This window comes from Chiloscyllium punctatum, chromosome 13 (genome assembly GCF_047496795.1).
Source record: "Chiloscyllium punctatum isolate Juve2018m chromosome 13, sChiPun1.3, whole genome shotgun sequence".
Classification (NCBI taxonomy): Eukaryota; Metazoa; Chordata; class Chondrichthyes; order Orectolobiformes; family Hemiscylliidae; genus Chiloscyllium; species Chiloscyllium punctatum.
The window spans coordinates 88312370-88600727 of NC_092751.1; the positions used below are offsets into that span (position 1 = coordinate 88312370).

General features: G+C 41.7%; 5 protein-coding genes and 1 long non-coding RNA gene across 13 annotated transcripts; 2 read left to right on the forward strand and 4 right to left on the reverse strand.

The window, feature by feature from the left end:
• Nucleotides 1–27589: 27589 nt before the first annotated feature.
• On the reverse strand, nt 27590–152278 carry antxr1d (ANTXR cell adhesion molecule 1d). The gene is made up of 18 exons (XM_072583156.1): nt 151855–152278; nt 133882–133953; nt 133725–133796; nt 133465–133546; nt 133306–133339; nt 130371–130450; nt 130211–130279; nt 128781–128861; nt 127758–127818; nt 122139–122237; nt 110250–110319; nt 92901–92979; nt 91692–91787; nt 90514–90552; nt 89270–89365; nt 86913–87077; nt 85443–85523; nt 27590–32394 (listed from the first exon to the last, which is right to left on the reverse strand). The coding sequence occupies exons 1-18, from the start codon at nt 152001–152003 to the stop codon at nt 32164–32166; spliced, it is 1656 nt and encodes a 551-aa protein (XP_072439257.1). The 5' UTR covers nt 152004–152278; the 3' UTR covers nt 27590–32163.
• Nucleotides 152279–153705: 1427 nt separating this feature from the next.
• znf488 (zinc finger protein 488) lies at nt 153706–166527 on the forward strand. 8 transcript variants are annotated; one of them, XM_072583158.1, is made up of 5 exons: nt 157679–157877; nt 158642–158864; nt 159687–159918; nt 164525–165722; nt 166222–166527. In XM_072583158.1, the coding sequence occupies exons 1-4, from the start codon at nt 157846–157848 to the stop codon at nt 165691–165693; spliced, it is 1656 nt and encodes a 551-aa protein (XP_072439259.1). In that variant the 5' UTR covers nt 157679–157845; the 3' UTR covers nt 165694–165722; nt 166222–166527. The 8 variants fall into 8 exon arrangements, with proteins under 8 accessions (XP_072439262.1, XP_072439264.1, XP_072439265.1 ...); XM_072583161.1 differs by lacking the exons at nt 157679–157877; nt 166222–166527 and adding an exon at nt 153706–153724 and having other exon boundaries at nt 164525–166142; XM_072583163.1 differs by lacking the exons at nt 157679–157877; nt 166222–166527 and adding an exon at nt 156273–156414 and having other exon boundaries at nt 164525–166142.
• Nucleotides 166528–172291: 5764 nt separating this feature from the next.
• On the reverse strand, nt 172292–187156 carry LOC140484629 (retinol-binding protein 3-like). Its single transcript, XM_072583166.1, has 4 exons — nt 184011–187156; nt 183302–183492; nt 173180–173322; nt 172292–173088 (listed from the first exon to the last, which is right to left on the reverse strand). The coding sequence occupies exons 1-4, from the start codon at nt 187008–187010 to the stop codon at nt 172763–172765; spliced, it is 3660 nt and encodes a 1219-aa protein (XP_072439267.1). The 5' UTR covers nt 187011–187156; the 3' UTR covers nt 172292–172762.
• Nucleotides 187157–210196: 23040 nt separating this feature from the next.
• On the forward strand, nt 210197–266659 carry LOC140484631 (uncharacterized). Its single transcript, XR_011962302.1, has 3 exons — nt 210197–210581; nt 211094–211130; nt 266020–266659. It is a non-coding gene; the product is annotated as an uncharacterized lncRNA (long non-coding RNA).
• On the reverse strand, nt 211384–213687 carry LOC140484513 (bone morphogenetic protein 10-like). Its single transcript, XM_072582893.1, has 2 exons — nt 213132–213687; nt 211384–212609 (listed from the first exon to the last, which is right to left on the reverse strand). Exons 1-2 carry the CDS (start codon nt 213472–213474, stop codon nt 211681–211683), a joined length of 1272 nt encoding a protein of 423 aa, XP_072438994.1. The 5' UTR covers nt 213475–213687; the 3' UTR covers nt 211384–211680.
• On the reverse strand, nt 238525–249838 carry gdf10a (growth differentiation factor 10a). Its single transcript, XM_072583167.1, has 3 exons — nt 249011–249838; nt 246022–246917; nt 238525–240676 (listed from the first exon to the last, which is right to left on the reverse strand). The coding sequence occupies exons 1-3, from the start codon at nt 249264–249266 to the stop codon at nt 240485–240487; spliced, it is 1344 nt and encodes a 447-aa protein (XP_072439268.1). The 5' UTR covers nt 249267–249838; the 3' UTR covers nt 238525–240484.
• Nucleotides 266660–288358: the final 21699 nt, after the last annotated feature.

Here is a 288358-nt window from a genome sequence, read left to right on the forward strand (position 1 = left end):
ACTATCAATGGATTATAATCCTGGAACTTCCTCCCTTATGACACTATGCTGTACCTCAGTCCCATGCACTGCAGCAGTTCAAGAATGGCATCGAGGTGCCATGTTGGATTGGGGTGTATAAAGTCAGAAGTCACATGACACCAGGTGAAAGTCCAACAGGCTTATGTGAAATCACAAGCATTTGGAGGGCTGCTCCTTTGTCCTTGGATGAAGTGATGCCCACATCCCCTGAACAAATTGTTTAAAAATTTAGTATGGGATGAGGGTGTCACTGACTAGGCCAACATTTATTGGTATTCCAGAAAGCAATTAATCAGCAACCACATTGCTGTCATATGTAGGCCAGACCAGGTAAGAACATTAGTGAACCAGATCGGTTTTTCCAACTATTGACAACGGTCATCATCAGATTCTTAATTCCATTTTTAAATGTTTTATAGGAGAATTTCTTTCATATGGCATTAGACATGTTTGAATGTTGCTGTTAGCAAGCAAATCTAATGATTAAAGGAAATTAAGTTAAAAAGGCAAATTTCCTAAATATAATAGCCTCCATATGGGTGGTACGGTGGCTCAGAGGTTAGCACTGCTGCCTCACAGCGCCAGGGACCCAGGTTCAATTCCAGCCTCGGGTGACTGTCTGTGTGGAGTTTGCACATTCTCCCCATGTCTGTGTGGGTCTCCTCCGGGTGCACTGGTTTCCTCCCACAATCCAAAGACGTGCAGGTCAGGTGAATTGGCCATGCTAAATTGCCCATAGTGTTCAGGGATGAGTAAGTTGAGTGCATTAGTCAAGGGTAATGTAGAGTAGGGGAATGGGTCTGGGTAGGTTACTCTTTGGAGGATTGGTGTGGGCCTGTTTACACATACAAAAAAAATTGGTCTCCGTACTCAAACATATGGTTTAGTTCAATAGTCACACAGATTGCAGAGCAGGTCTGGCAGCATCTGTGGAAAGAGAAGGAGAGTTAACCTTTCGAGTCTGGTAGGACTCTTCTTCAGAGATTAACTCTGTTTTCCTCTCTACCCAGATGTTGCCAGACCTGCTGAGTTTCTCCAGAATTCTGTGTTTGTTTTGGATTTCCAGCACTCACAGTATTTTGCTTTTATTAAGTCCTTTCATTGAATTTTCATCAGTCCAGTTGTGATTCCTTCGGGAGCCGGGATTACCAGCTGTGCCAACATGAAAACCCCTTATTACTCCATGGTCATATAATTTTGCAGGCTAAAAATAAGACCTTGCATGATGATCGGAGTTAGCCTTTCTCACAAGATTGCAATGAAGTTTTGGTTGTAATTATTCAGTGGCTACCCAACAGATTGAATTTACTTAGATTTCATTCTGCTGATTAAAGAGAAGCTTTGCCCCATTAGCTTAAAACCACCAGAACCAGGGTAGGCTATTCAACCCCTCAGGCTTGACCCCAGCCCTTGCAGGTTAATTTACCTCAATATCTGCACTACCTTGGTACGCTTTAATGCCATCACTATCTGTCTCCTTTTTTTATTATATTTACACACAAGGCCATTTTGTTGCCCTTGAACTGACTGGCTTACTATGTCATTTCATCGGTAATTAAGAGGCAGCCACATTGCAGAGGGTCTGAAATCACACGTACGCCAAACCAGATAAGGATGATATTGGCAAACCCAATGGCTTTTTACAACAGTCATTGTTACTCTAATCATTGTTGATTCCAATTTCGCCATCTACCAGTTCTGGGGAAGGGTCCCTGGACCCAAAACCTTAACTCTAATTTCCTCTTCACAGACGCTGCCAAATCTGCTGACTTTTTTCAGCAATTTCTGTTTTTGTTTCTCCATCTAACTACATTGGATTCGAACCCATATTGCCACAGGGCATTAGCCTGGAGATCTGAATCACTAGTTGTCATAGAATCACTACAGTATGGGAGCAGGCCATTTAGCCCATCAAGTCCACACTGACCCTTCTGAAGGGCATCACACTCAGACCCACCTCCCTTCCTAGTAACCTTGCATTTCCCATGGCTAACCCTCTTAACCTATACATCCCTGGATATTATGAGCAATTTAACATGGCCAATCCACCTAACCTGCACATCTTTGGACTGTGGGAGGAAACACATGCAGATACAGGGAGAACGTGCAAACTCTACACAGACAGTCATCTGAGGGTGGAATCGAACCAGGATCCATAGCGCTGTGAGGCAGCAATCCTAACTACTGAGCCACCGTGCCACCCAGACCTGTGATATTATCACTGCACACCACTGTTTCCCTTCTTGAATATGCTCTATGTACAGTGTAACATAGCAGTGGGCTTTCAAAGGCTGCTGCGTTGTTTCTTCCAGTTTTCTGTGATGTTAATCTAGGGCATGAGCCATAATTATGTTAGTAGCATCTGTTTAACGATTTTCAAACCAAACTTTGCTACATGCTCCTTCACGAAATAGTTTGCCTGAAGATGTTAGGAGTGATTGTAATTTGAAGTCCATCCATATAGCTGTCAAACTCAGGCCCCTGGGAATGCATCCCCGACTTCCAGCTCCTGGATTCAGGAAAAGGAAGTTTTTGCCAAAGAAAGCACAATTAGACTGTTTGTATTACTGGTAAAAAGTGAGGACTGCAGATGCTGGAGATCAGAGTTGACAGTGTGGTGCTGGAAAAGCACAGCAGGTCAGGCATCTCCCGAGGAGCAGGAGAGTCGACGTTTTAGCGCATAAGGTCTTCATCACGAAATGAAGGACTCTTGCCCAAGACGTCAATTCTCTTGCACCTCGGATGCTGCCTGACCTGCTGTGTTTCTCCAGCACCACACTCTTGACTCTGTTTGTATTACTGGACCATTTCACAGACCCACAGAACTGTTACCAAGCATGGGGAGGCCATTCAACCCACCATGCCTGTAATTGTTCTATCACAAAGGGCCTTTTCCCCATGACACTATATATCAGTTTGTTTGCTTCCACCGGAAGTGGTTGGTTGCTTGATTTTTAAGGTGATCAGCAGCAATACAGTGTAAGACATTCACTCTAAACTAATTTTACTATTTCTGGCTGTGACGTGATATTACCAGAAGATGCGCTGTCTATTTGTACATATGTGTTTGGTGGCAGTTTCTGTCCTGAGGCTGCAGTTGGAATATAAATAGGAAATAAATCCAGCTGGTTCTGTTTCCTTTTGCACTCCGTACCTGCAAGGCTAACTGAGTCTTCTTCTGCAATGTGTTTGATGTTGAGCTGATTCCTAATAATGCTGGCGATTTCTCCCCACCTCTGCAATTGCGTCTCACCCACAGCTTACTCTGTTGATATCGAGCCCAGTCCTTGTGTTCATTGGGAACGTCTGAACGATCTAAGTTAGAGTGATCCTTTTGAAGGTGACAGTGAGGTCTGCAGATGCTGGAGATCAGAGTTGAGAGTGTGTTGCTGGAAAAGCACAGCAGGTCAGGCAGCTTCCGAGGAGCAGGAGAATCGACGTTTTGGGCCAGAGCCCTTCATTCTTGATGAAGGGCTCTGGCTCGAAACGTCGATTTTCCTGATCCTCTTGAACCCCATTCTCAAATAGCAATAAACCACAGGATAAAACATGGTGTGAGATTAGAGACGAGCTGTGCTCCAAGTAGAATTGACCATTAATGAAATGAACATCATTCAAATCTATTCAATTCTTGATATTCTTTACTTTGTTTAAGCTACTGACGATGGGTTTTGGGATCACATAGGACAGTAGGAACTAGCCAGCAATATTCAAAGATTCTGATGAAGAGTCACCAATCTTGCTGTTCTCTTCCCATAGATGTTGCCAGACTTGCTGAGTTTCACCAGCAATTTCTTTGTTACAGATCTGCAGTCCTTTATTTTATATAAATGCATTAGGAGACCGCTTGACCGACAACTGAGTTGGGAAAGGTCATGTGATGGGGAAAGGTTGGAAAGGCCAATGTATCCATTGGCGTTTAGACGAATTAGAGATGATTTTATTGAAACGTACAATGTCCCGAGGGAAGCTGACAGGGAGTATTCTGAAAGGATGTTGCCCCTCGGGGGAATGACTAGAATCTGAGGACCCACAGGTTTACAAAGACACCTTTGAGGGCTCTTTTGGATGAATGGTAGTATCCCTGAGCCAGGTAGTCTAGGTTCAAGTCCCACCTGCTCCAAAGGTCATCGAGATGTATGGCATGGAAACATATCCTTCAGTCCAACTCGTCCAGGCCAACCTGTTATCCTAACTTAATCTAGCCCCACCTGCCAACTCTTGGCCCATATCCCTCCAAACCCTTCCTATTCATATACCCATCCAGATGCCTTTTCAATGTTGCAATTGTACCAGCCTCCACCACTTCCTCTGGCAGCTCATTCCATACACTTGCCACCCTCTGCGTGAAAATGTTGCCCCTTAGGTCCCTTTTATATCTTTCCCCTCTCACCCTGAACCTATGCCACCTAGTTCTGGACTCCCCCACCCCAGGGAAAAGGCCTTGTCTATTTACCTATCCACGCCCCTCACGATTTTATGAATCTCTACAAGGTCACCCCTCAGTCTCTGACACTCCAGGGAAAACAGCCCCAGCCTATTCAATCTCTCCCTTTAGGTCAAATCCTCCAACGAATAATTCTGAACAGATTGATTCAAAATCTAAGGTCTCACATTTAAAGATGGAGATGATGCAAATTATTTTGCCTCTGAAGGTTGTTAGTCTTTGGGAACTCTCTTACCTCGCCCCCCCCCCCCCCCCCCCACCCCACCCCCCAACGAAGACAGGGGAGGTGGAGTCACTGAATATTTCTGAGGCAGACATTGGTGGATTTTTTGACTATCGAGGAACTGATGGTTATTTGGCGTAGGCAAGAGTTGAGGCCACTTCAGAGCAGCCTTATTGATTAGTAGAGCAAGCTCACAGGGTTACTAACCTACTTATGCTCATAATTTGTTTGTTCATAAATACAACATGAAACAAGTTCAGTACACAATGAACCTTTGAGCTTATGTTTTGACAGTAACACACCTCCTTTCCTCTCATTCCCTTTATTAGAGCTGCACTAAGCCAGGCGATCATAGAATCCCTACAATGTGGAAAGAGGCCATTCGGCCCATTGAAGTCTGCGTTGATCCTCCAAAGAGGAGCATTCCAGCCCTCCACCCTAACCCCTCATTTTCCCATGTCCTAAGTTGCACATCTTTGGACTGTGGGAGGAAACATATACAGATCCACGGAGAATATAGAAACTTCACACAGACAGTCGCCCAAGGCTGGAATTGAACCTGGGTCCTTGGCGTTATGAGGCAGCAGTGCTCACCACTGAGCCATCCCAATCTGCCTATATGAACTGAGATGGTGAGTTTCAGCTGCCACTATATGGGGTTAACAAGTCTGTGGCTGTGACCAGCAGCAGTGAATCTTAGCAGCTGTCTCTGCCTTTTCTGAAGTCTCAGGAGTGAGATGCGAACCCACAGCCTTCAACCATAAAACTCAAAGCATTACCTCTGAACTGGGAGAGCAGAGCAAAATGAATGGTCCTGAAATTAAGCATCTTTTTAGCTCCAGCTCATGGAATTCGGGCACCTTCAAATGTCATTGAAGTGAAATTTAACAAACAGACACTATAAAGCGAGAAAAGAAAGAGGCAGTAGTTTGTATTTTGACTACACTAGGCACTGTGGTTTTATTAGCAAATGTTAGTGATGATACATGATTGACTTACTTGGCTTTAGGGCTTGGAAGCAAACCATTTATATTGTCTTTATGAAGAGCTGTTGAAGCTGCATTAAGAATGATCATATTGCCAATACTGTTGTGATCCACTATGCAATCCCAACTTTTTGGAACTAAGATGTCATTCCCACACAATGTAGCCATGTGCTTATAAATCAATGCCCTCAACACGCTAGCTTCTGTTTTCTAACGATAGTTCCAAAGAACAAGCAGACAGAGGGGGAAATCAGTGCATTTGCAATGGACTGGCATTATCTGTGGACTAGAATTGTCTGTGGACTGGCATTGCCTGTGGACTGGCGTTGTCTGTGGACTGGCATTGTCTGTGATGGTGGGCATCATTGCCTTTTGATCTCAACTAAGAGTTCAGTTAGATCCAAGGCAAGAGTCACCAACTTGAGACTTTTTGAAAGGCAGATGGTTTGTGGTATCTGTATTTCCTTCATTGGGAAATGCTGGCACTATACCAGTCGCTCAAGTATTCTGTAGGGTATAGATCCTAATGGTAACAGAGCCATTACAGGAGCACAAAGGGATTTCCTTCATTAAGTCATTTCTGGCTCCGCATCAGTCTGGAATGGATGGTAGACAAGAAGCTCAGCTTGTAATATATGGAAGAAAATGCATTGATACAGCTTGGCTCCATCCTAATAGACCACAGAGACACACCCTGCAGGGCAGTCACCAGCCTTAGGCATCTTCTAACCATCAAATATTAGGTAAAATAAAATAGAACTGGGGACTATCTGTAACTTGATGTTGTGTTCTTTAAATGGAGAAAGACTGCAGAAAGCTGCAGCTGAGAGTGATTTGGGGGTTATAGTGCATGAATCTCAAAATACTGGCATCCACATTCGACAGGGAAGGCAAATAGAATGTTAGCCTTTATTTCAAAAGGGATGGAGATAAAAGTAAGCAGGTTTTGATAAACCTATACAAAGCAGGCCACAACTGGAATTCTGCAAACAGTTTTGATCTCCATGCCTAAGGAAAGCTACACTAGCATTGGAAGCAGTCCAGAGAAGGTTCACTTGGTTAATCCTGGATATGAAGCAATTTTCTTAGGAGGAGAGGTTGAGTAGATTGGATCTATACTCATTGGAGTTTAGAAAAATGAGAGATGACCTTATTGAAATGTATTAGATTCTTAGTAGGCTTAACAAGATAAAGTTGTGACCCCTTTTGGGAAAGTTTAGAACTAGAGGGCAGTGCAAAGAGCCACAGAGAGAGATGAGGAAGAATTTATTATCTTAGGGAGTAGTGTATTAATGGAATTTTTTACTGCAGAGGACAATGGAGGCTGGATCATTATGAATACAGGCAGATTTCTAATCATGAAAAGAATCAACGGTTATGGCTATAAGACCATGGAGTTGAAGATTATCAATCAGCCATGATCTCATTGAATTATAAAAATGGATGGTATGGGCCAAAAGGCCTACTTTTGCTCCTCCATCTCATGGTCTTATAGACTCCTTACTGTATGGAAGCAGGCCATTCAGCCCATTGAGTCCACACCGACCCTCTGAAGAGCATCCCACCCAGACTCATCCCATCCTTGTAACCTTACATTTCCCGTGACCAATCCACCTAACCTGCACATCTTTGGACTTATGATTTGCAAAAGAGAATGTTGGAAGCTCAATTTGGCCTTTGATGATTTTATTGAAAGTCAATTTAAGAGTTCCTTTGTTTTAAAGTTTTAATGCACACCTTTGGTAATTGTTAAACATAAATCTTTGTCTAAAGTAGCGTTACATATCCCAGAGTGCTAATGGTGCTGGTTACTGCCAATTGTCTCCAATCTCCCTCGGATTTTTACAGGTATTGGCAACAACTTCAAAAGAGCTGGCAAGCTGGAGACACAAAGAGCAATTCTGCTATGCAGGTGCACTAGAGTGCGGTGTGTCTGATGGGAGAAAAATACATTTAGAATAAACTATTTTACAAACTTCATAAGATATTAATGTCACAGTTAGTGTTGAGATTTCACAGCTTGACCATACTTGTGTGCGTTCACTATGTTGATGTTCCTTGACAAGTTTTAGAAATTGTTTGAAAATGTAAATTTTGCTATAAACATGTGTTCTACTCCCCTGCATAATTTTGACAGGACTAACTGAGCTAATTAGCTGAGAGGTGTGTTGTAACCACATCAAAACACAATCCACTGTTGAAACATCTAAGGCATTACACTAAAACACTACTGCTCTTGAGCTGGCATGAAAAGATTTCTTTTTCATGTTATTGAAACATCTAATTGCACAAATTAAATCCATAACAAGGCATTAAAATAAAAGACTTATGACCAGCCAGACAAATCGGAATGTTAGCTCTAGGCCTAAATCATGTAACACATTTTGGAGAGTTTGGCGGTCCCCATTCTGAATACTGATCCTGCAGGCACACTCCTTCCCCTCGCGCATATATAGTGCTGAAATACCTCTGTACTCTGCCTCTTTATCCCTGTCTATTGCCATTAACCCAACAGACTTGAACAGTTAGTGGACACTTGAAATGCAACCAAATCCAAACAAGTAACTCGACTTTAGTGTAAAATTAAAACTCAGAAGCTGCCCAACTTGAGAAAGCAGTTAAAAGATTTTGGATTTCAAACAGAATTACTCTTGTGATTTTTCTATAAATACTCAATTGTTTTTTGATTGCAGTGTAAAATTTGTCATGCCCTGATAAAGAAAGCTGAGTTATTTTTAAAACGATACAACAGTGGCAATTCTAAGTATCTTGTTTTTTTTTGACAATGCAAAATGGCTAGCAGTCTTAGATGCCAGATGCAATATTTTTGTTTCTTACTTCCATAGCTGTGACTCATTGAAATGCCCAGAGTTAAATTCATATGTTGTCCATACTTCCTGAAGGGGGACTGTCCGAGGGATAATGGCTAAGTCAGTAACTGCAGAATGATCAGCATCGCTTTAAGCTAAAGAAATCTGCCTACTCAACTGGAAGTGATGTAGGAATGTGTTCTGGAATGTGATTTACAAGGACTAGTGCAGATGCACGATACTTTGTGAGATACAACATGGCACCTAATACTAGGATGACCTATATCTTTATAATGAAATGCATATAATTACCCTTGGAAATATTTTCTGCTTAAAACTGCAAGCAGTACCACTTTTTACGATGCAAACAATAATTTTACTGTCATAATGTTTTTTGTAATCATTCGTTGTGTTTTTAAAGCAAGGGATTAAATTGCTTAGGTAACAAGTTTTACTTTTTTTGTTACTTTAATGCCTTAATTCAGATTTTTGAAAATTGACATTGAAAGGAAAAAGATTCAACCCATTGAAGCTCAAATTATCCCTTCAGGAGAGAGAAAGGAACAAAATATGTTTCATTGGCTTTAACCACATCAGGAGAATGTTGTATTAATACCAGCTCTGGGCAGCAAGTGGTTAGCACTGCTACCTCACAGCGCTAGGGACCTGGGTTCAATTCCACCCTTAGGTGCTTGTCTGTGTGGAGTCTGCACATTCTCCCAGTGTCTGCGTGGCTTTCCTCCTACAGTCCAAAGACATACAGTTTAAGTGGGTTGGCCATGCTAAATTGCCCTGTAGTGTGCAGGGAAGACCAGACTAGGTGGATTAGCTGTGGGAAATGTAGGGTTACAGGGGTCTGGATGGGATGCTATTCAGAAGGGTCAGTGCAGGCTCAATGGACACTGAAAGGATTCTGTGAAGTTGTCTGTTTCTTTACACTGTTATTCTAAATACATTGCTGGAAAAGCACAGCAGGTCAGGCAGCATCCAAGGAGCAGGAGAATCGACGTTTTGGGCATAAGCCCTTCTTCCCGAAACGTCAATTCTCCTGCTCCTCGGATGCTGCCTGACCTGCTGTGCTTTTCCAGCAACACATTTTTCAGCTCCGATCTCCAGCATCTGCAGTCCTCACTTTCTCCTCTTCTAAATACATGTAAAGGATTATTTTTGAGCATATATACACTTCAGCTATACACTAATTACTTCAATCCCAAAACCTCTTCCCCAAAGAACAGTGAAAGTGGGGTCATTTTTGAAGCAGAGGTGGATAGATTTGTGACTAACCAGGGACCCAAAGATTATCAGGCATAGGTAGCGCTGATCTTATTTAGGTTGGACTATTTTCGGATTTTACCACAGATGTACCATTTAATAATTTATTTCAATGAGATTCTTCTCCCAAAACTTCTTGCTGTTCTCTTTGGTTTAATAAATTCTTTCTCCTGCCTAACCCTTTTTGTAAGGGATATGCTTCTTCTGTTTTTCTCTACGCATTCTGTGTCAATGTAGGAACATAGGAAATAGTAGCAGGAGTAGGCCATCAGCCTCTCGAGTATGCTTTGCCATTCAATCCCATCATGGCTGGTTTTCAACCTCAAGCCTATTGTCCTGCACTGTCCCCTATTCACAATCATTATGATGAATGTATAATAAAAACCTTGAAATAATATATCGTCCTCCACAGTCCTCAGATGTTCAAATTGCTTTTCAGACAATGAATTACTGTTGAAACGAGAGTCACTGTTGTAATGTAGAATGCATGACAATCAGTTTACACACAGCAAGCTTCCAAAAATGGATCAGATTTCTTGTTTTACCCTGAAGTTGATTGAGAGATAAATATTACTCAGAATGCCAGGGATAACTCCCCTGCACATTGTAGAAAAGGGTGTGGACCAGTTGGATTGAAGTATACAATTCTGCACTATACAACTCGATGACTGTGTTGTAAAGTCTTTAAGTCCATTTGAGAGACTAGACAGGATGTCTGTTTAAAGTTTCACTCAAAAGACACCAATCCTGAAAACATGATGGGCATGCTCTCCTCAGCACTCTGTGCGTTTACAGTACACTATAAGTGAGCAAAGATGCAAAATTGTTTCATCTTCACACTGATTATAAACTTAGAGCTTAAATTCCAAAGTCGAAGGCCATTAGACACAGTTGTAGTGCATCTACCTCTGAAGCAGGAAGCCCAGGTTCAAGTCCCACTTGCTCTAGAGGTTTGTGATAACCACCTCTGAACAGGTTGTTTAAAAATACCTAAAAATCTGAAGTAAGTCCTCATTCTGCCCCAGTCTTAGGTCAAGTTCTGATTCTAGATCAAAGTTGCAATCCCACTGTAACTAAATTGGTTTGGCTTTGCATTGACAATGTTATAATTGTAGTGCACTTAAGTGTGGTTTGATTGATGTGCTACATAATCTCTGTTGATTAATCTTGAAATTAAACAAGCCACCAGCATACATGAACATCAACTAGCCACAAAAATACATGACCCACTCTCACTAATCTCCTTACATACAGATAAGGAAGGACACTACTTCAACTGGGACAACACATCCATCCTAGGACAAGCCAACCAGAGACACGCACAAGATTTCCTAGAAGCATGGCATTCCAACTGGAACTCTGTCATCAAACACATTGACTTGGGTTCCATTTACTACCCCCTGAGAAAAAGAACAGGAAATGACATCACCAACCCAAGGAAACCCAAACACATCAGTAAAAAGTGGGCAATTCCACCAATGCTTCATCTGGAGGCTCACTGAAGATGTTACCTCGTATGGTGATGAAATATCTGAAAAGTAAACCGACATCTTGAACCTCAACCTGAGCTACAAATCTTCTCAAAACTTGCTAATCTTACAGTGCTCTGCTTACTTGTTCCCATCCAAATCCCAAACAAAGAGTCTCGCTTCCAACTGTTGGCTCAACTAATGTTCACAACCTGTTGGAATGTGGGGGAATTGTGACATTCCCAGGACTGCTGCAGTACAGCAACAACAATTATAAGCCACAGAGAGGGGATAAAAAGGCTGACGTATTCACCTCCTTCCAGTTCAAGCTGGGAATTGTCCTGACCAACAGTACCTATTAGGAGTCTTAAGTTGGTGGAGCATGGGAAAGAGGACAAAAAAAATCACAAATAAATATTAGCATGTATTCCTTTTCAACCAACACTGGTCAGTACTGATTGCATGACTACTCAGATTTTAATGGAATTAAACAATATTTCTCTTGTATGGCTATTTATGATTATTTACAGTGATGTGGTTAGCTGCAGATAATAAACTGATAGATTGGGGGGGGGCAATGGCCTAGTGATGTTATCACTGGCCTATTAAGCCCAGATTCCCAGGTAATGAGTGGGGAGCTGAGTTCGAATGCCATGGCTGATGGTGGAATTTGAATTCAATAAAGATTTGGAATTAGGAATCTAATGATGACCATGAATCCATTGTTGGTCATCAGGAAAAATCTATCTAGTTCACTAATATCCTTTAGGGAAAGAAACTGTCATGCTTACATAGTCTGACCTATGTGTGACATAATGCTACAGGGACATAATGTGCTATTTGGTTTAAACTGATGGTCCTCTGTTCTTTCTGGCCAGAGGTTAGTTCCACTAGTAGCCATTGCTTTCCGTTTGAAAAGAAGTTGCTCGATTGGCATTGATCCATGATAATCACGAGAGATTATATTGACTCAGATTTTCTAGTGGTGACAATAACAAAACGGTTAGCTGGTACTGAAAACACAAGTGACATCTGAAGTCTGCACATGTGTAGTTAAACATGGAAAACCTGGAGTTGATGCCAGTGGTTCCATACTTCTCGAACTGAAAAAGGGTCACTGGTTCCGAAATGTTGACTTTACTTCCTCTGCACAGATGCTGCTAAATCTGTCAGAGCTTCTCCTGTAATTTCTGTTTTAGTTCTTTGTGACTTCCTGGTTTGTTGTCTGTGACCATATTTCAACGTGATTGGCTGCTTGATGACATCATTGTTGCTGGATGGCTGTAGACCCCATTGATTGACATCAGATTCCAATTAAAGGAGGAATCCGCAACAGGAATTGTTCACCTTTTGTTGGTTGCTTTCTTTAAAGTCATGATGTTGAGGTGCTGGTGTTGGACTGGGGTGGACAAGGTCAGAAGTCACACAACGCCAGGTTATAGTCCAACAGGTTCATTTGAAATCACAAGCTTTCGGAGCTTCCAGTGATGAAGGAGCAGCGCTCCGAAAGCTTGTGATATCAAATGAACCTGTTGGACTCTAACCTGGTGTCGTGTGACTTCTGACCTTCTTTAAGGTCAACAACAAATTGACCTATTGGGTGAGATTGAATAGGCTGGGTCTGTTTTCCCTGGAACATCGGAGGCTGAAGGGTGACCTTATCGGGGTTTATAAAATCATGAGGGGCTTGGATAAGGTAAATAGACAGAGTTTTTTTCCTGGGATGGGGGAGTCCAGAACTAGAGGGCATAGGTTTAGGGTGAGAGGGGCAAGATATAAAAGAGACCTAAGGGGCAACATTTTCATGCAGAGGGTGGTATGTGTATGGAATGAGCTGCCAGAGGAAGTGGTGGAGGCTGGTACAATTGTAACATTTAAAAGGCATGTGGATGGTATATGGATAGGAAGGGTTTGGAGGGATATGGGCCAAATGCTGGCAAATGGGACTAGATTGGGTTGGGATGTCTGGTCGGCATGGACGAGTTGGACCGATGGGTCTTATTCTGGATTAGTGGTGCTGGTTTCCAGCATCTGCAGTCATTGTTTTTACCCCGATGAGTCTTATTCTGTGCTGTGCTCTATAACTCTAAATGTTGTCACTTCATGGCTGCCTGCCAAAGTGCTCAGTATAAGTAAACATTGTAAATACAGTTTGGGGTCAAGGTGGAATTCATCATGGGTTAAAAACAAATGATTAAATAGACCTTAAAGAATTATAACGAAAATGGCATCAATTTTTTAAGACACAGTAAGCCACTAAGAAAGGAATATTTTCCAGAGAGGTGAACTGTAATTATTCCCTCTTGCAATCCACAAGCAATTTTACACGTTAAGCTCAGTACATTGTCCTGAAGTATAGGCAGCAGTTGGTACTGGATTAAAATAAAGTCAGCTTTAACTGGACTTGAACAAATTCTGCCTTAATCTCACTTCTGCCTGAGGCAGCTGGTTTGCGAACATGTTAGTACATGACAAATATCTAGTGATAAAATTCCAGTCAACTCCACAAAGAAGCACTGTTCAGGTGCGATTTCTAGTCTACTTAAGAATCTCCAGGTATTCGGAGGCTGTAGGCATATTTGACTGGAATCATGTCATAGAGTCTTTGTCAGCAAGCAGACATGATTTCTTATTTTTGCTCAGTCACGCAAAAAGATGCCTTGATTGTTCAACATTATTCATGTTGGGAATATTTCATTATTTGTTCTCTATTTGTAGCTGACAAATGTGAAGTAAAGTCCTATTCTCACATTAGAGTGAAACAGGTAACTGGTTCTGAAGGAGGGTCTCTGGATCCAAAATCTTAACTCTGTTATCTCTCCATGGATGCTACCAGACCTGCTGAGTTTCTCCAGAAACTTCTGAGTTTATTTCAGATTTCCAGCATCCATAGTTCTTTGGGTTTTATTGAGGAAGTGGTTTAACCTGAGGGTAATATTACCTCAAGCAAGGAGAAGGGTTGGGAAGGCAATGCACAAGAATTGAACTCACACTATTGGTATGATGCTGCATTGCAAACCAGATACCCAGCCATCTAAGCCAACCAAACCCCTGCTGGCTTGATGCATTTTTGTTCCAAGGGATCTGGGCATACAATTTGGCTGGAAAGGGAAAAGGACGCTTGGCAAAGATGAAAGATGTAAGAATCTATCTGCTTTTGAATGTAAGTAAGAAGGAATGGCGGTGATTGAGAGGAACACAAGGTTGAAGCAGAACTGATCTGCTCGGAGATTTTGGATCCAGTGACCCTCCTTTAGAACCAGTTACCCTTCTCTCTCTAATGTGAGAATAGGACCATGGCAACTTTATTTCACAAATGTTAGGAACAAGTAGAGAACAGATAATGAAAAATTCCCACATGAATAACTTTGAGTCATCTTTTTTGCATTACTGATGTGCTAGGAACATATACTTACAATCAGCCACTTCTTTGGAACAAAGCTAAAAGACACGCAAAGTGGATTCAGAATGGTTCATAAAACTACATTAAGGTGCATTTTGCCATCAGTCTGCTTGGAAGTTGCTTACTCAGCGTAATTAATGACCAATGGGACTGAAGCTGAAACATTTTGGAGAATGCTTTCATTTCTCTCTGAGTTCCTGAAGGTTTGTGTAAGGCACACAAAGGAAATTTCTTACATCACTTTTCAAACCGGTTGGACTTACACAAGATCCAATCAACTCCACACTCTCCCAACCATGTTGGATATTTTATCTGTACAGTCTTCTCAATTTGATGTAAGGACACAAGAAAACAGCAGGAGTAGGCTATTCGGCCTGTCCAGCCCATGCTATCATTCAGTAAGATCCTGGCTGGTCTGGTTGTGGTTTCATTCCAACTTTCCTGCCTGTCCACGATGACCCTCGACCTCTCGCAACAACAAAAATCTAGCTCAATCCTGAATGTATTCGATGACCCAGCTCCCATTGCCCTCTGGGAAAATACCAAAGATCCATATGCTCCCTGAGAGAAGAAATTCCTTCTCATCTCTGTCTTAAATGGGTGATCCCTTATTTTGAAGCTATGGCCCTAGTTCTTGACTTCCTCACAAAGGGAAGCATCATCTTCGTACTGCCCCGTCTAGCTGCTTCTGAATCTGTTTTGTTCCAAGTCAGCTGCCAGTTTTCTCAAGTTAAATAGTCATGTGATCAACAAACCGGAAGTACTGAGGATGCTGAAAATCAGAACCAGAAACAAAAACAGAAATTGCCGGAAAATCTCAGCAGGTCTGGCAGCAGCTATTGGGAGAAATCCAGTGACCCTTCCTCAGAACTGATGCTGACTAGCAAAAGGTTGCAGAAAATGAGGGGAAGGGGAGAGGGGAGACTAATTGACAGGTGGAGCTGGAGCGTAAAGAGAAAGAAAAACAGTTATACAGGCAAAGGAGTGGTTAAAGGTCAGTCTTGGGAATGAATAGCTACTAATGGGGCTATTAGTGGCTGACAATGGGTTGCATATTGTAGAGTATTTCAGAGAACATCTCCAGGACACCCTCGCCAACCAATCCCACCGCCCCATGGCTGAACACTTCAACTCCCCCTCTCGCTCCACCGAGGACATGCAGATCCTGGGCCTCCTCCATTGCCACATCCTAACCACCCGACCTTGGAGGAAGACCGCCTCATCTTCTGCCTTGGGACCCTCCAACCACACAGCATCAATGTGGATTTCACCTGTTTCCACATTTCCTCCCTCCCCCCACCTTATCCCAGTTCCAACCTTCCAGCTCAGCACCGCTCTCATGACCTGTCCATCTTCCTTCCCACCTATCCGCTCCATCCTCCCTCTGACCCATCACCTCTATCCCCACCTCCATCCACCTATTGCACTCTCCCAACCTTCCCCCAGCTCCACCCTCCTCCCATTTATCTCTCCACACCCAATGCTGCCAGCTTCATTCCTGATGAAGGGCTTTTGCCCAAAACGTCGAATTTCCTGCTCCTTGGATGCTGCCTGACCTGCTCTGCTTTTCCAGCCCCACACCCTTGACTCTGATCTCCAGCATCTGCAGTCCTCACTTTCGCCCTGTGTATTGTAGCAGCTCATTGCATGTCAAGGCGTGGTGTGTGGGGGGGTTGGGGTATGGACATGGCCTCAAGCTCTATAATGGTTGAACTTGATATTAATTCCAGAAGGCTGCAGAGTTCCCAAGCAGAAAACTAGGTGCAGTTCTTCCAAATTGCACTGAGCTTCACTTGAGCACTGTAGCAAGCCTGAGATGGAGATGCTGGCTAGGGAGTGAGGTGGTGAGTTGAAGTGGCAGGCAACCGGAAGCTCAGCGTCTTTTTTGGCAGATGTAACGTGGGTGTCCTGTGAAGTGGTCACCCAGTCTGTGCTTCATTTCCCCAAAGTAGAGGAGACCACATTATGAGCAGTTCCTAACATCAACCCACTCAATCTTTCCTAATGTCATAATCCAAACCCCTTCAGGCCAGGAATGAACTTAATGAGGCTTCTTTGAACTACCTCCAATATAAGTAAATGCCTCTTCTGGTCAGGAGAAAAAACTACAATTCTCGAGGTACACTCTCACCAATGCCCTTTACTGTTGTAGCAAGACTTCTCTATATTCATATTCCACCCCTTGCAGTAAGTATTAAAGTCCATCAGTCTTCCTAATTACTTGTTATACTTGTATGATAATTCTTTGTGAGTCATGTAGCATTTTAGAGTCTCTCTCCATTTAAATATTAACCTGCTTTTCTATTGTTCTCACCAAGATGGTCAACCTTAGACTGAAATCCATTAAATTTCATGGAGTCAGTGGTTAGCATTGCTGTTTCATAGCGCCAAGGACTCAGGCTTGATCCCAGCCTTGGGCGTCTGACTGCGTGGAGTTTGCACGTTTTCCCCCTGTCTGCGTTACTTTCCCCCAGGTGCTCTGGTTGCCTCCCACAGTCCCAAGTGTGCAGGCTGGGTGTATTGGCCATGCCAAATTGCCCCCGTAGTGTTCAGGGATGTCTAGCTTATGTGCATTAGTTTGGGGTAAATGTAGAGTAATAGTGTAAGGGAATGGGTAGGGGTGGGTTATTCTTCAGAGGATTGGAGTGGACTTGTTGGGCCAAATGGCCTGTGTCCATTCGGTAAGGGTTCTATGATTCTATTCTATGATTCTAAATTTGTTATGGACCAGACCAAACCCCCTCAAAACATATCAAGGATATAGCCTAGACCATAACTTTTATAATATTTACAGGCAAATGTAAGGTATTGCATTCCAGATGGGGTTCAACTGTTCAAAGTACTATGCTTTAAGCAAAGCAATCTTAATTCTTACTTTGCAGTCAAAATACAAACAAAAAAAGTTGGCATAATTTTAATTCAATTGAAAGAAATAGCAAAATTATGTATTATTTAACTACCACTCATCAACTGTTCCAATCTAGCAGCATCCCATAAACACGCCCTTTGTGAAGGCAAATTCAACAAAACAGATTTCCCTCACTTGCTTTCTCATCCAGTCCAGGAGAAGGAACAGTGACAGAATGAATCTAGAGAAGGAACACGTGTTTTTTGCAGCAGTAGAGAGAGAGCTGTATCTATCAACTTCAAATTCAAAACCACCAACTTCAATAACTGAAAGCAAAACTAACATTCTGGGATGGTATGATCCTGACTCCACTCGCTCATGCTTCTTTTGTCTACTTCAGTTGATACAAGACAGGACTGGGATCATGATTACAGAAAAAAAGAAAACCTTTAACCACCCAGAGTAATTCAGCAGTTGTCAAATGATTGTGATGTTCAGGGAAACCATGTTGCATCAAGTATTCTGTAGGGTTCAGATGCTGATGGTAATGGAGCCATTACAGGAGGACAAAGGAATTTCCTTCAGCAAGTCATTTTTGGCTCTGCTTCAGTCCCTTATGGATGGTGGACAAGAAGCTCACCTTGTATTACATGGAAGAAAATGCATTTATACAGCCTGGCTCCATCCTAATACACTACAGAGGCACACCCTGCAGGGCAGTCACCAGCCTTAGGCATATTCTAACTATCAAACATTAGGTCAAATAAAGTGAAACTGGGGACTCCCTGTAACTTGATAATTTCTCCACCCTTTAACATTCTTAAAAGGAAGGGGGCATAATGAGAAAATAAAAGGAATATGGATGCTGTAAATCAGAAGCAAAAACAGAAATTGCTGGAAAAGCTCAGCTCTGGTCTGGCAGCATCTGTGATTTTGCCTTTATAAGATTGGAGGAGGCTCATGTGAAGCACAAACACTGAGGTAGATAATAAGATTCTTTCACAGTTCCACTGATATATTATCCTGATCTGTTTATTTCTGAGGACACCAGTGTCTAACACCTGAGGAACAGATATTGGTGTAAAAGCTAAAGCACAACATTCAAGTGCTGTGTTTATACTTGGAATTTCTTGATAAAATGGAAAGGGATCATTTCTGAAGTACAGACAGGAGCTTAATATATTGGGTTCAATGTATTGGCATGGATTGAGGATTGGTTAACGTAGAGAAGACAGATGGGATTAATGGATCCTTTTTTAGATTGGAAAAATGTAACCAGTTGGAATGCCACAAGATGCAGTCTTAGGGCCCCAACTACAGAGGAGAGGTCAGATTATAATGATCTAAATTAGCTGACCATGCAAAAAGAGGTGGGAGAGCATGTTGTGGTCAGGACATAAAGAATCTGCAAGGGTACTTAAATAAGTCGAGTGAGTGAGCAAAACATGGCAGAAGGAGCTTAATGTAGGAAAGTGTGAGTCATGAACATGTGCATGAGTTCATGAAGGATAAACTAAATTGCATACTATTATTTAAATGGAGAAAGAGAGAGAGAGAGAGAGAGACTCCAAAAAAAAGCAGCAGGATCTGGGTATTCTTGTGCATGAAGTCTGAAGAGGTCATACCAGACTTGAAATGTTAACTCTGTTTCTCTTGTCGCAGATGCTGCCAGACCTGCTGGTTTCTTCGGCAGTCTATATATTGGTTTCAAATATCTAGCAACGACAGTATTTTGCTTTTATAAGATTGGAGGAGGCTTATGTGAAGCACAAACACTCTCATAGATGAGATGGACAGAATTGTCTCGCTCTGAGCTTAAAAACTCTTCATCAGAAGAGAGCCAATGTTGTTGACTGGCAAAGTAGAGTGAAGGATCTGCATACCACATCTGGATCATGTAAGGCACTTCCTGTATAAGTCATTGTCACAACAGGAAGCTTCTGTGCAGATGTGACCAGGAGACATCTGCTGGAATGTTGAGACTGCAATACATATAGCATTAATTCTGCAAGGAGCACCACTTTCACCTCTTTCCCTGTTGGACAATACAACAACTGAGCAGGATAATGCCTTCAGAGAATGCAAGTGTTTCCTTGTTTAGAAAAAGGTAAAACAAACATTTCTGAAGTGAAACACGAAGGCTAACTACTAATGTGAGGACACTATTATGTGGCTGAAAAGGTGGAGGTTGAGAATATACAAAGGTTTGATTTTTGGTGCTGGTGAAATGGATTCATCTCATATTAAATTAGATTACTTACAGTGTGGAAACAGGCCCTTCGGCCCAACAAGTCCACACCAACACGCAACCCCAGACCCATTCCCCTACATTTACCCCTTCATCTAACACTACGGGCAATTTAGCATGGCCTATTCACCTAACCTGCACATTTTTGGACTGTGGGAGGAAACCGGAGCACCCGGAGGAAACCCACGTAGACACAGGGAGAATGTGCAAACTCCACACAGAGAGTCACCTGAGGTGGGAATTGAACCCAGGTCTCTGGCGCTGTGAGGCAGCAGTGCTAACCACTGTGCCACCGTGCCGCCCATATATGTTAGATTAATGAATGCATTACAATCTATAGAGCTGTTTATGTGTTGCTTGTGCATTTTCTCACTGTTAATTCTGCCAACTTTTAAATTGCATTAGTAATGCTTTGATTCAATATAACAGGAAGAGCCAAAAAATGTGAATCCTTCTCCCATACATCAGCTCCTCAGCCATGCATTCATCTGCTCTATCCTCCTATTGCTGCCCTCACTAGCTCATAGTACTGGGAGTAATCCAGAAATTACTACCTTTGAGGACCTCCTTTTTAAATTTCTGCCTAAGTCTCTGTAATCTCTCTTCAGAATCTCAACCTTTTCCCTTCCTATGTCGTTGGTTCCAGTGTGGACAATGACCTCTTGCTGGCCCCTCTCCCCCATGAGAACATTCTGCACCCTCTCTGAGACATCCTTGATCCTGGCATCAGGGAAACAACACACCATTCTGCTTTTTCTCTGCTGGCCACAGAAACATCTCTCTGTACCTCGGACTACAGAATCCCCTAACACAATTGATCTCTTGGAAGCCGATGTACCCCTCGTTGCATTAGAGCCAGTCTCAATACCAGAAACTTCGCTGTTTGTGCTACGTTCCCCTGAGAATCCATCACCCCCTACATTTTCCAAAACAGCATACCTGTTTGAAATGGGTATATCCACAAAAGACTCCTGATCTAGGTGCCAACCTCTCTTCCTGGAGTTAACCCATCTATGTGACTGTATCGGAGACATTCCCCCCCTCCTATAACTGCCACCCATCACATATTGTTGCTGTTGCAAATTCCTCATCGCTTCTATCTGTCTCTCCAACCGATCCACTTGATCTGATAAGAGTCACATCCAACAGCATATAATCCGCAGTAACCCTTAAACTCTCTTTAAACTCCCACATCTGATAAGAAGTACATATCACTGCAAAGGCCATTTTTGCTCCTTCACAATCTACAGACCCAGAAAATAACACCGTCTTATTCCTCTACAAACACTGCACCAGGTTAAATTAATAGCTTATATTTTAAGTTTAATCAAGAGACTTATCTCCAAAATCATATAATCAAGAAAGAACCCACTGTACTCACTAATACAGCCTTTCTCTTGGACAGACTTAAAACAACAATTAACTTATCTGATTCTGTGCTGTGAACTTTGCCCAAACCGGTTCCTCCAAGATTAGTTGTGAAATTCACTGTTTGTTAATTTTCCCAGATGCACTCCGATGTCCAGCGACACATGAATTCAAAAACAGCAAAGGCAGTAACTGGGATAGCAAATCTTAGCAGGACTTATACACTTAATGCTAAGGTCCTAGGGAGTGTTGCTGAACAAAAAGACCTTGGAGTGCAGTTCATAACTCCTTGAAAGTGGAGTCACAGGTAGATAGGATAGTGAAGAAGGTATTTGGTATTCTTTCCTTTATTGGTCAGAGTATTGAGTACAGGAGTTGGGAGGTCATGTTGCGGCTGTACAGGACATTGGTTAGGCCACTGTTGGAATATTGCATGCAATTCTAGTCTCCTTCCTATCGGAAAGATGTTGTGAAACTTGAAAAGGTTCAGAAAAGATTTACAAGGATGTTGCCAGGGCTGGAGGATTTGAGCTTTAGGGAGAGGCTGAACAGGCTGGGGCTGTTTTCCCTGGAGTGTCAGAAGCTGAGGGTTGACCTTATAGAGGTTTACAAAATTATGAGGGGCATGGATAGGATAAATAGACAAAGTCTTTTCCCTGGGGTCGGGGAGTCCAGAACTAGAGGGCATAGGTTTAGGGTGAGAGGGGACAGATATAAAAGAGACCTAAGGGGCAACTTTTTCACACAGAGGGTGGTACGTGTATGGAATGAAATGCCAGAGGATGTGGTGGAGGCTGGTACAATTGCAACATTTAAGAGGCAATTGGATGGGTATATGAATAGGAAGGGTTTGGAGGGATATGGGCCGGGAGCTGGCAGGTGGGACTAGATTGGGTTGGGATATCTGGTCGGCGTGGACAGGTTGGACCGAAGGGTCTGTTTCCATGCTGTACATCTCTATGAATCTAAGAGCCTGCTTTAGTTGTAACTAAAATCTATGACCTTCTAAATGGAAAGGATGAGTTTAGTGAAAGACAATGGGCGGGTCAATTGGCCATGCTAAATGGCCCATGGTGTCCAGGGATGTGCAGGTTAAGTGGGTTAGCCATGGGAAATACAGTGGGTGGTAGGGAGGTCTGGGTGGGATGCTCTTCGGAGGGTTGGTGTGGATTCGATGGGCTGAATGGTATGATTATACTCTGTAGGAAATCTATAATTCTCTCTGAATTTTCCATTTTCAGCTTGTTGAGAGAGATTCCTGACACCAATCTTCTTAGGCTCAGACCAACATTTATCACCCAACCTTCTGCTCTTCGCCTTATTGATGGTGCCGCCAGGGACTGAGGTGTGTTCCCTGGGGAATTGTGTGGCCAAGGAGATAGAAGGAGTCACCCCATCCACTATCTTACAACATTCCAGCCCCTGGTACCATATCTCAAACCTGCAGTTACTGCCCCTCACTCTCTGATGTTTAACTATCATTCCTGAAGATATGGTGTTTACGATCCTCTTCCCAGACAGGGATCTCAAGGTCTTGGGATGGTGGAGAGGAGGCCGGTCCTTTTCCGTGTGGACTGCCACAGCACCAGAACAAGTCAGGTTAGACTCAAAACTGCCTGGGTCACTGCTGTGTCCTAAGGTTCACAGGAGCTCCCAGCAATGAAGGCAGAAGTTCAACGAGGTCAGCACTCCTTAAGGGAATGACCATCATTCTCTCTTTCTTCGCGCTCTCACTTTTATAGGGCCACTCTACACTCTTACATGGCACTCCCCAAGGCTGATGGATGCCACCCTTACTATTCCATGCATTATGTTCCAGCCACCTCAACCTTCCAAACTATTAACCCTTTTTGTCCTCTGTGCTTCCTATTCAATCATGAGGAACACCTCACCTCCTCTCCTCTTCTTGCAAGACCACTAATGGCTCTCTCATCTACTCCCATCATCCTTCCCTTTGTTTCATTGCAAGAACCATTAGCTCACCCACCGGACTGATGTTTCCATAGTATCCTGACTGAACTACCTGTAATCCCTGGTCTGGTTACATTTGACATGCAGACCATACCCAAGGATACAAATCTCAGGACTCTGGTAGGACAATGTGCTTGATTGACCATGTTCAACCCTTGAACTGGAATAGGAAAAGCCCTTTGACTGTCTCATTGACTGTCACCCCCTTCATTCCACTAAGGACCGCTCCACTTTCACTTTCACGCATAGAATTTTGCCTGAAAAACATGCAGTTGGCACAAGCTGCAGATATAATGTTGATGAAGCTCTGTGCTTCATAGTTTATCCTCTTGACTGTTCAGCACTCTGCACCATGACAAGCTCCCTGCCTCTCCCTCTGTAATAAATAGGAATGCAAGGCACAGAGGCTGGCAGCCTGTAAGTGAGCACTGAAGAACCTGTGTCGCACAAAGTAATGTCATCCACACAGACGCTGATAGCCTCCAAGGAAGTGCAACGTAAGCATGCCTAAGAGGGAGCTAAGAGCCATAAGGTGCATCCTATGCCGATGCCAATGTTGCACAAGATCGTGGCTATCTTATTTTAACCTCAACTCTACATTCCTGTATATCCCTGATCAGTTTTCATTCCTTGGTAATCAAGAATCTGTCCACCTCTGCCTTAAAAAAAAATTAAGAATTCAGCCTTTAGAAGGAGGATTTTCTAAAGAGTCTCCGACAGAGACATGTTTCCCTCATTGCTGTTTTAAACTGGCAATCCTTTATTTTTAAACTATGACTTCTAGTTCTAGATTCTTTCAAAAGAGGAAACATCTCTCCAACATTCACCCAATCAAGTTCTCTCAGGATCTTACATGTGTAAATTGAGTCACCTCGGACTCTTCTAAATTCCAAAACCTATCCTGTTGAGGCTTTCCTCATAAGGCAATTCTTTCATTCCAGATATTAGTCTAGTAAGCCCTCTCCGAACTGCTTTGTGTCCCTGTGTGCATAATGATCTGTCAGAAGCATGCAAATCGTAGGTGGCCCTGAGCTCCAAAGTAAAGTTTTGAAGGATGAAGTAACGTGTAAGTTGGTCCAAAAGCAGCCATAGTGATGTGATGAGGCTGGTTTTTCACTGCTGCTGACTTATATAGACAAATATATAGGAGAATGGTGTCTATGGAGCCTGCGCTAAAGGACACTGTGCTAAAGGAGCAGTTAAATGAAGATTCCGCAAGCAGCCAGATAGCCCCTCTGATTTATATGTGAGGAATTTGTGCTCAGGAAAGTAAACGAGAATAGGAAGTGTCAGATAAAAAAGGCGAATTGGGCTAATAATGAGAGGCACGTTCGTGAAAATAAGATTGCCATCACTTGATATTGGGATTCAGAAATCACCATTTAAAGCTTAAAGGGAAAATCAGGAAACTTTCTCTCAATAAACAAAAACAGAAATTACAAGACAATCTAATCACTATTAGCGGAGAGAGAAACAGTTAATGTTTCAAGTTCTTCAGAATTGTTCTCTAGCAACTTCTGTTTTTTTATTCATTTCAGACCTTCAGCACCTTGCAGTTCTTTGTTTTACTTCCAGCTTTCTCTTGACATTGAGATTCGGATGTTTTGATGCTCCTTGTATTTTCCCACATTTCTCACAATTCCAGAGAGGGGGAATATGTAATCTAATATGTTACATCTTATTAAGACAGTAACCCCGAGTTTGAAATTCACACTATAGTAGTGATACGTAAACTGAGTTGCACACAATGCCTTCTTGCTTTTTATGAATGAAATGCATCAGGGACTAGTCGTCGCTTCCTGCTCTGGCTCCTGATTGGCTGAAGAACTAGTCTGCCAGGCTAGTTGCAATAATTGGAAATCTGTCTGTAACATGTTAGTTACCCTCCAAAACTGAGATAGCAACAGATAAAACAAAAAATGTACATACATAGTGCTGAACTTTCCCATAGTGCCAATTTCGGAGAGTTTCATGGTGGGTGACTCTCCATAAGCCCTTGGTGACTTTTCTCACGTGAATTTCTATTGCTCAGCTCGATGATTACACAGAGGTGGGGTGATCACCAATGGTGGAACCTTCCAACGTGGCCGCCATACTTCAATCTCAGCTGCAGAACAGTTGAAATGCTGCAAGTCAGGGACAACCACTGCAGATTCTTTTGCGACATCGTATTTCAGAAGACTGGGGTACATTGGCACTTCCTTTGCCAACAGGGACCTGGAGTCTTGGTGGATGTGATAGTGGAGAGAAGGACCATCCTCTTTCTTCAGGACCACCAGAGGGGACAATGTTACCAGTCTGATCTGAAGGAGGTATAGTGGTCAGTAAGTGTTCACAGTCCAGAGAAATGCACAGTAATGCTATAAGAAGGTTGATGATCTTCTGCTCTCTACAAGGATAAGTGCACCATCTTTGCTCTGCAACTTTACACTCTCTAACTCTGTCACTGCAAAAGCCTCCCGCACAGACTAATGGTGTATACCATTCTCACGATTGCATTCACTCCTCCATTTCAAAAACAAAACAAAACCTTCCCTGCCCTTTGCGCTTCCTACTCTCACACTTGGGTTACCTCAACTCTTGCTCTGCTCCTGCACTGCCACGAAACGCCACTGTCATCTCACTTAGTCTCACTGCCAGAGAAACTGTCTCATAAATCGGGCTGAAAGTGTAAGGGCAGGCTGCAGGGTGGCTGACCGCTGTCACCTCATCCTGGACAAGGAGACAATTTGTTGGTCAGCACTAAATGTGAGTCATCACTAGAATCCGTAGATGCCTGATCAATGCAATTGCTCCTTTGTTGGCCTCGCGTTGCCCGCAAGTGCACCCTACCCCGCAGAGAAAACAGAACCAATTTCTTTCATTCACTGTGAGGGTGCTAACTGTTAGTTTTCATCCTTCTTGCACAGTTGTGATTTGGTCAACGGTGATACATTATCCAGGATGTGCTCCTGAGAGTCAGTTCTAGATTCTGCCCGAACGTTGAATCTAACTCCCTCAATCTAACACCCTGTGGCATTTGTGTCGCTGTCCAAATCAACCTTACCAATCTAATCCCTTCAGGCAACTGTGAGAATATTCTAATTTTCCCCTGAGTCCTTGGGATACCATGTAACCATGCCTCGTCGTAATTTACTGTGCTGTCCTTGAAGGCAGGATGGTGGTGATCTGTGAAAACCCCTCTTCCTATAGTATATTTGTCCTAACTTCAGATGCCATCCTTTTATTCGGAGATAACCCCTTCACAGTCATTATCCCTTCTATATCCTAGCACATCAGCTCCAACCCCAGATATTTGAGACTCCACCTGACCCCAAGACTGCGCCCTGGTAATATTAACTGCCCAAATTGATTGAGCCCATCCCCTCCCAGACTGACCTGTGAGGACAGCCCTGGCCTCCTCACTGATACCTATGCAGCTCCCCAACTGAATTACCTGGATTGATCAGACTTAACCTGTTGGACTGACCGTAGCCTAATTCCTGTTCCGTCAATCACACTAAGCACCTGGCTCACTATGGTAAACCTCCCTCGGCTGAGATTGGGATGATGCTCTTTACTGACACACTCCTGACTAACCATGATCCTCTCAATTAAGGCCTACTCCGCTTAGACTCTCAGTCATAGCCCTGATGTTGAAGCACATACAGTGTATGTGCCACACAAGCTGGAGGTGTGAGATTGAGGTGCAGCAACATATCCACACTCTTGACTGTTCATGGTGGGCAAACATGATAAGTTAGGAGAAAGTGAGGACTGCAGATGCTGGAGATCAGAATCTAAAAGTGTGGCACTGGAAAAGCAGAGCTGGTCAGCTCCTGCTCCCTGATGCTGCCTGACCTGCTGTGCTTTTCCAGTGCCACACTTTTAGAAACATGATAAACTACCAGACCTACCATGATAAGCCAGTGAGGTGCAGGTTGTGAATGAAGTCGATATGCTGTAGAAGGCAAAACCAAGGTGCTGCGAGAAGTAGAAATTGGCAACGTTTAGTGTATCACTGGGAGAATTGCGAACTGCATAGGAATGAGACGTGCTTATGAGATGTTAATACATACAAATGCTATCCCTGTACTAGTGAAATTTTCATCTAGCCATCGATATTGGAAGGATATCCTCAACTGTGAAACCGTTATTTTTTTCATTCTGACTGCATCCTCCCAAGTATTTTGCCATTGCCAACACACTCAAGAGCTGGGAAGATCTGCCCACAGTGTGTTTTTCTTTCTGCAAGTTTTAATAAGTGTGTTTAAAGAAGTACAAAAACATTAGATTACATAGGAAGATAACAGATGGAATGGGCAGGCAAATCTGTAAGAGGATTAAAATGGAAACCAGAACTAAAAAGTTTAAAATATTGTTATTTTCAATGTAATAAAATGTTCTGTCCATTTTTGCAACATTGGTTGTCCTGTTATGATTCAGTGCATTTCAGATACTCATACAAAACTGTAACCCAAGGTGACCTGTAGTCAATGGGTTAATTATATCACGTACACCCAACAATAAAAGTTAGCAAATAATTTTACATAAAAGAATTATAGTTTATTAGTGATATTAACATTACAGACAAACGAAAAACACAGATGCACAACATTAATAACAGTTTGATGTCAATGCTCATGAATACAGATTGGAAAATAAGTAGAGAAATACAATTTTGGCATTTTAGTAATAGAAGTTGTTTTGTACACTGGCAGCATATCTAAGTAATAGATATGACACAGGGGATCTTGTGGTACAGTGGATAGCACCCCTACCTATGAGCCTGAAGCTCCAGGTTTGAACCCTATCCCAGGATTTGGTGGTTATGGAAATGTATTCATAACGCAGATGAACAAGTTGAATATCAACCTGGGATTCCTTCCAATACACACCAGTAGCAGGAGGCAAAGGTGGGAGAGATTCCTGATTAGCTATATTATGGTTAAAACTTTGAAAGCTCTATTATCATCTCCAACAGCTCCAGCCTACAACATGTATAAGTGTATGCTGCCAAAAGCAACTCAAGCTCCCTGACTGAACTGTATCACACCACCGTACAGATGTTATATGTACACACACAATAATTTAGAGTTTATTAGTGAGGATCCTCAAATATGCAGAAAAAATATCAAATTTGTAATTATTTTTGACACATTTGTAATCACAGGTTCTACGCATCCTAACGTCATCTGTACCACAAATGTGACCACATTGTTGAAATGATCAATTTTTCAATTTTAAAACAACTCGCTATGTTTTTTTTAAACAAATGAAAATCCTTTAAAACATACCAGATCATCAATTGAAAGCCTCCTACCCAAGATATTTATATATTTTTCCTTTCTGAAGCTGTCTGAATTGTATCTTTCTAATATTTTCCAGTTTTACTTCTGGTTTCTAGTTGTTTTAACCCTTTGTTTTCATGGAAGATCTATATTATTGATAAATAAAAAATAGAACATGCTACTTTATGATCAGCTGAATGTGTGTTAAGGCAATTTAACTCTTTCAATTTCTGATTCCAAAGTAGCAATTCTGTCACCATTGAGAAAACTCTAATTTCAAACTCAAGAAAACATAACAAATGTTAAAAACTGAAAAGCATTCATTTGTCAAATAGGTGCTTATTGCAGGTAAATCTTTTAAGAAGTTCCAAAAAAAATCACACAGACAATTGAATAGAACTGATAAGTGAAGGGCAAAATTAGGGTTTGTTCTCTATTACTCAGAGTCATAGTACAGCATAGAAACCGACACTTCAGCCCAACATGTCCATGCTGACCAGATATTCCAAATTAATCTAGTCCCATTTACCAGCATTTGGCCCATATCCCTCTAAACCCTTCCTATCCATATACCTGTCCAGATGTCTTTTAAATGATGTAATTGTACCAGCCTCCACCACTTCCTCTGGCAGCTCATTCCATACACATACCACCCTCTGCATGAAAACATTGCCCCTTAGGTCTCTTTTAAATCTTTCTCCTATCACCCCAAACCTATGCCCTTTAGTTCTGGACTCCCTCACCCCATGGAAAAACACCTTGTCTATTTACCCTATCCATGCCCCTCATGACTTTATCAATTTTTTGAAGGTCACTCCGATGCTCCAGGGAAAATAGCCCCAGCCTATCAGCCTCCCCTTATAGCTCAAACCCTCTAACCCTGGCAACATCCTTGTAAATCTTTTCTGAACCCTTTCAAGTTTCACAATATCCTCCCTATAGCAGTGTGTAGTATCTTTCTTTTCCAGAAATTATTGATAGTCTGGTTGCTCAATTTAAGTTTTGACAAAAGATTTAGGTTTTAATGAAGGTGCATAAATTACTGTTAGGCAATATCATTTAATACTTTTGTGAATTATTTCCCAAAGCAAACCTCAGTGCTAAAGGCACTCGCTATTCATTAACACCTTTCAAGAGCCCAATGCAATCTTGCACTAGATTGGTGTAAGGCAGTGTTACAAGTTTGCACCGAACTTAACTAATGGTCTTTGCTGCAACACGAATACAAGTGTTAGAAAACCATCAGTGACAGCAGCAGAATTAGGCCATTTGGCCCATTGAGTCTGCTCTACCATTCGATCATGGCTGATACTTTTCTCAGCTTCCCTCTCTCGTCTTCGCCCTGCAACTCTTGATCCCTTTAATAAACATTAAAGTGTTGTGGTTACTTTAACCCCTTTAGAAAATGGTATTAATCTAAGAGGTTAAGGTATAGATTAGACAAATTAATAGTGAATCCCTGTTAGTGTCATAATGATTCTGTAACATTGTGCAGCCATATCAATGTCATTGCATTTCATTTTGCCTTTCAAGAGCTGCAATTCAATTCATGATTACGTAGCCTGTTCACTAAATTATTCCTTAAGTGAAAATTCAGTTAGTGAAAGTCAAACAAGGTTACAAGTCATTAATGGTTAGTTAATAATAGAGTTAATTATAGTTGTTAGCTATTAAATGTTAATAAAGCAAAATATCAATATACTAACCAAGCGCAATGATGCTTGCTTTTTTATTTACTCCTGCCTGCATTGAGCATCTTGAAAATTTAGTGGCCACCTTTACTCAGATTTAAGTACCTACACCTAGACCACAGTATAGTAAATTAATACATTTAACTGTCCTGCAGTAAAACATGATTTTTTTTTTGTTTTTCTAATATCACAAAACCTTACAATATTTTCTTTACCAGTATGAGATTCATGTATCACATCTGATTTTAAAACACTACAGTAGCCATTGTTACGTATCACCAAAATATACCTGTGCCTGAAGCAAAACTACAAACTAATTTGTAAGGAATAAAGTGGATAACCAGAATTATACAATTTGGTGTGGTCTGGAAAAGGGTCTGGCCTCATAGTATTTACACTGAAATAACTATAAAGTGCTTAACATCCAGCTGGCAAGCATTTCCAAAACCGAATTCAACTGTTAGAAAAGTTTTCTGTGAGCTATTATTTGCAGTTTAAACTATTATGTAGAACTTGGCATAAAGAACATCCTGCTGTTTGGTAGCTAGCTAATAAATTGTATAAGAAGAGCAAGTTCAACTATACATGTTTAAAGAACAGAATAACTTGGGTCACAACCTGCACACAACTCAACAAAGTCCCTCTGTAACAGTTTAAAATTCAAGGCTAGTGAGAGTGATGCCTAAATTAGGACTATTGTTATAGGTAGAGCACAGTTTAGGGTCACTAACTGTGTACAAAGGAATTCAAGTATGACTGAAATCAGAGCTCAAAGTTCTGCGAATTAATCAATTACAGGGTCAATCATTGTCAAACAGAGTCAACCAGCAACTTATAAAGAGTCTCTCACAGGTCAACTAGCCTTTGGCTTTCATTAAATTAATTATGTATGAGAGTGTCTTTCCTTGCTGTGGTTTCATTTTGTCAGAACATTTTTCTTTAACTATCAAAAAAAATTAAACCTAGAATCTAGTTTTGGTTGTCAAAAATCATCTTGCACTCTGAAGTATGTGGTATGTATGAAAAACTCTTAATGAAATCATTGAATTGAATCTTCGGCAATACTATTCTGGAACAGAAATTTTGATTTTGAATTTCCTGCATACTTGTGCCCAGAGACATGCACAATAACATGGGATCAATAACAGATTGTGGAATTTTGATTTTGAGCTATGTGCCTAAGTACATTATCTCCAAGACTCCATCTTTTACAACTATTCACCGAACCCATCTCTGCCCATTATCCTGGCCTTGCTTACTTTACCACCACTTGCTTAGAGGATTATATGACCAGGTTCAGAAAGAAACAAAGTTCCAGTGTTTCATTGAAATTCTTGGAGCCTTTTAAAAAGTAAACTTTAAAAATGCTCATTGAAATCTACTCTGTATTTGTGTCTTTAACTGGATTTTTTTTTCATGGCATCACTGCAGGCAACATTAAAAATTTAAAAGTTTTCCCATTTGCAGTTTCTTAAATATATTGTGCCAAATTTGCATGAATGATAGTTAAATGAGTTGAGGTATTAATTTCATATTTAAAGGAAGAATGTATGCTGCAGAACCTGGTTAGTGTCCACATTTATTTTTGACATAATATGGACATTCGAACATAATCTGACATTGGTGAAATCATTTGGAAATTGCTCCATTTTGGATGCAAGTTCTGAGAGTGACTCTGATGACCTTGTCTTTCCTTTCTTCTTCCAATCATAAACAAAACAATTATTACCAACATCAACAGAAGGCATACTTGAGCACCTAAAGTAGATGTTAGTGAGGTTTTTATATAGATATTTAACATTATGTTTATCTTTTAATAACAATGCGAATTCTGATCTATGAACGTTTAAGAGATAAAAAGACAAGAGTTTACTAAAACTTGAAATCAATCTTATAATTCAGCAGAATTCAAACATATGGCTTGTACATTAGGTGGACATAATATCATCTCCAACTCCAAACTGATTATGGTTATCCAAATGGAAATGTGCTGCACAGCAACAGATTTTACCCTTTTAAGGAAACCCATAAATTTAATAAATATTTGAAGTCCAGTAGTATTCTCTGTTTGGCCTTGTCTTTCCTTTCTTCTTCAGGGTGTGTTTTTTTAAAAATCCAACATCAATGCTGGGGAGGTCAGGTTCTTACCGCAGGGCGTGGGGGAGGTCGTGAAGGAGGGGGTGCTCGGGATGGTGGTGGTCCAGGAGGTGGACTCCTCACACATGACCTGGCTGATGAAGCAGGAGGCCTGGGAAGTTCACGGGTTAAAGGAATATATTCATTGTTAGGCATGCGAGATGCGGGAGCGTTGCATGGACGAGATGGTGTCTCATTTTCTTTCACTCTAGTGAAGTTTATGCAGCGACCCTAGATGAAAAACAGAAATAAACAAATTACAATCTTCGTGTGTTTATTCCTGTATTTTAGGTCAAAATGCCCTGGGGAGGATGATACATAGCAATTCATGTTTGTATTTTCTTTCCCAACACTATTATTTGCAACTACTGTTAGTCAGCATTCTTTCAACCAGCAAATTAACATCTATTTACATTTCTTTTTATACCTATTTAAGGTTGTTTTCAAAAGGCCAATTTTATTTGTATTAAACTTACTTCAGTAGAATTTAGCTTGCAGTTAATTTGTTTGGGAATTTCCATCGGAGGTTAGTTTTTTAAAATTTATTTTCTCTTCTATCAGCATTCATTTTACAAAAACACATTATGTATAAAGGAGACTGAATGAAATTGGAAAATGTAAGTGATGTAACATATTACAAAAGCAAATCTGGAGTGTTCGCCACTATTGTTTGAACTCTAAACTTGTGAAAATCTTCAACAACAATGTGCATTCTCATATAACATGATGAAATACCCAAACATTTTATGAACATTGTCAAACAAGATTTTACACTGAACTGTGTAAAATCATAAACCAAATGAGCAAAACTTTGGTCAATGAGATGGTTTTAAGGAGCTTCTTAAAAGTGGAAAGAGAGGTACAGAGGCAGAGGTTTAAGGAGGTAATTCTAGTGCACAGGGCCTTGGTAACTAAAGACATAAGCACAAATGGTGAAATGACCAAAATTGGGAACGCTCAAGAAGCCTGAATTGGAAAAGTGCAAGGAATCTCAGGTGAGCTGTAGGTCTGGAGGAAATAACAGAGCTAGGGAAGGACGAGGCTGTGGAGAAATGTGTAAATCCCTTCTATCTATGTTTGATTAACAAAGTTAGACATACAGTGTATTTCCCCTTCTCTAGTATGGTAGTATTTATTTAAACAACAGAGGACCTTTTCATTATCTACAACAATAAATGTTGACTTAAAAATTAGAAACACACACAAAGACAAATTTGTTCAAACAAGTTGTCCAACCACAGCAGAAAAGGTTTAGCAAAGAAGAATCATTTCAATCTGATTTGAAGATCTGATTGCACTCCCCAGTGTCTTTGTAACCTCGCACAACAAATTTGTGAGCTGCGTGTTTACATATTTCCCACACAAATCAAATATTTGCAGCCAAATACCATAGTTAAAAACATTTCATTCACCATGCTGCCAGCTTCATTTGGGATCTTTATTTACAACAACGTGATATTTGTCTGGAAGTGAGAATTTATTCAGACATCTTATTTGGTCTGCTAAGAGACTGGCCTTAGTTCACCCAACACTAACCTAATAATCAGTTATTGCTTGTGGATTTTAATCTGCTGGAAAATCAACCCATTACAATCGATACAAACAATGATTCATTAACATAACACTGTTGATTTAAGTTGGTATATGAGTATAAGGGCTCGTTATGTGTTATTGTTACTTAAATCTATACAGCATGAAATAAAAATGGACAATGTTGGAAATGACAGGTCAGGAAACATTTATGAAATGGGATAACAAGATTTTGATATTTCAAGTATTTACCTTTATCAGGTATTAACATTTCCAGCATTTTAATATGTTTCATTTGAAATTTGCATCATTTTACTTCAATGTTATCTATCCTACTTTAATTGCAAGTGTTTTTCAGTTGGACCTTTGTGCAAAATGCCTGTGAAAAATGGAAATATTTCATTTGAGACAGATTTTGCACAGTTTGAAATATGGTGACATGTCTATTGACATTATTAACTGGAAACACAAGTTTTCTCTGATATTATGGCAAATGCAGAACATTTCAGCACAAATTGCAAATGAAGCTGATTAGAATTTGACCCCTTCTAGTCTGAATGGAACAGCAACTACATAAATATCTACATATGGGTACATATGTAGCTCAGAGTCACTCAGCAAGAGTTTAATTTCAAATAATTGCACCTCACAGTGTTTATATTTTAATTAAAAACAGCAGTTAAAAATAACTGTATAACACGTTAAATGTTCCTTAGGGCAATCCACTGATTAAAGAATATAACCACGGTTCCAAAGTGTCTGTGCTCATTTCATGCTATGTTAATCAAACACAAAAATACTCAGTTGTAAAAAAAATCATAGCTAACCCATCACTGGTATACAATCATGTAAGAAACCATGAATCTGTTCAAATTACTCTCACTCCAGTTAAAGTGAGAAGGGCCGTCAAAGTGTTGCCAGTTCCTGCCACGCACTTTGATTACTTGTCAGACAAACAGATGGAGAGTTTAAAGGCCACGAGCCATATTGTGACAGCAAAGATTCCTTTCTTTGTTTGGCACACTCTTAGGTCTTTGCAAATGAGAAAAAAGAATGCCCTTCTGTTTTAACTGCAATCAACAGTTTTGTTGCTTCTGTACTAAAGCACGTTATATCATATCTATGCTTGGGCTTCTCAATATTTTTGCAAGCTACAATATGACTAAACTATGACTTAACCTATTTGTGTGAAAACATCAACTATCATTCATGTACCATATGACTGTATCAGAAATAATACACTTTAAACAATGTTAAGATTGCAAATAGTACATTTTCTATTTAGTTACACTGTTTCACACTGGATCATTGTAATTACTGGATGAGTATTAACTTGATAGATATTATGTTTTTCATGTTTCCTTTTACTTTCAAGCCTGGATTTTCCTCTTGTGTACAATCTACCAGAGTTATTGTAATTAATCATTTAAAATAAAACATAGAATCGATTTGTTATAAAATCTTTTAAAGTTAAATTCTTAACAGATATTTTTTGTTCAAGCTTCTCTACCTCATCTTACAAATTTTCTTTAGTCAGTCAGTGTTTAACATGCCTGCAAGAAACATAATTGAGTTAATGATTCAAGAAATCACACGTTTGCAGTTTCCTTAGAATTTTCAGATTGGATAGGTTAAACGGAATGCCCATAAGTGCTTTCTCAGCACGAGATCTGTTTTGTACTGCTCAAGACTGAACTGAAATGCAGCTTGATAAACAACTGGTAAATGTAAATAAGATGCACTTATGCATAAGGTTTAAAGTATCAGATTAGCCTATGTGTGTGAAGCCAATGCTGCAAACTGTCCTTTTGATAATCATACCACAAACAGATCTTTCATGGCGCAACACAATAAATGTGACCACTTAATATTAGATTGCCACTTATACAAAATGATCTGATTATAACTTTAATTATGCAATGTTTAGAGGCCTAAAGAAATCCTGGTCAAGTCTTTTATTAGTGTGTTTTAATGGACTTAGAGGACATCATCGATAATATTGCACCAATAGAAATATTAATCCAACAAATATTGATATTGAAACTATAATTATTTCTAGGGTAAATTAATTTTAATCATTTGGTAAAATAATTTTAAAATATATCCGCCTTGGAGGCCCAATGGACCACACAATCTCTTTCCATGCAGTAATTACTATTTTCTAACGTTAACACATTAAACTAAATGTAGTGGGCTAAACTGCACAAAGGACAGGATAATACAATTTGTGAACCCTAGCAGGAATAGGTTTGAAATGATTACCATGACTCACAACCACATGAGATAATGAGAAATTGTGGCACCATATTACATGTACACTATTCTTTATTGTAGACACCAAAGGGTATTTTAAAATCACAACTGTTTGTTAGAAATGTTTCCTCGTGTATTCAGGTGAAGATGCATTCATTTATATTTTTGTTTTGTGGTTAATTTCTCCACATTTAATTTCAATGACAATCGAATGATCACCCCCTCCCCCACAATGATTTGGTAAACAGATTAATGAGGTATGACGGGTAATAATTACTCTAATGCAATACCCCTGGCATATTGTTCACTTGCAGTCTGGTATGCATTAAATCTTTAAACCAAGGTGTCAGAGATGCATTGTTCAAGAGTGGACTAATGATCCTAACCGTGACAGCTGTCCATTTCCCAGTTTGCATTTAGTAGCTCAGCCTGTCGCCCCTAAGAAGCAGCTTATCAGTCTGCTTACATTCTGCTCTTCGTGCTTCCATCATTAGTTCTGACAGTAAATCTCTCTGCTGTGTTGAACTGAAGCTTGTTGCCATTCATGACCATCCAAAGACCAGTAAGGCACCATATGGAACGACTCCCTTACCTCAACTCACATCTGTGCAGTATTCATACTGCACCATTCTGCTCTTTCCCATATGTTCATCCTTGTGTTTGGCTGTTGGCCGTACTGTTCACCAAATTGCCTTTTCTCTGCCCAAGTGCTGAGACAGCAGGCGTTACCCTCACCCTGACTTAAGCCCAATCAATCACAGCAATTTGTTTAGTCCTTGCCTAAGGACATCACGCCTGAATGCCAGCCCCTAATTATCCTCTTGTGAATGACCTCATGTCCTTTTCAGGTCTATCTACTGAAGTATTCATTTCAGTGGACCACCTAGATGCTGATTTGTATTGTAAATTACCTCTAACTGCATCACAAAGCAACTTCTGGTCGCAATACATGAAGCCATTTCATTCAGCTGTACTTAAAGCTCTGTAATCCATGCTTAATGTTCACCTCCATGACAACCTCTGGGTGTTCCTTGATAGTGTCATTTTCTCTGTTGTTGTCAGTAAAGTGACAAACCACACATAAAAATTCCTGCAGAGAATATACTGACTAAAACATGAAAATGTGTTCCTTAATCAAATGGATCAAAACAGATTAAAACAGTGATTTGTCTTATCACCTTCACTTTATTAATGATGGACTAGTCGCAATCATATTTAGTTTAAGCAGCGGCGTAATTTTTGTATTTGCCTTAAACCAAACCACATTGTAGCATATGATTCATAATCATTGCAGGAGTGCCGATATCAGCCAGAACATTGACAGGTTTATAAGGGAAGTTTATTTAATCATATAAAATATAGGATGATTACTGAGCAAGTCAATATTGCTTTTCATAGTTCATCCAGGAACAGTGCTTCTAAATGCCCCTATTGCAATGTTCAATTGACTTTCACCTCTATGTTTCATTTAGAGTTTGCTGAAAGTGTGTCAAACGTTCTAACAGAAGAACTAAATTAGCCTTTTATCAATTTGAGGCTGTACAGGTCTTATAACTTAAATCTTCAGCTACAGATTGAGCTTATTCATACAATTTCATGCATTATCTATCTCAAAGAGCTCACTTCTGACAAGGAAAAGTCCTCTCTCTTTACTCAAAACTCAATACCTCTAATACTAGGGATAAGTATTTATTGAATAGCTCTCTTAATTCTTAGTGACCAGAATTAGAAATACTACTCAAGAAAGCACTGAGTCAAAATGGTTTAAAGCTTGATTGTGATTTTCTCCAAAATTCTATAAGGATTTGGTCATGTAGTTCAACATTTTATTGGCTTTGTAGATTGCTGTGTTGACATTTTAAATGTTAGGTCTACTAAGGCTGGTCTCTTTCAAATTCATCCTTCACCATATAGTTCACCAAGAATGTATATGATCCATGTTTTCTGTCAAATGTTTAAGACTTTAACAGAAATTGCTGGAAAAGCTCTTCTGTGGAAGGGTCACTTGACCCGAAACATTAATTCTGATCTCTCTCACAAATGCTGCCAAACCTGGTTAGTTTCTCCATCAATTTCTGTTTTTGTTTCTGATTTACAGCATCCACAATTATTTCAGTTTCTTTCTTCTCAGTACTTCATGCTTGTTAACGTTAAATTCCAGTTACCACTGTTCTGTCCAGTCAGAAAATTGTTTAGATCATTCTGTAATTTTTGAGCTTTATCTTCCAACCCATTATCCGTCCTATTTTTAATTTCATCTGCAAACTTAATCAGTTTGCATTGGGTTTCAGAATCCAAGGCCCTGATGTACATCAGAAATTTGGTCCAAAATCAATCACTTGAATAACTGACTCAGCACGACTGAACTTTGAACTAACTCTTTGCACAGGCACCCATTACTATCTAACCTTCAGTCAATATTTTAACTGTAGCCAAGATTTACTCTGAATTGAAAGGATTTTGATTTTGTTTTCTTGGGATCTTAGTCATGTGCTTTCTGGAAGGTGTTTGAAGAGGCTTACTACAGTCAAACAATGTTTGAAGAGGCTTACTACAGTCTCAAGGGATGTCACTTCCTTAAAGGTGTAAATGAGGTTGGATTTTATCTGCTGACATCCACTGAAGGCCATTTACTAAATGATCATTGTACAATAATCTTATTGTCAATTTCATTATCTTACAGTAAAAGCAAACTACCTGCTCAACGGACACCCTTCCCATCATTGGGCAAAAAGTAAGACCAGAATGTTCCGCCCACAAAATGCACTGCAGCAGCTCATCAAAAATCCTTTGACAACACTTTCCTCAGCGGTGACCTTTATCACCCTGAAGAACAAAGGCAAAGGTGCAATTTCCACCTCCAAATTGTAAACTGGTGTCATCGCTTCAATTTCACTGCAATCCATGGAATTTTCTCCTGAACAGAAGCTTTGTTGTATCTGGATCTCACGGGAAACGGTGGTTCACAAAGGAGATTCATTACTACTTTCTCTAAGATAACTAGGGATAGATGGTCAATGCTGGTCTTGTCGGCAATAACCACAACCCATGAGTGAAAGAAAGAATATCACTGTGGAAATTGTTGCCTTTTGCTGATTAGATTAGATTAGATGAGATTAGATTTACAGTGTGGAAACAGGCCCTTCGGCCCAACAAGTCCACACCGACCCGCCGAAGCGCAGCCCACCCATTCCCCTACATTTACCCCTTACCTTAACACTACGGGCAATTTAGCATGGCGAATTCACCTGACCCTGCACATCTTTTGGACTGTGGGAGGAAACCGGAGCACCCGGAGGAAACCCACGCAGACATGGGGAGAACGTGCAAACTCCACACAGTCAGTCGCCTGAGACGGGAACTGAACCCGGGTCTCTGACGCTGTGAGGCAGCAGTGCTAACCACTGTGCTACCGTGCCGCCCACTTATTCAAGCTTTTGAAACATGGCCACCTCAAAGGTCTGTTTCTGATTGTTGGGACCTCTAAAATGTTCTTTGTGAAGTGGAAGAACCTATCTCTGAGTCAGAATATGATGGATATTATGGTATAATCTAGAGTAACATTTCATTAGCTACTATACTGTCTTCGCTTTACAATAAATGATGACTGTAAACTAAAATAAAAAAGATTAACCATGATAAAATTGAAGCATTAACAACAATTTTCAACCAGAATTGCCAAGTTGATGATCCATCTTAGTCTCCATCAGTGGTCCCCAGCATTACAGATGCCAGTCTTCAGCAAATGTGATTCATCTAATGTGACTTCAAGAAACGGTTGGATGCTGGGTCTTGACAACATTCTGGGAGTAATCCTGAAGATTTAGAGTCATAGAGTCATAGAGATGTATGCTTTGGTCCAACTCATCAATGCTGACCAGATATCCCAACCCAGTCCCACCTGCCAGCACCTGGCCCAAATCTCTCCAAACCCATCCAGATGTCTTTTAAATGTTGCAATTGTACCAGCCTCCACCACTTCCTTTGGCAGTTCGTTCCATACACGTACCACCTCTGCGTGAAAAAGTTGGAAGATATCTTTCCACTCTCACCCTAAACCTATACCCTCTAGTTCTGGTCTCCCACCCCAGGGAAGAGACCTTGTCTATTTACCCTATCCATGCCCTTCATGATTTTATAAACTTCTATAAGGTCACCCCTCAGCCTCCAATGCTCCAGGGAAAACAGCCCTAGCCTATTCAACCTCTCCCTATAGCTCAAATCCTCCAACCCTGGCAACATCCTTGTAAATCCTTTCTGAACCCTTTCAAGTTTCACAACATCTTGGCACAAGTCTAGCCAAGCTGTTACAGCACAGCCACAACACTGGCATCTACCCAACAATGTGGAAAATTGCTCAAATGTGTCCTGTACACAAAAAGCAGGGTAAATCCAACTCGGCCATTTATCATCCCATCAGTTGTATATCAATTATCAGTAAAGCGATGGAAGATGTCATTGATGATGCTATCAATGCAGCACCCACTCAGTGACATCCAGTTTGGGTTCTGCCAGGGCCACTCAACTTCTGACCTCATTAGACTCTTGGTTAAAACATAAATAAATGAACTGAATTCCAAAGGTGAGGTGTGAGTGACAGCCCTTGACAACAAGGTTACATTCAAATGAGCGTGGCATCAAAGAGCCCTAGCAAAACTGGAGTCAATGGGAATCAAGGGAAAACTCTGTTCTAGTTGGAGTCATACCTGGCACAGAGGAAGATGGTTGTGGTTGGTGGGGATCAGTCACCTCAGCTCCAGGACATCTCTACAGGAATTCTTCAGGATAGTGTCTTAGGCCCAAGCATCTTCAGCTACTTCATCAATGGCCTTCCTTCCAATACAAGGTCAGAAGCGAGAATGTTGCCTGATGTTTGCACAATGTTCAGCACCATTTATGACTTTTCAGATACTGAAGCAGTCCATGTACAAATGCAAAAAGATCTGGACAATATTCAGGCTTGAGCTGAAAGTGGCAAGTAACACTTGTGACACACACATGCCAGGCAATGACCAGCTCCAATAAGATCACTAAATCCCCATTATCAACATCCTGGAGTTTACCATTGACCAGAAACTGAACTGGACTCACCATGTAAATACAGTGGCTACAAGATCAGGTCAGAGGTTAGGAATACCGCAGCAGTAACACACTTCTTGACTCCCATCTTGCATGTTGACCAGGAAATAATTCCATGATTTTGCAGGCCTGCCAGTGTCATTTGCCTTATGGGCAAAAGCAGACATAGAAATCAAGAGGCTGGAAAGCGAAGGAATCATCAAGCCAGTCCAATTTGCGGAATGAGCAGCACCAGTTGTACAGATTGCAAAGCCCAAGTGGTAAACCACTTCTGCGGCTCGATAAATATCCAGTCCCTCATAGAGAATTTATGAGCAAAGCTGGCAGGGGGACTGTCCTTCACAAAGCTGAACATGAACCATGCATACTTGCAATTGTGGTTAGATGAGGATTCCCAGAAGTATGCTACAATTAATAGCCATAAGGATTTACACCAATATACGAGACTGCCATTGGGGTATCATCAGACTGTGCAATTTTTCAGTGGATGATAGAGAACATTTTACAAGGTCTACCCCAGGTCTCCATTCCTGTAGATGTTGTGCTAATAACGGGGAAGACCAATAAGGAGCACTTAGAGAACTTGGACATAGTCCGTAGATGTTTCTCCCAGGCAGGTTTATGCCTTAGAAGGGAAAAATATGTGTTCCAGGAATCCCAAGTGACTTATTCAGGCTACAAAGTCAACAAGAACAGATTGCAGCTTTTACTAGATAATGTGAAGGTGATCAAAGGTGCCCAGGCTCCCACATCTGAAGCGGAGCTTGGGTCTGTCCTTGGGCTGGCAAAATCTAATGGAAAGTTCATGCATAACCTGGCCTTTAGCCCACCACCTTTGCGTCAATTAGTCAAGAAGGGTCAGCCTCGGAAATGGTTGTATCGCCACACCGTAGCTTTCAGGGAAGTGAAGAAACACCCTCAAAGATGTTGTTATGCTATGACCCCAAGCAAGATCCAATATTGACATTTATTGCCTCCCTGTATGGCATTGGGGTGGTATTAGCACATTGGTGGCCCAATGGAGATGAATACCCAAGAGTGTACGCATCCAAAACTTTGGTTAATGCAGAGTGTACATACGCCCAGACAGAGAAGGGAGATTTCAAAGTCACATTTGGAGTCAGGAGGTTCCACTAATACCTCTACTGACATTAATTTTTAATAACACCGGACTACAAACCCTTGCTATATCTACTTAAAAAGGACAAGGTAGTGCCACCCATAGTTTCTGGCTGAATTCTGTGGTGGGCTCTTATATTAAGGGGTCTAATTACAACTTGGAACATCATCCAGGAGGCCAAGTAGTGAATGCAGATGCATGGAGCTGCCTCCTGCTGACAGATACATCACTAGCAGTACCGCCACTGCAAGAGTCTGACATGCTTTTAAATTTTCTGGACACCCTTCCTGTCACAGCTGATAATATCAGACTTTGGACGCAGAAAGATCTGGTCCTGGCAAAACTGAAACAGCCGATGGTGATAGGGAAAACTAGAACCAGAACAGAAATCTTTTTGAACCTGGAGAGGCTAGGACACAGTATAGGATGGCATATTATTATGGGCTGCAAGAGTGATTGTCCTGAGGAAAGGTCACTGCCAGATACTGACTGAACTCCAGTGGTTTCCAAAGTGAAGATGTTGGCGAGAAGTTATGTCTGGTGGCCATAGCCATGTTTGTGAGGCAGTGCTCTGAGTGCCAACAAGGACAAAAATTACAACCCACAGCTCTCCCACATTCATGGGAATGGCCGGCTAAACCTGGATTCAGTTCCACATTGACTCTGCAGGTCCTAGCAATGTTCTTAGTCATTGTAGATGTCCACTCAAAGTGGCTAGACATGCATAGAGCTCATTCGTCAAACACAGGGACGATGATAGAAAAACTGTGTGCATCCTTTGCAATACATCAACTCCTGGAAATGTTGGTCACAGATAACAGTCTCTTGATTACCAGCAGGGAATTTGAGTATTTCCTAAATTCGAATGTCATTCGACACTCAAGGGCAGCTCCGTAAAATCCACCATCCAATGCTTTGGCAGAAAGAAAAATGCAAACTTTGAAGGCGGGCTTAAAGAAACAGCCTACAGCTTCACTGGATACCAAACTGTCCCATTCCTATTTGATTGCAGGACCACCCCTCATGCAACTACAGGGATAGCCCCAGTCAAGTGGCTAATAGGAAGAAGACTCAGAAACTGGTTAAATCTGAACTTCCCAGACTTGGGGGGAGGGGAACTGTGAAATTACATCAGGGAATGCCAATGCCAGCCACACAACTCCATTAATTGAGAGAGACAGTTTACTTCAGACGATGAATTTTGGTGTAGGAACCATGGGAATGGCCCTATATAGGTAAGAGGCATGGTCGAACTGAAGTCGAGTCCAGTGACAAATAAAATTTGGGTAGGTGTGACAGTCCTGAACAAGAATGCGGACCATATGAAAGCTTCAAATCTGCAAATGGTGCAGGAGCAAATCATGCCCGGTTCCTTGACAGCCTTTCCAACTGTTCCGGAACCTGTGGGTTCTCCCTCTGCACCAAGTATTGAAGAGATCTTGGAATCTGAGATGGACACAGTGGATGGTACCCGTCTCAACTCCTTTGCCACCTACAGAGGAAAATGAATTTCTTCTGAGATGTTCTGGGTGCAAGAAGTGAGCTACTGTGTGTTACACACCGCTCATATCAGAGGCCGAGTTGGAGGAATTTGACCCAGTGCTAAAATTCCCCAGGAGGAGCTTTCCAAAAAAAAACTGGCCTATGTCCTTGGACTCAGACAGGGAGGGATGTAGTGATTGTAACCAAGTGAGCCAGGTGAATCTCAAACAATATGAGTTCCTTGACTGAGGCTGTTAATCTAGTCCAATCAGGGAGCCCTGGCTGGCAAATGTAAACTTGCGTGCGAGAGGTTCTGCTCACTCTGAGAGCTGGCTCTGAGGTGCTGGAACAGTGCCAAATACTCTCCACATGTAAATAAAAGGTAACTTGCTGAAAGGATACCAGCCTCTGTGGAGTTATTTCAAGTGGCACTGTATCAAATGCTTTTTGAAAGTCTATGTATACCACATCAACAGCACTATCCTTACTGACCCTTTGTTACTTCTTCAAAACACTCTGGCAAGTAAGTCAAACACAAATGTCCCATGGGAAATCCATGCTCACTCTTTCTGTCTAACCACCTTGTGTTCTACGTGATTCAATCCTGAATTATTGTTTTTAAAAGCTCCCCATCACTGAAGGTAAACTAACTGTTCTGCAATTTCTGCACTATGCCTAAAACATTTTTTGAACAAGGATGTAATATCTGCAGAATAAGTATAGCCGTGCCTCTGCAATTTGCACTCCCATTTACTTCAATATACTTTCTTCCAGTCCCAGTGCCACGATAACTTTAAGCAATAATAGCATATCCGATACTTCCTCCTTATCAATGTTAAACCTTTCTCATGACAGAAATAAAAACAGAAGTTGCTGGAAAAACACAGCATATCTGGCAGCATCTGTGAAAAAAATCAAAGTTAACGTTTCTCAGAACTGATGGCATCTAGGAACATATTGGTTTAAATGCAGAAGATAAGGTGGGGGAGGAGTAAGGAGTAAATGACAGGGATACCTCCTCTATTAGCTAGCTCCTTAGTAAAGACTGATATAAAGTATTTATTTAACACTTCAGAATGTTTTGTGCTTCCATGTCTAAATACAATGTTTGGCACCTAACTGGCCCACTTTTCCTTTTACCCCACCCCCACACCGAATTTGCTTCTGATATACTGATATTTGGGATTTCCCTTTACATTGGCTGCCAGTCTTTTCACACAACTTCTCCTTGCTTCTTTAATATGTTTTTCCTCTGGACTTTCTATATTCATCTTGGTTATCAATTCTATTTCCTATCTGCCATTTATTGTAAGCTCACACATTTTTCTTCTTGATTTTAGTTTTCATATCCTTTTTTTTTATCCAGGACTGAATTATTGGCCTTCCTTTTCCCTTTTGAAAGTATTTGAAGAAAACTTCGGGGTGGCACGGTGGCTCAGTGGTTAACACTGCTGCCTCACAACAACAGGGGCCCGAGTTTGATTCCACCCTCAGGCAACTGTCCGTGTTGAAGGTGCACATTCTCCTCGTGTCTGTGTGGGTTTCCTTCAGGTGCCCTGGTTTCCTCCCACAGTCCAAAGATGTGCAGGTGAGGTGAATTGACCATGCTAAATTACCCATAGTCTCCAGGGATGTGCAGACTAACCATGGGAAATACAGAGTTACAGGGATAGGATGGAGGGAGGGGGAAAGAGAGTCTGGGTGGGATGTGTTTTAGAGGGTCAGTATGGATTCAGTGGGTGAATGGCCAGCTTCCACACTGTAGGAATTGTATGAATATATGACTTTAAAGGGAGCCCATTGTTCGGCTACTGTTTTCCTATCAATGTTTTGTTCTAGTGTGTCTGGCTCAACCCCATCCTTACCTCATTGAAGTTGGCTGTCTCCCAGTAAATGATTCTTAATCTGGTTGTCTATTGCCCTTTTTTCTATCATTACCCTAAACCTTCTAATACAGTGATCACTGTAAATTTATCTACAGAAACAAAGTGTAATTGAAATCGATAAAGACAATGGGAGTTCCGTTGGATAAATATAAAATGAAAGACAGGTAGAAACATGAGTGAGAGAGAGAAATGAATAGACAGATGTACAAACAGATTTGAGAAAATTAATTAGAAAGAGAGAGAGTGAGACAACTTATTTTAAGTTTCTGTCTCAGTTGTAACTCGCTTGATAGCACTGTTGGCTCATGTTCATAAGGTTCTGCATTCAAGAGTTCAGGACTTCCACACACAAATTTAGAATTAAATTCCAGTGTTATGCTGAGCAAGTGTTGAATTGTTTGATATGTTGTCTTTCAAATGAGACTTTAAAATGAGATCCCGTCTTCCCACGTGGATGTAAAAGATCCCAAAGCAGCATTTTGAAGAACAGCAGTGAAATTATACCTGAAGTCCTTTCACTATTTACTCCACTATCAACATCACAGAAGCAGTTTATCTGGTCATTATCACATTGCTGTTTGTAGGAGTTTTCTGTGCACAAAGTAGCCACTGCATTTCTGACATTACAACAAGTGACCACACTTTCTTCATTGGCTGCAAAGTCTTTAAATCATCCAGTGGTCGTAAATAGCACTATATAAATAGAATTCTCCCACGCTCCTGATCTTTGGGCACCCTTAGCGGATGAGGGAGGGTAGGTCAGAGGACCTCCTCGTGGGTCTGCTCCTGGGCCTGGCCAAACTGGCCATAAACAGGTCCAAGCAGCGGGCTGTGGAGGGGGTCGTTAGGGCCGATTGCCTGCCCCTCTTCCGCGGTTATGTCTGAGCCCAGGTGTCCCTGGAGAAGGAGCACACGGTGTCCACTAACTCCCTCGAACTGTTCAGGGAGAGGTAGGCACCGCAGGGAGTGGAGTGTATTATTTCCCCCTCCAACTCTATTTTGGTTTAATCCCTGCCCTGCCTTTCACTGTTTGATCATGCAGCATTGCCCTTTGATGTGACGGGCACTGCTTGTCACTGGCCACCTTGGTGTTCCCTTTCTTCCTGGTGGTGGAAATTGAATAAAGATTTGTACACCTGTTGTCTTTCACTGTGTCCTACACCTGCCCTCACACAGCATGGGAGCTGGGGAAAATATAAGCACTACTGCAGTTAGGTGGTAGTGTGGGGTAAAAAAAATAATATAAATGCAATTCTTTCTTTCTCCCCATTATACTTGTGATAAATGTTTTCCTTACTTTATTCTAAATGTAATCTAATTTAATCAAAACTTTAATGTAAAGCCATGTCAATGAGCTGGATAATTGGTCACTTGGTGATCTACAGTCAAGTGATACAATAATGATGTGCAAGTCTTTTTGGGTTGTGGGATCAAAAAGGACAGAGCACATTTTAAAAATGTTACTAATAAAACGTAAACTGCTGGAGAGAGGAAAAATATTATCTACAACTATCGAATAATTTTATTGTTTTGTCAACACCAGTCTAATTTTTGGCAAGTTTGGAAGTACCAAGACAGTTGCCTAAATCATGGTTTATCTACGCCTAACTCTTAACTTTGTGAGGATCTTAAGTAATCAGAAACTGAACTTTACCCTTCATAACAACATAGTCAACATGGCTTTGTGTGTGGGAAATCATGTCTCACAAACTTGATTGGGTTTCTTGAAGAAGTAACAAAGAGGATTGATGAGGGCAGAACATTAGATGTGATCTATATGGACTTCAGTAAGGCGTTCAACAAGATTCCCCACGGGAGACTGGTTAGCAAGGTTAGATCTCATGGAATACAGGGAGAACTAGCCATTTGGATACAGAACTGGCTCAAAGGTAGATGATAGAGGGTGGTGGTGGAGGGTTGTTGTTCAGACTGGAGGCCTGTGACCAGTGGAGTGCCACAAGGGTCGGTGCTGGCTCCACTACTTTTCATCATTTATATAAATTATTTGGATGCGAGCATAAGAGGTTCAGTTAGTAAGTTTGCTGATGACACCAAAATTGGAGATGTAGTGGACAGCGAAGAAGGTTACCTCAGGTTACAACAGGATCTTGATCAGATGGGTCAATGGGCTGAGAAGTGGCAGATGGAGTTTAATTTAGGTAAATATGAGGTGCTGCATTTTGGGAAAGCAAATCTTCGCAAGACTTATACACATAAGGTTGCTGAGAAACGAGACCTTGGAGTGCAGGTTCATAGTTCTTTGGAAGTGGGGTTGCAGGTAGATAGGATAGTGAAGAAGGTGTTTGGTATGCTTTACTTTATTGGTCAGAGTATTGAGTAAAGATGTTGGGAGATCATGATGCAGCTGTACAGGACATTGGTTAGGCCATGCAATTCTGGTCTCCTTCCTATGGAAAAGATGTTGTGAAATTTGAGAGGGTTCAGAAAAGGTTTACAAGGATGTTACCAGGGTTGGAGGATTTGAGTTATAGGGAGATGTTGAATAGGCTGGGGCTGTTTTCCTTGGAGCGTTGGAGGCTCAGGGGTGACCTTTTAGAGGTTTATAAAATCATGAAGGGCATGGATAGGATAAATAGGCAAAGTATTTTTCCTGGGGTGGGGGAGTCCAGAACTAGAGGATATGGTTTAGGGTGAGAGGGGAAAGATATAAAAGGGACCTAAGGGGCAACTTTTTCACACTGAGATAGTACATGCATGGAATGAACTGCCAGAGGAAGTAGTGGAGGCTGGTACAATTGCAACATTTAAAAGGCATCTGGATGGGTATATGAATAGGAAGGGTTTGGAGGAATATGGGCCAGGTGCTGGCAGGTGGGACTAGATTGGGTTGGGATATCTGGTCAGCATGGACGAGTTGGACCAAAAGGTCTGTTTCTGTGCTGTACATCTCTATGACTCTATGACATGCAAGAGCTGGGAACAGGCTGGCTCCTTAATGATGGAAATGTATGTCAGGTATAGACAACAGGGATCAAGTGAATCCTTAGAAGAACATATGAGCAGGAGAAGTATATTTATGAGAGAAATCATGAGGGGCAAAAATGGGACATAAGATTACTTTGGCAAATATGGTTAAGGAGGATCCGAAGGGATTTGACAAACACATTAAGAACAAAAGAGTAACTAGGGAGAGAACAGGGCCCCTTGTAGATCATCAAGGCTGCCTATGTGTGGAACGACAGGAGGTGGGCAAGATACAAAATGAGTATTTTGTATCAGTGTTTACTGTGGAGAAGGATGTGGAAGTTAGAAAATGTGGGGAAATAAATAGCAACATCTTGAAAAGTGTCCATATTACAGAGGAGGTGATGTTGGACATCTTAAAATGCATAAAAGTAGATAAATCCATGGGACCCGATCAGGTGAACCCTGGAACTTTGTGGGAAGCTAGGGAACTGATTTCTGGGCCCAGTGGTGAGATATTTGTTTCATGGAGAACCACAGGTGAGGTGCCAGAACATAAGAGGTTGGGTAACATGGTGCCACTATTTAAGAAAGGTGGTAAGGAAAAGCCAGGGAACTATAGACAGGTGAGCTTGACATCAGTGGTGGGCACAAGTTGTTGGAGGTATCCTGAGGGATAGGATTTACATGTATTTGGAAAGGCAATTACTGATCAGGGATAGTCAACATGGCTTTGCATGAGGGAAATTATGTCTCAATAACTTGATTGAGTTTTTTGAAGAAGTAACGAACAAATTGATGAAGACAGAGTGGTAGAAATGATCTATACTTCAGTAAGGCGTTTGACAAGATTCCATATGGTAGACTGGTTAACAAGGTTAGATAACATGGGAATCAGGAAGAACTAGCCATTTGGATGAAGAACAGTCTCAAAGTTAGGAGACAGTGGGTAGTGGTGAAGGGTTGCTTTTCAGACTGGAGGCCTGTAACCAGTGGTGTGTCACATGGATTGGTGCTGGATCCACTGCTTTTTGTCATTTGGGTGTGAACATAAGTGATATTGTTAGTAAGTTTGCAGATGACATCAAAATTGGTAGCGAAATGGTCAGTGAAGAAGGTTAGCTCAGACTACAATGGAAACTTGATTAGCTGGGCCAATGGGCTGAGAAGGACTGATGAAGTTTAATTCAAATAAGTGTGAGCTGCTGCTGTGTAGAAAGAAAAGTCAGGGCAGGACGTATATACTTAATGGTAAGGGCCTGGGGAGTGTTGCTGAATAAAGAGATCTTGGAGTGCAGGTTCATAGTTTCTTGAAAATGGAGTCCCAGTTAGACTGGATAGTGAAGAAGGAGTTTGGTAAGCTTGCTTTTATTGTTCAGTGCATCGAGTATAGGCGTTTGGAGGCCGTGTTGCACCTGTACAGAACACTGGTTAGGCGCTTTAAGAGTACTACGTTCAATTCTGGTTGTCCTGCTATAGGCAGGATGTTGTGAAATGTGAAGGGTTCAGAAAAGATTTACAAGGATGTTGCCAGAGTTGGAGCATTTGAGCTACAGGGAGATGCTGAATAGGCAGGGGCTATTTTCCCTGGAGCATTGGAGGCTGAGGGGTGACCTTCAAGATATTGATACAATTATGGATAGAATGGATAGACAAGGTCTTTTTGCTAGCTATGGGGAACTCAAAACTAGAGGGAGTAGGTTTAAAGTGAGAGGGGAAAGAGTTAAAAGGGACTTAATGGATAATTTTTTTATGTAGAGGTGATGCATGTATGAAATGAGCTGCCAGGGGAAGTGTGGAGGCTGGTACAATTTACAACATTTAAAAGGCATCTGGTTAGATACATAATTAGCATGTGTCTTAGAGGGATATGGGCCAAATGCCGGTAAATGGGACTAGATTAATTTAGGTTATATGGTCAGCTTGCACAAGTTTGAATGAAGGGTCTGTTTCCATGCTTTAGAGCTCTATGACTCTATATGGGGTTCAACTCCTGACCCCTCAAACCTTTTCCACAGTTTGCAAGGTTAAAGTCACAAGAAAGGTGGAATACACACATGGATGTGGATAACCACAATAGTATTTAATAAATTCAATACCATCCAAGACAACACAGTTCATCCATTTGATTGGCATTCATAGAATCACTACAGCATGGAGGCAGGCCATTCAATCCATCTACTCCACACAAACCTGCTGAAGAGCATCCTACCCAGACATATCCACGTCCCCTATTCCCATAACCCTGCATATCCCATGGCTAATCCACCTAGCCTGCACATCCCTGGACACTATAGGGCAATTTTGCATGGCCAATGCAGCTAACCTGCACCTCTTAGGACTATGGGAGGAAACTAGAGCACCCGCAGGAACCCCACACAGACAGTCATCTCAGGGTAGAATTGAACCCAGGTTCCTGGTGCTGTGAGGCAACAATGCTAACCACTGAGCCACTGTGCCACCATTAGATTCAATTTCCTCTTCTTCCACCACTATTAGAGTTGTGAGCTGCACCATGTACTATCTATAGGTCACATGACAGAAATGCACCAACGTTATTTAGATCTTACAGCCTGACAATCTCAGTGCATGAGAAAGTGAAGTGGTATTGGAGAACTATCCCTGCCATGTCACACACCAGGTTAATTTGGCCCTATTGCTATTCCTTCACCAACATTGCGACAATATCCTGGCATTCCCTAACTTGTCAGGAGCACCATCTCGACAAAGACTACATTGTTTCCAGACATCCTATGATCACCTTATTAGAGCCTATATTGTGCCTAGCCTACATTATCCAAACACAGATTCAAGAACTTTGCATATCATATTGACTTGCCAGTCTAAACTACACAAGTTTTAATGTTAAAAACAGTCAAGATTTTTGGTAAACTATTTTTAAAGCGGAGGTAGATGGATTCTTGAGTACCAAGAGGATGAAAGAATATCAGATATGAGTTTTTTGAAGAGGTGTCCAAGAATATAGATGAGGGAAGAGTAGTAGATATTGTCTACATGGACTTTAGCAAGGCCTTCGACATGGTTTTACATGATGTCAATTATGTCAGATCATATGGGATCTCTGGAGAGCTGGCCAATGGATACAAAATTGTCTTGATAGTAGGAGACAGAGGGTGATGGTAGAGTTTTGTTCAGTGGTGTACCAAAAGGTTCAGTGCTGGGTTCACTGTTGTTCATTATTAATATAAACGAATTGGATGAGAATATAGGAAGCATCATTAGTAAGTTTGAGGATGACACCAAATTGGTGGTATAGTGGACAGAGAAGAAGGTTATCTAAGGCTACAACAGAATCTTGATCAACTGGGCCAATGGGTTGAGGAATGGCAGATAGAGTTTAATGCAGACAAATTCAAAGTTTTTGATTTTTGTAAGACAAACCAGGACTTGCACAGTTAATGGTAGGGCCTTGGGGAGTGTTGTCAAACAGAGAGATGTAGGGGTGCAGGTACATTGTTCCTTGAAAGTGGCATCACAGATAGACAGGTGAAGAAGAAGGTATTTGGAACACTTGTCTTCATTGGTCAGAGTATTGAGTATATGAGTTGGGATGTCATGTTACAGCTGTACAAGACATTGGTAAGCTACATTTGGATTACTGAGTACAAATCTGGTTGCTCTGCTATAGGAAGGACTTATTAAACTGAAAAGAGTGCAATAAAACTCTATAAAGATATTATTAAGACTGTTTGAGTTAGGAGGAGAGGCTGGGTAGGCTGGAATCTTTTTCCCCTGGAATGAAGGAGGCTGAGGGGTGACATTATAATGATTTATAAAATTGGGAGGGAGGGCATAGATAAGGTGAATAGCCAAGGTCTTTTCCCCAGGTTGGGGAAGTCCAAAATTAGAAGGCATAGATTTAAAAGGGACCTGAGGGCCAACGTTTTCATACAGAGAGTGGTGTGTGTATGGAACACGCTGCCAGAAGAAGTGGTAGAGACAGGTGTGATTATATTTTAAAGACGTCAGGACAGGGAAGTGGAAAGGAAAGGTTTAGAGGGATATGGGCCAAACACAGGCAAATTCCATTGGTTCAGTAGAGGAAACCTGGTCATCAGGGCTGAAGGTCCTGTTTTCATGCTGTATGATTCTACAACTCTATATAGAGGAACACAGAGTCGAGGTTAGGATCAGATCAGCCATGACATGAGTGAGTGTCAGATAAGGCTCACAGGGCTACGTGGCCTAATCTTGCCCTTTGTTTGTATGAGATTTGTCTTTGTTGACAAGTAATTCGAAAGTATATTAAATATCTAATAAGGCTGATTACACACACAATTTTATTGAAACTGGACAAGTTTTATCACTAAATTAGTTAAAAATTAAATACACTAAGGGGGCTTTGTGATGAAGTCATAGTGTCTCCATTTGGGGTCCAGGGAGCCTGGGCTCAAATCCCACTGCCCCAGAGGTGCATCACAATATGCCTTAAGAGGTTGATTAAGATAAATTAAACTCATTAAGATGTGCAATTAATAAAAAACTGTTGTTTTTCCTCTCAGTAGTCCTGGTTTTAAAATATCATTCATACATTTAGCACTTGTTTGCAGATTGAAACTTATGCAGACTGCTCATAGTGTGGTCACATACCTACCTAGACGAAAGCGAGCATCGCAGATGCTGGGGATTAGAGTCGAGAGTGTGGTGCTGGAAAAGCACAGCAGGCCAGGCAGCATCTGAGGAGCAGGAAAATCGACATTTCAGGCAAAAGCCCTTAATCAGGAATGCCCGAAATGTCGATTTTCCTCACCTACCTACCTAGTCTGTCAATATATTATAGGTACTTTTCTTGGTGGAAAGTTGCCGGGAACATTTTTTAAAATTCACTTAACAAATTGGAGGAGTCAAATGTTTTTGCACGTTTCCCCCTTAAGAGGCTGGACAGGGATGTGTGAGAATAGCTTGAAAAATGAATTTTGCTTACTTTTAGTGTGGTGCTAAAATATGAGCAGAACCACATCATAAGCTTCATGGTTGCTGAATCACCTGATTCATGGAAGGAAATTCGTCCACTACTGACCTTTGAGGATTTTTATTTTTAATCACTGACATCATGTGTTACTTTAAACACATGCTGTGATCCTGATTACTTGTCTTGCACTCTGTGTAAATATTGGTTGACAGCCACATCCCTGCTTTGAAGAAAATCAAAGCATGTACATAATTTTGCAGCTGGGAGTCACGCAAAAGGTTTTTTTATACCAAGACATATTCACTTTTGGCAGTTTCCTGCCAGTCACTGACTAGTTGCTTTTAATTTTTTTTTGCACATAATACACTATTTTTTACCATCTAAATGTGTTCACTTTAATTCAAACTGTTTTCTCTCAATGCTTATTTTGTGAATCTTTATGGAGGTTACCTCCAAACAGAAGCCCTAATGTATCCACTGTGATAACTTGGCAAGTGAAAGAAATGGACTTATTAAATAGAATTTGTGTGTGAGACAGGATGCACAATACAGAATACAGCTGGACGATACAGCCTATTCAGACAGCTCAATAGGGCTATACTTACAAGAGGAAGGAACCGATCCATACATTATGTAAGAGCTGACTGAAATCGGAAACTAAATTCTTCCACAGAAAGTAAGTGAGAGATGTTATGTATTTGATCATTAGGAACGTACTGATTTTAGCTTCTGTGATTACGACTCACTGTAAAATTATGAGATTAAAAAATTGTGCTGCAAATAATTAATATAACAACTGACTCTAGTAACACACACTGTATAGTCATTCCTGGCACCATGTACAAAGAGTTGGTCATTTGAGGATTTACCAATAGTATGGTTATAAGGAAACTCACTAGTTTTAACTGGGATTTCAGGTAGTAGCAAACTTGCATTCAAGTTGTGGGTTCAAGCCCACCTCCTGGTCATGAATATAGAAGACTAGACTGACACTCCAGTGCAGGACTGAAGAAGGTGCCATCTTTCAAATGGGATGTTAAACCAAAACATTGTCTGCCCTCTCAGGTAGTTGTAAAGGATCACATGGTACTATTTTAAGAAGAGCAGGCAAGTGTTGGATTGCTTGATCCTACCTCTAAAGCTCTTCCATGCTGATCCATTGTGAGCCAGTTTCCTGGGTTCGGATGTTAGGGTGTACAATGTGACAGCATTCCCTCCATGACTCCCTCGTTAGACCACACCCCAAACAACCCATCCTCCACTCCCGGCACCTTCCCTTGCCACCTCAAGAGGTGTAAAACCTGTGCCCACACCTCCCCCCCCGTCATCTCCATCCAAGTCGGAAAAGGATCCTTCCACATCTGACAGAGATTTTCCTGCACATCTAAACACCCCATCTACTGTGTGCATTGCTCTCGATGTGGTCTCCTCTACACTGGGGAGACAGGACGCCAACCTGCGGAACACTACAGAGAACATCTCCAGGATACACGCACTTAACAACCCACTGCCCTGTGGCCGACCACTTCAACTCCCACTCCCAGTCTGCCAAGGACATGCAACTCCTTTGCCTCCTCCACCACCAATGCCTTGAGGAAAATCATCTCATCTTCCACCTTGGGACCCTCCAATCACATGGCATCAATGTCGATTTCACCAGTTCCCCCATCTTCCTTCCTCCCACCTCATCCCAGATCCAACCCTCCAACTCAGCACCGCCCTCTTGAACCATCCTACCTGTCCATCTTCCTTCCTACCTTCCACTCCACCCTCCACCTGCCTTAGGGTGACACGGTGGCTCAGTGGTTAACACTGCTGCCTCATAGTGCCAAGGACCCGTGATTGATTCCAGCCTCAAGTTGTCTGTGTGGAGTTTGCACATTCTCCTAGTGTCTGGTTTCCTCCCACAATCCAAAGACGTGCAAGTTAGGTGAATTGACCATGTTAAAATTGCCCATATTATTCCGGGATGTGTATGTTAGGTGTATTAGTTAGGGATAAATGTAGGGTAGGGGAATTGGTCTTGTTGGGTTACTCTTTGGAGGGTCTGTGTGGATTTGGAGGGCCAAATAATCTGTTTCTATGGTAGGGAATCTATCACCATCACCTCTCAACCTTATCTGCCTATTGCCATCCTAGCTATCTTCCCCTCAGCACTGCCCTCCTATTTATCTTGCAATCCCTTGGCCCCACCCCCCATCATTCCTGATGAAGGGCTTATGCCCAAAACATTGATTCTCCTGCTCCTCGGTTGCTGCCTGACCTGCTGTGCTTTTCTAGTGCCATACCTTTTGACCGTTATCTCCAGCATCTGCAGTCCTCACTTTCTCCTGCTCAATGTGAGAATAGGGAAGGTCGATGAACTTAGTACTTGGAACAATGACAGAATTGTGATTACAGACACTTGACTGAAAGAGGGACAGGACTGGCAGTTGAATGTCTAAGGATTTAGATGTTTCAGGTATGATAGAAGGGGGCTTAAAGGGGGTGGGAGGTTTTGATTACTGGTAAAGGAGTATCTCACAGCTGTATTGAGGGAGGTTACATTAGAGGATTCATGCAGCAAGGCAATATGGGTAGAACTCAAGAATAGGAAAGGTGAAATCACAATACCGGAGGTATACTACAGGTCTCCCAATAGCCAGTGGGAGTTAGAGGAGAGAATATAAAGACAGATTCTGGAATGATGTAAAAACAGCAGGATTGTTGTGGTGGGTGATTTTAACTTCCCAATACTGACTGGGACTCACTTTGTGCTAGGGTCTTGGATTGGGCAGAATTTGTTAGGACCATTCAGGAGGGTTTCTTAACACAGTATGTAAACAGTCTAACCAAGGAAGGTGTTATACTGGGCGTGATTTTGGGAAATGAGCCCAGCCTGGTGAGTGACGTTTCAATAGCAGAGCATTTCAGGAGCATTGACCATAATACTGTGAGTTTTAAGATTCTCATGGATAGGGATAACAGCTGTCCTCGGGTGAAGGTGTTAAACTGGGGAAGGTAAGCTACAACAATAGTAGGCAGGAACTGGAGAATTTTGATTGGAGATAGCTGTTTGAAGATAAATCCACATCAGACATGTGGGAGTATTTCAAACAGCTGTTAAGAATTCAGGAGCGGCACATTCCTGCGAGAATGAAGGATAGGAATAGCAATTTACTTGGACTTTGGATGACCAGGAATGTTATGACCTTGGTCAGAAAGAAAGAGGACATAAGGTCTAGGAGGATGGGAATTGACAAAATCCTTGTAGTACATAAGGAAAGTAGGAAAGAACTTAAACAAGAAATTAGAAGGGCTAAAAGGGGCCATGAATAGTTATTTGCAAATAGGATTAAGAAGAATCCCAAGGTTTTTCATACATATATAAAAAGTAAGAGGATAGCCAGCAAAAGGGATGGTGCACTCAAGGAGAATGGAAGGAATCTGAACGTGGAGTCAGAAGAGGTAGGTGAGGACCTAAATGAATACTTTGTGTTGGTATTCAGCAAAGAGAAGGAACTGGTGGAGGATGATCTCACGGAAGGGGGAGCTGAATTTCTAAGTCAAGCTACTATTAAAAAGAAAGAAGTGCTGTCTGTCTTAAAAGTATGAAGGGAGGTAAGTCCTCAGGTCCTGATAGGATCGATCCCAGAATATTGATTGAGGCAAGAGAACAAATTAGAGTCACAGAGTCAAAGAGAAGTACAACATGGAAACAAACCCTTTGGTCTGACTCATCCATGCAGACCAGGTATCTGAAACTAATCGAGTCCCATTTGCCAGCACTTCATCCATATCCCTCTAAACCTTCCCTATTCATATACCCATCCAGATGCCTTTTAAATGTTGTAATTGTGCCAGCCTCTACCACTTCCTCTGGCAGCTCATTCCATACACATATCACCCTCTGTGTGAAAAAGTTGCCCCTTACATCCCTTTTAAATTTTTCCCATCTCACCTTAAACCTATGCCTTGTAGTTCTAGACTCCACCACCCCAGGGAAAAGATCTTATCTATTTACCCTATCTATGCCCATCATGATTTTATAAATTTCTAGAAGGTCACCCCCTCAGTCTCCAACACTCTAGAGAAAATAGCCCCAGCCTATTTAGCTTCTCCCTCTGGCTCAAACCTCCAACCTGGGCAACATCCTTGTAAATCTTTTCGGAAACCTTTCAAGTTTCACAACATCCTTCAGGTAGGAAGGAGAGCAGAATTGCACACAATATTCCAAAAGTGGTCAAACCAATGTCTTGCACAGCCACAACATGACCTCCCAACTCCTATACTCAATGCACTGACCAATAGAGGAAAGCATACCAAGTACCTTCTTCACTACCCTGCCTACCTCAAACTCCACTTTCAAGGAATTATGTACCTGCACTCCAAGGTCTCTTTGTTCAATAACACTCCCCAGGACCTTACCATTAAGTGAATAAGTCCTGCTGTGATTTGCCTTTCCAAAACACATCACCTCACATTTATCTAAATTAAACTCCATCTGCCACTCCTTGGCCCATTGGCCCATCTGATCAAGATCCCGTTGTACTCTGAGGCAACCTTCTTCACTGTCCACTACACCTCCAATTTTGGTGTCATCTGTAAACTTACTAACTATACCTATGTTCACATCCAAATCATTTATATAAATGACAAAAAAGCAGTGGACCCAGCACCGATCCTTGTGGTATATCACTGGTCACAGGTCCCCAGTCTGAAAAGCAACCCTCCACTATCACCCTATGTCTTCTACCTTCAAGCCAGTTCTGTATCTAAATAGCTAGTTCTCCCAATATTCCATGTGATTTAACCTTGCTGACCAGTCTACCATGAGGAACCTTGTTGAACGCCTTGCTGGAACATTGACCGACACCTTTGTATCCTCTTTGGCCATGGGTGAGGTCCCAGAGGACTGGAGAGTAGCCAATGTTGTCTCATTGTTTAAGAAGGGTAGCAGGGATAATCCAGGAAGTTAGAGATCTGCGAGCCTCACATTGGTGGTATGGAAATTATTGGGAAAGATTCTCAAGGACAAGACATATACGCATTTAAAAACAAATGGGCTTATTAGCAATAGACAGCATGGGTTTGTGCAGGGGAGGTTGTGCCTCATTAACTTGATCGAGTTTTTTTGAGGAGGTGACAAAGATAATTGATGAGGGAAAAGAGGTTGATATTGTCTACATGACTTCAGTAAAGCCTTTGTCAAGGTCCCTCATGGCAGACTGGTACAAAAGGTGAAGTTACATGGTATTGGGGTGAGCTAGCAAGATGGATACAGAATTAGCTTAATCATAGGGCACAAGGTAGCGGTGGAAGGCTTTTCAGAATGGGGGGTTGTTACTAGTGGTGTTCCACAGGGATCAGTGCTGGGACCTCTGCTGTTCCTGGTCTACATAAATGATTTGTAAGAAAACATGGCTGGACTAATTAATAAGTTTTCAAGCAATATAAAAATTGGTGGAGTTGTGGATAGTCAGAGGATATCGCAGGATATAGCTCAGTTGGAAGCTTGGGCAGAAAAATGGCAGATACACTTTAATCTGGACAAATGTGAGGTGATGCATTTTGGAAAGTCAGGTACAGGTGGAAATTATATAGTGAATGGCAGAAACCTTAGGATTATTTATATGCAGAGGGACCTGGGTATGCAGGCCCACAGATTACTGAGGATGGCAGTACAGGTAGATAAACTATAAAAATCACCTATGGAATGCTTGCTTTCATTGGAAGTGGCACTGCATGAAGGATAGGCAAGTTATGTTGGAGCTTTATAGAATTTTAGTTAGGCCACACTTGGAATATTGCATATAATTCTGGTCACCATGCTACCAGAGGGATGTGGACACATTGGAAAGGGTACAGAAAAGGTTTACCAGGATGTTGCCTGGTATGGGGGATTTTAGCTATGAAGGAAGGTTGGATAGACTGGGTTTGTTTTCACTGGAATGCATGAGGTTGAAAGGTGACCTGATAGAAGTTTATGAGATTGTGAATGGCATGGATAAAGTGGAAAGTATGAGACTGTTTCGCAGGGTGCAGTGGTCAATTACTTGAGGACAGAGGTTCAAAGTGCTGATTGGGGGTGGGGGAGGGAGATATTTAAAAGAGATGTGACGGCAAGTTTTTCACACACAGGGTGGTGAGAGCCTGGAATGCGTTGTCAGAGGAAGCAAACACAACAGCACCAGTCAAGAAACACCTCAACAAATACATGAATAGGAATGGAATTGAGGGATATGGATTCTGTAAGTGAAGACAGTTTTAGTGTGTAATGGCAAAATGTGTTGGGCAGGCTTGGAGGGCCGAAGGACCTGTTCCTGCACTGTACCGTTCTTTGTCCTCTGTTAAGAGTTCATGACAGGTTCCCATTGGATGTACCAACTACTTCCAGGAAAATCACAGCCATATGGCAGCAAGCTGACTGCCATAACACCCCGTGTTAGAAAGCAGCATTCAAGTGCTCTGTGCACCAAATCAGCACATTCAGATTGCTTTGGCCAAGGATGGCCTGAAGTAGATAAACACTTGGAAAGAGAGAAGTCTACACCAGGCCTTCTCTCTCTCTCTCTCTCTCTCTCTCTCTATTGTCCCATCAAAGCTCTTTCTTACCACTCCTTTGGGTCTTCTTCCCTGGTTCACCAACTGGACTCGGAATCTAGTGTGGACATGGTAGATGGGAGAGAAGTAAGCTTCAGATCTAGCCCTGCCCAATGGTATTTCCTTTTGATGGATAGTGAAGGATCAGTTGACAGAAATGGCAGCAAATTCAGACTGGCATAATGATAGTTCTGTTGAACAAATTCTCAAAATCAGATGGATAAAACAGTCAGAACTTGAGGGCAACTAAATGCCCCCAATAGGATCTTGTAAAGAATTTCCCTAAACTACCTCCATGACTCAAAAATATGTGAGCCCATAACTTGGCCCTTCATAGTCATTGACATAAGCGACCACTGGTACTGTTACTGACATGCTGTTCTATTTCTGAAATTCTCCACAGATTATCCGATCACTCACACAAGATGGATCCACTGCTCAGAGGATTCCTTGTGGCATTATTAGAAATCAGACAGCAGCACTGGATAAAACAGCAATTACAATGCTATTCCCAAGTCCACCAAGAACAAGAACTTCCAGTGGCTGATGCACAAGAGGGTAAACCAACAGCTGATGATCCCCCAGGGAGGTGAAGGGGAATGACTAGACCCTGAAACTACTGGCCCCACTGAATTTATCTATAGCTGTCAGAGATGCGGTGCCAACAGAGAAAATGTCCTGGACTATTATCACCGTGCTGTGTCATCTGTTCGAGCTGGACTTACTCTCAAAAGGAACAGGCGGCCATCCCATCCTGGTGCCTGGTGAGGTGACAGAAGCTCTGGATTATTATGCCAGTCAACTTATTCTGAAGAGCAACTGTGAGCCTATTTGGCATCCATCAATCTATGGCCCACAAATGCATCCAGGAAGTCACAGGTGTTCTCTGGATTGTAACAGTTTCTAACCATCTCCCGTGATGAGGAGAGTCAAGCAGTCCAGATAGTGGAATTCTCCAACATCACTGATATTCCCCAAGTGCAGGCCAATATAGACTGCACACCCACATAAATTTAAAAGCTCCCCAACACCAACCTGCAGAAAATGCTCCCACCCCAATAATGCCCAATTCACATCTGATCAGAATGGCCAGATTCTGAAGGTGTGTACTAGATGTCTTGGGACGTGCCATGATGTATACATATTGTAGAACTGATACGCATCCTTTCAAGGTCCTCAGACCATAAAGGAACTTCCTCCATACATAGCTGATGACCTCTTTACAAATCCCTCAGTTCACAGCAAAACAGAGATATAACACCTCCCACCCTTCCACCTGAAAATAGTATAAAGACCACAGGCCTCCTTAAGATAAGGAACATCTTCGGCATCTTTGTCATGCCACTTAGACGCCTGCACCACTCTGGCAACATCCGGCAGTATAGCCCACAAAGGCTTTGCCACACGCCATCATGGCACACTGTACCCTTCAAAAGAGGAGCTGATAAGCTGGGGGGGAATGTAGATTGTGATGATTCTATGGCTTTAAGAGGTTATTTTGTCCTACTTTTTTTAAAAAATGAGATGTTTTAAGACAGAGGTGATGAGTTATCTATTTGGAAAGCCAATAAAGTAAACAACTTGTGAGGCCTTGGAGGTTTTTTTTAAAAGTTGGAACAATAGAAGCAGCCTAAATGGGTGTGGTCGAGCTCCCACAGCACCAGTCTTTTTAGTTTTAGCTTTCAGCTGTTGCTGTTGGGGTCTTGAAGGAATGGAAGAAATTTTTACCCTCTCTCAGTTACAGACAAAAGCTGGGAATTCTCTTCCTGCCAAAGGAGTTGCCTTTGAGATAATCTGTTTTCTGAGTTTGCCTTTTTTTCCAAGTGTGGGTTAATGGAATGTTACTATATTGGGTCAGTTCATTAATAATGGTTACTGTATCTATTATTCTGTTAAGTTTTACAACAGTGTTACGTTATTCCAATTCCTTCTTTCTTTTGCTGTATTTTAACTATAATGGATGAATAAATTGTGTTTTGTTTTAAATCTAGTAATTTGACCAATCAACTTGCAAGTGGAATGTAACACCTTACATTTACCTTGAAAATAAGAAAAAATAGGGTCTAGACTATCTTCTGAATATTTTGTGGTTTTTTTTTTATCTGATCCTGAATAAATCAGGGCTGTTGTCGTAATCAAAATCTCTAATTCCAGATTAGATTTAGGATTATTGGACTCAAAGGCAGCAAATGGTGTCTGTTAGTGTCTTTTATTTTGGGTATTGAATCTGGTTGGTTTAAACAGGGTGTGCCTTGTGTAGTACGGGGCTCTTACCATCACTAAGAGTTTCCTGGGGGTGGAAATGGTCACTTCCGGAGTAATTCAAAATGTAAGCAAGGCAAAGCTTGTGGACATGGCAAAAAGGTCGGAGTTAAACATACAACACAGAACATAGCAAAGTACAACACAGAACAGGCCTTTTGGCCCACAATGTTGTGCCGAGGGTTAATCTTAATGTATAATAAAATAACTTAATCTACACACTCCTCAACTCACTGTTATCCATGTGCAAGTCCAGCAGTTGCTTAAATGCCCCTAATGACTCTGCTTCCACCAACACCGCTGGCAACACATTCCATGCATTCACAACTCTCTGCTTAAAGAAACTTCGTATGACGTCCCCTCTATACCTTTCTCCTAATATCTTAAAACTATGACCCCTCGTACCAGTCAATCCTGCCCTGGGGAAAAGTCGCTGGCTATCGATTCTATCCATTCCTCTCATTATCCTGTATACCTCGATCAGGTCACCTCTCTTCCCCCTTCTCTCCAGAGTGAAAAGTCCGAGCTTATTCAACCTCTCTTCATAAGACAAGCCCTCCAGTCCAGGCAGCAGCCTGGTAAACCTCCTTTGCACCCTCTCCAAAGCCTATGTATCTTTCCTATAGTAGAGCGACCAGAACTGGACACAATATTCCAAGTGTGGTCTCACCAGGGACTTGTAGAGCTGGAGCAAAACCTCGCGGCTGTTAAACTTGATCCCCCTGTTAATGAAGGCCAAAACACCATATGCTTTCTTAACAACCCAATCCACTTTGGTGGCAACTTTGAGGGATCTATGTACTTACACACCAAGATCCCTCTGTTCCTCCACACTGGCAAGAATCCTGTCTTTAATGCTATATTCAGCATTTGAGTTTGACCTTCCAAAATGCATCACTTTGCATTTATCCAGATTGAACTCCATCTGCCATTTCTCAGCCCAGCTCTGCATCCTGTCTAGTCGTGCTGCAGCCTGCAGTTGCCCTCAATACTATCGATGGCACCTCTAACTTTTGTGTCATCTGTAAATTTACTAATCCACCTCATAAACTCCTCATTCAAGTCATTTATAAAATAAGAACAAAGCCCTGCGGGACCCCATTCAACACTGACCTCCAGGCAGAATACTTTCTATCTTACAACCACTCTTTACCTTCTGTCACCCAACCAATTCTGAATCCAGATAGCCAAATCTCCCTCTATCCCACACTTCCTGACTTTATGAATTAGCCTACTATGGGGAACCCTATCAAATGCCTTGCTGAAGTCCATATACACCACATTCACTGCTCAACCTTCGTCGACTTGTCTTGTCAATTTCTCAAAGAACTCAATGAGATTGGTGAGGCATGACCTGCCCCTCATAAAACTATGCTGACTGCCTTTAATCATGCAATGCTCTGCCAAATAGTCATAAATCCTATCCCTCAGAATTCTTTCCAAAACTTTGCTGACCACAGACATAAGGTTCCAGGAATACAGTTTATCCTTGGTAATAGTACTGCTGGTTCACAGGTGGGAGAGATGTCATCATGGTTGAAAAACCAATTGAAAATCAGGCAACTGAGTTGTTACAAGACTTATATTTGGGACTTTTCATGTATCGTAAAACGTCACAATGACACAAATTTAAGCAGGAGGAGAAATCAAGGACTAAAGATAAGGAAGTTGATGTTCATTTGTCAGAGACTATGCTTGATCTAATAGTTGAGAAAGAAACAAGAACGGGGGAAGACCAAGTGGACAGTTTTAGTTTAGAGAAATTAGCTGAATTACAACAGAAAGATAAAAGACTAAAGCGGTTGTATTAAAAAGCATACACAGAAGAAGACTCTGAGATTATCCTAGAGTATTACTGTCACATCACATATTCAGGTGGATGAGAAATGGGTAAATGTTCATGAAGTTTGATTATCAGTGAGTTATAGAAAGGAAGTCATGCGGGTAGCACATGAATACCAGAAGGAGGTCTTTTGGGAGCAAGGAAAACGCAAGCCAAAATACAAAAACATTTTTATTGGACTGGACTACATAAGGATGTGGTTGGATTTTGCTGGACATGTCATTTGTGTCAGGTAATTGTAGAACCTCAGGCAGCAATAAAACCAGCACCCTTAATAACCATTCCTGCATTTTGGGAACCTTTTACAAGAGTCTTAATTAATTGCATAGGACCCCTACAAAAAGTGAAAATCAGTATTTGCTGACTACAATGGATGTGTCTACTAGATGTCCAGAGGCCAATCCATTACACAGTGTCATAGATAAAAGGTTGTAGAAGAGTTACTCAAATTTAAGTTGGAACAATAGAAGCAGCCTAAATGGGTGTGGTCAATCTCTCACAGAACCAGCAAATTTAGATTTAGCTTTCAACAGTTGCATTTAGGGTCTTGTAGAAGTGGAAGCTATTTTAACCCTCCTGGTTGCAGCCAAAAGCTGAAGTTCTCTATCTGCTACGGGAGTTGCCTGTGAAAAAATCTGTTTTCAGAATTTGTATTTTTCCAAGATTGTATTTATGGGCTGTCACTATATTGGGACAGTTAATTAATAATACTACTGTATCTATTATTTTGTTAAGTTTTATAATACAGTTTAAGTTATTCCAATTTCTTCTTTCTTTTGTTGTATTTTCAGTATAGTGCATGATAAAGTGTGTTTTGCTTTAAATCCGGTAGTTTGACCAATTGAATTGCATCTGGAATGCAACATCTTACATTTACCTTTAGAATAAGAAATGGTTAGGGTCGAGACCATCTTCTGAATATTTTGAGGGGATTTGATCTTGTCCATAACAAGATATGACAAAAATAGCCAGATTGAGAACAATCCTCAGAGGAGCGGCACGGTGGCACAGTGGTTAGCACTGCTGCCTCACAGTGCCAGAGACCAGGGTTCAGTTCCCGCCTCAGGCGACTGACTGTGTGGAGTTTGCGTATTCTCCCCGTGTCTGCGTGGGTTTCCTCCAGGTGCTCCGGTTTCCTCCCACAGTCCAAAGATGTGCAGGTCAGGTGATTTGGCCATGCTAAATTGCCCGTAGTGTTAGGTAAGGGGAAAATGTAGGAGTATGGGTGGGTTATGCTTCGGCGGGGCGGTGTGGACTTGTTGGGCCGAAGGGCCTGTTTCCACACTGTAAGTAATCTAATCTAATCTCTGGCAATTAGAGGAGGATCAGACCAGGACATTAACTGTGATGAATATCCAACTGACAATGATAGAGTTTTGCGCTATTGAACTCAATAGGTCAGCCAAACCTTTATTGAAACTGTCCAGTTTCAATAAAGGTTTGGCTTGGAGGGCTTGGATTTGCTTTCCTTGTGATAAATTCTGTTGATGAATAACGTTTGTCTTATCCATATGATTGTCTGAGTGGTGTCTTCAGCTGATCCGACCTTATAGTATCTGCACTTCTACAGGGCCTCCTTACTGTCCAGGAGAAAGCAGCAGTCAGCGAGGTAGGGCAGTAACTTACAGCAGGGCATTGAGGCTTGGTGGCTTTGAAGGCTCCAGTCAGTGGTTGGAATCCAAGTTCAGTTCCTCATGATAGGCAGTAAGTTGGGAATGATCATGAGGCATATCATTTACACCCTTCCATCATTGGTTGATCTTCAATGTTTCAGATTTTGTGTAAATTGCCCTGAAATTACTTGAGTAATATGTAGCAAAGTGTTTAATCTAAAAAAGGCAGTGTTTTCTGCAACTTCCCTTGGCAGGCCGCTGAGATATGCGTGAGAGTGGAAATGTGAATTTCCCATTGTACATCTCCCAGCTGTGAATAGCGGTGCACTCTCTTATAAACATGAAAGATAGCATCCAACGTTGCTTACAGAAATGTATGGAATCATAAGGTGGGTGTAAGTATGGATGATTTGTGCTGGGCAGGCCCTACCACTCTCCCTGCAGATAGCCTGCAGCCTCAGCGTTGCCCACATTAAAGTGTCTTGTCTTGGCTGCACTCATCAATGTCACGGTCAAGGATCCCTGATGTCTGATAATATCCACAATTAATACCACTTGTTTGTGAGAGATGAGCAATTTTTGTTCATGACCACTTCTTTCAAATATAACAAAATACTGTAGATGCTGGAAATCCAAAAAAAACAGTAAGTGCCGGAGAAATTCAGCAGATCTGACAGTAAAAACGGAAGAGGACCAGAGTTGAATTTGAGTCTATTGTGACTATGCAATAGGACTGGAAATGCAGGCAGCTCTGTAGTGCCCAGGTAGGAAGCTTCCAGAGACAGGTTCATAGTTCTGTCTGCTTACTGGCACTTCCCTGAGAGGAAGGGGCATATGACGTGATTGCCCATCCTCTTGGCCTCACAAATTATGCTTAAGCTCCTAGGACTACAGTGATGGAGTGTAGGTCTATGCAAATATACTGCATATACTGAATGTTTGTGGAACTGGTTGTCCATGCTGGTCTCTAGCCTGAGTGTGCCAGAGCCAGCACAGAACCAAGACTGTTGATGGACTCTTCTATCCTTCAATTCAATTCATCTATTGCCTCTGACAATCTGCCTGTTGTTGCTGAGCATCTTTGTGTATTTTATCAAAGCCACTTTTGGCTGAGAACACAGAATTGTTTTCTCCCTGGGGTTGAGATGATGCCTGGTCTCTGGCAGTTCTCTGAGTGCCAGTGACCTGCAGCATTCCTTCCTCAACCAGCTGTGGAGGTGTGTCGGTGATATGCTCAGTGGGAAATGTCTTTGAATGTTAACCCTGTTCCTCTGTCCACTGATAGTGACAGAGCTACTGCTTCTTCCAGCATTTTCTAAATTTATTTTAGATTTCCAGCGTCTGCAGTCTTTTGCTTGTTAATTCATCGCTTTATTTCATCAGAAGCTGAAAATGATATGTCTTTCAGAAAGGCTGCACTTTAGAGAGAAAAAAAAATTGCTAGATCTTTCAATAATCAAGAAGCTGAAAATAATCTTGGCTGTTTCTCTTTACTTATTTCTGATGAATTTTTTCCCTATTTGTCTGCATTTCGAGTCAGCTCTGATGAACTGAGACAGCTATCTTGACAGATGTACTGAATCCAAACATTTGAAGCATCTGACCTAAAATAGTACAGAGGTTCCTGACTGCCATAGGATGAGCATCTCGTTTCACTTTTCCAGTAGCCAGCCACCTCTTGTAGCCAACTTGCTGCTTTTATTCAGTAGAACTCACCACATAAAAATAATTAACCATCATGAAAGTAATTTTCATTGTCATTTTAAAAAAAAGTTATTTTCAGCTGCTTTCCACTTTCATTTTGACAGAAAATCAGACAGAAAAGTCTGAATCTGAAGACGAATCTATACATTTGGGGGAAAAAGTCAGCTTTCATTCAATCTATCTATTGTCAAATCTTTGAAAATATGGAGGGATTTAGTGTAGTCACAACTGTGAGCAAATCTGAATAATAAATTTGTAACAAGTGTAAATTCATCCAATGACTGTAATCTGTTACAGACTGATTGGCATAATTAGATTTAAAGCTAAATATGTATCAAATAATCTCTCTTTTCTTGCCAAAACAAATTAAATGTACTTGCAATTCATGTTCATAAAATATGTAATTTCATCTTTGTTCTGAAAATTGGGTCACAAAATGTGCATGCATTTGTAAGAACCAACTTCAGTGTAAAGTAGGAAGAACCAGTTTTCAAAAACAATGGGTGAGAAACAATTTTTCACTGACCTACCAATCTGGAATATCCAGAATTTATGGTGACATTCAATGAAAAAAAGTTTAAGAATTCATGAAATAATTAAAGTTACATATAACTAAAAGAAAAATGGAATATTAGAATTCTTTATAACACGTAATGGCATCAGAAATAGTGCAAACTTCCATTTTAATCACAGTATAGCTTAGTTTGCCAAATAAAATGTTTAATGTGATTTCTGAGAAGATTTGGAGCTCAGGTTGAGGTTCAGGTTGTCAGTTTGCGCGCTGAGCTGGAAGGTTTGCTTTCAGATGTTTCGTCTTCATACTAGGCTATCATCAATAAGCCTCCAGTGAAGCACTGGTGTTATGTCCCATGTCATTTCTGGTCCTTTGGTTTCAGAGGATGGTAGATGGGGTCTAAATCGATGTGTTTATTGATGGAGTTCTGGTTAGAATGCCAGGCCTTTAGGAATTCCTGTGCATGTCTCTGTTTGGCCTGTCCAATGATGGATGTGTTGTCCCAGTCAAAGTGGTATTCTTTTTCGTCTGTATATAAGGGTACTGGTGTTAGCGGGTCATGTCTTTTGGTGGCTAGTTGGTGTTTATGTATCCCGGTGGCTAGCTGTCTGCCTGTCTGTCCAATGTTGTGTTTCTTACAATCCTTGCACAGTATTTTGTGAATGACATTTGTTGTATTGGTTGTTTGTACAGGGTCCTTCAGGTTCATCAGCCACTGTTTAATTGTGTTGATAGGTTTGTGGGCTACCATGATGCCAAGGAGTCTGAGTGGACTGGAAGTCATTTCAGGGATGTCTTCGATGTATGGTAATGTGGCTAGAGTTTCTGGGCGCTTGTGTCTGCTTGTCTGGGTTTGTTGTTGAGAAATTGGCAGCCTGTGTTTATTGAGTACCTGTACTTCTACTTATACGTGGTATAGGTATTTTACTTCTGCTGTTTGTGGCCTGTTAAAATAATGTCCTGATGCAGCTCCATTGTGGGTGTTGGAATGATTGCTCCTGTAGTTAAGTATCTGGTCTGTGTGCTTTCCTGTAGACACTGGTCTGAAGTTCTCCATTAACTGTTTGTTCTACTGAGACATCGAGGAATGGGAGTCAGTTGTTGTTCTCTTCCTTTTTTGTGAATTTTATACTAGTACCATGCAAGGACTCGTTGGTTTCCCCTAATTTGTTCCATTTTGTGATGACAAAAGTGTCATCCACGTAGCAGACCCAAAATTTGGGTTGAATAGTTGGGAGGGTGTCACCCCAACACCCACAAATGGAGCTGCATCAGGACATTATTTCAACGGGCCACAACACACTGCAGCACCCAGGAACTGCAAACAGCAGAAGAACAGGCACCCAATACATATAGATGAAAAGTGTGATTCTGGAAAAACACAGCCAGTGAGGCAGCATCCGAGAAGCAGGAGGGTCGCTGTTTTGATCATAAGCTCTTCATCAGGATGAACAACTTATGATCAAAGCGTTAACGCTCCTGTTTCTTGGATGCTGCCTGACCGGCTGTGATTTTCCAGCACTACATTTTTCGACTCTGATCTCCAGCAACGGCAGTCCTCACTTTCACCTAGTAAACACAGTTTGCTGATTTCTAAACAACAAACCCAAAACAAGCAGAAACAGTGCTCCCAGAAACTCTCGCCACATTAGAATACATTTAGCCAATGGTTAGGGACGGAGGGTGTGGCTCTGAGTGAGGCAGATAGAGGGATCCAGGAGCTAGAGTTGCAGGAGCCTAAACCCCTGTCCCTGTTCAACAGATTCAAGAGTTTTTCTCCCTGTGTGGACGGGAATGGGGACTGCAGGGAGGAGGAGCCGACTCACTGCAGCACCGTGGTGCAGGGAGCCATTCAAGTGGGGAGAGAGGAGAGAAATGTTGGAATTGGGAATAGTATAGTTAGAGGCATAGACACTATTCTCTGTGACCAAGGTCAAGATTGTGTTACATGTCTGGTGCTTGGGTTCAAGATATCTCATCTGGGCTGCAGAGGAACTTGGAGTAAGAGGGGAAAGATTCAGTGGTCATGGTCCACATAGGTACGAACGACATAGAGAAAACTAGGGCAGAGGTTCTGCTGTAAGGGAGTATGAACAGCTTGGAGCTGAAAAGCAGCACCAAAAAGATAATAATCTCTGGATTACTACCTGAGCCATGAGCTAATTAGCACAGGGTCAATAAGATAAAGCAGGTAAAAGCATGGCTCAAAGATTGGTGTGGAAGAAATAGGTTTGAATTCAAGGGACATTGGCACTTCTTCTGTTCCAATGGGTCTTCACCTGAACCATGCTGGGACCAGAGTCCTAGTGAATCGCATAACTAGGGCTGTAGACAGAGCATTAAACTAACTAGGGTGGGGGGAGGGTGACAGGGTGGGTTCAGTTACAGGGGAAATTAGAAAACCTGAATTATACAAGGAAGTAAGAGTGCAGAACTTAGGACAGGTTATTAAAATCTCCAGCACAGACACAAATAGGATAGAGTGTATGGAAAGGGTTAGCAATTAAACTTCAAGCACACTGGACAAATGAACGACAATGAAAAGAGGGACGGTTAATACAGGACTGAAGGTGTTATATCTGAATGCACACAGTATAAGCAATAAGGTAAATGAACTTGTTGTACCAACAGAAATTGGCAGGTATGATGCAGTGGGCATCAGGGAGATATGGCTGCAAGGGGAGCAGGATTGGGAGCGAAATATTCAAGGATATACATCCTATCGAAAAGACAGGCAGGTGAGCAGAGAGGTGGGGTTGCCTTACTGGTAACAAATGATATTACATCAATAGTAAGAAATGGAATAGGTGTAGAATCTGTGTGAGTAGAATTGAAGAACCACAAAGGAAAAAAAAACTACAGTTTGACTTATATACAGGCCTCCAACTAGTAGTCAGGAGCTGGGGTACAAGATACACCAGGAGATAGAAAAGATGTATAGCAAAGGCAAAGTTTCAGTGATCAGGCAGGTTTTCAATAAGCAGGTGGACTGGGAAAATCACGTTGGTAGTGGATTATAAGAAAAAGAATTTGTGGAATGTCTACGAGATGGCTTTTTGGAGCAGCTTGTGGTGGAGCCCACTAGGGAACAGGCAATTCTGGATTTAGTGTTGTGTAATGAGGCAGACTTGATGAGAGAGCTTGAGGTGAAGGAACCCTTAAGAGGCAGTGATCATAACTTAGTCTGCAATTTGAGAGGGAGAAGATAGAATCGGAGGTAATGGTATTACAGCTGAATAAAGGCAACAACAGAGGCATGAGGGAGGAGCTAGGTAGAATTGACTGGGAGAGGAGCCTAGCAGGAAAGACAGTGGAACAGCAATGGCAAGGGTTTCTGGGAGCAATTCAGGAGACACAGCAGAGATTCATCCTGAAGAAAAAGAAGCATGGTACAGGGAGAATGAGAAACCGAGACTGACTAGGAAAGTCAGGGATAACATAAAAGCAAAAGAGAAAGCATATAATGTCGTGAAAGGCATTGAGAAACCAGAGGATTGAGAAGCTTACAAAGACCAACAGAGGGCAACAAAAAAAGAAAAAAGGATGGAGAAGTTTAAATATGAGGGTAAGCTAGCCAGTAATGCAAAGGATTGAGTCTACAGGATTCTTAAAGGGAAGGTGAGAAGCCACAAGAAGTGGCACACACCTGCACCAATGACATAGCTAGAAAAAGGATGGGGACCTGGAAAGTGAATATAGGGAGTTAGGTTGGGAGCTAAAAGGCAGGACGACAGAATAGGAAAGCAGGATTGCTACCGGTGCCACAGGCTAATGAGACGAGGAACAGAGAGCGAATGAAGCTGAACATATGGCTGTAGAGCTGGTGGAGGAGGGAGGACTTCTGATATGTGGCTTATTGGGATATCTGCTGGGGAAGGTGGGACTTGTACAAGGAGGATGTGTTGCATCTGAACTGGAGGGGTACCAATATCCTGGCCGGGAGATTTGCTAGAGCTATTCGGGAGGGTTTAAACTAGTTTGGCAGGGGGATTGGAACCGGAGCTATGGGTTAGAGGATGGGGTAGCTGGTGAACAGGCAGGTACAGCATGCAGAGAGTTGTGAGGAAGGATAGACAGTTGATAGGGCAAAGTTGCAGGAAGTGTGATGGTTTGAAGTGTGTCTATTTTAACGGAAGAAGTGTCGGGAATAAGGGTGTCGTAAAAACACAGATTCCAAAAAGTCAAGGCTTGGATGGGTTTTAGGGCCAATTTGATTATAGCTAACAGATACTGCCTCAGGAAAAGGCTTTCAAGTTAAAATAAAAACATGTGTACAATGAAAAAGGAATGGCCAGTTCTCTCAGCTCAGCTTTTCTCTGGTTTGCTTTGGTTTGGCTACTCACTGAAAGCAGGCAGTCATTGTAAAAGTTGCTGGATCCAAAGAAGCAAGTCCATGCTGATCTCTCTCTCTCTCTCTGACATCTCTCCTGTAAGACCCTGTGTTTGATTTTACCTTTTGTGCCAAGGGCTGTTCATGGGGATTGTTGCAGGTATTTGGAACAGCATCATTAAGTTGGGTTTTCAGAAAAGTTGTTATTCTAGATTCTGTTCTCTTTTGTTTGTGTTTCATTCAGTAATCTTGTGAATAAATTCTGTTTTGTTTAAAACTAAGTGGTTTGACTAATTGCATCCCTCCTGGAATATCTGCATTATGTCTGCTTAAAACAGCAAGCAAAGTTAGGGTCTGGACTACGTCCTTGAAATGTTTTGAGGGGGTCTGACCTGGTTAATAACAGGCCATTACAGACTTGGATATCACAGGGGCAGGAATGGTTGTTGGATGTTCCAGGGTTTAGATATTTCAAAAGGAATAAGGAGGGGAGGTAAAAGAGGTGGGGGAGTGGCACTGCTAATCAGGTATAGTATCACAGCTTCAGAAAGGAACGTCATTGAGGAGGGTTTGTCTACTGAATCAGTATGAGTGGAAGTCAGAAATAAGAAAGAAGCACCCACTTTATTGGGAGTTATCTACAGATACCCCCAGTAGCAACAGAGACACGGAGACTTTGGAAAGTTGCAGAAGTGACAGGGTTGTTGTCATAGGTGATTTCAACTTCCCTAATATTGATTGGAACCTCTTTAGTGCAAATAGTTTGGAAGAAGCAGATTTTGTCAGGTGTGTCCAGGAAGGATTCATGACTCAATGTGTATATAGGCTGACTAGAAGGGAGGCCATATTGGATTTGGTGCTAGGCAATGAATCAGGTTAGGTCTCTCGGTGGGAAAGAGATAGTCATGGAAAGGGATAGAAGCACATGGTATGGGAAAGTATTTAACTGGGGGAGGGGGAATTACAATGCTACTAGGCAGGAACTGTGGAGCATAAACTTGGAACAGATATTCTCAGGAAATGCTCGACAGAAATGTGGAGGTTGTTTAGACAGCACTTGGTACGAGTGCTGGATAGGTTTGTCCACGGAGGCAAGGAAGGGATGGTCGGGTGAAGAAACCTTGGATGACAAGAGATGTGGAACATCTAGTCAAGTGGGAGAAGGAAGCCTACTTAAGGTTGTAGAAGCAAGGATCAGACAGGGCTCTAGAAGGTTACAAGGTAGCCAGTAAGGAACTGAAGAATGGACTGAGGACAGTTCGAAGGAGGCATGAGAAAGCTTTAGTATTCACTAGTGATAGGGACCTTGTTTGTGAGGACAGCGTGAAACAGGTTGCTATCCTCGAACAATTGATGTTAAGAAGGAGGATGTGCTGGAAATTTTGAAAAACTTGAGGATAGATAAGTCCCCTGGGCCAGACGGGATATACGCAAGGTTGTTAGGGGAACTGAGGGAAGAGATTGCAATCTCTTTTGGCGATGATCTTTGCATCCTTGTTGTTCACTGGAGCAGTATCAGATGATTAAATGGTGGAAAATGCCATTCCCTTGTTCAAGAAAGGGAATTAGGATAACCCTGGGAATTTCTTACATCTGTGCTGGGCAAAAAGTTGGAGAGGATTCTGAGAGGCAGGATTTATGATTATTTGGAAAAGCATAATTTGATTAGAGATAGTCAGTATAGCTTTGTGAGGGGCAGCGTATGTCTCACAAGTCTAACTGAATTTGTTGAGGATGTGACAAAACAAAGTTGATAAAGGTAGAAAAGTGGATGTGGTGTATTTGGATTTTAGCAAGATGTTTGATAAGGGTCCCCATGAGTGGGGGGAATTCAGAAGGTAAGGAGGCATGGGACACTGCGAAGTTTGGTTGTCTGGATAAAGAATTGGCTGGCCCATACAAGACAAAGGATGGTAGTAGATGGAAAGTATTCAGTTTGGAGCTCAGGGACCAGCAGTGTTCCACGGGGATCTGTTCTGGGACCTCTGCTCTTTGTGATTTTTATAATGAGCAAGTGGAAGGGTGAGTTAGTAAGTCAGCCAATGACACGAAGGTTGGTGGGGTTGTGGATAGTGTGGATGGCTGTTGTAGGTTGCAATGGAGCATTGACAAGATGCAGACTGGCTGAGAAGTGGAAGATGGGGTTCAACCTGGAAAAGTGTGAAGTGATTCATTTTGGAAGGTTGAATTTGAATGCAGATTACAGGATTAAAGGCAGGATTCTTGACAGTGTAGAGGAACAGAGGGATCTTGGAGTCCATGTCCATAGATCCCTCAAAGTTGTCACCCAAGTAGATAATGTTGTTCAGAAGACATATAGTGCATTGGCTTTCATTAGCAGGGGTAATGAGTTTAAGAGCTGCGAGGTTATGCTGCAGCTCTATAAAGCCCCGGTTAAACCTCACTTGGAATACTGTGTTCAGTTCTGGTTATCTCATTTGAGGAAGGATGTGGAAGCTTTAGAAAGGGTGTGAAGAAGATTTACCAGGCCTGGACTGGAGGACATGTCTTTTGATGAAAGGTTGTGGGATCTAGGGCTTTTCTCATTGAGCGAAGAAGGATGAGAGCTGACTTGGTAGAGGTGTACAAGATGATGAGAGGCATCAATAGAGTGGATAGCCAGAGACATTTTCCCAGAGTGGAAATGGCTATCATGAAAAGGCACAATTTTAAGGTGATTGGAGGAATGTTGAGGGGAGATGTCAGAGGTAGGTTCTTTACACAGAGAGTGGTGGGTGCATGGAATGTATTTCCAGCACTAGTAGTAGATTCAGATACATTATAGACATTTAAGTGACTTTTGGATAGGCAAATGGGTGACAGTAAAATGAAGGGTATGCAGGTTAGTTTGATCTTAGAGTAGGATAAAAGATTGGCACAACACTGAGGGCCGAAGGGCTTGTACTGTGTTGTACTGTTCTATGTTCTATTAAGACTGTAAGAGTTTCTTTAGATATATAAAGGCCAAAAGAGAAGCAAAAGTGGGTATTGGGCCATTGGAAAATGACTCTGGAGAGATAGTAGTGTGGAACAAGGAAATGGCTAAAGAACTGAATAATTACTTTGCGGCAAACTTCACGGTGGAAGACACAAGTAACATTCCAAACATTTAAGGGAGTGAGGGGGTAGAGCTGAGTATGATGGCCATTGCCAAGGAAAAGGTGCTAGAAAAACTGACTGGCCTGAAGGTGGATAAATCACCTGGACCAGACAGACTACACCCCAACGTTATAGGGGACATAAATGAAGATATAGTGGGGTGTTAGTGGTGATCTTTCAGGAATTGCTAGAATCAGAGAGGATCCCAAAGGATTGGAAATGGACCCTGTTTAAAAAAGGAGTAAGACAAAAGACGGAAAATTATAGACCGATTAGCCTAACCTCAGTGCTGTGTAAGATCTTGGAATCCATTGTGAAGGATGAGATTTCTGAATACTCCGAGGTGTATGGTAAAATAGGGCAACATCAACATGGTTTCATCACGAGGAGGTCATGCATGACAAGTCTGCTAGAATTCTTTGAGGAAGTAATGAGCAGGTTAGACCAAGGAGAGCCAATGGATGTTATCTACTTAGACTTCAAGTAGCCCTTTGACTATGGTACCACACAGGAGGCTACTGAGTAAGATAAGGGCCCATGGTCTCAGAGGCAAGGTGCTAGCAGAATAGAAACTTCGCTCTTTGGCCGAAAGTAGAGAGTGGGAATAAAAGGGTCCTTCTCAGGATAGCCACCGGTGACAAGTGGCGTTCCGCAAGGGTCAGTGTTGGGACCACAAGCTTTCACCTTATATATTAATGATCTAGATGAAGGAACTGAGGGCATTCTGATTATGTTTGCAGATGATACAAAGACAGGTAGAGGGACAAGTAGTATTGAGGAGGTGGGGAGGTTGCAGAAGGATTTTTACAGCCTAGGAGAGTGGGCAAAGAAGTGGCAGATGGAGTACAACGTGGGAAAGTGTGAGGTTATGCACTTTGGCAGGAAGACTAGAGGCATGGACTGAATTTTCTCCCCATTTAGAAATTAGAAGTCTGAAGTGCAAAGAGGCTTGGGAGTTCTAGTCCAGGATTCTCTCAAGGGAAACTTGCAGGTTGAGTCAGAAGTTAGGAAGGCAAATGCAATGATGACATTTATTTTGAGAGGACTTGAATGTAAAAGCAGGGATGTACTTCTATAGCTATATAAGGACCTGGTCTGACCACATTTGGAGAATTGTTGTGGTTTTGGGTCCCACATCTAAGGAAGGATGTACTGGCCCTGAAGTGTGTTCACAGGAGTTTCACGAGAATGGTCCCAGGAATGAAAAGTTTAACATATGAGGAACGTTTGAGAACTCTGGGTCAATACTTGATGGAGTTTAGAAGGATGAGCGGGGATCTAATTGAAACATACAGAATACTGAATGGTCTGGACACAGTAGATTAGATTACTTATTTACGGTGTGGAAACAGGCCCTTTGGCCCAACAAATCCACACCGACCCTCCAAAGAGCAACCCACCCAGACCCATTCCCCTACATCTAACACTACGAGCAATTTAGCATGGCCAATTCACCTAATCTGCACATCTTTGGACTGTGGGAGGAAACCGGAGCACCCGGAGGAAACCCACGCAGACATGGGGAGAATGTGCAAACTCCACACAGTTAGTCGCCTGAGTCGGGAATTGAACCCGGGTCTCTGGTGCTGTGAGGCAGCAGTGCCAACCACTGTGCCACCGTGCCACCCACTGCCACCATGCCGTCCACGCTATGGCCATGCTAAATTGCCCGTAGTGTTAGATGTAGGGGAATGGGTCTGGGTTGTTGGGAAGATGTTATCATTGATAGGAGAGACTAGGAACAGAGGGCATCGTTTTAGAGTAAAGACCTTTTAGAACGGAGATAAGGAGAAACTTCTTCAGCCAGAGAGTGGGGAATCTAGGGAATTCATTGCCACAGAAGGTTGTGGAGGCCAGACAATTGAGTATACTTAAGACTGAGATAGATAGGTTCTTGAATATCGAGGGGATCAAGGGTTAGGGGGATAAAGTGGGAGAATGGAGTTGAGAAACTAATCAGCCTTGATTGAATGGTGAAGCCAACTTGATGAGCTGAATGGCCTAATTTCTTATTGTCTTATAGTTAACATGTTGCCCATTTCCAACAGAGTGATTGTGGGTAGGTTATGAATTGCAACTCTGCATCTACATAATGTGGCTAACCCATTTACAGCTTCTTGATGTTTAAAAATTCTTGTGATGGTTGTGTTGTTGGCAAGTGACACCTACTGAGTCTTTGATGACTATGAGCAGCGCAGTGGTATACAGTATGTTCCTTTGAGGAATCCTGCATAATTGCCAAACAAAGAAACTGAATAGCCTTACAATGCATGCATATCCATTCACACCATTTAAAGCAGAAAACTGAAGTTTTTTAGCCAGGATCTGTGGAAATTTTTTTTAAGAACCACAGAAGTAACCACGTGCTGGGAAGCATAGAATTGCTCCCTTTCTGGAACATCATGAATTGGAATTTGATCTGAATCCAAACTAGCAATCTGATACTGGCTGTATACAGCTGGTCTGTTCACTTTGACCTACTTCAAATAAAACCAGTCTGAACACAAAAAAGGCAAGAATACAACATCCCACCTAAATCAGAACATGTTTAAAAATCTGCTGAAACCATTGTAGCTTTTTGAAGCAATAAAGTTACAAAAGGCACTTCACCAACAAATCAATAAACCATCCTAAACTGTTTTATAGAAGGATTATAAAAATATTTGTTTTCCCCAGCATCCAGTTCACAACAAAAGACTGTCCTGCAGTTTTGCTTTTTAGACAGAACTTTAAGTCAAAGGAACAGATAGAATTACCATCATAAGGTCAGACGTTCGCTGATGACTACACAATGTTCAACACCCTTTGTGACTCCTCATCCAATCCTAAAGCAGTCCATTCTGAAATGCAGCAGGACCTGGACAATACCCAGGCTTGGGCAGACAAGTAGCAACTAACAAGCATACCACAGGAGTGCCAGGCAATGTTCTCCTCCAAGTGATAAGCTAACCATTGTCCCTTAATAGTCAAGAGCATTACCATGACTGAATCTCTTACTTACAACAACCTGGGAGTTATCATTGAACAAAAACTGAACTGGACTAGCAATATAAAAACTGTGATGACAAGAAGATAGGAAGCCTGCAGAGGGTAACTCACTTCCTGTTCCCCATTTTCTATCCACCATCTACAAGATACAAGTCAGGATGCATCTTAGCATGGTATGGCAACTGCTTTTCTCAAGACCACAAGAAACTAAAGAAAGTTGTGAACACAGCCCAATCCATCTTGTAAACCTTCTATCCACTGACTCCATCTGTCCTTCTCGCTGCCCTGGGAAAGCAGCCAACACAATCAATGACCCCTCCCACCCAGTTATACTCTCCTCGACCCTCTTCCGTCAGGCAGAAGATATAAACTGTTGAATATATGTATGAATCGATTCAAGAACAGTGAAGAAGTAGGAATAGTGAAGAAGGTATTTAGTATGCTTTCCTTTATTGGTCACAGCACTGAGTATAAGAGGCCATGTTGCGGCTGTCCAGGACATTGGTTAGACTGCTTTTGGAATATTGTGGGCAATTCTAGTCTCCTTCCAGCTATTGTGAAACTTACAGTATTAGAGTCATAGAGATGTACAGTACAGAAACAGACTCTTCAGCCCAAATCGTCCATGCCAACCAGATATCCCAACCCAATCTAGTCCCACGTGCCAGCACCCGGCCCATATCCCTCCTATTTATATACCTATCCAGATCCTTTTTAAATGTTGCAATTGTATTGGCCTCCACTACATCCTCTGGCAGCTCATTCCATACACGTACCACCCTCTGAGTGAAGAAATTGCCCCTTAGATCTCTTTTACAACTTTCCCCTCTCACCCTAAACCTGTGCCCTCTAATTCTGGACTCCCCCACCCAAGGTAAGAAACTTTGTCTATTTATCCTTTTCATGCCCTTCATGATTTTATAAGCCACTATAAGGTCACTCCTCAGCCTCTGATGCTCAAGGGAAAACAGCCCCAGCCTATTCAGCCTCTCCTTATAGCTCAAATCCTCCAACCCTGGTAACATCCTTGTAAATCTTTTCTGAATCCTTTCAAGTTTCACAACATCATTCCAACAGAAAGGAGATCAGAATTGTATGCAATATTCCAAAAGAGGCCTAACCAATGTTCTGTACAGCTGCAACATGACTTCCCAATCCTGGACTCAATACTCTGACTAATAAAGGAAAGTATACCAAATGCCTTCTTCACTATCCTACCTACCCGGAACTCCACTTCAAGGAGCTATGAACCTGCACTCCGAGGTCTCTTTGTTCAGCAACACTCCCTAGGACCTTACCATTAAGTGTACAAGTCCTGCTAAAATTTGCCTTCCCAAAATGCAGCACCTTATATTTATCTAAATTAAACTCCATCTACCATTTCTCAGCCTATTGGCCCATCTGATGAAGATCCCATTGTAATCTGAGGTAACCTTCTTCGCTGTCCACTTCACCTCCAATTTTGATGTCATCTGCAAATTTACTAACTATACCTTTTATGCTCACATCCAAATCATTTATATAAATGATGAAAAGTAGTGGAGCCAGCGCTGATCCTTGTGGCTCCACTGGTCACAGACCTCCAGTCTGAAAAACAACCCTCCACCACCACCCTCTGTCTTCTACCTTTGAGCCAGTTCTGTATCCAAATGGCTAGTTCTCCCTGTATTCCATGAGATCTAACCTTGCACACCCGTCTCCCATGGGGAACCTTGTCGAATGCCTTACTGAAGTTCATATAGATCACATCCACCACTCTTCCCTCATCAATCCTCTTTGTTACTTCTTCAAAAATCTCAATCAAGTTTGTGAGACATGATTTCCCACGCATGAAACCATGTTGACTAACGCTAATCAGTCCTTGCCTTTCCGAATACATGTATATCCTGTCCCTCAACCTGTCCCTTGAAAGGGTTCAGAAAAGATTTACAAAGGATGTTGGCAGGGTTGGAGGGGTTGAGCTATAAGGAGAGGCTGAATAGATTGGGGCTGTTTTCCCTGGAGCATCAGAGGCTGAGAGGTGACCTTATAGAGGTTTATAACATCATGAGGGGTGTGGATAGGGTAAATAGACAAGATCTTTTCCCTGGGGTGGGGGAGTCCAGAACTAGAGGTTTAGCTTGAGAGGGGAAAGTTATAAAAGGGACCGAAGGGACAACCTTTTCATGCAAAGAATGCTGCGTGTATGGAATGTGCTGCCAGTGGAAATGGTAAAGGCTGGTACAATTACAACATTTTAAAGGCATCTGCATGGGAATATGAACAAGAAAGGTTTAAAGGGATATGGGCCAAGCGCTGTCAAATGGGACAAGATTAAGTTAGGATATCTGGTTGGCATGGACAAGTTTGTCTGAAGGATCTTCTATAACAGCTTTATCCCTGCTATTACCAGAAGCTTCAACAGATCTCTCAAATGTTAATTTTGATCGCGCTCTCTGCACCTTCGCTGCAGCTATAATACTGCATTCTGCACTCTGTTCTGCTACCCTGTTGCACTTTGTATGGTACGATCTGCCTGTATAGCATGCAAAACAACACTTCTCACTGTATCTAAGTATATATGACAACAGCAAATAAAACTCAAACACAAACTCAGGAGTGTGATGAAATACCCCTACAGAGCATGCAACTATAACAACACACAAGACGTTTAGACCATAAGACCAGAAGAAATAGAAGCAGAGGTAGGCCATTTTGCCCCCCCCAAACCTGCCAATAGGATTATGGCTGGTCTAGCACTCCTCACATCCACTTTCCCACCCTTTTACCTTAATCCTCAATTCTCCTATTGATCAAAACCTATCCACCTGAGCCTTACATGTACAGAAGTGTTACACTATCCAGGACAAAGCAGCCTACTTGATAACACCTTCTAATTCCATCAGCACAACCATCCAGAAGGATAAGGGCAGCAGAGACATAGGAACTCCTCCATCTGCAAGATCCCCTCCAAGCCACACATCATCCTGACTTGCAAATATAGCACCATTCCTTCAGTGAAGTTGAGTCAAAATCCTGGAATTGCCTTCATACTGCCATTGTGGCTATCCCTATACCAAATGTACTGCAGCGGTTCAAGAAGTCAGCTCACCATCACCTTTGCTAGGGAGGGACAATACATTTTGTCCCAGCCAGTGATGGTCACATCCTGTAAATGAATAAAAAGAAAATTCCCAGCCCTTCAGCACATGAGCAATGGCAAGAAATATGGGAAAATACAATGAGAATGAAGAATATTTGATTCTTGGAATCAAAAGAAAAAACACAATTTACCCCTTAAGGTTTTAACTTAAATCTCTGAATCTCATTGATGAGTACTGATGACCTTATCTCCATACATTTGCATCTCACTAATAGCTAATCTCACCTCATTTGTATGCAGTTTGCTATTTTCCATTTCACTGCACTGCCAAAAAGTTAAACAATGTCAGTTTCAGCCTTTAAGGTCTGAGTGGCTACTTGGTGGACAAAGCTCACTGCTTCCTTTAAGAGGATCCATTGTTAGATCAATTCACCAATGCCTGCAGCATGTGCCAGCAGTTTACGTGGCAAATGCTACATGTTCTTCAAGCAAATGGCCATCTCTGAAAGTTTAGGGGCAACACTTGAGTTTTGTACAGTCCTGAGATGAATGAAGCTGGACTATGGTCAGTCAGGGGGTATTTTCACTCTCAGTCAAGAGCATCAGGGGATTGGCCATTGTCAGTCAGGCACTTGGTATGAATAGGGTCAGAGGATCCTTACAGTCTTCACCATGTGGGAAATATATGCAAGGACTCTGCCTCCACAGCTCTCTATGCAAGGAGTTTCAAAGACTCACAATGCTCTGAGAGAAGAAATTTCTCCTCATCTTAGTCTTAAATTGGCACTTCCATATCCTCCCATAAGGATTCTCCCATAAGGGAAACATCCTCTTAGTATTCATCCAGTTAAGAATCCTATATGTTTCAATGAGATTATCTCTCATGATTGTAAATTCTAATGAGTACAGTCCCAACCTTTGTTTATAAGGCAATCCCTCCATACCAGAGATCATCCCCGAATGAACTTTCTCTGAACTGCCTTCAATGTAATAATATCTTTTCTTAAAAGAGAGTACCAAAGCTGCTCACAGCACCCCAGACATGGCCTCACTAGCAACTTGTACAGTTGCAGTAAGACTTCTCTACTCTTATACTTCAAACCCCTTAAAATAAGAGCCACCATTCTATCAGCCTTTCCGATTATCTGCTGTGTTTGTGTGTTAGCTTTCTGTGTTTTGTGCACAAGTACCCCTAAGTCCCTTTATGTTGCAGCTTTCTGTTTTTCTCCATTTAAATAATACTCTATTCTGTTATTCTCCCTTCCAAAATGAACAACACTACATTTTCCCAGATTATATTCCATTAAGTAAGTGGGCAATAATGTGCCCACTTACTTAACCTATCAACATCTCTATAAACTGTTTCTATCCCTCTCGTAACCTGCCTTTCATCTATTATTGTGCTGTCTACAAACTTGGCTACAGTACATGCACTTTCTTCCTCCAAATCATTAATATATATTGTAAACAGTTGCAGTACTGATCCTTACGGAACCCCACTGGTCACAGGTCTCCAACCTAAAAAAGAACCTTCAATCCCTACTCAGTGTTTCCTGCCCATTAGCCAATTCTCTATCCATGTGAATATACTTTCTGTAACAACATGGGCTCTTATGTCTTAATCTTATGTGAGGTATCTTGCTGAATACCCTCTGGACGTCCAAATATAACACATCTACTGGTTCCCCTCTATCCACTATGGTAGCCACTTTCTTGAAAAATTCTCATATTTAGTTAGACACGATCTCCCTTTCATGAAGGCATGCTAACTCTGCTTGATTAGATTATGCTTTTCCAAGTGTTCTACTATTACTTCTTTAATAAATGTTTCAAAGGCTATCCCAACAATAAATGTTAGGCCAATCGGCCTATAATTACTTGCTTTTTGTCTCCCTCCCATTTTGAATAGGAGTGTCATGTTGGCAGTTTTCCAATCCTCTGGTACTTCTCCAGAATCTAAGTATTTTTGGAAAATTACAACCAATGCATCCACTATTTCTGTAGCTCCGTCTTTTAGGATCCTAGGATGCAAACCATCAGGGCCAGGGGAATACCTCCTTCCTCATTAGATTTTCTAATACTACTTCTCTGGTGATGATAATAATACTTTATTCCTACCTCCACTAACTTTTAGTTTGAATGGGATGTTTGAGGAAAGTAAACACTCATGCAAAACATCTGCTGAATTCCTCTACCACTTCCCAGTAACCATTTCCCCAGATTCATTTTCTCAGGAATGCTCACTTTGACCTTTCTCTTCCTTTTATATATTTCAATAAGTTTTCATTGTTAGTTTTGATATCCCTTGCTAATTTATTTTCTCTGTATACTTTTGCTGGAACAAGCTTACAACTTGGAAATGATTGTAACTAATGTAATTCTATGTTTGAACTTTATTTGCACATTCCATGTTCACAAAGGAAATCTATACTATATTTCTATGGAATGTGTCATCAAAATGTCTTACTAATCCTTAAAAGGGTCGTTTAGCAATGATGGCTGGTTTCCAATGCAGCATGACACCAACAATGTGAGTGTTTATCTCCTGTACTGGCTGTGGTCACCATTAAGATTTTACCTTCACAATTTCACCTGGTGACCCTCAAGTTAAACTCATCATCAGTCATTTATCTCTCTCTCTCTCTCTCTCACTTTCTCTCTCTTCTACTTTAAAAAACTTTATTTTTTAAAATAAGATATGCTTTTTAAAAGCTATAACAATATGTATATGGTTGAACAATTTTCGACTTGCTCTTTACAAAATCTATAAATAATTTTCAAAATTTGTCTAACCGTCAGTACTGAAATTTACTGTAACTGAATTTATCGTTCTAATATAACAGGTATTTCGATCAAACAACTTGAAAAATTGAAAAATGTTTGCTCCTTTTCCCTTTCCAGGCAAGCAGGATATCCCATATTTAACAGAATAATTAACTAAAATTGCAAAACTACTCCTCAAATAAAAGTATTAATTAAGAAAGGTCAAGATTTTGAAATAAAATGAGTAATTAACTGCACATCTGTGAAAACTGAATTGTTAACAATTAAGTTAAATTTAACACAACATGACTTACATGACAGAAGAATTTCTGTTTGGTTTTTGGTTAATCAAAACCTATTAGTAGGTTATGGACCTGAAATGTTAGCACTCTTTCTCTCGCTAAAGGTGCTGCTGGGATTACTGAGTAATTCCAGCACTATCTGTTTTCATTAAAGGTTTCCAACATCTACAATGTTTTACTTTTGTATATTTGCTTACTTTTGCCAAGCTATTCAGCTTGAACTGAATTGCTGCCCTGGCCTGAATATAAACAGTACACTGCTGGGTGTTTGCGTATGTGTATGTGCTTTGTCCTCATCTACATGCTTAAGCTCAGTGAGCAGCCAGACATTATAAAAACATTAACTGCAAACTCTTTTCTAATGACCAAATACTTTGTTCAAGAGTCAGCTGCTGTGTAAAAAGGTGGCACGGTGGCTCTGTGGTTAGCACTACAGCCTCACAGAGTAAGGAACCTGGGTTTGATTCCAGCCTCAGGTGACTGTGTGGAGTTAGCACAGTCTCCCCAGGTCTGCATGGGTTTCCTCTGGTTTCCTCCCACAATCCAAAGATGAGCAGGTCAGGTGGATTGGCCATGCTACATTACCCATAGTGTTAGATGCATTAGTCAGAGGGAAGTGGATCTGTGTGGGTTACTCTTCGGAAGATCAGTGTGGACTTGTTGGGCCAAATGGCCTGTTTCCATACTGTGGGGAATGTAATCTAAAATTCACAGCTATATAAAACTAAATGCATCTTTGCCAGCACTTTAAGTTTACTGTGTAAAAAAAAACTATGACATACAAGTTATTTACTTACAGGGATGAAAGAATGTAAGCATTCTTGACATCTTTAATTACTTATTCTGCATACAAGACATCGAGAATGCAAAATTGGTATCATACTACTAGTTATTTGTACCAATGTTGCGAATGTATAGAAACCAGAACAAGAACTCATGCATCCTTCTGCACTGTAAAGGTAAATAAATATGTTTATGACTGATCCTACCTGATCCCCAGGTTGTGGCCTCATCAGAGATACTTGATCATAACCTCTGCGAAAAAGAGCCCACAAGGCATCCAATTTTCCCTAGACAAATTATCACAACAATATTAGAAACAAGATTTACTATTGTTTCCTGAAACTTTATCCTTTTGCACTTTAGAAACAATAAACACAAACTTAAAATGATGGATCCCCACCACGCACTTGAACAGGAAGCTGATCATCATTGTGCACTCATACTGTAATGAAACTGCAACCAGAAATAGTGCAGCCATTGAGATTGTGCATTATCTGTTGCTACCTCTTCCTCATATCCTGCTGACCACCCCACTGGCCACTGCTGTCACTGCTGGCTGCTGGCTGCTGGCTGCTCCCTTGGCTGTCGCACTGACTGTCCCCCTTGATGAACCCCTTGTCATTCTGCTGCCTGCCCACCCCAGCTCCCCAGTGCTCTGCTCACCAGATGCTGGCTATCCCCTTCGCCACTCTCACCACCGCCCAGCTCGCCACTTCACTCACAGAATGGAGCAGTGAGTGAAGCAAGTGAAGGCACCAAAGGTTCTTTCTGAGCTCTCCTCTGGGTCTTCTAATTCATCTCAGGGGTCGATGCCGCTACATGAAATTTACTTTATACATGAAGCCATTAATCCTGTGTCAACACTGGCAATGACTTCAAAGGGACACCCCCTACAACTGCAGTGGCAATAAACACAGCCAACTCAAAAATACTGCCCATATTAATCTCATTATTTTTAATGCTTCACAGTTCAATAATGACTTGTGTTTGGTAGTTCATGAGACTTACATACATGGTTGGTCAAAGTGTTAAATATTTCATATACATTCAACATATATTGGTCAAAGAGGAAATGAAAACTCTACAAAAATTTAGTGATTATATTTTAAATACTATTCAGAAACATTGTTTTTCAAAATACATAAATTTATCATAAATCTCTTCTGAGTTTCAGAGAGACTACTTTGGAAGTGTTGCAGATTAGGGAAACACCATAACTAGACTTTAAGTTAGAAATTATGATTTTAAAACAGCTTAATGAATTAAAATTATCAAATCAGTGTAGATTTGCGAACTCAACTCCATCTCACCAGTTTTTTAATGTTCAATGTTCTGCATGTTGCACTAATTATTACTTAGCAGTGACACGGCCAAATACTAATTGATAGCTCAAAGTTCTTAGTACCCATAAGCAATTCTCACTGCACCATTTTTCGCCATTATGCTTATCTATATATTGCAAGTTCACTCAAAACTCATTGATTAATTTTCTTACATGGAAGTGCAGAAATAAATCATGTAAAAAAGATTTCACATCAGTTTGTGACATGACCAGAATAGCATATATCTGCGCTATTTAGGTGATCATGCAGCACAAAAGTATTTAACTGTTTATCTTACTCCTTTTAATAATCAGTCAGATATTATAATATTCCCCAGCAGGAGAAGTAAATTACCTTAACTGGTGTATACCATTTTCTCTGCTCTGGTGGTGGCCTTCGGGGCTTGCAGGGCCTAGGATCCAATGGTTCAAACTCTTGATCTGGCATCTTGATGATTGCATTTTTGGGCTTTTCTAATTTTGCACCTTCTTCCGTTGAGCCTTTATCTCCCCAGCGTACCTGACCACAAATAAATTTAAACAAGAAGTTGATGTACAGTAAGAAACCAGAGGTATGGGAAATTAAAAAGCCTTTTAAAAGAATACAACATTTAGGAGTCACAATTTCTCTTCAAAAGAAGAAAAGATACTTGCTTTTCTTTATGGTTATTAATTTGCTCAGGAAATCTCAGGAACAATTACCTCTGGAACACAAATTCTGAGAAGCCAATTTTTTGATAGGGTCATTAATCATAGACAAAACAAAATCTCTCATTGGTTTTGTTTCAAAGGTGAAATTTCATTTACTTAGAAGCTTCATGAAAAGTAAAGTTTCTCCAGGTTAAGTATTTCCTGAAAGTTCCTTGTGAAATGTTGTAACAAGTTGAAAATTATGTAAATGAATCAAGTCAATCCTGGAATTGATAATGAATGCTCATAACTTAGAAATCAGGAATGACTAACTTTTGTAACCTCCTTTCTTCAAATACTCTAAACCTCAAGACTTATTTTCTGCAAACTATGGCACAGAAACAAGATAGTACAAATAACAGGATAATTAAAAAACATTAACTGCTACTGCAATGAAATATTTTACAATATGTTGGAATTCTCTATTGTTAATCTGTAAACCTAATGTTTTCAGTTACCACTCTGCCATTTGTTCAATGTGCTTTGAATTTGTCAAACATGTTCAAACATCACTAAAAGCATCTGTGCAGTCATATAGAAAATTTGTTTCCAATTACAGGAACAGAATAAGAGAAGACAACAGATGTGGACCAGTACAGTTAGGAAAAAAGGTGACTCTTTGTGACTTCTTGAAATACTAAAAAAATACTTACAGCTGTATTTTATGTACTATACTGTAGAAGTAAAAAAGAAACAATAAATTAATAATGAAAGCGTGAATGCCAATTTTGATGGCATTTTTGCAGGAATTGTTATCAGATCAGGGCTGATCTGAAGGATGAATGGAGATTGGAGATTTGATTTTGCAAAGATTACATGGCACACCTAAATGACATCCTCCAGTATTGCCAGACTCAGAATGGCAAAGTGACTCAGATTTAAAGTTAAATGAACAGCTTAGTTTTGGTTAGTTTTGTCAGTGTTCCAAAATACAAAATTGATTGATCCCAAAGTAATTGGGAGGCGGGGGAGCGGGGTGGAACCATTATAGCTTTAGTGCTACACTGACTCTGTCACTGCCTCAGTCACATTCTCAAAGTTTCTGTAAAGTTCAGTGAGCAGGGTCAAACAGCATAGGGCATAACTAATCAGATTGTGGGGAAAGCACAGAGGAATCGGCAGCAGGCGGTGACTTTTGTAGGTCCTCCTTATTCACTGAAAATCATTTTGACAACTTAGCATTAATGTTTTCATTAAACTGGCAGTCTCCAGTTGTTTTCATAAACACACTCTGAATTTAGAATTGGATCATAACTCCCAAACTAAATATATCAGAAAGACGCTTGCCTGCATTTACTCCAAAGCTATATAATATTTGGAAAGGCAACAAGTTAGTGTTTTTTTACTTAAAATGGAGATTTGCATCTTGCTCCTCCCAAGAATCAAACAGCCAGATAGAAAATGCATCCCCCACCCTTAGAAATCTCCAGGAAGCTATGGCTCACAATTACAGATGCAAATAATACTGTACTGGCCAGTGTATTGCTGGAATGTAATTTCAGTTTCATAAGGAGATAATCAAACCAGCTTGAGCCTTATATAATCACCACATAACTAAACTGTTGTGAAGCCATCTCACTTAATATTAAAATTTAGGGTTTTAAAAAAAGATCAGCAAATCACTTTTCCCTTTTTATAATGTGAGTAAAAACTGATAGTTGGATCATTTTTATCCTGATGTTCTGAATTGGAACTTGACTAGCTGAAGTACAAAGTGATTCAAATCCATCAGTACAGTCCTGCCCCCACACTTCTCTAAAACATACATTAAGACCATACTTTTAGCTACAAAACAGGATAAAGTCAACTAGCAATGTATGTGCTTGTGGTAAAGATGTTATTGTAGCTTTAAATTTCAAATCTTAGATTCTAACTAACATTTTATTGAAATTTTATAAGCAGATCTTCCATGTCCAGTAGGCAAGAAAAGCAAAGTTTTCAAATGGTTAAGAATCTTGCCAAATATACAGGTGTGAATGTTTCAAATATACTTCCAAAAGGGAGAAGAAGCAACGTAAAAACCTCCATCCGTTTAATGCCGCCGACTCCCCTTCCTCCATAATACGATGCATCAACTGTTGGCCACTTTTTCCTCGCCATCGCTTCATCATCAGACTCCTTCAAGCAAATGAACCAAAGAAAGCTGTCAGTTGGCGGTAAATCATAGAATACCTACAGTGCGGAAAGAGGCTATTCAGCCCATCTAGTCTGCACCAACCCTCCAAACAGCATCTTACCCTATCCCCATATTTACGGCTACACTACAGACAATTTAGCATGGCCAATCCACTTAATCTGCACATCTTTGGACTGTGGGAGAAAACCAGAGCAGAAACAGGGAGAATGTGCAAACTCTACACTGACAGTCACCTGAGGCTGGAATTGAAGCTGGACTCCTGGCACTGTGAGATAGCAGTGCTAGCCACTGTGCCACCCATACTGGGCTAGCATGCTGCCCATGCACCATTTGCCAAACTCTGAGTTTGTTAAGTGTATCTCAAACAGCGATGTATTTTTCAACCTTCAACTAAAAACTAATTGATGTTGGTGCTAAAATAAAATAATGGGTTTCTGTGTTCTGTTTGGAACTCCATATCGGGTAAGAGCCAGAAAAAGCCAACTCTTGACATTTGGAATCTGCACTGATTTGTGTTCTATTCACACACAAATATAGGACAACAAATTCTGATAATCCATGCCAAAATAGGTCATTATGTAAGGACAATGCTATATTATGCTTCTGTTTACCATATCTCTACGTAATAGTCACTGAAACACAGACCTCCCTGTAACTGTTGCATGTTTGCTCTTTTCGCTCCAAGATCTTTGCAGGCTGCACAGAAGTACGCATCTGTAGCACGGTGTGACAAAGATCTTTTGCAAAGCTCTGTGCTAAAAGCTTTGACACTTGACTTTTCATAATCCAGCTGGCATAAGTAGGTTATTCTTTTATCTGACTTGAACTCTTACTATCCCAGTTTTCCTGAAGTGAAGGCATATCACTTTGCTGGAGTTGAGAGTTTTAATGATACTATACTAGCCGAATTGTACTACAATAATAGTTATTATGATTGTGAGCAATACATACCACTGCTTATATCAAAATCATTGTCATATGTAGTTCCATTTTCAAAGCACAGTTTGCACATAAGTAAATTCAGGTGCAAACAGTTAACAATTCCAACAAGTTTTTTTTCACGGAATGTAAATACAGAATTACTATTATTAGGTCAATGACATAACTAAGTGAAGAACATATTACTTACCTCTTCATAGGGTGGTGGAGGTGGTGGCTCTTTAATCACCTATTAAGAATAAAAATTAGAAAAAAACAGGTCTTTTGTTAATTTGAGTGGAAATTACTTTAGTTAGACACACCTTTTCTGTAGAACTTTACTTTCAAATTAGGCACCATTCCCACTATCTCTACTTTCAAACAAAGGGGTCTTGCATTGCAGTGGGAGTCTTCCTGCCTCTGGACCAGAAGGTCTGGGTTCAAACCCCACCCTTCCCTGAATGAATGCCATAACACATCCAAATGAGCTACTTATTTTTTCTCCTTACATTTAAACAACTTATGCATTCAATCTAGATTCCAAAATCTATTTTAATGTAAATAAAATTTCAATGAACACCAGGTTCTAATGTTGTAGATTATTCCAGTAGTAGTTCATTAATTAGGTTTGGCTTGTGCCAAATGTCATTAGAGCTCCCTGGGTTTAGCTAAGTGGTGTGTCCCAATTCATGCAGGCAGTGGTCTCACAGGTCAAAAAACAAAATAGTAAAGAAATCCAATGCTGAAAATCTGAAATCAGAAGGGTCACTGGACTCAAAACATTAATTCTGTTTTCTCTCCACAGATATTGCCAGATCTGCTGAGTTCCTTCAGCTATTTCTGTTTTTTTGTTTATGATTTCACAGTTGTCTGATTGGCATTTAATAACATCCTTGCAATGGGGATGGCACCTGACTTGGGTTTCCCACCTATCTTCAACGTCATCTCTGAGGTCTACTGGGGTTAATTAATCCATAGTACAACATTCTAATGCTCCAACATGCAGTTCCAAACACTAAGCATGGCAGAAAAGAACAATAGTTTTATGAAAATTATTTACAACCATTTGAGAAATTTCTAATTTTTGGAATAATTTATAATATTGACAAATATCATTAAAAGGATCAGTTATTTTAAGTAACTGCGAATACTGGAAATCTTAAACAAAATCAGAAATTTCTGGAGAAACTAAGTAGGTCCAGAAGCATCTATAAGAGACAGAAACAGAGTTAACGTTTCGAGTTCAATGTCACTTCTTCAGGACTGAACCTACTCGACTCGAAACGTTAATTCTGTTTTTCTCTCTCTACAGATACTTCCAGACCTGCTGAGTTTCCTCAGTAACTTCTGTCTCAGTTTCAGTGTCACTTTAATTGATTGGAAACTTACCACAGTACAGCACAAAGGCCAAAACCACCACAGCAAGATCAATGCCAACAGCAGGAACAAAACTAACAGAGCAATTAAAAGGATTGTTCCATCAGACTGAAAAACAGGAAAAAGACATTAAACATGTGTGGCAGTAGCTATTACAGCAGATAATATGTACAACCAATGACAATATTATAAAACTTGTGAGAGAAAGAGAAATAACTTATAGGTCTTGGAAATGCTCAGAGTTGATGAAATTGATGTTGGTATTTATGAATCAGACTACAATAGTAAATAGCTTCATAAAGCCAGGAAATAGCAGAGAAACTTACTCTATAGGAGGAAGATAACCAGAGGAAAAAAAAGAGTTGAAGAAGTCTCAGAGAAGAACAAATAGTTTTGTAAGATGAATAAGGAATTCTTCAAGCTAAAAATATTAAGAGGGAGAGAGAGACATGCAGAAATTAGATCAAAAGTGAAAAAGATTGCGCCTAAATATACCTGACAGAAATAAATGAGTTGGGAAATAATACAGGATCCATGCCTTTGCTATCTTTAGTGCTGATTTTCCCAGCTATCTCCAGACTGGCTCTCCTCACTTCACTTTTTACAACCTTCAATTCATACAAATCCCTGTGGCCATGTTATCACCTATAATGGCCTTTAAAACCCCATAAAGCTCCATTGAATCTCAAGCCTTAAAACTTGACCTTAAGGGCTTTTTCACTGTCTTCAAATGCCTTCATTCACAATACCAGACGTGAAAAGTGCCCTCCAGCCACTACTACATGCACTGTCTGCTCATCTAACAATGAAATTCTCTTTGTTCCCACTCTCTCAGTTCCAACATTAGCCACTCTTCTTTTTACGTGTGATGACGCCTTCACTTAGACCCCACACAGAACTCTTTTCTTCAGACCCTGCCTCTGTATCGTCTGAAGCCCTCTAAGACCCTTCACTTTACCTGAAATTCCTCATTAGTCCTTTTTTCTCCTTTTTGTTTATATTTTGTTAAGCTTCCAGTAAAACATACTGAGATTGCTCTTTGCTCAAGGTCAGTTTAACAGAAATGTAAGTTGTTCTTGATTAGAAAAATATTTTTATAATATATGAGGTTTACCACAAACTTCAACTTCTTTTGCATTTGAGTAGTCTTGTTTTCTTATAAATACTTTGATAATAATCCAAAATATTTCCCTCTTACTTACTTTTCATCTGCTTACTTACACAATGTGTGCTGGTGATACTGACAGAGCTGGATATAAATGTTAACCCCTCATTCATGCTTACTTGAAGGTAAACAACCCTGAAAGAAAATTATTAATATTAATTAATAACATGTCCCTTATAACACATGCAAGTTTTGCTTGAATTACACTACTTTTTGGCCTTAGAACTGTAAAGCCAAAAGACCATAAGACATAGGAGCAGAAATTAGGCCATTCAGCTCATCAAGTTGGCTCCACCATTCAATCAAGGCTTATTTAATTCTCAATTCCATTCTCCCACTTTCTCCCCATAACCCTTGATCCCCTTGATATCAAGAACCTATCTCTCTCAATCTTAAGTATATTCAATTATCTGGCCTCCCCAGCCTTCTGTGGCAATGAATTGCATAGATTCACCACTGTCTGGCTGAAGAAGTTTCTCCTTACCTTGGTTCTGAAAGATCTCCCCTAAGACTGTGCCCTCAGGTGCTAGTCTCTCCTACCAATGGAAACATCTTCCCTTCATCTACTGTGTCCAGGCCATTCAGTATTCTGTATGTTTCAATTAGATCCCCCCTCATTCTTCTAAACTCCATCACGTATACATCCAGAGTCCTCAAACGTTCCTCATATGTTTAGCTTTTCATTCCTGGCACCATTCTCCCGAACCTCCTCTGAACACCCCCCAGGGCCAGTACATCCTTCCTGAGATATGGGGCCCAAAACTTGCACATAATTCTCCAAATTTGGTCTGACCAGAACTTTATAGAGATGCAGAAGTACATCCATGCTTTTATATTCAAGTCCTCTCAAAATAAATGCCATCTTTGCATTTGCCTTCCTAACTACTGACTCAACCTGCAAGTTTACCTTGAGAGAATCCTGGGCTAGAACTCTCAAGTCTCTGCACTTCAGACTTCTAAATTTTCTCCCATTTAAAAAAATAGTCCTTGCCTCTATAGTTCCTACCAAAGTGCACAACCTCACGCTTTCCCATGTTGTACTCCATCTGCCACTTCTTTGCCAATCTCCTAACCTGTCCAAATACTCTGCAACCTCCCTGCCTTCTCAATAATACCTGTCCATCTACCTATCTTTATATCATTGGCAAACTTAGCCAGAAGGCCCTCAGTTCCTTCATCTAGATCGTTAATGTGTAAAGTGAAACATTGTGGTCTCAATGCAGACTCTTGTGGAACACCACTTGTCACCGGCTGCCATTCTGAGAAAGACCCTTTTATCCCTACTCTACTTTCTGTCAGACAGCCAAGCTTCTATCCTGCTAGCACCTTGCCTCTGACACCATGGGCCCTTATCTTACTCAGTAGCCTCCTGTGCAGCACCATAGTCAAAGGGCTACTTGAAGTCTAGGTAGATAACATCCATTGACTCTCCTTGGTCTAACCTGCTCATTACTTCCTCAAAGAATTCTAGCAGATTTGTCATGCATGGTCTCCCTTTGATGAAACCATGCTGTCTTTACCCTATTTTACCATACACTTACAAGTATTCAGAAATCTCATCCTTCACAATGGATTCTAGGATCTTACCCACGACTGAGATTAGGCCAATTGGTCTGCAATCTTCCATCGTTTGTCTTACTCCCTTTTTAAACAGGGTGTCACATAGTGATTTTCCAGTCCCCTGAGACCCTCCCTGATTCTAGCAATTCCTGAAAGATCACCGCTAACACCTCCACTATCTCTTCAGCTATTCCCCCTAGAACTTATGTGGAAAGTCAGGAGGCATGGGATAGAGGGAAATTTGGCCAGTTGGATAGAAAGCTGGCTAACCAGTCGAAGTCAGAGAGTGGTGGTAGATGGTAGATATTCAGCCTGGAGCCCAGTTACAAGTGGAGTTCCGCAAGGATCATTTCTGCGTCCTTTGCTGTTTGTAATTTTTATTAATGACTTGGAAGAGGGAGTCGAAGGGTGGGTCAGTAAATTTGAAGATGATACGAAGATTAGTGGAGTTGTGGACAGTGAGGAGGGCTGTTGTCGGCTGCAAAGGGACTTAGATTTGATGCAGAGCTGGGCTGAGGAGTGGCAGATGGAGTTCAACTCTGTCAAGTGTGAGGTTGTCCATTTTGGAAGGACAAATAAGAATTTAGAATACAGGGTTAACGGCAGGGTTCTTAGTAAGGTGGAGGAGCAGAGGGATCTTGGGGTCTATGTTCATATATCTTTGAAAGTTGCCACTCAGGTGGATAGAGCTTGTAAGAAGGCCTATGGTGTATTAGCCTTCATTAGCAGAGGGATTGAATTCAAGAGTCGTGAAGTGATGTTGCAGCTGTACAGGACCTTGGTTAGGCCACATTTGGAGTACTGTGTGCAGTTCTGGTAGCCTCACTTTAGGAAAGATGTGGAAGCTTTGGAGAGGGTGCAGAGAAGATTTACCAGGATGTTGCCTGGAATGGAGAATAGGTCGTACGAGGATAGGTTGAGAGTGCTAGGCCTTTTCTCATTGGAACGACGAAGGATGAGGAGTGACTTGATAGAGGTTTATAAGATGATCAGAGGAATGGATAGAGTAGACAGTCAGAGACTTTTTCCCTAGGTACAACAGAGTGTTACAAGGGGACATAAATTTAAGGTGAAGGGTAGAAGGTATAGGGGAGATGTCAAGGGTAGGTTCTTTACCCAGAGAGTGGTGGGGGTATGGAATGCGCTGCCTGTGGGAGTGGCAGAGTCAGAATCATTGGCGACCTTTAAGCGGCAATTGGATAGGTACATGGATGGGTGCTTAAGCTAGGACAAATGTTCGGCACAACATCGTGGGCCGAAGGGCCTGTTCTGTGCTGTATTGTTCTATGTTCTATGTTCTAACTCTGGGGCGTAGTCTGTCTGGTCAAGGTGATTTATCCACCTTCAGGCCATTCAGTTTTTCTAGCACCTTTGTCTTTGTGATGGCCACCATACTCAGCTCTGCCCCCTCACTTTCTTGAATCTTTGGGATATTACTTGTGTTTTCCACAGTGAAGACTGATGTGAAGTAATTATTCAGTTCCTCAGCCATTTCCTTGTTCCCCACTACTATCTCTCCATGTCATTTTCCACTTTTGCCTTTCTTTTGCTCTTTATGTATCTAAAGAAACTCTTACTTGCTTCATTTATATTACTGGCTAGCTTACCCTCAAACTTAATCTTCTCCATTCTTTTTTCTTTCTTGGCTGTCCTCTGTTGGTCTTTGTAAGCTTCCCAATTCTCTGGTTTCCCATTGCCCTTCACCACATTATATGCTATCCTCAATTTCCCTCGTCAGCCATGGTTTCCTCATCCTCCCTGTCTCATGCTTCTTTTTCCTCGGGATGAGTCTCTGCTGTGTCTCCTGAATTACTCCCAGAAACTCCTGTCATTGCTATTCTACTGTCTTTTCTCTTAGTCTCCTCTTCCAGTCAATTCTACCCAGCTCCTCCCTCGTATCTCTACAGTTGCCTTTATTCAGCTGTAATACTATTACCTCTGATTCTATCTTCTCCCTCTCCAATTGCAGAGTAAATTCAATCCTATTACGACCATTGCCTCCTAAGGGTTACTTCACCTTAAATTCTCTCATCAAGTCTGCCTCACTGCACAACACTAAATCCAATATTGCCTGTTCCCTAGTGAGCTCCACCACAAGCTGCCCCAAAAAGCTATCTTGTAGACATTCCACAAATACTTGCCCTTGCAATCTACTACCAAAATGATTTTCCCAGTCCACCTGCATATTGAAATCCCCCATGATCACTGAAACTTTGCCTTTCCTACACACCTTTTGTATCACCTGGTGTATCTTGCGCCCCAGCTCCTGACTACTATTTGGAGGCCTGTACATAACTCCAACTATAGTTTGTTTCTACTTTTGTGGTTCCTCAATTCTACCCACACAGACACTACACCTATTCCTTTCTTACTGTTGAATTAATTTCATTTCTTACCAGTAGAGCAACCCTACCCCTTCTGCCTACCTGCCTATCTTTTTGACAGGATATACATCCTTGAATATTCAACTCCCAACCTTGATCCCCTTGCAGCCAAGTCACCATGACGCCCACCAGGTCAAATCTGCCATTTTTGATCTGCACCACAAGCTCATTTACTGAAGTATTTGCATAGCTTTGAACTTGAGATGCCATAAGAAATCTTGAAACATCTGCAAAACATTCTATATTGGTTGGAATTATACTCAGTATGAAAGAAAATGGTTGTGGTACGTCAATCATTTGAGCCCCAATTTCTTTATTGAAGGTACTGTCCTAGTTGTGTCCATAACTATCTGATTATCTCTTCTTGATACTTAATAGCATTACTGCCCCGGAGACATCACCACTGAGTTATCATTGACCAAAAATTTAAATTAGATCAGCCATTTAAAGGCTGTGCCTCCTCCTGTAGGTCAAAGGCTAGAACTTCTGTGGCAAGTAGCTCACTTCCTAATGACCTAACATTCCCTAAAGGGCCTGATAATCTAAATCCCTGGGTGCTAAAGGAGAAAGCCATCGGAGTAGTGGATGCACTGGCTGTCTTCATCCAAAATTCTGTAGACTCTGGAATAGTTCCAGCAGTTTACTGGGTGGCAAATGTAAAACCCCTCTGTTAAAAAGGGAAGGAGGGGGAAAATAGAAAGATACAGACCAGTTAACTGAACACCAGTACTAGGGAAAAGGTTGCCGCCTACTACAAAGGATGTGACAACAGAATACTTAAAAATTCAACAGTATTACATAAAGTCAATGTGGATTTGTGAAAGGAAATCATGTTTGGCAAACCTCCTGGAGTTTTTTGAACGGTAACTTGTAGAATAGATGAGGGAGAAATAGTATATCAGATGTATCTGATTTTGAGAAAACTTTTGATAAAGTCTTGAATAAGAAAATATTGTTTAAAATCAAAGCTCATGGGATTGGTGGTAACATACAAGCATGGGTTTGAGAATTGGTTAGCACACAGGAAATAGAGCGTTGGAATATCAGGTAATTTTGACTGGAAGGTAATGACAAATGTGGCACTTTGGTTTTAAATCTTGTTTTATACTGCTTCCATAATGTGTAGTGATCGTAATGAGGTCAGCCAGGTGGCTGTCATAGAATATGACTTTTCTTAATTGGGGCTATTAATTTGATCCAATCATAGAGTGCTGGCTGAGAGATAAGAACAGGAGTGTGGGATTTGAGGTTTGGCCTCATTTCCCTGAAAACCAGGGTTTGGGGCTTGGCTTTGCCATTCCTCTCCCTTGTAAAATTGCTGTTTCTCGGTATACAGCTGTAAATGTTAATTGTTTTGTAAACTTTGAATTGTTTACTAAATTATAAAGAAAAGAACAGGAGTGTCAGATATCTTGTTGAGTCTGAGAGAGCTGGAACGATGTCAATGACTCTCCACATGTAATAAAGGCTGACTTTGTGACAGAACATCAGTCTCTGTGAAGTTATAGAGCCTTACAGCATGGAAACAGTCCAGCCAGTCCATGCAAACCATAATCCCAAACTAAATCAGTTCCACCTACCTGCATTTGGCCCATATCCTTCCAAATCCTTCCTATTTGTGAACTTATGCAAATGTATTTTAAATATTATAATGGTATCTGCATCCATAACTTTCTTAGGTAGTTCATTCCACACTGTATAAAAGGGTTTTTAAATCTTTCTCCTCTCACTTTAAAAATGTGCCCCTAGTTTTGAACTTCTCTCCACTCTAGCAAAAACATCTTTGTCATTCACCTTGTCCAAGGCCCTCATGATTTTATAAAGCTCAATAAAGTCCCCCCTCAATTTCTTATGCTGCAGTTATTTTGAATGTTTTTGTAATATTAAAGGTGCTATATGTTTACAGAACATTGTTACACTTAGAAATCAATAAAATTAATCAAGTTGGAAGTGACATTTTACCAAACCGATCATTTGAAAATGCTTTGCTAGTTTAGAACTACACAAATCTACTATTAAATTCTTTGCCCTCAATTATTTTGTTGTCCAAGAACATCTTTCTCAATATATCTATTCCATAAACTTAGTAGCTACAGCAGTATTTTTACTTCGCTCAATATTTGCAACATGCTTTTTATAAATTAATTCATTCACGGGATGTGGGCATGCTGGCTGGACCAGCAGTTATGGCCCATTCCTAGTTACCCTTGAGAATGTGGTAGTGAGCTGCCTCCTTTAACTGTTGCAGTCCATTGTAGGGAGACCCACAATGCCATGAGGGAGAGATTTCTAGGATTTGATCCAGTGACACGGAAGGAACGGCAACATATTTCTAAGTCAGGATGGTGAATGGCATGGAGGGGAACTTGCAGTACAGGAACTTGTGGTGTTCACAAATATCGGCTGCCCTTGATGGTAGATTTGGAATGCGCTGCCTGGGAAAGTGGTGGAGGCAAATTCCATAGGAGGTGAAAGTGATGAACTTTAAAGGGCTATGGAAATAGAGCTGGAGAATGGGACTGGCTGGGCAGCTCTTTTGGGAGCTGGTACAGATACAATGGATCAAACGGCTACTGTCAAATTCTACAATTCTATGGAAGGTACTGTCCAAAGAGGTCAGTAAATTTCTGCAGTGCATCTTGAAGGTAGTGCACACTGCAGCTACTGGGTGTTGGTGGTGGAGGGAGTGGATGCTTTTGAATGCCAATCAAGTGGACTACTTTGACCTGAATGAAGCTTCTTGAATGTTGTTGAAGATGCCCACAGCCAGACAAGACAGGATGTGGCTCACTTGCTGCAGGATTCATAGCTTCTGACCTGCTCCCATAGCCACAGTAACTATATGATTGGTCTAGTTCAGATTTGCATCTGGTATCCCTAGGACACTGGTACTAGTGGATTTAATCCTGGTTTTACCAAGGGGCGATGATGAGATTCTCACATGTTGGAGATAGCCTGACATTTGTGTGGCAAGAATGTTACCTTTCACTCATCAGCCCAAACAGAGATATGGTCCTGGTCTTTCTGTATTTTGACATGGGTTGCTTCAGTCATTGAGGAGTCATGAATGTGCAATGTTCAGCACCAATCAGTGACTATCGCCACTTTTAATCTTATGATGGAAGAAAGGTCATTGATGAAGCAGTTGAAGATAGTTGGGCCTACTCTGAGAAACTCCTGCAGAGATGTCCTGGAGCTGAGATGACTGACATCCAACGACCAAAAACATCTTCTTATGTGTCAGGTATGACTCCAACCAATGGAGGGTTGGCCTCCTGATACCCATTGTTATGAACCAGAGCCAACCCTCTTCAAATATATCAAGGAGATAGTCTCAACCCTAGCGTTTATCTTATTTAAAGATAGAGTAAGGTGCTGTGCTCCAGAAGTAATTTTATTGGTTACACTCCTCAGCTTTAATCTAAACACACTTTATTCTTACTCTACAATTAAAATACAAACAAAAGAAAGAAGAATTGCATAACTTTAACTCTTTACGAAAGCTTAACAGAATATTTAACAGCAACTGTTCCAATATAGTAACATCCCATAACCACACCTTTGCAAATTCAGTAAAATAGATTGTCTCACGTCGATTCTGGCACAGAGAGAGAATCAAAGCTTTTAGATGACGCAGGGAGAGAGAGAGAGAGAGAGAGAGAGAGACAGCTTCCACAGCCAACTCCCAAACCCCAACGATCACTGAAAGCTAAACCAAAATCCTGGTTATTTGGGAGTCTGATTCCACCCATTCATACTACTTCTATTGTTCCAACTTTAAAAAAGAAAAGGCCTCATAAGCTGTTTTGTTTTTGGCTTGGAACAGATGACTCGATACTTCTGCCTCAATCTCTCTTTATTAAGAAAATGGACAGAATGTACCTCTTAATGTCATAGTATCATCACACCATTGATTCCAGTTTTACTACTTGGAGATAGTGAGAACTGCAGGTGCTGGAGAGTCAGAGTGGATAAAGAGTGGAGTTGGAAAAAGCACAGCAGGTGAAGCAGCATCAGAGGAGAAGGGAGTCGACGTTCTAGGTTGGAACTTGTCAGGGAATCTGAAACGTCAATTCCCCTTCACCTCTGATGTTGCTTGATTGGTGTGCTTTTTCCAGGTTCACTCTTTATGCACTCCAGTTTTGCTATGTATTCTTAATGCCATACCAGGTCAAATGCATTTTGACATCAAGGGCAGTCACTCTCACCTCCCCTCTCACTATAATCTATAAACGTGATAAGCAAATAATAAGTGAAAAGACATAGAGTCATAGAAACATACAGCATGTAAACAGACCCTTCAGTCCAACTCGTTCATGCTGACCAGATATCCTATATAAATCTAATCCTATTTGCCAGCATTTGGCCCACATCCTTCTCAACCCTTCCTATTCATATACCCATCCAGATGCCTTTTAAATATTGTCATCGTACTAGCCTCCACCCCATTCTCTGGCAGCTCATTCCATACACACACTACCCATTGTGTGAAAAAGTTGCCCATTAGGTCCCTTTTATATCTTTCCTCACTCACCTTAAACCCATGCCCTCTATTTCCGGACTCCTCCACTCTGGGAAAAGTTCTTGCCTGTTTACCCTATCCATGCCCCTCATGATTTTGTCAAGTTCTTGAAGGTCACCCCTCAGCCTCTAATGCTCCAAGGAAAATAACCTCAGCCTATTCAGCCTCCCACTATAGCTCAAACCCTTCAACCCTGGCAACATCCTCACAAATTCTTTTTTGAACCCTTTCAAGTTTCACAACATCCTTCCTGTAGGAGAGAGCCCAGAATTGCATGCAATACTCCAAAAATGGCTGAACCAATGTCCTGTACAGCCGCAACATGACCTCCCAACTCCTATACCTAATACACTGACCAATAAAAGCAAGTACAAAAAACACCTTCTTCACTATCCTATCTACCTGTGGCTCCACTTTCAAGGCACTATGAACCTGAACTCCAAAGTCTTTTTGTTCAGCACCACTCCCCAGGACCTGGCCATTAAGTGTATTTGTCCTGCCCTGACTTACCTTCCCAAAATGCACCAGCTCACATTTTTCTAAATTAACTCCATCTGCCACTCCTCAGCCCATTGGACTATCTGATCAAGATCCCATTGTACTCTGAGGTAACTTTCTTCACTGTCCACTATACCTCCGATGTTGGTGTCATCTGCACACTTACTAACTATACCTCCTATGTTCACACACAAATCATTTATATAAATTACAAAAAGCAGTGGGTCCTTATGGCACACCATTGGTCACAGGCCAAGCCTCCTGTCTGAAAAGCAACCCTTTACCACCACCCTCTATCTTCTACCTTCGAACCAGTGCTGCGTACATATAATTTGAATGACTCTGTATTGTATTACACAAAATGCTTTTGAACTTTCTTTTACAAGTATGAACACTTACTTAGTTCAGAAACATAAACTGGAACAGTTAGTTAGCTAGTTCAGGAAAATAAACTGACATATAGGAGATCATTTGCTTCAGGTAAGACATTCCTTTCTGATGAGGCTTTTAAAATAAGATTTCATTTTGTAGGGGTACTGAAATCTTACTCTATCCTACAAAAAACAGCATGAATTTCTTATCCAGATCATCTAAAAATGTTTTGGCAGAATAATTATAGAGTCATAGATCTTACAGTACGGAGGCAGGCCCTTTGATCCAAACTAGACCATGCCAGCCAACATGTCCATCCATGCTAACCCCATTTGCCTGCACTTGGCCCATATCCTTCTCATTGTTGCCTATCCATGTATTTGTCCAAATGCCTTTTAAATGTTGCTAATGTACCACCCCAACCACTTCCACTGGCAATTCATTCTAGAGAACCTTACCCTGCGCTCCAAGATCCCTCTATTCCTCTACACCCCTTAGACCCCACCATTCACCATAAAGCTTCTACCTTGATTTGACTTCCCAAAATGCAAGACTTCACATTTATCTATATTAAACTCCATTTGCCATTTCTCGGCCCCCTTCCCCAGTTATGCAGCAACAGAGTTCCCTGGATAACCAGAGACTGTACATGACAAAAAGTTGCTGATAGTGATCAATTCCTACAAAATTATTTAAAATAATATCATTTAAAACTTGAATTATTAGATGACAATGAGTCATATAGTTTTGATTAGTTGAAATGGTATGAATGAGAATTCAACAAGAAGGATCAAACATTTATTATTACTCAATTACATGAAGTCTGAGGCTATTTAGCCTCACTTTGCTCGGACAATTAGAAATTAATTGACCCTTATCGCCCTGAATTCAGTCGTTCAAATGTTTACCTACTCTGCCTTAAAGTATGCTATGGTGTCTACCTCATTGGTTTGCTATGGAAAAGCATTCCATACTACAGCAATTCTAGATAAAACTATTTCTCCTAATCTCTCTTGGTGAACCTTTCAAATTGACAATTTTTTATTACTGACCCAAGCCAATCTCGCTCATGATTTTGAAACTCGAATCAAATATTTTTGTTTTATATTCTCTGTTCTAATCCAAGTTTACTTAAAGTAAATAATGATGGGCTAAAAAGTAAAACACAGTCTTTCACTTTCTGAAACAGCAAATCTTTGCAAGATCAACAGCTACAGTGAATATTTAGATGTGGAGGTTATTCTGAGAATGCAGGCTACACTGCTCTAGACTGTGTGAAAACAGTAAGTGTGTCCCTGCAGACTTCTGAGCCTCTGGCTGTCCATCAGTCACTATCCACCACAGATGAAGTAAGCATATTCTAATTTAAGACCGTCCAGACTGAGCCAGCAGCAGGAGGGGGCTTGAATTTGAAATGGATATATGAATATGAACATGTAGGTTTCTCAGTACTTCTAAACACAATTGGATAATAAGCATCTCTATGGAAGTCATTACATTTACTGCAGGTACAGCAAAGAAAACATTAAAATGCGTGGGGGTTTAATTTTAACAAACAAAATGACAGGAAAACCACAATTTCATCCTGTCCAGAATTTCCAGTTATGCAGCAACAGAATTCTCTGGTTAACCAGAGACTGTACTTGACAAAGCTGATGTAACTTGGAAAAGAAAATTGCTGAGTGATCAATTCCTACAAAATCGTTTAAAATAATATTATTTTAAACTTAAATTATCAGTCAGTCATATAGTTTTGATTAGTTGAAATTCTACAAATGAGAATTACTTTGCTTCAGCAAGAAGGATCTAACATTCAAACACTCATTATTATTTAAAGTTTAAACCACCAAGCACCGAAATTCATGATGTCTGAGGCAACTTAGCCTCACTTTGGTATGACAATTAGAACTTAATTGACCCTCATTGCCCTGAATTCAGTTTTCAAATGTTTACCTACTCCAACTTAAAGTCTGCTATGTTGTCTACCTCATTGGTTTGCTATGGAAAAACATTTCATACTATAGCAATTCTAGATAAAACTATTTCTGCTAATCTCTCTTGGTGAACCTTTCAAACTGACAATATTTTATTACTGACCCAAGCCAAGGAAGGATTCTTTTCCCATTCTCTCTCTCACGATTTAAAAACTCTAATCAAACATTTGTGTTTTATATTCCCTGCTCTAATCCAAGTTGGTGGCTCCTGAATCCAAGATGGCGGCGCGGCAGCCACTCACAGTGGCCTCTCCGAACTGAGACCTACTAAGTTGCAGGGAAAACAGGAAACCTGGAGTTTGCAGACACTGTTAGAGTCTGCAAACACTGCTACAGTACAGGAACCGGCTGAAAATGTACCTGGATGGATAGCTGCAACAGGAGCTACGTGATCTCAGCTTGCTTCAGAGACCAGACCTCCAGTCCTCGGCCTCGCCTAAAGCTGGTGGCCGGGTCTTGAGACTTCAGAAGCAGTGTGTGAGGAGGAAGAAGTGTGATACGCTTGGAGGAGTTCTCGGCTTGATGCAGAGACCAGGCCTGATGCCAGTGTTGGGTCATCGGAAGCAATGTACGAGGACCGGAAGTGTGTTAAACATGCAGGAGTTCATGCTAGACTTAAAACAAACCTTAACTGGCCAGCTCTCCCATTCATTCTGCTCTCCAATGTCTGCTCCCTGGACTGGACTGCATCTGTCTGTGGCAGGTATCTCAGCGTGAGTTCAGAGACTGCTGCGTCCTTGTTTGCACAGAAACATGGCTCAGCGACAGAATTGCAGAACTCGCCATCCAACTAGACAGAAATGCAGCTCTGTGTGGTAAGGCTCGGGGTGGAGATCTGTGTGTCTACATCAACATGAAATGGTGCAAAGACAGCATGCTAGCCTTCAGTTACTGCTCGTTACTGGTGGAGTTTGTGGCTGTTAGATGCAGACCATTATATTAGCCACGGGAATTCACTGCCGTCCTGATAGTTGGGATATATTTTTCTCCCAGTGCTAATGCTAAGGAAGCACTTTGTGAACTGTATAGGCTATTAGTGGATTGCAACACGCACATCCTGACGGACTGTTTATTGTTGCTGGTGATTTAAACCATGCGAATCTCAAGACCATGCTCCCTAAATTCCATCAGCATGTGGACTTTGCGACGATAGGGGAGAACACGCTGGATCTGGTTTACACAAACATCTCCAACACATCCAGGACAAAGCCCCTGCCCCACCTCTGCTCCTCAGACCACATCCCCGTTTTGCTAATCCCAGCATACAGACCGCTTGTCAGACGCGTCAAACCAGTTCTGAAGCAGGTTCTGGCCGGCAGGAACCATTTCTGCTTTTCAATACTGTTTTGAGCATACTGACTGATGCATGTTCAGGGACATGACAACCGATGGCGATTCCATTAAATTAAAGGGGTAGACAGCGTCGGTGATTTACTACATTAACAAGTGTATTGACAATGTCACTGTGTCCAAGACCATCACTTCTCGCCCCAACGTGGATGACCACAAAGGTGTTTGCGTTGCTGAGGTCAGGTGATTCTGCCTTCAAAACAGATGACAAGGCAGCCCTAACAAGGGCCAACCTGACCCGGGCCATCATAGAGTGAAAATGTGCACACACACAGAGATTATACAGCCACTTTCAGAACAGCAGTGAAAAATGGAACATGTGGAAGGGCATCCAGTCTATCACCAACCGCAAAACAGCATCGCCTGCTTGTGCTAATGATGCCTCCCTCCTGGATGAGTTGAACATGCATGATTTGAGGCATGAAATTATGTGGCAGTGAGGAAGCCCACTCCCCCTCCCCATGCCACCTCCCCCAATGACCCAGGTATGCCATCTTACCATGGCCAACCCACAGAAGGCTGCTGGACCAGATAACATCCCTGGCAGCATGCTCAGAGGATGCTCTGACATACTGGCGGATGTTCTCATGGACATCTTCAACATCTCCCTGAACTGTGCCATAGTTCCAGGTTACTACCATTGTCCCCATGCCGAAGAAGTCTTCAGCGCGTTGTCTCAATGACTACTTTCCTGTTGTACTGACACCCATCATCATGAAGTGCTTCGAGAGGCTAGTGATGAGGCATATGAAGACCCTGCTGCAACCCTCACTGGACAACCTACAGTTCGCGCATCGAATAACTCGCTCATCAGATGATGCCACTTCCACCAACCTCCATCTGGCCCTCTCCCACCCAGAGAATCACAGGATACCTACAGTGTGGAAACAGGCTTTTTGGCCCAACAAGTCCACACTGACCCTCCAATGAGTAACCCACCCAGACCCATTCCGCTTCCCTATTATCCTACATTTATCATTGACCAAAGCACCTAATCTACATATCCCTGAACACTATGGGCAATTTAGCATGGCCAATTCACCTAACCTGCATATCTTTGGATTCTGGAAGGAAACCAGAGCACCCAGAGATAACTCAAGCAGATTCAGGGAGAATGTGCAAACTCCACACAGACAGTCCTGGCACTGTGAGTCAGCAGTGCGAACTACTGAGCCACTGTGCCACCCACAGAAGAAGGACACCTACGTCAGACTACTGTTTATAGACTTCAGTCCTGCATTTAACACTATCGTTCCTCGGTCCATGATTAGAAAGCTGAGTTTGGTGGGCCTAAATATCTCCCTTTGTAACTGGATCCTGGAATTCCTGACTGGGAGATCTCAGTCAGTCTGAATTGGGAACAGCATCTCCGACACCATCACACTGAGGACGGGGGCCCCCCAGGGCTGTGTGCTCAGTCCACTGCTGTTCACCCTGCTGACACATGACTGTGTGGCAATACACAACTCGAATCACATCATCAAGTTCACTGATGGGATGACTGTAGTGGGTCTCATCAGCACAAACAACGAATCAGCATACAGAGAGGAGGTGCAGTGGCTAACAGACTGGTGCAGAGTCAACAACTGTCTCTGAACATGGACAAGATGAAAGAAATCATTGTTGACTTCAGGTGGACATGCAGCGACCACTCTCCGCCGAACATTGACTGCTCCTCTGTGAAGAGCACCAAATTTCTTGGTGTACACTTGGCAGAGAATCTCACCTGGGCCGTCAACACCAGCTCCATAAACAAGAAAGCCCAGTGGCGTCTCGATATTCAGTGTAGACTGAGGAAAGCTCACCTCCCACCCCGATCCTCATCACATTCTACAGAGGGTTCATTGAGTGTACCCTGAGCTGCTGCATCACTGCCTGGTTCGGGGATTACACTGTCTTGGATTGTAAGACCCTACAACGGATAGTGAGGACAGCTGAGAGGATCATCGGGGTCTCTCTCCCCTCCACTACAGACATTTACGTCACACGCTGAATCTGAAAGGATAAGAGCATTGTGGAAGATCCCACACACCCCTCACTCAAACTCTTCTCCCTCTTGCCATCTGGCTGAAGATACCGGAGCATTCAGTCTCTCGCGGCCAGACTGTGCAACAGTTTCTTCCCCCAAACCATCAGGCTCCTAAACACTGTATGATTGGAATCTTTCCCATCTGAAATTCTTTGCACAACTTCGAATTGCTGCTAGAAAAATGTCGATTATTTATCATTCTTCTATCACACTGTAATTTGCATTTCTTATGCACTTTATGCCATGTACGAGTGTGTAATTTGTGCTGTCTGTGTAGAACTCTCAGTCCTGGAGAAACATTGTCTCGATTTTACTCTATCAGTAGTATATGGTAGAAATGACTAATAAAGAGGTACGCTAATGTGAAAATTGCAGTTTGATAAAGCATCTTCTAACATTTCTTAGCCTTGCTAACATCTTGGTGAAAAAATGGGCTGAATTTTCCCAACCCTGAATGACATGCATGATAGCAAGTCAGTTGGAAAAATGGCAAATTTGGGAAAATGAGATTCGCAATATCAAGAAAAAAACTCACTAGGGATCGCAGAGAGAAAACCCTTCATGAAACACTCTGAAATTGCTACTTCGCTGACTTTTGGTAAAATTCAGACTTTCGCTACACAATCTCTCCAGTTTTAATGCTTTTTTTTCTGAACGTCAGGAACAGAAATATCATATATTAACTAATTTCTCATTCTTCTTTATTTGTTTACCATCCGTCTTAGCATTCCTTTGCAGACCAAGATTTTAGGAGGGTTGTATTCTTTGGTTGTAGGCCCACTGATGACCAGTCAGGCTGTGGAAAATCATGGAGCTAAAGGCTGATAAATCCCGTGAACCTGATGAGTTGCATCCTACAAGTTTAAACAAAGTAGCCACAAAGACAGTAGATTGCTTGGTAGTAACTTTCCAAGAATCCTTAGATTCTGGAAAGTTCTAGAGATTTGGAAAATTGTCAATGTAACCTTATTCAGAGGAAGGGAAACAGAAAAGAGGTAGGTTTGGGCCAATTAGTTCAACATCTGTCATTGAGAAAGGATTACAAAGGATGCAATAACAACATTTAGAAACTCAATATAACCAAGCAGAGTAGCATGGCTTCATGAAAGGGAAATCATGTCCGACAATTTTATTATAGCTCCTTGAGGAGTTAACAACCTAACAAGAATAGATAATTGAATATAAAAGGCAGATATAAATGTACTTGGATTACCAAAAGGGGCTTTTTAAAGGTAAAACTACTTAACAAGATAAACACCCACTCTGTTGGGAGTAGAATAGGATGGAGAATTGGCTGACTAACAGAAGACAGAGTTGGGACAAAACGGACATTTTCAGAATGACAATCTCAAAATTAAATTTCTCACCCTTGGAATGATGTTTATGAATTTCTTCTGCAAATATAATGCTATACTTATTCATTTATACTAGAACTACAGCTCTGCCCTTTTCTTTCAAATTTCTCCATCTGTCACAATGGTGATTGGAATCCATGTTTCTGGAACATTACCAGTCTAGTGACAATGCCCCTACACCTCTACCACTACTATCTCAGGCATCCTTTGATTTTGCTGGTCATCTGAGAATTGAACATATCCCACATCAATAAGCTGCACTGTTTACGGAGGCCATATGAACCTTAGGTATGGGTCCATCACTCCACTCTATTCTCATCCACTCAAATATTATTAAAGACATGCACAAAACCGCCTGCAGGGAACTTGATGGTTTTTTGTTTGAAAATTTGCATAGGCTTTAATATTGTTCCATTGACCAAGCATACTGGTACCACCGTGAATCTTGCCCTCTCACATTTTGATTGAAACTGCTTTCAAACCTTTCAATTGCACAGTTTGGCTGCTGTATATATCAAAATTCATTGTTGGTACCTTGTCCATGTTGTCAAAGTGTTTTAATGGGTAATTTTGCTGATGATGAACTGATAATTTTGACACCAATGTCTCTTGGTTGCCTATGTGCAAACTCAGTCTTCTATCGCATAAAACAGCGACAGCAACTATTGGTCTAAAATAGTTATCAGATCCAGCATTTGACTTGGCTGACTTAAATGTGTTTATGTGCACTGCATTTATGGTAGTGATGTGACAATTCTGATGATTATTAAGGACCAGTTCCATTACATGCTTCTTAAAATCAGGTCAATGGCCGATCCCTGTTTTGAAGATGCATAAACTCTTATACATCTTCTTCTAATCTCACACCAGATTTTCATGAATACTGAATTATCTCACTCCAGTAACTTTATTTGACAACTTAGCAAATATTACGGCACGTTACACACAAGCAGCCTTGTGCTTCGTACTCATTGCTGGAAGATTAATTTCAATTTTTCACTTGCTACACCATGCAGTGTCTTCTATTTGTGCATGTCTTAAATTTCCTTGCATTTTGTTCACAACCAAGTCTGTATCAACTGTTTGATATAACGCATTGATTTACAGTGTAAGGTAAGTAAAAGAAGCATTTCTGCGGTGAAAAGTTGAGGCAGAGTACTAATGAAAGTATAACATCTCTTGCCTGAAAAAAATGGGTTGGCTTATATGCCAAGTAAACACAGAAGCATGATTTTTAGCACTGAGAAAATGGGATCGTCTTATTCATCGTGATCTACAGTGGTAATCTATGCTGCAGTTAGAAAATTACACTTAATTTTATGCATTTAACACATTACTTACATTCCAACTTCATCTATCACAGGAGCAGTGCAGAGTAAGTAATTATCTTCCACAACAAGAGGCTTTTCCGCTAAAAGATGGAAATATTTATTAGTGCTGAAATTTTATGTTAAAGATGAAAAGACTTGCAGAGACTAATCTGAAATATTCACACTAATGTAGTGTGCTCTGATAATGTGTACAATTTAATTTGATTTGTATTAAAACATTTTACTATGTTACAAACACAATGTAAATACACATTTTATCAGAACAAAAATATTTAGGATGAGTGGATAAAGCAGTTTTCTCATTGCACAATTTTCTTCGATGCTCAATAAAGAATATAAGCCTATCTCTACTTGTTTACAAAGATATCATAGGGCTGGTGTCCAATTAGATGGAGACAACTGATGGTGGTTTAGCCTGAGGGTGACCGCACCCCAAGGCAGGGTAAAAGTTAAGGAGAGCACCTGGTAACCCCACCAGTATAGCAATTGAACCCACACTGTTATCAAAATTTTCTGCAGAGCAAATCAGCCATCCAAGCTCATCAATCCCCTGTATTGCACTTTCCCAGCTCACAGTGGACCAAGATGAAAGAGCCCAGCATTGGTAAAAAGGCCACACCACTTGATCTGAAATTTGCAGACACCAGCTCAGACACTGACACTCCATGGTTCTTTAGTGATGAGAATAGAGTTGGGATCAGCATGTGATGAGTCGACCATGAATGGGTTGCAGCCAGGCCAGGGAGACATGATGATTTGTTTGTCAGCTCTTCTTGGAGGGGGAGATTGCAAATGAATTCTACTGGGGAGACTCAGATGAAGATCTTGATAGAATGGCATTCAGGAATACACTGGTAAGAATGCACACCTGACACTAAAGAGAAACTAACCACATCCTCAACACTAACCTTTGCTGAGGCTGCTGTCATTGGCTGACCCCAGATGCTTTGCACCATCTGCCCATGCTCTGTTCTGTGACTCTGCCAATCAGTGGTCAGCATTTCATTCAGTCCCAATACTGCTAGGGCCTAAGGCATGCAATTGAATAGACAGCCTACAGTCACTTGACATTGCTGTTGAGAATAGATTATATGTCCATAAAATATAGGAGCAGAAGTAGGTCATTTAGCCCATTGAGTTTGCTCCAACATTCAATGAGATCATGACTGAGCTGATAGCCCTCAATTCTGCTTTCCTCTCTTTTCCCTACAACCCTTGATTCTCTAAGTGATTAGAACTCTATCTCAGCCTTGAACACATTAACAGCCCAGCCTCTGCAGCTCTTTCAGTAAAGAAATTAACTTAATTGAGTTTTTTGAAGAAGTAACAAAGAGGATTGATGAGGGCAGAGTGGTAGACAAGACCTATATGGACTTCAGTAAGGCATTCAAGAAGGTTCCTCATGGGAGGCTGCTAGCAAGGTTAAATCTCATGGTATACAGGGAGAACTAGCCATTTGGATATAGAACTGGCTCGAAGGTAGAAGACAGATTGTTGTGGTGCAGGGTTGCTTTTCAGATTGGAGGCATGTGACCAGTAGTGTGCCACAAGGATGGGTGCTGGGTCCATTGCTTTTCATCATTTTTATAAATGATTGGATATAAATATAGGAGGCATAGTTAGTAAGTTTGTAAATTACACCAAAATTGGAGGTATAATGGACAGCGAAGAAGGTACCATAGAGCACAACAGGATCTTGACCAGATGGGCCAATGGGCTGAGGGGTGGCAGGTGGAGTTTAATTTAGATAAATGCAAGATGCTGCATTTTGGAAAAGCAAACCAGAGCAGGACTTAAACACTTAATGGTAAGGTCTTGGGAAGTGTTGCTGAACAAAGAGACCTTCAAGTGCAGGTTCATAGTTCTTTGAAAGTAGAGTCGCAGGTATACAGGTTTGTGAAGAAGGTGATTGGTATGTTTTCCTTTATTGGTCAGAGCATTGAGTATAGGAATGGGGAGGTCACGTTGCAACTGTGCAGGATATTGGTTCGGCAACTTTTGACATATTGTGTGCAATTCTGGCCTCCTTCCTATCAGAAGGATGTTGTGAAACTTGAAAGGGCTTAGAAAAGATTTATAAGTATGTTGTCAAGGTTGGATGGTTTGAGCCACAGGGAGAGGCTGAATAGGCTTGGGCTGTTTTGCATGGAGCATCGGAGGCTGAGGGGTGACTTTATAGAGGTTTATAAAATTATGAGGGGCATGGATAGGATAAAAAGACCAGGTCTTTTCTTTGGGGTGGGGGAGTCCAGAACTAGAGGGCATAGGTTTAGGATGACAGGGGAAAGATATAAAAGGCATGTAAGGAGCAACGTTTGTGGTGCATGCATGGAATGAGCTGCCAGAGAAAGTGTGGAGCTGTTACAATTACAGCATTTAAAAGGTGCCTGGACGTGTATATGAATAGGAAGGGTTTAGAGGGAAATGGGCCAAGTGCTGGCAAATGATTAAGTTAGGATACCTGATGAGCATGCACAAGTTGGACCATAGAGTCTGTTTCCGTGCTGTACATCACAATGACTCTCTGACTCTAACTCCAGATTCACATGCCTTTGAGAGAAGAAATTCCCCCTCATCTCTGAGTTATGGATTAGCCAGTTCTTTCTATAGCTGCTTCTTGGGCATTTATTAATGAGTTGCTGAATGAGCATATGCCAGCTGTCACATAAAGTGATGTACATATCGTTATTAAACATTATTGTCTAGACTTAACAACACACACAACCTTGAGATTGAAACTAATGACTCATATCAGGATTCCTATGCAGGTCTCCGCACCCCATCTCCCCACCCTCCCATCACCCCAGGAGTGTTGAGAGAATTCCAGTGTTTCTCAATAGGTTGAAAAAGGAGCCATTGTCTGGAACTCCACAAAAGCACAGTACAGCGGCAGAAAGATGAGGTTTTCGAAACATTCAGATTCAACTCAATTACTCAGTTACTCAGCACTGCAGTGATTTCAGGAGGGAAAAAAATGTACTGATCTTATAAGGTCTGGCAAGTAAATGAACCAGTCACACCTTTCAAGAAGGTAATTAACTGAATTTGTCTTCAACACACAATTACCGCCCTTTAAACCTGAAGCAAAACTGACAATGTCGCAGTTTGGGCAACTACTATTTTGTGCAATAATTGAGTGGCAGCAGGTAGTGTGTTATAATGAGTAACACAGGAAAGAGGGCCCATGTAAAATAGATCAGCCAAATGAATAAAATGTATATTTGGTTAGTGTTGACAGTAGTGCACTCTTGTAGAAGGACTGAACTTCGTGGTGTGAGATGTTTGCAATACTGTATTGACATGTTCAGTGCAAAGCTCCAAAATCAGCAAACCAGTGCAGAACATGAAGGCACTTAACTTGACACTGGTGAATCCAAAGTTTCTGCAATATTTTCAATCAGCTGAGAAAGATTCTGCTGTAAGCCAATCCTGCTAACAAGACTGGCCCCGCAGTGCCTGCAGCTCAAACTAATCACCATGCCATTTCTGCTAACTGTGCCCATTTCTCTACTTTTAAGGAGATTGTTAAAATCAAGTTATTCTTAAGTCACAAGAATACTAATAGGTATCTTTTTAAAAGCTATTAAACCTCAAAAAATTCTTAATTTACACAGAAATTGACAAGTGTAGATCAATTAAGCTAATGAATGGTTCTCTTTTTTAAAGTCATTTTTATTTGTTTTAAGGAAGAGGTTATTCGTAGTGGTGCACTAGACGCAGATTAAAAAGCTTATAGTCTGTTAAAATACTTTTCAGCTCTAATAATGAAACTGGACTAATTCATCACTCTTTAGTACCTTATGGAATACTAATTAATACAAAGAGTTCCAGTCTACAAGATTGAACTGGTGAAGAATTTATTTTGGAAGTGGTGGAGCTTCAATGTACCAAATACTCATGTCTATCTAAGTTCCAGAAATTTTAGATTTGGATGGTGCTTTTGAAGGAGTCAAATTACTACAGTCAACTGTGTTGATAGCTATACACTACTACCATGGTCTGGTGGTGGAGGGAGTAAATATTTATGGTGTGGATGGAATTGTGAAATGAACAGAATACTGTGCTGAGCAATTTCAGAGAACATCCCCATATTTGATTTTGTGATGGAGGAAAGGCCATTGATGTGGTAACTGAAGATAGATGGACTGCAGACATGCTCTGAGGAATTCCTGAGACTGAGATGGCTGGCCTCCAACAACCACAACTATCTTTCTTTGTGATGCGTAATCCTCCAGTGGAAAGTTTGTTCCTCGAGTCCTATTGACTTCAATTTTACCAGGATTCCTTGATGGCACATTAGGTTAAATGTTGTCTTGATTTCCGGTACAGCCACTTTCAGCTCACCTAACCTTAAACTCAATTGTCTATAACTAAACATGAGTATGATTTGTGCCCTGATTGTCTAAAGCAGAAGCCTATGTTTTGATCTTTGGTGGGGAAAGATAAAATGCAACAAGCAAAGATTTACTATAAGGTACAAAACCGATTGAATGATGTAAGGACTGGATTTTAAACAATGTAGAAATAGGACAGCATGTGCAACTCCACTCTACCCCTATTCTATCCACAACAATTTTAGGTTCAATCATGAGAGGGCTTCCTTAATACCGACCAAGTTAGTGGAGAACGTAGAACAAGTAAAATTCTAAGTTCTGAGGACTAAAAATTAGGCGCAGCAAAAAATCATTACAAAAATAAATATAAGTGTTATTTTGCCCAAACTACCTAATACAAGAAAGAGCTTGCATTTATATCATGTGCCATCATATCCTTAGGGTATTCCAATGAAGTATTTAAGTACAGTATAGACATTATTATTATGCAAGAAAATGCAACTTTTAATTTGCACATATGAACATCCCACAGAGAGTAAATGAGCTGTCTGATTAGTTAATCTGCTTTGGGTGGTACAGACAGGAGATTAGTTAGGAAATTCTGGGATTTCTTAGCATAAACAACCATAATACCTTATATTTGTAGAGTGATTTTAATGTAAAATAATGTTCCAAAGGTGCTTACCAAAAGCAATATCAATAAAACCACTCTATCAGCATAGAACATAGAACATAGAACATAGAACATAGAACATAGAACAATACAGCACAGAACAGGCCCTTCGGCCCACGATGTTGTGCCGAACTTCTAACCTAGATTAAGCACCCATCCATGTACCTATCCAAATGCCGCTTAAGGGTCGCCAATGATTCTGACTCTACCACTCCCACGGGCAGCGCATTCCATGCCCCCACCACTCTCTGGGTAAAGAACCCACCCCTGACATCTCCCCTATACCTTCCACCCTTCACCTTAAATTTATGTCCCCTTGTAACACTCTGTTGTACCCGGGGAAAAAGTTTCTGACTGTCTACTCTATCTATTCCTCTGATCATCTTATAAACCTCTATCAAGTCACTCCTCATCCTTCGCCATTCCAACGAGAAAAGGCCGAGAACTCTCAACCTATCCTCATACGACCTACTCTCCATTCCAGGCAACATCCTGGTAAATCTTCTCTGCACCCTCTCCAAAGCTTCCACATCTTTCCTAAAGTGAGGCGACCAGAACTGCACACAGTACTCCAACTGTGGCCTAACCAAAGTCCTGTACAGCTGCAACATCACTTCACGACTCTTGAATTCAATCCCTCTGCTAATGAACGATAATACTCCATAGGCCTTCTTACAAACTCTATCCACCTGAGTGGCAACTTTCAAAGATATATGAACATAGACCCCAAGATCCCTCTGTTCCTCCACCTGACTAAGAACCCTACCATTAACCCTGTATTCCGCATTCTTATTTGTTCTTCCAAAATGGACAACCTCACACTTGGCAGGGTTGAACTCCATCTGCCACTCCTCAGCCCAGCTCTGCATCATATCTAAGTCCCTCTGCAGCCGACAACAGCCCTCCTCATTGTCCACAACTCCACCTATCTTCGTATCATCTGCAAATTTACTGACCCACCCTTCGACTCCCTCATCTAAGTCATTAATAAAAATTACAAACAGCAGAGGACCCAGAACTGATCCCTGCGGAACTCCACTTGTAACTGGGCTCCAGGCTGAATATTTACCATCTACCACCACTCTCTGCCTTCGACCGGTTAGCCAGTTTTCTATCCAATTGGCCAAATTTCCGTCTATCCCATGCCTCCTGACTTTCCGCATAAGCCTACCATGGGGAACCTTATCAAATGCCTTACTAAAATCCATGTACACTACATCCACTGCTCTACCCTCATCCACACGCTTGGTCACCTCCTCGAAGATTTCAATAAGACTTGTAAGGCAAGACCTACCCTTCACAAATCCGTGCTGGCTGTCCCTAATCAAGCAGTGTCTTTCCAGATACTCGTAAATCCTATCCCTCAGTACCCTTTCCATTACTTTGCCTACCACAGAAGTAAGACTAACTGGCCTGTAATTCCCGGGGTTATCCCTATTCCCTTTTTTGAACAGGGGCACAACATTCGCTACTCTCCAGTCCCCTGGTACCACCCCCGTTGCCAGTGAAGACGAGAAGATCATTGCCAACGGTACTGCAATTTCCTCTCTTGCTTCCCACATAATCCTCGGATATATCCCGTCAGGCCCGGGGGACTTGTCTATCCTCAAGTTGTTCAAAATGTCCAACACATCTTCCTTCCTAACAGGTATCTCTTCTAGCTTATCAGTCTGTTTCACACTCTCCTCTTCAACAATATGGTCCCTCTCGTTCGTAAATACTGAAGAGAAGTACTTGTTCAAGACCTCTCCTATCTCTTCCGACTCAATACACAGTCTCCCACTACTGTCCTTGATTGGACCTACCCTCGTTCTCGTCATTCTCAGGTTTCTCACATACACATAGAATGCCTTGGGGTTATCCTTGATCCTATCCGCCAAGGATTTTTCATGCCCTCTCTTAGCTCTCCTAATCCCTTTCTTCAGGTCCCTTCTGGCTATCCTGTATCCCTCCACTGCTCTGTCTGAACCCTGCTTCCTCAACCTTATGTAAGCCTCCTTCTTCTTCTTTACTAGACATTCAACCTCCCTCGTCAACCAAGGCTCCCTCACACGACCATTTCTTTCCTGCCTGATCGGTACATACATATCAAGGACACGTCGTATCTGCTCCTTGAAAAGGTTCCACATTTCCACCACATCCTTCCCTGACAGCCTATGCTCCCAACGTATGCTCCTCAAATCCTGTCTAACAGCATCGTAATTTCCCTTCCCCCAATTGTAAAATCTTCCTTGTTGTGCGCACCTATCTCTCTCCATAACCAAGGTAAGCATAGTAAGCCGAAAACCTAATCAAGGAAATAGTAAGGGACATCTTAAAAGACAAGAGAAACATATACTAGAGGTTTAGTAAGGGAATTCCAGTGTTTAGTACCAGGGCTGCTGAAAGCAATTAAAGTCATGGATGTGCAAGGAAGGAGAACTGGAAAGCACAGACTAGAAGCACAGGTTGATCGAACAGAGAGATAAAGAATGGCATCACTTTAAAGAGATTCAAAAACAAGGATGAGTATTTTAAATTGAATGGAAGCCATTGAAGTTAAGCAAGTACAGGTGAATGATTGGAGTGAGTTAAGATAATAGGCTGAGTTTTTAATGAGCACATATATAATGTCAGGTGGAAGATGGGAGGCAAGCTGGGACAGCATAGAATAGTTAAATTTAACAGTAATTAAGACATGAACAAGGGTTACAGCACAGATGAACAGAGGCAAAATTAAGGTCAAATGATTTTGCAGGCTAGACCATTAAGTCCCAACTTCAGTCTTTGGTCTGCTGCGTTTTGCAATATTTTAAATAAATGCAGTCAAATTATAGCCATTTCCCCATCACTGCCACCACAGAGAGACTTCCATGGCCCACCAGGCCTGTGATTGACCACTGGGTTATCCTGTTTCCTCATTCACAGTCTGGTCTTGGCCAGAGTATCTTCCACATGGGTAAATAAATAAACCTGGACTGCTTCTGGATTTTATGGTGTCTCCCAACTTCACCATCCACTTTATGATCTTGCAATAGACTGTGTACACTTCCTGCATCTTCATTATCATAAAAAATATCATAATTGCTATCTCCTCATGTACTTTTCTCTCCTATAGTTTCTGAACTGCATTCACTACAGCTGCAATCAACCTCAGACAAGGGTTTGGTGAGACTCTATGCTGACTTCCCTTTACCCAAGTCATCATTATGCCATCAAGGGAATTGAATTGAATTGAATTGAATTTACTTCTTGTGATGTGTACCGAGGCACAGTGAAAAGCTTTGTCTTATGAGCAATACAGGCAGATCACAGAGTTAAGTAGCATAGGTAAGTAAATAAAAGGTAAACAGCAGCAAAAACAAAAACACAGGTACAGGCAAATGTTAAGAGTCTGAGAGTCCATTCAGTACTCTAACAGCAGTAAGGTAGAAACTATTTTGAAACCAGCTGGTGCATGTATTCAGGCTTCTGTACCTTCTCCCCAGTGGTAGAGGTTGTAGAAAAACATTGCCTGAGTGGGATGGATCTTTAAGAATGCTGGCGGCTTTCCTTGACAGTGGGCCTGGTAGATGGATTCTATAGACGGGAGGTTGGCCTCTGTGATTGTCCAGACAGAGTTCACCACTCTCTGTAACTGTCTCTGATCTTGAATGGTACAGTTGCCATACCAGGTAGTGATATATCCAGACAGAATGCTCTCAATGGCTCACTTATAAAAGTTGGCGAGGGTATTTGCCGTCATGCCAAATTCCCTCAGTTGCCTGAGGAAGAAGAGATGTTGTTGGGCCTTTGTAACCTGTGCATCCACATGAGGAGTCCAAGAAAGCTTGTTGTGGATGACCACTCCCAAGAGTCTGACACTCTTCACTCATTCCACTTCTGTGCTGTTAATGTGTAGGGGGGCCTGAGTAACATCCTGCCAAAAGTCAATAATGAGTTCCTTGGTTTTGCCAGCATTGAGAGCTAGGTTGTTCTCAGTGCACCATTTTTCCAGGTCTTTCATCTCCCGTCTGTAGTCTGTTTTGTCGCCATCTGAGATTCGACTGACTATGGAGGTGTCATCAGCAAACTTGTAAATGGCATTAGTCTGGTATTTTGCAACTCAGTTATGGGTAAACAGTGAGTACAGTAGGGGGTTGCAGTGTTGAGTGTCAGTGAGGATGAAATATTGTCCCCAATCTTCACTGATTGTGACCTGTGGGTCAAGAAACTGAAGATCTAGTTGCAGAGAGTGGGGCTCAGTCTGAGATCACTAAGTTTAGTAATCAGTTTCGAGGGGATAATAGTGTTGAAGGCTGAATTGTACTCAATGAGTAGGATTCTTACGTAGCTGTTCTTGGTGTCAAGATGTTCTAGGGACGAGTGAAGGGCAAGTGATACGGCATCTGCTGTATCGCTAATCCACGGCATCTGCTGTGGATCTGTTGGTCAGATAGGCACACCAGAGTGGGTCAAGAGTAGTGGGGAGGCTGGAGTTGATTAATGCCATGACCAGCTTTTTAAAGCACTTCATGACCACCAAGGTTAGGGCCACTGGGCAGCAGTCATTGAGACATGCTGCATGATCCTTCTTAGGCACAGGGATGATGTTGGCCTTCTTGAAACAGGCAGGGACAGTGGCCTGCTGCAAGGAGAGGTTGAAGATGTTCGAGAAGACCTCTGCCAGTTGATCTGTGCAAGGTATGAGTGCACGGCCTGGTACTCCATCTGGTCCCATCACTTTCCTTGGATTCACGTGAAGGATAACTGATCTGACCTCTGATGCAGTGACTGTTGGGATAAATTTGTCAGGACTTGTCGGAACAGGTGTTACCTCTCCGCCAAAATTCTGCTCAAAGCGAGCATAGAAGGCGTGGAGACAATCTGGGAAGGATGTGTCATTGTCTACTACCTTGCACGGTCTCTTCTTAGAACCTGTGATGTCACTCAGTCCTTGCCATCATCGCTGTGAGTATGTCTGGGTCTCTAGTTTGGATTGGTGTTGGTCCTTGGCTGTCTTATTGGCTCTGCGAAGGTCACACTTGGATTCCTTAAATTTGAGTGGGTCTCCTGATCTGAAGGCCTTATGCCTGGTTTTTAGCATGGTCTATATGTCCTGATTCATCCAGGGTTTCCTGTTGTGGAACACCTGGTTTGACTTCCTCAGTATGCAGTCCTCCACACACCTGCTGATCAAGTCTGTGACGGTGGTGGCATACGCATCCAGTTATTAACCCTGGACTACTTTCCACATTTATTTCCTATTTTCCAGTTACTATCAGGTTCTTATGCATCCTAATTTCTATGCCATTTCAGCCTTTCGCTAATCCATTTCCATGTGCATTTGACTTAATTGTGGATCTGAGACCATCACATTATTTGCACTTGTGTTTTTTTTTTCTTTGCTTCCTTTCCCTTTACCTCTTTTAGATCCCTTTCTGCTTTTCTCATGTCTCCTTTCACTTCTCTAAATTTGGGTACTCTGGCTCCCCAATTTCTGACTCCTGACAAGGTCATCTGATGGCAGACAGCAATCCCTCCAGGGGTATGTCCGTTCAGTTCAAATGAACCTCTGGTCAGCTGACTTAAGCACTGCTCACTGGGAAGTGGATGGGTAGTCACTGGACTAGTAATCCATAGGCCTAGGCTAGTACTTTGGAAACAAGGGTCCAAATCCATGCCAGCTAGTGGATTTAAATCCAATCAATAAAATCTTGAATTGGAAAACTAGGTTCAGTGTTGATGCCATTAAACTACCATTGATTGCGATAAAAACCCATCCAATATCCTTTAGCAACCTGCCATACCTACCTGACCTGGCCTACATGTAACTCCAGCCCCACAGCAATGTGGTTCACTCTTAACTGCCCTTCAAAATAGCTTAGCAAGCCATTCATTTCTGCAATAATTAGGGATGGGCAACAAATTTGTGGTGTTAACTACTTTTTTTATGGTGAAGCAGCTTCAAAACTACACCTTAGGGACTTATCCAAATTAGACATTTTCTAAGGTTTTGCAGTCCAATAATAATATATGAAAACATGCTTAAGCCAAAAAGTAAAAGCTTTTAAAATAAATTGAATAACCCAGACAGAAAAATTAACTGGCACGTTTATATCCCATATAAATATTAACTCTTATAATATTATAGCTTTTTTTAAAAAACTTTACAAAAATGTTCTCTCTAGAAAACTGTCATTTCCTTTCCACTTTCATTCCCATCATTTTCGCTAGGAAGCAAGAAATGGATCAATCCATCAATATTTCCATAGATTACATCAATGTTGCACTTCAGCTGACTTAGCCAGAGGTACATTTGAACCGAACGGAGATACCCCCTGAAGGGATTGCCCTCTGCCACCAGATGACCTTGCCAGGACTAGCAAACTTGGATTTCTTAGTGGAAATGTTAGACAAATCTTGGGTTTGAAAGAAAACTTCTGAGTTGTGTTTCAATGCTTCAATATTGTGCCAATTAGGGGAATAAACCAGTTCTTAAACAAGTAAATGTTTAGGCAGATTTTAATACCTTCATTCATACTGGAGCCTACAAGACTGTCAGCTCAGGATTACTCCTAAAATAATTTAGAAATCTTCAGCCTGGCACCAGAGCAAAATGGAACCTATATTGCTTAGCAAATCCAAAATTTCAGGTATTACTGGAGAAGTAACATCATTTTATTCATGCATCTGATATCACAACAACAAAATGTACGCAAGTAGGAAATGCAAAGTTCTGTGAAGCCCTGCAATGTTAATTGCTTCTTGCTGTCACATTATGAAAATGTTACTTGCCGTCCTGTCTGAATGGATTCACGTAAAATGACTTGGTTCTGATTTCAGCAGAGATCAGATTTGAATCATTTGACTAAATATGGTATTAGATGTTGCTTATAAAAATCTCAGCTGTAAAGTTCATATTTGCACTTACTTATTATTTCGGTGTCATTTATCTTGAAGCTACAAAGAACTTGATCAGCATTCCGTGCACGGGAAAATCCATTACCTCTTACCACAACTTGATATGATTCTGTAACAAGAGCAAAATAGACATAAATATAACAGACGCCTGCCAACATGGTCATCAACTGTATATCCCTTAAATTTAGAACACATGCATTGTTGTACTGATGCATCCTGCAGATTGACTGCATCTGAAGAATAATGGCGGTTCTGGAAGTCAGACAGTCAAGTTTGAACATGTTATGCAAGCTTCAAAAACTGACTGCAGAATAATCTTTGGCGACCTACCGCATTTTGAGATTTAACACCAACCTGACATCAAACACAGGAGTCTTGGTACAGCCACATGCTTTGATCATACAGCAAGCAACAATACTCCCAACAGAATTGCAATTATGAACATTTTTGCGTTTATGATAGGCTGAAGTCGACAGATTTTCGATTAACAAGAGACCAACAGTAATGAGGGGGCTGAAGGAAAAGTGCAGTTGAGACCAATTATTTTATTATATGGTGCAAAAGGCTCAACAGGCCAAACAGCAAACTCCTGCATCAAATTCGTAAGTGCTGAATAATGAGTAAAACTCAATCCTTATTTTATATACAAAATACTATAAACTCCTTTAGTTCTGATTGATGTGAGGAAATCTCCTTTTATGTGAGAATGCAATAGTACTGATTTCAATCCCAATACTAAATACAGAAGTACAGTTAATGTTTCTGTACTGAATTAAAAATCAATCACTGAATTTAATGAATTTTATCAGAAGCTATTACTACAGAGCTTTATCTTTGTTGTATTTGTGACATTTGAGATTGCAAATGTAGTTCACCATTATGGATGTAATTTAATAAAATGCAAGTTTTCCCCTGAAGAGCTTTTCATATTGAAAGAAAAAGATAAGCATTTATATCGTGTCTTCACATTTCAGGACATCCCAAAGCACTTTGCAGCATCTTAAGTATTTTTGAAGTATTGACACTAGTGTAGTTTTAAAAAGAGACAGACAAATTCAACACACCAAGATACCATAAACAGCAATGTGATAATGGCCAAATGATCTGCTCTAATGATGTTGATTGAGAAATACATATTGCCAAAGGAACTCTCCTGCCTTTCTTTGAAATAGTGCCATGAGGCATTTTTAGTCTGCCTGAGAGGGTAAAGGGAGATTTGATTTAATGTCTTAGACAAAAGACAGCACCTCCAACAGTCCAGCACTCACTCAGCACTGCATTCGAGTATCACATTCTAATTACTTAGAGGCAAGAGTGCTACCACTGAACCATGGGGAACTTAAATTGAACTAAGTCAGGAAATTCTTTCCATCCTTGATATTCATTTTAAAAACCCCACCATTAAAATAAAATGCCTTTATACTGGGAAATTCAGTATTTCACTTATAATTGCCTGACATAAGCCTGTTAGTTCAGATTGTTAGCCAGCATGTTAGTGTCATTTTATCTGAATATAGGCACAAATCATATGGTGAGTTTCATAGGTGCCTGAAGATGACAATATGTTGAACGTGTATTCATTCATATTCCTGTTTACCAGAAGTTTGTCAGAGAGAGGCACGAGATATTCTCTCACTGTGCAACCTCTTTTGTCATTTACATTTTACTTGTGTCTCAACGATAAAGAATACTTAGTACCGATTAAATATGAGTTATGTACTTGCCCTCTTTCTGTTTTACTGTATTGTTACATATGTATGGCTGACCTTGTGAGCATTTGATTATTTGTCAATTTTCATTATCTGAAGGTTCTCTATATTATGCAGAATAATGAAGATTCTGGCTTGTGTCTTTGATAGAGAGGAATAACCCCTGAGCTCACTTTCATATTTTTAAATGGCATTTTGGTGTCTACCTACCAGAATAGTTTCCTTTTAATTGAAACAATTTTCAAAATATTGAGCTTGCCATAATGTTGAATATAACTGAATATTTATCTGAAATCTTCTAAAGACTGATCAATATAATCTATTATATTGCATAATTAAACAAAATAGTTGTCAGATATTGGGGTAATTATTGTTCTATAAGTATATCACAATTAAATAGGATGTTTTTACTTTCTTCTTCACAATATTTTAAAAATATTGGAATGAAGAATCTAAATAATGATAATGATTACCACAAGATATTCAAGTTCACTAAAAAATAAAAAAAATAAAAAATGGCAGGCACGAGGCAAACAAAGCCGTGAGTACAAAAATTGTGGACTGCTCTCTTGTTAATGTCACAGGGTTTAATCACGTCATTATAGCTTACATCTATGGTTCTTCTCATGTCCTACTTGCCATGTCAGCTGAGGTACAATACTAAACCTCTATTCTGTCAGCTAGCAACCAGTTCAAATCTCTAATAACATGTCATCACAATAAAGCAATCCTGTTCAATTTTACATTAAATTTCCTTTCGTTTCAAAGTCGTAGACCAGTTTACGAATCAAACCCTTGCTTGTGCCCGGCTATACGTGATTAATATGAAAGCTGAATGCCGAAATGGCTAATTCTATTTAATTTCAGGTTCTGACTGTGACCGAGTCCTTTTCTTTCTTAGTTACTGTCAGATTGTACATTTGTCGATTTTGACAAGATAGCAAAGGGAAAAAGGTCAGCTCTGAAATAATCGGGCAGCGCTGGCAGCGAGATGGTGGGTTGAAGCTGGTGCGCGCTGGCTGTGCTGTCGGCTCTGTTTTTGTGACTCTGATGAGAAGCTGACTGTTTGCATCCACACCTGGTAGTTGACGTGGCCAGTAGGATGCCACATCCAGCAAAACCTTTCAATCATGTCTCTGTACCATGAGCATAATCAAAGCAATGATGCTGTCAACTTGTATACAATGCACCTCCAACTCCAAACTGATGGCCTGTTTACAGGCTGCACGTCCTGGTCATTTCAAATCAACCTTATTACGAAGATAGCAGTGCGTTGCTCTGTATCAGGAGTTGCAGGATGCAAATATTGTTCATGAATCCATCAGTATGCAGGCAGAAAGCATGAAGTGGCATGTTATAGAAATAGTGATATCTTCACACATGTCTGTCACAATTCAGGAATGCCATTTATTATTATTTTTCAATTCTGTTAGTGAACACTCTGTACTGACAGATTGGACTACGTAAACATTTAGCTAGTATTTTACAGTATAATATTAAGAACGTTAAGGCTTTCATTTCAAAAATGCCCTGATTTATATAGTACAAGAAAAAGGTCAGAAATGGATGACCATTAATTTATAAAACATAATTTCTTAAGGCTTTCAAATATATGCATTTCATTTTATAACAGTCAATAATGTTCTCTTTTTAATTGTTTTCATTTTTAATTTAGAATTGGGGAAATATATGGAATCAATTGACCGAATAGACTCAAAGTGATAGATTTCTATATTTTTAATTCAGTGCATCATTCTGACTGTAGAATGTCAAAGTGTAAATGTTAATGAACATCGTAAAGCAATAGTGAGGAATGTTAACTTGGATGGTCAGATTCATTTTTGCTAAATTTCTTTGACAAAGTTTGAAACTATAATACCTGTCACAAACAAATTATATATGTAACACATATTAAAGTCTACATTTGAAATGTGAAATAATTTTATAGAAACAAGTTTTGGTTTCAAGCTTTGGTTTTTGAAATGATTATTAAGTTTTCACATATAAAGACTTAAATGTTTAATTTTGTATAAATTCTATGAGGGTAATTATAAGCTAACCAGTTGGTAGACACAGGAGAAGAACAACGTAGAATTACAATCCATCCAAAATCATCAGTTTCAGAATTAGCTATTTAGTTTTAAAATTATATCCTATATAATTACATCCATAACTTGATGAATGGTGGTGTAATATTTAACCTGCATATGAACTGAATTTTGTTGCTATTGCAGGGATTCTATGACAACTAATTGAATATGAGCTTAATTACAAGTTTTAAGCTACCAAGGCAGCATTGCTCAAATTTGTAAATTATATTGGTATGAGAAATTATTTATCAAAATACTATTCCACTCCTATTATTCACCTTTCAACCATTCTTAATTAAATAATTCAACCAACATTTTCACCTCAGATCAGTCACAGGATTATTCTTTGGCTATTGTTACTGAAGCACCAATACTGGCTGTACAAATCAATAAAACAATTTTAGGAATAACACTTGAAGCTGTAGGATAGATGGAAAAGATTATTGGGAATACAAAGACTCACAAAATATTTATCTATCAAAATTTCATACCCCATGGAAAGTGACTGAGCTTTAATTCTTCACTCACAGGAGAAAAGGAAACTTTGCAGAACCTGGTATCAAATACATTACTTAAAGCATATGAAGTAAAATTTGTCTTAGCTAAAAATGGAAAGTGAATGGGAGAAAATGAAATGTTTTATCCTGAACCTTTTTCACGAAGGTCCCTTTTACATTAATGCACAGGATGAATTTCACCCTCATCATTGCAGGAAACTGTACAGTGGTCTTCAAAAGGAATTAACTAAATGGCTTTAATCTATTTTATTCTTGTCTACAGACGGAAAACTGTCAAGACCATTCCCAATCTTCTAGACTTCATAGCATACCTATTGATATAACTACAAAGGGCATCAGCCACAATATAGAACTTCCAACATAATATGTGGCACAGTGGAAAGCAGTTTTTGATTCTACTTCTGTGCATTAACAATTGATGTCAATATTGATTTGCTCACTGTATGCTGCAATGTTAAATTTGTCTGAATATCTGAAATAAATTACACTGCAACAGTTTCAGTAACCACACAAAAATAATTATTGGCATGCACGCTGGTCAGTTAAACTCTTGGCTTTAGCTTGATCAGCTAGATTCATGATTTTTGCCTTGATCTCTATTACTGGTCAGCTTCCACACAAAGTCCTTTCTCTTTACTGATTGGGCGGCATTCGCTCACAGTGGTTGCTTGTATTCAAATTATGACTGCTGCAAGAAGTGATTGTAAAAGTATTTTGAAAAGTTATAAAATCAGGAAGTATGATATAAAATTTAGTGCTCGTTATTAGCAGCTAATTATACATTTGTGCCCTTTTTCTTAGAAAGTAAGAATGTAAATATGAATGCCAATCAGCTAGATATGCAGTCAGTGAAACTTTTTCTCATCTAGGTGGTATCTTGATTCAAAAGGTTGTGGACAAAAGACTGTTATAAAATGTGTTATCCACTTAAGCATCTCTAACATTCCTTTCAATGCAAGATTGTGGTTGTGAATCTGACTTATGTCATACAACTTGTGAACCACCTTCAGATATGAACTAACTTATGTCCTTTGTGTTACAAGTCTAGGCCTGATTGCTTTTAAGAGAACCCCGACTATAAAATAATAAAGAAACTGGTTAAGCATGAAATTTACAAACTGCACAAATGTGCATATTACTTTGTTTCCTTTCAATCTGAGTTCAACTAGTGATTAAATGAATAATGCAAAGATGCTTCTCTAGAATATATCTTAACCACTACATTACACTTTCTTAAAGAATTCTCTTTCATCAATGTTTTAGTCTTTATCACTAAATGATGGGTTGTTTTAGATTAGAAAGCCAAGCCTACCTCCTGCACAGACATGTGATGGTTCAGCCGCCAGAATTTCAATGCAAGATTTCTTAAGAATCTGGTAAAATAGAGACAGAGTCATAAATATGTACAGCACAGAAACAGACCCTTCGGTCCAACTCATCCATGCTGACCAGATATCCTACATAAATCTAGACCCATTTGCCAGCATTTGGCCCATATCCTTCTAAACCCTTCCTATTCATATATCTATCAAGTTACCTTTTAAATGTTGTAATTGTACCCCTCCACCACTTCCTCTGGCAACTCATTCCACGCACGCACCACCCTCTGCATGAAAAGGTTGCCCCATAAATATTTTAAAATATTTTTAAATATTTAAATATTTTCCCTCTTACCCTAAACCTATGCCCTCTAGTTTTGGACTCCCTCACCCCAGGGAAAAGACCTTGTCTATTTACCCTAACTATGCTCTGGATGATTTAATGAGGGGCTGCGTGGCTCTAAAAACCCCAGCTTCCAACGCCCCAGTCTATTCAGCCTCTCATTATTGCTCAAACCCTCCAATCCTGGCAACATCCCTGTAAATCTTTTCTAAACCTTTTCAAGTTTCACAACATCCTTCCTGTAGCAGGGATACCAGAATTGCACATAGTAATCACTTCCCATGTAGTCTATGCTTTCTCTCTCTTTCTCCCTTTTGAAGTGCCATTGTTTTGATATTTTTTCCTAAAGTTCAAAAATAATGCAACAGCTTGTAAAACAGTAATTACTGCTCCTGAAATTCAATGAAATTAGCTCAACTGAAAATACCTCAAAAAAACAAGCAGCTCTTACAACTACAATTTTTTTCCCGTCCTCCATTTTGGATTACCCAGAAACCTTTATTGAGAAAGAATACTTCGATATCCAAAGAATTTAACGACAAACATACTTGTAAAATGGTAGTTTGTACTTTAAATTCATTTGAAATAAGGAATGGAGAATAATTTGTTGCTTAAAAATTGCATGAAAGCACCATTTTACTTAAAGCCACCACATCATCCAAGTTGAACCTACCGAATCAATTACACTTCCTAATGCTTGAAATCCACCTTTCACTGGGAAAACATGATCAATGCTGTCAGCTATCTTCGCCAACTAGAAAAGAATGAAAGTTCATGATTAGAAAAGGTTTGGGTGGTGAATCATTGATAGTTTATTTTCTGGTTTTAACTAGACAATAGACACTAGACATCCCTTAGGTCTTTAGAGCCACGTAGCCCCTCATTATACAATCAGAAAGTGCTGGAGAAACTCAACAAGTCTGGCATCATATATGGAAGGAGAAACAAGGGTAGCATTTCATGCCTGATATTTCTCTTTTCACAGATGCTGTTAAATCTGCTGAGTTTCTGTAGTGCTTTCTATTTTAATGTCAGATGTCTGGATTTTAATTTACTCTATAATTTCCTGAGTTATCTGCATTGCTGTTCCAAGCCTTCTGCTGAAACTTTTCAAATTTCATTAGCATAGCTCCACACTATTCAAATCAATTTGACTGTGAATTTCCTAGTTTGCTTGTGGCATACAGTCACACCAAGAAATTGTGTTGTAGATGGTCTGAAAATCACCAATTGGCAGGGTAAATTATAGGTAAAAACAATGACTGCAGATGCTGGAAACCAGAGTCTAGATGGTGCTGGAAGAGCACAGCAGTTCAGGCAGCATCCGAGGAGCAATAAAATCGACATTTCGGGCAAAAGCCCTTCATCAGGAATACAGGCAGAGAGCCTGAAGCGTGGAGAGATAAGTGAGAGGAGGGTGGGGGTGGGGAGAAAGTAGCATAGAGTACAATAGGTGAGTGGGGAAGGGGATGAAGGTGATAGATTGGGGGCGAGGGTGGAGTGAATAGGTGGAAAAGAAGATAGGCAGGTAGGACAAGTCATGGGGACAGTGCTGAGCTGGAAGTTTGGAACTGGGGTGAGGTGGGGGAAGGGGAAATGAAGTCCACATTGATGCCCTGGGGTTGAAGTGTTCCAAGGTGGAAGATGAGGCATTCTTCCTCCAGACACCTGGTGGTGAGGGCTCTTACGTATATCTCAGCTTGAAAGAAGTATTCAAACTCTGCAACTCCATCTCTTCAGTTTATCTGGGCAATTTTGTTTGCTTGACTTTTCTTCACATCCTCAAATTCCTCATGAGAGTTCTGTGAATGTCAGAAGCCAATTTTTCTTTGCATCTTTGTCCTTTATAATGCATTTGGAATGACAAAGTCACTGGAATGGCTATCCACAGGGGCAGTCCCATAATTGTCATTATTATGAAGGAGGAAGTGCACAGACAAAAGCATGGACCTTGAGATACAATTGCAGGAGACCTCAACAAACTCACTGCAAATTCCTGGAAATGTTTCCTGGACCAGTCATTTGCAATGTGACAGTTGAGGTGAGAGAAAGCATCAGGAAGAATTTATTAAATAAATCAAATTGTGAAAATGCAACATATACCTGTGTTTCATTGAAATCTTTCACACCAACGCAATAAATTGTAGCTCCATAACTTCTGGCCCTATCAGCCTATGCAAAGAAAAGACAAGTTTGTCAATTTTTTTATGATTGAAAACAAATTGGAGATTTAATTTCTTTTCTTTTAGTTATGGATACTTACTTCCCGTTGTGCAAGATCATACAAACGATCAATTAATTCCCCATCTGTCAATGCAATGATGACACTAGCAGCTCGAAACCCTGTAATTGCAAATCAGCATCAGTATTTTTCCAGCAAAAGACATTTCAATATCATGAAATTATGCATTATTTAACTTACCATCCAGTACTTCTACAGCATTTAACATCTTGAAGTAACTCAGCATCAAACCAAGTCAAGGAAAAGTAGCACTTACAGATTTTTGAATGCATGTCCATTGACTAATAACCCTCCAAGGGGAGGAAAGAAAACATATCTTTTTGTTAGCAGGATAACTTTGATGTGGTAATATACTAAGTTCTACTAAGTGAACTAATTACTCAACCAATACAATCATTTCCTTGAAAAATTAAATATGGTAGAGACAAAATAGCTAGTTTGAGCTTCATAAATTACAAGGAATTAGCTTGAAAGAATTCTAAACGAACATATTCATCCAAAGTTCTGCAAGTTAAAGCAGTTTTTTTGTCTTCAGTCTGCTTTCTTTCAAAAGTATACTTTGCTCATTGCTGTTCATTCTTGTGCATTAGAAGACCCCTGCATAGGAATTGATTTTCCATCCTCATTATGAATGAAATGCACCTAAAAACATACAACCTACATATAGGGCTGGTGTCAACATTATGATCAAACCAGAGGCCTATCTCTCCTCTTGTCTGCCTGATGTCCTCCAGTCTCAGAATCCCAAACTTATTCCCGCTCCCTTGGCTTGCCATTCTTAATGCCCCATCCCCCACTCAACTGCACAAGGATGTATAAAATGCTTTCTAGCTTTGCACCACTACCCTTACCTCTGAGTCATTTTAACCAGAGAAAGGTTTTTGGTTTTCATTTTAAAAATGAACTTAAATATTGTCTGGTATTAGCTTTTTGCTTTCCATTGTAGTAATGTGCAGTGGCAGCGCCGTGTATAAAAGTCAACGCACATTAAAATCAAATTTCCCGCTCTCTGGGGAGCTGCATTGATTCATGGGTGATTTTCCAAAAAGCAGCAAATTTGATTTTAATCCATAATGACTGCTTGATGCACTGCCACTGCTGCACACTAAAATAATCGTGTAGCGAGAGACTGAGAATTAAATTATTTTAATTAGTCTTTTCAGTGTGGATCAGAACATTTTCTTAAATATTGCAACTTGTGATTAAGGCTGATAAAACAAAGTGAGATCATATTTTAAACAAAACCAAACATCAGAAAGAGGAGAGCAACAGACTGCAATTAAGAAAGAAACAAGCAAGAGATTGTCAGGCATTTATAACTTACATCTTCATTTTCTACATTGCTGATGAAACTCAGTCTCTGTTTGACTATGGGCACAGGTCAGGTATATTTCATTTGACAACTGTCAGTTCCAATGGTGTAGTTAGAGATTGTGTTACAAGTTAACAAATATCACACTGATGCTGCAGATGAACACAGGGATCCAAGCACAGTACTACAAGACAAGATGGACATTTTCTCTTCTCTGGGAGAAAGTGAGGACTGCAGATGCTGGAGATCAGAGCTGAAAAATGTGTTGCTGGAAAAGCGCAGCAGGTCAGGCAGCATCCAAGGAGCAGGAGAATCGACGTTTCGGGCATAAGCCCTTCTCCTGCTCCTTGGATGCTGCCTGACCTGCTGCGCTTTTCCTGCAACACATTTTTCAGCTCATTTTCTCTTCTCTGCCAACCTTCCAATGGGCTATTTCAAGCTAATGGAACACACTATTGACTACATAGCCAACCAGTACAAATCTGTACCCAGGGACAAACACTAGCAGCACCAGTTACAGTAGCACACCTCATGTATTTAAGAGGAGTTTTGATTTGAACATGAAATAAGTTTATAAATTTCCCATTGCAAATACAATACAGAGAAATTGCTTGTCACTATTATCAGATTAACAGCCCAATTAGGGAACTCATATTCTGTGGTCAACCTGGCTGACCTCGTTACAATAACTACTAATGTACATAGTTCCCAGTCTCAGTATTGTGCAGGTAAATGTGCTAAACAGATGCTTTGTAAGAAAAATATTGGAGTGAGCTCTGAATGAGCTATTGCTATGGCTTCTGCCAACTGCACGGTACTGCCAGAGGTCAGGAATAGATCATTTGTTTGTTTCACTGCTGCATCTGAAGATGTACCAAGGAGAAAAATCTTAATGTTGGGTGTGTTTACAGTAAAAACATGAAAAATAACTTGTTTGAGGAGAAAGTATTGAATGAACTTGTGATAGAGGAACTATAGAAAATAAGTTTTTAAAAAATGCTTTCTAGCTTAAGTTTAAATTATCCTTGGAGTGAGTAATTATGCTGACCATTTGGCATTATTTTATGTAATGCATGGAATATTAGAATCATACAAAAGATTGGTTGACCTCATATATCTCACATACTTTGCAACATATTAAAATCCACAAGTTGAAAATATTAACAACGGTACTAACTTGCATTGATCTTCAGCAGTAGGGAAATAAGATTAGCACTGAAATATAGAAGGAAATATTTGAAGAGGTGACCAAAGAGGTAAAAGAGGTATGTTGCATGAATGGTCTAAAAGAATGAAAGTAGGTTGGGCTGTTAAATCTGGTCCAATCAGGGAGCCCTAGTTGACAGATAAGAACAGAACAGAAGACGTTTAGAAGATAAATTATAAAGGGTTGGGTCTAGGGAACTAAAGTCCCAATAATGTTGCTGCTGATTGTTTATAATAATGGCTGAAAGGAAGGAAGTTGCAATGGAGGCATGAATCAGAGAATTACAAAATATGGAGGTGGGTGAGAAGGCAGAGAGGTGTTTGGATGGTAGCTGTAGGAGTTATAGAAGTTACAGTGTAATAGGGAATACTACAAAGTGATTTAACCATAAGGATTTGGATCAAACACGGCCACTGGGAAACAAGGTTAACACCCACCTGAATTGTTTTCATGGTGAATCTGTTCAGTTGCCTGTAACAAGTTTAAATGAAACACAGTTACTAAATAACATTGATATGAACCTTGGTATAGAGATCAAATCAACACATTTTTAAAAGAAATAAAATTACAAACAGAACTTATGCTGTAAATTATACCTTTCTGAAGCCCTCGTGCATGAATGTATCTCCTCCAGGCACAACATTCCGAAGGGTTTGAAGACCTTCTCGTATGGCTTCTCTTTAATTAAAACATAATTACTCAAGTTCAAAAATAGTACGAAGCAGTGAGTTGGCTAATTTCAGTGAATTATTTCAAGACCAATAATGAAGATTGCTCATTTAAGAAAAATTGGGCTTTGTATAACAAACAAATACACAATTTGACCTAAATTTGAGCGAGCTGAGACAAGACTTACCGATTTGCTGTTAAACTCATTAAGGTTGTACTTCTTGTGGAGAACACAATAAAAGACATTCTTAACTGAGGACTGAAAACAGTTGATTATTAGTGATATTCCTTTGAGTATAACTATTTGATTGGACAGTAAATATGTTACATAAACTCGATGATACCTCAAATATTTCTCAGCCAGAAGTTCAACAAAAGAATATATTTCAATCCAATGGTTCATAACACTTCCAGACCTGAAAATAAAAAAAAAGTAAGATGTGCAATCAACATGAGTATTTGTTAGGCTGGACTACACAATTAGTAAGGAAATACTGCACTGCTAGGCGTGTTATCATTTGAATGAGACATTAAAACCTCCTGTTCTCTCAAAGTGGATGTAAAAATTCCATGACACCATTTGAATGATGATAGGGAAGTTCTCCCCATCTCCTGGCCTGTACCACCAGAAACACATTGAAATGTAAGAAATTGGAACAGGAGTCCCTCAAGTTTGCTCTGTCATTCACTAAGATCATGGCTGATCTTCAATTTCAACTTCACCTCCCTACCTGATATTAGGGATAGTACATTATAGCCTTTCCAACCAAGATGATTTCCCTTAGTTTCCAAACATCTGTCAACCTCAGTCTTGAATATACCCAACAATTGAGCATACAGACTTCCAAAGATTCATAGCTCCCTGAATGAAGGAAATACTGGGGCATATTTCATTTCTGAACTAGCCTCATAATAATTTATGAGTTTTACAAATTCAATAGCTACTAGCCAACTCTGGCTAGAGTTTATATTCTATACGAGGCAGTTATTAGGATCCAATCAGAACTAAAGAATATACAAACTTGCTGCAAACCAACACAGAGGTTCTATTTCTTAGTTGTGCACTCTGTAAATACTCAATACAAGTTTAAACAAGCCATGAACCTGGCTGATGATTCACCAGTGCTCATGTGCCTTACATCTTAAAGGGACACTGTCGCAACATAGCATACCCAAACTGTAAGACATTATAGTTTACACCATCAAACATTGGATACATAATGATTGAAACTGCAGAAGTTTGTTTATCAGCCCATCAGAAAGGGTGGTGCTTTCATGTACACTTGTTGCACTTGCTTCTCTGGATGAGTTGGTTTTGCTGGATGACCCACCACTTTTGCATTTATGTTTGATTTCTGAATCAGTACTTGGGCATACCTGGCTTTTGCTTTGGTGTGGGGCTTTGGACAAAGTTGAAGGTTGTTTTAGATCTCTGTGAATATTTTGAAGGCTCTGAGTATTTGTAATAAGTACAATGAGTGGATGAGTGCCTAACCATTGCAGTTTCAATGACCATTCTGGCCACACCCATCATGACCTCAGGATCAATAACTGGATATGTCAGAAATTTTGTGTTAAAAGAATTCATTATCTGGATAAATCAGGATTCATAAAATCCCTATAGTGCAAAAAAAGGGCATTTAGACCATCAAGTCTGCATCAACCCTCTGAAGAGTAGAAGGCCCAGATCCCCACCTTATTCCCATTGCAATGTATTTCCCATGGCTAATCCACCTAGCAGGCACATCCCTGGACACTACAAATAATTTACTATTGCCAATCAAACTAACTTGCACATCTCGGGATACCAAGTTCCCAGTCTCCATTAGAGACAGGGCTTCCTCAAGGCTAAAGAGCCAGGCATCATGATTGTCTGATTCAACCCCATTGTTTTCACACTGTTAATGCTCAGTTGGCATCTGAATTCATAGAGGTAGAGGCCATTTGGCCCATCAGGCCAATGCACCAACCCTCCAATGAGCATCCCAGCAAGACCCCTACCATATCCACGTGACCCTGCATTTCTCCATGGCCAATCCACATAACCCTCATTGATAGATAGATAGCCGATACTTGAAAAGTAACCGTGAGTCCATCACGTTACCTGCATTCTGTAAGAGTAGAAACTGGATACACAATGTAGAGTGCTGCTGGGTGAACCTGTCTAACCTATGTATTTATGACTGCTGATCACAATGACAAAGCCCCTACAGCAAGGACCAGCCTCCAGCTGCAAGTTTGGACATTGCTTTGCAGCTCCATGTTCATGCCTGATGTTATTTTTAAATAATAATTCTCTCATTTGCTATTTTGCCTGCAACCAAATTTCTCTCCCACTTGCTTTCAAATGATTCTGAACCATAGGTGGAGGAAAAAATTTAATCTTTTTTTTCCTTTGACCGCTTAAAACTCACTGCAGAGAAAGCCAGATAGTGAAAAGGCAGCTGTCTTTTCTGTCACTTTAGCACATATAGAACAACACATCATCCAACTTAGCTACAGCATCATTTGAAAGGCCCTGTATCACCCAATCAATGTGAACTGCACAAATACTCTGAGTTAGCCACACTTCAGTTTTGCATGTTTTGAAATTTTTTCAGCACCTTTACCCCAGCTCAAATTAGCACAAATTTAGTTTTCAGAATTCAACAAAAGATAACTAACAAGAAAAGTGTGCAATGTGCTAATGAGCACATTGCCACCAGAAATAAAAACTGTCAGCAATTTGAATGCCTTCCAGACAAACAATAGCAGCAGGTACCAAAAGCAAGGAATAAAAGCAGATCCATTCAAATTGCTGTAAATTGCATACAATAAACAGACATTCACTAGGTAGACGCAGACTAGGTAGAAGCAGGCCATTTGGTACAGAGGCCCATGTTACTATTCTTACTCTACATGAGCTTCCTCCATTTACTTCCTCCCACCATGTTAATGTATGCTTCAATTCCTTTCTCAGTAATCATTTAGATTAAAAGAAAGGTTAAGCCACCATAATTCCAGAGGACCATAGGGCTGCTCTATCATCAGAGAGAGGCAACTGGTGGGGTTTAGTAAAGCAGTTAGGCCGTCATGTTGAGGTTGTACAGGACATTGGTAAAGCCTCTTCTAGAGTACTACATGCAGTTCTGATTGCCTTGTTATAGGGCAGATATTAATAAACTGGAGGGGGTTCAGAAAAAATTTACCAGGATGTTGCCGGGAATGGAGGGTTTCAGTTATAAATATAACCTGGGACTTTTTTCACTGGAGCGTAGGAGGTTGAGGCTTGACCATATAAAGCTTTATAAAATCATGAGGGGCACAGATAAGATGAATAGAAAAGATCTTTTCCCTAAAGTGAGAAAGTTCAAAACTTTAAGGGGCCATATTTTAAGGTGGGAGGAGAAAGATTTAAAAAAGACATGAGGGGGGCACTTTTTTACACAGAGTGGTTAGTGTGTGAAACGAATTGCAAGAGAAAGTGGTGGGTGCAGGTACAGCTACAATATTTAAAAGACATTTTTCTAGGTTCGTGAATAGAAAAAGATTTGGACGGATATAGGCCAAATGCAGGCAGGTGGGACTAGTTTAGTTTGGGAACGTGGTCAGCGTGGACTAGCTGAACCAAAGGGTCTGTTTCCATGCTGTATGACTCTAATTATCTCCCCCCCCTCTCCCTAAGTTGATTGCAGGTTTACACCTGAGGTTTTGTAGTTTTTTTAAAACTTATTTTCTAATCAACCTGCTCAGAGATGTTATTGTACACCTCTGGAACAGGTTGGACTTGAACCCAGGCCTCAAGATTATAATACAGTATTATGAAAAACTCATAATATGAAACAGCTGCATGTAATGAGTGTTTTAGCATGATTTTTAACAAAACAGGTCTTTAAATACAGATGTGAGATGGTGTGTGTCTGCCTCTAACTTCAAAGATTGTCTACCCTTATGTCCTTTCCTAGGTGATAGCCAGCCAATGGCAGCTACACTCCACCACACTCCACCTCATCTCCAGGCTCACATTTCACATTACTTTGCAGACTGCCTGGAATACTCTATTAGAGCCCTGTATGAGAAATATTGCACTGAACTCGATACTCACAAATTGGACTCGGTCTACCATTTTAAATACTGTGACTGCAATGGCAGGTCAAAGGCTTGGAATTCTGTGGCAAATATTTCACTTCCTGACTCTCAAAGGCTGCCCACTGTCAAAACTGCACAAGTCAGAAGTGTTATGGAAAATTCCCCACTTGCCTGAATGAGTGCAGTTCCAACCACATCTAAGATAATCAACACCATCCAGGCAAAGCCGTCTGTTTGACTGGCACCACATTCACAACTTTAACCATTCCCTCCCTGCGCTACCAATAGTGACAATAGTGTGTGTTATTGATAAAATGCATGGCAACATCTCAACCAGGCTCTTTCAATAGCAACTTCAAAAGTTGCAAGCTTTATCACCTAGAAGGACAGAAACAGTGGTGAGAAGTTCCACTTCAAGCCAGACACAATTGAAACTTGTTTCCTGATGAAGGGCTCTTGCCTGAAATGTTGATTCTCCTGCTCCTCAGATGCTGCCTGACCTGCTGTGCTTTTCCGGCACCACAGTCTCGACCTTCACAATTGAAACTTAGAAATACATTGCTATTCCTTTGTTGTTGCTGTGTCAAAATCCTCAAACTGCCTTCCTAACAATGCTGTGGATTTGGCTAAACCATCTGCAAAACATTGATTCAAATGGGTGACTCACTCAAGGACAATTAAAGATGGGATACAAATGTTGACATAGCCAACATGAAAGTACAAAAAAAAGTAAGACCCATGAAATAATAGACTTGAAAATAACAAATTTGACAAAACGATTAAACTTACCTGTTGAAGCATGCACAAAATGTGTTTAAGACTTTTCACTATGCTGATATCTCTCGAAAAAATCAAGTGGTTGTTTCATATTCTTCACAGTCATCCTTCACCACTGAGGTAAAAATAGCCACAAACTTTAGCAGCCAATGGTGCTTACAATTTCCTGTTTATAGCAGTCTGAGCATACACATTGAGGAGAACCTTTCCCTTTTCGTAGCAGCATGATTGAAAGTGTGTATGGTGCAAATTGAAGTGCAAAAACATAGAAGTTACCCCAATAATTGTTAGTTTGTCTCCCTGAAGAATTAAAAACATGAAAATTGGAACCTTTCTGAATAAAATTTTGATAAGAAAATTAACAGGTGCAAAACAGAGAAGACAAAAGAAACTAATTAACATGACTTGGAGGTGCCGATGTGGACAAAGTTAAAAATCAACTAGGAGAAAGTGAGGACTGCAGATGCTGGAGATCAGAGCTTAAAAATGTGTTGCTGGAAAAGCACAGCAGGTCAGGCAGCATTAAAGGAGCAGGAGAATTGACGTTTCGAGCCTAAGCCCTTTGTCAGTTAAAGTTAAAAATCACACAATGCAAGGTTATCGTCCAACAGGTTTATTTGGATATACTAGCTTTTGGAATGCCGCTCCGATAAACCACTTGATGAAGGAGCAGTGGTCTGAAAGCTAGTGCTTACAAATAAAGCTGTTGAACTAAAAACTGATTAAGGTATTGTCATACCAACAGGAGTCTCGCCTGCCAGTCATAGAGATGTACAGCATAAAGAAAACATGTTCAGTCCAACTTGTTCATGCCAACCAAATATTCTAAATTAATCTAGTCTCATTTGCCAGCATTTGGCTCATATCCTTCTTACCCCATCCTATTCATGTAACCATCCAGGTGTCTCCACTACTTCCTCAGGCAGCTCATTTCATTCACGCACTACCCTCTGTGTGAAATGGTTGTCTCTTACATCCCTTTTAAGTCTTTTCCCTCTCACCTTAAACCTATACTGTCTAGCTTTGAACTCCTTTAATCTAGGAAAAAGACCTTGGCTATTCACCAAATCATGCTCCTCATGATTTAATAAATCTCTACAAGGTCATTCCTCAGCCTCTGACACTCCAGAGGAAATATCTCTAGCTCTATTCAGCCTTTCCCTGTAGCTCAAACCCTGCAACCTTGGCAACATCTTTGTAAATCTTTTCTGCACTCTTTCAAGTTTAACAACGTTGTTCCAAAAATAGGGAGACCAGAATTGAACTCAGAGCATCACAGAGTAATGGAGATGTCCAGCACAGAAACAGACCCTTTGATCCAACTCGTCCATGCTGACCAGCTATCCCAACCCAATCTAGTCCCACTTGCCAGCACCTGGCCCATATCCCTCCAAACCTTTCCTATTCATATACACATCCAGATGCCTTTTAAATGTTCAATTGTACTAGCCTCCACCACATCCTCTGGCAGCTCATTCCATACACACACCACCCTCTGAATGAAAAAGTTGCCTCTTAGGTCCCTTTTATTTTTTTCCCCTCTCACCCTAAACCTATGCCCTCTAGTTCTGGACTCCCCCACCCCAGGGAAAAGACTTTGTCTATTTATCCTATCCATGCCCCTCTTGATTTTATAAACCTCTATAAGGTCACCCCCTCAGCCTCTGACACTCCAGGGAAAACAGCCACAGCCTATTCCTCTCCCTATAGCTCAAATCCTCCAACCCTGGCAACATTCTTGTAAATCTTTTCTGAACCCTTTCAAGTTTCACAACATCTTTCCGATAGGAAGGAGACCAAATCTGCATGCAATATTCCAAAAGTTGCCTAACCAATGTGCTGTAGAGCCACAACATGACCTCCCAACTCCTGTACTCAATACTCTGACCAATAAAGGAAAGCATACCAAACGCCTTCTTCACTATCCTATCTACCTGCGACTCCACTTTCAAGGAGCTATGAACCTGCACTCCAAGATCTGTTTGTTCAGCAACATTCCCTAGGACCTTACCATTAAATGTATAAGTCCTGCTAAGATTTGCCTTCCCAAAATGCAACACATCACATTTATCTAAATTAAACTCCATCTGCCACTTCTCAGCCCATTGGCTCATCTGATCAAGATCCCATAGTAATCTGAGGTAACCTTCTTCGCTGTCCGCTACGCCTCCAATTTTGGTGTCATCAGCAAGCTTACTAACTATACTTCTGATGTTCACATCCAAATCATTTACATAAATGATGAAAAGTAGTGGACCCAGCACCGATCCTTTTAGCACTCCACTGGTTACAGGCCTCCAGTCTGAAAAACAACCCTCCACCACCACCCTCTGTCTTCTACCTTTGAGCCAGTTTTGTATCCAAATGGCTAGTTCTCCCTGTATTCCATGAGATCGAACCTTGCTCACCAGTCTCCCATGGGGAACCTTGTCAAACGCCTTACTGAAGTCCATATAGATCACATCTACCACTCTGCCCTCATCAATCCTGTTTATTACTTCTTCTAAAAATCCAATCAAGTTAGTGAGACATAATTTCCCATGCATAAAGCCATGTTGACTACCCCTAATCAGTCCTTGCCTTTCCAAATACATGTACATCCTGTCCCTCAAGATTCCCTCCAACAACTTGCCCATCACTGATGTCAGGTTCACTGGTCTATAGTTCCCTGTCTTGTCCTTACCACCCATTTTAAACAATGGCACCATGTTAGCCAACCTCCAATCTTCCAGCACCTCATCTGTGACTATCGATGATACAAATATCTCAGTAAGAGGCACAGCAGTCACTTCCCTAGCTTCCCACAGAGTTCTCGGGTACACCTGAATAGGTCCTGGGGATTTATCCACTTTTATGCATTTTAAGACATCCAGCACTTTCTCCTCTGTAATATGGACATTTTTCAAGATGTCACCATCTATTTCCCTACATTCTGCATCTTCCATGTCCTTTTCCACAGTAAATACTGATGCAAAATACTCGTTTAGTATCTCCCCCATCTCTTGCTGCTCCACACAAAGGCTGCTTTGCTGATCTTTGATTCTCTCCCTAGTTACCCTTTTGCCCTTAATGTATTTGTAAAAACCCTTTGGATTCTCCTTTACTCTATTTGCCAAAGCTATCACATATCCCCTTTTTGCCATCCTGATTTCTCTCTTAAGTATACTCCTACAGCCTTTATACTCTTCTAAGGATTCACTCGATCTAACCTGTCTAAACCTGACAAACACTTCCTTCTTTTTCTTAACAAAACCCTCAATTTCTTTAGTCATCCAGCATTCCCTAAACCTACCAGCCTTTCCTTTCATCCTAACAGGAATATACTCTCTCTGGACTCTCGTTATCTCACTTCTGAAGGGTTCCTATTTTCCAGCCGTCCCTTTACCTGTGAACATCTGCCTCCAATCAGCTTTTGAAAGTTCTTGCCTAATACCGTTGAAATTGGCCTTTCTCCAATGTAGAACTTCAACTTTTAGACCTGATCTATCCTTTTCTAACATTATTTTAAAATGAATAGAATTATGGTCACTGGCCCCAAAGTGCTCCCCACTGACACCTCAGCCACCTGCCCTGCCTTATTTCCCAAGAGTAGGTCAAGATTTGCACCTTCTCTAGTAGGTACATCCACACACTGAATCAGAAAATTGTCTTGTACACACTTAACAAATTCCTCTCCATCTAAACCTTTAACACTATGGCAGTCCCAGTCTATGTTTGGAAAGTTAAAATCCCCGACCATAACCACTCTATTATTCTTAGATAACTGAGATCTGTTTCTCAATTTCCCTCTGACTGTTAGGGGGTCTATAATTGAATCCCAATAAGGTGATCATCCCTTTCTTATTTCTCAGTTCCACCCAAATAACTTCCCTGGATGTATTTCTGGGAATATCCTCCCTAAGTAAGTTGTAACACTATCCTTTATCAAAAACGTCACTCCCCCTCCTCTCTTGCCTCCCTTTCTGTCCTTCCTGTAGCATTTGTATCCTGGAACATTAAGTTGCCAGTCCTGTCCATTCCTGAGTCCATTTCTGTAATTGCTGTGATACCCCAGTCCCATGTTCCTAACCATGTCCTGAGTTCATCCACCTTCCCTGTTAGGCCCCTTGCATTGAAATAAATGCAGCTTAATTTATCAGTACTCCTACCTTGTTCTCTGCTTTGTTCCTGCCTGCTCTGACTGTTTGACTCACGTTTGTTCTCAACTGTATCAGTCTCAATTTGAAATCTTTTCTCACTATCTCCCTGGGTCTCCCCCCTCCCATCTTACTAGTTTAAATCCTCCCAAGCAGCTCTAGCAAATCTCCCTGCCAATATATTACTCCCCTTCCAATTTAAGTGTAATCCATCCTTCTTGTACAGGTCACGTCTACCCCAAAACAGCCTCCAATGATCCAAAAATGTGAATCCTTCTCCTGTACAGCTCCTCAGCCATGCATTCATCTGCTCTATCCTCCTATTCCTGCCCCCACTAGCTCATAGCACCAGGAGTATTCCAGATATTGCTACTCTCGAGGACCTCCTTTTTAAATTCCTGCCTAACTCTCTGTAATCTCCCTTCAGAATCTCAACCTTTTCCCTTCCTATGTTGAAGGTTTCAATGTGGACAATGACCTCCTGTTGGCCCCTCTCCCCCCTTGAGAACATTCTGCACCCTCTCTGAGACATCCTTGATTCTGGCACCAGGGAAGCCACACACCATTCTGATTTTTCGCTGCTGGCCACAGAAACGTCTGTCTGTACCTTGGACTAGAGAGTTGCCTCACACAATCGATCACTTGGAACCCAACGTACCTCTCATTACATTAGAGCCACTCTCAATATCAAAAACTTGGCTGTTTGTGCTACATACCCCTGAGTATCCATCACCCCTACACTTTCCAAAAGAGCATACTTGTTTGAAATGGGGATAGCCACAGAAGACTCCTGCACTACCTGTCTACTTTTCTTCCCTTTCCTGGAGTTAACCCATCTATGTGACTGAACCTGAGACTTTCACCCTTCCTATAACTGCCATCCATCACATCCCCTTGCTCTCATAAATTCCTCATTGCCTCTAAGTTCCTCTCCAACCGATCCATTCGCTCTGATAGGATTCCCAACCAATGGCATTTATCGCAGATATAATCGTCAGTAACCCGTAAACTCTCCCTAAACTCCCACATCCGACAAGAAGAACATATCACTCTACTAAGGGCCATTTTTGCTCCTTTTAACCTACAGGCTCACTAATGGTGAATCGGTTCGATGGGAGAGGCCAAATGGAATCAAATGTCATTCAGGCTCTTAAGTGGCCTTACCCAGGAATGAGGTGCTCTGATGTAGGCACCCTGCTCACTGCATGTCCTAGTGAGCAAAAACTGCTGGCCATTCACAGACCAACATGTCATTACTGCTACAAGCAGCTTTAGGCAGCGCTGCACGCACCCAAGGTTCAGCCATGATTGAATGGCGGAGTGGACTCGATGGGCCGAATGGCCTTACTTCCACTCCTATGTCTTATGGTCTTATAGGATCATGGACCCCTTGTGATTGAAGAAACTGAACAGCTGGAGATTTATGCATTGAATGTTACCAAACTATGTACCAGGTTGAAACGCTGTACCATTTGAGATGTCATGCTGCATGGAGAGAAGCTACATGCATAGAGTTGTAGAATTGGCAAAACACATTAAGTACGAAATGAAACATATAGGCTTAAGCTTTGTGAACGTGCCTATGTAGATTCCACTATCTGAAGGATCAAGAACAGTTTCTAAAACCAATATCAACATTCTGGTGCTCCATACAACTTGCCATCAACAGTCGTAGCCATTGACAATGAGTAACTCCCAGGCCACCTGAACTTTTTGTGGCCTCAAGGAATCCCTGGACCTTGGGTATACAAAATGTACTAGGCTACAGCCTCTTTCATGTTATTTAAGGAGTTTTCACTAAATATTTGCACTTCAGCCCCACAGTATTGATCTTTGGGCACATAGTACAGAAAGCAGCAGAAAATTTGAGGGGATTAACTCATAGATCTGCTCCTGTACCTGCCCAAATTGGTCATCAAAACCGGTCCAGAGAGCGAGCAGTGGGGGTGGTCATTGCATCTGACTGTCTTGTTTCTCTTTATCATCACTGAGTTGGCCTTTGAACGCAAACACGTGGTGTCTGCTAATACAATTAGGTACAATGATTGGTGGGCAACCTTTGTGGTGTGGCAAGCATCATACTCATCAAAATAACATTTTGTTTGAAATCTGTAAGTTTCATTTGCAACTTTGGCTTTTGTTACAATGTCCTTTCCAAAGTCAATTCCAATGTTTTGCTTAATTTGGTCAATTAGTCCATATTTAATATCAGACTGTAATTTTTGATGCCTTGAGGATTCTATGGAACAAGCAAACACAAAGCATAATTGCTGAAGAAACTCAGCAGGTTTTGCAGCATCTTTGGAAAGACAGCAGTGTTCGGAAGAAGGATCACTGGGACCTGAAATGTTGACTCCTCCTTCTCGCCAGATAGCTGAGATTCTCCAGCAATTTTTTCTTTGCTCCAGATTTCCAGCATCTGCACGTCTTGGTTTTATACATATAAATTGTACCGGGTTTTAATTAAATGCTTGGTTGCATTTCAGTCTCATGGTCCTGACCTTTGGGCAGCTAATATGCAGAATGGCTGGCAGATCGGAAGACTTCTTCATTGGTCTATTCCTGGGCCTTGCCCTATGTCCATCCACATCGCAGGCAGTTGGCCAGTGAGTGGGTTGTTACACCTGACAGTTTGCTTTTCAGTTATTCCATACATGGGTGTCCTTGGAGAGGGTGTGTGCAGTGTTCGCCTCTATGCTTCAGGCCTCCTATGACCATTGGGCACCGTAGGGTCTGAGGCACATCATCATTCACCAGAAATGTTTTTAATTTAAAACTGTAAGCTTCCTTTGGAATTTCTTATTTATGTTACAGTGCCTACCTGGGGGGGCTGTCAATTCTAACTTGGTTTAATTTGGTTAATTGGTTTATTTCTTTAAAACAGTGGGTAATGAGTAGATAAATTGTCATAAGGAGCCATTGCATATAAGTTTAACCTTCTCCTCTCCCCACGTTCAGAGTTCCTCAGAGTTTCCATAGGTTTCCCTTTCTTTGCTGTGGTAACTGCAGAAATTTACCCTGTCTCACATTTTCATTGTGATTAGTAGTTTATGACCAGAAGCAATAACAACTCTTGCTGATTTATTTGCCCTCCTTATCCCAGGTGCACTAAGGCTAATTACAACTCCGCCACCTTGAAATTTGAAGAAGTAACAAAGAAGATTGATGAGGGCAGAGCGGTAGATGTGATCTCTATGGACTTCAGTAAGGTGTTCGACAAGGTTCCCCATGGGAGCCTGGTTAGCAAGGTGAGATCTCATGGATTACAGGGAGAACTAGCCATTTGGATACAGAACTGGCTTAAAGGTAGAAGACAGGGTGGTGCAAAGGGTTGTTTTTCAGACTGGAGGCCTGTGACCAGTAGCATGCCACAAGGATCGGTGCTAGGTCCACTACTTTTCATTATTTATATAAATGATTTGGTTGTGAGATTAAGAGGCATAGTTAGTAAGTTTGCAGATTACACCAAAAAATGAGGTGTAGTGGACAGCAAAGAAGGTTACCTCAGATTACTATGGGATCTTGATCAGATGGGCCAATGGGTTGAGAAGTGGTAGATGGAGTTTAGTTTAGATAAATGCAAGGTGCTGCATTTTGGGAAAGCAAATCATAGCAGGATTCATATACTTAATGGTAAGGTCCTAGAGAGTGTGGCTGAACAAAGAGACCTTGGAATGCAGGTTCATAGTCCCTTGAAAGTAGAGTTGCAGGTAGATAGGATAGTGAAGAAGGCATTTGGTATGCTTTCCTTTATTGGTCAGAGTATTGAGTACAGGAGTTGGGAGGTCATGTTGTGGCTCTACAGGACATTGGTTAGGCAACTTTTGGAAAATTGCGTGCAATTTCACAACATCCATCCTATCGGAAGGATGTTGTGAAACTTGAAAAGGTTCCGAAAAGATTGACAAGGATGTTGCCATGGTTGGGGAATTTGAGCTATTGGGAGAGGTTGAATAGGCTGGGGCTGTTTTTCCTGGAGCATCGGAGTCTGAGGGATGACCTTATAGAGATGTATAAAATCATGAGGGGCATGGATAGGATAAATAGACAAAGTCTTTACCCTGGCGTGGGGGAGTCCAGAACTAGGGGGAATAGATTTAGGGTGAGAGGGGAAAAACATAAAAGGGACCTAAGAGGTAACCTTTTCACACAGAGGATGGCACATATATGGAATGAGCTGCCAGAGGAAGTGGTGGAGGCTGGTACAATTGCAACATTTAAGAGGCATCTGGGTATCTAAGTAGAAAGGGTTATGAGGGATATGGGCCGGGTGCTGGCAGGTGGGACTAGATGAGGTTGGAATTTCTGGGCAGCATGGCTGAGTTGAACCGAAGGGTCTGTTTCTGTGCTGTACATCTCTATGACTCTGTGACACTATAATTTGCTTTACAGAAAAACAAAGCAAGGCATTTCACAGAATTGCAAGAAAATGATGGACACTGACTTTAATCCAGAAGTTGAGTTTTGAAGAGAATCTTAAAGGTAAATGGATGATCACACTGTCTGGCATATAATTGAGGGTACAAGATGATTATTCCTATTTCTGAAAGGCAATGCTAAGGGAAGGACAGTTCATTCATGCCTGTCTGGAGAAATACATATATTCAAATTACACAGAGCCACATTTCATTGGGTCAAGTCACACATTTCTTTTTAAGAATGAATGAAAAATCCTTGGTAACATTCCTATCAATATTTACTTTTCTAATGCTTAACAGGCTAATAATTGGACTACACTTACTAGAATAGGGAGAATCAAGGTGATCAATCATTTAAAAAGTGCTGCTGATGAATATAAGGGAGGACAGTACAAATCAGTCCCGTCCCCAACCAATCCATGTCATGTTTCCCTCATGTCCATTTAAGAGTACTGCACTTGAAACTTTTGGGGAGTCCCAGCTGTTTCTCTGGCCTGTGGCCTGGAATCCAGCATTGCAATGATACTCACTGGCATGCAATTCTTGGTACACCTCACCTCACTGAAGGTGTTGTCCACAAATATTCCTGGTTCTAACTGAGCCACTACTGCTGAGATCCTGGGAAAAAAGGAGTCTGAAATCCATATCCATTCCTTGATGATACTGGTCTTCAAAATGGCAGGTTAAGACATTGCCATTTGAAGACAAATGGAACTGGTGGGAACCATGTGTAACTCACTGGCCACTGTGGTCGGGAAATCACCACCAGTCTCCTTCCAGAGTTAGTCAAGAGGCAGGCTTAGTGCCAGAAAAATTTCAGACATGTTGCAAGCAATAAAACACTGCTTCAAAAATTAGTAAGTCTGGAAATGTTATGATTTGTTACTCCATTAATTAATTATCAATTCACTTTTAAAAATTAATTTGAACATTTAAAAGCAAAGTATCTAAATTCTGAGGTTTTAAACATAACATTTCATTTTTCCCATCTATCTGCCAGCTAAATAGGATATTGCTAAACAGAATGCCCTGGGAGAGGAGAAAGGATATGAGCTCAGTGAATCCTTTCTTTGTGCTGCCTGGTTTACATGCAGTTTCCAAGAAACACAGGCCGAAAATGGTTGGGTTCTCATACTCCTTTGCTGAACTCAACTCATTTTCTCGAAGGAATTGTAAACTGCTACATATGCAGGCAAGAACTTTTAAAAAGCTGATGTTAATTCTCCCATATTCTCCCGAATGATCTGACACAAACAATAACAAAACAAAAACTTTGGAGATATGTAGTAAATTGGTTAAGTTCAGAAAGACAAAAATCAGATAAGTGTTTCATCAATACTAACCTGATCAAGCGCTGTGCATTTCTAGAAATTTTACTTCATTTCAGGTATCTATGGTTGGGATGTTTTGATTTCTTTTGCCCAATCATATAGTTCAGCAAAGTTCCACTTCAAAATTTAAAATATGTGAATTTTTATTTAGCAGAACTTCTGATTTTTCAACATTTAACTTTGACATTGTGGTGATAAAGCAGGCTGATTTAGAGTTTTTCAGCATCTCATTTTCATTCCTTAATCACTTCCTGTGTTGCTATCCCTCTTACTCAGTACCATGTTGCATAATCTGTCTTATGCAGTAGCAGTTTTATTCTATTCGTGCCATATGAATCTCTCTCTTCCCAGTACTAGTGCCAAAGCATCTCTCCCATACATCATTATTTCCTCCTTTTGAATGTCACTACCATATTCATTTTCATTCACCCATTGCCACCAGTTGTGGGTGAGATATTAGGCTGATTACATCCAGTGGGTGAGAGGCAGTGACACTGAACAAGGTACACCCAGTCAGTGGACACTGTGAGTCCTGGTGTCTTGTCGCATTACCAACTCCTGGTTCTCAGTCGTACCCACTCAATCTCAGTGTGCTTCAGCCAATATCAATGTCAGCCTGCCTCCCAACTCCAGTCAAAATGCTACTTGTCTGAAATTACTCAAGAAAATCCAGTTGCAAAATCTTGGGCTGGTGTAGCAGGGCAATGTTGAGAGATTATTAATTATCTGAAGCACAATAGATGCTTTAAGCTGAGGTTCAGTCTAGAGATTCCGAAGGATGTTGAAGTCCCTTGCTAAGGTTCTAGACATCCTGAATATGCCTTCTGCCACCACTGTTGCCAGAAAAATTACCAGCTAATTCATTAATTTCCTTTTCTGCATTTTCTATCTAAGAACAGCAACTGAATTCCATAGTAAATATAAGTATTTTAAACACTTTGATATATTTCTGAGATAGAGGAACCACGACAATTCAAATCCCTTTCTTTTCACTGGCAGTGCCTATCTTACACAGTTTTTCTCAGTCAGAATCACTCTCCCCCTCTGGCAGTATCCCCATTACTCAGCAATACTACATTTTATTTTAAGGTGGGATATTGCTGGCTTGGCCATCATTTGTTACCCAATTGCTCTGTCGGCAGTTAAGAGTCAACTATGTTGCTGTGGGTCTGGAGTCACGGGTAGGCCAGACCAGGCATGGACAGCAGATTTCATTTCCTAAAGTACATTACTGATCCAGGTGGGTTTTTTTTAACAAGTATTAATAATGGTTTCATTCTGATCAGTATACTTTTAATTCCAGATTTTTATTGAATTTAAATTTCGTCATTTGCTGTAGTGGACTGTGCATTACTAATCTAGCAACAAGGAGAAAGTGAGGACTGCAGATGCTGGAGATCAGAGCTGAAAATGTGTTGCTGGAAAAGCGCAGCAGGTCAGGCAGCATCCAAGGAACAGGAGAATCGACATTTCGGGCATAAGCCTGAAGAAGGGCTTATGCCCGAAACGTCGATTCTCCTGTTCCTTGGATGCTGCCTGACCTGCTGCGCTTTTCCAGCAACACATAATCTAGCAACAATACTACATTTCCCACTCATCACAGGGTTGTGTCACTCAATGATAACCTTTCTCATACAGCGACAGAATGTTTCACTCACACCTCTTTTATCAAGTGTTTCTCTTGCTCAGAACATTTTCCTTAATCAGTGCCCAGAGGAATTCTACTTATTCAGAGCCAATATGCCACTCATTCCATGCCCATTCAGTGTCTCATGCTCAGATTCAATATCAGAGTCTGTTACTCACGTAAAGGATTTCTCATTGCTTATTTGCTTCTTGGGGTTTTACACTCAGTGCCAGTATCCCCCATCCACCAGTTTGGGTGCAACCAGCCCAGTACCATTATCATTCATGAACTGGCTAGATGTATCTAGCCTAGTGTCAGGATCTCTCACCTACTTGCTGGGTGTATCCAAATCAATTCCAGTATCCCTTGTCTATTGACTAGGTGTATTCAGCCGAGTGCTAATATTTCTCAATCACTGGCTTGTTGTATCTCACTCAATGTCATTACATTCCATCCACCGGATTATGTACCTCATTCAGTGTCAGCAAAACTTACCCATGGAATATTTGAACCCAATATCATTATCTCAACCACAGGAAGGATGTACAAATTTGTAATCCCTGAATCTCCCATCCTCTGGCTGGGAGGATCCACTACAGTGACAGTCACCCCTATATTCTGGACAAAACAATCTGGTATAGTGCCAGTCAACCTTACCTTCTGACTGATGGGATCCACATGCAGTGCAAGTTACCCACCCTCTACCTGGTGTATCCAGTGCAGTGCCAGTCATACCCACCCTCTGGTTAAATGGATCCAGTGCAGTACCAGTCACACCCATCCTCTGGTTGGGTGGATATAATGCATTGCCAGTCACACCCCACCCTGATTAGATGGATCCAGTGCAGTGCCAGTCATACCCACCCTCTGGTTAGATGGATCCAGTGCAGTACCAGTCACACCCACCCTCTGGTTGGGTGAATCCAGTGCAGTGCCAGTCACACCCACCCTCTGGTTAGATGGATCCAGTGCAGTACCAATCACACCCACCCTCTGGTTAGATGGATCCAGTGCAGTACTAGTCATACCCACCCTCTTGGGTGAATCCAGTGCAGTACCAATCACACCCACACTCTGGTTAGATGGATCCAGTGCAGTACTAGTCATACCCACCCTCTTGGGTGAATCCAGTGCAGTACCAATCACACCCACCCTCTGGTTAAATGGATCCAGTGCAGTGCCAATCACACCCACCCTCTGGTTAGATGGATCCAGTGCAGTACTAGTCACACCCACCCTCTTGGGTGAATCCAGTGCAGTACCAATCACACCCACCCTCTGGTTGGGTGGATCCAGTGCAGTACCAGTCACACCCACCCTCTGGTTAGATGGATCCAGTGCAGTGCCAGTCACACCCACCCTCTTGGCTGGCTGGAAGCCTAACCTTGTCACGTGACCCTCTCGAGGGGGGGTGCGTGTATCCCGCCCCGCCCCCTCCCGGCCAACGTCTGCGGCGCGAGCCGCCTTTCAAACAGGGGCCGGATCGGTCTCGAGCCGCGGGCGGTTGCGAGGAGCGGGGGGGGGGGGGGGGGGACAAAAGGCGCGAGGGCCGGCCGCTGCCTTCCCAGAGCCGCCGCGTCCGTGTGATCGGCGGCAGCAGAGCCGGGGGGGGGGGTATACTCAGCAGAATAAAGATAAAGATTGCGGTGCGATGGGGGCGGGGGGGATAAACATACACAAAAACACGCACTTTTGTTCGAAATCTCTGCATTTCTTTGATTTGCAACTTCCGAAGCGAACAAGCGCGCAGAGGGGAAATACAAATGCAACCTTTTGTATTCGTTCCTTTATGCGGGGGTTTTGTTTTGGCTGAGTCCACTCAGTTTTCATTTTTAAAAAAAAGATTAAAAAAAAGACCATCCCCTTCCTCCTCCCCCCGACCCCAAAATAGACACAGATACACGAAGAGTGCAGCAAAGAGTAAATAAAAGAGCTCCAGTATTATGGATCCCCCACTTACTTATCTAAAATAAAGTACAGGTCGAAAGCTCCGTGACAGGATGCCTTGTCGTGGTCTTTGTCCTCTCTGACTTGGCCAAAAGTGAATGAGCAGGAGAAGACGCCGAGGAGCAACAAAGCTCTGCAAACGCCGCTTGCAAAGCTCGCCATTTTTCTCGGGGCAAAATACTCATTCGATCTTCAAGGGCAGGGAATGAGGACGCCGCTGGAGTGGAAATAACTGACCCAACTTTCTCCCTCTTCCTCTTCTACTGCTCCCTGGCAAAACCAGGCAAATGATTCGCCCCCCCCCTCAAGGCTGGAGTGAGTGAGCAGCAACTCTCCAGCATGTCCTCTCCAGTGCAGACTGAGGCTTCCTGACCCCCCTCGCCACACAGTCAGTGCGGAGGCTGGGACTACAGTTTAACCAGCCCTTATAAATCCCTCGCATCCAATTTCCAGCACCAGTAAGCGAATTTCAACCGTGAGAGAAGGAAAAGAGGGGCTGACAAGAAGCATTGAGTGCAATACTTCTGCAGAAGCTGTTGCAACAGACAAACCACAAGCAATGTGCGAAAGGGTGCTGCAGGCTAATTCCTTAATAATCCTCAAAACTGGATAAATACTTGGGGAACACTTGTTTAAACAGGACTACAAGGAAAGGATAGGCATTATTTGGATAGCTCTTTTGGTCAATGACAAATGCCAATAATTCACCAGAAGCTCATATGGTGTGTAATGCATCGCTCTACACAGTCCTGAAAGCATATCGCTTTGTAATTTTGAGAAGGGATTTGGGTAAACAGAGAGAGAGAGGAAAACCTTGCAAGGTTTTAGGGGCAAAGGAGAAAGATTTGGGACGAATTCTATGGCTTATTTCAAGCAAGTGCTGTCACGATGGGCTGAATGGTCTACTCTTGTCTTACATTGTTCTATAGAATCAATCCATAATGCGCCTTCAATGGTCAGACAACCAACACACTTCTCGCAATGGCCTGAGTCTCTTGTCACTTGCAACCTTATGGTCAGCATTTGTCCTGCCTCCAACGACAACTCCCCATCCCACTTTTTTTAAATTTTGAATTCATATTTCTACAAAATTGGCAAATGACTTCAATGAAAGGCGTAATTATATTTTTTTTCGACGAGAAACGTGCAGTGATTTTAATAGTTAAATTGACCAAAATCTTTTGTTTATCCAAAAAAAGTCTCCGAACTGTATTTTCAAGACGAAACGAGAGGCAGAATGCTGAGAGCTGGAGGGTTAAAGATGAGGTAGTTTGCCTAATCTCAGAATATCATGCAATACGCGCTCTTTAGAAAGAGGGCGCTTGAGACATACAATCTAAACGTTATCATAATGTAGCATTATTCTATTCGTTTAAATCCAATACAAATCAGGTACCTTTGCAACAATCTGGCACGGTTTACCCACATTTAAATGCTTTTAGAAAATGTTTTTCCGCTGGCTGTGGCTCTTGATGTCCCATTCCTATTTACATTTGACCTCAAGTGCTGTGAGCGGGTTTGACTTTCAGAGTATTTTCCAGGCCAAGCTTTTCCCAGGGCATCCTGAGATGCCTCTTATGAACGGAATTATATCAAACGCTATGATTACTTACGGCTACAGAAATAAAGTGAGATTTTTGAAATGTTGACGCCAGCCCTTGAAAGGCGACCGCAGATCTGCAGCAAATTGTGCCAGTCGAAACGAAATAAGCGCTTTTCTTAAAAAAAAACAGTATTTCTCTCTACAAAGATAAACTCCACAATTAATTAACGCCTTCGGTAAACTCTGACGTCTATCGATCGCCTCGATCTTTTTCAAAATGTTATTTTGCAACGTAGAACCAACTCGAATCAAACTTTAAAACCGCAAGTATCAATTAAATGTGAGAATTATTTTGATAACAAGTATATTAAACGGTGGTTTGTTTAATTTCAGGCTTCAATTGGCCCCTGTCCTGTTCAGTGTCTCGGATACTTTCTCGTATGGGGGATGTATATGGAATGCGGGCTATATTTTGATTTTATAGCATTAGAATGTAACAATAGTTTGCAACTGTAGGTGATAACATCAAACTTAAAGAAAATAAATTCACTTCAGTGACCCTTTATGAATGGACAAAGCGGCTTCGAAATTCGCACTTGGCCAGACTTGAAATTGAGAAAATATCGTGAGTTGAAAGACAGTGTTTAAATTTGATGCATTTTGTAAGCAAACTTGTTAATTTCGAATGATGTGCAAATTCATGCAATAAGAGCAGTCTGGTTTCTATAAGGAATCTGCTGGACTGAATTGTTACCGGATGCTGCACAGTTCAATTTCACCTGCACAGCCACAACTGAATATTGCCGGTTTTCCGTTGAAAATGAGACAAATAAACTCCAACAATCCAGAAACGTTGGGTTCTGTCAAAATTAACGGGCGATCTGGCGCTTCTGAACCAGTTCTGCGTTCAGTAGCGGGGGGGGGGGGGGGGGGGCACTAAACAACGGGAACGTTAATCGGGAAGAGGGTTGGCTATTTCAGTTGTCAAAGATGCTCATAGGAATTTTCTGACGAGCATTGACACGCCTTTATTTGGACCGACATCTTTCCAAAATGATGCTGCTATTTGAATCCTTAGCATCATTTGATTGTGACAAGGTTCTTGATCATTAGAGAAGTTTTTTTTATGTAACCGCATTACCATGCTCCCTTGTAAGGATCGATTTCTACACTCGGCCAACAGCGCTCCCTCCTTCCCCAGTTACTTTGAATATTTCGCAACTAAATGGAACAGGTTTCGATAGAATGAAGTACGCTTCCCAGGAAAGGATTAACTGAAACATCATTTTAATTCTAATCTCCAACAGCATCACAATAATTTATTTGGACGCCTATAAAATTTCAAATCTAATTAAGGTTTCAACGAATTTTAAAAGCTGTGCGGAGATTCGTTTATTTTTTGATTTAGCAGAAAGCGCATGGTCACATTTTATTTCCAAGGGAGTTGAAGTTAAGAAAAGGGTATTTTATAGGATTTTATAAATCTCTTCTAAAGGGTTAAGATGGCAATCCATGAACATTACTGATTTGACCCGAATTGTGGTAAATTTGATCGACAGTTTCTCGGAGTTCGCTGTTTATGCCAAGGGCTGCGGGGAGATTTGTCTTAAGAGCCACTAAATATTTTCACAGCCCCACATCAAACTGAGTTGCTGCTTAAGTTTCATTTGTCTTTGTTTTGTTTCAAGAAGAAATCAGATACCTCCGACTGTGTAAGACGACTTACGCTAAGCTTCATGGTACAAACGTTCCTACAGTATTTATTTGCAAATTAAGGTTCAGAAATCAAGCAGCTTCCTCCCCCACCCCCCACCCCCCATCCCCAAAATCAATCTAATTAGCGCAGCACATTGTGCGACAAACTTTTATTTTTACAACCTTATAATCTCCTGAATCAAAAATAAATGTTGCGTGAGAAAAATGCTCCCGTTATTGTTGTACGATTCGTGTTAAGGGAATTAAAAGAGTTTTTTTTCCCCATGGAAAACTGCTAGTATTCTTTATAAATAATGCATTACCTCCGTTGTTCAGCGCATAAATAACAAACAAGGAGCGAACACAATGATGTCGACGTTTAAGAAACAACCCATCACCACCATTTATCATTGTTTTATTTAAATCGGCGCAAAATTACTTATTTCTCTACAACGTCCGCAGTAGCATAGAGTCCAAGCCTATCTGATGTGGCAACCGCTGTGATTTCTAACAATTTAAGTTGATAATTCCTTTCAGTCTTCACTCTTTATTAAAGATCTGTGACGCCAATTCTTCTTTCATTGATAGACTGAAGGTTCAGTAACCTGCCAAGAAAGTATAAAACCGAACCTGGGCGGTTCATCCTACCCAGCAGTGAAGTTTGTGCGAAATAGGAACTTAACACCCAAACACTCTTATGTTATTTAAAATCGATTTCTAACTTGGCCTTATAATAGGCTTTACACATAGCAGAGCTCAACTTTGGGAACGGGTCCTACATTATTAGGTCCAATTTTGTGTTTAAAAATTAGTAAGCCTTTAACCATGAGTGTAAGCACCTCTGTTAGAAGATGGTAAAGGTTCAATAACAAAGGTACGAATTTGTTGCAAATTATAATATTTTCTCTCTGATTTTTAGGTCAGGTATACCAACAATGGCTTTTAAAACTCTAACTTTTCTAGTCAAAGCCATTCAAATTATTCTTATCTATGTATTGTGTAGCAAGCCATTAAGCGCTGCTCCAAATGAACTGCAAGTGTCCGCTCCCATGCACTCATTCTGAGAATTGCTCCATATAACCCACCAATGAACGTGCCAATTGAGGGTGCATGCAAGCGGAAGAGCCCTGGGATGGCTTGTCACTCTTCACTGAGCAAATGATCTTCCAGAGGAAAATCTCCTTTGCAGCGGGATAAACTGCCATTGCCACCCAGACGCTCGGCAGCGTCACTCTCAGTTCCGGGATCAATAGGAATCGCTGCTCTCACACAGAAGCTGAGACCTGCCGGCGAAAGTGAAAGGGATCGATTCCGAGGGATCAGCGGCTCACATTGGTAAACGGAAGGCGGATTTGCGCCTGTGTCGAGATGCGTACTTGTCTGTACACATTTTAATAGATTGCGCATTGTCATTTCGCCGTGCTGAATACCAGGATATTGCCTAGCGTCCCCAGTCATTTCAATGACGACCGTAATGTGTGTTCAGGGAAAGCCACATGCCCCTGTCCCTCACCCGCGTTTACTTAATCTTGCGCAAGAATCTGAGGTGACAAAAAACAAAATTCTCTGGCAGGGTTTAAGCATCCAGCCACCGGTTAAAACCTCGCACGGTGCCCTAAAATAATTGGTAACCGCAACTGTTACATTTGTGCAAACGGCTTTAAGCAATCCGGGCGGTGGCTAATTTTGTTTGTTGATAACGCACGAAATGGTAACGTTTAAATATGATGTTAGCAGTGGTGGTCGAAGATAAAGGCCGGAGCTAACTGGTAGACAGATGGGCGGACAATGGGAAGATCAGTGAGTGAGCTGATACGCTTCAAATGAACAGTCCCTTGACTTTCCTCTCATGCACAATGGAAAGGGAGGGGGTGGTGAGGGGGTTGGGGGGGGCGGGGGAGGGAGTGGGGGGAGATGTATTCACCCAGATTGTATCTACTTATTGAGCATTTAGGCCAGTCGGTTTGACAATTTCCATCAGATCACCACAGGCAGTTAGAACAGCGCACGTACTTTACGCGTCTGAAGCTTCATGCATTACAGCGTAAGCAGCAAGTTTTACTCGCCCTGGTCGTCTTTGCCAAGAGTGGCTGGTCAGTTGAGGGGGTGGGGGGGGGGGGGGGAGGTGTGGGTATATATTTAGGTTGCTTCCAACAGTCTGAAGCATTCCCTTTCTGCGCACTGAAGATAATTATGTTGATCTTGGCGTCTTCGTGTCAAATTGATTTTGCACGGGTGTCACTTTGGTATTGTGAGGTCGAAGACAGATTTGAATGAGCTGGAAGGGAAGGAGGGGGATGAATGAACAGTAAAATACGGTACCGTGCTTCCAAGTGTCAGTCCACTCAGTAAGAGTCTGAGAAGTTACTTTACATTGAGTGCCAGACAGCAAAGGCGGGAAGATAGTTCAAAAGAGCTGTGTGGAGATACTCCAATAGAGTTCTAACTGAACATAAAGCCAAGATAATCTACAAAAATGTCAAAGCTCATCTGAATTGTCCAAATGGTCTTTCCGTGGTTGTATTAATGTGAAGTGTATAAACTTACTTTTCCATTGAATGGAGGACTTATTCATTATTCAAGTGGTTAGTTTCCGCATCAATTAACTTGGGGCTGAACTCTGGACTTAGCTCCTGATTAAATATTTGCAAAGTGCTTCGGCGAATAAGGGGTGGGTCAGAATTGCCATACATTTTCGACATCGCTTCGCCGCCGTGTCAAGGAAGGTTAGACCAAATCATCGAGACTGCAGTCTCACTAACAGAGATGAGAAAGGACCTGATACACCAGCGCTCAGGGTGAGCCGCTGGTATTATTAGCCCCGGGAGGTCAAAATGGCCTGTCCATGCAATCGATGTCAGGAACAATCTTTGTGCAGGTTCTAAAGATGTTTCCTCTTCAAACAGTTGCGTGATAAATGTATTTTATTTCCCTCATTAATAGCCAAAAATGTCATTAAAGTGGGGAATCTCATATTGGTAGCCTAGTTCATCTTTAAAAACGAGGTGGATTACACATTTGTATTACGTACAATGTGAATGTGCATATGTTCGCTTATCCATGCCTTATGAGAAGGTTGCATTAAAATTTGTAAGGTATTTATGCTTATATCTCTGTGAATCCCAGAACGTTCTGAACGCAAGTTTAATTCCCAACACTGCTTTCCCAAATGGTCTGAGATTATGTTGACTGCAGGTTATGAATTGAAGTATACTATGAGAGGACGTGACTTTGCAACATGCGTTATTTTACTTTTCAATAGATTTGTTGAAGCTCAGATCTCAAACTGTTGTTGGCGGAAACCTGCGTTTGGATGAATGGTATAGTCAGTATAAACTTCAGTGATTTTTCAAAGAATCATCAGTTACACCATATTAAAACAAAGTAGTTGGCGCAATATTTCGACTATTCCTGTGATAAGTTTGTTAAGTGGAGCTTTCTCTACTCATGCAGTGTATCGCCCGCCTCGCACCCATACAGAATGTCCATGGGACGATCAAATTGCTGCTCTAACTCACTGGCAATGTGGAGTAACTGTTCTGTCCCGTCTTGTCTATCGCAGGTGCATTATGGAACTGACCCCCTTCTCAAAGGGACTATGGGCAGGTGACAACAAATTTCTACACCATCTCTTCACTGACATATTAACCAGTGTGCACATTACCCGGGAGATTCCCGAGGACGCGATCTTTGGCCCGTGTCTCCTCCAGAACACCTTTTATGACACTGTAGCTTTCATTGCGTTGAAGTCTTCAGATCGGAGAAGCGCCCCGTACGTGTTCAGGGTAAGAAACCTTCTCACCCAGGAAGAGACACCGCTCGTAGAAAGTCGTGTTGAGAAACACCTCAGGGAGTACATGTCACAGAGTCATACCGCGCGGAAACAGCCGTCGGTCCAGCCAGTCCACCATCCCAAACTAAACTAGTGCCACCTGCCTGCTCCAGGCCCACATCCCTCCAAACCTTTCCTATGCATCTACTTATCCAAATGTCTTTTAAACGCTGTTATTGCGCCCACATCCACCAATTCCTCGGGAAGTAACTTCCACATTGTGTAAAGTAAAACTGTCCCTCGTGTCTTTCTAAAATCTCTCTCACCTTATAAATGTGCCCCCCGAGTCTTGAAATCTCCCATCTAGGGAAATGACAACTACCATTAACCCTATCTGTCCCCCTCATTATTTTATGAGCTTCTGGAAGGTGTCCCCTCAGCATGCTCCAGTAAAAATATTCGCAGCCTTCCGTTATAACTCAGACCTTCCATAGCCGGCACATCATGGCACGGTGGGAATTATCACACCAAATCCAACCACCTCCCGCCCCTCTCCCTACCCCCCATAAATTCGCAGCTTCCATAAGGATAAGTTGAAGAGGATTAAAATCTGCAGAACGTTTACCGTTTGTGAGGACCATAATGGACAATACACATTAGAAAGTAAAATTGTGAAATCGCAGACAGGGGGGCGAGAAATGGCATTTGGCATTGAGTTCACTGTTTTACAAAAAAAAACTGGCAAGTGTTTTTTTTAAATAAAGGTCTCCAATATGCCATATGAGCAAATTAGTGTGCTGTAGTCCTCCCTTCAAAACTGCCGTTTGTCTCATAGGTAGATGCAACAGCAATTAGCAGTACCACGGATGGGGTGTCCTGGTTGAAACTCGTCCAGGCGGCTAACAACACGAAGGAACAGAATCTGGAAGCCTATCTGAAAAGTGGCCAGCTGTATTACCGCTCCACTAGAAGGATCAACAAAGACGAGGAGCTGTTTGTCTGGTACGACAGCGAGCTATCCACACTCCTCGGATTCACTGATATCAAAACTCGAGCTGACTCCAACAGTGAGTAACCACAGGTCCGGGGCAGCAAGAACGTGAATCGCAAAATTAAAACAAAACCAAACGCGTTTGCACGATTCACCCGGTGACTCAAGGGGCACTTGCAATTTGCTTAGAAATTCGCCCAGAAAGAGTCTCAAGCCTGTCTGATGCGTTAGTAAAACAAGGAAGCGAGGCTGCTGGGAATCTGAAATAAAAATGGAAATTGCTGGAGGAACTCAGTATCTGTGGAGAGAGAGAGAGAGAGAGGAGAATTAACGTTTCGGGTCGTTCTGTCTCCAATAGATGCTGTCAGACCTGCTGAGTTTCTTCAGCAATTTTCTGACGTAAAAAAAAACACGCGATTATTGCTTAAAGTGGGCAAGGTAACTATAAATAAAATCAGTGATCAGGTATAGGCCGATAAACGGATTTATATTTCTTTGAGGATGAGATGTATTTCTTTGTAAAATCAAATTGAATCAAATTTGCAAACGCACACTTCTTTTAAAAGGGTCGCTTTCAAAGAGATATATTGGGGTTGACAGGGTGAGGAGGGATCTGTGGCTCGGTGAATCCTATCCCATTGTTGCAAGCGTGGAGCGGAGGATCCTGAAGGAGAACTGTTGCTGGTGTTTTTGAATCTGTAGTCTGTACTGTTTGTCCTGTTCGGGTCCGAACTCTGCTGTATCCCAGCCTCCACATTGAAAGTCTTCGCGACTCTGAAACGAAGTTTTTTTTTTGTTCCCTACTCCTCAGCCAGGAGCTGTTGTCGTTAAAAAAAAATGTGTATTGTGCAAATTGCGGTTGGATGGGTTGAATAATCTCCGTCTGTGTTAATTCTGTGAACTCAGCGTGTTGGAGGGGGCACCCTGAGAAAGAGGATGGAGGTGACTTCACCCCGCAAACAAACTGCTTGGCAGGCTGCAGCAGTTCAAGAAGGCAACTCGCCCCTTCCTTCTCAATAAATGCTGACCCAGCCAGGGACGCCCAATTCCCAGGAATGAATGAAAATAAATTACAAATGGCAGCCTCAGATAAGATCAGAGTGGACAGGGAACGTGGGTGCAGCAAATAAATCGCCGAAGTTGGCCTTAATGGGACAATGGAAAGCCCCCGGGGGAACGAGAATCTATTGGGTTGAAGGGTCGAGTTTGGACACTTCGGGTAACTCTGCTGCGCACCATAACCTTGTCAGGATCTCACTGGGTGAACAGCCTCAACAGATGGCAATCTCCAATACTGTCACCCTGGGGGACACGATAAACAAATGTTTTCACCAGTTTTCAGTTTTATTTGACCACCCCGCACCGACCAGACTGCCGGAATCCAATCCCTGCGAGGAAATGTCTTTCAAAATATATGAAACATGTAACTTTAACCATGTAAAATATGGACGGGGTTTCAAAACGCTGCAGAGACAGTTTCCCCGTTCGTATCGAGATTGGTTTCAGCCAGTAGCGTTTGTTAATTCCACCCTTCTCTTGCAAAATAGCGTTAGGAGGTAACATTGTAGCTCAGAAAGACAATCAGAAATTGTGAACATCCTCAACCACAATAAGAGTCCTAATTTAAATATCACTTCTCTATAGCATATACGTTCTACATTGGAAAGGGAAAAGCGAGCAGGTGTACAGATCTATGCAAAGTGACACTGTTATTCATGGTTTATTTGGCGGGATCCATAACAATACTGTCACTGCGTGTTTGTCACAGTTTCTGCATTCATTGTACAGGCTGTTTAGTTTAGTGTTAAACATCTGGGGTTAGATTTTTTTAGACTTTATAGTTATTAACGTCGAGTTTTTGTTATTCCAACTGTTGTTTTTATTAGACACACCAAGTAAGGCAATCAGGTTGTAGTATCAGATAAGCTTCTAACATAACATGATCAGCATTTTCCCAGTTGAATGGGAAAGCGCACCGGTCGGAGAGGATTGGCAAAAGCAGCAAGAGGCACGGGGAAAGCGACTGGGCAGAATGTGAAATGTACTGAATCACAGAATTTTAACACAGGGCCCAGGGAGCTGTCCACCCTCGTGCGTGCGTTGGAATAGATACAATCTGCGCTTTCAAATAAGAATTGAAACAATTCAGGAAGAGACAGGGATACGGAAATAGACAGAGATTTGGAAAGATGGATACGGAAGTAGATGGGGATATGAAACTAGACAGGGATTTGGAAATGGACGGGGATTTGAAAATAGGCAGGAATACAGAAGTAGACAGGGAAATGGAAATAAACAGGGATATGGAAATAGGCAGGGATTTGGAAATGGGCGAGAAACATGGAAATAGCCAAGGATATGGGAACAGACAGGGATACGGAAATAGAGAGGGATACGGAAATAGACAGGGATATGGAAATAGAGAGGGACATGGAAACAGACAGGGATACGGAAATAGAGAGGGATACGGAAATAGACAGGGATATGGAAATAGAGAGGGATATGAAAATAGGGATTTGGAAACAGACAGGGATACGGAAAAAGAGAAGGCTACGGAAATAGACAGGGATATGGAAATAGACAAGAATGCGGAAATAGACGGAGATACGGAAGGGTGGGGGGGCGCAATCTGAGTTGCTCTGGTATCCAACAGGCCGAATGGCCTCCTTCTCTGCATTACCATCCGCAGGTCGATGCTTTGCGATCGCTTCCGTTTTGTCACTCCTGCCGGCGGTATTGCAGTTCACGATTGCAGGATGATTGCCTTATTCTACCCCAAGGTCTTCCCAGATTCCGTTTTAGCAAGTCACGCGTTCAGGACCCCCACACTCCAGGAGACGAGGGCAGACCATCTCGTCTGGAACTCGGCGGACTGCTGAGGGAGTGCTGCACTGCCGAAAGGTCCACTTTTTGGATGACATCATAAGTTCGGGCTGCTCGTTAATATGCTCCACCTCCTCCAAATGATCCATTTTCGAACGGTTTTGTGATGCAGCTCGGATGACCCCGTTCGTTCAATGCTTGGGCCAGACTATCTCATGAAACGTCCACAGCATATGTTTTGTTTAAGAAGAAGAACATTGTCCTTCGGGCCAGCTCTCATTTAGAATTACAACAACAAAACACCGTTCATTATAATGTGCAGTTTCTATATTGACCAAATGATTTCTTTTTTTAAAACGGCGCAAGAGATTAAAGCGCCATGTCTCGGATTCTTTTAAAAAACAATCCCGAAGCAGAGCAGACCAATTTATTCCAGGTGCCCAGAGCAAATTTATTCATTAGCAAAAATAATTCATTAAAACGATTGAAAGATATATATTTTCAAACATCTGACTGCAGATCGGCTGTTGCACTCCAACAATGACAATGCTTCAATGAGCAGTAAATTGCTTTGAAGTCACGACAAGCACTATATCAATGAAAGCCTGGAGGTATGCGGTGCACTTGACAGTCCCTACCTCAGGATTGGAATTTGCAGGGTCCCTCTGCCCCAGAACGGTGCTTCCCTTGAACTCGCTGGATCGGCTAGTATTTATTGCCCGCCCCCAGTTTGCCCCTTGAAGCTGCCTTCTTTAACTGCTGCAGTCCATGTGCCCAGAGACTTTGTTGAGAGGCATGCTCGTCCATTTCAGAAGATAGTTAAGGGTCACCCACATTGCTGTGGGTCTGGACCACATGTGGGTCAGATCTCTTATTCCGTTAGGGGGAAGGTCAGTGAACCATGAGTTTTTTTTAAACAACAATGACAACCATTAGGCCAACTTTTAGTTCGAGATTTTCAACGCGTTCAAATTTCACCATATCCCCGGAATATGGTGAAATTTGAACTCAGGTCCCCCAGAATAGTCCAGTGATAATACCAATTTGTAGATGCACCACAGAGAGCATTGCAGCTTGGTATGGCAACTGGTCTACTCAAGATCGCAACACATTAGAGTTGTGAACTGCAGCCCTCCATTCCACGGACTCCACCTATACTTCCTGTTACCTGGGGAAAGCAGTCATCAAAACCAATTACCCCCAACCCCGGTTATACTCTCACCCTCTTCTATCGGGCAAGAGGTACAAACGTTTGAAAAGACGTACCAATAGATTCAAGAATAGCTTCCTCACTGCTGTTATCAGACTTATGAACAGACTCTTGCCTCGGGTGACTGTGTGGAGTTTGCACATTCTCCCCGTGTCTTACGCGGGTTTCCTCGGGTGCTCCGTTTCCTCCCACAGTCCAAGGTTAGGTGGACTGGCCATTCTAAATTGCCCGTAGTGGCCAAGGATGTGTAGGTTGGGTGGACTAGCCATGAGAGGTGCAGAGAGCCACGAGCGGGTGGGGGCAGGGGGACGGGTTGTCGGTGTGGCCGTTTTGGGCCGAATGGCCTGTTTCCACACTGAAGGGATTCTATTCATTATATTAGAGTTGATCTTTCTCTGCACTTTCCCTTGTAGCTGTAACATTATATTCTGCATTCTATTCTAACCCTGACGGCCTCATGATTAGTCTGGATAACACAATCTGTTTTACTGTAACGCAGCATAAGTGACAATGATAAATCAAATCACAATTCCTTGTCCAAACAGGTTGATTTTCTTTGATAAATACAGAGCTTTATTTGTCTCTGATTTCTGACTTTGGTGGATCGCGTATCGGGGGTAGATTGCTCACTGTGTTTTCTTGCGTTTAGCCTTCAGGTGCGTGGACTGCGATCAGGAACTGAAATATGAAAATCCATACTTGGCTCATGTCCGTTTCCTGTGTGGCAAAAGGAAAGAGGGTCTGGCCTGGAGGGACTTGCAGGCGCTGGGGGCTGCCCAGACCTCTCTGCTGAAAGAGCCAGAGCGGATCATCGAGGATAGAGTCACCAACTTCCACAGGATCGCCCACGATCTGGAGCACTCGAAGCGCAAACCTGGCGCCCAGGACGAGAGCAGGCCCTCGGCCGCCAGCAAGCGGAAACAAGACGGAGGGGAGGAGAATAAAGTCCGCAAAACCGTTCTGTTGGAAAAGACAAACCATTTAGCCAGTGAGCAGGGAGAGCAGCTTCCAAAAGAAGGCGCCAGTGTGCGCCCGGCCCTGGCGGTCTCCGTTTGGAGACTTCACTCAGACAAGTTCATGTTGAAAAAGGATTCGGCGGGGCATAACACCAGTGCCTTCACCGAGGTGCGGAGGCTCAGAGACAAGGTTAGGGCTGACAAAGCGGAGGGGAATGATAAAGAGAGCGACTCTGAGCTGACCAGGAAGGTCGGTCTAAGAACGGACGTGGTTCTCAGTTCCACAGGGAGCGCCTTCTCTTCAGTGTTACCTTCAAGTGCCCGCGAAGAACAGAAGAGTGCGTTTTGCCAACCCCACAGGAGGACAGCCTTGGGTCCTTCAATGCTGGTAGCACACACCCTTCACTCTCCCAGCGAGTGCTCTCGGGATTTCCCTGATTCTATCCCTTCCAACGGTCTCCCTGGCCACACCAGTCTGTTGGGATCCAAGCTCCTCAGTGCTGAGCTTGGTGGCTCCCACATACTGCACACCAGCGTCAGTACACACAGCCCATTCCTATACAGCACCGAGCTGTGGCCAAAGCCAGTGGGAGTGCAACTACAGTCCACCTCCTCTCTGACCCTGCTGCCCCCGTCCTACACCTCCTTCGCGGTGTCCGCTCAGAACTGGTGCGCCAAGTGCAACGCCTCCTTCCGGATGACCTCCGACCTGGTGTTCCATATGAGGTCCCACCACAAAAAGGAATACGCCACCGACTACCTGAGCCAGAGGCGCAGGGAAGACAAACTGACGTGTCCCATTTGTAATGAGTTCTTCAGGGAGCGCCATCACCTCTCGAGGCACATGACATCGCACAACTGAGGGCCGCACTCGGAACTGAAGAGAGCGAGGTTTGTCGTCCCTGTTGCTCAGAGTTTCTTTACAAGCTGGGGGGAGGCACGGCCCTGTTCAAGAGCAGATCAGAGGGCCTGACTGTTTCAGACCTGGCGAGCGAGCAGCCTAAATCTCAAAAATAATCTTGCAAAACGCTGGATTTATTTAGAGCGGGCAACTGAATCCGGAATACAAAGAACTTCTAATGTAATCCTAGTTGCATTTTCAAAATAATATCTAGAAATAACTGCATTTATTACAAAAGTCCCCCGGAACAGCCGTTTTGAACACGATTATGTACAGTCATAATTTCTGTTTTTAAGTGCTATGAACTTCATGTAAAGACAATAAGACGCTGCAACTGGTAAAGCGACTTTCAGTTTTCATTTCTTCTCGTTTGGATAATTCCTTTTGAGAATATACTGTATGTATCTACAGTCCAGTTGTTATAAATATGTCATTCATTCTTGTAGTCTGGTTGCCCTATTGAATTACAGTCTGATATTGTCCCAACAGGAAGGAGACTGACTGTACGTCATCAATTTGCGCAACAGCCCTCGAGATTATGAAGTGTGTGGCTGATCATGTGCTCGATCAGAACCTGGTAGTTGCTTTGAAATTGACGTATAAACACATAACTAATCACTCTTGAAAGTCGGTCTATTTCCTGCAGCCTATGGCTTGGTCCTGACACGGTTGAAGAAAGATTTGGGGGGTGCTTGAGCCAATGTTGTTTCATGTACTAGCGAAGAGGAAGTTATGGTGCTGAGGATGGGTGAACCGAAGCTAAAGGACAAACAATAATAAACGATGGATGAACCCAAATAATAGAAGCCCGCATATCCGTTAAATGCAAAACTTGTTCTATCAGTTACTCAGATCAAGTCAAAGGCAGGAGGGAACAGAGTGAGTGAGTGAGTGACCGTTGAGGAAGTTTCACTTCAACTTAAGTTACTTGTTGTTCAGGATTATTTTACAGGTGTTTGTATGTCAGGCGAATCAATGACGCTGGCTGACAGTGTCCTTTCACATTAGCTGCTTTTTTTTACACTCCGTGGGGCTGAACTGGGAGGAACCCCCTATAAGGTGAACACGTCTCTTAGTAAGTAGTGTGTGAATGGTGTCAGTTTTGTCAATGTTAAAAAAAAAATCACCCAACACCAGGTTACAGTCCAACAGGTTTATTTGAAAGCATTTGTTTTCGGAGCGCTGCTCCTTTATCAGGAGATTGTGGAGAATAAGATTGTAAGACACAGAATTTATAGCAAAAGTTTACAGTGTAATGTAACTGAAATTATATATTGAAAAAGACCCAGACTGTTTGTTGGGTCTCTTGTCTTTTTAGAATGACCACGTAGGTTTCAGTTCTTTCATAAGTAAATCGCAAAACCTTTTTTTGAAAGTTACATTCTCAAGTGCACTTTACATCAGGTTCTGTCAACGGCTTGGAACCAGTTACAGTATCAATTTGGCAACAGATAGTTAAGAACTTTTTTATCCTAGAAATGACGAGATTTCTTCAGGGTTTAGATCTTCCTTTTATTGAAACTGAAGGACTCTGACTGTGATCACTGCTCACATCACATCCCGAGTTTTGGAAAGCAATTTGAATGAAAACTCGAGTGATATTTGTTGAGAGATTTATCAAGTCCCAGTTGCCAGGATATCCTTTCTGCTCCTCTCCGTTTCCCGTCTAGAAGGACAAAGAGTGTCAGATACATGGGAAAGCCAACAGTGCAAGCTCCCCTCCAAGCCACTGACCTCACAGGTCCACAAACTGCTGTGGCAGGGAAGGAGACTATCCTACATCGGAGTATTTGACTTAGCGCCAATACCCTGCCATTCTCCCGGCGCCCTGCGCATTGCTTCCACCTAAATAGTCTGTGGCTGGGTTAACACCTTGGAAACCGTCCCCTGACAGCGCTGATCCCACACCCCAAGGATTACAGCTGTTCAGGAAGGCAGCTCACCACAACTTTCCCCAGCTGAGGGATGGGCAATAAATATTGGTGCAGCCTGCCACAGCCAAATACCCCGAAGAGACAAATCCACCTGTCTGGAGAAAAATGCATTGGTTGTCCCACCCAATCACAAGTTACATCTCATGGATGAATGCTAGAGTAATGGCTAGATTCATTAAATGCCATTAATAATACGACTTTCACACTTCAAAGCAGCCCTAAAGCCAGTTTACTATCTTTTGAACTAACCCGCGGCTTGTGACTTCAGGTTAGACTACCACCTGTCCCTCTAATGAGAGAGCAGGCTACCGTCTTGTAGGACATTCGCCTGTCCCTCGGATGCTGCCTGACCGACTGTGCTTTTCCAGCACCACACTTTTCGACTTTGATCTCAGCATCTGCAGTCCTCACTCCCGTCTTGTTGGACGACGGCGACTTTGCCGTTTAAAGTGTAGTCCAAGTAAACAAACTTAATCTGAGGGCAAACCAGCTTCGTGAGGAAGGAGAAATATCAAGGCAGTGAGGCGAAGCAAGCTCATGGCTACACTAGTTTCCTGAAGCAAGGCGATTTGTGTTTAGGTTTGAGGCTCAGGATATGGGGTCGGCCATTTAGGACTGACTTGAGGAAAAATGTCTTCATCCAGAGAGTGTGGAATGCCACAGATCATAGTTGAGGCCAACAGTATTGAATGTTTTCAAGAAGGAACCTATTAGGTTCACAGGGTATGAGGAGAATGTGGGACTGAGTTGGATGATCAGCCATGATCATATTGAATGGCAGAGCAGGCTCAAAGGGCCGAATGGCCTATCCTGCTCCTGTTTTCTATGTAGAACCAAGTAGAGGGCACGAATAGCGATTTTAGAACATTAGTGCAGTTTCCTGCGATCCCTTCGAGCTCTCTCTGGCCTTGTGAGCGTGTTCAGAAGGTATCCTCAGTCCAAATGAAGTAGGTAAAAACAATGACTGCAGATGCTGGAAACCAGATTCTGGGTTAGTGGTGCTGGAAGAGCACAGCAGTTCAGGCAGCATCCAAGGAGCAGTAAAATCGACGTTTCGGGCAAAAGCCCTTCATCAGGAAAATGAAGACCGACATCCATTCTATTGTTATTAGGGTTTACCCAGATAAAAGAAATTTTAAAACTATATTATACCACATTTCGGGAAGGCAACGTACACAAGGGCATTATGAAATATGACACCAAGTCACATTAGGAGAAATTGTATTGGATTTTTAAGTTCGCTCTAGCTTGAGGGAAAAGCGGTTGCTGACGGAATAGCGGGAAGGTACAAAAGGGCAATCTCTCAACACACACACACACACACACACACAGGCACACACACACAGGCACACAGACACACACATACTTACACACACAGACACCGACACATAGACACACAGACACAGAGATGCACACTGACACACACACAGACACACAGTCAGACACAGACACGCACAGATACACACGCACGCACACACCCTGACACACACACTGACGCACAGACAGACACACACATACACACTCTCTCTCTCTCCATCTCTCTCACACACACACCCATCCTTGCCCGGTTGCCTAGGGGGTTGGGGTGGGTTTATTGTGAGGCTACAAGCTGTCCTCCCTGTTCAGGTCTCACTGACGCATTGGAAGGCTGCCTCACCAAAGCAGAAAGACTTGCATTTGCATAGCACCTTTTACATCCTCCCAACGCGTATTGCAGCCAGTGAAAGACATTTGAGGCGGGGTCGCTGTTGTCGGGAAACCATCAGCTCGCCTTAACACAGCAAGATCCCACAAACAGTCATGTTAAGGACGACATATGTTGGTGTTGTTTCAGGCCTAGACATGGGAAGGGACGAGGGGTGGAGCTCCTAAATCTTTTACCTGCATTGAGGAAGCAGGCAGGTGTGGGTTTAATAGCTCGGGGGAAAGATCGCACCCCCAACAGTACAGCGGTCTCTCAGTACTGCACTTACCTGGGTCATAGAGATGTACTAAATTTAGTCCCATTTGCCAGCATTCGTCCATATCTTTCTAAACCCTTCCTATTCATATACCCATCCATTCGTTATTTCGATGTTGTAATTGTACCGGCCTCCAGTCTCTGGCAGTTCATTCCGTTTCCGAGTGCTGAAGCATTGGGAATGGGTTTTCAGCTGGCAACGTTTAACCCAGTAGAAAGAATACTGGCACCAGTTCAGTGTCACTTGGAGGCTGACGTGGCCAGTAAAATTTGAAAAAAAAAAGATACTGGTCATCGTGATTTACTGTCAGATGGTGGAGGGAGGCACAGAAGAGACAAAAGTTTTTGAGAAGCAATCACCGTCCATAACGATGCAAGGCAATAATACAGGACACCGAAACCAGTCTCAAGAGATCTGCACCTATACAGGATTGATATCTGCTATTTGTTTTAACGTCCATTCCTCAGTAACTCGATTACTCCATGGGGTTATTGGCAAGTTAAAGAGTAGATATAACCCTGGATGTCTTCACCTCTCCCCCCCACTACCCCACCACCCCCCTCAAAAATACCAGAAAATAAATTATTGCATTACCTGGGCCAAGGAAAGAACAGGGAACAACACTCAATAGGAGCTGGGCATACAGACCAGAGCTGGTACCGAGAGCAGTCCACATGTTGGAAATGGACCTGCAAGTTTTATTTCCGGGGCTCATTAAGCTATCCACCGTGCCTAAAGCAGAACTGGGGTCAAAGAGAACCACATTTGCAGATGCTGGTGATGTGAAAAAAAAATTGCTGGAGGAACTTAGCGAGTCTGGCAGCATCTGTGGAGCGAAAACAGCGTTTCTTCAACAAAGGTCACTGCACTCAAAACGCAATGCCATTTGTTTTTGTTTTTTTCTACTCCAGAGGTTCCTGTCCAATCACAGGGCACTAAATGTTGACCAATAGGATTGCAATCTCTCCATGGGCATCCCCGCCAATGTTGGTAGGCGGAAAACTTTTAACGGATGGAGGGAATAAGCAATATTTCAAGACAACGGTGCCTACGCTGCTAAACATTAGCAGGATTCTTTCTGGTTTTTGTTTTCACTTTGGATTTCCAGCACCGACAGTTCTTTGGTTTATTTTACCTCACAAATGGATTTTCTGGGACGTGATTGAAAATCAAAAAGTCACCATCTTGACAGGAGGTAAGTATTTTTAACCAACCAAAAAGGAGCGATTCGCATCGTCCAATAGGAAAGCGGGACATGATGCAATGTTTACTGTCAGGAAATACACAACAAGCCAAGTAGCATTTTCTCCCGCACATTCAAAGTAAACTAGACCTTATGTTTACACTATAACTGAATGATAACTGGATGTAGATTGCAAACTGTCGCTAGACATGTCAATTATATGGTAGACTCTTGTGTTTTTTTCCCCATTATAAAACACAGGAAGCTATTTAAATTGAACCTTCTGTTCTCTGGGGAAATCTATATAATTAAATCTGTTACTTTTACAGTTTGCTCCTTACTGCTAGTAATTACTCCTTCAAAAACAGCAAGACGTTGGGGTTTTGTCCTGCGTTTTATCTCCTGGAGGGAAATTAGTAAAAGCACAGCGATGAGCTGGAAGCCAGGGAGCTGCTAATGGACACGACCTCAGTCCAAGGCAGGAGTCGCTTCCTGCCCTGACTCTCGGGGACAAAGATAGAGAGATAGAGGGAGAGATAGATAAAGAGAGAGAGGGAGACATAGAGAGAGTAAGCGAGAAAGAGAAAGATACAGAAATAGAGATAGAAAGGGACAGGTGGAGGGAGACTTAGAGAGATTGAAACACAGAAGGAGAGAGATAGAGGGTGAGAAGGAGGGAGACGTAGTGAAATAGATGCAGAGGGATATAGAGGAGAGACAGAGAGAGGTATAGAGACAAAGAAGAAGGTATGGAGGCATAGATGAAGGGAAGGTTAGAGAGAGAGAGAGGGAGAGGCAACGAGAGAGACACAAACAGACATATAGAGAGATGTGGAGGTGTCGGTGTTAGACTGGGGTGGACAAAAAAAATTCACACAACACCAGGTTAAAGTCCAACAGTTCGAAATACACGTGCTGGACTATAACCCGGTGTTGTGTGATTTTTAACTATATAGAAAGAGATAGAGATATAGAGACAGAAATACAGTTAGAGGGAGTGAGAGAGAGAGATAAAGAGAGAGGTATGTCTCCCTCCGAAAATTGGGACAGGTGGAAACTTAAATCAGGGCCTCCTGGTCTAGAGCTAGCGCCATTTCTGGCCATGCTAAAGCCACATCTTACCACATGGGTAGTTCATTTTGACAAGAGCACAGAAAGATACAGTTCAGTGACTGCTTTTACCAGGTTAATAAGTGACTAAGAAGGATCAATTGTCTTAATATTTTTCCCCAAAACTTTCAATTATAATGGATTAAACGCGTTATTTACAACATTTATCCTGCAATTTATAATGATGTGAATTCGAGTTCTTTATATTTTGACGAACGTGTAGTTTTCAGGTAAGAATTCATGGTTTGGATTCGATGTAGTATTTCAGATTGAGATTATATATGTATTATAACAATAGAGATTAATTTAAAGATATTGAGGGTACAGATACTATTTTGAAGACATAGATACAATTTTATTAGGGCTAAGCTAATTAGATTTGCTTTAAGGTTAGTTATTGGCTAACACACCAAAACAGATCGACACATCAAAGTGTTCGCAGTTTTAAACGATTTATTGTATTAATCGCCGATTCTCACGCCAAAATAATCTTTTCCCCCTGGAACATCGCATGATATTCCTTCATGAGAAAGCGGGATGAACGGAATAATGAGGCAAACGAGAAGAACGTGGATAGTGAATAGTTCAATGGAACACAAGGCGGAAAGACATGGCCCAACTAGGTCATAACGTCTAAGGTTGGGGTGCACTGTCCTTCAATAACCCACACATTAATACTGTACACATTTGGAATTTCTGAGGCTGGTGTAATGAGAATTGAGCTTCGAATAATTTTCCATGACAACTACATTTGAATCATTGATTTCTAACTCTCTGCGAAATCGCCGTGCGTATTTGACTATGGAGGTTGTGTGTTTATATATCAACGACCCGAAGTCAGATTAGGAGGCTCCGTGGAAGTGACTTCTCAAGATATCCCTGGCTTTTTCTAGCGCCGTTTCCGCCGCTACCTCGAGGTGAGGAGTGACTCCAGTCCCTTCCCAGGACGCTCCGTCCGGGTTGGAGGATCTGACCGTCGGGATGCTCAGGTACAGCTGGGTGTCATCCACATGGTAGGCTTGCGGGGGGTGGCAACCGCCACTGGTCAGCTCCCCGACCACCACAGCCCTCCCCAGCCTCTTCATCACGAAGACAAACTCCTCAGCTGCGCCCGAGGTGAAGTTACTGGTGAGGAGGATCAACTGCCTTCCAGAGCCGTATCGCTCACCTTTATTAACAAGGGGAAAGAAAAAAATGTCAGGGCGACATGGCAACCTCAGGCTGATAGCCGACTTAGTAACAAAACAATATCCCAGTACCTGCTACGTGTGGAACTGTCCACAGTTCGGAGATGGTGTCAGTGGGTCTGTTGTAAACTCTATCGAGGAGAACAGGCCTTCCATCTTCAAAAAAGTAGGAGCACAGGAGCGGGATGGCAGAGGTAGGTCCTCCAATGTTGTACCTACTCGGGAGAAGATGTGCTTGAATTAGTTACACGCTGGAAAATGGAATGTGTGTTTGGGCCATTTCAACAACACTCCGACCACGCGGAGAGTGAAGGCTATATCTAATTGTTATCAAAGGGGACACTGTTGTTGAACGGATCTTCACTCATCCTGATCGAAATGAAGGCACGATGCATGAAATCTCCTTATACACAGAAACTACACCTGAACGACCCATCCTGAACTAGAGTTGTGCCCTGTCAAGCGTTGCATGATTCCTGTGAAAGTGGAACTGAAGCCGAGAGCGGTGCATTCTGTGGGCAGAGAAACAGGGTTAAGATCGGGACTACAAGTTGATTCTTCTTTCGAACTGAAAAGTGCTGGAAATGTCACGGATTTTACTTGTTGATAAAACGGAAGGAACGAGTGGAGCAGAAGGCAGAGAGAAAGATCAAAAGTATAATTGAACAAAAGACGAAGGGAGAGATAATGGTTGAAGAGATTAAGCGAAGTAAAGGTCCAGGGTATGCAGAATAAAGATCGAATTTGCTGGAAACTTGAACAGAACAGAGAGAGCTAGAGAAACTCAGCAGTGTATGAAATTTACATGACAATATACATTGTAATTACAATTACATTGTAATTCAGCAGGTCTGGCAGCATCCGTGCAGAGAGAAACAGAGTTTATGTTTGGAGTTCAGTCAATAGTGTGTGTACTCTATACGCATATACAGTTCACCTCCTGTCGAATAGTATATGGACTCCATAGGCATATACAGTTCACCTCCTGCCGAATAGTATATGTACTCTATAGGCATATACAGTTCACCTCCTGCCGAATAGTATGGACTCTATACGCATTATCAGTTCACCTCCTGCCGAATAGTATATGTACTCTATAGGCATATATAGTTCACCTCTTGCCGAATAGTATATGGTCTCTATACGCATTATCAGTTCACCTCCTGCCGAATTTCTCCAGCGCTTTCTGTTTTAATTGCGATTCCCAGTAGTCGCAGTATTTTGCTTTCATTTGATGGAATCCTTTGTGCAGATTACGTTCCCTGACTGTCCTTTGCTTCAATCATGTAGCGTTACCTCTGCCCTTAAGCAATACAGCACACTGCTCACACCCTGGCTGCAAGTTCTCAATGTTTTGTCAGTCTAGAAATCACAGTCATTAAATCATTTTCTTCCCCCCTGTAAATTTGAAAAAGCATTTTGCAGATCTGGTCCAAAAAATACAAGTGTGCCTCTTTTAATGAGAGAATTAGATTAGATTCCCTACAGTGTGGAAACAGGCCCTTCGGGCCACGACCCTCCGAAGAGTAACCCACCCAGACCCATTTCCCACTGACTAATGTACCTAACACTACGGGCAATTTAGCATGGCCAATTCACCTGGCCTGCACATCTTTGGACTGTGGGGGGAAACCGGAGCACCCGGAGGGAGTCTCCATACAGACAGGCACCCGCGGCTGGAATTGAACCTCGGACGCTGGTGCTATGAGGCAACTGAGCCACCCCAACCCCTGTGCTGCCTATCTCAATAGTGTGATTTCTTCAAGTTACCAATAATCAACTTGCTCAAAATACTCCTTAAAGCTTTTAACCTGAAACAAGTTTATGAGAAAAAAATGAAACTTAAGATCGAGTATAATTCGAACACAGAAACTTCTGCTTCAGTTCCCAGTTTAAAGAAGTCCCTTCAATTACACTTGATGGATTTGCCTTTCATCATTTTCCCCCACAACAGTGATTCATTTCAAAATTACACAAACTGAAAAACAATCTTCCGCATTAGTAATCTCCTAGCCACTTTGATCTGAAAGGGAAACTGAAATTATGAAGCATATATTTGCTCTCACTTGTGTGCAATGACTAGCTTAAACATTGATAACAACCAGAATACATTTAAAAAAACCCTGCATTTCACTCAAGTATCTCACTGAGTACTGTTTCGCCTGTAACACAATGACATGAGGTTACTATTTATGCAACAGCATTGGGACACAGTTATCTGTACTATCTGGTGAATACATTGCTGACATCCATTTCATAACATTATATGACATATTAAGATTCGGGACTAATACTGCAGCATGATACCAGTTAATTAATAGCATTTATTAAAATGTGTGGAATTACTGAATTTGATTCTCATAACACCTGTAATTCACTCAGATTTTGTTGCACAAAATACAAGTTATTTTAAGAACATTGGTGTAATCAAAATTGAAAGCAGCTTTTATAAATTGCTCACAAAACAGAAATTGCTGGCGAAACTCAGCAGGTCTGGCAGCATCTGTGGAGAGAAAGCAGTTTTGAGACTAATGACCTGTTCATTGTCCATAGTCCATTCATTGCACTCAAAATGTTAACTCTGTTTCTCACTCCACACATGCTACTAGACCTGCTGAGTTTTTTCAGCAATTTCTGTTTTTGTTTGTTTCAGATCTCCAGTGCCCAAAGTTCTTTGTTTTAGTTTGGTCCTTAAATTACTCATGACAAATCGTGAGGATCCATGTAATAAAATGAGATTCAACATAATCAGTCACTGTGAACGTCATTGTTAGAGTTCAAAGTACAGTATTCACAACACTCCATGGTGTGAAACAGTGTTAGGTTCCAGTGTGACTGTTTCATCAAGGTGTAACATGCCAAGAGAAGCAGTTTCCAGTTTGGGTATCAAGCTGAAGCAGCCCATGTTTATAAAATCATGAGGGGCATGGATCGGGTAAATAGGCAAGGTCTTTTCACCAGGGTAGGGGAGTCTAAAACTAAACTGAGCTACAAATCTTCACAAAAATCCCCCTGGACTGTTAAGCACCAACAAGACCCAAGTCAGGAGCACAATGGAGTAATTGCACCCTCTTTTTGCTATTTTCCACTTTCTGTACCAGTTATCTTTCGGAATCTCTGAATGGAATTGCCAACTTCATACAAAATAATGAAAAATTTTGTGAGCAATCGCTTTAAAGTAGACAGCAACAAACCAAGTCTATTTTATACAAAAACAGAAATTGCTGGAGAAACTCAGCGGGTCTGGCAGCACCTGCTGAGAAAGCAGAGTTAACCTTTTGAGATTGATGATCCTTCTTCAGAACTATTTTCTACTGAGTTCTTACAGTTTGCAGATGTGCCTTCCATTTAATCAGCCTGGGCCAGATTTAAATTCCAATAAAGGCAAAATACCATTGATGCTGGAAATCTAAAGTAAACACAAAGGACGTTGGAGAGCATTTGGCAACAATTTGTGGAGAAAAACAAAGGAATTAATGTTTAGCCACACTGGACTCAAAATACTAACTCTGTTTCTCTCTGCACAGATGCTGTCAGACCTGATGAGTTTCTCAAACATTCTCTGTGCTTGTTTTAGATTTGAACTCAGACTTGCAGAAAGAAAGGAACACTATCTAATTCATAGGGTAAGTCTAACTCAGGACTAAGCAATTTTCTTGACTGGCAACACAACCACGCATATTCACTCCCTCCACCACCAATGTTCAGTTGCAGCAGTGTGTACCAGTGTGGGCAGCACAGTGGCACAGTGGTTAGCACTGTTGCCTCACAGCACCAGAGACCTGGGTTCAATTTCCACCTCAGGCAACTATCTGTGTGGAGCTTGCATATTCTCCCCGTGTCTGCCTGCGTTTCCTCCGGTTTCCTCCCACAGTCCAAAGATGTGCAGGTTAGGTGAATTGGCTATGCTAAATTGTCTGTAGTGTTAAGTGAAGGGGTAAACGTAGGAGAATGGGTCTGGGTGGGTTGCTCTTCGGAGGATGGGTGTGGACTTGTTGGGCCGAAGGGCCTGTTTCCACACTGTAAGTAATCTAATCTAATCTACAAGATGCACTGCTGAAACTCACCAAGCCTGCTTAAGCAGCATCTTCCAACTGATAACCACTACCATCTAGACAGACAATGGCAGAAGGGCATGTGAATACCATCTCCAAACCATACACCATCCTGACCTAGCACTATATCGCCATTCCTTCACAATTAGGTCAGAATCCTGGAACTCCCTTTCTAATAGGGTTATGATTAACCCTCCATAAAAGGTGGGGAGAGGAAGGAAAGATCAGGGAGAGGGTAGTGCATGAGGGAGATAACCTCGCACCACAGAAAGGGAGTGGAGACAATGCAGAGTAAGGATTAAGAGGTTAAAGAAGGTAGCTCTCAAGTGCAAATAGAAATGGGCAACAAATAGCAGCCCTGCCAGAGAGGCACGCAACACTTGAATGAATGAGAAAAATAACGTTTAGAAATATTTTGAATCTCATTGCTCAGCTGTTACAATGGATTGTTTTTTGCATTCAGTGGTAAAGCAATAGTGAAAACTGCTGATTCTGAAGATTTAGTGATTTCTGGTGTCTGGGGAAAAGGAACTGGATTTCCCTTCTCCTGTTTGGCAATTTATTACTAGTATCAAGTCAAGAGTATTACCAGGTGACCACATCCATTGATGTCACCAAGTAGAGTGGTATGAGGAGTCATAGTTTGAAGATATTAGGAGAAAGGTATAAAGGAGATGTCAGAGGTAGGTTCTTTATACAGAGAGTTGTGAATGCATGGAATGCGTTGCCAGTTGTGGTGGTGGAAGCAGAGTCATTAAGGACATTTAAGTGACTGCTGGACATGCACATGGATAGCAGTGAGTTGAGGGGTGCGAAGGTTAAGTTATTATATTTTATATTAGGATTAAACCTCAGCACAACAGCGTGGACCAAAGGGCCTATTCTGTGCTGTACTTTTCTATTTATATTTCTATATCTAGAGTAAACAAGCAACCAAACTGAAGTATATTCACCAACAGCAAACAAGGAAATTAAAATAGAGAATCTGCCCATTTTTAATTTACTTCTTGTAGCATAATAATTGATTATGATTGGATCAAGATAGAAAGTAAAATATCACAAGCACTTAAAAACAAATCAAAAAAGAACTGGCATGTTTTTATGATACAGAAATTTCACATTTTTGGCAGATAAAATTAGATTTTCAGAGCCTCTGCGGGTTCTTTAATTATAAACTGAGCGAACTGTTAAAAATGAAATTACATTGCATCGAGCAAGATGCAACTTTTAAAGGAACAAAAACAGGAATTGCAGGAGAAACTCAGCATTTGGCAGCCTGTGTGGAGAAAAAGCAGAGGTAACATTTCAAGTCCACTGATCCTTCTTCAGAACCCATAACCTTTAAAGCATTTTCAGACCAGAGATAACAGCATAAGAGTGGAAGTTATCATACATTATCTAATTTCTTAGTAATGTTTGGAGATGCCACAAAGGTGAAATCCTGCAGATCGTGGAAATCCAAACAAGTACAGAAAGTGCTGTAGAAACTCAGCAGGTCTAGCAGGATCTGTGGAGAAAGAATTATTTTTGACATTTTGAGTCCAATGTGACTCTTCTTTGGAACTGAAGTGATATGGAAAGTTGTTGGGTTTTATAATGTGGGAAAAGGTGGGGAGCAGAAGGAAAGGTCAGGGAGAGGTTAGTGCATGAGGGAAATTACCTTGTACCATAGAAAGGGAGTGGAGACAATGCAGAGTAAAGATTAAGAGCAGAATTTTGGTCAGGTTGTTGATGAATTCTAGCCAGGCTGTTCAAATAGAAGCTAAGAGACATGGACTATCATTGTGCACAGAGTGTATTGACTATATACGTTCGGAACCTTTCTCCCCAAATCCCAACTATTTCTTCTGTACATATCTAGATATCAATTCATGGCTATCACATGATTTCATTCTAACCTAAATTACTTTTTACATTAACACAGTTCTGAAAACAAGATCATTAAACTGAGAGGAGTGGGTGATGTGAGTGACAGGGAAGGAACTATTCCTGTATCACTGCTCACAATGCAGTCCCTTCTATTTTGAAGAGACTGGGTAGATTGGGTAACCACTTTATGAAACATCTCCACACTGTTTGCAAATGTGACCATAACCTTTGAGTTGCTTGTCATTTCAATACAAGATCTGCTGCAGTATTCCAGCTAAGCCCAATGCATGTTGGAGAAATTAGTATCTCACTTTTTGGGTACTTTACAGCCTTTTTAGACTTAACACTGAATTCAACTACAAACCCTATCCACTATTTGGATTTCACTCCCCCCGCTACATCCTCCAGTTTTGTTTTTGGCAGGATGGATCTATAACCAACTGAATGGCTATGCTTTATCCCTTGTCCACAGCCAATGCCATTTTGTTTTGTGACATCTTTAATGGCTAATATTCTTGGCTTTCTAATCTTTCTTTCAATTCCATTTACTATTCTATACCTTTACTCTCAGCATAAAACCTATCACTTTTCCTTATTACTTCAGTTTTGAAGAAGAGTGATATTGGACTGAAAAGATTAACTGTTTCTTTCTCTCTGGATGCTGCCAGACCTGCTGAAGTTTTTCTGCACTCCACTCTGCTCTTGGCTCAACAACACACTTTCTGGAGGAGTACAGAGTCAGTGACTGAAATCACTATGCCTTCCGACAGCTTTGGTATCATTTCAAGCATTAAATGTGGGTCATCAATTATCGTATTTTTGTCATGCTTTATTTCATGAGATCTATTGAAAGCTGAATGTCAGAGCATCTTGAAACATTCCTGTCATTTATGAGCCCAATACCTGTCAGTCATAATCAGTGTTTTCCTTTTTGCCATTATGAATGGTGTAATTGTCTGCGTGCTAAAGTAGCTGTAACATTAAAAGATCTCATTTGTTAGCAGTGCGGCTAAGTGGGAAAATATTTGTGCTATAAGGCAAGTTACAGATCAGCCACAAATTTGTTGCTTACATCTATATATCATTTAAGTATGAGCTGGGAACTTGTAAATGTGAACAGCACATATCCCTTGGTTAAAATATGAATTATAGTGTGTTTCTGAAGGAACAAGTAAAATGGTAAGTACTGACTCAGCACCATTTCCTATATTTGTTTTTCTTTCTTTATTAGGAGTTCTTTTACGTTCTGCTATAAGATGAATCCAATATCGAATTAAATTTCATAGAGAATTTGATTACAATGTAATTAAATAAAGCCTGGTTTTGGAGTTAGGCCTCACTTTGTCACTGAAATATGTTGAGATTCCTTTTAGTCGCTGACTTCACTTCGGTAAATTTTATGTCTTTTTTATCCTCACCTCTGAGTTACATCACAAACGGCGGTTTGAACGTGATGCACAAAGCAGGTTTACACAAACCCGAAACTTTTAATGTGAATGCACGGCAAAATCGCAAAGTTTAAATGCTGTCTAATCCTCAGTGTGTCACTTAACAGCCAATATTCTGGAATACTCCAAAGGGGATTGCTTGGCTTCCAATCTGCCCTTTATGATTTCTGGCCCAAAAGCAAAACTCAAATATTCGACTTTAACCCAGCTGGTTATGGTCGAAAAACAAAAATAATGATAAATAGAAGAAATACATTAGAAGAAACTACAACGACGTGAAAAACACATTGAAAAAATGCTAGGAACTCAGAAATAAAAACAGGAATTGCTGTAAAACCTCAAGCAGGTCTGGAAGCATCTGAGGAGAGAAATCAGAGTTAACGTTTCAGACCCCGTGACTCTTCTTCAGAATACTGGTACTGATATAAATGGTGCCACACTGGAACAAGTTGATATGTTTGCCTCTCTACAGCAAACGATAATAGTGGATGGAAGGTGCGAAGTAAGAGTTATCAGAAGGATTGTTTTGAAGGTGTAGATGTGTACCATACCTTTAAGAGAGAGTGAAAGCTGGCAAGGACTGACTGAAAGCATAGAGTGTGCTGAACAATTAAAAAAATGTAACATTTGGTTGTGAAACAAACAGCTGGAGCTACTTTGCCGTGGTACACAACAAATTCAAATTTGACCAATCAATTTAAATTATGCCCCAAGATACCAAAATCCAATCAAATCTGAATTTTAATGTTTTGGATGACATCAAAACAACGAGATGGTCTGATGTTTTGGGGTATATAAAATTTGGGTATTTTGAACAGTTAGCCAGAATGGCAAAAAGCACCAATGAAGATATAACCTGCAGAGCTTCTCTCTGAAAGGTATCATTTCATATGAAATTTGTGAAGCAGAAGATCGAAGAAAAGGCCAGGAAAGTACAGACAAAGATACCAAGGCAACAGCTGGCTGATTCTGAAATTTGATTTTTTTTGTAAACTTAATCGGGCGGGGTTGTAGAGTCGGAGGTAGATAAATTGATCAAAGGAGGATTACTGTGTGGATAGTTGTTTAATGTTCCTCTGTGTTTTGGAGTTAAAGAATTAATTGTTAACGTTTTTCTTTAAATAGAAGGATTTTTGTAGTTCTTGGTTACTTATATTTTAACAGATTATGAGGCGAGGTGAGCTTTTCTGTATGCATGGTTTAGATTAGCAGAAGGGTCTACCTTTCATAACAGGGACAAGATAGCCAGAGTAATTTTGTGAAGGTGAGAGGTGTGCTAACATCAAGAAAACTCAAGCTTGTAACAAGGAAAACCTCATAAAGTGCTTCATTCTATCCACTTCCCTGTATACCTGGACAATGGAAAATAAAGCTTCAACATTTCAAAGAAATCTTAACATGTATTAAAAAATGTTATACTCAGACTATAAAAGAAATAAAGAAGTGCTGTAAATTGCAGAGGTAAAAAAGAACTTTAAAAAGTGACGTCCTGAAAAGATATTTGGGTCCTTTGGTGAGAGCTGAAAAGATCTCCTCTAGAGGGCAGCGTGGAGGGCAGCTGAAAGAGGCTTTGATCTAGGCGTGGTTGGAGAATGTCACAGAGTGGTTGTAGAGCAGTGACAGTGGACGTGTGAGGATGTGGCACAACAGATGACTGTGACAAACTGTGACAGCAGGTCTCCAGGCAGGAGTGGCTACAATCTCTGGAGGGCTGTAGTGTGCATGCCTTTAATTAGTGCCACTAGGGGAGCCTGTATTTATCTGAGAGGTGGGTATGGGATATCACAAAATCATGGAATAATACGCCACAGAGAGAGCACATTCTGACCATGTTATCTGTGCCAGATCTTGGAAAGATCCCTCAAATTAGTACCAATGCTAATTCAACCTGGTTGGCTTGGGGTAAAGCCAGGTAGCAAGATGTCTTTGGTAGAGCAGAATATGGCAGCAAGAGCTTTGATGGGTTTTGCAGTGTATTTTTTTTTGGATTATGCTTGGCACTTGATGTATCATGTCACAGAAGGGATTTGAACAAGGGGTCAGATTTTTTATTTCATGCTAAAATAAGGAGCAAGTTTATTACCACAGACCAAACCTGTGAATGGTTTGCTAAACTCTAAAAAGGACCTAAGGGGCAACTTTTTCACACAGAGGATGGCACGTGAATGGAATGAGCTGCCAGAGGAAGTAGTGGAGGCTGGTACAATTACAACATTTAAAAGGCATCTGGACAGGAAGGGTTTAGAGGGATATGAGCTAGGTACTGGCAAATGGGACTAGATTAATTTAGGATATCCAGTTGGCATGGGTGAGTTGGACCGAAGGGTCTGTTTCTGTGATGACTCGATGACTAGTCAAGGAGCTGCACAGTGGCTCAGTGGTTAGCACTGCTGCCTTACAGCACCAGGGTCCCAGGTTCGATTCCAACCTTGGGCGACTATCTGTTTTGAGTTTGCACATTCTCCCCGTGTCTGTGTGGGTTTCCTCCCACAGTCCAAAGATGTGCAGGCCAGGTGAATTGGCCATGCTAATTTGCCCATAGTATTAGGCGCATTAGTCAGAGGGAAATGGGTCTGGGTGGGTTACTGTTCAGAGGGTCAGTGTGGACTAGTTGAGCTGAAGGGTCTGTCTCCACACTGTAGGGAAGCTAATCTAATCTAATCAAGTGCTTAGCTGATTCTAAGACAATGATAATGAGATGGTACCAGGCTGCAGAAAGCCTGTAGTTCTGCACAATGATAGCATCTCTCAAGTATTCAAGGCAGTCAGACCACTGTGGCTCAGTGATGTTACCAGCCAGTCTCTCACACAATGCACATTACCTAAGATCCACAATAAGTGCAGTAGTGTTTGCAATCTTATTCCAGACATGTTGCACCATGAGATCTGACACCTGGGTGATGTGCTCCAGGTCAATGAACATGTCGAATCGGAGGTAGCCGACAGTGTTATCAAACACCTTTGTTTGGAAAGAAAATTTGATGAGGTCCTCGAACATCTCGGGGGGAGGAATCTGGCAAAGAGCAGAGTCACAATTAATACAAAATCCATTATTTTATTTTCTTCAAATCACAGCATGTTTTATTCCAGGATCTTATGTTGCTCAAAAAAGGGGTCTTGTGGTGCAGTGGTAGTGTTCCTACCTGTAGACTAGAACATCTGTCTTGAAATTCCACCCTTCCCCAGAGGTTTGTGGCAACAGGATAATTAAACATTGTCTTTTTATGGGGGTCCTGTAGAGCAGTGGTAGTGTTGCTATCTCTAGATACGAAGGTTAGAGTTTCAAGCCACCGTAGAATCATCATAGAATCCCTACAGTGTGGAACCAGGCCCAACAAGTCCACACAGACTCTCCGAAGAGTCCAACCCCATTCCCCAACCCTATTAATTACATTTACCCAGAACTAACATATCCCTGAACACTATGGACAATTTAGTATGGCGAATTTACCCAGCTCTATCCCTACCTGCCCTATCAACATTAATATTAGAATAACCGAGAACAGTTCCGAATTGTTGAGGTGAACCTACCGGCATTGGCACCACTCCGGGAATGTGGTCCTTTCTGTTCTCCGGGATGTGTGCCACCCTGAGGTGTTTGTCGCCGGAGAGGTGGTGAAGGTGCGCGGACAGTTTCAGAGCCAGCTCAGCCTCAGAGTTGATGCCACTGTACTGGTCCTGGCTGAGGAGGTGGGTGAGGTGCTCAGCCACCAATGCCCCGCCTTCAGCTGAGGCGTAGTTGGCAGCCACCAGCTCCCCAGCCGTGCGGACGATCCCGGGGATTTTGGCACGGAGTCTGACAATGCCGAGGGCTACCTGCAGGGCTTCATTGGCTTGGACGGGGACATGGGGCTCAGCCCCGGAGACACTCCAAACCTTGCCGGAGACGCTGCTGAGTACCACCTGGTTGGGGATAGCCATGTAGAGGTCACTGTGTGCCATCCTGTAGGTGCCAATTGACAAGGCCCCGCCAATGGTTGGCTCCCCAACGACTGTTGCCCTCTTCAAATCCATCATGGCCCTGGTGAATGTCTCTGCTGCTGAGCCTGTGATGTGGCTGGTTAAGATGTAGATGTCCTTCTCGGGGGAATACCTTTGCCCCAAGACCTTGGGCATGGTCCATATCTGTGTACGGGTGGAGGAGGGCTGGTCGAACACTGTGTAGAGGTGATGCAGAGGCTGGGGCGCGAAGAAGTAAGAACACAGAATGGGGATGGCAGTGGAATAGCCGCCAACGTTGTACCTCATGTCAATGACCAGGCTCTCAGTGTCTACCAGCTTGTTCCACACTTGCTCCAACAACTGAGGCCCAATGACCCTGATGGTGTCGGCCCCTGCCATGAGGTCGAAGCGCAGGTAGCCCACATTGCCAGGCAGCACCTCCACCTTGAACAAGGCACGGAGGATGCCGCCCAGTTCTTCCGGCGACGGGATGCTCTCGGGCGCTTCCTCCGGGGGCTCGGGTGCCGACATGCTGCAGAACACTTGGAGCCGGTGATCGGCCGCTGCCTCCTTTAGATCACGGGTCAACTGCGAGGCCAGTGACTCACTGTCCACCACTGAGCGGTACCACCCTGCCAGCCGCTTGGCGTGGAGCACAGAGCTGACCTGGGCTGCTACCTCTGGCATGGCATAGTAGGTATTGAGCAGGTTGGCCGCCTCCTCGACCAGCTCAAAGAGGTTGGCGTGGAAGGTCATCACCTCCTTGGTCTTCTCAAGAGCCTCCTCTGCTAACACAATGGCATCGGGCACCACACCAGCACCCAGCCAATACTCGCCATTGTTATCCAAGAAGTTGAGGAACGGGATGGTGATGATGAGGTTGGTTTCTCCAATTGGGAAGGACCGGGAGTGGTGCAGGGTCCCAGATGTGATCTCTCCAATCACAGTGGCCCGTTTGAGGGACTGCATCAAGTAGGCAAACTCTTCAGCAGCAGAGGCAGTGCGTTGGCTGGTCAACACGTAGACACCCCTCTCCGAGCCATAGAGGCTCCCCTTCGGGGCTGGGAGTGTCGAGAACTCTTGGCTGGTGTTACTCAGCCGGTTATACACTGTATAGAAGAGGACGGGGGGGCCCTGTTCTTGGAAAGGGGACAGCAGCAGGGAAATGGCATCCGAAGGACCCCCCGTGTTGAAGCGAAGGTCAACTATCATGGCACTGGTGTCCTTCAGGGGTACCCACACCTTGTCCTCCAGGTGCGGGCCGAGTAGAGGCATCAGGGCACCACCAGGGAACTGGTCAAATCGCAGGTAACCAATGTTGCCTGGCAGGATGTCCACCCGGAACATGGAGCCCAGTAGGTGTAAGAGGGAGCTGGCATCGCTCGCTAGGTCCACCGAAGGGCTGGGCGCCAGGGCTCGGGGTGGCACTGCACTCACCCTGATGGTCAACCTTGGGTCCTCACAGATGGCCTGCAGCTCGCAGTTGAGCTTGGCTGCCAGGTCTTGCTCAGAAATCACTGCCGAGGCGGTCAGTTTGGAAATTCGGCGCACCAGGGAGGGGACGTGGTCCACAAAGGTGTAGTAGCTGCGCAGCAGATCGGATATCCTGGCAATCACACCGGGCACTGCCTTCCTGATGGCTAGGATTGAGGTGGCTTTCTCCAGTGCCCTATCAGCACTGACCAGCACCACTGGGAAAACCCCATTCACCTCCCAACTTTGGCCAGTGATGGGGCTGATGGACCTTGAGAGGGGGACAGTGATGAAGAAATCTGAGGTGCCAATGCGGAACTTCTGGACATTGAGTGAGCCGCCCGCAGTCCTCTCGCCCACCAGAAGAGCCCGGTCCAAGTGCTTCAGAATGTAAGCCACATCCTCTGGCACCCCTTGGGTGTTGCTACTGACCAGCACCAACAGGTCCTTGTCCTGGCTATACCGCTCCCCCAGGACACTGGGCAGTGTCCAGAGCTCCATGGTGGAATTGGAGGGCCGGTTGTAGACAGAGTCGATGTGGATTGGATTGCTAGCCTCACAGAAGTAGGAGATGAGAAAGGGGACCCCAGAGATATTTCCACTTTCGCTGTATCTCAGGTCCAGGATGAGGGCGTCGGTGCTCACAATGTGGTCCCAAATGCTCTCCACCAAAATGGGGCCAAGCTCTTTGACCATCTCCGCCCCAATGATGTGGTCAATCCGCAAGTAGCCCACGTTGTTGTCCAAGATCTCAAACCTGACGGAGCTCTGCACCAGCTGGAGATGCATCTCGGGGCCGAGGGGAGGGAGGGTCACTGGGTCCTGGATGGAGGTGCCGGGCTCGTAGGAGATTCGCAACCGAGGGTCATTCAAAGCCCCCTGGACCCCTGCCGTCAACACCGCAGCCAGGGTGTGCGGCTCGGTCACATGTAGGATCTCCTCACTTTGGTTGGCCTGCCGGATGGCCTCCTTCATACCTGCCAGGTTTTCCGGGAAGCAGTAATTTTCCAGCAAGACTTCAGCCATGTCCAACATCGTTGTGGATTGGAACATCTTAGCACTGGGCACCCAGCTCACAAGTATAACCATCAACCAAAGTCCTGACATTCCTGCCATGCTTCTTAATGAGCTGTTTCTCCCTACAAAATCAAAACATAAACACCCTGGTCTATCGGTAATGGAGACTCAACGTTATCTTCCTTGCTGTCACTCTGAAATGAAAGGCAGGCAGCAAGGCAGTACTAAACCCCAAGAGACAGGATCAGCCAGATTACACGTACTCAGTGGTGCTGAAAGTTTAATCTCCTTAGGTGACCTGCCTAAGCAAAGCACTGTCTATAAATAATAAAACAAATATTCAGAATATAAGATATAAAACAGAAAAGCTGCAGGATGCTGAAGATCTGAAACAGAAATTGCTGGAGAAACTCAGCAACTCTGGCAGCACTGTGGACAGAGAAACAGAGTTAACCTTCTGGGTCCGGTGACCCCTTTTCAAGAATCTCTTCCTCTCTCCACGATTGTTGCCAAACCTGCTGAGTTTCTCCAGCACTTCCTGTTTTTGTTTTAGATTTCCTGCTTTTGTTTTTTTTTCTGGACAATCTGTATTGGGATTGCTGACTGACCAAATTTATGAGTTAGGGGCTTAATTATTTAGGCCATAAGACATAGGAGCAGAAATTAGGCCATTCAGCCCATCTCCTTTGCCATTCAATCATGGCTGATGAGTTTCTCAATCCCATTCTCCCACTTTCCCCCTGTACCCCTTGATCCCCTTGACAGTCAAGAACCTATCCATCCCAGTCTTCAATATACCTAATGATCTAGCCTCCACAGCTTCCTGTGGCTGTGAATACCACAGATTCACCACTCTCTGGTTGACAAGTTTCTCCTTATCTCTGCATTTGACATGAGATTCTCTTCAGCATTGGTGAATATCGATGCAAGTCCAGTGTGCTCATTAGGGATCAATACATAACTGTTCACTTGGGGCCTCAGTGAAAGACAGCGAGTCTCCTATGCAATACTGTTTTGACCTCGTGACCTCTCTTCAGCCTCTGTCCGCGTTCTGCACACAGATCCCAAATGTTCCCCAACGGTATTAGGTAAATGAAACCTGGCGTGACTCTAATCCTGAGCAAATAGGTGATTAACTCTTTAACACGGCCCAGCAACATATGGCTGTGTCTTCCTATCAGCTTCAGCCAATTGCAGGCGCTTGTTACACAACACCACTGGTGCTCAAGCTAGTGATCCCTTTAGCCTGGGTCAGTGTCACCGCCGGGAGACACTTTGAGACTGAGCTCCGTTTGTAAACATTTCCTAACCCGTTCACGCCTCTGGAGCAGGTGGGACTTGAACTAGGCTCAGAGGTGATGGCACTACCACTGCCCCACAGCAGCCCTCCCAATTATTGTTCTATACGAAGCTTTCAACAGAAAAACATTAATCGACCATTGAGAGACAATTGTTGGCGTCACGCTGAGGAGGAATTCAGGCAAAATGATGGTTCTAAATGTATTTCAAAATTTGTTTTTTTTAAAAAGAAAAGATTGCTTCCAGTTTCATTTCCTTTCATTGATTAGACGAGTCCACATTTAAAAACGTCTCCCGGAATGTGGGAGGTGATTGCAACAGGATTGAGATTGCAAACTAATTCATTGCCTCCCTCAGGAACTTGGAAACGGATTTGGTGAGATTTAGTCCGAACAGGGGCAGGGTTCAGTTTTAGGAGAAAGTGAGGACTGCAGATGCTGGAGATCAGAGCTGAAAAACGTGTTGCTGGAAAAACGCAGCAGGTCAGGCAGCATCCAAGGAACAGGAGAATAGACGTTTCGGGCATGAGCCCTGCTTCAGGAAGAGTTCAGTTTAATCCATCGCAATGTATTCTGTTCAGGCAGAGAACACTGGAGAAGCTCAGCAGGTCTGGCAGCAGTTGGGGAGAGAGAAACATTTCGACTCCGGTATAAGAACCCGTTTGATTCAGAATTCCAGCTGAATTTTGATTTCATTTGGGTTTGGGAAGAGTTGGTCCTGGGGGATATATTTAAAGAAAAAAGTTAGACGTTCTATGTTTTTCAATGTTTCAATGTTTTTCAAAGTAGTTTTAAAAGTATAAATCGTTACATTCTGTGAACTCGTTAAAGCTTCGAACTTTGTGCAGAAGGGGGAAGATTCCAAAATCAACCAAGTTTGGGTTTTCTCTCAGGCAGTCGAAGGATTTACTTCGGTTTTGGTTCGAGATGGCTTCACAATCTGGACTCATGCCTCAAATGTTTCTCTTTGAGAGAGGGCGAGCACGAGTCGCGGCTGACAGAGGTTGAAGGGTTTCATCAGAAAATCGCGGTCACTTTTCGAACCTTTCACTCTGTGTGGGAGCGTTTTAGTCGAAGTTAGAACGTCACGGGAACCAACGACTTACCTCCAGAGACACTGAATCTCATTTTCGGCTGTACACCTCCCCATCTCCTTCAAAGATGAAAAGATTTTAAAAAATTCCTTAAAACAAAGAAAAATCTGCTCCGTATCTTTGCGCATTCAATCTGACAAGTCTGGTAAAATGCGATCCTCAGCTCAGTGTCATTGTACAGTATTGGAGATGGTTATAAACCCCGTCTTTAAATGATCACACAGTCTCAGGCGTTTTAAATAAAATGAGATGAATGCATATACCCCGTGTGCCACCACGTTCACTTTTTAATATAAAGTAGCATTCCATTTGTTATAAATAATTATGCTACTGCTTATCCTGATATTGGATTATTTTGAAGCAAACCATTTTAAAAGAGACAACTTATAGGAACACAGTTCATTCTTTCTCATCCTAAACAATTCATGAAACGCTGATTTCTAGTTGTACTATATTTGGCATTATTGGGTGTGAAGCTGGGTTTATCATGACACTGCTTTCACAGGAATACAAAAATCGCTGATATATATGTACGTTTTATTTTATTTTCTTCCGGTCTCATTCCCACTTTCCCTGGATCACCACAGGATGGCGCTGGTGCCACTGTCTTCGCAATTCTCCGTTAATACTGCTGACACTGGTCAGAGGATAACTTTGGAAACACACAGTTACTTAATTCCGTAAAGTACTGCAGAGATATACTTTAAAAAAAATCATTATTGACAACATGTGAATATTGCAACACTAAAATGAAACAAAGAATTACAAATGCGGAAGCTTTGAAACAAAAACAAATTGCTGGAGAAACTCAGTAGGGTCAGTCAGCACCTGTGCAGAGAAAACATTACAATATTTATACATTCTGCGTGAAAAATCTATATTTTGGTCATTTCACTTCGACGTTACAAATTTCAACAGTATTCATCAGCACCTGAAACATTTTTAGAGATGTAATTGCAATAACTTGGACGTAACTTACACATTACCTCACTTGATTCATCCCCTTTCTGCCCTTTCAATTTACAAATTTCATTTGGTCCAGGGATTATCCAGGCTTGTGCTACTTAAACGGTGTAGGGAAACAGTTGTGAGTGATGATTATAATCATAGCAGCTTGTCCTGACTCCAGTATCATTAATTGTGACGGAAACACAGGGGAATATTTATTAATGCAGACAAATACACAATTAAAACTAAATGCATTTGGGTATTTTTATCAGTATAATTCTGAAAGGTCAGACATGTTTATTATTTGTAATTATAGGACAAAAACAGTAAAATCGCTCTCCTAACTTGGCTTTAATACTGATCTCATAACTTTATAGTGTTTATGATAATGATTTTTATTGAGCCTATTTTTGGTAATGGAGCTGGGAAAGTAGCAATGTCGCTACACAATTCAACAGCAAGGTGCATTTATAAGGCACTTTTAATGTCATAACATGTCCCATTGAGGGAGAAATAGTGGTGTAGTGCTAATACCTCTGGGCTAGTAATCCAGAGGCTTATGTTAGTGATCAGCTTCATATCCCACCATGGCAGGAGTTGGAAATACATTTGATTTACAGAAAGCTGAAACATAAAGCTAATCTCTGCACTAGCAACCATGAAATCATCCTTAATTGTTGTGCTAACCCATCTATTTCACTATTGTCTTTCAGAGAAGGAAATTGACCATCCTTACCTGGTCTGGCTTACATGTGACTCCAGACCCACACTTAACTTCACTCAAGAACACGCTTTCTGAAATGGCTAAGCAAGCTATTCATTTCAGTGGCAATTAATATTGGTCTGCCCAGTGATGCCTACATCCCATGGATGGAATTTAAAAAAGAGAAAAATAAGGAAGACACTATACTTGTTGTAAATAATGATAATGCCTACTTTACAATGTGCCACATTAGATGTGAACCATTGGCTCTCTGATCAAAGCTTATACTCAATAGCAAATCACCTGGGCTCCATGATTTTAAAGTGAATGTGAACTCTAGTACTTGGTTCAGACTTGACAGGGACTTCTCCTTTTTTCTGCCCATTCAAGGCATGTGGGTGTCTTTGGTTGGGCAGCATTTGTTACCAATTGCTAATTGGCCAGAGGGCATTTCAGAGTCAACCACATTGTTGTGGGTGTGGAGTCACATGTAGGCCAGACCAGGTAAGGATGGCAGATTTTCTTCCCTAAAGGATATTCATGAACCACATGGGTTCTTATCAACAATAAATGGTGTTCAATACACTAACTTCTTATTACAGCTGCTTTTTGTTGAATACAGATCTCACCAGCTGTCAAGGTGATTCAAATCCATCTCCCTAGTGCTTTTCATTTCATTACTTCCACTCATTATGTAACTGATGTTGCTTCGGCTGCACTTGCAGTTCACTTATGGTCTCCATAATGAAACTGACACGGTCATTAGCTAAGATAATGCTAAAAACAGTTAACAGGAAAGACACCAGAACTGAGACACGAGATCTATCAGGAAACACAGAACAGTTTGAAAATAGAAGATGGAAAGGTGACATGAAGAATTGTGAAGGGGATCCAAAAGGGTAGGGAGGATGCCTCAGTTTCTGAGGCAGTCCAACACTAGGGACCAGCGATATAAAATAGAAAGACTTGCCTTTATATAGTGTCGCCAGATATTACAAAATGCTTTACAGCAACTGCACAGTGGCTCAGTGGTTAGCACTGCTGTCTCACAGTGTGCCAGGGATCCAGGTTCGAGTCTAGCCTCGGGCTACTGTCTGTGTGGAGTTTGCACGTTCTCCCTGTGTCTGTGTGGGTTTCCTTGGGTTCTCCGGTTTCCTTCCACAGTTTAAAGATGTGCAGGTTAGGTGAATTGGCCATGCTACGTTGCCTGTAGGGGTACGTGCATTAGTCAGAGGGAAATGGGTCTGGGTGGGTTACTCTTCGGAGGGTCGGTGTGGACTGGTTGGGTTGAAGGGCCTGTTTCCACACTGTAGGGAATCTAATGTAATCTAATCTAAACTGAAGTAGCTTTGAATTGTAGGCATTGTTGTAACATTGGAAATTCACCAATCAACTTGAGCACAGCACATTCCCACAAACCACATGATGATAATAACTGAGAACCTTAATATAGATTGAGAGGTAAATGTTTGGATGTAACTTTCCTGTGGTTTTTGAAATAGTTTCTTAGGAACATTTGCCCCAAGCTGGCAGATGGAGTCTCATTTCAATACCTCATCTGAAAGACAGCACCTTGGACAGTGCGGCACTCTCTCAATACTGCATTGGAGCATCAGCTTTAACTTTTGTACTCAAGATCTGAAGCTGTATGTGAGAGATGATAGTGCTACTAACTAAGGAACACTGACACTGGGCACTAGGTATGATTTACCAAAAAGCCAAAAGAACTGTGGATGCTAGGTATCAGAAACAAAAAACATAAACAGAAATTGCTGGAAAAAACTCAGCAATGATTCCTTCATCCATTGTATTCTGAGGGAAAGAGTTCCAAAATTATGCAACCGTCTGACAGAAAAAGAAATCAATCATCTTTACCATGAAATAGCTATCCCTAATTTTAAAACAGGACTCACCCACAAGAGGAAACATCTTTTTCATGTCTACCTCATCGAGATCATTCAGGATCTTATACACTTCAATCTAATCATCCCTCACTCTGCTAAATTCTGGGGGAAACTAGTAATGTTTCCGACTTCCTCTCTCCAACTTTTCCCCATAAAACAACCCACTCATTCTGGAGATCAATCTAGTAGACCTTCTCTGAACCTTCTCCAATGCAGTTACATCCTGACTTAAATCAGGAGATCTAAACAGCATAATGTATTTGAGATGTGGTTCACCAGTCCCCACGTATAACTGAAACATATCATCCTTTCTTTAATGTTCAGGTCCTCTGGTAACTAAGCATAACAGCTCATTCACCTTCCTGATTTTGTGCTGTATCTGCACATGAACGTTTAGATTTGGATTTATGTTTTATTGGGATGCGTACTCAAGTATGGGATACAAGAGTACAGTGAAAAATGTACAAAGACAAAGTGCTGTCTCAGTACAAATTCTGTCAGTACAAGGTACCTAGGTACAAAATGATTTGGATATGCCAGTATTGGACTTGGGTGTACAAAGTTAAAAATCACAAAACACCAGGTTATAGTCCAACAGGTTTAATTTGAAGCACTAGCTTTTGGAGCACTGCTCCTTCGTCAACCACCTGATGAAGGAGCAGCACTCCGAAAGCTAGTGCTTCCAACTAAACCTGTTGGACTATAACCTGGTGTGTGTTTTTTAACTAGGTACAAAATCTTAGTTCCAGCTGTAGAAAAATAAAGGAATAAGTTAGGGAGTTCAGCACTACAGTCTTCCTAGTATAAAAGTAGAAAAAAATAAGTTAAAATGTCAAACATTACAGCCCTTTTTTTAAGCTTTTGCATCTGTCTGTACAATAAATAAAATCTTCGGGAATGTTACAGTCTCTCGGGAACGCTTAAGAGTTTAGAGAAAAGTTTTTGCTAACCGTGAGGAAGTCTTGCAGCCAGCTGACACTAATTCCGTCCCAGCCAGGACTTCCTCTAGAGGGTGCTCTGAGAACACTATACGTGACCTGAATGTTCAGCTCAATGCACTGAGAGAGAGCGTGACCCTCCCACCCTGTAACAGGCCTCACACGAAGGGACATCTCAAGTGCACTTCGCATAATCTTCACACATAATTGAACTGGGAACGGAAGTCTTAAAGTAAATGCATCATCCCGCAGCACATTGCCTCCCAGTGTTGTACATTTTATCTTGATGTCAAAAATAATTAGTATAATTACTAATGCACGAATATACTGCGTCGTGATAAGCACACCCTGGGAATTAGAGAATATTTTTTCAATATTTAGACCAAGAGTATTGCTAAACCTCCTTTGTTTTCTAACACAATGAACTGTGGAATAATAATTTAGACATCTTAGTGAGTTGAGGCTGCTTCCAGCAGTGATTCACTGAGGCCTAAGTAACTAATTGGATCTATCGCTCAGTTGCAACCGATCTGTGTGCTTTTGCATCCCATGTTTACTACCAATGCTGACCGATTTTCAGTGTGAGTTTCAGGTGGGGGTGATATTGCTTGGATTGTGTCATTGTTAACCTCACATGAGCTGGCCATGCAATTCCTTACACAACTGTGCCGTTGTTCTGGTCTAATACTGAAAATCCAAACACAACGCAAAGATACGCGTGGGCAAGGCTGATCTGAGGGGTTAAAGTGAGAGTGTGCGTGTACAAGAAAATTTATCAACTTCCAAACTCGTGACTCCAACTATTTAGAAATATAAGCGCAGCAGAGACATAGAAATGTCACCACCACCTGCAAGCTCCCCTCCAAACCACACTCAGTCCTGACTTCATAGCATTTCTATTTAATTATTTAAATACCCCAGGCGGTAGTGCTTATTTTTCCCAGCACCCATGGTGTGTGTGTGCAGGTGTGAGACACAGTGAAAGGTACAAGGTGAACAAATCTTTACTCAATTTCCACCACCAGAAAGAAGGAAAACACCCAAGTGGCCAGTGACAAGCAGTGCCCTTCACATCAAAGGGCAATGCTGTGTGTTCACACAATTTCTAGAGTGCGAAAACAGGTCATTTGGCCCATCCAGTCTACACCCACCCTGTGCTGAGCTTCCGTCCCAGGCCAACTCCATCCCTGTAACCCTGCATGTCTAACCCACCTGAGCTACATACGATGGGTAATTCAGCATGATCAGTCCACCTAACCTGTCCATCTTTTGGGTTGTGGGAGGAAACTGAAGTACCTGGAGGAAACTCATGCAGACACAGGGGGACATGCAGACTCCACACAGACAGTCACCCAAAGGTGAGATTGAAGCGGGGTCCCTAGTGCTGTATTGCCAATGTATTGCTATTCTTTCAATGTCACTGTGTTAAAATACTGTAATTCTGTTCTTAACACATTATTTCTACTTGTGCCTCATGTTACTTTTGTGTCTTAAGTAACTAAATATGAATTTAAATGTAATCACTGTAAAATGTATAAAGTGAAGCACATGAAGATGGTGCTGCATGTTTATGGACTTTATATAATCATTCACCTTGCAGTACAAAAGTGGAAGGCTATGAGGGTTGTGACACAAAACTTGATTATAAACAAAGTTCCTGGATTCTGGCAACAATGTATCAACTTACAATTTGACTTAGTGCATTATGAATACTATAGCAGTTGTTGCTTTGATATACAATTACAAATCTTTTTGGATACAATACTTCCATTAATTGTTAAATTCTACTGGACCTACCTGCTCAGTAGACATCTAAATCGATACTGCATATTTGAAAATTTTGAGACAGTGAATTTCCTTATTATTTTGTTTTCAATGAAGATAGTATCATAAAACAATGCTGTATTATAAATTATGTTATGTATCGACTGACAGGAAACCACTAATTGAAATTTAGGAGGACTAAAACCACTTTCTAATGACTTGCAATCAAGTTCAAAGATGGCTCCATATCTGCATCACTTTACCTTCTATCTTCCAAGTGAAGAGAAGCCTACTGGGTTGCAAGAATCTTTTCAAAGGCAACTACATTAAATGAATGTGAGTGAAGGACATCTGTTGTCCCCATTCACAGGACATTCAAACTCAACTAAGTTCCAGCATTGTATGCAATCATTTCAGACAAACAACGTAAACTGACAGGAGAATTTCCAGCCTTACAAAAGTCAAATCACAACTGAAATACACTAGTCATGACCCTATTTGGGTCACTGGGATTTGGGGAGAGAGGGTCAAGTGACAAGCCAGCTAACACTTTGTACATTTACGAAACTGTTTCTTGACAGACCAAGACATGAACATGAGACATGAAGAAGACTGTGTGAGTCTCTCTCTCTCTCTCTCACTCACTCTCTCTGCAGACAGCTGGCAAATTTGAAATCCCATCTAATGTTTTCAACTCAGTGTGCCACAGAGAGATAATTTAAAAGGAACTCAAATACATGCACCTGCTGCTATCTTCAAAAAACAGGCAAATTAAATTCGATATCTTTAAAGTACCTCAGTGCTGACTTAGAAAGACCTGTCTGAAGCCAGTCTTATCACCCACCTTTAAGAACAATATGCCCCTGTAACTCTGATGGACTTAACTTGCTTAATCTATCCTGTAATCTATTTGTGTGTGTCTGAACCTCGATCTTATATTGTATTAAACATGATATTCATATCGTATATTAGGTACTAGAAGACTTTCAGAGATTTACAAAGGTTTTATTGTAAATCTATAATTTAGCAAAAATATCAGTTTCCAGCTTTCCCATCAGCGGCCTTTCCTTTCCCATCAGCTGCCTTTCCTTTCTCCAGAAACCAGCCCTGGAAAGAACTCAACTTTGTAAAAAATTGAATAACCCGCCAGCACTTTTCAATTTTCAAATCAGCCTCTTCAGAAGTATTATTATACAACTCTGGAGCAAGTGAGCCCTGAATCCATGTACTCTAGTCCAGAGGTAGTATTACCTGGTCGCGTTCAGCTCTGGAGCTGATCAGTTTGAGCCTTAAAGAGACAAAACTCTGATATGTGCATGCTTCAAAGTGAGACTTTATTATTTTTCTTACAATGGTATTTTTATTTTATTTATTTGTGGGACATGGGCATCACTGACTGGGCCAGCATTTATCGCCCATCTCCAGTTGCCTTTGAGAAGGTGGGGAGCTGCCTTCTTGAACTGCTGCAGTCTGTGTGCTGTGGGTTGACCCACAATGTCATGGGGAGCTGCCTTCTTGAACCGCTGCACTCTGTGTGCTGTGGGTTGACCCACAATGTCATTAGAGAGAGAATTCCAAGATTTTGACCCAGTGATGGTGAAGGAACAATTTAACAATTTAAAAAAAAATCCTTTTCTGAGACCTCAAAGAAACTTATCCGAGGTGTCTTTTATAGTCACAGCATGTAAACAGTCAAATATTGACTGAATTGGCAAGCATGCATTTTTAATAAAAGCCCATTGTGGCTAAGTGGGGAATGAGGAAAATGGGAGTTGTATAACTCCTCCTCAACTGCTTGTAACATGATGTTGAATGAGATGAAATAAATCCTACTGCTTGGAGTGAAAGGTCTGTCAGCAGTATATGCAACAGAAATCTTAATGAATTGATACATAGTTGGCTAAGCTGTGATCAAAGAATTTGGATAGAAACTAAATACAGGATGTGATCTACAGCCTTCTATGAGAAACGTACAATGGTCTGACTGTGCTCCATCTGTGGAGCAGAAAAAAGGTTCAGAAGTACTTAATTGACTGCTAAATATAGTATCAGGTACAGGTTTAACACCTGATGAAGGCATAGATTGATACTGGGGGAGCTAAGGCTTGGGCACTAGAGTAAAAGCAATGAAAAGGCAATGACGATATGCAGAACAGATATTCTGTAACCTGACACGGGAGCTGTAAAAGAGCAGGTGGGGCTGAAAGTGGTCCAGGATTGCATATTTCACATTATAAATAGAGCATGATGCTTCCTAAATAAAGAACAAAGGTTCACCAGGAAGTTGTTCAAATAGCTCAGCATGATATGAAAATTCATAATTTGAATGAGAATACTGCCAATCTGAAAGTATAAAAATAAAATCACTGGAAACATAATGTAAGTCTTCAAATTTGGAAAGGGAAACCTATTTAATATTTGAGCTGAATTATCAATGTTCTGCCATTGCTCGATAGGAGTATTATCTTATTCAGGAATTATCACAACACATGATGCATGGTCATCATGAATTTTGGATTCAGAATCATGGCATTAGGATGTGTTCACACAATGATTGCAGCTTTCCAATGATGCAGCAATTATTGCCTAACTCTTCAGAATCCAAAGCAGAGAGACATTCCATCAAGGTGCTTGACTTCATCCATTTCCCTTCAGAGTCAGCTTGGGTCTTGAAATTCAATTTATACTGCAGAAAGTTTGGTATTGGTGTGAAGCTCAAAACGTTACACATTGAAACTAAACTCATTGTGTGAAAATATTATTTATCTCTGTGACCCGACCCCCCCTCCCCCTCCCGAATTTGAGTGTAACCATATGAGGGTATGGGCAGCCTCAGAGCTGCTGGTTAAAACTAATGATGAAAATGTATTTTCTAGATCATGTTCCTAACAATATATGAACAACAAAAACATCGGTCTCTGGTGCCAGCCAACGACTTTGCTCTCCATTGATTGATCTCCTACCAAACTAATGGTTCCACAGTCCAATCAGAATTAATAATAGGAAACAGGTTTATCTTCCTCATAATCTCACATTACACATTACATTTGGCTGTTCCATTATTAAGGTAACTCAGCCCAGGTGGTGAGTTCATTAATCCCATTTAGAAGCTTTTGCATATTTTCTACATGTTTATTTACAATCTATGTCACATTTTATTTTGATAAAATACTTTTTTAATAACTTCATTCCACCCTTTCATTCATTAATACAGGAAGCGAGAACAAATGTTTGTCACCAATCTCATCAGTGAGTGTAATAGAAAACAATGCAAAATATCTGTCTATAATGATCACTTATATCCTCTTGTGATATATATAATGTTGTTATCGCAGCTGATGTTATTACTGGGCAAGACAGCATTGGAAATCTGCCTTGATAGATCATATTTTGTTTGAGCTTTGATTTTAATGAGTGATCTTTTAGTGAAATATAAGACCACAATGCTGCAGATTTGGTTTGAACAATAAAGCAGAAATTTATTATGCAAAAGTAATGAAAAGCAGAAGTAGGATAAATGAAACTATTTACTTACAAGAAAACTTGAAAGGTTTCAAAACATGCAGTATAATACAGTCCAATTAATTCCAACAGCACTCTTATACAGTACAAACCCTAGAGAGAAATCCTTTCACTATCATATCTATGGGGAATAATTTAACTGAGGCTCCTATTTCCAATCTTGAGAATCTGATAGCCCCGTCCTTGTATAATCATACAATTAAGCTTATACGTTCTCAGCTTCAAATAACTCCTTCAGGATTTTAATCAACTACTTCTGGTCTGGAACTTTCAAACTAAATTCTTTACATTAAGATAAGCTGGCTATTAACAGGTCTAAACAATCTCCCTTCCTCAGGAACAAATGTCCTACACATCCAGCTTCAGTCAAGACCTTAGCAAACTGAAACCAAAAGGTTGTTCAAGCTATAGGTGTCCCTGAAACAAAAAAATCCAGAAATCACATGACACCAGGAGTTCACCTGACAAAGGGCCTAAGCTCTGAAAGCTTGTGATTTCAAATAAACCCATATGACTATAACCTGATGTCATGTGATTTGTGACTTTGTCAACCCCAGTCCAACACTGGCACCTCCACTTCAAAAAAAAATCCATTCTAAAACCTTTAACTAAAGCCTAAAACACTGCACTGTTTATTCTGTTCACTTCCAAAAAACTGCCAAAGTAAACAAAACCCCACTACTCCCAGGGAGTAACTCTGTCAGGTAGTATCTTAACATATATTACATGGCTACAGAAATACTTATAGGTTAGTTAGTAAACCCCTTCATAGAGGCACAGACCAATTCCCACATGTCACTAGTTCAAAACACAAACCCTAGAAATATTTTATATATAAAACTATGTATATATACACGTATATATAAATCACTCATCTTATATCATAATGTGCATGTTGTTCTGCTATAATGCACATTTCATTTACGTGAATTTGCTCTAGTGTGATTGATGAATTGGAGACATTGTTTCTAAAGCATCAACTTTTAAAATGTGTGTTGACTGTAATGTTGTTACATTGCCAACATTTTACTGTTTCTAAAGCGTGATCTTTCCATAACACTGGGTTGCACGAGAACGTAACCATTGTGTTAAAGAAGAACTACTGTATGCTAGTAAACTGTTAGTAGCACTGCCTTTGGTCAATTATTCTTCTTGTGCATGTTGTTGATGAAGTTGGGAGATTTCATAAACTAATCTCACACTGTCATGTGATGATTTGAGCTGCAATTGTAACTGCTTGACACACACAATATCTTCAGTATGTTTATACAAACTGTTCAAATGTTAAGTATTGACAAAGCGTGTCTAAAAATTGTAATAGGAAAAAGTTTGACAGGAAGTCTCTGTGTACACAGGATTTTGTGTTTTGAATATGTTGCAAGTAGCAGTGTGTTCTATGGCTATAATTGCCCTGTGTCTAATCTACTTGAATGTAAATTGGGTTAAACAAACACCAAAGGAAGCATGTTCCAAAAGAAACACAGCAGCTCATTACCTCAACTACTGCTGAAATTTGAACAGCATTGATGGGAGACAAAACTACTTTGAGATGTTACACAACCTGAACTTGAACCAGATGTGAGAAGGTGAGGAGGGTGGGCAGTCGTGTAAAATCACGCCTGAACCAAATTGGCATCTAGTCATTATTTTTGGAAACATTTGATGAGATGACATGGTTAGTATCCAATTGGATTAATGCTCATAGTGGTGTGTTGGCTATGCAGGTATCTCTGCTGGCAATTCGGTATCTGCAGAGGGAATAGACCTTGCATTGGACATAATGTGGCTCCTGCATCAGCTTTTAATCAACAACAACCATTGCAGTGATTCATGTTTGGAATGAACTTCCAGAGGAAGTGGGGGATGTACAGTGTTTAAAAGACATTTAGATAACGTCCTGAATAAGAAATATTCAGAGGGCTATGGGTCAAGCACAGTCAGGTTGGACTAATTTAGTTTGGAATTATGATCAGCATAGACTGGTTGGACCGAAGTGTTTGTTTTATCAGTTTTGATAAATGCTGATGCTGCAGCTCTATCATACCATTGTTGAATTAAGATCTGCTCCAAAGATTAGAGCATATAGTCATAGCTGAAATCCACTTGCAGGAAGAAAATCTTTTAGAGGTGGTATTAAATCAAAACTCCTTGTAACTGTTCGGATAAATGGTGAAGAAATGTGGGAAATGCAGGGTTATGGGGTTTGTAGGGGTTGGGTTGGTATGGGATGTTCTTTGGAGGGTTGGTGCAGAATTATTGGGCTGAATGGCTGCTTCCACACTATAGGGTGGTGAATATCCCACCTGACTGGTGAAGCAGGAGCAGACATTCCCAAGAATTTATAATCCTTAACCACATATTCATTGCCTGTGTAGACAATGTGGCTACAAATGTTGCCTACCTTACCACAGTGTGTACACATCAAGAGTACCTCATTGATTTTGAAGTATTTTCATCGAAGAGTTCTTTATTTCTTTGATTAGCTGATATTTTACACCCATCTCATGCTGCTCCTTATTGTTTTCTTCTGGACTGCATCTTCTCTGGTATCTCATTGAGCCCTACTTACTTTGTTCAGCAAATACTGAAGTACACAGGACACCACTATTGCCATTCTAACTGGATTATACCACAGAACACTCCAATGGTGCATTTGGAACAGCTTTAATGATAGCTTTCATTATGACAGTTTTCCTAGAATCCTGTGAAGGCACGTAGATGTAACAACACAATGATATTGGTTGCCTCGGACACATCCAAGCTTTGGCTTTCTAGTTGAAAATGAAAGGCACTACTGCAGTGATTACATGTTCAAAGTAATACACTGGCTGCAGAATTCATTGAGACATGCAGTGGAGTTGAAAAGTGCAACTCTCTCTTTAATTTTTAGTTTGCCTTAAAATGAGAGTGCCGTGGTCATTCACAGAGTCATAGAGATGTACAGCATGGAATCAGACCCTTCAGTCCAACTCATCCTTTCCGACCAGATATCCAACCCAACCAGATATCCTACCTGCCAGCACCTGGCCCATATCCCTCCAAACCCCTGGGAAAGCAAGCACCTTTGATCATTATGTAGGGCTCCTGGTCACAATTACCTTGGCATTGAGTGAGTAGAATAACTATCTTTGAAAGAACATGATGGGATTAATGAATGGAGCATAAATGAATGCAAGTTATGACTCCTTTTTATTCAGAGGTCCTGTCAGTCTATAGAACTCCATATTCCTCATGCCAGCAATGGTCAATCTATGGACAGTGACTATAGAATCATAGAACCCTATAGTGTGGAAGCAGCCATTTGGCCCATTGATTCTGCACCATCTCTCCGAAGAGTGTCCCATTCAGACCCAACCCCTACCGTATTCCATAACTCTGTATTTCTCACAGCTAATCCACCTAACCTGCATATCTTTGGATAGTGGGAGCACCTGGAAGAAACCCACATAGACACAGAGAGAACATGCAAACTCCACACGGACAGTCGCCCAAAGCTGGAATTGAACTTGGGCCCCTGGCACTGTGAGGTAGCAGTGCTAACAACTGAGTAACCATGCTGCCACTGAATGTCTCAAAAGTACTGTCTTCAACATCATTGAATGGCTCAATGAGTTCTGTAGGCCCCATGATGATTGGCTTGTTCAAGTGAACTGTGCATCTGTGACTTGTTTAATACATCCTTGCCCATCCTTGATTGGTACCTCAGAGAGAGTGTGGAAAGATATGGTAACATGACATTTTGGGAACATTTTGCAGACACTGGCAGTACACTATCAATGGCGGGCACTATAAGTCTCCTAACTCTTTGGTGGATTTGCTTATGAAGCACAACTTGCAGAAATAGCAATCATAACTCAGTTTGAAGTCAGACCAATTTGGACTGGTGTTCCAGTGGTTGATTCCTAATGGTTCCCGTGACTCCATCCTTCCTTTATCTCCATTAAACACAGATGAGGGGAAGACAATGACATTATCATAATGTCACTGGACTAGTACTTCAGATACTAATGTTTTGGGGACAATTGATCAAATCCCTTTATGGCAGCTGATGGAATTTGAATACAATTAATAAAATCTGGAATTGAAAGTTAGTCTCAATAATGATAACTATAACAATTATTATTGCAAGAAATCCACCTGGTTCACTGAAGGAGAGGAATCTGCCATCCTTACCTGGTCTGGCCTACATGTGACTCCAAACCTTCAGCTTTGTGGTTGACGATTAACTGTCCTTTCAGATGGTGGAGCAAACCACTTGGTTCAGTGGCACTTGGCTGGGCAACAATGGCGGCCTTGCAAGTGACACCTACATCCCACGGGGGAATAAATAGAAAATCAACAGCAAAGCTATTCTGCCTCTGTGGGAAGGGGGAGGAGGGGGGATATAAGAATACCACGGCAGAGGGGGAAAAATATTGTTAGCAACCTGTTAACAGTGGGAAAGAATCCAAAAAGTACAGTTCAGCATTAGGAACTTTGGAACTCAATGCATTTGCATTTAATAGATGCTAAACAACATGAGACATGATAATTCTAAGTCATTGTTAACATGTCCAACATGTCACTGCATCAGTAAGACCTCACTCAATCAGATCCATCCATATTGGGGCAGGTGCAGTCAATGTCCAGTGGAAGTAATTGCAGAAAATTGGACCGACATTAAACACTTGCAGGGATAATGTATGACAAGTTTCCAATCCATCTTCCATCCTCACGAACTGGAACCCTTTACAAAGGTCAGGCAGCATTCAGAAAAGAAGTTAGCAAAGACCAATCACTAGGAATCCTTATCTATTCTGCGCAGTTGGTGAAATTTAACTGTATTTTAAGAAAGATTCTTTGTTAAATTCATCGTTCCTAGCAAGACCAGAATTATATCCAGCGCAAATTGCTCACTCACCTAGGTGGACTGAACTGCAAAAAGGCAAACAAAAACATATACACAAGACCATAAGGTACAGAAACAGAATGAGACCATTCGGTCCATTGAGTCTGCTTCGCCATTCAATCACGGTCAATATATTTCCTGACCCCATTCCTCTGCCTTCTCCCAAAAATATTAGGCTTGGCTTCTCTTGTTATGAACCTAGGGACATAGCCACCATCTCCCCTGCAACCACCTTTCCCCCTGCATCCTTAGGAATGCAGATCTTTACCCCTCACTCCAGGAACAAATGTGCAACTCTCCACTCCAACTCACTCGTAAGTAAAATGCTGCAGGAATGAACAGTGCACTTTGCATTTATTATTTTGGCTAGTTTCAAAAAACCCAGGCCCACAGAAAATTGAACTAGTGAGAACTTCAAACCCACTCCTTTGTTTTAGATGTTGGAAGGGGAGTTGTAATGGTACTCATTACAATTCTGTTGCTGAAATGGATTTAGAGTCATAGAGTCATAGAGATGTGCAGCATGGAAACAGACACTTCAGTCCAACCTTCCATGCCGACCAGATATCCCAACCCAATCTAGTCCCACGTGCCAGCACCCGGCTCATATCCCTCCAAACCCTTCCTATTCAAATACCCATCCAAATGCCTTTTAAATGTTGCAATTGTACCAGCCTCCACCACATCCTCTGGCAGCTCATTCCATACACATATCACCCTTTGCATGAAAAAGTTGCCCTTTAGGTCTCTTTTATATCTTTCTCCTCTCACCCTAAACCTATGCCCTCCCGTTCTGGACTCCCCAACCCCAGGGAAAAGACTTTGTCTATTTATCCTATCCATGCCCCTCATAATTTTGTAAACCTCTATAAGGTGACCCCTCAGCCTCCGACGCTCCAGGGAAAACAGCCCCACCCTGTTCAGCCGCTCCCTATAGCTCAAATCCTCCAACCCTGGCAACATCCTTGTAAATCTTTTCTGAATCCTTTCAAGTTTCACATCATCTTTCCTGTTCTCTGAAAGCTTTTCTGCTTCAGTTTATTCTAGTTCTTCTCATTTTTGCTCTATTCTCTGGGATTTATTCTAGGAAATTCTAGGATTATTTTGTATTGTTACGTTTCTGTGACCGGCAATTTTTAATTTAGATTTTTAAAAATATGGTAAAGTAAATTTTTATGAAATGTAAAAACTTTCTCTGCAAAACGCTTGTCTCTCTTTCTGTCTGTTATAACCCTGGTCCATATATTTTCAGGGAAAAAATTTTAGAAAGTCAAAATTAAAGTTAACTGCAAATAATTATATAAATGTTACTTAGTTAAACTTGTATTCTTGGACTACAGATAAATGTACTTTTCACAGTAATTCTGTTCAGACACACACCAACATCCACCAGTATTTTTTTTAAATCTCAAAATGAACCATTACAAAATAATTTAAATAGGTTTATTGCATTGATGCAATGTGTGTATCCTTTCCATCTGTAGGATTATATCCCTGTATCTTAAAAAAAATTAACAAAGACCAAACATTAGAAATCCTTATCTGATCAGCGTAGTTAAGTATATTGTTAAACAAATTTTCTTTAAATGCTATGTCACTGGCAAAGCCAGAATTTATTGTCTATCTCTAATTGCCAGTGCGGTAATGGTAGTGAGCTGTCATCTTGAACTGCTGGTACAGCAGTGCCTCTTCTTCCTCAGATGGCTTATGAAATTCGGCATGTCCATAAGGACTCTCACCAACTTTTATAGATGCACCAGATAAAGCATTCCATCCGAGTGCATAACAGCCTGGTATGGCAACTGGTCTGTTCAGGATCATAAGAAATTGCAGAAAGTTGTGTACACATACACCTATCTCATCTGCTGTGTCTGTTGCTCTCGATGTGGTCTCCTCTACATTGGGGGGACAGGATGCTAACCCACTGGAGCACTTCAGCGAACATCTCCAGGACACCCCACCGCTCTGTAACCAATCACTTCAACTCCCTCTCCCACTCCACCAGGGGCATGCAAGTCCTGAGCATCCTCCACTGCCAAATCTAAACTACCAGATAACTGGAGGAAGAAAGCCTCATTTTCTTCTTTGGGACCCTACACCAACATGGTACAAATTCATTTCACCAGTTTCCTCATCTCCCCTCCCCCACCTCATCCCAGATCCAAGCCTCCAACTCGGCACTGCCCTCTTGACCTGTTCAGCCTCCTTCCCACCTCTCTGCTCCACCCTCCGCTCCAACTTATCACTATGAATTGAATTGACTTGAATTACCCTCCTAACGTGTTCCCAGCGATCTTCTCCCCAGCCCCACCCCTCATTTATCTCTCAGCCACCTCCCTCCTCTACAGTCCTGATGAAGGGCTTATGCCCAAAATGTTGACTCTTCTGCTCCTCGGATGCTGACTGACCAGCTGTGATTTTCCAGTACCACCCTATTCGAGTCTGACTCTCCAGTATCGGCAGTCCTCACTTTCTCCTACACATCACAAAAGCCAGCCTCCCTTCTATGGATTTGATCTACCTTTCTTGTTGCTGTAGAAAGGCAGCCATCATCATCAATGACCCCTCCGACCCCGGTTATATTCTCTTCCAATCCCTTCCGTCAGGCAGAACGTACAGAAGTTTAAACACATGTACCAATAAGTTCAAGAACAGCTTCGTTCCTGCCGTTATTAGATTGCTGAATGGACCTCTGTAATTTCAAACCTAATGTTGATCTCACTTTTGTACACCCTGTGCAGACCTTGTGTGCCTCCCTCTGTCTGAACACTGCATGATCTGTGTGTCCTTGCATGTTATGACCTGTCTGTACTGCTCACAAACAAAACTTTTCACTGTACTCAGGTATATGTGACAACAATAAATCAAATCAAATTTGAAGTAAAGAGCCATTATTTTGCCTATTTACCATTGCCCCAACCAACCCTATTTGCTGCTTTCTCTTCATGTTTGTGCACTCTGTCCTTTCCTGTCGCACTCTTTAGGTATTACTGCTTAAGTAGCTGCCCTGGAATGCTGCTCAATCCTTTTGATTTGTACACTTACATTTCCCTTCTCCTGAAATGACCGTCTTCCCCGGTTCAATTAAAGTTTTTGTTATTCAATTGCTAGGAGACTGGTCCCAGCACAGTTCAAGTGAAGTTCATTCCAACACAACAAGTCCCTCCAACCAGTGGCAGTGATCCATGAAGTGAAACCATTCAACTCATACCAATCTTTGAGACACCTGTTTAACTCTTTTACTTTATTTACCCTGTGTCAGTTTGCCTGTGTATGGGTAATAACCCAGAGACTATTACTTTGGAGGTTTTGCTTTCTAATTTATCTCATAATTATTCAAATTCTTTCAGCAGAACCTCCTTTCTGGTCCTCTCAATGTAATTGGTGCCAATGTGGATGACGGTAACTGGATCCTTTCTCCTTGCACTCCTCATGAAACGCCAGGGTCCTTAACCCTGGCGCCAAACAGGTAACACAACCTTTGGGACTCGTGCTCATGGCTGCAAAAGTCGGTATCTATCTCCCTAATTGTACACTCCTCTACCAATACTACATTCCTATGGGAATAGTTGCACACTGCTTCCAAAATTTGTGCAAGTGTTGGATAACTGCTGACGCTCCTTAAAAGCTTCCCCTAAGGTGGCCATAGCTGTCTCACTTGTTCCTGAACCTGATTAAGACCAAATTTATATTACTTATTCTGAGAGTGTGACCAAGGTATCCAGGTAACTTTTCCTCTCCTTAATGTGGTGCAATGTCCGCTGCTCGGGTACCAGCTTCTCAACTCAGATCACAAGTTGCAAGCGCCTACTATAAATCTGTTCACTCAGGATCACATTGGAATCCAGCAGCTCCCACACGCTGCAGTAGCAACAGCTCACCAATTTGCCATCTCTATTATATTTTAATTAATTTATGGATTACTCTTAGCATCCCTACTCTTTGCCCTTCATGGAAATATTTTTACACCAATTTCAATCTTATACTTAACCAGATTTTTGTTTAGAAAACACGAACAAAAAAATAGAAACCTAAGCACAAAATAAAGACCTGACTTTTACTTTCAAGTTTAGAAATTCTCCCAATTCCTATTACCAATCAGCTACTTCATTCAGGCCAAAGAAAATAAACACCTCTGTCCTTCCTCCACTTAATATTGTTCAGGTTGGACCAAAGGGTCTGTTTCCATGCTGTACATCTCTATGACTATATAAATGCTGCACTCTATCACACTCAATTGGTTACTTACTTATGCTCCCAAGTCTGAGTCACTTAATGAGAATCCAGTTTCAGCTGGTTCTTAATTAATCCACTATTTCTCTGAAAGCCAAGCAGGTAAATACTGTTTATGGCTAACACCTAGAATACAATATAACTATAGATTTGAGTTTAATGTCAGCTATATACTGAATTAGGCGAAATTAGGTTTCTACAAATGAAAGATTCCTTACCCAGAAAGTACACACATTCAGTCCTAACTTGAAAGGAGTTTTCAAATTGTAGCACTATTTTGGCAAATTCAGCAACGTTGGTCTTCCTGGTATCACTCACACTGGTCGCACCTTTGGTATGCTTGTTAAATGAGTTGAATAGAAAGAATCTATAGCCCTGGTCTCGTCAATGAGCCAGAATGGCTGATTAATCATGATAAGTTGTAGCTGGCCCTGCTTACTTTATGTACCAAATCTCCAATTATATCATCATAGAAGCATAGAATCCCTACTGTGTGGAAACAGGCCAATTGGCCCAACGAGTCCACACCAACTCTCCGCTGAGCATCCCACCCAGACCCAAGGGGAGTCTTATGACACAGCGGCAGTATCCTATTCTCTGGGCCAAGAAGCCTGGGTTCAAGTTCCACCTGCTCCAGACGTGTGTAATAATATCAGTGAACAGGTTGATTGGAAAATATTAATCACCAATTCTGCTAAGTTTAACTGATATGTTCTGAATCTACAATGAGGAGGCAGTGACATAGTGTTCATGTTAGTGGACTAGCAATCTAGAATAATGCACTGGCAATATGGCTTCAAATCCATCAGCGGCTGGGCAATTAAATTGATTGTTCTACTTATTTACTTATAGTCAGCGAGAAAAAAAAATCTACGTATCTTCCAGAAACTAATCGAAAAATCCCAGTGGAGATCTTTTTCTGAAGGGGTCTTTGCATGTGTTCCTCCATTTCCACTCCCTGACACTCTGCAGCAGATAACCTCTGATTTGACAGTGACCAATATCAAGAAATATACTATATATATTCCACATTACCATCTGAAAGCTGCTTTATTTTGCATTGCAATATTAGCAGGGCAGGTCTGAACAAACAACTGAACCAAAGTGAGAAATATTTATAAATGATCAGTCTCAGAGACTCAGTGGCAGCCTTGTTGCCCCTGTGATTGAGAATGTGTTTGTGTGTGTGTATGTGTTGGGGAGGGAGGTGGGTGGGAAAGACAGAGAGGGAGATAGAGAGACGGAATTCCATATCCACTGCAAAATTGAGCATAAACTTCAATGCAATACTGACAGGGTGCTGCACAGCCAGAGGTGCTTTCTTTCAGATGGAATCGAATACCACCAGCTGGACGTGAAGGAGTCCAGGCCTACCACTTGAGGACGAGGAGGCACAGGAGTCATGTTTGGTCAGAAATTCTAGGTTCAAGTGACACACCAAGACCTCCTGTCCATGATGGCACAGTGATGCTAAGGACCCAGGTTCTATCCTTGGGCAACAGTGTGGGTTTCCTCTGGATGCTCTGGTTTCCTGCCACAGAACAACAATGTGCAGGTTAGTTAGATTGGCCATTCTAAATTGTGCATAGTGTCCAGGGATGTGTAGGCTAGGTGGATTAACCATGGGAAATGCAGGGTTACAGGGATAGTTTAGGAGGTTGGACTAGGTGGGATGCTCTTCAGAGGGTCATTGATGGGCTGAATGGTCTGTTTCCACACTGTAGGGACTCTATGAGGATGCCCACAAGTGTGAACCAATCCACTGGACCTCTAAGAATCAATCTTGGAGGAGGAAATTAGGCAGATAGATTTGGAGAAGAGCCGGACAGTCCTTTCCAGTGCCCAGGGTGAGATTTATCCCTCAAGCGTTAATATCGAACATATAGATGACGCTTAGCAGAATTGGCGGCGGAATATGAGAGAGGAAAATCTAGCCATTGCTCTGGGGGACCCGGCTGAGCGCAATATTGCTGCTGTTCCCGCTACTGTCCCACTCAAAAAGTAGTTAAATGGCTGTCAGTGGGCGAGGAAGGTTATTCTCCCGCACACTGAATAAAGATTACATCTCAGACCGACACCAGGAAGCAGCGAAAGGAGAATGAACATTTTCCACAGACCGCTGTTGACTCTCCCCCATACCCCTGACAGGTCACGACAGCGCAGAACCGAAATAGCTGGAGAAATTCGGGCAACTCTGTCAACATCTGTGGAGAGACGAATCCAGATAAAAAGGTGGTTGGTCTTCAGCGTTCCCCTGGGCAGGACTTCAGGTTAAATCCACCTGAATTCAGTCGAGGAGAAACACATTGAGTAGAAGATACTTAAGGGGCGTGTTCACGACTTCCAGCGAATTCTGTACAGATTTTGTTATTTGAACGGTTAGTGCCTCCGGTTCGATGTGTATTTATAAGTGGAAAGATTTGTCTTTCAACCCCTCAGGAGAACGATTCCAGATTCGCGCCAAATTGCAACAGATTTCGATACTCGGCCACCTTCGTCAAACGGACGAAACATTTGACAGAGTGGGGTGGGGGGGGGGGAGGGGGTTGACTTAAAAATTGCCCAGTTTCCCCCCATCAATCCGCAGCTCATCGTTTCTACATTACCTTGCACAACCTCTTTCGCGAGGGCACCCTTCAGAAGCAATTCGGTTTTGCTTCCTCCCCCCCTCCCTTCCCAAATTTAAACAAAAATTATTGAAGTTTGCAACACGAGGTGGTGAGGCGAGGTATGATTCCCAGAAACAGGCTGAGTTTGGACAGCATTTGGTTGATCTGTCGTGTCCTGACCTCTCGCTCTGTCCTCGCTAATGGCGAGAGTGTTCTGGAAGAAGCCAGATTATCTAATGCAATGTCCTTTCTTTTCTGATAAAGTATTTACTGTTTTGCAGGAAGTGATTGCTGGCGGGTCGCTGCAGCTGCTAGAAGGTATGTGCTGTTATCTGTGAAGAAGCGAGAGGGAGGAAAACAGCGTGGTATGTTGTCGGATAAGACTTGCGTTTGGGAACTAGTCCCTGCTCATCACTCGACACCTGATTTGCCAATGATTATAAATAAACCCACCATCACTCTTTACTTTCCGCCCCCCCCCTAGGGCTCACACCACGCTTAGACAATTGATTACTCACACAGCAATTGTTTCTTTTTATTTCTCCACCGTGATGTTAAAACAGAACCCAACTGTACGCAGGAAGCGCGTCACAGAATTGTGTGAGGCCGTGCGGCCCATTGTGTCCATACTGTGCATTCGAATTGCACGTTGAATCCCCTGCCCTCTTTATTGCACTCACATTGAGGATACTGTAGAATGTATTTACAGAGAGGCTTTAAGATATAATCTTTGGAAGGTGTAACGCTCCTTACTAGTCGGCTGTACACATTTAAATAAAAACAATTATATATAAATTTGCATCGCAAATGTACAGATTTACAAAGGGTGTGTGTGTGTGTGTGTGTGTGGGACCCATCCTCCCTCTCACTATCTGCAGCCACACTCAGCTACAACCATTCCCTCATATTTGTATTTATAAGTGATCACCCCAGCGTCATCCTTATACAGAACCGAGATGGGGTCTAGTTTAGTAGGCACGCAGCAAGCTCGGACCGCTTTCTTGGGGTTGGAGCGGTTGACCAGGGTCTGGATGATGGCATGTTTGGTGGGGGTGACATGGTCGGTTAGGGGGAAATGGCAGAACCCTCGACATTCATACGCTTCATAGCTTTTAGGTGCAATGATCCAAGAGTCCCATCCAATTTCACTGAAGTCCACATGCAATGGGGAACGCTTGCAGTAATCCGCTTTCGCGTTCCTGCGGGTCCGGGATGATGTATCCGAAGGGAAGGCGGCCTGGGCTCGGAGCAAATCCCCCGTCTGGTCTCCAGAGCCCGAACCCACCGCCAGCGCTTCCCTCTCCTTCCCAATCAGCTCCTTCAGCTCATCTCCCGCTTCCCTCCGGCCGTGGCTCCGGTCATCCGAGAAGACCACCAGCAGCGGCATATCCCCGGGGCTGCTGGCACTGCCCGGGGCCTGAGGACCCCCTGCCTCCGGCGTCTCTCCTTGCCCAGCACCGCCGTCAATCTGAACCTCCAGCCGGTGGCTGGGGACCCCTGAGCGGATCCAGCGCTTGACGGCACCGGTCACCTCGAACGTCTCGCAGCCGCTGTCCTTGGCCCCCAGCCGCTTGGTGAGGAGTAGAGCGAGTGGGGGAGAGTCCTGGGGTTGCTGCAACACTTCGTAGACCGTCACCGTCCTGTCCTCCCCTCCGTACTGCCTCCTGTCTCTCTCCACAAAGGTGTGGAGCCTCAGCTCGGCCATGGTGATCTCCTCATGCCGCGGGATGGTGATGTTAAACACCAAGACGTGCCTTCTCACCTCACTCTCTCCAGCCGGGAGAGTGGATGGGGTACCTGCCAAGCAATAAAACAGCAACTCCATGAGGGACTGGACAGAGGGGGGGGGGGGGGGGGGAGACTAAACTGTGCAAAATGCAGGACTTACACCCTCATTGTAACAATATAAAATCAAACCAGTCAGCAATACTTTTCAGACCACATCATCTCGGCGCTCCTAACCTCTTCCACTGGAAAAGAAACTCCCAAGAAGAATTGCTGGGAATCTGAAACACACACTGAAATTGCGAGAGAAACTGTCGGCCTCTGTGGGGAGAAATAGCTCTTCCATTGGAGTGTCACTTTGTACTTTATGGGGATGGATTTTGACTGTGGTGAGCTCGAAGTACAAAGTAGAGCTCTCCTTCCAAATTTATGAACTCCCCTCACTCACTTCATGCGGTTTCTGCATGGCTAGTCCTTGGCTGCAGATTGTATTACAGAGACCAGTGCATCTTATGTGAGGCCAGAATCGATACACTTTCCTTCCCCCCCCAACCCCTGCTCTGTCTTTCTCCGCCAAAGGGGAGACCCATTTACCTTCGTCCCTGAAGCTTCTGACGATGTTGGAGGAGGGCATCGATGACCTGTCGGTGGCAAACTTGTTGTACAGGTCGACCATAAACTGCGGTGGCTCTACTTTGAGCGGCTCCTGCGTTGGGATGTCCGACAGGTTCAGGGTCCGCAAGAGCTCGTCCTTCACGCTCTGCAGGAAGGCGTTGAAGTCAAACCCCACGTCCTCATCCAGGACGCCTTCACGGTGGGAATTCTGCGACCCCTCTCCCTCTGTGGACAGGTTCCAACCGGTCAGCGGTTTGCACGTTGCAACTTGCACGAAGAAACTCAGGGAGGACAGAACGGCGAACCAGGTAGAACAGGGCATCGCTTCTGACCTTGAGGGCTCCCCCTGAGATCCAGAAGGTTATTTTCTCCCCCAATGGATTAATCGACCTCCCAAGGAACAATGAAAACAAACGCGGGTTCTGTAATAAATTGGTCTTCCCTTGGCTTGCGCCTACTGTTCTGAGCTACTGCACGCAGCTTCAACCAATATCATTGCACAGTCTTGCAGAGATGCACAGTCTTATCATATCCATTGATGCCCCGCTTGAATTCCCCTTATCTTGCAACCCTCTTAGTTAATGAAGATTCTGTAAACAGTTGACGAACACATCGGGCTAATGGCAAGAGCACTGTATACCGCAAGCAGCCATGTTCTGCACTCCAGGGTCAATGCCTAATTATTTCCACCACATCGCTGCCAATTCTCAACAAACTTCACAAGACGTTTCCTTCAACAGATCACGGCCTTCTCTGGCCCAAATTACTTCTGCATCCGCAGTGTTTTGAAAAACAGCTCTTGAGCAAACAAGTGTCAAGTTTTCAGTGGCTTCTGATGGTTGCATGTTGCTGAATTGGTCGATGGTTTGGGGGGGGGGGGGTGTGGGGGGCGGGGGATGTGAGGGGGAACCAGGTTAATCAGGATTTAATTACCCTCTTAGCCTTATTTTCAAATTATCAGTTAACCAATACAGCTTTTGAGGGCCCGAGCAAAATTCAGTCTGCTTTGTGTCAAAATGTTTTCCCAGCATTGGTTTGAATATACTGACAACCGGCTTGCAGTTTATCACTGAATTTGTTAATGGGCAGTGGAAAGTTCTGTTTTCCACAGTGACTTAAAGTTCGGACTAGTTAGTCATTCATGGTGTACAGACTTGCTGATCAATTGAGATAAATGATGGAGGAATTGATATGGGCACATTCTGTGTCTGAAGAATTCTGAGGTGGTGAAAATGTATAGGAACGAGAAGCTTTAAGATGCAGCAGGAACAGTCAAATGGACACTTGAGGTTTTATTTTCTGCTGTCAGTCAGCTCAGATGCATCTGTGTGCTGATGTAATGTGGATACAAATCATTTCACTTCATTGAGTGCATTCTTTCATTGATAGCAGGGGAAAGAACTGTCCCAAGGGACTGAAATGAACACGGGGAGATGGGGTATCAAAATCTGGTGCCTGTAATGTACCAACTGTAATATTCAGCTCCACTGACTTCAATAGAACTGCATGTGAGGCAGGTGAATAAGAGGGTGCCAAAAGCATTTCTGCCTGCTTTTATTTGCACTATCCCAGTCAGTCCCAACAGGACCTATTTACTGATATATCTCAGCTCTAGGTTATATATTTTATTGCCATTTGTCAAGCTGATGTGTAGAAAAAAAACCTTAGCACAACAGAACATTTCAGTGTTAAAGTTTAGTTTAAAGGCAATGTATTTGAATTTTCTGGTTTTGGCTGCTTTATGGCGATGGAGCTCATCTTTTCAGTTCCATTGTTATGGTATGTGTTGTCCAGGAGTTACACTTGTGTTCCTGAAGATAAGTAAAGTATGTGAAGACTCAATCCATGTGCCAAGAATGCAGAATGCTGTGAAGCACTGATGTAATTGCACATAAGGCTATGACAAATATTTTACAGATAACAACTGCTTTGAACAATAATAGAATGAAATATTTACTTTTTTTGTATGAGTTGAAATAGTTTCCAACAAGACACTTTCAATTATTTAACAAAGTACACTAAAAGTCATTATAATTAAGATTTAATTCCAAGCAATGACAACTGATGCATTTATATTGTTACAATGAATGTTCTGTTCGGATATAAACTGGAGCTTGGGGACAGACATGCCTTATGCTTTAATCATCTTGAAAACCCTTTTACCAACATAAAACGGGCAAAATATTCGCTATAACCCCTAGTAGATAAGACGGTTTCTTAAATACATTTGGAATGTATCAAGTGCATGGTCCTTCAAATCTTGTGAATGTGACCATATTTGATGTGGTAACCTTTGAAAAGATGCATGCTTTATGCATGTAATCATTGGAATGTCTGCTTACATACTCTAACATACTAATCAAAAAATGACAACTCAGTAAGATGATTTAATATGTTGTTCACTTTGTTTAAAATAGCCCATATTGATAGTTGTCATCACTTTATTCTTATTCTGACTTTCTTGCTCCTGAATCACCAGTCTATTTTTGAAAGGTTCGAATAGATCATTCCAATTTTTCGGACTTACCACATAAAATAAATGGACCTCTTAACTGATTTCTGCCTCATTGGTATTAAGTTTGATCTGTGAAATCCCATTGAAGATGTCAAATTTTGTGTTTGATCCAAACCAAGGGAGAAATTTCAAGTATCCTTAAAATATGGTTCCATGGTTAGTCTCAAGGCCATGCTGTCGACCTGCAGATAATCAAGTTTGAACCCATAAGCCAGTGTGTATCATTCAAAAACAGGATTAATCAACGTTCTTGTAATGTAAAGTGTGAGACATATATATTGTAATGTTTAGTTTAGATTTTCAAAATTGAACTTCTGTCATATGGGTTTTCTATGTGTCTGAAAAGTTTTCAGATTAACTTGTAAATGTTTCTACAGCCATGGTGATTTATTATAAAAAAACAAAATGAGAGAAAGACTTCCTGAAGAGTAATGGGTTACATTGGGAACATTTTACCAACAAGGTAAACAGTTGTGCGTTATGCTCCGGTTTGGCTGGTCAAGGATTGAGGTTTTTTTTTGGTTGGGGAAAAGCCCATAACTTGAAAAAAAAAAGTTTTGTTTCATTTCAGTTTGGACAGTTTTGAAGGAGTCACGGTTGAAGCTGGATGTTTAAAGTAGTTGCTCCTGAGAAAGGAAAAATATAGTTTTGAACTTTTAAAAATAGATTACTTTAGTGCAAGGTGTTTAATGAAAGTTCCAGATCAGCAGTGTTTGGTTAAAACTCTGAAGGGATTATTTGAAGCTAGAAGAGTGGAAGCTTAGTTGCAGGAAGACTCTCAAGACTGGGAGCTGAAGCCACTGTTAAATTAAGCCCTGAAGAGATGATAGAGGAGGGAATTTGCTTTGGTGTGAGTCCTGTAAAAGGATGATTTTGGGATTGATGTGATTGTATTTTTACGGTGCATTTCAAAATTTCTAAATGTGTGTTAATATGTGGATAGTTTGGGGTATTCTCTTTTATTTTCAGTTCTTCTGCACGATAATTTTCTGTTTTATTTATTGAAAAACAAATCTGCATGATCGTGTATTTTTACTTCAGTGGAGACTACCTTGTTAAAATTTTATGACAAAATCTGCTAGGGCTGATTCCAAACTGGGATTTGACTTCCCCAATAGTAACATCAGCTGGAATTATAACAAATTCAAGCATTTTGCGATTTGGAATTTCTTTCTCAATGATTTCTGCTGATTTCTTTGAATGTAAGCTCATTACTATAGGCTGATGACAATTAACATGCTGTCAAAATAATGGTGAGGATAACCAATGGAAACATGAGATGAAAACAATGCAAGATATCAAATGTTGAATCACTCTGGGGCTAATTCCACATCTCATAGAACTCCTACTGTGTGGAAACAGTCAATTTGGCCCAACAAGTCCCCACCAACACTCCAAAGAGTAACCCACCCAGACCCATTCCCCTACCCTATTACTTTACACTTAACCTTGACTAATACACACATTCCTGAAAACTATGGATAATTTAGTGTGGACAATTCACCTAACCTGCACATCTTTGGACTGTGGGAGGAAACCCACACAGGGCAAATGTGCAAGCTCCAAACAGACAGTCAGCCGAGGCTGGAATCAAACCCAGGGATCTGGCACTGTGAGATAGCAGTGTGAACCACTGAGCCACCATGTCACCCATGCACCTTGCTGTTTGGCTCAGCTTTCAAACATCTTGAACAATGTAACATGCCTGTACTTGCCTGGAATATGCAAACTGAACTTCCTGCAAAAACTTGAATTAAATTATTTCCAAATCTAGCTACTCTTTTAGTAATTAACGAGGCTGGTGCGCTCAGTTGGCTCAGTGATGGCAACATCATGCGCTGGTTGAGGTTACCATGAAGTTCCTACCTTCTCAACCTTGCCCCTCATCTGAGGTGTGATGACCCTCAGGTTAAACTCATCACTGGTCATCTCTCTGTAAGACAGCTATGGTGGCTTTACCTTTACCTGACCAATATTTATCCCTTAATCAATATTGCTAAAACAGATTACTATCACATTGTTGTTTATGGAGGCTTGATGTACGTTCATTAGCTACCATGTTTCCTAAGTAACAACAGCATTTACACTTCAGAAGTACTCAATTGGCTGTAGAGCATTATGCAAAGTGTCAATGTTACGAAGGGCACTATATAAATGCAAGTATTTAAAATTTTTAACTGGAAGCTGGAAATGCCTTTTTCATGGTCTCGCTAATTAATGTAAAGTGACCCTATGACTTCAGTAAACCCAAAGGAGGAGTTTATCAGCAGAACTGAGAAAAGAAGTAGAAAGTAGATTCTTGAATCAATTGTACATTACAGAATTATGAAATAGATTCATATTCAAAACCTAGTGTGATATTAATTTTAAATCCACACATTTTCTATATTGATGCCACCAGAATAGTTTAATGTACTGGCAAAGAGCTTACTTCCACTAATATGTAAAGGGAAGACGAGAAAACTTACTGAAATCACTGAATTGGTGATGGGCAAAGGATAGAGACAATGTTGGGTGAATGTAATATGATCTCAACATCTCTCTAAGCCATATTTAAACCTAGATCAGCAGTGAGCATACTTTTACACCACAGATGCAGCACTGAGATGCTTAGAGTCTAAGCTGTGCCTTGAGCAAGTCAAAATCTGTCAGTATGATACTGCCAGGAACAAGTAGAATAGGGCATAATGTGCAGAGCAAAGATCCTTTCTTCTGAATCCTTTCTCCTTCAAAGAATCCAAGACAACTAATAGTGAAAGTTTTTCATTTCTCTGGAACTGCTTTGTTTGAGACCAAATACTGTTACCCAAACATTCATTTCTCCATATGTTGACAGACTCAACATTAGAATGACTGAAATGTGCTCCTCCTGTTCTATTCTTTTGTGACTCCTACGGTGAAATGTTTAAACCCTTGATGCATCTGATAATGCTATCGTTACTTACTCAGGTTCATAAACAGGTGATTTTACATGACTGAGGTGGGAGATAAACAGAGACCAGAGAAAAGGTTCAGGGAACTAAGCAATCAGTATTGAGCAGATCAATCGTCTTAAATTTTCAAAGATATTGATCATGTTGCCCATGTGAACAATAAAGTTATGTTGACAACTGCAGACTGACCTGTCAACATTGAAAGGTTCAACAATGCCCATTCAGTTGTAAATAAAGCAAATTTCTGACTATGCACATGAACTCTGTTGATGGGTTAATCTTAAGAATCTTAAAGGAGATTCAAAAATATACCTTGGAGGATTTAATAGCTGTGGTATAGCCAGGATATTCTTACTTTGAACAAATTTGTGACACTTAAACTTCTAAATTGTGGGCATCCCATAAGGAGAGATTGTATCAAGCCTGCAGAACAGCTGTATTTGCTTTCTGAACTAATATGTTTAGATTTGTTATGACCCACCTCTGGAGCAGATGGGACAGGAACTTGGGACTCTTGGCGCAGAGGTAGGGACTCTACCAATTTTCAACAAAAGCCAAGTAAAAAGGTTTCGCATGTGGGACAAGGCGATGGTGCCATCGCCTGCAGGCCATGGCACCATCAAGCATTTATGAACTGAGGGTGCCAATGGCTAGGCCAGCATTTATTGCTCATCCCTGATTGCTCAGCGGGCTCTTTAAGGTCAACCACATTGCTGAGTGTCTGCAGTCACATGTAGATCAATTGTAGGTCAATATAAACTATTCTATAGTTATTATAACCATCTTAGTCAGGCACATTATGACATATATTCATGGCGGTGGGACTTCAATCAAGACCTCAAAATAGGATGAGAATAATTAGGCGGTTGTTCTTGACTGGCATGGACATGATGGGCTGCAAGGCCTTTTTGTGTTCTGTAGATTCCATAACACTCTCACTACCACTGTACAACAAGAGATGAATAATTGTAAGCTGTGATTAAAAGTCAGCAAAGCATTTGAAATTTTAAGAAGATAGTTGGTGGACTTTACTTGCACTATAGATTTGAAAATTACTGACTGGAAACAGCAACAACTTTTGTCAAGGGTGGTCAACTCTGTTTAAAGGACTGAAAGACAGAAGAGGTGCACATTTTCGTGGGCCTGAAGCTCAAACCTTATTCCACACCACTCCCTCATTGAAGCCCGTATTTAACCTTGAGCTTCCAGAGCCTCAGTTGCAGTCATAGAGTCACAGAGACCTACAGCACAGAAAAAGACCCCTTGGCAAGTTGGCTCTGTGCTGGTTGAAAATGAACCACCTAACTGTTCTAATCCTGTTTTCCACCACTATATGCCTTGGCATTACAAGTGCAGCATCTAAATACATCTTCAATGTTATGAGGGTTTCTGCTTCTACCATACTTACAGTGGTGAGTTCCAGATCCCCTCCACTCTCTGAGTGAAGACAAGCCTCACGTCCCTTTGAAACCCCTTTGGCCCTTACCTTAACTTATGCCCCCTCGTCATTGAATCTGTCACCAGTTTTATACATCTCAGTCATGACCACCTCGGTTTCCCATTCTTCAAGGAACACAAGTTCAGTTTATCCAATCTCTCTTCATAAGTAAAGCTCTCCAGCTCACGTAGCATTCTGGTAAATCTCCTCTGCACCCTCACATATTGTGGATTCCAGAACTGCACACAATACTCTTGCTGTGACTTAACCAATTTTTTTGTACAATTCTAGCATAACCTCCATGCTCTGGAACTCTGTCTCAGCTAATAAAAGCAGGAATGCCACCTTAACCACTTTATTTACCCATCCCACTACCTTAAAAGACTAGTAGACTTGCACACCAAGTTTCTTTGACCCTTAGTGCTTCCTGGGGTCTACCATTCATCATGAATTCCATTGACTTAGAGTCATAGAGTCAAAGTGATATACAGCACGGAAACTGACCCTTCAGTCCAACCTGTCCATGCTGCCCAGATATCCTAAACTAATCTAGTCCCATTTGCCAGCACTTGGCCCATATCCCTCTAAACCCTTCCTATTCGTATGCCTATCCAGATGCCTTTTACATGTTGTAATTGTACCAGCCTTCATCACTTCCTCTGACAGCTCATTTCATACATGCACCATCCTCTGCATAAAAATGGTTCCCCTTACGTCCCTTTTAAGTCTTTCCCCTCACCCTAAACCTATGCCCTCTCATTCTGGACCCCCCAAACTTATTAGAGTCATAAAGTCATATAGATGTACAACATGGAAACAATCCCTTCGGTCCAACCCGTCCATGCCGACCAGATATCCCAACCCAATCTAGTCCCACCTGCCAGTACCTGGCACATTTCCCTCCAAACCCTTCCTATTCATATACCCATCCAAATGCCTCTTAAATGTTGCAATTGTACCAGCCTCCACCACTTCCTCTGGCAGCTCATTCCATACCCGTACTACCCTCTGTGTGAAAAAGTTGCCCCTTAGGTCTCTTTTTTTATCTTTCCCATCTCACCCTAAACTTATGCCCTCTAGTTCTGGACTCCCTGACCCCAGGGAAAAGACTTTGCCTTTTTATCCTATCCATGCCCTTCATAATTTTGTAAACCTCTATAAGTTCACCCCTCAGCCTCCGACGCTTCAGGGAAAACAGCCCCAGCTTGTCCCTGTAGCTCAAATCCTCCAACCCTGGCAACATCCTTGTAAATATCTTCTGAACCCTTTCAAGTTTCACAACATCTTTCCAATAGGAAGGAGACCAGAATTGCACACAATATTCCAGCAGTGGCCTAACCAATGTCCTGTACAGCCGCAACATGACCTCCCAACTCCTGTACTCAATGCTCTGACCAGTAAAAGAAAGCATACCAAATGCCTTCTTCACTATCCTATCTATCTGCGACTCCACTTTCAAGGAGCTATGAACCTGCACTCCAAGGTCTCTTTGTTCAGCAACACTCCCTCGGACATTACCATTAAGTGTATACGTCCTGATAAGATTTGCTTTCCCAAAATGCAGCACCTTGCATTTATCTGAATTAAACTCCATCTGCCACTTCCCAGCCCATTGGCCCATGTGGTCAAGATCCTGTTGTAATCTGAGGTAACCCTTTTCGCTGTCCACTACACCTCCAATTTTGGTGTCATCTGCAACTTACTAACTGTACCTCTTATGCTCGCATCCAAATCATTTATGTAAATGACAAAAAGTAGAGGACCCAGCACCGATCCTTGTGGCACTCCACTGTTCACAGGTCTCCAGTCTGAAAAAGAATCATCCACCACCACCCTCTGTCTTCTACCTTTGAGTCAAATGGCTAGTTCTCCCTGTATTCCATGAGATCTAACCTTGCTAATCAGTCTCCCATTGGGAACCTTGTGGAACGCCTTACTGAAGTCCATATAGATCACATCTCCTGCTCTGCCCTCATCAATCCTCTTTGTTACTTCTTCATTTCTCAATCAAGTTTGTGAGACATGATTTCCCAGGCACAAAGCCATGTTGTCTGTCCCTAATCAGTCCTTGCCTTTCCAAATACATGTACATCCTGTCCCTCAGGATTCCCTCCAACAACTTGCCCACCACCGAGGTTAGGTTCACTGGTCTATAGTTCCCTGGCTTGTTTTTACCACCCTTCTTAAACAGTGGCACCACGTTTGCCAAGCTCCAGTGACCTCACCTGTGACTATCGATGATACAAATATTTCAGGAAGAGACCCAGCAATCACTTCTCTAGCTTCCCACAGAATTCTCAGGTACACCTGATCAGGCCCTGGGGATTTATCCACCTTTATCCATTTCAAGACATCCAGCACTTCCTCCTCTGTAATCTGGACACTTTGCAAGATGTCACCATCTATTTCCCTACAGTCTATATCTTCCATATCCTTTTCCACAGTAAATATTGATCAACCATCCTACATTGCTATGAATGGTTCACTAGTATCACCATCAAATGTACAGCTAAGGGAGATTTTAAGGGCATTAAAACATCAAGGAGCTGTCTATGAAATCCCAGAGTCTCTGAATGCACTTACACCTTCAGCAAGCAAATCAATTCAGGGCAGTGAGCACACCCATCTCAAGTAGGAGCACTGACTGGCAGCTGCATTTGCACACCACACTATAGAATAAATAAATACCCTAATGAGAACTTTATGCTGAATACTTATTTGTCATTGACATTAAAGCATGATATGGCAGTGGGTGACACCTGAAGTACTGAAAGTGCGTGTAGGAATGAATAATTTAGGTTTGGATACTTCTCAGATCTGGGTTGCCTTTCTAAGAAATTGTTCAGATGTTACGTTCGCATGTCTACATTTAGTGCCTGATACAACAATATTGTATTATTACAGGAACTGCTGTTAATTTCTCACTGGCATTTTGCTTTCTGCCATTAATTTTTCTTAATTCAAATTCTTTGAGATACAAGCAAATTGCTGAAGCTTCATGCAGCATGAAATTAGTGAAAGACTTTTCCCAGGAGTAAAGATACCTTCTGACAATCCTGGTCGTAGCACATGCCTTACTATAACTGCAATCTGCGTTCATGTAGCAGGGATATCATTGGCCCTGGCGATTTTCCATATTTTAATTCTATTGTGTGGAAGTGCCAGTTTTGGACTGGGGTGGACAAGTCACACGACCCCTGGTTATAATCTAATGGGTTTATTTGAAAGCTGAAAGCTTCCGTTGAAATAATCACAGAGAATAGCCTTAAAACAAGGGCATTATGATAAGTTTTGAGAAAACTGGCATTCATCTGCATGATTCTGTGGTGATCACAAGTTCACAAAGTTATGACATATCAGGAAACTCATTGATCCCATATTCCTTATTTTGCAGGTGCTTGTTTATTAAATGTATCCCAGGTTTTTCCTTCCCTGTTCTCTTGGGGGGTTCATTTCAACCAGTGATTACTCTTCGCTTGAATGATATTTCCTTATTGTCATCCTAACATTCACCTTTAATATTTTGAATCTGTGTCCTCTGTGTCTCACAGCCCTGCACTGAAAGCAGCAGCTTTGGCTTAGTGATAGTACTCTAGGCTGTACATTATTGATTCAGACCCCATTCCCTGGGTCTTTCATTGCATTTAAATATTGATGCGTTATTTCCTTCTTTCTTAGTTAGGTCTGTCAATGTTCCTTGGTCTATTTGTTTAAAATACATCAAATAGCTTTATGGCCTCCTCTTTGCCAGAGTACACTCACTTGTCTCAGTTATTTTCTCCTCATATTTTAATTTGTTCTTGCAGTTTTCAATAACATAGGTAGCAAATTTTTAAAAAACCGTCCAGTTTGGATTATATAAAATATAATGTAAAGTATAAAATCAAATTAAGCATCACAAATGTCTCCTGTCCACTACACACTGCAGTTCCTCCACTCCCTTCAATAAAGACCTTCAAACTATTTATTATGTATATCCAGAACCAACCACAAATCCCACAGTGATCTACCAGGCCCATTTTATCCCAGTAGCTTTCTAATAGTTTCAAATCGTTATAGAGTCATAGAGTCAGACAGGACAGAAACACACCCTTGTCCAACCAGTTCAAGCTGAACATAATCCCAAACTATCCTAATCCTACCCGCCTGCATTTGGCTCATATCCCTCCGAACTATTCCTATTCATGTACTTATCCAAACATCTTTAAAATGTTGTAATTGTACCCACATCCACCACTTCCTCAGGAAGTTCATTCCACATGTGAACCACCCCCTGTGTAAAAGATTTGCCCCTCATGTATTTTTCAAATCTTGCCCCTCTCACCTTAACAATGTGCCCTCCAGTCTTGAAATTCCCCAATAAGGAAAAGAAAACTACCAATTAACTCTAATTCCCTCATTATTTTATAAACCTCTATAAGGCCACCTCTCGCCCTCCTACGCTCCAGTGAAGAATGTTCCAGCCTATCCAGCCTTTCTTTATAACTCAAACATTCCATATCTGGCAACATCCTGCTAAATCCCTTCTGAATCCTCTCCAGCTTAATAAAGTCCTTCCTATAACAGGGCGACCAGAACTGGACACAATACTCCAGAAGAGGTCTCACCAATGTCCTGTACAACCTCAACATTACTTCCCAACTCCTGTACTCAAAGGACTGAACAATGAAAGCAAGCCCAATTCTCTTTTGAATTGAATCTATATCCAAAACCCTTCAGCTGGTGCTTTTCACATCTGAAAATAAGGAACAATTCCAAAACAGTGCCTTGGTTCTTTGGCTGAGAAATATAATTTGTGTTTTTTGGTTTACTAACCTTTTTGAAAATAGATTTGACGTATTTATTCCACTGAATTTTGCAGAATCAAAAAAAATGTTAAGTTCAGCCTTTATAATTTACAGCGTATGGACTAACTGTAGCTAATCCTAGGGGTGGAACAGGGGCTCAGTGGTTAGCGCTATTGCCTCATAGCACCAGGGACCTCGGTTCAATTCCCACCTCGGGCAACTGTCTGTGTGGAGTTTGCACATTCTCCCCGTGCCTGTGTGGATTTCCTCTGGGTGCTCCAGTTTCCCCCCACAATCCAAAGATGTGCAGGTTAGGTGAATTGGTCATGCTAAATTGCCCATAGTGTTTGGTATATTAGTCAGAGGTCAGTATTGGGTCGGAGACTAGGTCTGGGTGGGTTACTCTTCAGAAGGTTGGTGTGGACATGTTGGGCTGAAGGGCCTGTTTCCATGCTGTAGGGAATCTAATCTTCAAAAAGAATGTCAAGGTGTAAGAAAGAGAATTGAAAATATTTATATGGCTCCAGAAATGTTGCACTTCAGTTGTGTGGGAGACTGGAGAAAGTGGAATTGTTCTCCTCAGATCAGAGAAGGTAGAGGGGAGAATCAAAGCAATCAAAGAGAGCTAATGAGAAGAAACTATTTCCAATGGCACAAGGATCAGTAACCAGAAGATGGAGATTTAAAGAAGTAGAGAAAATGACTAGAGGTAAGATTCAGCTCTTTTTGCCTTAAGTTGTTATGATTGGAATGCACTGGCTGACTTGCAAATTTGATAGTGACTTTCAATAGGAATTGGGTAAAATGGTCAAGGAGTGGCATTGGCAGGTTAATGAAGAAAGTGGAGAGGAGTGGGAGAAGAATGAGGCTCACTACCACCTGCCCAAGGAAACTAGGGATGGGTAATAAAAGCTGGTCTTGCCTCGCCAGTGAAGTCTGCACTCCGAGAATGAAGAAAACGAAAATGAGTCCAATTAGTAATGGTGTAAAGGGTTGGGGGATAATGTTGGTAAAAGACTTTGAATTGTTTAATGAGACATGATCTGTATTTAATGGCACAGCAGTCTTGATGGGCTGAATGGCTTACTCCAGTTCCTGTTACTATGACCCCATGTAGTTGAGGGAACCCTGGCTGCAATAGTTGAAGGGTAGAGTTACGTCCTCAAGAACACTCACCTGACCAAGACCAGCTCAGGTCAACCTCCATGATAACCACAAGAAGCCATTTTCTTTAGCTTCATAATACTTCAGTGAATCCGCACAAATAAATTTGCTTAAGTGCACCGGTACGTTGCACCAGTACTTTTGAAATTACTTTTCAAATAAGCCAATCTCCTCAGATATTAGAGAGCAGGACAGGTAATCAAATACTGTGTGCATGAGTATATTGATTAAATTAAGGAAACTTACTTAAGGTTGAAGAGGCAAGGATCAAACAGGGCTCTTGAGGGTTACAAGGTGGCTAGAAAGGAAGTGAAGAATGGACATAGAAGAGCTAGAAGGGGGCACGAGAAAGCTTTAATGAGTAGGATTAAGGAAAACCTGAAGGCATTGAACAAGCTGCCCTCCTATCTATCCAACCTAAACTTTGGGTCCGTTATGTAGATGACACCTTTATCATCACAAAATGGAACAAATTAGAGGAAACATACAACACCATCAACAATATCCTGATAGGCATAAAATTCACAAAAGAGGAGGAGAATGACAACAAACTCCCATTTCTAGATGTGACAGTTGAACGTATAGTTAACGGAGAGCTTCAAGCCAGTATCATCAGAAAAAACAAAAAACACACAGACCAAATACTTAACTTTGGAAGCAATCATCCCAACTCCCACAAGCGGAGCTGCATCAAGACATTATTTCAATGAGCTACGTCAGACTGCAGCACCCAAGAATTACAAAAAACTGAAGAAAACTATCTCTACAATGTTTTCAAGAAAAATGGGTACCCAATAAAAACAATCTGTCAATTCCTCAGAAACAAACCCAAACAAGCAGACACAACGCAACCAAAAACTATAGCCACATTACCTTACATCAAAGACATATCAGAAATGACTTCCAGACTACTTAGACCCCTTGGCATCATGGAAGCCCACAAACCTACCAACACACTTAAACAGTGACTGATGAACCTAAAGGATCCATCAGATACTACCAGCAAACTAACATCATTTACAAAATATCATGCAAAAACTGTAAAACACTACATCAGACAAACCAGCAGGAAACTTGCCACCAGAGTACATGAACACCAGTTGGCCACAAAGAAGGACACCATTTTGACTGGGACAACACACACACCCTAGGACAGGCAAAGCAAATACACGCATGAGAATTCTCAGAGGCATGGCACTCTAGCCAGAACTCCATCAATAAACACATTGATTTAGATCCTCTCTACCTCCCCTTGAAAAAAAGAACCGGAAATGACATCACGCACCTTAAGAAACCAAGACCTATAAATAGAGAGGTGGCCCACTGATGATGTTAACTAGTATGGTAATGAAACATCTGAAAACAAACCTTCAAGCTCAGCGAGCTAACTTACACACTTATCATCAACCTGAACTATAAATCTTCCCAAAAATCACAAATCCTAAATCATTCTACATTTATGTGAGGAACAAGAGGATGGCCAGAGTGAGGGTGGGGCCGATTAGGGATAGTGGAGGGAAGTTATGCCTTGAGTCAGAGGAGGTAAGGGGGGTCCTTAATGAATATTTTGCTTCAGTATTCACTATTGAGAGGGACCTTGACGTTTGTGAGGACAGCGTGAAACAAGCTAATATGCTCGAATAGGTTGATGTTAAGAAGGAGGATGTGCTGAAAATTTTAAAAAAACATAAGGATAGATAAGTTCCCTGGGCTCAATGGGATATACACAAGGTCACTACAGGAAGTGAGAGAAGAGATTGCTATGCCTTTGCTGATGATCTTTACATCCTCTCTGTTCACCACAGTAGTGCCAGATGATTGGAGGGTGGCAAATGTTATTCCCTCGTTCAAGAAAGGGAAGAGGGAAAATCCTGAGAAACACAGACCAGTTAGTCTGATGTTGGTGGTGGGCAAATTAGTGACGAGGATTCTGAGAGACAGGATTTATGATTACTTGGAAAACTATAGTTTGATTAGAGATAGTCAGCATGGCTTTGTGAGGGGCAGGTCATGACTCACAAGCCTTATCGAATTCTTTGACGATGTGACAAAACATTGATGTAGGTAGAGCAGTGGATGGATTTTAGTGTGGCAACATATAAAAGGCATCCAGATCGGTACATAATTAGGAAGGGTTTAGGGGCATATGGGCTAAATGCTGGCAAATAGGTCTCGGTCAGAATAGGATGTCTGGTCAGCATGAATGAGTATGACTGAAGGGTCTGATTCTGTGCTTTATGACTCTATGATTCTATGACTCTGACTGAGACAGAAACTCAGATAATAATGTGAATTGAAACTGATTCATCTTTATCCATGCAAGTCCAGTTCCGTACTATGTAAAACCTGCAGAGATGAGAAAACCGAAATATGACCAGAATATACTAGGAATCTCAACTGGCTAGTTAGCATCAGTGGAGCGAGAAATATAGTGAACATTTTAGACCAGTGACATTTCATCACAATTGAAAAAAGTTAAAACAAATTGGAACAAGAGGTGGGTGGGATAAGGGCAGGAAGAATGGCTGTCTGTTCGGATGAGATACTGGAGAGATTCGATGAGAGAAATGTTAGCCCCCCAGAGCCAAAGGGAATGGACTTGGGTGGGAAAAGAAACTGGAAAGGAACAAGAGAATAAACCATGTGCTGACAGTGTGTGTGCTAATGGCTGAAAGCTAAAAAATAGTATGAAAGAAAAGGGAACACATTGGGATTTCAGGAGTTCACATTTATAACTCACTAAAGATGGCCAGGCAAGTTGAAATGGTTGTTAAGAAGGCTCATATAAATAGCAGAATAGAGTATAAAAGCAAGGAAGTGATGCTGCGTCTCCACAAATCTCCGTGGTCGGACCACGTTTAGCGTATTGCAAGCAACAAATGCTAGAGATCACAGTGGGTCAGGTAGCATCCATAGAGAGAGAGCAAGCTAATGTTTCGAGTCTAGATGACTCTTCATCAGAGCTGATTGTTGCGTTCAGTATTGCGTTCAGTTCTGGGCACCTTGTTTAAGGAAGAATGTGTAAGCCCTGGAGAAAGTTCAAAGGTGGTTTAATAGAATGATACCAAAAATGAAGGATTTTCGATACAAGGAAAGCAGAGTGAAATTGGGCTGATTCTCCTCGGAGCAGAAGAGATTAAGCGGTGACTTTACTGAGTGTTCAGAATGATGAACGCTTTTCACAGGGTAAAGAATGTTATATTGTTTCCACCAGTTGATATGTCAGTAACTGGGGTCACAGTTTCAAAATTGTCAATGAAAGAGGTAGACTGAGATGAGGAGTAAATTCTATACTCAAAGAGTTGTTAGGAATTGGAATGTGCTGCCTGGGAGAGAGGTGGGATTGGATTCTGTGGGAGGCTTCAGTAGAGAGCTGGATATACGTTTGAAAGAGATGAATGGGAAGGCAATGGCCTAATGTTGTTATTGTTGGAACTATTCATCCAGAGACTCAGGTAATATACTGAGGATTTGGGTTTGAATCCTACAATGACAGAATGTTGAATTTAAACTTAATAAAAATCTGAATTTAAAATGACTAATGATGATCATGACTCCATTGTTGATTATCAGGAAAATGCTACTAATGTCCTTGAAGTGAGGAAATTGCCATTCCTGATGAAGTACTTACGCCCGAAACATCGATTCCCCGGCTCCTCGGAAGCTGCCTGACCTGCTGTACTTTTCCAGTGCCACACATTTTCACTCTGACTCTCCAGCATCTGCAGTCCTCAATTTCTCCCAACTGCTATCCTTACCTGGTCTGGCCTATATGTGACTCTAGTCCCATAGCAATGCGGTTGACTCTTAACTGCCCTCTGGGCAATTAGGGATGGGCAATAAATGCTGGCCTAGCCAGTGACGCCCTCATCCTGTGAATGAACATTTTAAAAAAAAATATGGCAGCTGGAGAGATGGGGGCTAGCTGGGTAGCTCGTTCATGAGGTGGTATTGATACTCTGGGTCAAATGGCCTACGGCTGGACTGAAAATTCTACGATTCTATAACATTTACAGATCTCGATTGTTAAACTCAATGTTGAGTCAGGAAAGTTGTAACATGTTAAATTGGGAGATGAGATACTGTCTCTCAAGCTTTTGTTGAGTCTCACTGGAAAAGTGCAAAAGACTGAGGACAGAGATGTCAGTGTGAGGGCTTGGCAGCAAATTAAAATGGCAGGCCATCAGAAGCTCAGCATTGTGCTTACAGCCAGATCCATCAACATGGTGACCCCTAGTTAGTGTTCTGAGCAGTGAATATTGTACAGTACTCTAAGAAAGAGTCTAGTCTCCTTGCTACAGGAAACATGTTATTAAATTTGAAAGGGTTAAGAAAAACATTTACAAGAATGTTGCCAGGTTTGGAGGGTTTCATCCAAAGGGAGAGACTGAAAAGGCTGGGGTTGTCTTCCCTAGAGCGTCAGAGGCTGAGGGGTGACCTCATAGAGGTTTATGAAATTGTGAGGGGCATGGCTAGGATAAATAGCTAAGGTCTTTTCCCCAGGGTAAGGGAGTCTAGAACTAGCGGGCATAGGCTTAAGGTGAGACAGGAAAGATTTAAAAAGAACCTGGAGGGTACATTTGTCATGCAGATGGTGGTCTGTGTATGGAATAAGTTGCCAGAGGAACTGGTGGAAGCAGACACAATTACAACATTTAAAAGACATCTTTTAAAGGAGGTAAAAAGGCAGTTGTTCCCTTGAATGGGAAGGTGCCAGGGGAAGGGGACAGAGTGAATGGGGTGAATGTTGCTGTGTGTTTCAGGCTTTTGCAGAGGGAATGATCCCTATGGAATGCTGAAAATAGAGGGAACAAACACTTGTTTGTGGTATCACAATGAAAGTGGTGAAATGAGCGGTTGAACATGAAAGCTGGTGGGACTAGAAGGTGAGGATAAGGGTACCCGATCATGGTACTGGGATTGAGCAGAAGGGGTGAGAACAGCAGTGCAGGAAATGTGAAGAATAGGGTTGAGGACCCCGTCAGTCAATGGGGAGATGTTCCCTTGTTGAGGGTAAAAGACAGCATCTCAGAAGAGATGTTAATGATATTGAAAGCAAGATTGCAAAGAACACAGAATCCATTCAGCCCATCTAGCGCATCCTTTTGTGGAAGCTTTAAATCTCACCATTCTAGCATCCTAATGTCTCCATTGGTCTCTACTACCTAACCAGAAAGATTATACGAGAAGTCTATTTAGTAAAATACTTCCTGCATTTGTAATGAATTTACTGCCACTTTTTAATCTATGTCTCCTTGTTCTGCAGTCACAAATCCACTTGAAACTGTGTTCAGGATTAAGTTAATCTTCATTCTTCTTGGCACCTTCTATATTTCCATCTCATTTGTCTGCTTTCAAGAATTTTAACCTTCCTTCAAAAGTTCATTGTTCCTCTGGCATTGCTTCCCCTGTTCTTGTGTTTCAGTAACTGGAATTGAAGTCAATCTCAAAGGGATTGCATGACCACAATACAGCTTTCAGCAAAACAGTCTCATAATTATGAGTTAAATTCTCTGTCTGTCAGGAATTCAGGGGATTATGCAAATTCAGGCTTGAAAGTGTCAAATACGAAGGTTTCCTGATTCTTTATTGATTCGGAAATGTAAGTTGATGATATGTTTGTTTTTGTTGACTGTTGCTCTGCAATGGCTGGACATGATACTTATAAATCTATCATCACACTCTAATCTCTTTTACAACTAATTTGTCATCGTTAAGTCTGTTTCCCATTTTGCTTCCAACATGTAATGCTTGACGCTTATTAAATGTCATGCACCAATGTTCCAAACAAAATCTTTCAAATTCTGTCCTGATACTTAAGTTCCTTGGCTCTTTCGTGATTCCCCAGTCCTCGCAGATTTGTAGCATCCACAGAATTGAGATTGTGTTTCTATGCCGAGATTACTTTAAGGTATTTTCTCATCTTTACATCGATAGTTTGGGACCTGCCTCAATTATTAACTGAAGCAGCAATTGCCAATCTAACCTAACTATGGAAAGACCTGCAAATTGATTTCTCTGAAATGATTTATATCTTAGTGCATAGGGAACACTTGCAAAGTTTGTGGATGACACAAAACTTGGACGACTTGTGAGGAGGACAGTGTAAGACTTCAAATGGACGCTGACACATTGGTGGACTGCCTGATGCTGGAGATCAGATTCTAGAGTGTGTTGCTGGGAAAACACAATAGGTCACACAGCATCCAAGGAGGAGGAGAATCGACATTTTGGGCATAAGCCCTTCATCAGGAATCCTTATGCCCGAAACCTCAATTCTCCTGCTCCTCGGATTCTGCCTGACCTGCTGTGCTTTTCCAGCAATACACTCTTGACATTGGTGGAGTGGGCAGGTAGGGGGCTGATGACGTTAAATGCAGAGAAGTGTGGGGTAATGTGCTTTGATACAAACAACATAGAGAGAAGGTATAAAATAAAGGGTACTAGTTTGAAGGGTGTGTTCAAGCAGAGAGACTCAGGTTTATATGTTCAGAAATCACTAAAGGTGGCAAAACAGGCAGTATGAGTTGTTAATAAAGCATTCACAATTCTAAGCTTTATAAATACCAGCACAGAGCACAACTGCAGAGTGGTTATGATGAACCTATATAAGAACTCATATAGATTAGTTAGTTCTCAGCTGGACTATTTTGTACTGTTCTGGCACTAAACTATAGACAGGATGTGCACACACTGGAAAGAGTGCAGAATAGTTCCAGAAATGGAAAATTTTACTTACTATGATTGATTGGAGGAATTGGGACTGTTTGCCTTGTAGAGGAGAAAGCAAAAAAGGAACTTTTATTGATGTTTTCAAAATCATGAGGAGTCAGGACAGATTGGATAGGGAGAAGCTGTTCCCACTCATACATGCATTGAGAACCAGAGGACACAGGTTGAAAGTGTTTTGCAAACTAAGAAAATATAGAGTCACAGAGATGTATTGCACAAAAACAGATCCTTCAGTCCAACTTGTTCATGCCAACCAGATATTCTAAATGAATCCCTTCCTATTCAGATGTCTTTCAAATTTGTAATTATACCATTCCCCTCCAAAAGCTCATTCCATACACGGACCAACCTCTGCATGAAAAGGTTGTCCCTTAGGTCCCTTTTAAATCTTTCCCTTCTCACCTTAAACCTGTGCCCTTTAGTTTTGGATTCCCCTACCCTTGGGAAAAGACCTTGGCTATTCACTCTATCCATGCCCTCATGACTTTATAAACCTCTATAAGGTCAACCTTCAGCCTTCGATACACCAGGGAAAATAGCAGCAGCCTATTCAGCCTCTCCCTCTAACTCAAACCCTCCAACCCTGGCAACATTCTTGTGAATCTTTTCTGAACCCTTTCAAGTTTCACAACATCTTTCCTATAGCAGAGAGACCAGAATTGAACACAGTATTACAAAGCTGCCCTGACCAATGTCCTGTACAGTGGCAACCTGACCTTCCAACTCCTGTACTCAATACTCTGACCAATAAAGGAAAGCATACAAAATACCTTCTTCACTATCCTATCTACCTGTGACTCCACTTTCAAGGGACTATGAACCTGGACTCCATGGTCTCTTTGTTCAGCAACACTCTCCAGGACCTACCAAAAAAAGAAAGAAAAAGCTTTTCTTCACAATGAGTAGTGAGAGGATGGAATGCACTGCCTTGAAGTGTAATGGAAGTAATTTTAATTGAAGCATTCAAGAGGGCATTCGATGATTATATAAATAGAAAGAATGCGCAGAGTTACAGGGAAAAGACAGGAGAATGGCACTATGTTAAAACACAGAGATGCAGTGCAAATACAACAGGCCAAGTTGCCTCCATCCCTACTATAGCAGTTCTATGTTATGTTCAAATGGCCTCTAGTGTAATGTATCAACCAAGCTGGGCTTGGCAACTCCTCATAAACCATACTGATGGAAAGGTGAATTCAGCATAAAGAGTTGGCTGTGCGCTGTAATTATTGGATTCATCATGTGTTAGTACAATCTGGATCATGGGTTGGTTGGTTCACTTGGCTGGTTTGTTATGCAGAGTGATGCCAGTAGCATGGATTCAGTTCCTGTACCAGCTGAGGGTACCATGATGGATTTTCCTTTTCAACCTCTCTCCTCACCTGAGGTGTGATGACCCTCAGGTTAAACCACCACCAGTCAGTTCTCTTCAATGAGACATGAGGACTATGGAAACTTTATAACACTGGATTATCAAGTTGTGTGCTTGTTGTGTCTTTGCATTGAACCATGCTTAAAATTAACTATATTTTGCTATTACAATGGGACCTTCAACAGCAGGTGATGACTGTGAGGGAGAACATCCATCAGGAGAGTTTGAACGGCCAATCATACCTGTTCTGGAGGAAGGAATGCCTTTGTCAGAAAGATGCCTCATGGAAAAAGGGACAGAAAAGGCGTTTCTCAATCAGATGTTAACCACAGGTGTATTTCCATGTAAATATGTTTTTTCCCCCTAGTGTAGCCTGAATTTCTCTTCATGTTTGTAAAGTCCAAATGGCAATGAAATAAAGGATTCTTACTTCAGGATCTTCAGGCCATTTGTGCAGTTAAGTATCTCAATATTATGTTACAGTACTAGTATCCATTGGTGGTTGACAGGAATACACTGTGAGAGGTGGGAGGGGAAGAGACTAGTCCTATTTTTGGTTTTATGAATGGGATGCAGCCATTTCCCATCAGATTTGGACTGGAATGAAAGTTCTTTGTCTCCACCGCACATTGGAGTCATGTTTACATTTCTGATCGCCATTAGTTTTGGTACAATGGGAAAACACATGACAGATACACATTGTGGGACATGATGTTGCTTGCTGAAAACAATCCTTTAGGCAGATGCACACTTCGGTTTATGGCTTGTATCATGTGCTATTTAGTGAACAGAATGACCCTAAAGATGGAGTTGAGATACAGTTAACCATTGAGTGGGAAAACAGGGATGAATGGGTTTTTAAAAATTCCTTTGTGGGATGTGGGTGTTGCTGGCTGGGCCAGCATTTATTGCCTGTCCCTAGTTGCCCTATTCCATTTCCTATTTGTGAGTGCCTGAATATTTGATTCTTGTAGGAAATTAAGTTGTCTCCACCCGTATTCATTGCAACAGAGGAAGCTTCTGAACAGCCCATGATTGGAAGAGGTTATTAGCCTGAGGGACACAAATGAATAGTTTAGGTGAGGCCCCGTTGCGCATTCATAGTGCTTCATAAAGAGCAAAGCAGTTTCCGTGGTCTCTGAAAATCAATTTTGTCTTTCTCAATTAGTAGAAACATTTCAGACAGCCTGGTCCAGTTCTCAAGTATGAAGGGCAACTCTTTTGGTCGGTGATTAGTCAGTAAGTAATATGTCCCCAGGAGGCAGTTAAGGGAGATAGGCAAGCCTTTCAGATATTACAAGTTTATTTTGTAACTTGAGATTTGACTACATTTTCCAAATTAGTCTCTCTTCAGAAATCATTGACTAAGCTTTTCCTTTGTGCTGCTCGAGGCACCACAGAGGAACAAGGCCAACAGAAAAAAAGCTTGAATATGGAGAGTGTTGAAATTTCCAGCACTTTCACGCTACAAATAACACAGTGGACTGAACAGTGCAATGTAATTTAGTTTGACTATTTGAAATTTGACGGACATAACAGATTTACAGTTCCACTGCTAACGTGTTATAAGATTGAAGGTCATTGGTTATAAAGCATTTTATTACCTCTACTTCGAATGATATCTTATCGTGATGTACATTTTGGATCAACCACCCACTGCAGAACATTGCAATAGAATGTGTACAGAGATCCAGTCATGCTTCATTGCTACACACTGTGTATGTGTAAGATTTCAACATATACAACCATTTGAAAATAATGCTTATTAATTTTTCAATTGTGAAATTGAGGTATGAATTAATCACTTAATAATTCACTATTAAATCTGAATTAGGGTTTGGAAAACAAGAAAGGATAGACGAACTACATCCTAAAATATCTAGAGATAAGCTAAGAAATTTCTGAAACAGTTATTATTTTAACTGGAGTCAATAGGAATTCCTGACTGGAAATGTGCAATTGTCGCTTCCAGGTTCAAGAACCTTGCATAGTATGTTACATTTTGGGGTTTCTGGTTGTGACTCCATGCGAAGACTTTGATGTAATAGCTTAAAAATGTTACTATTGTGTTAAATGTCACATGTAAGGGATTAAACTCACGGGATAACAAAGTTGTGAGGTGTACATCAAAATTCAGAAGGAATATGAACTAGTTAACAATAAAAATGATTCTGGATGTTTAATCATACTTATTCTGTTGATATAAGTTAATTCATGGGTGCTGATCAGGAATGGTTACCAATATAGTCTGGCCGGATTCTCAGCAAAGAGGAAGTTTTGGCCAGGTCCAACAAAGGCTGGGAGAGGACAGGCCTTCTTCTCAACTGGGAATGGTTTTACAAACTACAAATGTCAGAAGTGGAAAAACACAAATTAATACATTGTCTGCTGTCCAGTATTGTGCAGAGTACTTTTGTTGTTTTACGTTATTATAGGAAGTGGTGTGAAAGTTTACCACAAATCTTGAATTGCTACTTTTTCAGGCCAATGCACTCTTGTGTATCCTCCTCCTGTACTCACCTCATACAGCTGGATAACACTTGAAACTTCAGCACTCCTGCAACTTTGGATCCTTGTTTATTCCTAATTAAACTTAATGTCTCCATTGCAGACCATTCCCTCCTTAAAACTTTGGTCTCTCTACTGCTTGTCCTGTTTTCAAGATGCTGCTTTATACATACCTTACTGACAAAACTTTTGCTGACCTGTACTAATAAATTGAGTATGAAGTGCTTCATATTAATATTGTATTAATTTATATTTTTATATTATTAATTGTCAACAGTTATTAAATTATTTTGTTATTATTAATTTATCTTATTAATATTCTATTAATTATACTAATATTGCAAGCAGTTACATAGGTGATTGAGGTAATTGATTAAGTAATGATATAAAAGGACAGCAAATGGAATTGGTTTATAGAAGCCGCTGCAAGAGAAGTAAGTTTGCTGAACATTTTAGTTTTAAAAATTGCCAGCTCAGACTGATTTCATGTAAAAACTCAGAGGAAGGATTATACTTATGTTTAATTGGAACTGAACATCCTTCTAACACATGGTCTTATTGAGACTTGTTTTGAGTGAGGAACATGAGAAGACAACACTGATTTATACTGAACCATTTGTACCACACGCTGGCTGACAGTTGCCTTGGGCGCCCCCAAAATATTTCCAACAAAAAAGTTGAGGTTGCATTCTTCCAAATGAAGAGCTGACCTCAAATAAATAAAAAACCCTACATAAATTTCAAACCACCAGATAGCTCATCGCTCCCTACAGCCAATGAAGTGCATTTTAAGCATAGTTACTATTGTAATGTTAGAAACACACTGCCAATTTGCACACAGCAGGCCTCCACAAACAGCAACTTCATAAAGATCAGATTTTTTAAAATGTGTAATGTTGTTGGGGGATAAATTCTTGAAAATGTTAGCATAGGATTGTATGTTCTGGATGTGGGTTTGCTCACTGAGCTGGAAGGTTCATTTCCAGACGTTTCGTCAACCTACTAGGTAACATCTTCAGTGGGCCTCCGGGTGAAGCACTGTTGATAATTCCTGCTTTCTATTTATATATTTGGTGATGTAATTTCCTGTTCTTTTTCTCAGGGGGTGGTAGATCGGGTCTAGCAACAAACACATTGAGTTAGACCCCATCTACCACCCCCCGAGAAAAAGAACAAGAAATGACATCACCACAGGAAATGATGTCACCGCAGAAAATGACATCACCAATCCAAAGAAACCAAAACATATAAATAGAAAGCAGGAATTATCAACAGTGCTTCACCCAGAAGCCCACTGAAGATGTTACCCAGTAGGGTGATGAAATGTCTGGAAATGAACCTTCCAGCTCAGCGAGCAAACTTACATCTAGAACATCAACCCAAGCTACAAATCTTCTCAAAAATTCACTAGGATTGTATGTATCCACTAAAGTCAGTTGATGGGAACTCAGTTTCACAGCATATCAGGAAGACAGCACTTCCAACAGCTTTTGTGTTTAAGTCCTGGAACAGGACCTGAAACCCAGAACTTTATAACCCCAAAAGGCAAGAGTGATACCAAATGAGCCACAGCTCACATGAGTGACACAAGTTTCTGGCAATCTAAGAATTACAACATGAAAATGCTAACCTCTCTATTCCCCTTCCTCCTCAGAGACAATCCTTGAAACATTTGACCAGGCTGTGGGTCATTTGTCCAAATATTGCTTTGTGTAGCTTGGTGTCCAATTATGCTTCATAACGCGCCTGTGGAATGTCATGGGATGTTTTATTACTTTAAAAGTGCTATATAAATATAAATGGCTATTGTTAGAATATCAGCATATGTTGAGTGTTAATTGTGTCCTGAAATCAAAAAGCATGTAGACTCTACAAGGTTCTATTATTTGAATTCCAAGTTATCACATAAAAAAGGAGAGGGTGTTTCTATAAATACAACTCTCAGAAAATTTATTGCAGAATTAATAAACACAATGCCATAATTTCCTTGGTTTTCTTAAGCCATGCATGGAATACGTTCTGTGCCAAGCGAACACAAATAATTGAAGATGCTCCTTTAGGGTCATGCTTTAAACTTGTTGACACCATTATACTTTTCAGACAGCACCAAACAAAAAAAAACTGCACAGTAATTCTCACTGAATCACACTGCAAAGTGATTGTTTGCTCGTAATCCCTGTCTATCTAAAAATGGCTATGTATAACCATATTAGGAGAAAGGGTCAGGTAGATGAATAAGGATAGATGCGACAATGTGACATGCCTGTAGGTGAGTGATCTACGAATACTATAAAAGAGGCTAGACCTCTACCAAGATTGACTGATGGCTTTAAAACAAACAGCTGTAAACAAGGCACCAATATGGCTTCCTCTTGAAAGCGCACAATTCTCATCTTCCACATAGTATTCAAACTGTTGGCATGCTGACTGGAGGGAGATACGAAAGGTGGAAAGAGTTGCTTCTCATAACAGGATGAAAGGGCACCAAAAAAAAGTGGTTGAATTATCTCCAAACCATGCCTGTGTGTCATATCAGAACCAAAAGGAAGATACATTGGCTAAGGCTGAAATTAAGTCAACTGTGCATTACCTCAAAGAAGAGTATTTTGCACAGAGACGTATTGAGAAGAAACTAACATACATTGAAATAAAAATATTCTTACTAAAAACAAGATTTGCAAGATCCTATGGATCTTGGTTGAATAATATCTTGACAGCATACAATTTCATTCCAATTTGAACCTTTAATTTCTGAAATACTATTAATGTTACACTGCAGATTATAAAATGTAACCTCTGGGCACTGTGCACATTTTACAACATATATTTAGAAATATTACATTACTAACAACATATTCTTGGACCTTTTCAATTCTACCTTGCAGCTTCACATTTGGATGGAAAGAATTATGTATTCTTTTTGTTTTGCTGTTTTAGTGATAATTGTAATTTTAACAAATCCAACCTGAATGCTTCAACTTTAGTACCTTCACAGAAGATTGTCTAAATATCTCATTTTTTTCAGGAGCTTCATTATTTTAACTTTGTGGATATTAAAATTAGTACCATAATTCAGGACTTAGTACATTTTACATTGTCTGTTATATATCAGATATATGTTAATTTAAAATGATCTATTTTGAAATTAATGTTCTTTATACAATTTACAAGGAGTTTGCAGCTAATCACAATGTCCCTCTGATTATAAAAAAAATTAATAACCATTCCCTTCTCAGATAGTTATGCCAATGTTTAGTTTATTGGGCATTAGGTTAAAAAGCAACAAGAGCTTCTGGCAGTTGCCCTATAATTATTTAAATGTTTTTGTTCTTTAGAAAAAGAGGAAACCTCATCCTTGCTACCAGGAATACAAATAAGTATTAAATAAGTGAACTGACAAATAAAGATTTGAACTCACAATACACAATACATCAAGATCAGGAATAGAGTATAATCTACACTTAAATAGACTGCCATTGCTGGTATTATTATTAATTTACATACAAGAGCACACGAAAGCTTAAGTACCACAATTTGCACCAAACTGTCCTGCTACCTTTAGAATAAGGGAATATTGTGGAAGACCAAATACTACTTCATCTGATAATGGTTGCATTTGTGTGCTGTAAACAGAGATTGGGGTTTTCTGTGTTGCTAATAGTTGTCCACATGTTGATGCCCGATGTTTACCCCATCTACACTTTGCTACTCAATGCCATATTTAGCATGTTGATGTTTGCAGAGGGAAGGGGACAGAACTGGTATCAAGTTCTTAAAGTGAAAATGACACAATGCAGCTTTTACTTGTTATGCAGCAATACAGCGTACTGTATTAAACAGTTCCTGTCTTTATAACTTTGTTTCCTGGCTGTGATAAATAACTCTATCTACAGGCACAGGTTTCCACTGACATGTTGGGATACACCTTTAAAACCACGTTTTTGCTCTCATCAAAGAAGAGAACACTTAAGGCATTCATTTTGTCCGGTACACAGCAGGGCTCTGGAATTCCTGGGATAATCCCAACAGCCTTGACAATGCTTTGGATTGTTGCATGATTAGAAGGACGAACAACCTGTGATAAAAGGCAAAATAAAATCATTAGTTACTTGAAATCTATTTCCACAGTTAGTCGATTGGAGAATGAATAATGTCTTGAGTCTGTAAATTTCAAATTCATAATCTTCTTGTGCTGGAATGTCACATTCCATTGCATAGTGTATATCTAACAATCACTGCTAGACAATTCTTGTATTAAGTGACTACCACATTATCACAATTCAGTGATATAAATGCCAAGTAAATTTGTAATTAGTTAAATGGCTAATTACAGCAATTTTTCTGATCAGATGCATTCTTTTTAGAGCTGCCGGAGTTTCTTTTTAAAACCCACTCAGAAGCGTTGAGCTGGTAAAACTACAATATTAAAAATATCAAAGTCTAAATGTTAAAGGTTTTTTCAAAATAATTTAAAACAACATTGCTAAAATATGCAGTAAATGTCTTAATAGCAAATTATACTCATGAGAACCTGTAATTTTTGCTTCAGGCATTTGTTTGGCTGCAAATAAAACAAATCAGCAAAAGAAATAAGAATCAGGCTAAGGAGAGTGTTAATGGCATCTCTTAGTCTCTGGCTTGGAAAGACAACAGAGAAACTGAAACAAAATCCAACATTAGAAATTGAAGAACATTGGGCAACAATAGGACAGTGAAATTAAATCAGTCTCTCTTTTTGTGAACGCCCACTTACAGAAATGGAATACTGATGTTACATTTAAACTTATTTGCAAATATATAATCAATACTGTGAAAAGCCAGAGACAAATTTGGCTTAAAACAACTCCAGTATTTTGAAAGAGGGTAGAAAATGTAGGTGTGAATAGATTTGACAAGGTAGGTAATGAAGTATGCACAAAAAGTCATTTGTATACAAACACAGAGATTGCATTTGTCTCGCAATGTCTATCAAATCTTGCCTTTTTTAAGTAACAGCTTAAAAAGCAAATATGCCTTCAATACTACAGGGTATTCTGTTACAGTTAGTGACCATCAAAACATGTCTGCATGGTTGTGTGAGTATTATTTGAAATAAATTGCTTGATATAAAGGAATAACTGCCCTTTTCTTCTGTTGTAGCTTTGTGTTTGTTCTGCATCTGTGCTCACTCCCACGAAACAATGTAGACAACCGTGTCCAATCAAAGCAATGGGTGGGCTCAATATTTAATTCACAGCTTTGCAAAATAAAAGGGTTTTGTCTACAGAAAGAGAGCCTACATAATTCTACCTCTATCATCAGGACATAGCTGAAATGCCTTATGTACATTATTTTTCACCATGTCAGTGGCAGAAATAATTTTGCCTTTGTGCCATTATTTTTACGGCTGATCATCTTGGCTTGCAATATAAACATACTTGATAATGTGACAAATGCCTTTATGCTAATAGCTGTTTTTCTTCTTTTAAATTAATTTCTGGGATGTATGCATCCCTGACCTTGCTGCCCTTCCCTAGAAATCCTGAGAATAAGTTGGACACCTTCCTGACTAGTTGCAATTGCATTTACAGCAGTTTACTGTCAGTAAAAGGTTCATTTCATAGGGCTGTACAGATATGTGGCTGGAATGACACTTTGGTCAAACTGGATAAGGATAGCAGGTTTCCTTCAGTAAAGTGCACTGTATTGGAGACAGAGTTCCTCTATTCTTAGACATTTAAAAGTTGTAGAATGCAAAATCCTCTGAATGCACAGTTTTCCTAAGTGCCTTCAAAAGCTGGAGGGTTTTTTTATGAACGAAATTTCTGCAAAGTCGAATTGAGAACTCAAGATTCCTCACGAAATTTCACAATGGCAGAGGTTGTCAAAGCTGAGTTTGCACCACATTATAAATCTTCACTTCCACAATCTCCAATTAAATTTTAATTTGTCCCATTATAATTTCTAAACTGGTCAGTTTAAATAATTTAGGTGAAAGTGGGTACTGCAGATGCTGGAGATTAGAGTCAAGATTAGAGTAGTGCTGGAAAAGCACAGCAGGTCAGGCAGCATCCGAGGAGCAGGAGAATCAACATTTCAGGCAAAAGCCCTTCATCAGGAATGTTGATTTTCCTGCTCCTCAGATGCTGCTTGACCTGCTGTGCTTTTCCAGCAGTACTCTAATCTTGAGTTTAAATAATTTAACTAGTTCAGGACTAATGCATGGTGACTTCATACCGATGACATATTCCTAATTCTAATTGAATAGTCATTGATTAAAACTGATTATATTTGCATACTCAATAACGTGCACAATTAACTAACTTTTGTGATTCAAAGGGAATTTGATGGCCTCCATTGCAACACTGCTAAATAATCCTCATTAATCTTATAATTATAGCTTTAACTCTAATTCTGGCTCAAATGTATTTAATTACAAGTTGAAATTCTGAATCACATTGTCCACGCTTAATACAATTATTTCATATTAATGAATTAAATCTCCTATTGTTCACCATAATCTTCAATACCAGTGCACTGCAAGGCTGCATACTAAGCCCCTACTATACTCCGTATACACTCGCAACTGTGTGGTCAAATCCCACCTCAGTTCCATTTACAAATTTGCTGAAGACATCACCATTGTGGGTTGGATCTCAAAGAACAACAAGACAAAGTACAGAAAAGAGACTGAGTGCTTATTGGCATTGCATAAAGCCAACAATCTCTCCATCAGTGCCAGTAAAATGAAGGAGCTGGTCATCGACTTCAGGAAATGGAGTGAAGGGCAAGCCCCTGACTGTATCAATTCTGCTGAGGAGATGATTGACAGCATCAGGTTCCTGGGAATGATTATCACCAATAACCTATCCTGGTCCACTCAAGTCGTCAAGACAACACAACAATGTCTCTACTTCCTCAGAAGGCTAAGGAAATTTGGCATGTCCACAAAGACTCTTACCAAATGTTATAGATGCACCACAGAAAGTACCTTATCTGGAAACATTATAGCATAGTATGGCAACTGCTCTTCCCAAGACTACTGCAGAGAGTGGTGAACACAGCCCAGTCCATCACACAAACCAGCCTTCCATCCATTGGCTCCACCTATACTTCCCACTGCCTCGGGAAAGCAACCAACATAATCAGAGACCCTTCCTTCCCTGGTTATAGTCTCTTCCACCCTCTTCCGTCAGGCACAAGATATGGAAGTTTGAATAAGTGTCCAAATAGATTCAAGAACAGCTTCTTCCCCGCTGTTATCAGTCTCTTGAATGGACCTTTCATACGTTCATTCTGATCTCTTTTTCTGCATCTCCTCTGCAGCTGTAACACAGTATTCTGTTCTGCTCCCCTGAAGCAGTTTGTATGATACGATTTGCCTGTATAGTATGGAAACCAACACCTCTCACTGTGACCAGAATAAATCAATCAATCAGGAATATCTGTCGCTCACGCCTCTCATCTACCCAAGAAAAAGTCTTGATCGGTGAACATCTGAAGTCCTAATTAACGTGGATTTTACATGAATTAATTTGAGTATTAACATGGGCCAAACAGATCTAATCAGATTTAAAACCAAAATACTGCGGTTGCTGGAACAGCAAAGGAAAAAAATCAAAGTGCAGACCCACCAACATCTGTGGAGGGCGAAACAACGTTAACAGGTCAGTGGGTCGTTTTGGATGAGACGTGAGGAACTCACGCCGTGAACATTGTGTTTCCTTCCTGTCAATGTTGGAGCAAACTGTAGAATGGATCTGAATACAAAGATGGTAGACGTTCTTAACACACAAATACATGAGGGCCCCAACGCTGCAACGATGAAGGGAGTCAACTATAAATAATGGGGGGGGGGGGGGGGGCACGCTGGTGATAACGTTTCTTGTCCTGCATTTTGTTTTTGTTTTAACATACACAGTGATGTCTTTATTTGATGCTCCCACTCAATTACCCTCAAGACACCACAGCAGAAACCCGACAGCCTAAAAGTTTGTTGTAAGCCCTTCCAGTGATTCAGGGAGCCCGTGAGCGCTGAGCCTTTCCTAACGAACACTCCCCCTCTGTCTCCAGCTGTTCCCCGCTCAGTAAATAATTCATCGAGCTGTCTGATCCCAGGCAATATGCCACTGCTACCAACCACCACGTCCTCTATTTTAACTGGCATCTTAGAGACAGAATTAACACCGTTACCGGCTGGTTTAAATCCTTGCCAGCACTCCCACACAAACCCGAGAGAGTGTGCGGAAAACTAACAATCCAAATGAACACAACTGCTCTCTAGTTCAAAACAAATGGTGTCCTGTGTCCTTCCCTGCTCTATATTGGGGACCCAAATTGTATAAAGGGTACCTGAGGAGGCAGTGGCCGTGTAGAGGTAATATTCATTGTTCAGGGGCCGGGTAGGTTCAAATCCCATCATGGGAGATGGTGAAGTTTGAATTCAATAAAAGTATGTTTTTTTTCAGTGGGAAGGCAGTGATGTAATGGTAAAGTCATTTAATCAGTAACGCAGAGCTAAATTCCAGGGATGGGGGGGGTGGGGTGGGGTTCACAACCCTCCAGGGCAGATGGCTAAAGTTCAATAATATCTACCTCTTTTAAAGCCGTTATTGAGGTGCAGTGTCCCTACCTCCAGGCCCATCGGGGTATATCGTGAACAAATCGATTTCAAAACGGATTTATAAACGTGAAGTGTAAGGAGAAATGACATGTGTATTTTCAAGTAGGGTTCTTGGAGCGCAGTTTGAGCACATCCCTACTGGAGAGGCGTGTGTGTGACAACATCTCTGAACAAAGCAATACCTTCTCTGAGTTTTCAACACGTTTTGCGAGATCTATCCGGGTTTCAGATGACAGATTTGAGGGGTTTGGGCTTCAAAAGGGACAAGGAGCTGAGTCTAACGGTCTCGGTGTCTTCCCCTTAGCCTGTGTTTGAAATTCACAAATCGTTTGACTTGTTGCAATCTCATAAAGTAGTGTGTAATTTCCTTTGCATTTCAGTTTGACTACATATCAGTATGAAAGCAAATTACTGCGGATGCTGGAATCTGAAACCAAAAGAGAAAATGCTGGAAAATCTCAGCAGGTCTGGCAGCATCTGTAAGGAGAGAAAAGACCCTTTGTCAAAGGGTCAGTTAGACTCGAAAAGTCAGCTCTTTTCTCTCCTTACAGATGCTGCCAGACCTGCTGTGCTTTTCCAGCACCACTCTAATCTTGACTCTAATCTTCAGCAGTACCCACTCTCGCCCTGCTCTCGGGTGTGTTATTTGGTGGAGAGGGAGTTCAGTGAGGGAGCGCTGGATTGGGCAATTGAGAAAAGATTGCCTTTTAGCTATTGTTTGGAGAGGAGACTACAAGACCAAAATGACTGAGAAAGGCAAGGTATTCACAATTTCTCTCTCTCTCTCTCTCTCTCTGTGGACTGTCTTGTCATCTTACCTTGGGCATTGGGAATTCACATGCACCCGCGCAGTAATAGGCGTCGAAGGATTTTGGAGATATAATCCACTCGCTCCAGCCAATGTCAGCGAAGTCTACTTTCAGATATCTCCTGGAGCAGGTCCTGGGCTCGTTCCACTGCCTCCTCCTGGCCTTCCGCATGGTTTTCTCATCAAAGCTGAGGACCTGGGAGCGCAGAACCTGGTGTTTGCTGGCTTCCTGTTCCTTCCGCCTCCTCTCCTTGCGGGCCACTTTGGGCTTGAGGGAACGCTCTGCATTTCCCCAGATATCGTGCTTGTGGTATTGGCTGTACTCCACCCCAGGCAGTTCGTTGTTCTGCAGGGAAGGCGAGGAAAAGTAGGTTTCCCTCCGGACCCGGGAGTCCCTGGAGGCGTTGGGGGACGGACTGGCTTCTTCCTCGTTGGAGGGGAACGGCCCGTACCGCTGCAGGGTCAGGCCCACGCTGTTGGGCTCAGAAATCGCCAAGTCATTGGCGTAGATCAAGATGTAGGGTAGGTGGCTGGCTGGGGTGGGATTCTGCACCTTCTCTCCAAAGTCGAGCTGGGCGCTGAGCAGGAGCCTGTCCTGTCTCCGGGCTCCCTTCACAATCTGGGAGATATCATTCAGGCACCACGCCCCCCTCCTTTGGGGTGTCACGGTCAGATTGCCCAGCAGTTTCTCCCAAGGGGAAGAGGGCGAGGAGCTGGTGAAACTCAGCTCCACCGGCTGGCTCTTGTGCAGCGGGAGACACGGCGCGTTCTTGGAGTTTTTGCAGGAGAGGTACCGGTTCCTCCAGCGCTTCTGGACGAAGAAATGCAAGGTGGCGACCAGGATCAGTTCCGACTCTTGGATGGAAGTCAAGTTGAAATAATACAGGATCTGGTGGTCAATAACCTCTGGACAAAAGTAAACCAAAACCAACAAAAATCGGTTAGCTCAAACACAAATCGAAAGGACCGTAAGTCAGAAACAATAAACAGAAATGGCTGGAAAAGCTCAGCAGGTCGGGCAGCATCCGTGGAGAGAAATCAGAGTTTACGTTTCGGGTCGAGATTGGAACTGATGAGTGGAGCTCGGGGTATGGGGAATCTCATGGTGTGGAGAGAGAGAGAGAATCTTAAGGCTTCACTAGACCCTAAAACATTAACTCGGATTTCTCTCCACAGGCGCTGCCAGACCTACTGAGCTTTTCCAACATTTTTCTGATTCGGTTAACAGATAGAGATTTGGCTCGAAATTTCTCTCTCTCTTACACCATGAGATCCCCTGTACCCTGAGCTCCACGAAACAGACTAACACCTTCTGATGAGGGACTGTCAGCTTTTTTAGAAAATTGAGAGGCATAGCAAGTGCCTACCGAATGTGCGTTAGCAGCAATTTTGCAGCGAGTTCTCCCGCTAGTTCGGTAGTGTCGAATTTTAGATCATCTGTCCGTTCCAAACGGGCACAGGCACATGCCTCTCTCTGGGGTAGTTTATTTTAAAAATATTGCTGAAACGCAGGCTGTAGCCGGATCTCGTCTTTGGCGTTATTTTGTAAATGACCAACCAAGCCCAGCCTCGAACCCCCTTCCATGAACAACTGCTCAGACGATTCCCAGTTCCTCTGTATCTCACATTCACTGTTTCGGCTAAATTACTTCTCCTAGCCAACATTTCAGACTGAAAGAAAGTCCTTTTAGGGGCAGACCCGCTACCTGGTAAATCGAGCTGGAGTAGTTAAAGTAGTTAACGACGGATTGCAGTAATTACCAACTCGGTGACTACGCAACTGGAAAGTGAACTACGTGCCACTGATGGCCCAGAAAACCGCGTCAAATCTCCCGGGACTTGTTCCCAGAAAGTGCAAAGTCCCAGCCAAACCCCCGGTACCACACGGGACTGTATATCTTTCCAAACCGTCAGAGTCATTGAGGTATACAGCATGGAAACAGATCCTTCAGTCCAACTCGTCCATGCTGACCAGATATCATAAATTAATCTAGTCTCATATGCCATCACTTGGCCCATATCCCTCTAAACCCTTCCTATTCCAATGCCTCTTAAATGTTGCAATTGTACCAGTCTCCACCACTTCCTCTGGCAGCTCATTTCATACACGCACCACCCTCTGTGTGAAAAAGTTGCCCCTTAGGTCCTATTTAAATCTTTCCCCTAAACCTATGGCCTCTAGTTCTGGACTCCTCCACCTCAGGGAAAAGATCTTGTCTACTTATCCTATTCATGTCCCTCATGTTTTCATAAACCTCTATAAGGTCACCCCTCAGCCTGGACGCTCCAGGGGAAACAGCCCCAGCCTGTTCAGCCTCTCCCTATAGCTCAGATCCTCCAACCCTGGCAGCATCCTTGTAAATCTTTTCTGAACCCTTTCAAGTTTCAGACATTTGGGGAACAAGCTGTGGGTTTCAAATCCTTGGCTTGGTTATTTGTTGACGCTTGCCGGACACTCCCCTTCAACCCCCCAAATGGGTCACAAGGAGACAACATATCCGCAACTAGCATGTCCTAGTTTGAGTCAGGTTTCTGCAAATGTTAGTTTCTGTAGCTGAGGAAGTGGAGGACACTGAGGGAGTCCGGGTGAAATACCGTGTAGATGGCGCTGTGATTGACCCTGGTCTCAGTGATTAGAGCCCCTGTCCTGTGTATGGGGCTGGGGTGGGGTGGGAGGGAAGGGGTTCTGTATTAACAACTAAGGCTCCCCACTCCTGCCTGGTGTACACAATCATTGCACACTTATATCAAATAGCCTCAGTGCACTCCAAATCTCCACCGTGCCAATCGTTTCGACATGTACTGTGATAATTTTTACACTTAGGGAACATATACAAGTGCTTTCCTAACTCCCGCCCCCAGCTCCCGGTTTGGCCAGCGCTTCAGGCATCTTGAGATTGACCAAGTGTCCTGCCCTCCCCAGGTATACACACACACACACAGACAGACAGACAGACACACACTCACACACACACACACACACTCTGCCTGCTCCTTACCCTCTCTCGCCTTGAAGCTCCGCACCGTGTTGCCGTCCCTTGGCCGGTTCCCTTCTCGCTGGTACTTCTCATACAGTTTCAGCATGTGCACTCCCACCGTGTCCTGAGCGGCTCGCCCCAGCGCCGAGATGTGACTGGGTCGGGCCGGCTTGCTGGCATCTCCCGCTGCCCTCTCGCACTGGCCCTGGAGCCCAGCGAACGCCAGGGAGGTCAACACCTGAAGCAAGAAGCGGTGCTCTGCCCAGCGACAAGTCATGGTGCTGGGGATCTGCAATGACTGACTTTCTGAATCTCCCTCCTTCTCCTTCCTCTCTCTCTCTCTATGCCCCCTTTTAAGTTTGAGAAGCAGACCTACTTATCCTGACAGAATGACGGTAACAGCATTCCCCTCACACTGGGTATTCAGGAACCTAAAGCTGCAATCCTTTTGAACTGAGCGCTAGTTTAGGGAATGCTGGTGCAATCCCTTACTGTTTCTCTCTCTCTGTCTATCGCCTGCAGCTAAGTCCCCGCTCTCCTCACTGAATCTCCTGCTCTCCTCGGTCTTGTACTCAGCACAATAAAAAAAAACCAAGATGTGGAACTTTCTTCCCACTCCAACACCCAGAGAGAGAGAAAAAAACTTTTCATTTTAGGCGAAGGTACCGGTGACGAAATGTATCCACAAGCCAATCGGAGGTCAGACCCTTCCTGAGCCAGCCAATGAGCAGGTAGGGGATGGAGAAGGGGGCAAATGAGTGAGGATGTCCCCTTTAAGGGCCGGTCTCCAACCCATTGATGGCGAGCGGTCCTTTTAAATCCCCCAGGGGATATTGAGTGGAGCTCCGTAAGGAGATAGAAATATCAAGAACCCTGTGGCTCCCTATCCCAAATTAAAATAACCATTGTGCTGCTTTTTAAAGAAAAAAACCGGTCCTTGTGTTTGCAGTTTCAGAACAGAGACAAGTTATTTCTCTTTGCAATGACATTGATGTTTGCTGTCTGTCAAAGAGGATGTTCCAGTGTCTGTTCTTGTAAAACAAAACCCGTTTCTGCTGCGTGATGTTAAATGCTTCTTTGAAGGAATGCGATTTAAATCCCTTTTGTGGATTCGGGCGTATTTTCAGGAACCCGGTTTCTGGGAAAGTCAGGAGTGTTATTTTGGTGGGAGCTGGGAGGGGTTGACACTAGCTCGAATGTGACCTGTTTCCCCACTCTCTGCCCCACATTGTCCACCGGCTCAGGGGCTGCTCAGGAGATGCAACATTACCCTCTGTGCGCTGACTCCTTTTATCGCCTGGGCGAGGTTACTGTTTCGATCACTTGCAAATATTCACATCCTTCCCAATGAGGGGGAAAAAAATCACAAGCCAATGGGACGTGTGGACATTTCATCCCATGTTGTCAGTCTTTCTCTTACGCTTCAAGGGTTAGGCTTTGAAAATGAGATCTGCTGGTCTGAAAGAAAGAATGTAACTTCATGTGGCATATCATTGAAATGACTAGATTTGAACAATTTAAGGAGAAAAAATTGAATTCTCCGCCAGCAATTGTTGCCCATCCTCGAAACATTGATGAGGATGGACATTCTTGAACCGCTGTGCTAAATAATGATCAAAGCGACCTGAATATCAATTTAAAACACACACACACACGTTTATTTTTATTCCCAAATTGGACGGCATTGTCACTCTCATCCTTGTGATGTTAATTATATTGAGCTGTTCAAAGCTACACTTTTTGCTACAAAGCCCTGGGTATCTCAGCGTGCAGTTTTACATTTCAGCCCCTCAGCTTTAGGAGTCAGATTTGCAGTTCGATCTCACCCTGCAGCTCCTTCATCTGGTGCCTATCTAACATCTCCCCGCTCATGATTTTGTTTGCCTTGGCTTGGTTTCTGCTTCCCCAGCTAATTGCCATTTTGATTCAAGGTCCGAAAGAATCAACTCCCCTGCAGGGATGAAACTCTGAAGCCATGGCTTTTGTTACGCCCTGACAACAATATTAACAGAGAGGGAGAGAGAGAGAGAGAGAAAGGATTCCGATTCTCCCACTATTTTACCTGGTGTGCGGATTTGTATTTTTTTTTCCCCCGTCAGGAACACTTCTCTGCTGTCCCTCCTGGAAAGTACAAGACCAGAGTTAATTTTCTGACAGCTCTCTAGCTCACTCACTGCACACTGCAATTCTGATTTTTAATTTGATATGGGTCAAATCCTTCCCGTGTTGACTATTTGTGACTATGATGGGAATGGTGTGTTTTAAATACAGACTGACTCAATAGTCATTTCTGAGTTTCCATCTAGATTGATAGGATATCGGACTTTTGACTGCAGTTGTCCATGTGAGACGTTGGGGCAGAATGAAGGCAAGTTTGAGGCATGAGCTCAGAGAACAAACATCCCTAATTTGGCACTGGACTGAAAATCTCTCTTAGTTGGCAAATGGAAAACACACACCTGGAATAAAGTCATAGAGTCATACAGCATGGAAACAGATCATTCAGGCTAACGGGTTCACACAGAACATGTTCCCAAACTAAACTAGTCTAAATTTCCCCATATCCCTTATCTATCCAAATATCTTTTGAACTTATAACATACCCAACTCTTCCTCATGTCCTTTTTAAATCTTTCTCCTCTCATCTTAAAAATATGCCCCTAGTTTTGAACTCCCTCACCTTATGGTAAAGACCTTGTCTATGCCATTCATGATTTTATAAAACTCAATAAGGTCATCCCTCAACCTCCTAAGGTTCCAGTGAAAGAAGTCCCAGCCTATTTTTATAAAGCAAACCCTTCATTCCTGGCAACATCTTGGTAAATCTTTTCTAAGCCCTCTCCAGTTTAACAGTATCCTTCCTCTAACAGGGTGACCAGTAGTGCATGCAGTATCCCAGAAGAGGCCTCACCAATATCTGTGTAACCTCAACATGATATCCTAACTTCTATATTCAAAGGCCTGAGCAATGAAAGCCAGCATGCTAAATGCCTTTTTAACCACCCTGACACAAATATCAAAGAATTGTACACCTGAACCCCTAGGGACCTCTCTTCTACAGCACTACCCAGGGCTCTACCATTAATTGTATATGTCCTAACCTTGTCTGTTTTACCAAAATGCAAGGCCTCTATTTATCCACATTAAACTCTATCTGCCAATCCTCAGCTCATTGACCCTATTTATCAAGATTTCTTTGCAATTTTAGATAAGCTTCTTCATTGTCAACTGTACCACAAATGTTGGTGTCATCTGCAATCTGACTAAACATACCTCCTAAATTCTCATCCAAATCATTTATATAAATGACAAACAAAAGTGGACCCTGTACCAATCCCTGTGGGACAGCACCAATGACAGGCCTCCAATCTGAAAAATAACCCTCCACCACCACCCTCTGTCTCCTACCATAAAGCCACTTTTGTATTCAATGGGCAAGTGGGCTAAAGCACATTGTAAATGTAGAGTCATAGAGTCATAGTCATACAGCATAGAAACAGACCCTTTGGTCTAACCAATCTATGCTGAACATAATCCCAAACATTTCTTAAGAGAGGTACTCTTCACTTGTCAAGACTATGACTTGCTTTGTTATTTTCACTTTCCTCTTTGCTGAGAAATTTACACAAAAATTTTTGCATAAGACCAAAAAATGCAGTGAAATAAAAGCAGAATGTGCTGGAGAAACTCTGGAACTGGCCAAGAGAATAATTGAATTCAAAGTTAACACTGTTTCTCTTTCACAGATGGTGCCAGACCTGTTGAGTTTCTCCAGCAGATATTGTTCCTACAATATTTTGCTTCCATTAAAGAATTATAAAGAATTATATATTATTGAGCTATCAATGAAGAATATTACATATATTGGAACAGAAGAACCCCTTTTATCATTGCTTGTATCAATTCTCAAGTGAGGTATTGTCATTCAAGAATGACTTCCAAAATGTTAGTCTTTAATTATCTTATTCTGGACAGTAAGAGTTGCTTTGAACTGTGAAGTTCTTCTTGCTTGGTTTACTAGCCCAATTTAAAAATAATGCAAAAATTAAACCGCATACAAAACATTCTGTGTACTATGGAATTAAGTCACATACGCTGATGCTTGTGTAAGCTTAATGCAGTTGCTTATTTTTAACATGACACTAAAACAGCTTGTCTAGCTGTCTTAAAGCAAACGACTATGTTTATCTAATATATATAAATGAAAGCTTTACAATGTGAACTATGTCCTTGATCTTGTATATCTAAAATATGGAAGATACCAATAGCCTAAAAATAAAGTTTTTATTGACTATGTTCCCCATGAATTATACCAAATTGATGATGGATTTGAGAAATTAGGCAAATATGTTTTATGAATCCTAGTTTAGATAATGGGTGCATTGGGCATTTTGAGTTGTGAGATCCTACCGTCTTTTGTGAATATTTCATAATCTAGTCACTTAGTGTACAAGTGTGGACCGTAGCTTAATCCAATATAATGGCAAATGTATACATTTCATTAGTAGAAGTAGAGTGAAGATTAGCTGGAACTGAGTGGAAATAATTACAAGTATAATGACAGATCTACCCTGCAAGACTCTATTAGTGGGTCAGAATGGCTGGTTAATCATCGGCAATCGTGCAGACATGGCTCATTCAAGTATTGGATTACTGAGCCTCTCACAGATGTTTAACTCAGTGCTGAACATCCATCACCAGGCGTGTTATCTTGGAGCCAGTTTTTATGCATCTTACCTCTCCCCTCCAGAAAGATAATTACCAGTTGGCCATTAGGCAACTGATACGCACAAGTCTGAGGCATCATTAGCTGCACAGCAGTTACAAGAATCTCATGATTGGCTTGAAACGCAGCACAAATAGCTATAATGCGAATGCGTCGCCATCAATTAATTGATTGAAACCTACAATGATCTCAAATTTCAGTTTCCTTATCAGCTTCAAATAGAAGGACGTACACAGTAAAGTTTCTGCTCTGTTGGTTACATTGATCCTGCGTACATTCAAGGCTAATATCGTTACCAGTTTCACTATATTCCTTGGTTCCCTAGTTCTCTCCCATATCTTGTAGCACATGAGGCAGAGAAAACACATTCTTTATGTTTCCTGGGACAATTGGTCAGAGGCTGTAGCTTGAGGGGGGCACATCTGCATCAAGCATGACTGATCAGGGGACTCTGCCACTCTTATTTCCCCCAAAGGTGTGTCAGTGGGATTCATAGATTGACTATCAAACACTGTTTGCAACCATCAAGTCCAGGGGACTGATATGAATCTGGTCCTTCTGGCTCTGAAGCAGGGGCACTATCCATTATACCAAAAGTCCTCACCTTATTATTTCCCAACTGTTAAATGCAAATGCCATTCTGTGGTGCTTTTCTGAAGAGTTATGCTCTGCCATCAGGTTTTTACATACCAAGTGATGGATTGGTGTGAAACCTCTCCTCCAGACAACACATGGTTCTAAGGCAGCATTTCCAATACTAAGACTAGTGAAAGAGAACTGTTTGGATACACATTGTTATATGTCTTGAGTTTAACCCTGTTGTGGAATTTTGTTGAAACTGAAATACATGAAAAATATATTATCCTTTGGGTATTGCCCTGATGTTGATATCCTTCAAAACATTCAGCTTCTGAATGAATCAACAGTTGGAAAGAAGTGCTTCTTTTAATAGTCCAAATACTCACTTTGGAATATCCTCTTGAGCTGTACCAGAGCCCATCCATCATCTGAATGATACAAGTCAGGAGGGTGTTGGAGTACTCTCTCTTAATTTGCTAAGTGCAATTCCAATAAAATTCAGAAGCTAAATATCACCCAGGACAAAGTATTTTTAAAAATTCTTTCTCGTGATGAGGGTGTTCCTAGTTAGATGAGTGTTTGCTGTCTGTCATTGATTGTCCCTGAGAAGGTGGTGGTAAGTTGCATTTCTAAACTGCCATTGTTCATCTGGTGTAGGTATGCCCCCATGCTGATAGTAAGGGGATTCCAGCGTTTTCGCTCCGTGACAATGAAGAAACCAGGATGTAGTTCAAGTCAGAATAGTATATAACCTGCTTGATCAGCACAATGTCAATTATCAATGTTCTCTTCCTCTACCACTGCTGCACAGACTGTATACTGCAAAAGATAACACCAAGACGCCCTCAATAGCACCCTTCAGACTATGACTACTACCACCTCAAAGGACAGAAAAAAAAGACAAGCCTAATGAGATCCATGAAGCCATTCTCAATTGTCATAAAAATCAGTTTGGCTCACTAATGTTTCTCAGTGAAGAAAACTTCTGCCATCCTCACCTGGCCTTGCCTACATGTGACTCCAGATTCACAGCTATGTTGTTGAGTCTTGAATAACCCTCTGAACTGGCTGAGCAGGCCACTCTGTTGTATCTAACTTGTAAAAAATCAACTATAAAACTGGATATACCACTCAGTATAGACCAAGGCATTGGAAATGATGACAGTACACACAACCATGTTGGTCCCTGCAAAGTTCTCATTACTAGTGCCTGGGAGCTTGGGTCAAAATTGAGAGAGCTGATTTTGCCAGGAGGAAATGAATCTGTGAGAACAACAATGTCCCAGACACCATTATTACTGTCCCTGGGTATGTCCTGACCCACCAACAGAACACACCCAGCAAAGATGGCACCACAGTGGGAGACAATTCAGAAGGAGTTGCCCTGGGGTTGATTTCAGACCACATGAAGCCTTATTTCACCAGGCCGAATATGAGCAAGGAAATATCCTGCTGATTACCATCTAAATGCACTCCTCAATTCCTCAGCTAATGAATCAGTATTTCTCCAATTTGAACATCTCAAGGACACAGAGGTACCCTGCTTGGGGAATACAATGTCCTCTATCAAGAGTGGCTTCATAGCAATACTACTGATTAGGTTGACCAACACCTAAAGGACATTACTGCTAGACTGGCTGTGGAGCCAGTGATGAGAAAACCAATAAGAGAGAAGAATATATGCATAGGTTTGAGGGGAGAGGAGAATATTTAAAAGGGACCTAAGGTGTAACTTTTTTACACTGTTGTGGTGCATGCATGGAATGAGCTGCCAGAGGAAGTGGTGGAGGCTGGTAGTTATAACATTTAAAAGGCATCTGGATGGGCATATGAATAGGAAGGGTTTAGAGGGATATGGGCCAAGTGCTGACAAATGGGACTAGATTAGGTTAGGAAATCTGGTCGGCATGGATGAATTGGACCAAAGGGTTTGCTTCCATGCTGTACATCTCTATAACTCTATGACTCTAATTATCTTGAAGCAGGATGTAGCTATCCCTGACAATATATATAGCAGTGAGAACTGAACAGTGCTTGTCTTCACATTGAGGACTCCATCTATCATTTAATGTGGCACTATCTCTTGCTAAATGAAATAGGTTTCAAACGTATCTAGTAACTCAGGACTGGGCATCTATGAGGCTATCAATATCCAGGGTGACATGGTGGCTCAGTGGTTAGCATTGCTATCTCACAGTGCCAGATACCCAGGTTTGATGCCAACCTTGGGCAACTATCTGTCTCAGATAGTTGGGAGTTTGTACATTCTCCCAGTGTCCTCTGGGTGATCCAGTTACCTTCCACAATCCAAAGATGTGAACATTAGGTGAATTGACCATGTTAAGTTGCCCATAGTGTTCAGGGATGTGTATGTTAAGAGCATTAGTCAAGGTAAGTGTAGAATAATAAGATAGGGGAAATGGTTCTGGGTGGGTTACTCTTTGGAAGGTCGGTGTGAACATGTTGGGCCGAATGGCCTGTTTCCACCCCGTGGGGTTTCTATGATTCCATGAAGAAATTCAATCAAAATCCATCATTATATAACCCACCATATCCCGGTCTACCATTACCACCAAGTCAGAGGAGCAAGCCTTGCTCAATGGAGAGTGCAGGAGGACAAGCCAGGAGCAGTGATAGGCACACTTAAAAATGAGGTGTCAACCTGGTGAACCTACAACACAGCAAGCAGCTAAACAGCTGAGTGAGAAAGCTAAGTGATCCTGCAACCAACTGATCACAGCTAAGCTCTGAAGCCTTTCCACATCAGTTGTGAATGGAGATATACAATTAAATCATTAATTTGAGGAGGAGGTGTCACAAAAATCCTTATCCTCAATAGTGGAAGAACCGAGCAAACGATAAGGCTGAAGCATTTGCAAGCATCTACAGCCAGAAGTGCTGAGTGGTCAATCAATCGCGGTGTCCTCCTGAGGTCCCCAACATCATAGATGCCAGTCTTTCAGCCAATTTGATTCACTCCACGTGATATCAAGAAATAGCTGAAGGCATTCAATGCCACAAAGACTATGAACCCTGACAATACTCTAGCAGTAATAATGAAGACCTATGCTCCACAACCAGCCATGTTCCCAATTAAACTGCTCAGTACAGCTATAGTACTGGCAATCTTACAATGTAGAAAATTATTCAGTTGTGCCTTGTTCACAAAACCACAAGACAAATCCAACTTGGCCGATTACTTCCTCATCAGTCTACTCTCAATTATCTGCAAAGTGATGGAAAGGGTCATTGGCAGTGCTATCAAATCAAATTTGCTCAGCAAAAACCTACTCACTGATCCTCAGCTTGTGTTCAATCAGGCCCACTCAGCTTCTGACCTCATTACAGTCCATGGGTCTAAACATGGACAAAAGAACTAACTCAAGAGGGGGAGTGATGGGAGATAGCCATTCACAACAAGGCCACATTTCACCAAATGTGGCATCAAAGAGCTTGAACAAAATTAGAGTCAATGGGAATCAGGGGATAAACTGCTTGGAGTCAAACTTAGCACAAGGGAAGTTAGTTGTGATTGTTGGAGGTCAATCACTTCAGCTCCAGGACATCTCCTGTTGGAATTCCTCAGGGCAGTGCCCTTAGGCATCACCTTGACCCTTTCCATCACTTTGCAGATAATTGAGAGTAGACTGATGAGGAAGTAATCGGCCAAGTTGGATTTGTCTTGTGGTTTTGTGAACAAGGCACAACTGAATAATTTTCTACATTGTAATTTTCTACATCTCCAGCTCCTTTATCAATGACCATAAGGTCAGAAGTCAAAATGTTTGCCAATGATTGCATAATGTTTATCACCATTTGCTCAATTACTGAAGTGGTTTGTGTAAAAATGCAGCACGACCTGGACAATATCTAGATTGAGGCTGACAAATGGTCAATAACATTTGTGTCAAACAAGTGCCAAGCAATGACTACTGCTAATAAGAGAGAATCTAAACATGATCCCTTGACATTCAATGACATTACCATTGCTGAAACCCCCTCTATCCACATTCTGAGGGTTACCATTCACTAGAAACTGAACTGGACTAGCCTTATAAATACCATGGCTACAAGACCAAGTCAGAGACTAGGAATTCTGCAGGACGTAACTCACCTCCTGACCCCTCAAGAGCTGGTCCACCATCTATAATGTGTCAGGAGTGTGATAGAATACTCCTCAGTCACCTGGTTGAGTGCAGCTACAGCAGCAATCAGGAAATTTGACTACATCCAGGACAAAGTAGTTCATTAGATTGGTACCTCATCTAACACATTCAACATTTAATTGCTCTACCACTGACACACAATAGCACTGCAACAACTCACCAAGGCTCCTTAGACGGTACTGTCCAAACCATAACCTCTATTATCCAGAAGGACAAGGATGGTAGACACATGGGAACTCCACTTATTGGAAGTATCCCTCCAAGTTGCACACCATCCTGATTAGGTCAAACACCATCCCCAAACAGTCCTTGCTGATTAAAATCTGAAAATTCCTTTCCTTCCAGATCTGTAAATTTGTACAAACTAGATAAACCCTCGAGGCTCACCAATACCTTTTCAAAGACAATTATTGATGTGCCACAAATGTTGGTGTAGCCAATGATACACACATACTTTGAATAAGTAAAACAAAACCCAATGTCACCTTGGTAGGACAGCCGTGAGGTGTTGCATAGTTTTCCAACATTCTCATGTGACTACAATGCAGCCTGGTTTTATAGTTTTCTGATCTCTATGTGTCTCATATATATTGTGCGCAATAACACCTAAGTAAGGCACAGCTCCTATCTTCAAGATCCATAATTAGTATTTGTGCTGACTATATTCCCCTTTTAATATATGGAAAGGACAACTGCACTTTGCGGAAGTAAAATTGCCTCACATGGAATCCTACTTACCACATCAGAATAGTAGTCAGAGTGTCATTTCATTCTCTGTTAGACAAATCTATTTGTGTTCATCTTCCCCAATCACCCACGCAGAGCAACATTCCAATATTTAGCAAAAAAACCGCACCAGGCCTGCGGCCTTACTGATAACAGAGTGGATGGATCAACAAAGGAAATTGTCAGAGGAAATGAGCACCTGACACATTGTGACCATTCGGTTTGTACTACACCACAACCATGAAGTTTCATTTTAGAAGACACTGAAAAACACACGGCTATTAGGGAAAGAAATTCTGGAAAATTCCTCTTTGAACCCTCTCTCCCAGTTCTTAACATGTTGATTACTGCAAGACCACTTTGCTTCTGGAAGGTGTGACCTCTGTGCCAGTCAAAATCCAGTCCAAATGTCTCCTGAACTGGGGTGGCATGGTGGCTCAGCAGTTTGATTGCACCCCCACTGTCTGTGTGGAGTTTGCGCGTACTCCCCGTGTCTGCATGGGTCCCCACTGGGTGCTCCGGTTTCCTCCCACAGTCCAAAGATGTGCAGATTAGATGGATTGCCCATGCTAAATTGCCCATGGTGTTTGGGGATGGGCAGATGAGGTGGATTTATAGGTGGGAAATGCAGGGTGACAGGGATGGGGTGTGTCTGGGTGGGATGCTGTTCAGAGGGTCAGTGTGGTCTCAATGGGCTGAATGGCCTGCTTCCACACTGCAGGGATTTTGAGTGCAATGAGCACTCACTTCACCAGCTGGCAATGTATGCTAGAGTCTTCCAATGCATCGGGAAAGTAAAAAGCTTCCTATCCTTGAATCCACTGTTAAGATAATTTGATTACATGTCTCCATGCCCTTGAGAATCTGACAAACTGTGAAGTAGTTTACATTGCATCCACTCTTGTCATCCTTTTCAAGAATTAAATGCATACGCAGTGTTGGATTATCTAAATTAAAGTTGCCTTTGCTTTCTTTTGTCCATTGTTGCACGTTTTTGAGCATCGTCTTTGCTAATGCAGAGCCTGCTGCAGAGATTGTGTGCAGCATTGGCCTGGTAGGTGAACCCAGAGTTAATGCTAACACTGGTGCAGCAGAGGGGGCTCTTTTTAGGTTGGAGCCAGGATGTGTTGGGATAAAGTGACTCTGTGTTTTGGATATTTTAGATACAGAGACTGAGCACCTGAAATGAGAAAAGCTGCATCTTCGATTTTGTTAAATACAGATAGTATTTTATAAATAAAAAATGCATTCTGGTATTGAGATTCTTTTTAACATGTTTACCACTCTTTGATAGACTTAAAATTATAATTAGAATTAGGTTGATTGTCACACGTACGCACACGAGCACAGTGAAAATTTTACAATACCATTCTAGTAACAAAAGTTTCTAGGTGCAGATTTTCAGAATAAATTAGAAAAATAAAGAAATAAAAAGTCCAGCATCACAGACCTGTTAGGTATAAAATGTATCTCCGTATAAAACCTTAGAAATAAATTAGAAGGATAAAGAAATAAAAAATTCAGAATTACCATCATTCCAAGCAGGGAAGATGGAGTAGATGAGTCCGCGCTGGCCTCCATTCAGCACTGGGCCTCGCCTTGAGGCTCTTGAATATGGATTCCGTGATGGTTTCACCCGAGACTGTGAGTCCTCATTAAAAAAGGGATTAAAAAGGTAAAATCATGTTCACAGGGCTTCACTAAGAAGTTATTACTGGCTTCTCAACTGTGGATGTTGGGCTAAATAAATTGTGCTTTGAAACATGCAATCTTTTTTTTAGACGTTATCCAGACATTTGGAGATTTGCTAAAGTTCTCTCCTTATTCATTGCATTGACTGCCCAGACCATGGCTGGTTAGAAGTAGCACTCAAACAAACTCACTCAGTTGAATGCACCAGCCATGTTGTTCTCCCTGCTTTAACTAAAGGGGCATATTTTCACACATACGTCTTCCCACATAAAACCTTTGAAAATGAGAAGTCTCAAAATATTTCATTTAGTTTTACTTTTCGGTCTCATCTCAAGCCTTTGAATTGGTGGCAAGGTTGAAGGAAATTTCTCTGCCGTGATACAATATGAACTTTACTGCTGGTACAATCTGGGAACTAAGCTTGATTTGTGTCTCTTATATAGGCCGGAGTGACAGTTCACAAAGGACCCACATTAAAACTTTTCTGTTCCTTGCAAGTCCCTTAGCTTGTCAGGAATCATGAGGATTCGTACAGTGCTATAATAGTTTTGCTGCTAGGTCATCTTTGTCACCATTTCACTTACAAGAATCATTTATGTTGTAAGAGCTACTCCTCCATGAGTGAAATTTCTTCCAGAATATTGATATTGGTAGGACACATGGAGGACTTGAAGTTTAGTATTTGAGAGCATTTGTTGATCTGTCTCAGTGTGCAGTCACATTTTGTCATTGTCCAACTTATTGAATGGGACCTGGCAGAAGTTACAGAAACTGTTGGAGAAACACAACAGGTCTGGCAGCATCTGCAGAGAGAAAACAGAGTTAATGTTTCGAGTCCAACTGAGTTTCTACAGCAATTTCTGTTCTTGTTTCAGATCTCCAGCACCCGCAGTTCTTTGGTTTATTCTGATAAAAGCTTGTTTCTTCAGGCACGCAGTAGATTTGTGACTGAGCACTACTGTAATTATTACTTGATGTTTAATCTTAATCATTCATTCATTAATGACTTTGATTAGGGTCACTTGGATGGTGGCATCCATAACTCAGAAGGTACCATTTGGCCTTGTGTTTGAAGGTCTATGGTCCACCTTCTTCTCTAGAGTCCTATCAGCACAAAGTGTTGTACCCAGGGAGTGCAATATTGTCAGAGGTACTGTCTTGCAGATGCGACACTAAATTAAGAGCCCATCTGCTCCCTTTTGTGTATGCATAAGAACTCACAGCAATATTTTGAAATTGAGCTGAAAAGTTCTCCCTGGTATTTGGGGTTAATATTTCATCCCTAATCATGTGACTCAGGTTAGTTACATCATGTTTGGAGAAATGTGATATGCACAGTTTAGGTTGGCACAGTGGTTCAGCAGTTAACACTGCTGCCTCACAGTGCCAGGGACCTGGGTTCGATTCCACCCTTGGGCGACTTTCTGTGTGGAGTTTGCACATTCTCTCTGTGTCTGTGTGGGTTTCTTCCCACAACCCAAGAATGTGCAGGTTAGGTGGAGTGGCCATGCTAAATTGCCCAAAATGTCCAGGGGTGTGCTCTAGCTCTCTGCTTGATTCTTTGGACTCCACCTTGGATAAACATCACCAATATCTCAGGGCACACTTCACAAGCAGTGGGCACATACATCCATTGCCTATGGATATTGGTATCTGACACATGCTAGTCTGTGCATACCAGTACAACACATCTCCACTAACAGCATGCTTTGGAGCAAACTGGCATTTCTTATTGCAATGCTACCACAAGGGCACATTGGTCACAGGGGTGGGCAGGCGGCTGACTGATTTGACCAGACTGAGGGCTGCTGGCCAGTTATGTTTACCTAGATACCCCCAGTCTCTTTGCCTTTTAGTGGAGACATGAAGCTAAGCAGCTTTCCAGGTTGTCAGCAATCATCCACGCAAGGGTGGGCAGCATCACACTATCTTGGAACCACATATGCACCATTTGCCAAATGCAAACATGGCAGGTAGCTGTCCACAAAGTAGGGCAGAAAGTTCCCCTTCCCTGCCTATCCAGGTATTATGGATGAGACCAACCCCCCTCAGAATACTCAGAAGATAGTCTAGAACCTAGATTTTTATTATTTTCAAAGTAAATGTAAGGTATGGAGTTCCAGATTCAATTTGATTGGACCACCTACTGGATTTAAAGCAAAACACTTTTTATTCACCCGCTACAGTTAAAATACAACAAAAGAGAGAAGGAATTGGAATAACTTAACTCTTTTAGATTCATGGAGTTATAGAGATGTACAGCACAGAAACAGACCCCTTGGTCTTACTCATTCATGCCGACCAGATATCCCAACTTAATCTAGTCCCATTTGCCAGCACTTGGCCCATACCACTCAAACCCCTTCCTATTCATATACCCATCCAGATGCCTTTTAAATGCTGCAATTGTACCAGCCTCCACCACTCCCTCTGGTAGCTCATTCTATACATGCACTACCCTCTGCATGAGAAAGTTGCTCCGTAGGTCCCTTTTATATCTTTCCCCTCTCACCCTAAATCTATGCCCTCTCCTTCTGGACTCCCCCACCCCAGAGGAAAAAAGACTTTGTGTATTTATCCTATTTGTGTCCCTCATCATTTTGTAAACCTCTATAAGATCACCCTCAGCTTCTGACACTCCAGGGAAAACAGCCCCAGCCTGTTCAGCCTCTCCCTAAAGCTCAAATCCTCCAACTCTGGCAACATGCTTGTAAATCTTTTCTGAACCCTTCCAAGTTTCACAACATCCTTCCAATAGGAAGGAGACCAGAATTAAAAACTTAACAAAATATTAGATACAGTAACTATTGCTAAATAACTGTTCCAATACAGCAACATCCCATAAACACAATCTTGACAAAAGGCAAATTCAGAAAACAGACTGTCTCACGTGCAATCCAGTCAGCAAGAAAGATATACGTGTCACATCTCCCCAGAGAGAAAGAGAGAGAGAGACAGAGAGACAGAGAGAGAGAAAGAGAGAGAGAGAGAGAGAGAGAGTCATACAGTCATAGAGATGTTCAGCACAGAAACAAACCTTTTGGTCCAACATGTCCATGCTGACTAGATATCTTAAGTTAATCTCGTCCCATTTGCCAGCATTTGGCCCATAACCCTCTAAACCCTTTTAAATCACGTACCCATCCAGATGCCTTTTAAATGTTGTAATTGTACCAGCCTTCACCACTTCCTCTGGCAGCTCATCCATACATGCAGCACCCTCTGCCTGAAAATGTTGCCCCTTAAATCCCTTTTAAATCTTTTTTCTCTCACCTTGATCTGATACCCTCTAGTTTTGGACTCCCCCACTCCAGGGAAAAAACCTTGTCTATTTACCATATCCATGCCCCTCATGATTTTATAAACCACTACAAGGTCACCCCTCAGCCTCCGACGCTCCAGGTAATAACCCCAGTCTATTTAGCCTCTTCCTGTAGCTCAAACCTTCCAACCCTGTAAACATCCTTGTAAAATCTTTTCTGAATCCTTTCAAGTGTAACAAACATCTTTCCCACAGCAGGGAAACCAGAATTGAACATATTACTCCAAAAGCGGTCCAATCAATGTCCTGCACAGCTGCAACATGAACCCCCAGTGTGCACAAACTGACCAACAGAGAAAGAGAAGTTTTTTCATTCCACAATCTCAGGTCACTCTCACTGACAAAGTAAAGCAAAACCTACAAAATCCTCGGCCTGTGTGGGTCTCCACCTACTCATGCTTCTATTGTTCCAACTTTTTAGAAAAACACCCAATGTTTCACAAGTTGTTTATCTTCTCATAGACTGCTCGATGCCTGTTCCCCCTAGCTTTCTCTAAAATAAACCAGGAGTAAACACATGGTATCATTACACAGGACAAATGCCCATGAGCTGTACAGAGCCCTCTGGACTGCCAACATTAGTTTGGGTGAGCAATGGCCTTTTTAAGAAGGTGCTGCCACCAGAGTTCCTGATCTGGATTTCCCAGCAATGGTAAATATGTCTGGCTACAGCGAGAGGGAGCATCAGTTTGGCATTAGGCAAGAGGGATGCTGTGGGCTCAGGGTGGGTAGTTAATGAGGCAAGTTGGAGTAATAGAGTGAGAACACTCACCAGGTGGAATGAAAATCTCTATGAAACTCAATGCAAACGACACTTTACCAAAATATAGTAAGATTCAAACCGCAGGCTCTAAAAATCATTTTAAAGAAGGAAGTAAGTAGAGACACTGAGGGATTTTGTGAGCGAACTCTAGAGGTTTTTTTTTGTAAACCTAAGCCAGAGTGAAAACACAGCCACCAAACATGGCACACAAAATTTGCCAATGCACCAGAGATGGGAAATGAGGCAGCACAGAGATCTTGGAGAGTTGTAGGACTGGAGAAGACTACAAAAGTAAGGAGAAGTGAGGCCATGAAAGGAATTGTTAACAAAGGTGAGATTTTTAAAATCAATGTGTTGCTGATTCAGTAACCTTGGACAATCTTTGACTCAATTAGTTGCACTATGGCAAGTAGTGGAGATGTGCAGGCAATTTCATTTCTGAAAGGAAAATGTTACATGAGTGATAAATATGAGCTATTATATTGATGATTAGATTAAATTCCCTACAGTGTGGAAACAGGCCCTTGGCTTGACAGGTCCACAACGACCCTCCAAAGAGTAACCCACCCAGTCCCATTTCCCTCTGACTAATGCACCTAACACTGTTGGCAATTTAGCTTGGGCAATTTAGCATGGTCAATTCACCTGACCTGCACATCTTTTGGACTGTGGGAGGAAAACATATTGCATCTTCTGATTGTATACCCAAGAGCTTGATGAACTGTAGCTACAGTAGTCATTTGACTAGAAATTGCGGCAAGCTTAATGTGACTCCTGAGGAATAAGCAATGCTGTCAGCATTGAAATGATCATTTCTATTTAAAGAAATCCCCTGTTTTAATTCATATCTGTATGGTACGTTCACATACTGGGAGGTGAAAAGGTTGCCTGTTAGTTAGCCAGCTTGGAAAGACAATGAAACTAGACTTAGGAATACACACTGAATTTCATTTCAACAGGTGTTTTTGAACAACAGGTTAGAGGGAAGGAAAAATAGATTTGTTATCAAGAACCGGTACGACTCTCTCTCACTATCTGTTTCTTTCATCATTTCAGAAAGCAAAGCCTGTTGAAAAAAAAGACAAACTACAGAAGCAACCTTTCACCAAGCATTCTGAGGTTTCTACCACCTTTGCTAATGCTGAGAATACCAGCCAGCGATTAACAATTGGTGGTCTCAGTAAAACACATCAATTACTTTAAAGCCTTTCAAATTGCATAACCTTTATTGTCCCTCTTTGTATTGGATACTCTCCATTTTAAATTTATTGGCTGTGTTTGATATCACATGTTTAACCTTTTTTCTTCTATTTAGTAGCAGCTAGTAAGAATCCTATTTGTACTATTCAGTCTCCCTTTTAAAACTTATTTCCTGTGTTCGTGTATTTAATGTCACATTTTAATTATCTTTTTGTGGTGGTTATTTGGTAATAAAATCTCTCTTTCTTTTACTCAAGAAAGCCTTGGTAATTGGCTATTTTGTTTCCTATTTAACTACATTTTAATTGAAGTGTGATGCAAACTAAAATGAAAATAAGTATTTGTTGCAACAGACTGAGGGAGGGTCAAAAACAGGGAACCAATTCTCCATTCTCACCTGGTTAATAACAAAAACAAATTTTGTGACATGAAATTCTATAGATGGCTTAAATCTATTTGAATATTCTAAACTAAACCCAAGTTGATCATTTAAAATTAAGGCTCTTGATTAGTTGCATGCTATATATTAAATATATATATATATAGTGGAATGCATACTGTAATTTCAAATCTTTGTGAAGTATTGCATGCCTAAAGTGTTGTAATGGAAAATATTGTAATTATCCAGAATATACAGGCGCAAGATGCAGATTAGAATGTGTCGCATTATAAATTGTATTCCTTCAGCACATATTATGTCTAGTGTGATTTACAATTAAATAAGTGTCATAATTAAATTTGCTTTTTGAAACATTTTGGCATTGATGCAATAAATGAAATTAGCTTTTGTGGTTATTTAGGAATATTACTGTGCTAACAGATGTATCCCAGATGGATGGCAATTTGTGCCAGCTTTATATAGTGCAATACTTTAAATGAAGTTTCTCTTACTACAGTGGGTTAGCTGAGTCATTAGCGGCACCAGCACTGGCTGTAAATATAAAACGACTGAACACGAGGCAGACTAAATTGCATATTAATAAATATACAGATATTTTCTTAATTTACTATTTGCTTTTTTCCCACTTTAAAACTGCATTGAAACAAAAAGAGTTGACCAGGGTCTCTGCTGTTGTAGCCTCTGTTTTCAATGAGAAAAAGTGCTTCTTAATTAAAGTTTTGGTAAACTTCTCTTTGGGAATTATCCAGGGCGCCTTTTGTTTGATGCTTTGATCTTATTCACAGCTTTATGTACATGACCTCCACGAGAGCAGTATGTTGACCTTGCCTATTTTTGTTTTCTTGTCTGCACTGCTTTTACACAATGCTGCTACTGTGATAAGAAGACAGCGAACAGCAGGAGATAGCAACAAGCTGAGCTGCTTGGGTCAGTATCCTATTTACTGCTTTCGCTCCTTCACTTTGGTTGAAAACCCCATTCATATAATATACATGTCTTCGCCTTAAACCAGCATCGAAAGCTACCAAGCCCTTGATACTTTGACATTGTTACTGGAGAACTGCAGAATAAATCAAAGATAGCTAATATTTCTTGCTCTATTTTATTGGAGAGCAGCTGGAAAGCAAAGTCATTAAGCTGTATTCCTTTGATTCTTTTATGCGACTGAGATGATGAAATAATAAGTGGGTAGAGAAGGAATTCAAATTAGCTCTGGGTCACATAATTCCTCCATTCTGTATATGGTTAATCAACAGCATCTCTAAGGTCCAGTAAATAAAGAGCTATACAATTTCTGTTCATAGAGAATATTGTTGGCATTGGGAAAACGCTTTGCCAGTCGAGTAGGGAATATGCAGTCTTCAGAACAGCAGAATGCACAACTTAGCTTGTCCTGCCTCCTCTATTCAGCCTTGATGCTGTCCCATGCTGTGAGTTTTATAAGTTTAAAGCTTGTGCTAAATAGGAAAATGTACCTTACTTTCCCCATGCAAGTGTTTTAAAGCAGCGTCTCCAGTTTAGACACGTTTGTGTCGTTGAAAAGAGAAAAGGGCTTCGTTGCATTATAAAAGTAAATGGAACAGATGGAGGCTATTCAGCTGTTCATACCAATGCTGGCTTTTTGTAAAAAAGCGCTCCAGTTAGTTCTCTGCTCCTTCCCCATAATTTTCTCAACCGTTTGCTTTTCACATGTATCCCCAATGTATACATATCTCCTTTTGAAACCTCAGGGTTGATGATATTGGATCAAAATCCTGGAATTCCCTCCCTAAGGGTGTTGCAGGTTGGTATACAGTACGTGGACTGCAGCAGTTCTAGAAGGCAGCTCATCACCACATTCTCATGGTGATGAGGGACAGGCGATAAATGCTGGTCCAGTCAGCGATGTTCATGCCTCATGAGTGAATAAAGAAAAAATGGTCACCTTGAAGTATTTTGTAGCCGGTGACATACATTTAAATTGTATTGTAGCTTTTTTTTTAACTTAGGAAGATCCTGCAGACAACAATGTAATAATGATCAGATAATAGGGTTTTTTTGAAATTAAATGCTGGTTGAAACATAATTATTGGTCAATTCATTTGGAAAACACCCTTGTTAGACTTTGAAATAATGCTGAGAGGTTTCGTGTCCACTTGAGAGGGCAGCTGAGGAGTTACTTTAATGTTTCGCGTGAAAAAATTAGGATGTTATATTTTCAAATTTGATTTCGATTAATATATTAATGCAGTTTGGTTTTGTGCAATTAATACCCTGCTCTTTGAAAACTTTAAAGTATTAGAAACCCTGTGTTAGAATATTAGAATCCCTATAGTGTGGAAACAGGCTCTTCAGTCCAGCAAGGCCACACTGACCCTCTGAAGAGTATCCCATCCAGACCCATTCCCCTAATACTCGACATTTACCCCTGACTAATGCAGCTAACCCACCGTTCGCCTGGCAATGTCACTGTCTGCAAACTGATGTTCAGCTAGCTGCTTTGACTGAAGTGATATTATAGCTCTGGCAAACAACTTAAAGATCACACATTTAAAATCACTCCAACTGTTCAGTTGATTTGTTTACTGAAAAGGCAAGGTCAAAAGTACAGCGATTGGCAAGGCTTACAAGGAGAAGGAGATAAAATTTGCAAAATCAATAAATCAAGTTTAGGTGACTTCAAGTTTTGAAAAATAGATTTTAAATGAAAGGCACATTTGAGGAAAGTAAAGACTCATCAGTTGGGAGGCAGTGAAAAGACGCCATGATGGAAAATGTTGACCTGAGCTGAACAAAATATTATTCATGAGGAAGAGACAGAAAAAGTATTGTGATAGAAAAGCCAGTTACCAGAGGTAAGATGGCTTTGTCTGATGAGCTTTCTCTTGGATTCCCCATCCCCCTTGGCCAAACTCTTGATATTGTATCAATCTAAAGTCCTTTGGGGAAGGAAATCTGCCAGCCTTTACGCATGTGAGACAGACCCACAGCAATATGGTTTACTCTTAACTACCCTCTGAAATGGCGAAGACAATCACTCAGTTGTACCCAAATTGAAACATTGCGATGGTCCGAGAATGCAGGTAAATATTACCTCCTAAATATTAATTAGGGATGAGCAGCACATCACATTCTGAAGTAGCATTATCCCACGAAAGAATTTCAAAATCACAGACAAGAACAATTCTGATAACTTTGCTGTATCCTTCTCTGCTTACATATTCTTTTGTCATTGCCATGCCCAATTATTTCTGTAAAAATGCTTGAGGGGGAAGAAAATATCCCCCTAAGTTACTTGCACTTGTCCAACTGTTGCTGTTCCACTCTTCACAATATCACTGCAGCTGCTGACTCAAGCACACCATGACTTCCCACCTTGGTTGCCCCAGTCCCTACTGGAACATTACTTCTCCCTCTCACCATAGCTATTTCCCTGGTACAGCCCTTAGCCTGTTTGGTGGGGATGATAGCATATTGTTGGACTGTAATCCAGAAACCCAGGCTGATGTTCAGGGAATATTGTGTGGTGGAAGCTGGTGGGATGTAAATTCAGTTCATAAAATCTAGATTATAATAATAGCCTCAGTAATAGAACATAGAACAGTACAGCACAGTACAGGCCTTTCGGCCTGTGATGTTGAGCCGAGCATTTATCTTAATCTAAGATCAATCTAACCTCCACACCCCTCAATTTACTGCTGTCTGTGTGCTTGTCCAGCAGTTGCTTAAATGTCCCTAATGTTTCTAACTCTACTACCTGTGCTGGCAGAATATTCCACGCACCCACCACTCTCTGCGTAAAGAACCTACCTCTGACATTTCCCCTATACCTTACTCCAATCACCTTAAAATTATGACCCCTTGTGACAGCCATTTCTGCCCTGGGGAAAGGTTTCTGGCTATCTACTCTATCTATGCCTCTCATTACCTTGTACATCTCTATCAAGTCACCTCTCTTTCTTCTTCTCTCCAGTGTGAAAAGGCCTAGCCCACTCAACCTCTCTTCATAAAACACACCCTCCAATCCAGGCAGCATCCTGGTAAACCTCCTCTGCACCCTCTTTAAAGCATCTACATCCTTCCTGTAATGAGGTGACCAGAACTGAACACAATATTCCATGGTGGCCATGACAATTATCATCAATTGTTGCAAAAATCTCTCTGCTTTATTTATGACGTTTAGGGATCTGCCATTTTTATCCAGTCTTAAGATTGCAGACCGATAGTGATGTGGTTGAGTTTCATTGCCCTCTGAATTGACCTAAATTACAATGTTAAAAGTGCTATACAGATGCAAGTTGTTGTTACATTGTGCACACCACTGCTGGAAACTTGGAAAGTCTTACCAGGTACTGGGTGGTTTCTGGCTATGCAGACAGCTGAGTAGATGCAATTGATTACCCATATGCTTCTGTGATATTTCTCAATGGAGGTCCAACTGTTTCTCAGAAAGCACAATTGTCTCCTTATGTCTGACATGCTCCCTATTTCCTATTGCCGCATGTTGAGATAGACATTCTCAGACATCCCCCAGGCAGGATCCAATTATTCCAGTTTTGCATTTTTCACAACATCTTTTCATGTTTATGGCTAGACTTCTGATTCTATGAGTAGACAGTCAATTAGGAACGGTCTCTATCCTTTGCAGTACATGACTGACAGGGGCCAGTGATATTAGCAATTCATCCTTAATCTCTCTGAATGACTGAAAGCAGAATTTGTGAAGCATCTATCTCTTTTTAGCTCAGAAGGTAGAAAATGCTACATCTCCTTCAAATTATTTTTTTGGAGATATTCTCAATATGAATCATCTACAGGAACTGTGTGAGCCTCAGGATATCCGCAGTTCAATAGCAAACTTATAGAATCATAGAGTTATAATGCACAGAAACAGATCCTTCGGTCCAACTAGTCCACATTGACCATGTTCCCAAACTAAACCAGTCCCATTTGCCTGCGTTTGACCTGTATCCCTCCAAAGCATTCCTATTCATGTTCTGGTCCAAATGTCTTTTAAATGTCATAACTGTACCTGCAGCCACAACTTCCCCTGGCAGTGCATTCCATGAAAAAAGTGTTAAAAAGTTGCCCCTCTTAATCTTTTTAAAAACTTTTTCCTCTCATCTTAAAAAATATACTCTCCAGTTTTGAATCCCCCAACCCTCGGGAAAAGGCCTTGTTATTCACTTTATGGATGCCCCATGATTTTATAAACTTCTATAAGCTCACCCTTCGACCTCTTAAGCTCCAGTGAAAAAAGACCCAGCCTATTTTTATTACTCAAACCCTCCATTCCCAGCAATATCTGGGTAAATCTTTTCTGAGCACTCTCCAATTTAATAAACTTCATATCAACTTTTGGACACAGAAAGTATTGCAATGATTTAGCTCCTCTGAGTGGATATCTGAAATCATTGTCTGAATGTTCTTGATAGACTTTGAACCCTAACCTAAGCATCCAAGAGAGGTCCCTATGTGGGAAGCAGTCACTCATTGAGATTTCCCCTACTGTAGCTAAGTATTGGCCAGATGCCATCCAATTCAACATGGAGTTCAGGGTCTTGAAACTAAAGGGCCAACGGTAGCCTTCCAGGGTAGAAGTAGCAGTTGGTTGCTGGTCAAATAAACTCAGAAAACTGGTCTTAGTAATGGTGACCATGAAACTATCATCAATTTTCAATTACCATCACAGGATAAGTTTCAGGGGATCCATGTTCAAATCCCACCACGGCAGATAGTGGAATTTGAATTCAATTTAAAAAAAAACAGGAATTCAGTCTAGTGACGATCATTAAACTATTGCCAATTGTCAGAGAAACCCATTTTGTTCGCTAATGCCCTTTAGGGAAGGAAACTGTCATCCTTACTTGGTCTAGCCTTCATGTGACTCCAGAACCACAGCGATGTGGTTAACTCTTACCCGCCCACTGGGCATTTAGGGATGGGCAATAAATGCTGGCCTGGCCAGTGACACCTACATCCTGTGAATGAAGATGAAAATGGATAAACCTTTTAGGACTGAGCTGAGGAGAAATTTCTTTATCCAGAGAATGATGAGCCTATGGAACTCACTACCACAGATAACAGTTGAGGCCAAAACATTACACATTTTCAAGAACAAAGGACAAAGAAAATTTACAGCCCAGGAATAGGCCCTTTGGTCCTTCAAGCCTGAGCCGATCCAAACCTACTGTGTAAACCTATCGCCCAATTCCTAAGCATCTGTATCCCTCTGCTCCCTAACTACTCATGCATCTGTCCAGACGCACCTTAAATGAATCTACCGTACCTGCCTCTACTACCTCTGCTGGTAACTCGTTCCAGGCACCTATCACCCTCTGTGTAAAGTACTTGCCGCATGTATCCCCCTTTCACCTCTCACCTAGAATGTGTGACCTCTCGTTATTGAATCCCTCACCCTGAGAAAAAGTTTATCTCTATTCACCCTGTCTATACCCTTCATGATGTTGTTGACCTCAATCAGGTCTTCCCTCATTTTCCTTTTTTCTAATGAAAACAATCCTAACCTACTCAATCTCTCTTTATAGCTAGCACCTTCCATACCAGGCAACATCCTCATAAACCTTCTCTGCACCCTCTCCAAAGCGTTCACATCCTTTTGGTAATGTGGTGACCAGAACTGTACACAGTATTCCAAACGTGGCCGAACCAAAGTCTTGTACAATTTTATTATGATCTGCTAGCTCTTATACTCAATACCCTATCCAATGAAGGCAAGCATACCATATGCCTTCTTGACCACTCTATCCACCTGTGCAGCAACCTTCAGGGTACAATGGACCTGAACTCCCAGATCTCTCTGCTCATCAACCTTTCCCAATGCTCTTCCGTTTACAGTATAATTGGCTCTAGAATTAAACTTCCCAAAATGCATCACCTCACATTTGCCTGGATTGAACTCCATCTGCCACTTCTTCGCCCAACTCTCCAGTCTATCTATATCTTCCTGTATTCTCTGACAGTCCCCTATGCTTTCTGCTACTTCACCAATATTCGTGTCATCTGCAAACTTGCTGATCATACCAACAGTGTCCTCTTTCAGATCATTTATGCATATCACAAACAACAGTGGCCCCAATACTGACCCCTGTGGAACACCACTGATTACCTTTCTCCATTTTGAGAAACTCCCTTCAACTACTACTCTCTGTCTCCTGTTGCTCAACCAGTTCTTTATCCACCTAAATAGAACACCCTGCACACCATGTGACTTCACTTTCTCCATTACTTTACCATGGGAAACCTTCTCAAATGCCTTACTAAAGTCCATGTATATGACATCTACAACACTTCCTTCATATATTAACTTCCTCAAAGAACTCTGTTAAGTTGGTAAGGCACGATCTTCCCCCACACAAAACCATGTTGCCTATCACTGATAAGCCCATTCTTTTCCAAATATAAATAGATCCTATCCCTCTGTACCTTCTCCAGCAACTTTCCCACCACTGACGTCAGGCTCACTGATCTGTAGTTACCTGGAATATCCCTACCACCTGTCTTGTGCAGGGGGACAACATGAGCAACCCTCCAGTCCTCCTTTTCAAGAAGCAGTTAGATTAAGCTTTTGTTGCTAAAGTGATCAAGGGATTTGGGGGAGGACACGATTATGGAATTGAAGGTCAATAATCAGCCTGGATCATATTGATTGATACAAATCTTCTCAAAACTCGCTAATATTGATTATTGGAGCACGCTTGGGTGGACATACTCCTGCTCCTGTCAAAAGGGGCAGAAAAAGAAAATAATTGTTATAAATATCCAATTTGTTCACTAATATTGCTTGGGGGAGGAAATCTGCTGTCCTTACTGGGTCTTGCCTCGGTGTTTCTCCAGACCTGTAGCCATGTGGTTGACTCTTAATCTCCCTGTGACATGGCCAAGTTGGAAGACAATCATGGATGGGCCACAAATGGGCAACAGCACCCACAACATCCCAGAAAAGAATCAAGAAAAACATTACAATAGAGAATGAGGCCACAGGCCCATCATATTCTCTGGTTCTCTGACAGACCTAGCAGTGTCACTCTCTGTTCATTTCTCATAGTCCAGCAACATTTCCCCTTTTAAGTAGAGATCCAATTTCCTTTTGAAAGTTCTTGTTGAATCCAATTCTGCCATCATCAGAGGTAAGTGCCCTCTGAATCGGCCCTCTGACAAGCTGCACAGTTCAAAGCCGAGTGATGAATGCTGGCCTTGCTTTATCTGAAAGAATTTTTAAAAATTGCATGTGTAGGTTAGGTGGATTGGACAGGATAAATTGCCCCATAGTGTTCAGGGATGTGCAGGTTTGGTGGAATGTCCAGAACAATTCCAATTGTTAAGTCCCTATATCCTCAGAAGTGATGCAGAAGGCACAGAGATTAACAGACCCATGTTCAGGAAAGCTGTTCTGGCTTGGAATAAATTATATTGAATCTCATTTTGATTGTGCAATGATATTAAAGGATGTAAAGTGAAGTGGGAGCTAATTTCGTCAGATCAGGGATGCGATCTAACTGAAGGATAAAATAGTATCAAGGGCTAATGGCCTGCCTGCTCCAAAAGCTAGTGTTTCCAAATAAACCTGTTGGACTATAACCTGGTATTGTGAGATTTTTAATTTTGTACATCCCAGTCCAACACCGGCACCTCCAAATCACAACATAATGAGGAACAGTGTTACTGTCATATAAACTTGCAAATTGCTAAATTAATCATGCAAAATAAACATTGACACAAATGTAAAAACCTTAATCTCTTTTTTTATGTTCATTCCTTTTCAGTTTCATTTTAATCTTCAGTTCAACTTTCTTTTTTTCTACATAATTAACTACATTTATTAACTACTTAAAATCCTAAGCCACTGTTTATCAAATGGCCAACTTTCTAATAAACCTGTCAGAAGGCAGGCAGATACAGAAGGCATGTTCACATTTCTGCAATGCTGTAAAATGGGCGATGGCGAATTTACAACCCATTTTACACATCTCTAATTTTTATTTCCACTGAATTTAACGGGATAAAAGTCATCCAGCGGTCAAATAGGTGAAACGGATGGCTACAAAATGATTTTTTTTCTCCATACAATGTTGAAGCAAGAATGGGCCATTTGGCTTCTCCAGACTTGCTTCCTTATTTTGAAAGGTTGGTTGGTCCACTTAGGGGTATTATGACAGGCTGTGAAGATTTGTGGAGTGTGGATACAGTAATTGGATGCAATGGCAGTGGTTCTGTGTTCACTACCACCCATTCCTGTTGCAATTGTACTAATAGTGGATGAGATTTCAGGTGCTTGCTCATCCATGGGCCAGTTAGATCACAACTGATCTGATCAGCCAGACTCCCTCTTGGCTTGCCACATTCCCCGACCAAAACCTTTCAATGAGATTCAATGTATTTGATTGAACCTCAGCCTCAACAAATCTCTGGGACATGGGAGTTCCAGATTTTTCTGTGCCTCTTGCAGCAGCCCTGAACTAGGAGATTATCAGATTGATAAACTCGAATGGATAAATTAAGGTAACCTTTGACCCCCCCATCCCATTGCTAGTATAGTCACAATGGACTAAATGGCTTCCATTCTTCACCAGTCACACAAAAGTGCAAGTCTATGGCTGCCTTTGGCAGGAGATTCTAGTGATAGCAACAACTGCAATGGAGGCTGCAGCATTTGGGAAATCTCCAGTCATCAAGGTTTCCTGGTCACTGGAACTGGATCTGCTTTCCGATGAGGACCATGTATGTATGGATATGCAACAGCATTCTCACGTTAAAAGATGTCCCAAACAAAGCGTCCACCTAAAGGAATTCAACACACACCCTCAGACTCATATGACCAGTGACATGAAATGTCTTAGGGGGACAATCATATTCATCAGCATTTGATTTCTGATGGCGAAAACAAGTTCCTCACATATAGATGAGGAAGGAAACCACTTTGAGTGGGACAATACTTCCATCCTAGGACAAGCCAAACAGAGACATGCACAAGAATTCCTAGAAGCATGGCATTCCAACCGGAACTCTATCAAGAAACACATTGACTTGGACCCGATTTACCACCCCCTGGGAGAAAGAACAGGAAATGGCATCACCATAGGAAATGACATCACCTCAGGAAATGACATCACTAATCCAAAGAAATCCAAACATATAAATAGAAAGCAGGAATCATCAGCAATGCTTCATCCGGAGGCTCACTGAAGATGTTACCTAGTAGGGTGACAAAACGTCTGAACATGAACCTTCCAGCTCAGCAAGCAAACTTACATCCAGAGCCTCAACCTGAGCTACTCATCTCCTAAAACTCGCTAACAGCTTATATATCCACTCAGCTTTGTAAGGGTCTATTGTGTTTGGAGGATTAACTGACAATGCAGAATTATGAATTTAGTTTGCTTACATTCATTTGACGAGGTGTGACCGGAATGCTGATGTTGGAAATTTGTATTTTGGTTTCTGTATGATATAGATTCCCTTGGCACAGATTCAACTTAGAGCTTACAGGACATAGCAGTATGCTATATTCATTGAAGTCAGCACAAGTTAGGACTTTACAGTAGTTTAGAAAAACAGAAAATGCCTACTTTCAAAACTGAGGAATAAATGGTATATTAGTAAAACAAATATTAGTCTAACTCATTTTTGGATCTTGATGAAGAATTGTAAAGTCACAGATGAATTGAATTCTGGCTGACTATATCAATTTGGTCTATAATTTAGGTTTTCAGCAAGGGATTACTCAAAACTCGATAACTAATCCAAAACAAAAATTAGCTGTAATACATTCAAATTGTCATCTTTAGTGTAATCTGTTCTATGATTTCTGGTTTGATGAGTGCCCCAAGTGATATAAGAATTACAATTGGACAATGTTTTTACCATGTGAAAAACTGCCATTTTATGAATGGTTCAAATGTGAATGGAGTTGGATTATTTTAAAGGCAGGTTTACTTGACGTTATGCCTGAGGCATGTTGCCATATTACAGTGTTATGATCCTACCCAGTCTGCTACTGGTACATGTCTCAAAGCTTCGCAACTGCGTAACATTTAATGGGTACTCAGATCACAACCACAGCCAATTGGCTAAAATTGCTTTTTACTCTCCAAACATTCTCCCCTCCTCTGCTGCCCCTGACATCTTATGCCAATGGTATTTCTGCGATCAGTGTTGGTGGGTCTCTTTCAGCATAAGGTCAATTTGACCTTTAGAGGCATCACACACAAACCACTTTAACCCAAAGTTCACTTGCCTGCACAGAACAGCTGGAATCACTAACTGACAATTTGGAAGATACAAGACAGAAAATCTGTATAGAATGTTCCTGTCTCTGTATTGTATTTTGCTCTGTAATTCTATATCGTATAAAATCTTACAAATACCCTCAGAATTCCATAACTTCTTTTGGCATCACTGAACTAACGAGCTAGTCCCTGGTGCCTTGTAGCTTTCAATTGTGTATGGCAGCAGTGGTGGTTTTCAGATGATTATTCACAAAAGGCAATGGGGAGTCTCTTTATTGATCCTTAAATAGCCCTGAGTAATCGACAATATCCACTTGTGCAGAGCAAGCTTTGGTTTTAATGAAGCAAAGCAGGATCCCTCCATTGCTCCTCTGAACTGTTGGCCTGCGCTTTGTGCTCAAGTCCCACAGAGGAACTTGAACTTGGGATCTCATGATTCACGGAACGAGAATGTTATCAACCCAGCCAGCAAGGACTGCAGCCACTGGCTGATTTTTGACTTAAAGTTTGACAGAAATGTGAATAGCTGATTAGTTATTTTGCATCTACTGTAACAAAGCAAACTTTGACATGCATTTTCTAACCCAAGTTTATTAACATAAAACCAATGCCAACACAGGCAGTCAGCTCAGCATGAATGCATCACTGTGCATGATCCTGAAAGAACATCGAAAGTGGGGAGCTGTGCTATTTTTATGATTGTTTAATAAATCTAAATATTTGATGAATCAAGTCAACAATCAAAGAAATGCCCTTGCATGAGAACAATCATTTCACACAGAATCGGATAAATGTTTTAAAAAAGTTTGTTTACTCTGTGTCCACACAGTTTGGTAAACCAACAAGTTTCTTAAATTATGACTTCCTGTTGGGAGAGCAAAGTCAACCTTACAACTATCTCATGCTTCAAATGTTTGAGGAAATGTACTTTCCAGGGGAATGATAATTTCTTCCAGCGAGTAGATGATTAATTGGACATCAGGGTACATTTCCCAGTCCCAGAGCTGAGGCAATGGAACCAATGCGCTACAAATGCGCGCTTGTCAGAAATACGATGGGCCAGTTTGGACGGATCTTCCGATCCCATAACTCATCGTGAGCTCCCTGGATTGAGCCTGCCAATGGGTCATCATCTCAAATGGAAGTGGAACGGTGATTGGCGTGGCTAAAGAGGCTGCAACTGTCATTAGAGAATACAGGGATAGCTCCAGCAGAGTTGCTAATATGAACAACACCTAGCACCAGGTTAAATCTGATCTTCCCAGACCTGGAAGGGGAGGGTGAAATGAGGACAGAGTCAGTTTACTTCAAGGGATGACATTTAGTGTAGGAATCACAGGAATGGCCCTGTATGGGTAAGAGGCATGGTTGATGTGAGGTTAGGTCCAGTGATGTATAAAGTGTAGGTAGGTGCTGGAGAAACACGTGGACCACATGAAAGCTTTAAACTCACAAATAGTGCAGGAGCATACAGTCATAGAGTCATAGAGATGTACCGTATGGAAACAGACACTTCGGTCCAACCCGTCAATGCTGACCAGATATCCCAACCCAATCTAATCCCACCTGCCAGCACCTGGCCCATATCCCTCCAAACCCTTCCTATTCATATACCCATCCAAATGCCTTTTAAATGTTGTAATTGTACCAGCCTCCGCCACTTCTTCTGGCAGGTCATTCCATACAAGAACCACCCTCTGTGTGAAAACGTTGCCCCTTAGGTGTCTTTTATATCTTTCCCCTCTCACCCTAAACCTATGCCCTCTAGTTCTGGACTCCCCGACCCCAGGGAAAAGACTTTGTCTATTTATCCTATCCATGCCCCTCATAATTTTGTAAACCTCTATAAAGTCACCCCTCAGCCTCCGACGCTCCAGGGAAAACAGTCCCAGTCTGTTCAGCCTCTGCCTGTAGCTCAAATCCTGCTTGGGCTTCTCAACTGCCTTTCTTACAGTTCCAGAATGTGTGGGTTCTCCCTTTCCATCAGGTGTTGATGATACTTCAGAATCTGAGATGGCCATGACAGATGTTGCTGTCTCAATGCCCTTACCACTTAAAGAGAGGAATGAATTTCTTCCAAGATGCTCCAGGCAGAAGAGGCAAAATACAGGGCATTACGCACTGCCTGTATCAGAGGCAGATTTGGAGGAACCTGACCTGATGTTAAAACATCCCAGGAAGAGTGATATAAAAAAAACCCAGCCCATGTCCTTGAACTCAGAGGCAGAGGAATGTAGTGATTGTAACTAGAAAGGAATTAATTCTTTTGGCAGTAACAAGGGCATAATGTAAAGAGCTGGTGTCCTTAATGAATCCCAGCAGTCAGAGATACAACTATGAGTGGCACCGCTGTATAGTAGCAAATTCAAGAAGGAAATCAAAGTAAAGTTATCCCATTTACCAGTGAAGGACACCGTGGCCATCTCATAATACCGACTACAATTCAAGGCAAGAATCAATCTGAAGAATTTATACAGCAATCCTCATTTAAAGACCTTGAATACCTTTGAAAATGCTAAAATCCTCCCAAGGTATCTCTCCTTGAACAAAGCAGACAGGGAAAAGATTCATGGAGGGAGATTTTTTTTTAATTGCAAAATTATACTTAATTCATTAAAAAACCTTTACCTCCATTCACAGGTACTAAAGCAGTTCTGTCCAATCTTTGCACATCTTTCAGTGTTCTAATACCGTGACTTAGAGTCATAGAGATCCACAGCATGGAAACAGACCCTTCGGTCCAACCTGTCCATGCTGACCAGATATTCTAACCTAATCTATTCCCATTTGCCAGCACTTGGCCCATATCTTTCTAAACTCTTCCTACTCCTATACCTATCCAGATGAGTCTTAAAGGGTTAGATCTCATGGAATACAAGGAGAACTAGCCATTGGATACAGAACTGGCTTGAAGGCAGAAGACAGAGGGTGGTGGTGGAGGGTTGTTTTTCAGACTGGAGGCCTGTGACCAGTGGTGTGCCACAAGGATCAGTACTGGGTTCACTACTTTTTGTCATTTACATAAATGATTTGGATGTGACCATAGGAGGTATAGTTAGTAAGTTTGCAGATGACACCAAAATTGGATATGTGTTAGACAGTGAAGAAGTTTACCTCAGATTACAATAAGATCTTAATCAAATGGGCCAATGGACTGAGGAGTGCCAGGTGGAGTTTAATTTAGATAAATGCGAGGTGCTGCATTTTGGAAAAGCAAATCAGAGCAGGACTTATACACTTAATGGTAAGGTCCTAGGGAGTTTGCTGAACAAACAGACCTCAGAGTGCAGGTTCATCTCTCCTTGGAAGTAGAGTGGCAGGTAGATAGAATAGTGAAGAAGGTGTTTAGTATGCTTTCCTTTATTGGTCAGAGTATTGAGTACAGTCATATTGCGGCTGTACAGGATGTTGGTTTGGCCACTTTTGAATATTGCACGCAATTCTGCAATATTACATCCTTGTATTGGATATAATGTTGCATCCTTTCGATTGGAAGGATGTTGTGAAACTTGAAAGGGTTCTGAAAATATTTACAAGGATGTTGCCAGGGTTGGAGGATTTGAGCTATAGGGTGAGGCTGAATAGGCTGGGGCTGTTTTCCCTGGAGTGTCAGAAGTTTATAAACGGATAGGATAAATAGAAAGTCTTTTCCCTGGGGTGGGGGAGTCTGGAACTAGAAGGCATAGGTTTCGGGTGAGAGGGGTAAGTTATAAAAGAGACTGAAAGGGCAACCATTTCACACAGAGAGTGGTATGTGTATGGAATAAGTTGCCAGAGGAAGTGGTGGACATTAGATTACTTACAGCGTGGAAACAAGCCCTTCGGCCCAACAAGTCCACACCGACCCGCCGAAGCGCACCCACCCAGACCCATTCCCCTACATTTACCCTGCACCTAACACTACGGGCAATTTAGCATGGCCAATTCACCTGACCTGCTCATTTTTGGACTGTGGGAGGAAACCGGAGCACCCGGAGGAAACCCACGCAGACATGGGGAGAATGTGCAAAGTCCACACAGTCAGTCGCCTGAGGCGGGAATTGAACCCGGGTCTCTGGCGCTGTGAGGCAGCAGTGCTAACCACTGGTACAATTGCAACATTTAAAAGACATCTGAATGGGTATCTGAATAGGAAGGATTTAGATGGATATGGGCCAAGAGCTGGCAAATGGGACTAGATTAGGTTGGGATATCTGGTCGGCATGGACGACTTGGACTGAAGGGTCTGTTTCCATGCTGTACATCTCTATGACTCTATGGCTCGAAATGCTACAACTGTACCAGCCTCCACCATTTCCTCTGGCAGCTCATTCCATACATGCACCACCCTCTGCCTGAAAATGTTGCCTCTTAGGTCCCTTTTATATCTTTCCCCTCTCACCCTAAACCTATGCCCTCTAGTTCTGGACTCCCACACTCCAGGGAAAAGACTTTGTCAACTTACACCATCTATGCCCCTCATGATTTTTTAAACCTCTACAAGGTCACCCCTCACCCTCCAACGCTAGTAGCCTAACCAATGTCCTGAACAGCTGCAACTTGACCTCCCAACTCCTGTACTCAGTGCTCTGACCAATAATGGAAAGCATACCAAATGTCTTCTTCAGTATCCTATCTACATGCGACTCTACTTTCAAGGACCTGAGAGCAGATATCTGATGGGAATGAGCCTGTGAGGAGAAAGCGAGGTCTTACAGCTGTATTTGAGAACCTCCTGTGTACAGATATAAATAAAGGACTGTTACAGTATATGAGGAGTTGAAGAGCCTTACTTCAAGATAAGTTTCCCCTTAGGTCCATCTGCTCTACTCCTGTCAGTTACAACATTTATCAACGTCCACACATCATTCTCCGAGAAAAGAAGTTTCTCCAACATTTCTTATTGGACTTATTCATAATCATCTTTTATTTATAACCTCTGCCTTGGAGTCCTCGATTGGAGGCAGCATTGGCAACAGCAGAGGTGATTGGTGGAGCATACTCCGTGAGAAGGCTGACTGAAACTCCAGGCCAAAGCAAGGCCCAGGGAGACAACAATTTAAAATTCAGGCATTGCCCTTTCTTTTTGCAAAAGGACTTGCAGATCTGGGCAATTTTTTTTCTTTCTCTTTTGGCTCTGCATCTTTCCTTTCTTCCCTTGTTTAGTTTTAAAGTTTGGTTTTGTATTTTGAGATGGCTCCATCGAATGGCGACTTTGTACACTTTTTGCAGTACTCCTGTATTCCTGTACTTGAGTACATGAGACAATAAAATCTAATTGTAATTGTAATCCTAATCTGCTCTAGAGTCACAGGGTCACGCAAATATGGACCTTTTGATCCAACTCATCTATGCCGTCCAGATATCAAAATTAATCGAGCCCCATCTGCCAGCACTTGGCCCATATCCCTCTAAACCCTTCCTCTACATCTACCTTTTAAATGTTGTAATTGTACCAGCCTCCACCACTTCCTCTTGCAGATCCTTCCATACACGCACCGCACACTTGTGTGAAAAAATTACCCCTTAGGTGCCTTTTAAATCTTTCCCCTCTCACCTTAAACCTATTCCCTCTAGATTTAGACTTCCCCAACCTTGGGAAGAGCATCTTCAGACTGTGGGACGAAACTGGATCATCCAGAGGAAGCCCCACACAAATGCAGGGAGAATATGCAAACTTCACACAGTTACTCAACGGTGGAATTGAACCTCTGCCCTTAGCACTGTGGGGAAGCAGTGCTAACCATTGGACCAGCATTTTTGTGCTAGCTTTTCGCATTAATCCATACAATTTACAATAAGCCCAAAGACTGTTTAACCATTAAGTAACGTAGAAATCTATCTCAGCTCAACATCATTCCCAATGTACGTTATCTTCTTTTAACAACTTCTACTTTTAGTTCAGCGTTCAGGAAAAAAAACATAAAGATCCCACAACACCAGGTTATAGTCCAACAGGTTTATTTGGAAGTACTTCCAAACAGGATGTCAAAACATTCCGGCACATGGAATATTGAGAATTCAGAAACCATGGACAATAACTGGTTGCCAGCTCATCATCAGGTGAAATATTTACAAGATGATCATGTAGCTTATGCAGTGACTTGGAATATCCTACGGAGGTCTAATCAGGCAACTCAGTCAAGGTTGCCATTGTCAGTTTGCACTGAAGTTTCCTGTGGAATTCATTGTGCTACCCAGAGCACTAAAGAAGAAAGCACCTTAATGGAATGGTAATATTAGAAAAATCACTCTATGCCGTGTGACACATCAGAATGATATTTTAACACACTTATTTCATAATTGTCAGAATTTAAAGCAACAATTGATGAGGCCACTTTTAGAATGCTGAGTACAGTGCAATTCTGGTCTCCCTGCTACAGAAAATATGTTGTTAAACTTGAAAGGGTTCAGAATGGGCGGCACGGTGGCATGGTGGTTAGCACTGCTGCCTCACAGCGCCAGAGACCCGGGTTCAATTCCTGCCTCAGGTGACTGATTGTGTGGAGTTTGGATGTTCTCCCCGTGTCTGCGTGGGTTTCCTCCGGGTGCTCCGGTTTCCAAAGATGTTCAGGCCAGGTGAATTGGCCATGCTAAATTGCCCGTAGTGTTAGGTAAGGGGTAGATGTAGGGGTATGGGTGGGTTGCGCTTCGGCGGGGCGGTGTGGACTTGTTGGGCCGAAGGGCCTGTTTCCACACCGTAAGTAATCTAATCTAAAAGATTTCCAGGGATGTTGCCAGGATTGGAGGGTTAGATTGACAGGGAGAAGCTGAGTGGGCTGGGGCTGCTTTCCCTGAAGTGTCGGAGGCTGAAGGGTGACCTTTGAGAGGTTTATAAAATCACAAGGGGCATGGATAAGGTAAATAGGCAAAGTCTTTTCCTCAGGGTAGGGGAGTCCAAAATTAAAGGACATAGGTTTAAGGTGAGAGGGTGAAGATTTAAAAGGGTCTAAAGGGGCAACTTTCTCATGCAGAGAGTGGTGCATGTAAGGAATGAGCTGCCAGAGGAGGTGGTATGGACAGGTAGAATTACATTTAAAAAGCATCTGGATGGTTCGATGCCGAGGAAGGGATTAGAAGGATATGGACCAAATGCTGGCAAATGGGACTAGATTAATTTTGGATATCTAGTCAGCACAGACAGATTGGCTGAAAGAGTCTGTTTTTGTGCTGTACACCTCTATGACTCTACGGTTGCTCTGCAGTGTTGAAATGCTGAGGGCAATCTTAATTTCATCAAAAAAAAAAGACGTGCCTAATGGAGGGATGGAAATTTGGAGGACTACCGGCTACGTAGCGTTGAAGGGAGTGGTAGCCCCTGAGGAACTACAATTTCCTGCAGAAGCAGACTGGTAAGTCCAGGCAACTTGTGATAGGGTGGACACCTGGAGGGAAGTTGGTGAGGGAGTGGGGAGGGAGTGGGGAATAGTGCATCGCCTGTCTGGAGAGGCAAGGGCGGCTGGATAGAGTCATCAGGGGGCACCCCAGATGGATGCTGGGGGAACCCACTGCTAAGAAGATCAACGCCTTCATGTCTACCAGCAGCCCGGCTCATGAAAGCAGCCGAGCTGTTCTCATCCTCCCACCCCCGTGGTCCTCCAACCTTCCTCCCTAAAGACAGAGAGATCTCAGTGGAGGCTGACGGAGGCCCATTAAGTGCCCACTGCAGGGCCTCAATAGGTTTTCCTGATACCTTACCCACCCCTGCAATATGGGGCACAGGCCATGGATGGGCAGAATGGTGACAGGCTGGTGCCCTGCTTTATTTTACAAGCCCCTTGCTTTGAAACCCTCTGGGAGTGGGGTGGGGAGGGATGCAAGGAGAATATAACTTTCACGAGTATTCATTCCCCACTCCTCAAGTGTAGACAGCACCATTAGAGCACTTTTCACTCTGTTGTATATCCTTGTCTTAATCTCTCAGTCACTGTTTTGTCATCTCATAATGCAGATCCTATTTCCCAGTGTATAGCAAGCTTCTGCCCAACTTACAATGTTCTGGGTTCAAGCTTTCACCTCAGAGACTTGAACAGGGTCAGTTGTTGTCAATCACTAGCGAGTGAGTATGGATGTCTATCTCGGATAGTCCACGGTCATGGGCTCTGTGGGGCCTTGTGTGGCTGATGAACCCTAACCGAGACCCGCATCTCCGACCACACAAATGCCAAGTGTTTCCAGGAGGTGGAATTAGCCCTCAGTTTCATGATCATTGCCATTCCTTTCCCTGGTTTCTTTTCCATCTTTTATCTTGCCACCAGGTATCTCAAAGGCATTTTTCCCTTCATGCAGGAGTTTCTGAATGATGCGGTCAAGGGCTTGACATCTACATGTATTTCTTGAGGGAAGCCTTCAGGCAGTCTTTGAAACAATTTGTTTGTCATCCTCTTATTCGAGTGCCTTCCGTGAGCTGGGCAAAGAAGGTTTGTTTTAGCAATCAAAAAGCACGGGCATCCTAAGCACATGGCCGGACCAGCGGAGTTGGTTTCAGATGATCACAGCCTCAATGCTGGTGTGAATGGCTGCTACCCTGATGCTAATGCTGGATGCCTGTCCTCCCATCTGATATGGAGAATCCATCTCAAACAGCATTGACGGCACTTCTCAAGGGATTTGAGGTGGCGTCTATATATAGTCCAGGTTTTGGAGCCGTATAGAAGCATTGGAACGATAACTACATTATCCTTGAGGATTTTGGTATCAGTACCAATGTCATGGCCTGGTCCTTAGATGCCCGAAGATAATGCTCATAGATTGGGTGCAACGTTGAATCTCTGCATCAACATCAGCCTAAGATGACAGGTAGCCTTCCACATTTGAGAGCATTTTACCATTGATCTCAATGGAGGAATGGACCGGAACCTGACCTTGGGATGGTTTGGTAAAAGATCAGAATCTTCGTGACATTGAGACTGATACCAGTTCTTTGCTAAGCTTCCGTGAAGGCTTTAAGTGAGGCTTGAAGACCCTCTTCTGAGGGAGTAGAGATGACATTGTCATCTGCATTCTGAAGTTCGAGGAACAGGCTCATCAGCCATGTAAGGATCCACAGAACCCATAACCAGAGACATAGAATTTTCTAGGTGGACAATCACATTTGTTAGTGAGTGATTGCCACGTAAATAGCATTGGTCAGTGGCGATCAAATGCTAACATGTATGATTGTTCAGTCTCTCTGACTATATTCTGCGGGTCCTTTAGATCCTTGAATAGGGCAGACTGTATGTTGTTGTAGAACCAATCCTCTTAGCAAGAACCAACTCTCTATGTGCTGTCTAGATGAGTGCAAAAAATTATGTGGAGTGATTCAAAACAGAGCCGGTGAGTTATCCTAGTCAACATTCATTCCTGAATCAATATCATAAAAATCTTATTCCTGCATATTTGCTGTGTCAAATATGAGGGAGTTGTGATATAACGATGATGATGAAGCCATTAGATGAAGAATCCAGAGACCTGTATTTTGGGATCATGGGTTTGAATCGCACTGTACGATTTGATGAGCATGTAGTCTTAATAATGATGACCATAATCAATCATATTAAAAACACCATTTGGTTCACTATTGTCCTTTGGTTACAAAGGATGTGTTTACATCTGAATCCATAGCGAAGTTTCCCTGGAGCAGAAACTAAAACAGAACTTGCTGGAAAAGCTCAGCAGGTCAGGCAGCATCTGTGAAGAGAAATCAGGGTTAATATTTTGGGTCCTCAGTTCTGAGGAAGGGTCACCGGACCTGAAACCTTAACTCTGATTTCTCTCTGCAGATGCTGCCAGACCTGCTGAGCTTTACCAGCAACTGCTGTCTTTGTTTCTGATTTGCAGCATCTGCAATTCTTTTGGTTCTTATTTCCCCTCCCCTGAAATGTGTCTCTCAAACAATCACCAGGGACTGTCACTTAATTGCAATTACATCTTCCCCCCCTTACCCCTGTCATTAGCATATGTGAAAGATTTGCAGGTTAATAATGAAAATATTTGATCATATTAAGATTGTATCTTCCTTGGCCATCAAAATCCCACTGTGGGACTTGAACTTGAAGCTTTTATCTCAAAAGATGCTAGCCACTGTGCTACAGAACCACTAGCTCCAATAGATTATACAGGGAATGAGCACTTGCTCTGGAAAGGAGTCAGTGGTGAGAGGTTATCAATTTTGACCTGTTTGGAGAGAGATTGGGAATAGATATATTGGTGGGCACTGTAATTTGTGATCAAAACAATTGCATCTTGTAGGAGGAAGGTGCATAATTCTTTGAAGCAGTGGATGATACAAGATAGCGAGGAGAGAATATGGGGACATGGAACTAGTTCTGGATAGCATCAGAAAGGTCTGTCGAACCATGGTAATCTGATTGCCCTTCTTCAGTGCTGCATGTCTCTATGGTTCTCTTGAAGGGTCAGTAGGTGGAAATGTGGATGAGAATGGATGGCAATGAGGGAAGAGAAGGAAAATTAGTTGGAATGAGTGAAAACTGGACAGCAATGCACAGTCAAGTAGAGGGGAAATGAAGGAGATAAGGAAGTGGCGGGGCAGTGAGAGTGGTGTTTTGGGTGGCAACAGGTTGGCCTGTATTAGATCAGAGAAGGG

Coding starts and splice junctions, on each gene's coding strand:
- znf488 (XM_072583158.1), top strand. CDS start 157,846: ATGAGAAAGGACCTGATACACCAGCGCTCAGG. Junction 157,878..158,641: donor CTGATACACCAGCGCTCAGG/GTGAGCCGCTGG, acceptor TGTCTATCGCAG/GTGCATTATGGAACTGACCC. Junction 158,865..159,686: donor GCGCCCCGTACGTGTTCAGG/GTAAGAAACCTT, acceptor TTTGTCTCATAG/GTAGATGCAACAGCAATTAG.
- LOC140484513 (XM_072582893.1), bottom strand. CDS start 213,474: ATGCCCTGTTCTACCTGGTTCGCCGTTCTGTCCTCCCTGAGTTTCTTC. Junction 212,610..213,131: donor CAGAAGCTTCAGGGACGAAG/GTAAATGGGTCT, acceptor ATTGCTTGGCAG/GTACCCCATCCACTCTCCCG.
- LOC140484629 (XM_072583166.1), bottom strand. CDS start 187,010: ATGGCAGGAATGTCAGGACTTTGGTTGATGGTTATACTTGTGAGCTGG. Junction 183,493..184,010: donor CCGGAGTGGTGCCAATGCCG/GTAGGTTCACCT, acceptor GCTCTTTGCCAG/ATTCCTCCCCCCGAGATGTT. Junction 173,089..173,179: donor GACAGTTCCACACGTAGCAG/GTACTGGGATAT, acceptor TTGTTAATAAAG/GTGAGCGATACGGCTCTGGA.
- antxr1d (XM_072583156.1), bottom strand. CDS start 152,003: ATGGCGAGCTTTGCAAGCGGCGTTTGCAGAGCTTTGTTGCTCCTCGGC. Junction 130,280..130,370: donor ATGATCTTGCACAACGGGAA/GTAAGTATCCAT, acceptor TTCTTTGCATAG/GCTGATAGGGCCAGAAGTTA. Junction 110,320..122,138: donor AAATGACACCGAAATAATAA/GTAAGTGCAAAT, acceptor TCCATCTTTTAG/CGGAAAAGCCTCTTGTTGTG.
- gdf10a (XM_072583167.1), bottom strand. CDS start 249,266: ATGACTTGTCGCTGGGCAGAGCACCGCTTCTTGCTTCAGGTGTTGACC. Junction 246,918..249,010: donor GAGCTTCAAGGCGAGAGAGG/GTAAGGAGCAGG, acceptor ACTTTTGTCCAG/AGGTTATTGACCACCAGATC. Junction 240,677..246,021: donor GTGAATTCCCAATGCCCAAG/GTAAGATGACAA, acceptor CTTTTATCACAG/GTTGTTCGTCCTTCTAATCA.